The sequence below is a fragment of the Phycodurus eques genome, chromosome 21 (assembly GCF_024500275.1).
Source record: "Phycodurus eques isolate BA_2022a chromosome 21, UOR_Pequ_1.1, whole genome shotgun sequence".
Taxonomy (NCBI): domain Eukaryota; kingdom Metazoa; phylum Chordata; class Actinopteri; order Syngnathiformes; family Syngnathidae; genus Phycodurus; species Phycodurus eques.
In genome coordinates, this window is record NC_084545.1 from 1,906,647 (window position 1) to 2,195,004 (window position 288,358).

Genomic DNA, 288,358 nt, shown 5'->3' on the forward strand with positions numbered 1-288,358 from the left:
GTCCACCGTGCCGCCCATTGTGGTGCAATAAAATGATATATGTGATGTCTCAAAACATTGTCTCCGGATAAGTACACCCTGCAGTTTTTCCGTTATAGCGAGCTGGTAGGCGTGCAATGGTAAGTCGCTGACTGTAATTCGTTTGCTTTATTTGTATTTCTTTTTAGTTCAGCCGCATTACTCGATGTGTGGCTGAACTTTTGGCTGTAGCCTGTAGAGATGAAACAGTATGAAAATAATCTGTTCATCCTTATTATAGTGAGCAAAATGCTAACTCAGCGAGCTAGTCAGTTGAGTCGTAGATCGAGGATGTCGTAAACCCAAGATTGTATTTCTCTTGAACTTCACCTCATTGAAGGCTGAGAAGAAGTAAATAAAAAGATTGACAGAAACGTGATCAGTACGGTTCTGCTTTTAATTGAGAAAAGATCCAATCAAAGGTGGGATTGAAGTGGCTCGGGGTCAAAATTTGCATCCGTGGTCTGCGGGTGACAGAGAGTTGGTTTGTCAATAAAAGATGGCTGCTGACAGCTCACCAGAGATGTTTGAAGAACACCAGCCCTCGGGCGCTTCTTTTATTAACAGGTGGGCTCAGCGTACCTGCGCGGCGGCCATATTTAACGAGTCAATTATTCAAGACGCTTTGACATATCAAACGCTCTGGCGACATTTTGGATGTGAAGCCCGAGGTGTGGCGCTTCACTGAAGAGAATAAGAGGGCTAATTACCAATTGCAGGCGGTATGATTCTTTGTGTACCCTAATCTTAATGATTTATGCAAATAAAATAAAGTCAGAATTAATTTTAATGAGTGCATAACAAAAAAGGCCGGAGTTAATTAGCTAAATTTCCTCTCTTTTGAAAAAAGAAAAAGAAAACGGCAAGCACTGACCCCCCGTTGGATCTAAAACAAAGGCATAGTGGCATTGAAAAATTAATTATAAAACATTTATGTAACTGTACGAGTTTTCTGTGCGACCATGCGTCCCACGGGAAGAGGAGGAGGCAGATTGGAACGTGCAAATATCTACAGTACATTTGATGCTTCAAAGCCAAAGGAGGTGCTTGCTATTAATTCATTCTGCCTGCAGGGACTCCACAAAAGCATTTTATGTGCATATGCGTTTGGAAGCTGAAGCTGTGATAAAGATGGAAAAATGCAGATGGTGTTCAAAGCCGGATACACACACAGACACACACAGACACACACACACACACACACACACACACAGACAGCTAATCGGGCTGAATTTGAGTATTTTCCCCACCTTCCATCAAAGTCAGCAAAGGCCTGATTATCTGATGTCTGTAATGCGTGGTACACACATACCAATCAATTAGCAAATGTCCCCGGCGCGGGGTACAAGCATACCTATAATCGGGCGGAATTTTTCAGCAAAGGCCCGATTTTTGGATGTCTCGAAAGCAACGTACATGCAAACTGATAATTGCACTGATTTTGGGCCCGATTCACCTGTTCTGGTCAAAGTGAGCACTTTAATGAGGACAAGTGGTATGGAAAAGGAAAAGATGAATGTTACAAGTCGATGTGTGTGTTACCCCGCTTTCATGATTCCAAACACTTATTAAAAACATTTTTATTCCCTTTCTCCTTAATGGAAATAACGACGCAGCTACTCGCCATCAGGTGGACTCATTAAGTGCGATACATAATAACTGCTGCAAGGACACGGACGAGAGGAAGCCATTTAGAGCGCCATAAGAGTGTGATAGCAAAGGTCAGCCCGGTGTCATGTTGTTAATAGCCACAATTATCCATCATGGAGCAAATGAGCCATCATCATTTACCATGCGCTCTCAATCACGCAAATCACGGCTGATTGCCGTCAACCACCGCGAGACCTTTACGTCCGACGGCCCGCCCCTGCCTTACGCGCAGTTAAGCCCGCTCGACTTGTATCTGAACGTAATGTTGTCTAAAAATGTCTTGTTTTTCACCTCTAGCCATCCATCAACTCTCATTTAAAGGGTAGTGATACAGCTCTTAATGTTAGCCACGCGTAACTTGTTTTAGTGAACAGGCTAACACTGCTACTACTGTTAGCCAGCTCAGCTTTTGTTAACAATGTAGCTTCGTGGGTGGGTATGGTTATTGTGATCTGATTCTAAGTGATTACATACAAGGTTACTTTTTAGCTTTATTGCAAGTAGGGCTCATTTGAGCGAGCAAGCTAACAGTGCAGGTTTCTGTGTATTAGCTGAGTAGCTTTGTTAGCATGGCGATATTAGCCATCTCAGTCACATGGCGGGCTAAAATTTGAAACCCAGGAAACAAAACCACATTTTCTTACTTTTCCTTGGTAGGCTATGTCCCAATACTTGTGTCCATGCCTCAAGTTGGCCGTTTTTCTTTTGTTTTTTGTTTTTTTGCCTGGGTACAACTCATCTTTTTTTTTCTCCTTCCTGTTCAATGCTGCTTCCACGTCCCGGCTCCACATGCACTCATTTATTCAGCGCCGAACACATCTCCTGCAGCCTGAATCATTTGGAGCAATCTGCTGTGTGGTGGCCAGGTGGGACGTCATTTCCTCCTCATTACTCGCCGCAAGCATGTATTAAAAAAGCTCATCGACATTCGCCGCGCCCCACGAGCGCCATGTCAGGCTTTTTTGTCTCCCTCTCCACACAAAATCAACAAGAAGAACATGCCGCCGCATGTCTCCTCTCTGCACTGATTCTAAGAAATGGTCTCACTCGCTGCTTCCATCCGTCCTCGGCCGCCACGGGCTATATTGGTTTTGGAATATTTCAGCGGGAGGAATTGACATGTGATTGAGTTGTTTCCTTGTCTTTTCAATCTTCTTTGCAGCAGGACTCGTCGAGAGGCGCTTGTTGCCGAGGGATGAAGTGGTGTGAATGTTGGATGCACGTTTGAAAAGCACCGAAGCGCTGCGGCAGTGCAATTCAAATAAACCAAAGGGCAAAACTAAATGGTACCAAAACAACACCTCTCGTCTCGAAATGAATAAGACTGCAAGAAAATACAAAAAGCCCTTCTTGGATTGCTCCTTCTTAACTCTGCCAAGCACAAACCACAAAAGATCCAAAATGCATGTATAAATGTTTAGAAACACCTTCACAATCAATAGCATGTTTTAAGTTTTTCTACACTTTTGATTGGTAATACTCTGGATGTATGATGATATTGGTGTTGACAAAACAATCACTCTCAAAGCAACAATCTTTCTCAAAGCTACATGTTGCATAACACTCGAGATTGTGTCATCAAAACGATCAATCACTCTCAAAGCTACGTGTTGCACAACAATCATTCTCAAAACTCTGTGTGGCATACCACACACTTGTCATTAAAAAAAAAAAACTTCCCAAATCTACGTATGGCATAATACACATCACATGCTTCTGTTGCCAAAACAATCACACCCAAGGCTACATGAGGCATAACAATCACAGGCTTTTGTTGTCACAAACGCACACTGATCTTGTCAAAATAATCACTCTCAAAGCTACTTTTGACGCAACGATCACATGCCTATGTTATAAGAAATACCTTAAGAAAATACATTTGACAATCTGTCTCAAAGCTATTTGTGCCATAACAAACACAGGCTTGTGTTGTTGAATCAATCATGTTGTCAAAACAATCACTGTCAAAGCTAGGTGTGCCAAATAATCACTCGCTACTGTCATCAATACAATCAATCTGAAAGCTGCATGTGGCATTAACAAGTGCACACTGGTTCAATCCAAACATCCATCCATCCATTTTCTGAGCCGCTTCTCCTCACTAGGGTCGCGGGCGTGCTGGAGCCTATCCCAGCTGTCATCGGGCAGGAGGCGGGGTACACCCTGAACTGGTTGCCAGCCAATCGCAGGGCACCTAGAAACAAACCACCATTCGCACTCACAGTCATGCCTACGGGCAATTGAGAGTCTCCAATCCAAACAATCACTCTTAAATCAATGTGTGTCATAATAATCACAATCTCATGTCATCAAAACAATCACTCTAAAAGTTGCAGCATTACTTTCAGAACAACTACTTCCAAATCATACGCTCATGTCATCATATCATGCAAAGATACATGTGCCAATCACGTGCTTGAGGCTAGACGAGACAGTTGCCCTTTTCCCAGCAGTGTTGTGTTGTTTCAGAAACATTTTTAAGTCTGTAACCATGGCGGACCAGACCGATGAAGACACCACTCCTCAATTAGGAACTGGTCCTGCTTTTTGTCCTCACTCTGTCACGGCTGATGGAAAGTTCTGGCCCAATTGTGGAGCCAGGCGGGTCTGGGGGGGGTGAGGAGGAAAGTGCGGCCTCGGGCAGAAGCAGCTGTGCGTTGGGCTGTTCAGGGAATATGTCCCCCTCCCTCCGGGACACCCACAGCTCCCTGGTCAGTTTCACTCTCTGACCCACATGGACAGCAGAAATCTGCTGCACACTATTTAGAGATTTATAGTCACCAAAACACAGCCAACACAATGCACACTTCATTTTTGTGTGAAATGTCTGCCTGTACTTGAGGATTGATGATCTAGTGCAGTTTTTCCTAACCTTTGAAAAAGTATAATGCCGTCTCAGTTCACTGACAAGTTTACCTTCTAAGTGTGATTGAAATCTTTCTGTTGTATGCATGGCAACAGGTGGCAACCCTGACTCTTTCTGCCTTCTAGTGGAAGCACATTTAACTCATTGAATGCCAGCCGTTCTCAAAACAGTTCTCCATTTTGCCAGCCACACTGAGTCATTAGATGTGTGGGTAAATTGAGACAAAATCATCGTTTCAAAATGTATATATATACATGTATGTATATATATACTTTTGCAACTCTTTGTTTGGAAGCGTGCACTGAGATTTTTCTGATGTCAAATATGTGCCCTGGCTCAATAAAGGTTGGGAAACACTGGGCTGGTGCTTTATGTGCAGCAGACTGACAATTAATATTTGTTGCTCTCCAGCATGACTGGGGGATGATATGTATTGGAGGATCGATGCTTGTTTACCGCAGTATTGTTCCAATTTCCTTCAGAGTCACGGAGGCACTCAGCCGGACGCAGACGTGCATTCTGCGTGTCGTGTTGTCCTCACTTTTTTTTTTTTTTTTTTTTTTTTTGTTTTGGGTTTTTTTTTACAGAAAAACATCTTGGTGCCAGCACACAGTGGCGCTTGTAATGTTGCCACTCCGATGTATGGCACGTTCAATCGATTCCTGCTAATTGTTGTCGTCGTCGTCGCAAAGTTTGGATCTTTGGCTGCGAGTGGAGGCTAACATCTTAGGAGGAGTAAAAGGGGTCCACTATGGGTGGGCTTGTTTTTTTAGGGCTTGGTCCATCCGTCTCGCTGTCCCACGCTGGTAAACACGATACCAGACATGGCCTGCAGGCGATTCCTTCTGATTAGCTTTGCTCGCATTCAGATTATCATTTTTGTTACTTCTCCAACTTAGTAGTCGTCACAATTTAATTAAATTGAATCTGGAATGGCGGCACGGTGGCCGACTGGTTAGAGCGTCAGCCTCACAGTTCTGAGGACCCGGGTTCAATCCCCGGCCCCGCCTATGTGGAGTTTGCATGCTCTCCCCGTGCCTGCGTGGGTTTTCTCCGGGCACTCAGGTTCCTCCCACATCCCAAAAGCATGCTATGTTAATTGAGGACTCTAAATTGTCCATAGGTGTGAATGTGGGTGCGAATGGTTGTTTGTTTGTATGTGCCCTGCGATTGGCTGGCAACCAGTTCAGGGTGTACCCCGCCTCCTGCCCGTTGATAGCCGGGATAGGCTCCAGCAAGCCCGCGACCCTAGTGAGGAGAAGCGGCTCAGAAAATGGATGGATGGATGGATGAATCTGGAATTTGTATTAGTAAATCTGGCGTGTGGTTGTGTGCAGGATGTTGGGGTGGTGGTTATTATCTCTGCCTGACAGTTTTGAGGTTCTGGGTTTGAATCTCTGCTCTGGCCCTCCTGTGCTACGTGTGGCATAGCAATCTCAAACTTGCGTCGTCAAAACAGTCTCTAAAAGCTACATGTGGCATCACAATCACACAGTCGTTTTGTACCAAAACAGTCACTCTCCATCTTGGTAGTCAAAGTTCGAGGACGGCACTTGTTGAGTACATAACCTAAAATAATCATTGAATTTAATATCAAATATTTACTGTGTGTATGTGCATGTGTGGACTAGTGGTTAGTACATCTGCCTCACAGTTTCTAAAGTTCTGGTTCCCTTTCATCCTCCATGTGTGACATATTAAGCTTACGTGAGTTATACCAAAGCTTCGTGTGGCCTACCAATCACAGGCTTGTGTTCTCCAAACGATCGCTGTCAAAGCAATGTGTGGCATAACAATCACGACCGTGTCTTCGAAAACACTCACTCTCCAAGTAACGCAGACACTCGTCATCAAAACAATCAATCCCTAACCTACCTGCGATGAGGATTTTGAGCTTTACTGCTTTTTTAAGCGCATTGCTATCACTCTGAATTCAGTTGTTGTATATCCCGGACGTGGTGACAAAACATGGGCCGATGAAGACAGCGATTCCAGTGCTTTAATAACGTTTCTGCTGATTTTCCACCATGGAAGCAATTAAAGGTCAGGCGTCACGCTCTCCGTGATGCCGCGCGCTTGAAAAGGGCAAACGTTAACCAGTGCAGCACGGCGTGATGGCGCCTCTCGACACAACACCGTCCATTATTTGAACGCTCCCACGTGGACCATTTATGACCAACACCCAGTTGGGTGTCGACAACATTTAGGTCCTGGCTCCACTTTGTTTACGCAGTCAACACTTGTAATTCACAAGGTTTAAGGGACCACGACCTGCCGCGAGTTGCAAAGATTTCTGAATTGTAGTGATATTTTTGAGAATTGCCTGTACTGTGGTACATTGACTTCCAGTATGAGTGCTCCTCAGACATGGCGGCACCTAACGCCACGACGTCCACCCTGGTTATCCGGAGATCAAGTCAAGATCGGGTAAAATACATAAAATATATTTATGTTCACGATAAAATAATAAGTCATTCTCATTGTTTACTGTTACTATTTGTGTTCAATGTAATTATAATTGCTCCATTACTCCATTTTTGTATAAAATAAAAAATAAATTGTTTATTATAAAAATAAAGTAATACTTCTATATCTTTATTATTTATGATTAATTTAATTATAATTAATCAGTCAATTACTTAATAAAATAGATGTAATAAATAGTAAGAAATGTCAAATTGTGTACATGTTAAAATAAATTCTCATTTTTAATTTTATGATTTCTAATTCATTTAATATAATGAATTAATCAGTGATTTATATAAACACGTTTTTAGAAACGCGTACGTGTTTTGCTTTCCGAGTTGTGTCTTGGTCCTTAAACCCCACGAATGGCAAGGGTTGACTCTATACACAAAGCGTTTATGGAGCTGCGTGACAACATTTAGGACCCGTCTTATACTTTGTTCATATTTAAAACATGACGCTACACAAAAACGTACACGGACTATTTACCCCTCTAATATTTCTTTTCAGCATCATGATTTTTGCAATGGAAAAGCACAAGGGGGGCAACTTTCCTAGGGAGCCATCAATAATGCATCATCCTTCTGTAAAGCTGTGAGGAAATTCAGTGTACCTAGACCACTTTTGTTTTTTGACTGTTAAATATTTCAAATGCATAAGCTGGCATTGAGCGACGTATGATTGCTCTGAAGCACGTCACTGCCACAGTCTCACCTCGTCTGCTGCGGTAGCTGCCGACGCGTCAACACACACGACGGCGCGTCAGAGTACAGAATAAACACGGACGCTGACGTCAATCTTTATTTTTTATTTTTATGGATTTATTCTGGTCACCATCCTGCTTTGTCGTAAATATAAAAGATCATTAGCGTCCGTCGATGTTGCAGGGGAGAAGGCGGTAGTCTAATTAGCATTGCAAATTAGCATGGCAATAGATTACCAATAGCAATACTTCACACTGAAGAAGCCTATCCATTCCAGTTCCTAGTATTACTGAATGTGAATTCACTTTTAAATACACTTTTAACCTTTATTCTCTTTCCACCCATACCTACTGTAAGTCTATTGTTTTTGCATAAACATGGTGACAATGTATTTTCAAGGCTAGGTGATATGGTCTTAAAATAAAATTCATGACTCCCCCCCCCCCTCCTCACCCAAAAGACAAGATTTCTGATTTTAAATTGACAAGTCTTGTCGAGGGGTCAGAAAGGTCACTAAAAACTGCGACCAAATTTACCCAGTTGGCAACGCTGACTTTGCTTTTGTAAACCAGCTCCTCTCTGTTCACCGCCATGTTGTTAGTGTAAGCGGTGCACATCAGTGGGGACACGCTTCGACCTACAAAGCCACTGAGAAAAATCAATTGATAAAATAATAATCATCCTGACCAATACGTTCAAATGAATCTATAAAATCAATCACCCAACCCTACATACCGGGTACTCAACTGCATGCATCGATGGCGACTACGTCAGAATACTACATCAAAAAATCTGAGGTTGATATATCAAAAACTACAAAGAGGACGTTACCACTTAATAATAAAACCACACAGGTGGAAAAGATTGAGGTTAACGTCAAAGCGGTGGAATGACTCAGCAAACACCGTCTTGAGATTTTCAAACTCGTATCACGTGGAAATGGTTAAATGTGCTGACTTCAGTAGCTATCTATGGAAGCTATTAAAGCATAAAAGGTAGGTGACGAAATAATGATTCTTTCTTAACATGCTGTTTCTTTCTCAATGTGTGTAAAATACAAAAGTACATAAAGCACCTTTGGGAAAACAACGATGGCAGTCTAAGCGTCCTCCCGGGAACGTCGCTACTCAACGCTGACATCAACGATGATCACCTTGTTTACACTTCTGATAATATTTCTGCAGTCATCTCATCACTTGAGCTGAGTAGATCCTCGGATGCATTCAGCCTGCTGGCCTCCAGCTTCCCACCGACCGTACGCCGATGTTCATTTCAACTATAGAGTCGCAATTGACGGCATTAGAGCACTTATCTTACGGAGCGGCGTTAGGCTTTTTATGTTTAAGTCATAAGCAAGCACATTGGAAAATTTCCCATTTTCCAGGAACAAACCTTGATCAGTACCAGCGGATATCTGCCTCAACCTCTCAGGACTTGAGATATTGAAGTCGACATAGTCATTATCTTTTTTTCATTATGCAAGAGTTCTAAGATGTCTTGATAGGATTTTTGTTTTTGACAAAATACCTCAAAGATTTAGAATTATAGCACCTACCCATCCTATTGCATGTCTTCCTTGAAATTAGTCACTTTTGAGGACGCGGCCGACAAAAACAGCATGGATTGTATTTTTCCTCTTTGAATCAGCACTTCATTACCAAGCTGCCGAAATACACAACAAAATTCAAAGCAGATCTGCTTATCTTTTAATTTGTTGTCAGACAGTCTATAGTCCAACTGTGGCTTGAAAGTGTCCCCGAATCTCCACCCAGCCTAGCTGATTACGTCATGGGCAGAGAAAGCAGGTGTGAGGAAATTCAGAACGACCTGCTCACAGACACATTGTGGGAATTGGACAGAAACAAAAGATTTACTTGGTTGGATAGGCAGGCACTCAAGAGACCCAACTATGTGTAAATAAGCAATTAAAAATTCCACTTTGCATAATATGTCCCCTTTAATTTCGGTAATGGTTGGTTGTGTCTTTCGGGTGGATTTTATCAAAGGTCCCAGAGGCAAATCGGCAAGCTTTCAGGTCCAAAAGTCAAACACAGATCAGCGGCACATGGCGGTTTCCCGTGCGCGTCGCCGTGTACTTACAAGCTTCAAACGCCTTATTGGACCAGAGGGCCTCGGGCGGCGTGTGTAAGTGTGTGCGGTACCCACGTTAGCAGGAATATATATTGGGTTTTCTTCCCACCTTGGATGGGCCACATCTGCCGCCATAGCAACGCATCCCATCGCCTCCCGTGGGAGATTACGAGGCGAGAGCACTGTTTATCGAGTCAACTGATTTGCTAACAATCTGTTTTGAATATTTCACCTCAAAGAGACTCGCTTGAAAACAGCACTTTATAGTCAGCCCTGTTTCCATTAAGAGAGGGGAAAACAGGCCTGCCTCTCTAAATAAAGCTGCGTTATAATCGCCGTTCCATTTCATGTCACAATCAGACTATGGATCAGCCAACCTCGTGTTGACGGGTGATCGTAAGTATTGAAAATGTTTCACATTTACAATTGTCGGCACCGGTCTAATTTGGAGCAGTTTGAGCAGGAAAGAAATTACTCTTAACACATCCCACATTAGAGGATAATGACTCTGAACAATCATTAGAGTCATCCGATAACCAGGCTTTTGCTGACTTTGATCAGGAATGGAGGAATCGGGCTGACAATAGGCCCGGTTATTGGCTTAACTCACTTCGACCTTCAAGATGATACAAGGTAGGGTTTGTAGTTGCTGGTCAGTTGAGGTTGCAAGCATGCTCAGCAAAACCTGGAAAATTGGTTACCCTAAACAGAGAAGGGTAGAGCAAAGTACTGTACAGGGGGAATACAGAAGGTCCAACAGTTGGTTCGGACCAAGCAATTTGATTGGGCAAGAATCATTCCTTGAATGATGATGTACAGTACACCACCACTTGGACTTTCAACTATACATATCACGCCGCCTAACAGAACTGTTTCCGGAACGATTTGTGTTGGCTCGTGCCTATGTTGGATCAGAGTCTTGATGATATAAGGCAGTGTTCCCCAACCTTCTTTGCACCGCGGACCGCTTTAGAGTAAGCATTTTTCTCACGGACCGGCTGCGGTGTGCATATATACACACACACACACGCTTGCTTCGCTTCTGCTTCCTCCTTCGCCGTTCATGGCGCGTCCACTGTGGGCACGGTGGAGGAGTGGGAGTCGGAGTTGTTGTAGGCAGCCAGACCAGACTGCAGTTCCGTAGCTCCTCAATGAGAGTTGACTGAACTCCGTAAAAGTAGTTCTGCCTGTGTCGAGCAGCAACCTACAGGTGTACCTGTATCAGAGCGGACTTGGTGCATGAGAGTTAACTGTTGCGATAAACCCGTATTTTAAGTAGGACTCCTGATATAGTGTTGTTCCGTTGGTCCTGAAGATCCAGTCAATTTTCAAAATAAAACACATTGATATGCAAATTGCCATACAACAGAAATGATATAAATTAGTCACTCTTTCTCTGCGGCCCTGTAACAAATGCTCCACGGTCCGGTACCGGTCCACGGACCGGTGGTTGGGGACCACTGATATAAAGCACAACATCGCTCCCTCTCGTGAGATATTGCCTAACTGAAAGATCTTGGTTTATAAAACTACAAGTGCTCCATGAATTTTCAAACACCTTAGCGTAACTGGTATTAGCTTGTCTCAAAGTGCAAGATTGTTCAAGTGGAAGGTTTGGACCCAACCACCCTTGTAGTTAATCCAAAGCTTCTGGAATTCAACTCCTTTGAAAATGAGATGCTCGCTTGAAAAGATGACTTTATAGCCATAAAGGGGGGCAGGCTTGCCTCTTTTAATAAAGCTGAATTTTCATCAGTAGAACTCTGCTCCACAACTGGCAAGTGCCATCTTTTTCCTGCACGTGCAAATAGACAAAGCTCAGGTGGAAATTCTGCACTTTTCCCACTGAATCAGCCTCATTGTTGTTTATTATTTCCATTGACAATCTCACATTAATGAGGAGCAAATGCGAGCTGTCAGCTGCCGTCTGCTGGCTTTGTGTGCCTGCTGCGGCGTGTTGACAGCGCTTGCGTTCCCCGTCGCGCGTCACTCTAGTCACGCGGTGTCCTTCTCGCAGGTTTTTGTTCTGCTGTCACGACGCGCCTTCTCTCCGCCGCCGCCACCGCGTCCTTCGATTTCACTGTCCTCTGTGTTATGAAAAAGAGTCAGAGAAGAACTCTTGATTTGTAAACTGTTGCTTCTGCAAACTGCTCCTTTATGTGACACCGTTTTTCATCTGAAAAGTTGCATTAGAACATGTTTGGTGTCTTGAACGTGCAGAAATGTCGGGCACAGGAAAACGAGAGATACAACTTCTCCCACAGTCTTCAGTAGTTTGGTTTGTTTCTGTCAATCGTTGGTGAGGGTAGCAGAATATCTGATCCATACACTTTTTAGAACCCACAGTTCCGTTTTTAAGCACAGAAACAAATGGTCGCAGGATTGTTATGCCTCTTACAACCCCAATTCCAATGATGTTGGAAGGTAGTGTTAAACATAAATAAAAACAGAATACAATGATTTGCAAATCATATTCAACCTATATTTAATTGAATACACTACAAAGACAAGATATTTAATGTTCAGACTGATAAACGATTGTTTTTAGAAAATAATCATTAACTTACAATTTTCTGGCTGCAACACGTTCCAAAATAGCTGGGACAGGTGGCAAAAAAGACTGAGAAAGTTGAGGAATGCTCATCCAACACCTGTTTGCAACATCCCACAGGTGAACAAGCTAATTGGGAACAGGTGGGTGCCATGATTGGGTAGAAAAGGAGCTTCACTGAATTGCTCAGTCATCACAAGCAAAGATGGGGCGAGGTTCACCTCTTTGTGAACAAGTACGTGAGAAAATAGTCCAGCAGTTTAATGACAATGTTCCTCAACGTACAATTGCAAGGAATTTAGGGATTACATCATCTACAGTCCATAATATCATCAAAAGGTTCAGAGAATCTGGAGAAATCACTGCATGTAAGGCTGAAAACCAAAATTAAATGCCCATGACCTTCGATCCCTCAGACGGCACTGCATCAAAAACCGACATCAATGTGTAAAGGATATCACCACGTGGGCTCAGGAACACTTCAGAAAACCAATGTGAGTAAATACAGTTCGGCGCTACATCCGTAAGTGGAACTTGAAACTCTACTATGCAAAGCAAAAGCCATTTATCAACAACACCCGGAAACGCCGCCGGCTTAGTTCATCTAAGATGGACTGATACAAAGTGGAAAATTGTTCTGCGGTCCGACGAGTCCACATTTCAAATGGTGGATGTCGTTTCCTCCTGGCCAAAGAGGAAAAGAATCATCCGGACTGTTATGGAGGCAAAGTTCAAAAGCCAGCATCTGTGATGGTATGGGGTTGTGTTAGTGCCAATGGCATGGGTAACTTACACCTCTGTGAAGGCACCATTAATGCTGAAAGGTACATACAGGTTTTGGAGAAACATATGCTGCCATCCAAGCAACGTCTTTTTCATGGACACCCCTGCTTATTTCAGCAAGACAATGCCAAACCACATTCTGCACGTGTTACAACAGCGTGGCTTTGTAGTAAAAGAGTGCGGGTACTGGACTGGCCTGCCTGCAGTCCAGACCTGTCTCCCATTGTGCGGCACATTATGAAGCGTAAAATACGACAACGGAGACCCCGGACTGTTGAACAACTGAAGCTGTACATCAAGCAAGAATGGGAAAGAATTCCACCTACAAAGGATCAACAATTGGTGAACATGATTTGCAAATCATTGTATTCTGTTTTTATTTATGTTTAAAGCAACTTCCCAACTTCATTGGAATTGGGGTTGTAGGTTTTGTCAGTTCTCCTTAACAACTACAAACGAAAAAATTATCACCTGCAAAGTTGGCAAATTACTTTAATGGCTTGGAGGTTGATGGACTTTTTTTTTTTTTTTTTTTTTGCATTGCAGCATAGCTTGGTGTATTTTGTCTTGTCAATTATGAATTGCACTAGAATATCCGATCCAAACACTTTTGGGGTCTTCAGGCACAGAAACAAATTGTCGGGGAGGATCGTCAAGCCGCTTTTGTCTTGAGATGCTTTTCAGTTCTCATAAACAACAACTGAAAAGAAGACGAGTGCACCTGGAAAGTTGGTACGACTTAAACGACTTGCAGTTTAACAGACAAAGCATAGTTTGCTTTAATTCCATCGTCAAACCTTGTGAAAGGTAGCAAAATGTTAGATCCATACACCTTTCGGAAACCTGCCATTGGGGTCTTAAGGCACAGAAGCAAATGGTCGTATTGTTAAGCTGCCTGATCAAAAGATGCTTTTCAGTTCTTGGAAACCCCAACAAAAAACAAGACCAGTGAAGCTGCAAAGTTGGCACATGACTTGAATGACTTGGAGGTTCATAGACAAACCCTTTTCAAGGTATAGTTTGGTTTCTTTCCCTTGTTAATCAATGTGAAGGGTACCAGAATCTCCAATCCATATTTTTGGGGGGAGGGGAACTACCTTTAAGGTCTATAAACATAGAAAGAAATTGTCGGATTGTTAAGCCACTTTTGTCTTTGGATGTGGGTAAACAACAACTACAAATAAGGCTGCATTGGGGGCGGTGGGACATGACCTCTTGGAGGATCATAGAATTTTCTTTTTTAGCAGTGTAGTTTCATGTCTTTACTGTAAACATTGAGAAGTGTACCAGAATACCAGATCCACACTAAAACCTTTTGGAAAACTTTTGTTGTGTTACCAACCTAAAGCGCGGACTTAGACACAGGGCAGTCCAGACATTTTCCTCAACTTGTGTTTTATAACGCGTTTTTTGTGTTTTCACTTTGCCTGGCATTGGCGGGGTTTCAGCATCAGCACCCAGCCAATAACAACAATCGCCAGCTAACAGGGTCCAAGGGTAGCGAGAATTGCGCTTGTACCTTTAATTCTTCAGTGATGGCACCATTGTGACAGCACAATGGCCCGACAAATCGCAGCGTCTCATCGTCAACAAACAAGCCTTGACCCGCACTCTCCTGACTTGAATGCGGGGCCTGAAAAGAAAATGGAGAAAAATAAAGAGCGCTTTTTGTGTTCTCAGTGCTTAATGTGTGTGTGGTGGGCGGAGGGAGGGGGGGGGAGGGGGCAAGTAAGGAAGCAGATAGCCAACAGCCCAACTTTGATTTTGCAGCCTGAAGAGAGTCCTCCTGGGTCTTGTGGAAAAGTGAGAGAAAGGCAGGCAGTGCAGAAATCGTCGCATGTGGCAAATCAGATGTGTTGGTGGGTGACGAGCGGGGAATCAAAGTATTTTATCAAAAAAAGAGTAGTACATATTTTGTCGTGGTGCATTTGGTGCCGGGGCCTTCAGTGGGGACTTCATTTACCTCTGAATACCAAAACTATCACGCCGCTATTATAGAAACGCTCAATACTCCAGAAAAATGCAGTGTAACAGCACACAACCGTGGCATGTATTATCTGAAGCAGTTCACAATCAATATTAATCTAATAAAATGACAAAAGCATGAAAATGATTGAACAAAATGCGTCATACTCACCAGAATTGATCATTATAAAATATGTGTGCAGATCTTGATCGTTTTGCTCTGCCCAACCAATCAGAGGACGGAAAAATGCTGATGTTAGTGAGGGCCAGCTAGCAGACCCTCCGAGATGTATTTGAAATCTGATTGCTTAACGAAACTGTTATTATAGTTTAAATTACATGAGCCAGCACTACAAATTCTGAAGGCCCTGGGCAGATTTTGATTGACATGGCAACACATACAGGCTGAAATCCGATTGGACTAAAAATCTAACATCCACATACATGTGCTGGAAGCAGTGCGGCAGAGAGACAATTTCTATGAGATGAAGAAAATAGACAGTTATGATTAAATTCATACAATTTAATGGAACAAATATGGAAATGTAGGTTGTAAATGAAGGTAGGCGCTTCTGATAGTGTTCAGGCCAGCAGCCTTGCTGGCCCTGACCTTTGACAACTGTAGCATATTTTTACATTATAATTCATGTCTATGCACTGCTGATGTGCCATATTTAATATCTAGACACAAACGCGGAAGGCATTGTAAAAGGAGTCTGCATGGTGGCTTCATCCCTTTCACTCCGCTTGGCGTCGACACACACACACACACACACACACACACGTGATCAGCGCACATGACAGTGGCACAAAACAAACACAAAGAAGCGCAAGAGGCAGCAGCACAGCGCTAATCCCCCGAGGAAGCCTCTAAAAGGCTTCCTTAAACCTCATTCGTGGCTCGCACAGACTTTCCAGGTCAACTCTGTTTATGGTGGCGCTCAAAAGCTTCACGCCCGCCACCTTTCCACTCCGCTACTTCCTATTTCCTCACGCGGCCTTTCCGCCGACCGCTCGTGCCCTCTCGTATTTTGTCTCTCCGCGCCAGAGAAAATGCAGGCGTCCACGCGTGAAAAAAGCAAAGGCCACACTAACGCTGACCATTCCGGGATGAAAGTAGTCGCACACCAACAAGAAATAGAAGAAGTCGAAAGGGAAGTAAGATTTTTGGAGGTTTTCTGTTCTTCTTGAGTTGGAAGCATAGAAAAAAGGGACAGTTAAGGATATTAATACGTCATTCAACAGTTGTGTCCAAATACTTTTGTCTGTGTGGAGTCAACAAAATCCAGCAATTTCAAGCATATAACAAAAATGTTGTCTACAACATTGAGGCCAAGAAAATAACTAAGTGATTAAAAGCGTGAATATCTGACATCGTGTTGTCATTGTGTTCAGCAAAGACACGCGCAGTCATTTAAGGGGAAAAATGTGTACTGGTGAAAACTAGCAAATGTAAAAACATCTTGGTCATAATAAGCTTCTGCAATGTTAGAAGGTGAAATTGTATAACATTGGATAGGTATTTTATTCATACCGGTGGAAATTCCAGATTTACAAGTCAGGTACAATATTCATAAACGGGTCAAATATCAATATTATAGCTCTCGGGTATTAGGTAAGTCAAGGCAGTTTTGATCTTTTAAAATGATATTCATTACAGTTTTGTTATTTTCCATGTTCTGACATCACTGTGCATCAGAACAACTGACAGAAATATGCCATTACGGATTTACTATGTGAGTCCGCTTAAATATGATGAAACGTTCAATGTACAACAATGAATGACTTGGGGTGAAAAGTGGAGCAACAATTGGGGTTGTAATTTTGATGTGTTTAAAAAAAAACAACTGAAGCGTCAATGTTTTCAATAACATTGTATTTGCTTCATGTGCAAGATGACTGGTTTTATCAAAAGTATTCCCTTCTTTAGTTACATATAGCACATATAGCAGCTACACTACCTGGGGGTGGGGGGGTGGGGGGGGATCCAAAACAATCCTTTTCAGCAAGTGTCGCTGCACGCAAACCTAATGAAGCGTGAAACATCGCGTCGAGTGTATTGATTTTTCAAAGCGATGGCGCTCGTGAGCACGCCGCAATGTTTTAGGAGACAGGGTTGCCGCTCTTAAGCCGCTGATATCGCGCAACAAAAAATAATTGTGACGAATTCACGCTCTTATTACCTCTTTCATCTCTGGCCTTCAGAGCTTTTATGACGCACCGTGGCCCCGGCGGACGCCATTTCATCATTTGAACAGCCCGAGGACACGGCGAAAGCAGGCACAAACAGATGTGTTCACATTTATCTGATGCGCACCATCTCGCCAAAACCAATTGAGTCTTGCGTTTGATTCAGAATCTGAATCTTTGAGCCTAACGAGTCACAATAAATGCCGGCGTGTAATACGTTGGCAGGCGTCGACTTATATTCCACTTGTGAGGCCATTGGCTGGTAGCCTCATTGCATGTGACGCAGTGTTCCATAACAGACCACAAATAAGGCAAATAAAAACATGTAACGTAAACAATAATTGTAACTGGAAATGGCCCAAAAAAAGAAAACGACACCTTTAAACCACATTTTTAAAAGCAGAATTTTGTTGGGATTCCAGTCAATGACACATTGTGTATTTCAAATAATACAGTAGCTTTGTCTTAGGAAAGTCCACCTACCTTAATGCTAACAAACAATGCAAAACACCATAGACGGGTTAACGGATGGACCACAAACGGTGGACCAAAACATGCAGACAGACAATATAGCAATGCACACAGGCATATTTTCTTTATCATCTGCAAAAAACGACTAATTATACTGCAGTTTACTGAGTTCAATTGTGATCATGTCCATGTATATCTGTATGGCTGCATTATACTGCCCCCTGGTGGCCAAGATGCACACACCTGAAGGAGCCGCACAATGACTTTTGACACTCAAACTGTAATAATTCTTTAAATTCTATTTCATTGTGTTTTTACTATATATCTCTATAGAGTACAATATTATGGTGTGCTATTTTCCTCATTAAAAAAAAACAACAGAAATGTGTGTTGTTTTTTGAGGGGGCGGCTGGAACGGATTAAAGCCATTGATTAAAACAATTATTTGGTTGCACAAGTGCGCACGCCCTCCTATAATTGGGGACGTGGCTGTGTTCAGAATGAACCACTCCCAGTTAAATTCATGTTAAATGGGAGTCAGCATTTAAAGTACCTCTCATTAACCCCAAATCAAGTTCAGATGTCCTAGTGGGCTTTTCCTGACATTTTTGTTGTCACATTTTACAACACAAGACCGAGAGAGAAAGAGACACTGGAGATGGCTACGGAAGATTTTATAGACATCAAATATGATGTAAATATGTAAATATTAGAGCTGTATAGAAGTAAATATGTTGTAAATATGGTACATAAGAAGTGTGTTGTGCATATGTCGTGTGTGCCAGGCAGTGTGAAAAGGATGACGGCAGCATGCAGATTTCCCTTCCAATCCCTTCTGTGTTTATACATGTGTGAGTGCACATGTGTGTGTGTGTGTGTGTGTGTGTGTGTCTGTGTGTGTGCGTGTGGGTGTGGGCGACAAAGAGCGAGTGCTTACGGGGAGAAGACTGCGAGGCGTTAGGGTATTAAATGTGAACGACAAGCATAAATAATTCCACTTGATGATCTCGACCGTCTTAACGCACGACAAGTTAACACAGCACTCGTGCAAACGGCAACTAAAGTCTGACTTCGTGTGGACCCCAGATGTGAAATATGATCATAAATTGGCATTATTGTCCTTGGAAAGACACAGAACAATTCAATAAGATGTAAATGAACACATTCGAGGTGTATGGCACATTACATTTGATGTAAATATGCTACATTTGGGGTGTATGGAACATTAACAATCTAAATATGGCATGCACATTAGTTAAGGTCCATTAGCGGTATATAGAACATAAATATGGTGGAAATATGGTACATTAGAGGTTATTAGAAATGAGATATAATGGAAATATGGTACATTAAGGGTATATACAACAGTCTGTATTTTTGTTTAGATTCGATTTAGTTTTGTTTCAAGTTTTGTCTTGTTTTCCCGAGTCCCGTGTTCATGGCTTGTCTTGCACGTTAGGTTTTCGTTTCCACCTGTTCTCGTGAGCCCCGTTCCTTGTGTCAACCAATCAGCTCCCTCCAGCCACTCGTGTCTTGTCCAGGTGTGCCTCGTTGTTAACTTGTATATAGTTCCCTGGTTTTCTTTCAGTCAGTGTCTGTTCAATGATGTCGTTGCTGTAATATTTTCTGGGTCTTTGTTAATTTAGTATTTAGATTTTTCCATGATCCTCGTTTGCATTTATTTTTTTGTAAATCAATACTTTTAGGAGACTCTTGCGTTCCCGCCTTTTCGCCTCGACACCATGAAAACCTGCAACTGTGACAGAAAACGTGGGACCCAAGAAAACAAGGCAAAACATACAACGAAGCTAAATGGAATCTAAACAAAAACACAGACGATAACAACATATATATAATGCAAATTATATGGTACATTAGAGGTGTATAGGCATTCAATACAATGTAGTGTAAATATGTAAATATGGTCTCAGCAAAGGTGTTGCAGTTATATTTTTGTTCAGTGTAGGATTTTAACGTGCTGCATTGAGCATATCTTCCATAAAAAAATTTTGGGAAAAAGATCCACCGCAACAGTGGTCCAGACTTGTTTGTTTCCCAAACGTTTGGTTCAGAATGTGTCAGTCAAAGGCAGAGATTGATGTTACCTTCGTGGCATCCATTTCGTTTGACTTTGTGAGTGTTCTCCTCGCAATTATTTGAAGAATGACGACCCACAAGAAAACAGAACAAAAAAGGGAAGAAGTGACGCTTTGAATGCATCGCAGCAGATGAAGAGGAAAGCGATCATTCAGTGAGTTCGGGACAGCCTCGGTCCGGATCAATCTAATTATCAGTGACAGCAAACGCCACACATCGCACACTTGCGTAGGTTTTTTGCGAAAATGAATAAATACATTTATTTTATGTTACAGCAGCAGCACGGGCTTCCAGATGACTCTTGACAGCAAAACATCCAAATAAAACATTTGCCAGGCTTAGAGGGGGAGCCGTCCACCTAAATTATTCACACAAGGACTTAGTGGAGAAATGAAAGCTTGTGTCTTGCGTCTAAGCCGCAGCAAAGCTTTTGGCTAATAGTGCGGCGCTGGAGACTTGCCTCTCACAAGACTCCATTCAACAAAGTTCCTGGCGTGTGAAATGGGCGGCTGACAGCCCCCTTTTTCAAACGTTATGGAGCTGCTTTAGCCCCCTAAACAGCCTCTCCATCTGAACTTGGCTTTGATTTTAATTGGGATGTTGGAGGGCCGCTAATCCAGCTGTCTCTCGCCACTTAGGCGAAGGCCGCTCACCGGGCGCCAGCGGTTATTCCCGCTCGGGAGATTGCGAATTCACATTTAGAGGTGGCAGAAGTACTCATACTGTACAGTGGTACCTTGACTAACTAGTTTAATTTGGTCCGTGACCAAGCTTGTATATCAAAATGAGTTTTTGGACATATGAGTCATTTCGCAGCCAATTGTTTTGGTCTTAAGCTGCGAACAAAGATTTGTTTTTGTTACAAGCGCTAAATGGTGGCAGCGAACTTCACAATAAGCAGCAGATTGGGCAGAGTGAACATTTCTTCAAATAAAAGAAAAACATAAAACAAAGAATTACGAAAACGTAACGTAAGTCAGATAGCTTGATGCTAACGTGTAATGCAGAACACAATGGACAGGCTAATGAAACTAGCATCAATATTGCACTAGTTATAACCTGACAAGCAACACATGTAGATAGATAATATAACAATACCCTCAAGTTTATATTCTTTGTCCTCTGCAAAAAAACGACTAACATTACTGCATTTTACTGAGTTTTCGTTGTGTATTTATTATATCTGGATTATACTTCCCCCTGTTGGCCAAGCAACGTACACCAGAAGGAGCGCAACATAAAATAAAGCATTTATTCCTTTCCACCACTGATGACTTTCGGGGTAAATGAGCGATCCACGGACGTCGTTTTGCTCGGCGATACTTGGGTTTAATTGGTTTCATAGTTGGGTTTTTATTTGTCCATCCTTGAAAGACTTAAGCGGGAAAGCGTCTCCATCCATCCATCCATCCATTTTCTAGCGCTTATCCGAGGTCGGGTCGCGGGGGCAGCAGCTTTAGCAGGGACGTCCAGACTTCCCTCTCCCCAGCCACTTCATCCAGGTCTTCCGGGGGGATCCCGAGGCGTTCCCAGGCCAGCTGAAAGATGTATTCTCTCCAGCGTGTCCTGGGTCGTCCCCGGGGTCTCCTCCCGGTGGAACCTGCCCGGAACACCTCACCGGGGAGGTGTCCGGGAGGCATCCGAATCAGATGCCCCAGCCACCTCATCTGGCTCCTCTCGATGTGGAGGAACAGCGGCTCTACTCTGAGATCCTCCCGGATGACAGAGCTTCTCACGCTATCTCTAAGGGAGAGCCCGGACACCCTGCGGAGGAAACTCATTTCGGCCGCTTGTATCCGGGATCTCGTTCTTTCGGTCACGAGCTGTGGGTGAGGGTAGGAACGTAGATCGACCGGTAAATCGAGAGCTTCGCCTTTCGTCTTAGCTCCTTCTTCACCACAACGGACCGCGGAAAGCGTCTGTCTGGGCCCAAATAAAGCTCCCAAAATGCGTTTGTCCCCTCATTCAAGTTCTTCTACAGTCACTTTTCTTCTCAATTAGCATTTTCCAGTTGAGCTACAACACAAAGGTGTAGAAAGTTTAAACGAGAAAACGTGTAAAGAAGCAACGTTTATGTAAAATTTAGCATTACAATCATTCATAAAGCAACAACAACAAAAGCAACAGGCCTATAGAAATTTTGCAACAAAGACAGACGCATAGCCACAGCTCAGGTTATCTGGGTAAGTTTTTAAATCTTTTTTTTCTTCCCTTTTTTAAATTAAATTGAATTTAACATTGCAAAAGCATAAAAGGCCCCCAAGAAAATAGCCAGTTTGTGTAATTGGAAAAAAAAAATCTATATAACATTTGTATGTGTCTGAAAGGTTGTGGAAGTGAACATTGATTTTAAGTCGAAGAATAATTTTTAATCAAACCTTCTTTGGAGGGGTTATTGCAGACGGAAAGTAAATCAGTATATAAAAGGACAGTAGGAAGAGCTGAATACTATTAAGCACACCCTATAATGCAAAAAGGGAGGTTTAGAATAATATCAAGTGCAGTATAGCAGCATATTGCTTGATTGATTATTTGATAGGGGACAGTGTATATATTAACGAACATCTCAAGAGTGACGGAAAAATGTAAACGCCCTGTATTAAAGGCAATCTTTATTGACAGAACAAATGTTGGCGGCCCATTGAAATGCATGACGGTAAAGACATAAACAGCTCGACAAAAAAATTCAAATTCAAAAATATTCATATGAGTACAATTGATTGATTGTCAAAAGAAGCTACAGCAGCATATAAAAGTGACAAATCGCGCAGTACAGCGAGATGAGCGTAGAGCAAAGACGTCCGAGGGTGCGAATTAGCTCGGCGAGCGCCTGACCTCTGCCCTCCCCTCGTCGCCGTCTCCTCGTCCACGAGGCTGACGGATGGCCGCCGCGACGGACGGCCAGACACATGCGTCAACCGCGGCGACCTCTGCCAGCGCGCTTGTCAAGCCGACAAAAAAAGGAAGAAGAAAAATACACGGCGGCACCGAAGCGACGTTACCTTTGACACTAAAGGATGTTTCTCCAGTCCCCCCGTGGGACGCCCAGATTCCTCACGTGACTAATTAGCGCCGGCCTCCCCGCGGGCCGCGGCTCTTCATTAGGCGACGAGAGCGCCGCATCCATCAGCGTTAAGAGCTGATGATGAATTCACCTTGTATTTTTAAGACGCCATCAGTCATCATCAGTCGCGGGAGGGAAAGAAAATCAAAGACCTGATAAAGCAGAAACATTTTTCATAACTGCCAACGTTTGTGTCCACATTGATATTTTCGTCTTATTGTACACACACAAATGTTGGTTTTGGGATTCAAATTAGGGTTTCAAATTAGAGTTTGAAGCCGAGGTTTTGGTTTCACATTTTGGTTTTGGGTCAATTTGGGGTTTGAAGTCATTATTAGGGGTTTAAACAAAAGTTAGGGTCGGAAACCGGGGTTCAGTTTTCAAACAAAGGTTGAAGATTTTAAATTAGGGTTCGAAGCTAAGGTTAGAATTTTCAAGTAAGGTTTCAAGGCAGGATTAGGGTTTTAAACAAGGGTAAGGGTTTCAAATTAGGCTTTGACGCCAAGGTTAGCATTTCAAACTTGGGTTTAGAGCTCATGTTAGAGCTTTAGAGCCTCATGTTAGTGTTTCAAAGCAGGATTAGGGTTTCAAATTCACGTTTTGAGCCTGGGTTAGAGTTTAAAATTCGGGATAGAAGCCAAGGTCGGGTTTTGAATTAAGGTTTCAAGCCGTTGTTAAATTTTCCAACCACAGAGTTTCAAATTGGAGTTTCAAGCATCGGTTAGGGTTTTAAATTTGTATTTCAAAGCAGGCTTTTGGTTTGAAATTGCCATTGTTAGGGTTTCAAACGAGGGTTAGGGTTTCGATTTCTGGTTTCAAGCCTGTGATGAGGCTTTAAATGAGGGTTTGACACTTATATTAGGAACACACCATTTTACACCATGAAAATAGTTCCTTGCTGTAGCGCGTATTGAATTCTTTTTTTTGATCGCGTTCATATCAAAGTCATTGAAGCATAATTTTGTTGAGTGTCGATGATGGTGATGAAATTGCTGTCCGGAGGTCGCGATCCAAATGCGGCTCGTGTGGCCTCGGAGGAGGTCGAACTTGTTTGTCGGGGCGGGAACCAGGAAATGTAGACGTCGTCAAGGCAAGAAGCGTTGAGCACAAGCGACAAGGCGGGAAGGCGCCGCCAGCCTGCCGTTCGTCCGTCGGTTCGCGTCGTTAGTTCCACGGGGAGCCTCCGCTTTGGTCACGCCATCGCTGCTTTTGATTGACAGTTGTCATGGTAGGGTTTAAAGGTAAGGGCAAGGTTTCAAATTAGGGGTTCAACATGGGTTCGGGTTTTCATAGCAGGGTTTCAAACTAAGGGTAGGGTTTTAAATTAGGATTTTCAAGGAGCGTCTCTTGCCGTGTCGCCATTCGGTTCGTGCATGCCGACATTCTCCCGGCGAGCCTCAAAGTCACCCGGGCGGGCACCGTAATCGCTCCGGAGATGATTCGGCACATTTTTTTTTTTTTTTTTTGCACTTGACTCCACTCCATTAAACGGCGCGTTGCCACAGCGGGCCTTCCAAAGCTGGACTGCAGCCAGGAGAACACGGCGCGCGCCGAGGACGCTCAAGGACTTTTGGCATCGGGGTTACGCTTTCAAATTAGGGTTCTAACGAGCATTAGGGTTGTAAAGCAAAGAATAAGGCTTTGAAGACTGGCTTGGATTTCAAAATGTATGTAAAATATACTAAAATAATATAAACTATTTGTGAAAAGATTTCATTTAGTAAATGTTTCCCATTATTTTATAATAATTGGTTCATTGATCAAATACCATTATGAAAATATTTTATCTTCACATATTTGTAGTGACCTCATTTGCAAATGGTAGTGTCCATCTGTCCATTTAAAAAAAATGAAGCTCAAAACTTTGTTCACCCGAGGGTCACACGTTGTGACAGTTATCCCCTTCCCACGTCACTCGAGCTCCCGTATTTGCTCGAAATGAATTCCCTCCCACACGCAAACACACAGACGCTGTCGTATTACTGTATTTATTGCGTTTGATTGCAAAATGATGTTTTTATGGCGACCGCTTATTTAGCAAATGCGGTTCCTTCCTTGCCTAGTCGCCTTCAAAGTCAAAACAGTTGAAGCGATGATTATCTGCGTTTCATTTTGTCCCTTGCCGAGTTTGATGATCTCCGACAAGAAGGGCAGCTGTGCGTAACATTAACACAATTTATTCTGTTTGTCAGGCTACTTGAGAAACAAAACCACTCCTGTGCTTTTTTTTTTTTTTCACTATTTGACGTGGGACTTAATTTTAAAATATGAAATCAATTGGGGGGGGGGGGGGGGGGGCCTCGTTACTACAAATAAGCTTTTTTTTTTTTTTTTCTCAATTCAAATACTGGTAACTGTTGTTAACGTCCTACTAAACTCTTGTCGGTATCAGTAGAACATTTTCAAACTTTGTCAAAACAAATCATTTACGCCACGGTTGTCAAACTCAAGGCCCGGGGGCCAGATCCGACCTGCCACATCATTTTATGTGGCCCGCAAAGCAAATCATGTGCATCAACTCCTGTGATTCTTGCTCGAATCTGTACCAAAATGTTAAATTGTCATGTGTAATAAATAATGTTAAAATATTGTAAGCATTTTTTGTTACCAATCCCCCTTTTTTTGGTTTTACAATAACTGAACAACCTAGTATCCTTGACCTCTGATTTCAGAATTGGTTATTCATCAATTTGTTGTGTATATGCAATAATATGAGGCGATTAATCATTTATATGGTTTCACAGTTGTAACGGCCCTCTGAGGGAAATCGTAACTACAACGTGGCCCAAAAATGAGTTTGACACCCCTGATTTACGCCATCTGTGGACTACGAATGCTAATGCTAAAAACATCCATCCATTATCTGAGCCGCTTATCCCCACAAGGGTCGCGGGAGCGCTGGAGCCTATCCCAGCTATAATCGGGCAGGAGGCGGGGTACACCCTGAACTAGTTGCCAGCCAATCGCAGGGCACATATAAACAAACAACCATTCGCACTCACATTCACACCTACGGGCAATTTAGAGACTTCAATTAACCTACCATGCATGTTTTTGGGATGTGGGAGGAAACCGGAGTGCCCGGAGAAAACCCACGCAGGCATCGGGAGAAAATGGAAACTCCACAAAGGTGGGGGATCGAACCCTGGTCCACAGAACTGTGAGGTAGACGCTCTAACCAGTCATTTACCGTGCCGCCATGCTAAAAACAACAGCTAGTAAACAAATACTTTGAAAGTGCTTCATAACATGCGTTTAGCTGGAAAGACGACAGGAAAATGCGAAATCCGCAAAACGTTTAACTCGTTACTGAGATACTTGAGTTAGTTGCTCATACTTGCCTGACACTGAAGTTATTTCTGGTTCTTACATCAACATTGTTTGTCGATAGTTTAGGCTTTGCGTGCTTTGCTGGTAAAGTGCTTCATCAACATTGCTTATGTTCCAAATTGGTTAGGTACTTCGGAATATTTGAAGTGGGATGACACCTGTGCTTTGCTCAATGAAAACATCACTGAAGGTGTTCCTGGAAGTGGAAAGATTGTAATTAGAAGCTTTGCAATCACAATCATGCAACTAAAACTAAGCTTATTTTTCAATAAAAATACAAATAACAGTTGGTGCTGTCCACTTAAGTAGTGTAGGAATTGGTTGTGCGCTTTCAAACTGTCGCCGACTGTCAAAACAAATGAAAAAGAAGAAGAAAAAGGCACATTCCTGCTGATTGTGCATTAGGAATGCTAATGCTAAAAACAACACAAAGAACAAAGCGACCTTCTTTATAACGCCTTTAGCCGAAAACAGCTTGGGAAATCCAGTCATAACTTTGCTTGAATTGTACAAGACTTTTTAGCGGTTCCTGAGACAATTTAGCCTTGCTCGTGCTAGCCTGATGCTAACGTTAGCTCTCTTGCCCATGCTCGCTGTGGTGTGTTTTGCATAAAGGCGATAGTGTAGTCCTTTCAAGTGCTTCACCGATGAGCAAAGTTTGCCAGATTGACTCGTCCCGGGCCTTGTTCCTCGACGTTTCCTCTGAGCTTGCCTTGAAGGAGGTAATTCACTGCTGAATGTATCCAAACATTTGCGCTGACTCAAAGATGAAATGCTGACGCTCAGAGGCGTATACTTTGGTGGTCTCTCTCGTCACGATGGCCCAAAGGCGTGAAGAAGCCCTCGGAGGAGACGCCCGGAGGCACCGAAAGGTTTTTTTATGCTCTACTCTTCCTGCGGAAAGAAACATTTCTAAGGCAGTGTGTCCCAACAAACGTGTGGGCAGCTTATTGAAAATCACTTGTGAAAATGTTTATCCATTTACTACAATTATTGTATGATCTATCTATGCCAGTGATGACCGGTGACAGGCAGAACAAAATAAATGTGCTTCCACTAGACGTTACAATTAACCTGTGTTCACATGCAGCACAATAATAGCTTTTAGCTAGCGTTTAGCTGAACAGGCCCAGAAATCAGTTTGGGGGAAAATGAAAATGAGATTATCATTATTTCAGGTTTTTTTGTGATTTTTATTTTATTTTTATTTTTTTGGGGTGGTGGCTGCTTCAACGTGCAATGGGGACATGATTTTGAGATTGCGATTGTCGTTTAGATTTCTTTGGGAATTGAAGGAACATTTCCATCGACACCGAGGTCTTCCGGAATGATTCTTATCATGAACGTCTTGAATAGTTTCATCTGCTTCAAGCTTATCCCTGATTCGTGCAAAGGGAAAAACAGCGTTGTAAGGAAATCCACACGGACAACATTTTTGCAAATCACATCACCCAAATGAAACGAATTACGTGTGACCTTGAAGACGTCTTTGTCCGATTCTCTCGGCTTTGCTGCGCGTCATCCATCACGTTCTCCTCTTCACCTTTTGTCTCCGAGGCAACATTCGCCACCTTTCTGCTTCCTCTACGCCGCCAAACTACCACCCCACGCCCCTCCTCGTGCGTTCGCCCCCTCTCTCGCTGACATTTGAGGCGAAAGTCGGCCACAGATGTGTTGGCGTGGACGCGGCTCGGAGCTGTCAGGGACGCTTCAAGGTCAAGAGTGCTTAGCTGGATATTGAAGAGACAGATGGGTGCAGGGAGCCAATAAGTCCGTCCCCACGGCCGGCTCGGCTGGCGGTGAGGAATACGGTGAACCCTCGCTTATTTGCGCTTCGACCATTCCTGAATTGCCGCAGTACCCGGAGGAGAAAACCAACGCAAACACGCAGACTGGTATGCTTGTTGTGTTTCAATGTGTGTTCAAGGTATGTGTGTATTCGTGTCGGCACTTATTGCAGATTTTGGCTGTATTTGCGTCTGGGCTTGGTCCATACGGCGACGCTTGACTGGACAAGAGATGACTTCTGTCACAGACAATTTCATGTCAGCGTGAGAGTAAGTTCACGCTTGTTTGTGCACGTGAGCGCCCCACGTTGGGGTACCGGGTACGCGGCGGGCGGGGCGGCGTCTGATGGCGGTCATCATGGCTCATTAAAGCGGCTGAGCGACGGCGTCGTGCGTGCGAGAAGAAAAAGAGAGTGAGTGATTGATACAGTGATGCAGTGTGCTCCCTCCACAGGCCCATTAGAGGTGATTTAGTGCCACTGTGGAGTGGGAAAAAAACAGACTCGCTGTTGTCTGAATGTCTGAAAGCAAACAGCATCAGAACGTCTCGCCACAGTCGGGCCTGATGGATTTTTTTTTTTTTTAGGATGGAGGGTGGAGATGATGATTGCGCAGGTGGCGTAATTGCCCGCGTAATCGCCGGTGGATGCGCCGCTGGGTTAATAGAGTTTATAGTCTGTTTGTTTTTCTGCTGTGGGTCATGATACATGCAAACATTTTCACTCCTCACTCATTAAATGCTTGACAATGTTTGCTCAGGGTGGCCCGGTGACCCCCAGCGCCTCACAGCTAAAGATTCTGGGTTTGAATCTCAGCTTGTTCTGCCTGTGCTTGTGTCGCTGTTCCGTTGCGACTTCGGCTTCCTCCCACATTCCAGAACATGCGTGTTAGCTTATGCTGCTGCAGCTCACTCGTAAACCTGACCAGGATAAGCGCTTGAAAGTGGATGACTCTTTAGTCGACGACCCCTCGAGTCAAAATCTTCATTCCTTTGAGTAAACGCAGGACTTTTTCTATTTCTCTAATGCAAGCATGAGTTATCTACCTAAAATGCAAAGATGCTGCTGCTTTTGGGTGATATTTCAGGATGAAGCTAAGGCTCTATAAACTTTACAGGTGACCTTCACTTAACTTTTGAATGCAGGCCCGACAGGCGGCACGGTGTCTGACTGGTTAGAGCGTCAGCCTCACAGTTCTGAGGACCCGGGTTCAATCCCCGGCCCCGCCTGTGTGGAGTTTGCATGTTCTCCCCGTGCCTGCGTGGGTTTTCTCCAGGCACTCCGGTTTCCTCCCACATCCCAAAAACATGCATGAATTGGAGACTCTAAATTACCCGACTTAATGACTGTGAGTGCGAATGGTTGTTTGTTCCTATGTGCCCTGCGATTGGCTGGCAACCAGTTCAGGGCGTACCCCGCCTCCTGCCCGATGACAGCTGGGATAGGCTCCAGCACGCCCGCGACCCGAGTGAGGAGAAGCGGCTCAGAAAATGGATGGATGGATGCACGCCCGACTGTTCAATGGTTCAGTACTTTTTGTTCAGATTCACCGGTAAGCTAAATTTGTCAAAACCCATTTAAAAACGCTACTAAATCCACAATTTAGCAGGGTTGCAAAAGGTGAACCGCGATTAGGCGAGGGAATCATTGTACAGGGTGTCCCGAAATTCAATATGTACTTCCTTTATTTCTTTTTCATTTCAAGCATCATTCAGACAGCATTTGACAGCTTAGGCTTTCCAGTTTTCCATTGCATAGTACAATTTATGCAATCTGTGGCATGTTTCTCGGAACAGGATCTGTTCTTGATCAACCATACAGTGGAAGGCCTGCTACGACTACCACCGAAAACTGTAAATCCCGAACCTTTAGAGCAGGCGTTCGCGCAAAGCCAGGGAAAGTCTAACTGCCGTGCAACACCGGAACGCAGCTTCCGACAAAAGCTCGATTCAATGGATGCTTCGGAGCGTGATGAGCTACACCTCAGGTTGTCCGAAGGCTTCGAGCAGAAGAAAACGATGTTCAACAAGACTTTCCCTGGCTTTGCACGCACGCAGTTCAGTGTTTTCATCAGTGGTGGTAGTAGCAGGCCTTCTGCTGCGTGGTTTGTAAAAACAAATGTTGGAGAAACTTGGCCATGGCCCACGAGCTTCTCAAACTGGCGCTGAACTGCAATCGAGGACAGAAAAACATCTCGCCGTGCAGTAATTTTGCAACGACGCGTCAATGTCAATCAGCAAGGAAAGGATGCATAAATCCAAACTCACAACACAGCTTTGCGAGTCAACACTAATTAGCTGCGGTACAACAAATACATCTCTCACCTTGATGAGGCTCCACCGCGTCAAAATGTCAAACATTGTGCGAGGATAATGAAGTCCTCTGTTAACTTTCACACATACAAAGACTCACCGGCAAGCGCAAACGTTTGCGTCCAGAGTCCACTGGGGGCGCCCTCGAGTCAAACGATGTTGTGGTCGAGAAGAAAAGAGCAGCCCAAAAAAGAGAGAGTTGACCCACTTCACCTCGTCGACGCCTTCAGCGCTGTCAGGAGGCGGAAGGAAATCGTGCTGGAACTTTCCGCAACTTTGAAGAAGACGACTCAACTTTCTTTTATGCTCTTGGAGGAGATAAATGAAACTAAACTTTTTCATTTCATCTCCACATCCTGCTCATCGTATATGGGCGTGTGGAAGTGCACTGACACACACCGACACGCACGCTCCTGCTTTGTTTCATTGGGGGTTTTATTGGCTTTGTACACTTAGAGCAATTTTCATTTGTCATTTAACATAACTCACATTTTAAGACAGCGTATGAAGGCCACACTGAAAAAAAAAAAAAAAAAAAAAGCAGTAATATTGAGATTAAAGTTGTAATTTTACAGGGGAAGTAAAAAGGATATCTAAGGAGCACTTTGGATTCAGAGCAACTATTCTTGTAAAATGACTTTATTCCAGGAAAAATAAGCCTTTTTTTCATCATAATATTGTATTAAAAAAATAAATAAATAGATAAGGCATGTTTTTCATAATGTTGACTTTTTTTTTTCTTGGAAAAAAAAATACTTCATTTTCGTAATAGCACAACTTTTTTATGAGTTCTCCTCATAAAATTACAATATTTTTCTTGGACCATAATATGTGTTCTTTGCAGTGTGGCACCAATCCTCTGTGGTACTCTTTAAATCAAATTGCTTTTAACTAGTTTTCTTGTCATGCAATTCATTCAGAAATGAGTCCAAATGTGGACAATGATGGTTTGCATTGTTTGCTGTGTACAAAAAAATGGAAAAATACTTTGAAATAGAGTTCAGATCTCAAAATATACTTTGACCAGCTACTGTCAATTTCATGTCAACTGCTCGTAAACAATGATGTAAATAAAGACAATGTGTTGGAATATATAATAATGCTCTTTTGTATTTAATGAACAAAATAAATAGAGTATTTCATGAAACATTAGTGGAATGTATTTAAATTTAAATATTTAATATGTATATAAAACAATTGTGATTTCAATGAAGGACAAATAGTTTGGAATGAACAAGTACAAAGTGCATTGTCCTTTGTGAAATAAATCCATGTGACTGGTGGTTTGTAACTCAATTTAGACTCCTTATGAGCAAGATTTGTCTGCTCAAGTCACTTTGAACAAAAAAATATATAAATATAAGTTAAATGTGTCTGCAGAATAAATGTTGTCTGTTTGATGCGCCGCGTCACATGTAAAGCAAGAACAAGAGCACTTGATGTGTGTTTTTGTGGACGAATGAGTCAAAATTTCATGAATTTTTTTATAAATGATCTCCTCCCAGGATGGGAATGATTCATTTAGTCGCTGTCCACATCTGTTTTTCTATCTTATCTTCAAATTGCTACTTTCGCTCATTGTGCCGTTTCCCGCGTAAGGAAAATTCCGCTCGGTAATGAGAACATCCACACGCGCTCCGCCTTGTAGACGCACATCAAAAGCTTTTTTGAAACACCCGATAAAAGATGTGGGAATGTGAAAAGAAAGAAAATAAAAAAGAACCTTTTTCCCCTCGTGAGCCACTGAGAGCCACCGTCCAAGAACGTTTTTTTTTTTGTTTTTTTTCCTGCATCAGGCTGACATCAAAAGACGTCAAAGGTGATACCATTAAAAACACAAAAATATAACTTTCACTTTTGCTGCAGCAATTTACACACGCATTCATTATTTTACTTTATCGCTTTTTGAAACAAACTCCCAGGTGTGTTCATAATAAATATTTCTGTGTCATGCTTTCGTTAAAATGCCCCAAGAATAAAGATTACAACAGACTTTGTATGACATTATTGAAGTGCCTGAAAACTTAGCATGTTTTTGGGGGGGGGGGGTGGTCCGGTTTCATGCAAATGGCGGCCGCTAACAAATGCTGAGTATGATTTTCGCTACCCTGACGAAAAGGGGCAAACGACCTCTTTTAGTGGGGGGGAAAAAAAGACACGAGAATAATTTTCACTGATGGAGGCAGCACTTCAAAACGAAGCCACCGAAATGCATTCGTTAATTAGCGTCCTGATGCATGAATGCTTCAGCCATCGATACATGCTGGCTATCATTTCAAATGTTTCTATCTGACATCCATCCTTTTAAACGTCTATAAAAGTTGGAAAGAGACATTTAAAAACAAAAACAAAACTGTGAGAGGTTTGTGTTGGATGTGATTTAAAAATCAGCAGGTAATAAAACCCAATCAACCTTGAAAGTTTAAAAGAAGATTGACACACTGCTAGCGACCTTGCATCACACTGCATTTGACTTTTAATCCCAACTACTTTGACAAAGTTATATAATTTGCCAGGAAAACATCCACTATTTTTAGGTGGTTATCATCCAGTTGCTAGTTATACGATGTGAACCCTTTGGAATGACATGGATTTCTACATAATTCGGTCATAAAATGATGATATCAGATCTTCATCTAAATGCCAACAATAGACAAAGAAAGTCTGCTTAAACAAACAAATATATTTTTTTATTGGACATACCATGTAAACAATCACTGTGCACAGTGTAAACAGCTAATGAATCAATGAATCAATCAACACAATTTGCTAACACACACATGTGTTAGCAAATTTGCACAAAAGATGTCTCGGAAGAACTCCAAATTGTTAACCAGGGTCACGGAAGTAACTCTAATAATCAAGCTATGGTTCGACAGGTTGGCCATAGATGGGGGAGTTGAGCCCTGCAGCAACTCTCCCCAGTGCCGGCCATCCTGTAAAGTTAACTGCAGGAGCGCAGTGCAGAAATCCAGGTCATCCCTAAGGGCTCACATACATTTTCCTGCAATTATGTAAAAATGGTTTTTTTCCTGAACTCATTGACATTTTCCACTGAATTTTTGTCTACTCGGTTGTAAGCACTCTATTCCGACGGCAATCGAGTGTATGAATTAGAGCAACAGGTTGAATGCGATGCTGGAGGATTGCTGACTCATGTGAAGAGCAGTCGAACAGACAAAAAGCAGCAAAGGCCTCAGGGGAAACTCGTCTCTGCTTTGAGTCATCAAGCATCTGAAAGGCGTCGAAAAAAAAGAGAATCGCGTATGCGTCGCGGCCGCCGGCCTATTGAACGCTAGCCAACGGCTGCATTTCATCCGACATCAATGCGGAGAGACGACATGAGAAGCGACAAATGATCAATGGTGACGGAAACAATCAAAGGCCGGTTGTCGTGGCGCCTCGGTGGGGCCGGCGTACCGCCCCGAGTCCCTCGATGTGGGACGTGTCCCGTCCTCCGGGCTGCTCTCGGGTGGACCCCTGGGCCTGATCCCGCCCCTCGATTGACCGGGTGGGGTCCTCAGCAATTACAGGACACTTCTGTCAGTCTTTGTGCATGTAAAACGCTATCAGTTCACTCGCATGTATCCGCAGGCACACACCCCTGGGATTCTTTCACTGGGTGTGGGGTCATGCACTTACTGTGACAAATAACTCATGAATATGCAAATCGCTTGCGTATCCCCTCACTTATACTCTCGTCCAGTAGACTTTTATAATTCACATAATTAATGCCACCACACTTCAGTTGTACAGCCGGGTTCGCGACCCTTGTCCTGTACGCTTCTTCTCCTGTCCTTGTCCTGTTCTATCTTGTCCTGTCCTTCCCTCACAGGGTGTAGCACTACAGACCCATGCAACACTCATATTTAACGTTTCATTGTTGTAGATCATGTAAAGATTTACTTCTCTCATCCTGTTTACAATTAGTTCTTTGTCTTTTGTCTTTGTTTCTCTCTCCCTTCTAGAAACTTTGTTCTGTTCGACTAATCAGGTCTGATTCTCGATAAACCTCAATTATAATACAAAGAAACCACAAGCTTAAAAACTCCACTGTGGCACAGTAAAACTGTTCCGGCATAAAAGGGATACAGATTTTTCATTCTGCTTGACCTAACAGCCGAATAGGACAAAAAAACAGAAATAAAAAATAATAAAAAGTGCTTAATCTGATGCAAATGAGACGAGATTGAATTTTTTTTTGGGGGGGGGGGGGGGGGCGGCGACGGAAGGCTAATCACGCGTTAGTTTTATTGCAAATGGAGGCCAAGTCAAGTTCTCAATCAATAAAGATCTCCCCCCCAGTAAGTGCTTGTCAAAACCGAGTTAAATGGGCCAGTAGAGGCCACACGTGTCGCAAACGTCACCATTCATACATTTTCAGTAGCGCTTGTCCTCCTGAAGGCCAGAGAAGTGGATTCCAGCCAATCACAGGGCACATTCGTGGTCACATTCTCGCCTATGAAAAATGTTGTCTTCATTGACGGACACGCTTTTGTTTTTGGAATGTGGGAGAAAAAAGACTCCAACCCAGAATCTCTCGTCTGTGAGGCAAATGTAATAACCACTAGGACCCCACCCACGTTGGTGTTCAGTCCATTACATTGAGATCAACTTTCCACTTCTACAACCCAAAGCGCGCACAAGACGGCAGCTTGTTTACAAGGTTTCCCCGTGTCAGACGTTTGTCATCTAGATTAGGTTTAGTTTCCTCTCTAAAGTCCAACATCAGTAACTTTTTGGGGTGATTCGTGTATACTGTATACCATCGTAAGATGTGTTACGTAGCCTCTAAAGAGATAGACAGCTGAAGGACGTATTTTGGGGGGCTTCAATCCACATAGTGGACGGAGTTTTATTGCGCTTTTATTGCACTTCAGTCAGCGGGAAGCACTTTAAATGCCACTTCAACTCTCCTGGCGAGTGCAGATTGTGACTTGTGACAATGAGCAGCGACCCTCCAGAGCGTTTTCACCCCCAAGACGACGGCAGCGGCTCATCAACACACAGAAGATCCAAGTACGCTTTCTCCCAGGAAATCCTTCCAGGTGAAATCCATTCAGGGATCGCCGTGAGTGGATCGGAGCTTTCTCTCGGAGGGATTATGCGGTCGGAGAAAAGTCGGGAGGGTTGTTGAATGTGGCAGCAGTGAGATGAGACCGAGGCTTGTTTGTAAAGTTACTGCCAACGACAAAAAACAAAAATGTCTGCTTTTTGTGTTCGAATATATGGCATGTTATTTTATATTTTTATTTTATTATCTTTTTATAGCTGGTTTAAAAAATGGTTTTCATTTATGTGAGTTTTATTGTACAGTGATTAGCAGTTAGAATGTTACTTAAATATTGCATACTATATTATATACACCTCACATTTAAAAAAGTATTTTATTATACATTTTTATGGGGCAACACTAAAGAAATGACACTTTGCTACAATATAAAATAGTCAGTGTCCAGCTGTCCGTGCTTCATTGCTTCCCACGCAGCCATTTTTGTCCAAACTGCTGGCAACAAAAGTGAGTACACCCCTACGTGAAACTGTCCAAAGTCCTTTCTCCAGTGTTGTGCAATGTAAAGATGTGAAGGGTGCACTCACTTTTGTCAGCTGCTGCACTATATGCTGTATATTGATGTTACTTCAATGTTGCCCGTGCCGTGAATAAAACGTTTTCTGATGGCGACAGTTGGAGCTGTTCGAGTGTTGAGGACAGATGATATTTCCCCCACCTCGCCCAAACCAAACACAAGTGATCCAGTGAAATCCGATGAGGGCCCAACTGTAGAATAAAGTTGCCCCCCCCCCTCCCCGCATCCGTCCCCCTCTCTGTTACGAGAGGCCGTCGGGCCGTCACCAGATGGTGACATTCACGAGCCTGAAGGTTGGCCCCGAGTCGGACGAGCACCTGTCAACAGGCGGAAAACGGCCCTCAGGAACTTTCATTAACCTGCGCTGCCACACACGCACATAAACCATCAGCATTGAGTGACAGCGCGTGCGTGCGTGCGCACGTGCGCATGCGTGCGCAGCCTCTTGTAAACATTTCATCACGGCGGACCTTTGCCCATCTCGCCATCTGGAGCGTGTCACCTCCATAACCGCGATTAATTATTTTTCTCCTCCTCCTCCAGGATGTTGTTTATTTCAACACTTTTTCAGTGGTTAGCACGTCCGCCTCGCAGCTGTGAGGTTCTGGGTTCAAACGTCTTTGGCGGCCTTGGACTTTGTGTGTTTGTTTTTTACGAGCACTCCTTCCGAGTACTCCGAGTACTCCTGTCACATTCTCCAAAAATTAATGAACCTAACATGCATGTTTTGGGCATAAATCAAAAGTGTAGTCAATGTGGTAGCATTTATTTATTTATTTTAATGAGTTGATTCCAAAGTAAAACTAAATAGAATTACATTGGATAAAGTTAAAGTTAAAAAAAAAAAAAAAAAAGTCATATCATCATTGTGTTCCAGTTTAAAAGCTAGTGTTTAACATTCCAAAGCTAAAACTGTTTAACAAGGTTTGATTTTTGATTTTTTTTAAAGCACGGTAGCTTGTGAGTGTGAGAGACTGCAGAAGATGATTTCTTAAGCAGCGCAAGAGAAAGATGAATCTTCTTATCATCATGTGAGTCGTTATAGGAAGAAGATCGTTTCTGCTAAATAATGATGCAACTTCTCATTAGAATTACACGCGGGCTCTCCATTTAATGACTTGCCGTCTCGGGAATAATCATTTCCGAACTTCTTCAAATAAGTACTCGGCACTTGTGGGCTACGGTACTTCAACAGTCGCGACTCACTTTTGAGTGCTTTGGGAAGGTCTTTTGTTTTTTAATGAAACTAAGCCATTATTATAAGATATTATTTATTTGGAAATACAGGGTACTTGTTTTGAGAAAATACGGACAACCCTGTAAGTCTACTTTATTTACAAGTACTGTTAACATAAAAACATGTAATTGTTTTAAGGGGGGCATCAACATGACTAAAAAAAACAATTTTTGCAAGCATTCTAATGGAATTTTCTGTATTTTAGGGTTGCCCGCTCCCAAATCTCACTCAGTAGCTACCTCTGGACATTTTTACAGTAGGGGTTTTACTGATCGACGTTTTTCATGAAAGAAAAAGTCTCAAGAACACATGCCCGAAATTGAACAGCAAGTCGGACATTTTGCGAAAATTAGCAAGCTCCCTCTCGTGGTACATGAAGAATTACTGAATTTAAAGTTCAAACTGTGCATTGTATTTAAGTATAATTTCATTGAACGTATTTACAATACATTTGAATTGAATCAAGTGGTTCTCTTAAAATATGTTCCCAAATATGTTAAGTACAGTGTTAATTTTCAAAATGTCCTTAATGTTTCAGTGGCTTACAATAATATTAAATATACTTTTTTAGGAGTAAAGCCACCTTGTTTTTGACGAACTCTTAGGCCAACTATATTTTAATATTGTTCATTGTGTGGTTTTTTTTTTTTTTTTTCATTTTCCTTAGGTTGTGGATGGTGTAAAAAAGTCGAACAGTTTAGAACAGTTTTACGAACAATATTCAGAACATTTGAAACAACTGACACCAGCACATACAAAAATGGAAATAAAAAACCAAAAAAGACAGCAGTATGACGCAAGCCTTGCGCGGCTGACGCCCGCACATGCCGGAATTTCACACCTCAGAGCCCGTCGAGGACCGGCGTGCCATTCATGTTTCAGAAGAGGAAGGCGTACGGTGTCCATCCGGAGAGGAACTTGCCTTCAAACGCGACCCGAGCCAGACGTGCGCTGGCGCACCGATGAGGCGGCCGTTCACATGCTCACACTAGTTTACAAGAAACACACACAAACACAAGAGCACACACATACGTGGGAAAACACTCAAACACGCACAAACATGCACACGAAAGGACACGCACAAACATACCACAATAGAAACACATACACGTGAACACACGCACACACGGATACACTGAAGTATTCAAGGGATTGAATTGTCATCCCAACACACATTTACACATAGAGAAAGAAAACATACACCGCACAAGGACAGACATGAACACGCACCCTGAGGAAAAGACAAGCCAGCCAAACACTGCGGACGAGGCCCAAAACCCAAGCGAGCCAGCGGGGTCCACCGTAATCTAGCAGCCTTAGTCACAAATTCGTGCGTGTGCACACAAACTGGTGACCTGACAAGTGCTACAAGGTCTAACAGAAAACAAGAAGCACTTTTCTATTCGTGCTAATGCTAATGCAAAGCTTTCATCCGTTGTTTAGAAGCCTGTGAAATGCAAAACTCAACAGTGGAATGGAAATGCATCTTTTATCACGTTTTTATATATAACGTAATATATAAAACTTGTTGTCCTTTCCCTGCTGTACCGTTGGTGCCACCGTTTCTGCGGGGGCACCAGTGAGCCACATGTAAGGGAGGAAGGCATCCTTTGTCACGGACTTCCTGCTCAGCCTCCACAGCCAAAACAAAATAATGAGTCTGAAAACAAAGCTTCCATCTTTGCGGAGACAAGTTTTATTTTTAAGTCTGACGTCCGAGCGGGCGTCAAGGGTGACACGCGCCGCTCCTCCGCGCACGTCTTTGCTCAGCCGTTCTGCTGGGGGTCCACGTGAGGTCAGCGACAACGAGGACGCGGAGGCGGAGATGAAAATTACAACGCCGGCCGGACTGTCAGGTTTTCACTCTGCCTGCCTCTCTGCCTGCCACCGCTTCCAATTAAGGAGGAGAAACAACACACAACAAAGGCGGTGCGGAAAAAATAGAAACGCGAGCAGGCGAGATGAACTCACTCGGCGAATGGAACGCTGATTACGCGATTCGGACTCAAGTATTGACAAGCAGATCCTGATCAATAAAGGAATCACTGAGAAATGCAAAATCTTCCATCCATTCTAATGTTATGAGCTCAAAAAAATTGAGATTTTCTTTTTAAAATCAAAAGTGATCTTTTTTGGTCAGAATTTTTATCAAAGTTTTATTTTTTAAGAAAATTAAAAAACAAAAAAAATAATTTCAGACATTTTCACATCGAATTTAAAGAAATTAAAGACGTTGAAATTATTCAATGTGACCTTAGGGTAATTTTGTACTTTGAACTTTCTAATTATGCCCTTTCTCCACCCATTAAATATGAAATAATGTTGAATGAATCTTTCGAGGACAAAGTCCAGTTGTTTTGAGGGAAGAATCTCTAATATCAGGAATCAAGTTGTATTTCCCTTTTTCTATGCGGTGGCCTTAAAGCTACTTGGTATGTGTGCCCTTAAGGAATATAATAATAATAGAAAATATATACTAATACAGTTATATATATTGTTTTTTAGAAAAAGTCATATTTAAAAAATATATATACTACAAGGACAGTTTTTTTCATTGTAGCTTTAAAGTCGTAATCCATCCATCCATCCCTTTTCTGTACCGCTTAACATCACTCGGTTCGCGGGCGTGCTGGAGCCTATCCCAGCGATCTTCGGGCGGTAGGCGGGGTATACCCTCAACTTTTTTTTTTTCTTCAAAGGAAGAATGGTAATAGATTTTTTTTTCTGGAATACAGTTGGTTGTTTTGTTTTGTTGTTGTTTATTTAGGGAAAAAGCTCATTGTGACCCCAAAGGCACTTCATGATTCTGCCCTCTAAAAAAAAAAAAAAAAAAAAAAAATCAGCCTTTTTTTTCTCCAAGTATTAGTTGTAGTTTCTTTTCAAAGTGCCCCAAACTCTCTTTGCTACTTACACAAAGTGAACGTCAGACAACTTCCTCCATTGTGCTGATTCAGGATCCCCCCGCAATCCCCCCTTCGCAAGCCTACAGAGCGGCCATCATTTATCTGGTCAGGGAATAACAAAATGTTTTATGCATTGGTCCGCGACAGGCAACATTATTTTCGCTGTATTTCTGGCTGATAAACAATCCATTAGCCAGATAAGGCGGCCGCATATAAATATGTCTGCGTGCAGTTTATTCTTTCGCTACTTTAAACCGGCGAGCTATTTATTGCTTCAGCGTAAAAAAAAAAAAAAAAAAAAAAAAAAAAACAATGGCGGCAGAAAATAATTGCCTGCATTATCATCAGTGGCGGCGGTTGAGAAAAAAAGAAAGACAGAAAAGGAGCCCAGCTTGTTTTCACGTCATTGTGATCTTGATGGAGGGAAAGCGATCGTAAGAGGAGCGATAGTGCTTATCACAGGCAGCAGGCCAAGAGATTCATGTTCCGCTATATGGTGGGGGGGCATCCTTCCCACAAAGAGGGTGGTCTCTGATGCTCGCCCGCTTTGCACCTCGCCACATAATAGAATCAACGGCATCTATCTTTGGGCGGGGGAAAAAAATGAGATTGTGCAAAGTGTAATCCGAAGCGCGGGGGATGCTTTCAGTGTAATCAATCTGCAAAAAGGCTTTTAATGGAATCAATGCAAGCCAAAGGGGATTGATTTCCACACTTGGGTGGGTGGGGGGGCGGGCTGCCATTTTTAGACGTCAAACGTCTCCGTGCCGCCAAGTAGGTTAATTGTGTATCGAGCAACGCCGCCCGTTTTATTTCTGTGGTCGCAGCCAAGCACATTTAAACGCTTGAATTTTTAAAACATTGACTTCTGCTTTCCGGGTGTTTAAAAGAAACACGGCGCAAGTGTCACCAACACGTCACGTTTGTTCTTCGAATTGTGGGATTGAGCTAAAAAAGCAAGCAATAGCATCAATAAAGCATTATTTTCGTAAGTACTGTATATAAAAACATTAATTCACAGATATAAATGGCATTTACATCTTTGCTATTACAACATGTTTTGGCCGAACGTCTACTATGTTGGTTACATTGCTGTCAAATGACCAGTCTGAACCAGATCGGGATCAAACCGTATCCGTCTAGATTCAAAATTTCTTTTTTTTTTTCTTTTTTTGCAACAGCTGACAATCTTGTCTGATTGGATTTGTTTTAAGGAAAATAGTTGCAATATTATGGGATTAATTAGATTTTTTTTCAAGGAAGAAAATGTGGGATAAAAAATATCAGATTTTTATAGTATCAATATTGGAATATTGTAATTTTACAGGATTCTTTTTCTAGATTAAAAATATTAGATTAGATTCTAGATTAAAAATTTAAAAAAAACGTTTTTGGGGAGAGAATCTTTATTATTTTTTTCGAGAAATAAAATGTCAGATTTTTACCAGGATAAAGTTGGATTATTAAGAGGAAAAAAAAGTCATATACTTACAAGAATGAAGTAATATTCCTAACTATTACATTTTTGCAGGGTCTGGGGGGTTAAAACACAATAGAGGAGTTCAACGTTGTATTTTAATTCCAAGGAAAATTGTCATATTACAAGAATACAAAGAAGAAGACTGAAGAATTACAAGGAAATTGGAGTTTTGGGAGGAAAAAGCTCACTTTCAAGGAAAAAAAAAGTAAGTAGCCTGAGGGGAAAAAAATGAATTCTATGAGAAATTAAATTTGAATAGAATTGTCTTATTCCTGGAACAAAAGTTTAGTTTGTGGAGAGAAAAAAAATACAACGAGAGTAGACTTGTCATTTTAGAGTGTGCCCCACGCGGTGGGCGTTTGTGGCACGTGGTGATGGTGTCGAGGGCGAGAGGTTTCTGAGGCAGGTGGGTCGTGCTGCTGTACATCTGCCGGCGGTCACATCCAATAGATGATGAAACGCATCGGCGGCATATTGGCATGTCACGCTGCGTCATGGGAGCGGGGGGGCGGACACCCGCCACTGCGGTCACGTTTGTTCTCGTTCCTCAAAACACAAAAGGACCATTCAAGACTAACGCTGCAGGGCTGCTTTTGTTTTTGTTGGTTGATTTTCTCACCTGGCGGCACGGTTAGACCAACAACTGGTTAGAGCGTCTGCCTCACAGTTCTGAGGGCCGGGGTTCAAATCCCGGCCCCACCTGTGTGGAGTTTCCATTTTCTCCCGATGCCTGCGTGGGTTTTCTCCCGGCACTCCGGTTTCCTCCCACATCCCAAAAACATGCATGGTAGGCTGATTGACAACTCTAAATTGCCCGTAGGTGTGAATGTGAGGGCGAATGGTTGTTTGCTTGTATGTGCCCTGCGATTGGCTGGCAACCAGTTCAGGGTGTACCCCCTAGACTGCACTGGAATGCTCTGTTCCCAACTGTTCTAAGATGGTTTAAACCCTGTGAGACTTTTCTAGACTGTTATACACTGCTCTGGACCATCATACACTGTTACTGAACCGTTCTCGATGTTGTAAAATGTTCCAAAAAATGTTTTTAGGATTGTTATAAACTGTTCTAGACTATTCAAGACTGTCCTTTCAGACTGTTCTAGATCAGTGGTTATCAACCATTTTACACCACGTATCACCGAAAAAATGCATAGTTCATGAAGCACGGTCTGAACATTAACACTGTGCCTAAATGTAGGATAATAAATTAAAAAATGAAAAAAGGGGCAGACTGGCAGCAAGTCTCGAGGAAAGTAAACAGTCAAGAGCCATGTCAATAAAATAGTGTTTAGAGGTAATACCCTAGTAACACCAGTACTAAAGCCGCGTTGACACCAGCTCAGCGTGAAAGGAGTATTAGTGATGTGATAGATTCTGTTTGGTCACACACTTTGACTATTTACACTGCTGACTCGTGCAAATGTCAGTTGAAGGCTCCATATTTGTATTTCTTCGTCTTCCTCTCCTAGCAGAATGTTCTTGTATTTTTACATTTGCTTTTTCTTGGAAATTCTTCCATCCATTCAAGCTACTAAAAGCTTCACTTAAGTGAAAGAATGGCTAAATATAGCAAACGCTCATGAATGCTGCAAAAGCAACGAAAAGGGCGCCGATGTTTCTGAGTCACTGGGTGACTCGCTAACAATTCTCTTTCCTCAATCTCTTCTGCACTGGGAAAAAAAGGTACTAAAGCAATATTTTAGTTTGATGATTTAGTTCAAACGTTTACTTTGTTTCATCAAAAGTCATACTTTTTAGTCAAAAATTGACATTGACTTCAAGAAAAGACTGAAGACCATAGACTATTTTGACTGTTGTTTCTTGCATTCCTTATATTTCTCTTCTAATTTCTTTCCAACACAGGATAATCATCTATACAGACAAGTCTTTTCTGACTGAGCAGATCACAACACATTCGTCAAATCCACGAACACAAGCCATTCTAATAGCCAAAAACGTTCCATGCTTGATTTGAGGATTTTGATGCTAACGTCATTGTGCACCGCGATGAGAGGTGCTAGTGTTGTTGTAGCATATTATCATATGCGCGGACATGCTTAGATCCAGCCACCATGTGGTCTCCTTCTGGCCTGGGGGAGGGACAGCAGCTTGTGGCGGAGGAGACTTTATCTAATCAATACTTTGCAATCTGCCGTCATCTGCCTCATATTGATACAGCGCACAGACACTTCGCCTGCAAGTCGATTAAAGCGCTACATCTGGGCATATACTGTGTGAATTATGCCAATTTCAAGAATAATTCTGATCCAATAGGGATGTCAGGTTTAGTTGCACGTCACAATCGTATCAGAGCTCTTAATTGGCCCAAAGCTAAGGAGTACAGTAGTACCTTGAATTACTTTTGCCCCAACTTGATTACAAAAGTACTGTACATGTGTCTGTTGTGTTTTATGCTTCAAATTTTCAGTTTTTTGTGCAGTTTTCTTTTTTTTCTGACCATACGTCCTAAGAAAGTGAGTCCTGAGAAAAAGTGGATCTCCATTGAATCAAGTTTTCCTGGGTCACATGTTCATGCCTTTTCTGCTCGTTTGGTTTTCAACTGCACCTGTTCTCTGTCAGCCCTCTACCTCGTGACAACCAATCAGCTCCCTCCAGCCACTCGTGTCTTGTCCAGGTGTGCCTCGTTGTCTCGTCAATTAGTTTGTATTTAGTTCCCTGAGTTTGTTGAATCAGTGTTGGCTCGTTGTTTCTGCACGTCACGTTTCTAGTTTCGTCATGTTTCCAGTTTCGTCATGTTTCCTGGTGTTTCTTTGAATTTGGATTTTTTTGGGGGGGAGTTGGCTAATTTAGTTATTTCAAATTTTTTTTATAAAGAAGGAGAAAACTGAATTCTAAAGCACTCTCTATCCCCACTGACTCCTCCATTTTGTTGTTTGATTGGTGACCTCTCAGCAGACGCTGCCCAAGGGGTCCACCGTCACCTTTAGGGGTTCCGTTGACCCGGACCGCCCCGTCACCCCTCCCGTCATCGTACATCCGTGCCAACGGGGTGTGTGGCTGACAGGGGTCGGCCATTTGCAGATCCCATTGCCGATTGGTCCCTTTCAGACCCCGTCAGGCAGACAGGATGTTTGCTGGCATGTCATTTCACGCTTCCTGTGCGAACGGTGCTCAGTTTGTACCGTACTGACCCGTGACATTCTGCATATGGTACCCCAGGCGTCATTCGTCACTTTTTGACAAGCGCCGCTGTTTTGCTCATGCAAATTTGGCTCCGTGTGCCCTTTTTGTTTCCGATTTCCACATCCTGAGGATTTGGGTTACGCAGAGGACGAGGGCGGCGGCGGGCGGCAACGGTGCGCCCGGCGACGCCAAGCGAAAGTGGAGGATAGAAGCCGCCCCGCTGGAGGCACGCCGCGGGCTACGTCTGACATCCCTCTCTCTGACGGACTGATGAGATTACCCTGACATTTCTTTTTCTTTCTAACTTAAATTGCATTACCAGCTGGATCTTATGTTAGGCAGATCTCCGCATTATTCTCCGGGGATTTAAGTTCCATTTTGATCGCCGCTTCATTCTCTCCTCACACTGCCAGGGATGAGATCGTCTTTGCATGTATTATCCGTATCAAGTCTCCATATAGTCCCTCGCGGTCAGTGATGGCGTCACCGCTTTGGGTCCCTCCCCACCCCCCGGTCCACTGGCGCAGGTCAGCGGCAGACCTTTGATTAGTCAACTATCCTTGCACGGCTGAGTGTTAACACAACGAACTAACCAAGCAGCGCCGCCTGAGGGTCGCTGATAATTAAAGATAAGCAATGTGAAAAGCAAATCCAAACATAGACCGTGAACCGTACAGATTGGGGTCAGGAGAGCATGTTTTTAATGCCACTCATTTGCATTCACCCTTTGCAGTTTCACCTTGACATTTAAGGTTAACCAGCAAATTAGGAGGCAGGATGAGTGTGTGTGCGTACATCGGGGTGTTTGTGTTCTCGCACATGGTGGTGGCGCATAGCGGAATGGTTTCGACTGGTCTGAATGTCAGGGACTCCACTGCAACAACACACTGCCCGGTGCTTGTCCTGTCTTACCATCCTGTCTCATTTGTTCTTCATTTTATTCCTTCCTCACTGGGTACCCCAGTCCACATAAGACAACGTTTATGTGACATTACTCTTGTTTTGTTTTTCGCTGATGTTTTTAGTTCTGTTCCCTCTCAAACGTCAATCTCTTCAGCCACATTTCCAATAAATAGCTATCACAATACAGAAAATGTCCGGAATAGCAAAAAACTGATAATAATTGACTCGCCTCCTGGAAATGTTCATTAGTGCCTGTATTAGTAATTAATGCCAACACACTTTATGGACCCTGTAGCAAAACCTGAATATGCGGGGGATGACTGTATCTCAAACTCGCTTGTTGGACAGCAAAACTGTTTTGGCGTAAAAAGGCATACAGCTAATATATCCATCCATCATATTGCATGACCAAGCAGCTAAACAGGACTGCTTTAAAAAGATTATTATAAAACATAAAAGTCCCGGGTGATAATTCACCTCTCCCAGGGCTTCATTTCCTCCCAAGCAGGAAATGACACTTGAGGAGCTTTTAGAAAAAAATGATGAGGACACGCCGAGAGATGAAGGCAGTAAATCAGTTTGGTAGCTGACGGGGGCGACGTCTTCAGACATGCAAGTGACATCAGTCAGCGGAAAGTGCGCCCGGCCGCTCGGAGACGCCGTCCAACTCTGCTAAATGACATTAAATGATACATTTTACGTGTGCGTGTGTGTTGCCTGCCGTCGTGCTGGCTATGCAAAGCAGAGGCGGGCAGCAGGTAGCGCATGCACACTGTGAATTATTTGGGCTAAGCGGCTCAGGGACGTCGGCGGTGACCTTGGATCCGCCGGCGGATAAAGATCTTCTCCATATTCATCCCCATCCGGACACCATGACTTAGCAATCATTAAAACGCTTATAGATATCCTGGGTCGCCACCGTTTATCACACATGCGCTTACATATTAGCTCAATTGTTAGCCGTTTTCATGCCTCCCATAGCAACAAGGAAAAAGCCAAGTACATCCAAAACACAAGCAAAGACTTCACATGCAAAACCTTTTGTGTGCGTAGTGGGTATGCTTGCTATTGCCATCCACCGGGGTTCGGCTCTAAGCCCTGACACGAAAAGCGGGAAAAAGAGTCATTGATTCCTTCCTGAAAATGTTCATAATCATCTATATTAATAGCTTAAACCCGAAATGTACCCCATACTATGATCCCAAAACACTTCACATAAAATACATACATACAAGGCCTTCTAAGTAACCTCTATCGGTGTATCGCGTTCATCTCCTCTTCTTGTTCATATATTTCCAGATTTCTTTTGTTCAAACAAATAATGTGTTCCGGTTAAGAGGAACTCTTTTACCCTCCTGAAAGTTTTGGCTGTCAGGCCAGCTGTCACTGCTTCCTGGTGTAACGTGTCTAAAGACAGCTGATTGTGTTTGGAAACTTCAAAATAAAGTTCCCTGACCCGATCGAGTCCACTCTCCACCCACCCGCCGCCGTTGAAGAACCCATATGTGAGCCAGGGACACCAGGAAGCAGTGACAGCTGTGACGAAAGCTGCAGTGACAGCCCAAAGTTTCAGCAAGGTAAGAGACTGAGTCTCAACTGAAGAAAATATGCGTCTGAACAAAAGAAATCTAGAAACCCATCCATCCATCCATTTTCTGAGCTGCTTCTCCTCAGTAGGGTCGCAGGCGTGCTGGAGCCTATCCCAGCTGTCATCGGGCAGGAGGCGGGGTACACCCTGTAATGGTTGCCAGCCAATCACAGGGCACATACAAACCAACAACCATTCGCACTCACATTCACACCTACGGGCAATTTAGAGTCTCCAATGAATGCATGTTTTTGGGATGTGGGAGGAAACCGGAGTGCCCGGAGAAAACCCACACAGGCACGGGGAGAACATGCAAACTCCACACAGGCGGGACTGGGGATTGAACCCGGGTCCTCAGAACTGTGAGGCTGACGCTCTAACCAGTCGGCCACCATGCCGCCAATCTAGAGACCATGCCTTTTTTATTTCAAAGGATGAATACCTTATCTGATCACATGTAGCAGCATGTTTCAGGAGATTTCCATGACAGTGTGCACGATGAAGGCTACCCTAAGTTTCCTCTGTAGTAACATGTGTGCCTCAGGGGTCAGTCCTAGGGCCACCTGATTCACTCTTTATATGAGTAATTTAGTATTTTTTATTACTATTTTAGATACAAACTGGGGTCATATAGTGTCTATGTATATAACAAAAAAGCACAGTTAATCACCAGCTCATGCAGATGACACTGCAATGTGTTCTTCAATTTTCATCTTGGCAAATTTGAGTCCAATGGCGTTTTCATGACTTTCCATCTGGAATTAGAATTGTTCTCTTCACAGATGGTTGTGACATGTATTAAAGCTCCCCATGACACACCAATGATTTGTTCTCCAAGCCTACAGACATTTGAAGGACCCCATAACCCTTTGAATCAGCTCAACCACCTCGAGTCTCCAGTTTCCGTCACAAGAGCAGATTGAGGGTAAAGAGCCTTGGGGGGCGGTGGCAGCTCGTAATGGACTGAAGTCTGTTGCCGCATTGTTGCGGCATGCGTGGGAGTCACGTGGGAGGAGTGGAGATGGAGTCAGGACACCATTCCTTCCTGACATGTCGGGCCCACGGGCCACCGCCCCCCAATCTCGCCGGCTGCGTTTGATGTCCAAATGGAGCTCTGTTTCATGCGCGTCCCATCTGCACTCCTCACGCTGCCACAAACGCTTACACAATGAGTCTCATGTTGGACTTTGGATCCAAACATGTCGTCCACGATGGAAGTCACCGCTGAAATGTTTCCTTCAAAAACAGTTGATAATATTTTCTCCGCCGAGTGAACAAATCAGGCTATAACAACTTCTTTCAAATTATTTAATTGCGTGTGAAACATCTTTGGGGGGGGGGGAAACAAAGCACCTTTTGTTGATTAGAGTTTGATACGCATTTGACACAGTATATTAACACTGGATTTACACTGCAAGTGTTCTGTTCTGAATTAGTTCCTACTATGTCCTTTTTCACATCTAATTTCATGTTTTTTCCAAGGAACACATATGTTTACATTGAGGGAAAATATGAAACAGCCTGCTTGGCAGAAGCACTAATTGAACATTAATAAATCAGACACATTGGCAGATATCCGATAAGTATCCAATTTTTATCTACATTTGGAAGAGGGCTGATTCCAGTCTGATAATATTCGATTCCATGCATTTTTGTTTTTTTTATTCTGTATACTCTGACATGCCCCATTTCCAAATTGTACCAATTGAGAGCAAAAATAATCACAATTGTGTCACTTGAACCATGCAGTGTATATACATTATAAATTACCAGTCGTGAGCCGTGTTAACCCTGCTGACTTTATGCATTAGGTCATGGATCTCGCATCACTGTGGCTAACATTAGCCTTTAATCCAACAAATCGTCCACTTTGCTTAACTGTGGTACGCAACGCAATTGATTGTGTTTGACAACTGAATGTTGTTGTTGGGTTACCCAGTTCACTAGCTGAAGGGTGGAGCGAGATACAGTGCAATGTGTAAAGCGAATGGTCACTTCCACAATGTGAGGTCAACAGACAGATGTTCTCCACTGTGCGACCTTCCTCTTTGTTGAATTCTTTGGAAAACTACACCTTGTTGCCATGCTTTGATGTCACGCTAATTGTGCTACACACACACACATTCACGACGCATCATGAATTCTCCTTAAGATGAACTGGATTGGACTGGTTGGCATAGGAGCAGTGAGTAGATGTAACGATGGAGGATGGTGACTGTCGATGACCAGATTGGCTCCTATCACACTTTCACCTTCCAGGGTGTGAAGATACCAGGAGGTGTGCAGCAGGTCTGGGAGCGGGTGAGAAAGCAGAAACCGAAGAATCCTCCCACTGTTGAGCTCGGGCATCGTGACCTGACGTCGACCCCCAACTTCATTTCTCGATTGCCTCAGCGTGAACTGGCTTCCTTTTCACAGCTTTGTTGATTCTGGTCGGATCACATTCTAAGCCACTTTTACCGTGACTCTTATCACAAACTGAAGCCAAAGAGTCACAAATTTAGACAACAGGTTCTTCTACATACATTATTAATCTATCAATGTTCATGCATCATATGAGCACAAGTAATACTCAATCTGCAATAGCAAATGCCCACAGGTTGCCTCAGTCAATGCCAGCTGTTGTGTTCAAGTTCTCTTTGTGTCTGATTTAATAAAGGTTTGCTGACTTGGAGCCAGCCACAAGAAGGAGTCAAGTCATATCTTGTAAAACAAAACTCCTTTCAACTGTGCATTTTCTTGCGTCTGGATCATTCCAACGTACAATCAAAACAGTTAATCAAATCTCATTGCCACACTTCGTCCACACGCAAGGACAAAAACTAAAATTCATCGCAATTTAGCATTGTCCATCTGTCTAGAATACAGTAGTGTTGCTCCAGTTTGGTAGTAATTGGACAAAATCTAGGATATGTCCATCTTTGAAGAAACCCTGGAAATGGCCAAAATTACCCTAAAATGGACTCTTCAAAATGTTTAAGGACTGCTTTTTGAAACTTTTGAATTGGTGGTACTGGAGGACAGAAAGACCCATGATGCTTTGTGACATTTGTAATCACCTTGAACATTTTTATTTTACATTTTTTTCTCACAGCAACGTTGTCTACTTGTGTAAAAAGCATGTGTGAGCTTGTTAGTGGACAGCACCATTTTCTTTTTCCCAACACACGGAGAGGCCAAATCGGTCGCCATGACAGCCAATCAATGCTTCGGTTTCCATTTGGCGGAACAAGTGTGGAAATCAGATGTGTTTGTCTGCTTGTATACAGCTAATCATAAAAAAACAAACAAAACAAAAAAAGCAATCATGAAATGAAAATGTCGGTTTAATGTCATTATTACCCCCAGGAACCACGGGCCTACTTTTCCACCCTTTTGCCAAGGCAGGTAAGAGATGAAACAAAATAACTTAGACAAGTCAGATTATTGCACTACTTTCATCTCCAAAACTCAATTTCTTCACATAATGTTTTTTATTTTAACACTTTCATTTTCTCTCCTTACTTTCTTGGTTCCTTCTGTCCACCTCGCAGCTAAATTGGCCGGAGCCCGTGCGGACGCAGTACTGTACCTCTCGCTATGTTTTTCTAATGAGCCTTTTTCACAGCAGTCAATACGACTTGTGAAACATTAACCTAGCAATTATATTTCAATCCATTTTGGTAATGATCTGGACATGTGAGTCAATATGGTGCCACTGGAAGGTTCCAACCCCCAGATTCATAACGGCACCTCCCGTCTGTTCTCCATGCACCAGGGAATAATCTGCTAACTAACGGCCAGATGGACAAATGAACCCAAAACTGGAGGAATTGTTATCATGTTTAGTTCATAGTAAAGCAGGGATAGCAGGAAAGACATTGTACTGTAATTAGAAATGATTAATAGTGTATTCAGTGTTTTAAACTAAGGTTTGGGTTTTAAATTAGGGTTTAAAGACAGGGTTAGAGTTTCAAATTTAGTTTTCAAGACAAGGTTGGGGTTTCAAGCCAGGGTTTAGGTATCAAATTAGGGTTAAAGCGAGGGTTATGGTTTGAACTAGGGTCTAGGGTTTTAAACCAGAGTTAGCGTTTGAAATTAAGGTTTCAAGACAGGGTTGGACCTTTAGACTAGGTCTAGGGTATCAGATTAGGGTTAAAAACCAAGGTTAGGATTTCCAATGGTTTCAAGCCATGGTTTGGGTTTCAAACCTTGGTTCAGGTCTCTAGTTAGGCTTTCGAGAGTCAGGGTTTCAATTCAAGTTTTCAATCAGGGTAAGGGTTTGAAGTTAGCTCAGCTCAGGTTGGTGTTCTAAACAAGGGCTGAAGTTTCAAATGAGGGTTTTATGTTTGGGTAGTTTCAAAAAAGGGTTCCGGTTTCAAATTAGGATTTTAAATTGGGTTTTCATTTGGGCTATTAAGACAGGGTGTCAAGACAGAGTTAGGGTTTCAAACTCAGGTTAATGTTTCACGCTATGGTTTGGGTTTCAAATTAGGGTCTCAACCCAGAGTTCGTGTTTTGACTCATGGGGAGATGCTGAAGGTCAACGTGGCGCGTGTCTCGTCCCACTTCCTGGTAATTGCGAGCGCGTCTCGGCGGGGCGTCCTCAGCTCAGAGGCGGCGCCCAACATGCTCGTTAGTTACACGCCTCTTCCCCGCAATTACCTGCCGCACGCTCAAGGTCGCATCAATTTCATCCTCAGACCTGCTGCCTCATCCTAAGCCCCCCTAAACACACACACACACACACACACACACACACAGCCTTAAAAGCATAGCGAAAGCCCCAAATGGCAATTATATCACGCAATCATTGTCCTCACACTGTCAGCATGCGGCTTGTTTTCTGGCCGCTCGTGATTGGTTGCTTTGTGTCACGCATGTTGACTCCCTGGAAGCGATGCTGCTGCTGTCCCCCCTCAGGGTGACTTTTTAAGACATTGGCCAAGTCACGTTCAAAATCATGTCTGGCCCCTTCCCCGCGCTGGGGTTTTAAAGTAAAGACCTTTGAGCCAGGGTTGGGGTTTCAAATTAGGGTTTGAAGCACTCGTTAGGGTTTTAAATGAGGGTTTTAAACCAGTGTTACGCTTCCAAGTTGGAGTTTCAAGCAAGGATAAATGTTTCAAGTCTTCAAGCTGGGTTCAAAGGCTCCGTTAGGATTTAAAATTTGGGTTTCAAGCTCGGGTTTCAGCTTGAGATTTCAAACCAGGGTTTTAAAAAAGGGTTAGAGTTTCAAAATATAGTTTCAAGGCAGAGTTCAGGTGTTAAGGTTGGGTTTCAAGCCAGGTTTCGGGGTTGAAACCATGTTTGGGTTTCAAGTTGTTGTAGGGTTTTAAATCAGGGTTTCAAGCCTAGGCAAGGGTAAGGGTTTGAAATTAGGGTTTTAAGCCTGGGCTAGGGTTTCAAATTAGGGTATCAAGCCAGGGTGAGGGTTTCAAACTAGACTTTTAAAGTAGGGTTTCAAATTAGGGTATGAAGCCCGTGCGTTTGTCTGGTGAGTGTTGCCAGGTTTGCGCTGGGCTCGAGTGCTCACTTTAAAAGCTGAGCACTGCTCCAATCAAGGCGCCGCGCTGCACAACATCTGTTTGGACATTTTCGTCCATTTGCCGCCACCGCGTAGCTTGGCAAGCTGCCGACGGCACCACCTGTTTACCACACAGCTAACTCATAAACACGCGCAGTCCCAGTTTGGGAGCGCAGTGGGAAAACGCATCCGAGCTGCGCTAAGTGGCCGAGATGAGTTTGCGAGTGAGTCGTCAAGCGCTCGTCAGAGGACGTTCTGATGACACGGCGCGATTGTGGCGCTGATTAGCAAGGGCGCTGCAGAATAGGGGTCGGGGGGAGTGGTGGGGGAGGGGGGCTCATTGTGTGATTGAGCGGCGGTGTGGTGTGTCAGGACTATCGGGCTGAGCCATCGGGAACACGTGTTGATTGAGACTTATCCCCGCGGTGATGAAGTCGTCACAACGGACAGCGTCAGGTCTGAGTGGTTAGCATCCGATGCTAACCACAAGCTGATGTTTAAATTAGGGTTTCAAGACAAGGTTTGCGTTTCAAGGTAGGTTTTCCGGTCGAGGTTAGGGTTGAAACTAATTGGGGTTGAAAACCAGGGTTAAGCTTCTTAGCCAGCACTAGGGTTTCAAATTAGGGTTTCAAGCCAGGTTAAGGATTTCAAGCAAAATGTATTTTTTGTTTTTTTTAAGAGTTTCAAACCAGGACTAGCAATTAAAACTAGGTTTTCAAGCCAGGTTTAGGGTTTCAAAATACGATTTTAAGATAGGTGTTAGGGTTTAGGACAGTGATTTGGGTTTGAAATTGAGCTTCCCAACCTGGGCAAAAGCTGACTATCCCTTTTTTTGTGAGTAATGTAGAAGGCATGAGATGCACCCAGCGAGCGTGAGTGTTTATCATCAGATGCTAACCGCCCACCCCATCCCCCAGGGGGCGCGAGCGATCTCGTCCCGGGACTGGCAGCTACTTGGCCTAATGCGTCTCAAAGCTGTCCTTGAGTGCATCCAGCAGCCGCCGTCTCACCGCGACGTGATTAATTGCCGGTCAGTTCGGAGAGGGAGAAAAAAGGTTGTGGACGCCCTCCCCGGGGAGCAAACAAAGCCGCTTAACTATTTAGTGCCTGCAGGTAGCACTCCATCCACACACCTGACGCCAGGAAGTGTCTGGCAACACGCTCGTAGGGACGAGAAGACGAGCGACAGGCGACCTCCTCCTGTTACGCCTTGAAAAAAAAAAACGTGTGGGTATTAAGTGATGTAAACTCGTGCTGAGGCCACGCTATTTACAAATGTCAGTCCTCCAGTTTCACTGAATCTAAAGTATGTAAATTGGTTTTACTGCATAGAATGGCTGTAATGCATGTCATACATGCATAAAATGTATGTGACATATTTTTACTGTATGTAACGTGTTTTGTATGAAATTTGTAATCTGAACTTTTTACTGCATATCATCTACAGCATGTCGTAGCGTTTTAGTGTACGTATAATGTATTATGCAGTTTTAATGTATGCAGTGTAGTTTTATTGGATGTAATTTGTGTAATGCCGTTTAACCATGAGAATGGTATGTAATGGAGTTTTACTGGATGTAATATGTGTTCATTTAACTGTTATTTATCCAAGTAAGGCAACTGCGAAAAGATTCTCATTTGCAATGCCGACCTGGCTAACAATTGAATGTACTGTATGTATCGTAATTGTAATGTTTGTATTTGTTTTACTGTATTCAATGTATGTTATATAGTTTACCTGTCTGTTTTTACTCTATGTAATGTATGTAAGTCTTACCGCATTGGTGCAAGGAGACAAACGTACAAAAACTAAAGTTCCTCAGGGAGTCGGAAGTAGATAAGACACAACCAATCAGAAATAATTGCTTGTCTTCTGTGAAAGTCAGTAGTGGAGTTGCGTCATTATCAGCTCGTGGCTGAAGCTCCCGTCCAAAGCGACCCTGGATTTCCCCTCCGAGGCTCCTGCGAGACGTGAATGTGCAGAAAAGCTCGAGTGTGTCCTGATTCCCAGCCAATCTCTGCGAGGCAAGTCCGCGAGTGAGACCGCAGACGGACTTCTGTCGGCGCCGATAAGGGGGTCAGCGCGGCCCGGGCCGACACGCGGCGAGACGGGCCAACTCCTGGCTGCCCGCAACCTCCTCCGCTCTAACGCCTGCACCTGAGCTGACCCACATTGGCCCACGTCTCCAATTGTCCCTGAAGGAGTCGGCGGCAGATGGCCGTCATACTCCACAGCCTGCAGATAACGGCCATTCATCAAAGCATTAGAGCGGTGCCACAGAGGAAGGACCGTGGACATGCATCACGCTCTCCTCCAAAATGTAGCCCGTAAATAATTCAGCCTCCTTTACGGCCCCAGGCCCGTCGAGCTGGACGCCGTATTTTCATAAATAAGATTCTTTATGGCTACCGAGCGATGTCAGAGCGCATTCCCCCCGCCCACTGGCTCGCTTTGCTGCCCGGTAGTTTGCTTGACCTTTTTTCATCTGCCACTAAAGAAGAAGAAGCCTGATGTGTTCAAGAGCCACAACTCAACACGTGGAACTGATTTACAGGACTTTCCAGTCTTTTAAACTTAACTCTTGGATAAAACACAAGCTGGCTTTTTGAAATAACTCCTGATCCGGATCCTACAAAAATCCCAAATCCCCAAATTCAGCAACTCGCTGAAGATACTAGCATGGAAAAGTAATCTTCAGTATCAGATGATGTAATTGATGACATCACTGATGAAGTTGCTGATGACATCATGTATGAAAACATTGTAATCATTCATGAAGTCATGATGGAGTCATTGATGACATCAGTGAAGAATCAAGCATCACTGGTTAAGTTATTGATGATTACACTCCTGAAATTGTTGGTTATCGATTTCGTCACTGACTCATCATTTAAGGCACTGGTGAAGTCACTGATGATATCTTTCGACTTCCTGGTAACAAGAGCGTTCGGGGAAGCTTTTGACCTGGGTAGTTTTTGGTGGAAAAGCAGGGATGTATTTCAAAATACCATAGTCAATTGGAAAGTTCCTGGAAAAGTTTCTGCAGTGGAAATGGAGCGACTGATGAAGTCTTTGTACATTCCAGTCAAAGTCCACGTTAGTCCAAGTGCTTCCAGTCCATCAAAGGTTGTTTGACGCATTGATGACTTCAGGAGCTTGATTAGCACATCGCAAGGTCTCCCTGCCCACCATTACGGTTGATTATAATTTCCAGCACATTGTGTGTCACCGTCGAGCCGCCGCAAGACGTTTAATTTGGGCTAATCAACACGCGCCGTGATTAGCTCAGAACCCCAACGATTGGAGGGCGATTTGCGGCCGCCTGATTGGCTATTTGTCATGTGCCGTTGCTTAAGACGGGCGGCATTAGCCGTGTGGGTCAGCAACAGGAGTCAGCCTGTCATTGACCACATGTCAACATATTTCTTAATTAGCTTCACTGCTAAAGTCATTACGTAGATGACTAAAGGCCTTGCTATCACCGCATGAACAACTGCACTCCACAATCGTCAGCCTTGTAATAATAGTAAGAGCACAACTCTCTTCACTGTCCTCTATATTATACAGTCTATCTGTACTTTTGTATTCATGTCAGCCTTCTTCACATAACTTCCAGTGTATATTCTTCTATTCAAGTTGGAATTGTCATAAAAACGGCACACAAAGCCAAAGAAAAAGCAAAAGACAGGTGCATTCTCAGAAGTATGAACTCTGCACAACTTTCCCGGATACTTGTCTTTCCTGTTCTCTTTCTGCAAATTCCTTCTTTATACGCCGCAAAAGCAAACAATACTGCAAGTGATTCTTACAGCGAGCTGTTAGCAATTAGCATGCAGTGAAATAGAGACTGAACCAAAAAGATCCTAGATCGCTCTGAGAGAATTCTTTCATTTATTTGTTTATCTCAAGGTCTTCTTCATTGTGACGCAGGTTTTGTACTCCGACGGCAAACTAATTGAAATGGAACACTTCCATTTCGTACGGTTTCATTTGCTTGTGACGGAGACATTGATGGATGCGTGTGTGTGTGTGTTACAGTGTGCGTGTCTTAGTGTATATGACGAGATGAAGGCTCCCATGATGGCCCGCCGTAATTGCATCGGCAAAAACGAAGCACATTAGCAGGCCTCCTCATCTTTGTGGCATATTTTATTTCCTCTTGCTGCTCCTCACCCCTTGATGGAATTATTAGCCAATTTGTCCCGAGACGCAGGAAGCCATCATGACGGCAGTCCACCCCAGAGGGAAGATGGCCCCCCGCGATACCGATCCAGAGATCCTCGGAGGGCAAACAGTCAGATTGGAGGATTTAGAGCCGCACTTTCCTCGGATGGCGCGGCATCCGTCATCTTATTTGGCGGAGCAGCTGCGACTTATTACCAAGCCCTCAGCTTTGTGATTACCCTTACAGTTATCATAAACATTTCACATGGCAGCTGTTGTTTCCGTACTCTCGCTGACGAAAAAGGATGCAGATTGTCAGGATTTTCTCTTACTGAACATCCCCCCTCCATCCAGTCTCCCATATGGATCCAGCCTGGCTTATGGCCCATCTCCTCCGATTGGCTAATGAGCCATTCGGCGCAGTTGGGAAAATATCCATCTTAGTTAGCGGTGGCGCGAAGAAGTTTGAGGGATCGGGAGTGTGAAATCGATACGGCTATCAGGGAATGCTGACATGATGTATGTTCACTCCACCAGAGCGGCCTTGGAGGGATGGATATCGGCTACTTAAATGAAAATCATCAGGAAAAAAAGGAAAACTTGAGTTCTACTTGTCGTTTTTTACAACCTAAACACTGAGTAAGATGTAGTGTTGTGGAAGCCTTAAAGTCGGCGGTTTAAACGCTTGTTTTTGTTGACTCGGCAGGAAGGGTCTTTGGGTCAGGAGCTTTTAAACTTTGTGGAGTTTAGGCTCCAGGTGTCCCCAGAGTGGGTTCAGGATTAAAAAAAAAAACACACACACATATAGTACGTTAGCTTCGCTGAAGCTGAGGAATCATTGTGGGGTTTACGTTCAAGACTCACAAAAGATAAGTGGAAATCGGAGCTATGGAGAGACCATATAAACAAGACACCTTAAACACGTTTCAACTTATTAAAACAAACTTCAACTTAGAAACTCAACTTTTTAAGCATTCCATAGCGCCTGTTCTCAATTTCTCCCTGTCAAGAAATGGGAGACTGATCGTATAACATCACGTTGAGGAAACGAAAAGATAACAGTTCTCCAAATAAGAGACAAAGTGTGCTGTTTGTAGCTCTCAATGGAAGTTTATTGGAAAACTGACACATAAAACAGAGAATTAAACATATTTCAACACCAAAACAGACAAACAAACCATATCATTTCATCCAACTAAAGTCGGCTAGCTTAATGCTAACATACCAAAACACCAAAATGTTTAACCAAATCATTAACGCCGCTCCATGAGCTTGATGCTAAAATAGATTGTGAAACACCATAGATAGGCTAACAGAAATTAGCATCGACATTACGGTAATTATAAACCTTCAAATAACGACTACTTTACACACACCGAGCAGCAACACATACAAACTGATCATACAACAATACAGGAATATATTCGCTGTGCTCTGTGGGAACGAAGACTACGTCTACCTTTTCTTCTTTCTCTTAATTAGGCTGCATCTCTCTCAGTAGACCTCAGTGCCGCCCGGCGTGTTGTGGCACAATGCGGTACTACATTGAAGGTGCACAACTCTTTAATGTGCCTTATACAATAAAAAAATAAAATAGAATTTTGCGCTATACCAGTGTCCTTAAGTCTGGGCCTCAACATGGCATCCTCCCGGGCGTGATCGGATAAAGGCCTCCGTCCGTCCCGCGCTGCCTTCGTACAACGTGTCAGAGTGGTAATCCCCGACGAGCGCGTTGGAATTATACCTGCAATTACAGCGCTCATCTGAAAGCTCCTGCTCGGTGGCAAGTTGGCATCGTCATTCTTTTCCAATCCAGGATTTAGCGACGCGGCGGGAGCGGCGGCATTGTCTGAGCATGCATGGCTAAGTGAAGAAATAGATTTTGTTAATGAAAAAAACCACAACAGATGGCGGCGGTAAACCCGATCCCCACAGAGTTCCAACGTTTCCTGTGGAACGCCGGCACGGATTAAGGTCATTTTTGCCTGCTTTTTCCATTTCTAAATTCATGCTCTGAGGCAGGGAAAGTGGCAAGTTGCCCACACAACTCTCAGGGAAATCCAAATGTCATTGAGCACATATTGAAAATGTACAAATATTAGAGCACAAAAAGCAAGGCATGGTTGAAAAAAAAAAAAAAAAAGCCTACAAAATAGGCTGAGGCGACCTGAGGTGCGTGATTGTTTTTTGCAGTGAAAAACAAGAATGTGCCATTCACTGCTCCGCTTATGACTCAAGCGGCGTCTCTTTACGAGCGCAAAAAAGATTTTGTGGGAGTTGAATACGTCTTTTTCTTTTTTTCCCTCGCGGTGTCCTTGCACAGCCGGCAGACTTGCACCAATGTCGTTTGAATGTCAGCGCTTGAATGGAGCAATTTTGCACAAGACAATGGCCAATTTTCAGTCGACAAATTACATTCCATTTTTCTCCCACTGCTAAGTGAATTGAAAGTTCTCCTTCGTGCACGTCTGCCGCCTGCAGCCACAGTCGTTTAGGGGAAAAAAACATGTATATGTGCTTTTTTTTTTCTTCTTCTGCAGCAAAATGTCATGTTTGTGTTGACCAAGCTGCCACGTGTTGGGGTGGCAGCGCAAACATGAATTACGATCACGATTGCAGACATCACACCTCACGCCAACAACAAACAAACAAACAAACGTCCTCACTGTCTGCATGTTTGAAAGTGTTGCTGAAACAATCATTAGCTGTGTATTTATTCATACTTTATCGTATTAGTCTGCATTACTTGGACTCCAGTTAATGAAATACATACTTTGTTCAACTTTCCCGGTTCTTGTTGTAGCTGTTCTTGGTGCTGTTGGTGTTGTTGTTATATTTGCTGCTGTTGCTATGATTGTTGTGGGTGTCGGTGCAGTTGTTGATGTTGCTTTTGTTATTATTGTTTTTGGTGGTAGTGTTGCTGTTTTTGGCATTGGAGTTGCTGTGTTTGGTGTTCCGGATGTTGTTGGGGGTGGTGGTGTGGGTGTTTGTCGTTGTTGTGGGAGTGTTGCTGTTATTGGTGTTGGCGTTGGGAGTGGTGGTGTACATGGTGGCGGTAACGGGTTTTTGTTGATGTCGGCTGTTGTGAACCTAATGAAGTAGAAAGGGAAGAGCAATGATGATAATGAACTGAATGTATATGTTGACTCCATATAATCGGAGACCACAACAATAATAATAATGTATTGTAATATAATGGCATTGATATCATCGCAAAGCCCGCATATGAATTTGTTGATATTCTGAGCTGCAGAATGGCAAAGGATCAACGTGGCGATGACGGCTTAGCGCCATTAGCACAATAAGAACAACAAGAATTATCGGCGCGACCCTCGAGTGGCGTGACAGATGTCACTCATGTGTTTGCCAGATTTGTCCTCAACATAAACACCACGCGCCGCTTGGGAAACAACACTTTTCTCGTAATCCCGCCGTGATGGGAGAAAGTTAGCAAACGGGGGATGAGGAGAGGGGGATTATTAGGTGGGTTGTTTGTTTATCATCTTACAAAAAGGATTTAACCCCTTGCCGTCTGGACTTTAACCTTCAGCATCTTTCATCTCCTCCAGCTTTGACTTCACCGTCATCATCGTCATCAGCAACAGCCGCATCAGTATCATCATCATAATCGTCATCACAGCACAGCCATACTTTCAAGTACTTGCGGTCCACACAAATCAGGGTCAAGGGTTTAAAGTAAGGTTTCAAACTAGGGTTAGGGTTTCAAACATGGTATGTGGTTTCAAGGGGAATCGAGTTTCAAGCAAAGGTTACGATTTCAATGTGGGTTTCAAATTAGGGGGTCAAGGTAGGCTTCCAAATTGGGTTTTCAAGACAGGGTTAGAGTTTTAAGTTAGGGTTTGCAGGTACGACCTCTCCACATGACATCAAAATTGGGTTACAAGTCAGTTATGGTGTCAAAATAGGGTTTTGAATCAAAATTTCAAGACAGGGTTAGGGTTTCTAAGGTTTCAAGCCCGGGTTAAGATTTGAAGTTGGAGTTTGGGTTTCAAGCCAGGGTTAGGGTTTTAAAGTAAGGTTTTAAACCTCGGCTTGGGTTTTAAATTACAGTTCCTAGCCTGGATTAGAAGGTCAAAGAAAGCCTTTAAACCAGGGTTGAGGGGCCTGGCCGGGGGCGCTAATTGGACGATGCTTTGCTCATGCAAAACAACTGTGTTAATAGAATAAATGCTACGCTAACGGCAAGGATGCCTTCCCAGTGGAGTTGAGAAGCGAGGGACCTCATCCCGAGCGTCAAAGTAGAACAACGGGCAGCAGGTGAACAAATCTAAGAGCGTCATATTTTTAGAAGCCATCAACCTGCACATTAAATATAGCTCAGCGAAATAGGCCTCACTCAATGTTTCTCTCCACTCTCGTCGGAGGACGTACCAGGCTTGTCACGCCGCCTCATCCTGATTGATAGACGCGGCCCCGTCTGTCTGCCGGCTAGATTACCTCGATAGAACCTCCACTTGACGTACATCTGGCGCCCTGCGAGCCGCTTCCGTGTAGCCGCCACGACTGTATTGCAAATTTTTAAGCGATTGTGTGCTATGTTTGTCTGTGTTGCAGCAGAAGGTTTAGAATTACTATAACATTAATGCTAATTTAGCATTCATGTTACACCGTTTTAGCGTTAGCCTGTGTATGGTGTTTCACATTATATATTAGCATGAAGCTAGCCCACATTTTGGTGTTTAAATACACAATAATGTATCATCTTTGGTCGTATGCTTTATGTGTTGCTGCTTTAAATATGCTGTAGCAGTTGTTTGAAGATTTTGTTATTACCTCAATGCAAATTTCCCTTAGCCCATCTATGGCATTTTGCATTATATGTTAGGGACAGTCGTTATTATATGGTTTTGTTGAACATTTTGGTGTTTGAATATATAATTTAGGAATTTTCTTTTGTTTTATGTGTCAGTTGCACAGTTATCTTCAAGGGTGAGACCCTCTTTCACGCTTTCCCGTTGAAACACATACTTGACAAATATAGTCATCGGTGACAAACGCTTGGATTCCAGGTGACTAATATAAATGTCTACAGCAGTGTAAGTTTTAATAAAGTCATTTCATTCTTGATAGACTTGAAATTCTTTCAGCATTTCAATTATTAATTTTGGTGGATTTTCTTTTCTGGAAAATTAGATTTGTTCTTTCAGTTCCTTTCGAAACACATAATCAACTACAGTGAGGGCTATTAATTCCAAGCCTTCTTTTCCCATCATTGAGCCAAACCAGTTTTGTTTCTCAAAGGCGCAAAAGTAGAAAAGGAGAAAGTCTGACGACGGCAAGAAGAACAAAGACAACCAGCGCACCAGCCCGCCCGCCTGCCGCTTTTCTCCCCAGGGTGTTCGTTAATCAGCCTTTTAGATCCGTCAGCCGGTGGGTGGGCCCATTACCCTTCAACGCCAGTGAGAGACTGCACCGCCGTCCATGTCGCTCTAACTAAGTAAGATGAGAGTTAATAAAGAAATTAAGACAATCAAGTGGGGGGAGGCGGGAGGCGAGAGGGTGGTGCCAGGAGCGAGCTGCTCATTACGACGAGGCGCCAGGAACCACGCCGGCACCCGGTGGAAAAACCGCAGCTCGCCACCGAGAAAGGCAAGAATTGCGGTCTGTGGAAACAAAGACACCGCGTGGATCCACCTGCAAAGTCGCGGGAGACCTGTAAGGTGAAACTCAGAATGAACGTGAATGAGACACGTTGGATTATTGTACGCCTCCAAGTTTGTAGGAACACTTTGGGGACATTCCTATTTTGTTCCGAGGTTTGGAAGATGATTGCGTGAGGCCCTGACTTGACCTCGAGCCCTCACTGATCACGCATTACATCGATGTTCTTTGACAAAATCAAATTCTCACAGACAAAGTCCAACATCTTCTACAAAATCTTCCCAGAAGACTCCCCATTTTCCTCCTCTACCTCACGTAGGTGTCCCAATACGTCACATTTACTTCACTTTTCACTTCCTTTTAGTGTCCTGATAAATTTCTTCAATCTCCATATTTCCCTTCCACTTTTTACCTCCTGTAGTTGTCCGATTACTTTTGTCCATACTCCACATTTAGGTGTGCAGATACTTTTGTCCAAAAAAGCACTTTTTCGTCCACGTCCTGTTGGTTTCTCAACGATTTTGTCCAAACTCCATAATTTCCGTTTTTCACTTCTTTTAGACGTCCCAATACTTTTGTGCAAATTGCGTATTTTCTTCACTTTATATCTCTTGTAGGTGTCCCAATACTATTGTCCATGTCGTGCATATTCTTTGAGACTTTGTTTGAATGTTATCATAGAAAACTAGTTTTGGTTCAAACAGTTGCCATAACGAAAATGTGATATACAATACGATCATACAATAAACAATCCAGACAAGATGTTAGCTCGCTGTAGTTATGTTAGCTCGCGAACAGAGATGAAGATCACGTTGGGCGTATTGGTGCTATGCTCCTGACTTAAACGAATGAACCGTTTGCAGGTTTGTAAATGAGCGTCACCAGCGAAACAAGCCATTACTTTAATTGACCTGCTCTTATGCCGTCAATAAATAAACAGCCAATTAGACTGTCGTTTGGACGCCATCTGCTCTTTGTGAAGCTAGCTCTGCGTGACCTTGACTTAATGAAGGTCACGGGAGTAATTGAGCCGGCTAGCGTCAAAGACAGACCACTTTGTTTCATGTGCAGTTTAAGCACAAATGCAAAGTCACGGGGAGGTGTTTCCTCTTATATTCCATGCCAGGTGCTAATACAGATATTTCCACGCATCAACTTTGTTTTCTGGCAAAGGAGACGTCCGCACGACGTGCTATAATCATGAGTGTGTGCTTTCAAGAGCAGATTGGCAGCAGTTAACGTAAAAAACGACATGCTTGAAAGACGAACGTCAGTCAACAGTCGCGACTGCTCAAGTCAATAACAAACAAACAAACAAACGCAGGAGCACGTTGGTAGAGGTCCAGACACAATAGTCCACCAGGTCAAGTAAAATTCCTTTAAAGTGGTTGACTTTCTAGACTCTCATGTTTTGAACTAGGTCACTGTCTTACTTTTAAACATTAACGTCCATCCACTAAACATGCAAAAACGTTTTGTTTTCCAGCTGAGAGCAGCAGCATTAGCGCTATCAATCCAAACATAATAAAAATGGATGTTAGCAGATGAATAAAATGGAAGTCGAACAAAATGGAAGAACAAACAGATGGCAGATGAATTAAGAAGCTGCCTCCCTACGTGAGCATTAGCATTCACGACTTCCATGTTGATATTTCCTGTTAAGAGAGAAACAAAATTGAAAAAAAAGAAAATCTCGCTCTTGTTTCAACACGCTTGTCTTGTAAGTGTTCACAAGCCACTCCGTGACTCTCTTAAATGAATTGATGCATTATTTCGACTGTGCGCACACACAAACAAATGCATAAAACCTCTCTCAGGCTGCACAAACGCCGCAGGAGGTCACACGTCCCAATAAATCCTGATTGGTTGCTCGCCTAATGGACGTAGACAACACCTTGCCAGGTAGAATCACGTGTCCCCCGAAGGAGAGGCGGCCCGGGGTGGGTCATATGTCCGCTCCTTTGACAAGAGCATTTGATCATACACGCACACACGTGCACACGGTGGCCGGAATAATGTGGAATTCTGATGTCAGGGGAACAGACAGCACATCATCCACCGCGCCGGTTCCTTCTCGTCAAAGACAGAAAATTATGCAAATGAAGGCGAGTGCAGGTGGACGTCTGTGTTACATGTCCAAACGCAATTCGTGTAAAGGTGAAGCTTTCAGCACCAAGTAGGTTGATAACCAACTGTGTGCAATTTCAAGTCGGAAGGACGATGACGGTCCTCGTTTAGAAGAAAAATGTAGGAATAAATTGAACCATTTATAATGTTGGAACACGTGGACCCAGTGCCACAAGAATAGGCAAATAAATATGATTTAAAATGTGGGGATAAAAGGTAACCACCACCACACAGCACGCCATGAACCTTGCTGATGCCCAGCACTGAAAACACATCAAAGCGACAGTTTTGACGTGTTTTCCAGCAATAAAATGACATATTTTTCTTTTTATAAATTTGGATTTTCTTGTTATTATTAATTATTTTTACAAGATCTGTTTCATATCAATTAAATCACATTCTGCTTTCACACAAAAGTCCTACTTAAACCTATCCACAGGCACTGTTAGTAATTTGGGACATGTTTGTATACTTGTATAATGAATTGAGTTCATCTGTACAGGCGACACGCGGTTAGCATTTCAGTCTCGCAGTTGCAGCGGGTGTAAAAACGCTACACGCTTGTTCAAATGGCAGGTTTTTGTGATATGAAAAAATAAAGACCAAGATAAAGCATTTCAAAACTTTTTTCGCCAACTTTTTATTCTTGTTTTCGAGAGGGGAAGTAAAAGTAAACAACCGAGATAGAGCGGTTGCACAAGTGCGAAGGCCCTCTAAAAGTGCAGATGTGTCTGTGTTCAGAATTAACCAATCACAATCAAATTCACGTTAAATTAGTCATCATCTAAGATGCCTCGGATGAACCTTGAATAAAGTTCCTGATGACAATATGTTTGTAGTGAAAAGTAAATGAACGAGTGTGCCCGAATGGTTGTTTGCATGGTCTTGGTTTATGCAAATAAGGCGCGATGTTGCGCAGTAGATCGTCGTACGTCGGTGGCTGCCGAAGTGTCGACTGCCGACGAGCGCCGCCCCGGAACGCGACCGCCACATCAGAGACGACGAGTAGGCCTTTTGATGATGAGCGCTCATGACAACTCCACGCCCCTTATTCTTAGAAGAGAGGGAGGGTTTATTGTTCAATAGCTCCATCAAACGTGGCCCTCATTAAGTAGAAGATTGTAGCAAAAATGAAGTGTTAGAAGCTGTATTAAACACGGAACCGTATTTGGTAGCAAGGTGGGTGGTAGTCAGAATGAGGTTGCAGGGAATGGTAACTATTTTTGTAAGGGCAATGGTGCCCCTCATTTAATAGAAAATTGTACCCAAAAAATAGAATTATAGCTTTATAACCATATTTAGTTGCAAGGTGTGTGCTAATGTGGACCCGCCCGAGTCAATATGTGACAGTAGGAAATTATGTTTTCATAAGGTCGATAGTGGACTGATACTAGCCGAAAATTGTATTGCTTTTATCATGATTTGTTTTTGTTGATTTAGTTTTGACTAGACTTAGTTAGTTACATGTTCTGTCAAGTTTCCCTGTGTCACATGTTCATGTACTGTCTGCCACCTGTTCTCGTCTGAAGTGATGAAGATTTTGTTACTTTGATTCTTGATTTTTCTGGGGGACTTTGTGAATGTAGTATTTAACATTTCCATGATCCTTGTTTGCCTTTTTTTGTTTTGGAAAATCAATACTTCTTTTGAGAATCCAGCATTCTCACTTTGCCTCCCTGTGCTGGGGTCCTCCATTTTTTTGCCATTTCCACAACAACCGTAACAGCATTATCCTGCATGGAACCATAGGTGCTAAGAACATGGGGGCTAACTTAAACCTTCACAAGTCATTATACAGCTATAGATTTTACCTTGTCAAAACGCAATGATTCAAAATAAACTATGTATTTAGCAATTATTTGTCTTCGCGCGACAGTTTGACATTATGATGTGTTCAAGTGTCTGGCCTTAGAGCAGCCTATTAAGTGTGTGTGTGTTTTGGGGAGGGGGGGGGGGGGTTGCTGGTGTTGGGGGTTTGGCGGAGGGCTTGCGGTGAGGCGTAGTGACAAGGTCAAAGTCATCTACATGTGTCAGGGAAGTGGGCCGTTTGGAGAAAGCCTCGGCCGGCGACCACAAAGGAAACAGAGCAGCGCATCAAACACACGGCTCTCGGCCCCAGGGGTGTCTCGGCTCGCCGCTCACCTTGGACGCCGCGTCAGTGTCAGCTGTCAGTGCCACGCCGAGCGCCCCTGATGCTAATGGGGCTTCGCCGCTAACCACCGCTCCTCCTTGCTATGAGGAGCTTTGAGCTTTTCCAAGGTTTATAAAAATCGTTGCATCAGAGACAAAAGCGGCATTTATCCGCCTTTAACTACTATCAATATCATGTTGTAACAAAATTGAGGATTGTGTCATCAGTGAGCCGTATGGATGGTTAGATATTGTGACAAGCCAAGTTGAATCCAGATCTGATCCAGGATACAGTAAGTATCAAATATCATCTTATTAGCTTGTCACTTTTTTTCCTTATGTCGGGATCTTTTGACATTTTTTTCCCCTCAGATAACGATGGTTAGAAATGTCTCAGCCTTTGGCGGAGGTCTTCACTCTACCGCTGGATTTATTTTTACAGCAACCATTGGAACAGATGGCCTAAACCGACAAAAAACCCAAACCGCATCCCTCAGGTTTTGGCTCACATTGGAGGAAGAGGTTGAACCGGCCCAACCTCATCGCACGGACTCTTTGGGTTGCATTTGAAAGCAATAGAAAATACCCTAAATGTCATGCCTTCACCCTGAAATTTGTTGGCACGAAGAAAAATATTTTTATTGGGATTTGTGTTCCACCACATTTGCACAGATTCCTTGAGAAACATCCACCTGTTGGTCTTTCATGGGTCATGGGGCTATGTCCAAACAGCATAAGAATCATTATATATACTAAACATGAGCAAAAGAAGTTCTGTAAAGGTTGCCTTAAATCTTCATTGATTGAGGAATAATCATATGTTTATTAATGTCAAACGGGCTATTAATATCTTTGGAAAAGATCTGTAGTTTGTAACTTGATATACTGTATACTATTATGAGGATATGCTCAGCTAGTTTCAAAATTAACCCGGAGCATATGATGTGTGCACGGAAAATTAACAGTTCCGTACGTACGGGTTAAGTCACTGCATAGACTTCAAAGTTAATCATTACTGACAACAACATTGCCTGAAGGGCAGAACCCCAGCTAAGTCAAATGTTTACGTCCAATCCCAGCGGAAAAGAATCTCCTCTAATGAATCAACAACCAATTACGTCCGCATACTCAGATTAAAACATCCTGACGATTTCTGCAGCCGGCGAGTCGACTTCCCGCTGCTCGCCATCACGAGGTGGAGAACATGGAGATAATTAGTTCGGGAGAAGAGCGAGCGTGACCTGCTCCGCGTCCTTCTCAGGGAACTCAAATCCAACCGGTGTTTAATCGCAGCAAGGCGTAGCCGCTTTGCATGATTAGACTGAAAATGTGCGGGATGAATAATGGCACTTTCTCGCACCTCACGCTTCCTTTTACTCGCTTTTTGTCCTGCCGATGCCTTCACAGCATCCCGCTCGTCAGCGAGAGGAAGTCACCTTGCTCTTACTTTACTGTGGGGATTCAACCCGAGGCAAATCTCCCACCCGCCACTTCAGCCTTTTCCACCAGGGTCGTGCAGGGAGCTGGTGGCGGGGGGCCTTGGAAAGGGGGTGAAATGGGGAGGGGGTATGTGAGGAGATCATGCAAAGAGGAGTTCTCAATCTCAGCAGACGGAGTGCTGAGACGGAGACTTTCAAAAGGGGTCAGGAGGTATCAGCCAGCTTATGCTTTGGATTGAATCATGGGGCGAACGAGGGGGGCTCGAGGAGGCCAAACTCATCGGAGCGCCAACACGGAGCCCACGTGTGTTTCCGTTAATAGACTCGGCACCTGGAGATAATATGAGAGGGAGTTGTAGGAGATCCGGCCACGGCCGATCCGGCGTTGAACTTAGGGCGAAGGACTCGGGATCGCCGCTGCTGTGTGGGGAATTGCCCGTCATTTATTCGTACAAGTTCACGGAAAAGGTCGGTCGTCGCCATTAGCAATTAGCATTTAGCGCAATTATCAATTAGCCCTGAGCCAGTCCAGACACCTCGCTCCGGCGGGAGGTGTCACATGTGATCAAAACGATGCCACAGATCCACACGTGCGGGGCAGGAAGCCTTCCCAAACAAACCCGACGTATTGCAGAACCCCCCTATTTGTCGAGATTGGCCATATTAATGTGGACTTCCTGTTTTCGCTGGAAAATGCTGCCAAGTGAGCCTGGCTGTCTTAGCAGGTACCATCTGGAACAAAGTGTTCCCTGTGGACTCCATAAAGACTGTGAAGATCTTTCTCGCTGTTTGTCTTCCAGTCCAGGATGTACTCTGCCTCTCGCCCGAAGTCAGCAGGGATTGGCTGAAGTTCATGTGCGACCCTGAGGAGAATAAGCGGTATAAAAAATGGATGCATTCAATACACGGCCCTCAAACCGTCGTCTTACAATCCGTGCCATCACTTGCGCAGGCATCAACTGCTCTCCCCTTGTGTGGCCGACTTATTCTGACGTGACCTTTTCACAGCGGGGGAACGTTAGCGCCCTAAAGAAAGTAACAAATGAACCGCCAGCGCTGGAATGCTTTTCAAAAGTAATAAAATGTGATTCCTGCTGGGCTCGTTCCTTTGCACAGTTGCATTATCTGAACAGGAGAAAGTTTGTCATTTTATGTCGTACAAAGTGACAACGCTTCCAGAAGGACAAGGGAACTTTTCAGACATTGTTCTTACAAGTATTGCTTCCCATGATCTGTCTGTCAGTCATTAAGTGCAGGGCACATAGAGGCTAACACATTCCTATCTATAGACAATTGAATATACAAACTGCACACTGGAAGGGCATTTGAACCCAGAATCTCTCAACTCTGAGAAAGACATACAAACCACTAATCCATTGTGCTGCCGTCCTTAAAAGAAACGCATCATTTATCAGCAGGTCAACCACAGATAACTTTCAAAGTGAAGACTTCTCACAAACAAATCTGAAGCTGTTCACACTTTGTGATGATGTCATCAATCCATACATATGCGGGGTGGGTGCCTCAATAACGATCTCGGTCCTCCTCCCGTCACACATGATAGCAGGAGATACGGCGCATTGGTATTTATAGTTGTGTTGCCAGAGCAGCCAGCCCGCAAAGACACGCGCTGATTATGTTACAGTGATAAAAATAATGCCAGCCATCCATCATGGGCCCGCAGGCGGCTTCGTCTTTATGGGCGAGCTGCTGTAAAGTAACCTGACACGACAGATGGATTTGTGATAGAAGCCACTGCAAAGCACTTTCACAATGAAACTTGGGCAGGGGACGGGACCAACACTTTGTCCTTCTACTACGGATCAATCCTGTCAACAAAATAATTCCAGTGACTTGTTATTTTTGTGGCCGAGCTATATAGATATCTTCAGCAAACAAAAATACCCATATTTTGTGCAACCGAGGTTACAGAGAATCGTACAAATGTTTTTCTCTTTGAAATGAGCCACAGTGCAGAGATAAAGGATAAAGAATGAAAATGTAGAAATCTAGTAATAAACACTGTTACACCATTTTTATGGACTTCCCGAAATGATCTTTAAACAGCTCTCAGTTTAGCATTGGCGGAACTGGTGTCAGGGGCTGTTTTTTTCCCCCCTGAAAATCAGCAAAATCATCAGATTTTGAAGCCATACTGTGTGCCCAATAGATGGCGTAGGCAAAAGAACTTGTACCATCACCCATCTGACTGGTATACCATCTTACGATTGGGTCTCATTTGGGCAAATTCCCAAGTAGATCGCCAATGTAGGGTATATAACAAAGTATTGAGATGAACTTTTGTTATTGACCAAATACTTATTTTCCACCATAATTTGCTAATAGATTCTTTAAAAATCTGACAATGTGATTTTCTGGATTCTGGAATGGCTGACTTCCTGTTAAATTTGGGGCATGAATTCTCGCTATAATAGCTTTCCATTGGATCTCGTGTCGACTGGTGTCACTGGTGTTGGTGTATATATGAAATATATACATATATATATATGTATTATATATTTTTTACCAGGATACACATGCTTGCCAATATTGGCAAGATCAAGGACCCTAAAAATGCAATTATTTTGTTTGAATAATCCAAGCAGACCTTTACATTCTCCTCACCAACTCAATTAGCATAGAGGATGTTGTCCATTACCGATAAAAATTCTCTTGTAATCTAATGCCTTTGCCATTCATTGTTTACCAACCTGCGTGCCGCAAGCGTCTCTCGAGAAGATGCGTATTGGTCGTTATTTTGAGGATGATTTATGAGAATTCCCTCAGTGTATTCTCACAATGGTCGCAACAACAATAATTAGATGTCCAGCGAGTGCCAGCTAACGCTGTGCGGAAAAAATAAATACATTTCCAGCAAAGCTCGCGCAAGTCCAAACATCCCATCGCTACCTGGCAGGTTAACGGAATGCTCTCCGGATAACAAGCTGCTTTTGTTTTTTTTTTGTTTTTTTTGGGGGGGGGGGGGGTGGCTGGGCTACAGCTTAACTGGCCAGCCAGAGTGAAAACACACAAGCGAGTGGAAGTATTTGCACAAATGAATAAACTCAGCAGCTCGGGAGGAATGTGAGTGATCTCTTGGATAAACTTCCACTTTCTTTTGAATAATTGATCAAAACAAGGAAGAAAGCACGACTGACTGTGTTTGTGATGGACTCCACCCTCGTTTGTGTTTGCACAGACAGGAAACACCTCGGCGTTCCCGTTTGGAAGCTTCCTGATCCTCAAATGTAAGATGAGAAGACTTGAAACTACAGGAGCGAATCCCAGAAGGCTCCGGAAGATTCCTCAGATGCACATGCTGCCAAGTGAAGGCAGATGTGAACCACAAGTGTGCTTTAACCCATCCATGGGTGTTGTGGAACTTTATAGAGTCGGTGGCTGCATGTGATCCCATAATAACTTGGTGGAGCAGCATGTGGCTCAGAGTCCAAGATTATTCTCGCATGCTCTGTTCCAAGTCACTAAAGAACTATTTGTGATCAATAATTGTAAACAAGTACACAATTTTATGTTTGTGGTGCTAAGTAACTGTAAATAGTTGTAAAAAAAAAAATATATATATATATGGTGTAACCCACCCACATCCCCGACACGTTTGCACACAGCTTGCGTCATCTCTTGTTGCAATGTTAGCCAGAGTGTAAACTGCATTATGCACAACTTTATATAGCCTCTCCTCTCCAGTGACTGTCGATGGTTGACTTTCCCAAAAAGGAATTAGGTAAGGCCATTGCGGGGTATTGCGATGGACGGATTCAAGTTCCCTCGCACAATGGCCAATGCAATGCCAACCTCTAGCGTTCCGCCCAGGCATCAAACTCATTTTAGAAGGTTGTTTCATTTGAAATTATTCCGATGAGGGAGGTTTGGTTTTTATTTCAGAAACATTTCTAAGCACGCCTTTGCATCGCCAAGTGTCAACTCCAGTGGAGGCGTAATTGACCACTGAGATTCCATGCAGCGTTTCCATCAAGTTTTTGTTCCCAGCGAAGATTGCGTGACTAGCTCTCAAATGCCACAACTTTTAGGAAAGGAGATGCTGCGAATCAGCAGAGTAAATCTGGTGCGGGAATGATTCTCCCTCAGCTCATCAGCGTCCAAGGCAAAGTCGAGGAAGTCACCGCCTGCGAACGCTTCCAGAACACATCTAATATCCTCGACATGTTTTGCCGTTCCGCAGAGCTAAGATTGAATTAGATAGCTGGACCGATGAGATGACCTGTCAGGTGTTTGGGGCAATCAGTGGACGTCATCCCCGCTAAGATAGAGGAATTCCACAACTTCCCACACCAGCACAAATCGTAGGAATTGTCTCATGGTTTCAGAGCACCGTTATACCTTACAGAATACCTTTATTTGTTGAGATTGCAGTTATTAAGTGTTCAATGTGCATCCCACAAAAACTGTGAAGATCTTTGGTAGTTCCACTCATGTTGATCCACAAAGATGGATCCGATGCTACGCTAGCTGAAGCCAAGAACTTCCGAGACAATGACAAACCATAGAAACTATTCACGAGAACTGTCACGTGTTCAGATGGTTGGAGAAGGAAGTCTTTACAAACTGAAGACGCTGTTCAAGAACCCCCTTATTTTTCAAGATCGGAGTTATCGATGCAGACTTCCCGTTCTCGTTGTAGATATCTTCACCACAAAATCTGTGAAGAGCTTCAGTATTCCATGTCATGTTGTTCCACAAAGTTTCAATGTACGTCAAGTCTTCGGAGTAATCAGGCGACATTACCCCAGCTATTTCACTGCACTAGCAGAATCCCAGAACACCCGACACAAGCACAAACCAAATTATTTCTGGAAATAACAGGAATTATTGGGAATTCTGAAAACATAAGCGGATGGTAACACCATCCGACCACAGAGGGTAAGTTTTATTCACTAGTAGTAGTGTCACTGTCATGGAAACTAGTGTCACTGTCATGGAAACTAGTGGCAATAAAATATAAATACTTTTTTTCAGTTTATGTTAAGAAGGGATTTATTGATGGAAACATTGGTAAATGGGCGTTCGCTTGTACAGCGCTTTTTCGACCTTCAAGGTACGTAAAGTGCTCCTTTGTCTCTCTCTCCTCTTAGTGATTTGATAAAGCTTCAGGAGCAACTGGGGGTTCAGTATCTTGCTCAAGGGCACCTTGACACCATCTGTGCTGAGGATAGAACGCGCAATGCTCGGGTTAGGAAATGACCACCTGAGCCGTGCTATCCAAACATTTGGAATTTCGTATACAGTTTTCCAAAACAAAAAGAAAATCCATTTAGCATGAAACATGAAGTCGACACTCTTGAGTTGCTTTTGTGGGCTACGAAATGATGATTTTCATCCATACAATGATGTGCCAGGCCGGAATTGGCCCCCTCGCCATGATTTTGACACGTGCGGTAGACTTTGTCTGAAGAATAATGCCGCATTGTATGTGCACAACAAAAGGAATACTTCTGAAGTTTCCTGCCGAGCAGCTGAGCTCTCCGAGCACACAGAAGACAATGCGATTCATGTTTAATTTCTCTTTTTTTTTTTGGTTTGGTTTTTATACTTTTGCACCTGACTCTCAAAGGCAGAGGCTTCAAGCAGCTGAAAGAAGAGGAGGAAGAGGAGGAGGAAGATTGCTGTTGTGGTCTGGTAACAGTGCCACCGTTGTTGTCGTTCCCGTGCCTTTTCCGGGGGTCGGAGGTTGCTTTTTTGTTCATTTGAAACAATCTGTACGCAATTATATCCGCCGTGAGACGGCAATTATCCCCAACGATATTTTTTGTCAGGCGCGTAACCGGCGTGCACATGGCCGCCTCGCTAGCGACGCCTCTCTGCGGTCCGCCGGGGCTGCGGGAGCGCTTTCATCAATCCCCAGCGTCGGAGGGTTAGGGTTACTTAACGACATCTGCAGCCCACCGCGAGAATTCCAAGGGGCGTCTGCTGCGGGGAGCGTTCGTCACTGAGGTTAGCCGCCGCGCTCGCTCTCGACTCTCGGGTTCAGTCGGCTGCATGAAAGTAGTAAATTACAGGTCCATATGTCAGGGAAAAAATACACCACCTTCCTTCCCTCTCTGGAGTTCTGGGGGTGTTGTCAATGGAGAGCTAATAGTGATGATGGTAATAATAATAATAAAGCACGGATTGGACTTGTGGGTTCCTCATATCCATCTATCTTCTGGTCACCAGCCAAGGCTTCCTAATGGGAAGAATACATAAAGTGAACAAGAACGTTTAGTGCGGTGGATATGTTCCAGATCCACTCACAAAGAGAACCCATATGAAATCATTGTTTTGTATACTTTTAGAATTGATACTTTTCTTTGTTTAATCAGGTGAAGATAACGTTTCTCGTTGGAAATGAGAATCCAGTTTCTCATTTAGAGTTCTGATCTGGAGGCAATTTAGAGTTCAATGTCTTACCCAAGGGCACTTTGACAGCGGACGGTGAGAGTCGGGATTCCGACCGTCTACCATCTGACTGAACTGAGCTTCTCCATGTTGCTGTTTTCGCTGGTTTCTTTCCGCCTTATAAAACCCTAAGATCTCCAACGGCTCACGATCTCAACCGCAATTGACATTACCTCTCGTGATGTCAATGTTTTCTTACATTGTGGCGTCATCCGCAGAGGTGGGAAAAGTAACGAGCCTTTTTCTGACAAAATAAGGAGTAGAAAGTACAGATTCTTCAAAATGTAGGAATTAAAAGTTAAAAGCTGTCAGAAAAGTACAGACGTCTAAAAAATGCTTTTTAAGTAGACTATTTGGAATTGGTAACTTGCCACCACTGGTCATTAGTGATCACGTTCATAAAAGTTTGAAGATCGACGCTCCTCCGTAATCTTCTCGTCAACAAACCTCTTATGTTCTCCACTCTTGAGAGCTCTTGCGGCGTTCGTCGTTAGCGTCCTCCAGCGACGTTTCGGCGTCAAGAAGGGCTGTCAGCCTCCTCATCCTCCTCTTTTTCATCGTCTTCTTCTTTCTCCTTTTGTCTCCATCACACTCGAGATGCTCGCTGTTCGAACTTCTGGATCACGACAAGCCTCCACTTTCTTTCCCGCCTGGAGAGAGGGTTCGTGAACTTTGTGATGTCACGCCGACGCCTAATAAGCTAATCATTGGCTGGTGCTGTTGTCACGGCGATCACAGAGGAAGACCGCGTTGTCTCGCTGTTTGACAGGCGGGCGCGCTGCCTCGGTACCTGCTCAAGTAGTCAAAAACGTCGTAAAATGGAGAATAGCTTTGCAAGCCGACGGTAATGCTATAAGATGGGTTTGAAGCGATATTCAAGTGTTCTGGGGTTTACAATTTTGCATCGTTTGTTCGCATTAAGCTAAATGAGCAAAGCTACTCCACGTAATAAATGCATGTTTTAAACAACATGTAATTCTCTTTGTTCTATATTTAGTTTGACAGTAAACTTCAAGTGGGAGTGCCATTAAACAGCTTCTTCTTTTTCTTTGTTTTAACAATTGTACACTTTCTGCAGAACTGCTGAAACATTTCACTGGGTTATACATAATAAAATGGTTAATAGGAAAGTAGTAATTTGTCTTTTCACGGATTGAACAGAAGCAAGTCACACCAGAAGAAAGTCACAGTGATGAAAAAAGAATAAAAGGCTGCCTTGAGTCAGTGTGAGGAAATAAAACAGCTTCATCGCACATACATCAATATTTTGTGTCACCGGCAGGAGAAAATAAATGAAAACAAAGCCACAGGGATGCAAAGTGAGATTTAAATGTTCTACTTAAGTGAATCACTGCAAATTTTCTTGTCACTTCTCGCTGTTAGCGTGTCGCCTCGTGTCCGCAATGTCCTGATGGAGCGCGCTGAGCGCGACGCCGGAATGACGGCCCGTGAGCGTGTCCTCATTCATTTCCAAGAGGACATTGTCAGAATGGAGGATCCATCCGATCCAGTCCAAATTGCCAATCTTATTTTCAATGCTGACGCAAGAAGCCTGTTGTCTTGACGTCTTAACATCCTCACGAATCTTTGTGCCATGTCAGAGCAAGAACCGTGTTGATTTTGAAGGGTACCCGCCCTGAAATTGTTTTCCTCTCCCAGTTACAATTGCTTTCATGCCTTTCCAAGAATTTCAGGAATTTATGTGGTAAATCAGAGCAAGAAACTCATTTCGTTGGATTTTTTATTTATTTATTTATTTTTAAACAAAAGCGGCTTTAGAAAGTCACCCCGATACTTTACAAGAACCTTGTTGGCTCTCTCTCTACCAGTCGCAATTGTTATCTTATCGTCACAGCATTTCAGCAATTTAGTTTAGTCTCAGCTCAAGAACCCTATTAATTAATTTTAATTTTATGTTTACATTTCATTTTTGAAGTCTTCTGCAAATCTTCAAAAGAATCCTGTTGGTTTTAAAGGGTACGCAACCCCAAAATGACTCTGGGACTTGACGTCAAGAGTAAACTCTCTACGTGCTTTCCGTTACCAGTCACAATTTTCAAACAATCTCCTTGACATCTAAAAGGATATTTGATGGAGGAAAGAGAAAGACTCCTATTGATTTTGAACAATATCAGATTCAGGTCACATTTATTTATTTATTTATTTTCTGCATTTCCAGCAAATCCTGTGGTCTTGTCTTTACTTTTAGTCCAAGGGGATTAGGATAAATGGGGACAAAGTTGTATGTTTTATGCATTTCCTGCAAATCAAACTTTGTGGCGTTTTCAACAACCCTGTTGATTTTGAACCAAGAGGCTTGATGTAGCTGGGTTGTCAAAGGTTGGTTTTAATTCCTTTTTAACTCGCACATTTTAGCCCATTTTCCTCACCTTTGACTGTAAATCAAGCCAGTTTGCGCAAATAGATCAAATAACATGACATTACATTGGGTAATGTGTTATTTTTAAATAAGTCAAAGACAATTGCAGCGTCTGTTTTGAAAGGCTGTGTTTATTAGACATAGGTGTTGGGAAAACGGCGCGCTATCGATTTAGTGTCTACAGATAGCAGAGGTTTGTCAGACTGAACCAGCCGATTGAACGTCAATTCCTTCTTTCGCGCCCCAACAGACGCGCTTTATTCTCTTACATTCGATGTGGACAAGCAGCCTTACTGGGAGGGGATTTTCTTCATGATGAGAGAGGTGAAAGCAGGTTGAGTGCGCTTAATGGACACACAAATGCACGCACACGCACACACACAGCACTTGCTAATGAAGCTCCTCATCCAAAAAAACATTCATTAACATTTTGGTTTCTTTGCTTTACTTCCACAGCAACTAGAAAAAATAAATAATAATAATCCCACGACGATGCAAAACATCCTGGTAGTTACACAACACACACACACACACACACACATACACACATACACACATACACACATACACAACAACGAGGCAACGTGTAATTTAGCAGCGAAGCATGCCACTGTTGATGATGTTTCCCATTAAGCAGCATCAGTTGCCATGCCGACCACAGCATTAATTAGGAAGCTAATACTGCGGAATTCTTGCTTTGCTCGTGCCGTCGTCACGAGGACGCTTTTTCTGCCACTTTTAACGATTTTCACAGGATGAACCTGAACATCAACAGTACAATTATGAGGCTGTTGACATTCATTCATCCATCCATTTTCCTTCCCGCCTATCCTCACAATGGTCGGGGGCTGCTGGACCCTATCCCAGCTATCTCCGGGCGAGAAGCGGGGTCGCCAGCCAATCGCAGGTCACATAGAAACAAACAGGCATGGGGAGAACATGCAAACTCCACACAAGCGGGGCCGGGGATTGAACCCCGGCCCTCAGAACTGTGAGGCAGATGTGTTAACCAGTCGTCCACCGTGCCGGTAGGCTGTTGACAATTATGTTTGAAAACAAACGGAGACACCAAAGCATGTTTTCTCACATGTAAAATTCACGTTTCTACCAAGCGGTCCAGTCAGTTAATATAAAGGTTAATAAGTAATTTTACATTTACATCATCAAAATGCCTGTATTGCATTTATTTAGTCATTCCCCCCCCCCAAAGAAAACTATTTAAAATCTATTTACTTTGATTAAAATATATTTTTTTTTTAGAATTGTTATGTAATTTTTATCCATTTATCTCAATTAATTGGTTAATATTCACTGTTAATAATGCAAGAAATATTAGCAAAATAAACAAATGTATACATTCAGATTATATATTTCTATAAGATTATTTTATATATATATATATATATATATATATATATATATATAATGATGAATTGTAAATAGTACAAAAAATACAAATAATACAATTAAAAATGAGAATTATTATTTTATAGTAAAAATGAGCTATTTTACATATTTTTTTTATATTATCTAAAATGACCTGGCCCGTATGTCTTTTTTCAAAATCACAATCAAGTTTGCCCGCCCCTGCTTTATACACTGGTCAATTAGTGTGCAGATCCATGCATGCGGCGCATGCAGCGGAGACACAGCCAAACGCAAATACCCTTTCCACCACGTCAACAACTTCACAGAGCCGCGTCACATCAGATCAGCGTTTCACACTGCGTAACCTGGCGGTGGCTTACTGTTTTTAATATTTACTCGGAACGTATCGGCAAAATACAGCCTTAAGTCAGAGTTTTGCTCACAAAACAAAACAAAAAATGGAGTCAGCCTTTGTAACTTGAAAAACTTGTAAGTTGGGGCACTCCTAAGTCGAGGTAGTACTGCATTACAAACCTTCTGAGTGCGACTCGGTGTTCCTCTCCAAGCATAATGAGCACAGCTAATGAGTGCGTAGCGGCGTGGCAGGCTCTTGCTAGGCGCTTCCTTTCCTTTCGGCGCGGCCGCTTCCCATCTTGTTCCGCGCCGTTCATGTAAATGTCAGCGGCGAAGGCGTGTCAGCGAGATAAAAGGCGCCGTCGCAGACGGAGCGTCGAGGCGCATTTAACCATGCGGGGGTGCGCGGCGAGGAGGGAGTGCCGAGCTATTGATGGATGCGGCGTGCCGGCTTCTCTCGCGTTGGATGGCGGTGCCCTTTTAAACCCCCTAGCTCCCGTTTATCTGCTCCCATTTGATGTTTACACATTATTTATGCTGATCTCTATAAGCCCTTTCAACTGGATAACTTTTGAAATGAAGTTCGATGCAATGAAAAGAGACTCCATCACGACGGCCGGTGACCCGCCGGAAAAGGACATGAAAACAACAATGGACTGGGAATAGAAGAAAATTATACGTGTGACCTATTGGTCGCATTTGAATAAGAGGCAGGACGAAGCATCATCAAAAAAAAGATCACTCAGTAGAGTGCAAACTTCCACCAAGGCCCAACAATTCAAACATCCGTCAAGATTTTTGGAGGGCTATGTTTAATATCCCCCTCTCTCTTTTTATTTTCATCCACGTCCCTTTTCACGCTCACGTTCCCGATTAGTGGGCCCACAATCCGGCGCTTCACGATGATAGATCGTGAACGCTCGGCCGCCACAAGCCGCGAGACGGCGTGATATCGCCGAGGACCAATCAGAGCAAAGCTGTTTGCCGTATTTAAATTAAGAATAGCAGCGATCCAATCGGAGCAAAGCTTATTTACGTAACAAACATTAATGAGAAGGGCGTAAAAGACCAACTAGAATAGCTTGAACACACTCAAATTAGTATGAGTGGGACAGTCCCATATTTCAGTGTTTTGATTCTTTAAGTTGTGACACAGTTTTTCCAGGTAGTTCCAAAGAATTTTATTTTGAATCAAGTTTTCAATTTACCACTTTATAAATTCTAATAATCTCTCTCCCTGACCCTGTCTAGTCAAGCCAGACCGCAGACTACGTTTAAATAGTACTACATAACAGACTGCATACACCTCACCACAGTAATTAGAGTTGCGTTTGGGATAATAGTAAAATACATTTCTTTGGGCAACACATACATTACATACTGTAAATTAATTAGCAGTCGGTTGTTCTCTGCCAATAATGAGAAGCCGGTCGAAGCAAAAATTGCCAGGGCCAAATTTTTTCCCCAGTCCAGCCCTGTCTGAGGCTAAACAATCTCCATCACCTGTGGACGCCTTCTGTTCTTCCCTCATTAGAAACGCTCGCTTCGCCGTGGCCAACTTTCAATACGTCTATTAGACTGGGAAGACATTTGCTGATATTCTATGGACCGAATACATTATGCTGACTTGTATTGTGGTCGGATTTTCCTCACGCCTTTATATGTTATGGTATTTGTTTGCTTTGATTGTTTTCGCTGTCTTTTATCAGCCGACGCCCGGTCCTGATCCATACGATACTAAACGAGCCCGCAAGGCATTGCGCTATTTACATGATAAGAGATTTAAAAAGACTTACCACTTACAGGATGTATGCATCACATCTGCTGCACAGTACAAAAGAGTTGCAACGTGGTACCAGTGCTACTTTCAACGACATGACTATGACTATTATTTACAGTTAAAATGCAAAAAGATAGCGTGTACCCACTTTTTATTCGCAGGTTAGTGTTTAAGAAGCCTAAAAAAAATGTATTGTAGTAATGTAGTGCTGGTGCCACTTTCAGTAGTAAGATGAGTTAGCTTGGTGGCTAAGTCCGTGGTTGACATAAACAGTTGAAATACAGAAAGTCATTCTTTTTTTTTTTTTTCATACTGACTGCTTAAATCATAATTTAGAGTTTAAAAGACCATACCGCTATTAAATTGCTGATGAGAACAAAACATCACGATGGTGCAGCTAGCTGAGTTAGCAAGCGACCTACTGTATGTGCATGATTGAGATGCAGTTAAATACAGAAAGTCATGATTAAAAAAAAGGTTTGCACTGAATATTGATATCATAATTTACAATTCAAAAGCCAAACATTGTACAGTACTAAGCGTCGGACTGCTGCCATTTTTAGTAGGTAGCTGAGGGAGCAAGTTAACATGGTTGACATAAACTTAAAGGCCAGAATTCAAAATGTTTTTCTATACTATTTAGGTTGTAATTTAGTGTTTTAAAAGCCTGACGTCTGTGCAAATACAGCTACGAAATTGTTGTGCAGTACAAAATTGTACACCAGTGCCACTTTTAGCTGCTAGTTCAGTTAGCCAGCTAGCTTGATCCATGGTATGTCGTGGTTGTGGAGTCCAAAAGACTTTTAGTACCGGTAGCTATCTAAATTGCAACTACAGTTGACAAACAGTAAAGAATATACCGTATATACACTGTATAATGCACATATCTGCACATAACAACTTTTAGCAGCTACCTGAAGGAGCTAGCTAGTTAAGGCCATCCAAAAATAAATAGGCCAACAGAAAGTCACAATTTTTCAATTTTCTTATATTATTCAAAGCTATTTATACTTTATAATTTAACGTGTAAACTAAAATAAAGTTGTAAAACTGCACTTCTAAAGTTGTTCGCTCCTGAAGAGTGATTAGCAATGTCAGCACTGTAGCATGTAGGGCTTCTAAAAAGTTAGCACAGTGGATTATTATTTTTTATATATATTAATGGAGCGGCACGGTGGACGACTGGTTAGCACATCTGCCTCACAGTTCTGAGGACCGGGGTTCAAATCCCATGTGTGGAGTTTGCGTGTTCCCTCCCGTGCCTGCGTGGGTTTTTCCGGACACTCCGGTTTCCTCCCACATCCCAAAATCATGCACGGTAGGTTGATCGAAGACTCTAAATTGCCCGTAGGCGTGAATGTGAGCGCAAATGGTTCTTTGTTCATACGTGCCCTGCGATTGGGTGGCGACCAGTTGAGGGTGTACCCCGCCTCCCGCCCAAAGGTAGCTGGGATAGGCTCCATCATGCCCGCGACCCGCGTGAGGAGAAGCGGTCCAGAAAATGGTTGCATGGCAAATCAACACTACCTCATTGTAGTGTCGTATCATACTTGTTGTTGTTGTGAGAACTGAGAGCAGAAATAACATGTTGTACTTTTATTTGGAGGTGTTCTTCACTGTCAGCTGCTCTTGAAGCTCTTTGCGATGTGTTACATGACAACTGTGCTAACTGTTTTATTGCTGCATAAATATTTCATAAGTCAGATAAATGTGCTTCAAAAAGAGCGTGTTTTTCCTCCTATGCAATAAATTCACTGACAAATTATGCACTAAACATCCTTATTTTTCTTTCAACCCAGCCTTCCTTTATTTGTTGGCTGTGGTTCACCACACATGCCTACATGTTAAGCAAATGTACATGTGTGTGTGTGTGTGTGTGTGTGCATGTGTGTGTGTGGGTGTGTGTGTGTGTGTGTGTGAACAGATGGCAGTAATTCTTTAACACTGATTTGTGAAACATCTGAATATATCAATGCGTGATGCATTTATCACCTGTGTGTGATAACATTAACAGTGTATATGTGCTATATAGTCATGTATGTATTTGACAGGATTTATTGACCGAGTTGCTTTGGGAACATTTTGCACAAGGAGCAAATGTTGCAGTGCCCCACTAGATCCATCAGGTGGCGCTATGGTGAGAAAGGCTGATACATTTTGAGAGTTAGAATTTATATCCAAGGTAACAGCCTGGCCTGGAGTTTGTTTAATTGGGCTTTTGGAATGTGAATGTGATTGTGCCACCTAAATTCTGCCTAGCAACAAGCAGCCACTAATGAGTGGCAACCGTTTAGTTGTTGATGGCATAAAATGTTTTATTGTTCCAGTTGTTGCATTATAAATCATGGCAACGATTTATTGTCTGCAGATTGCTGCTGGAAGAGAAAACAACAAAGCGCATCAGACGGTAGTAATGATTGTGCCACATCAATTCCGCCTAGCAACAAGTGAACGCAATCGAGTGACAGATATTTATTAATTTGTGTGGTTGTATTATGCACAATGTCAAGTATTTTTCATCTGTCGATTGTTGTTGTAATTTGGAAAACAAAAAAAAGTAGACTAATTCGGACCATGCTCATTATTTGGCCACATTAATTCTATGTAGAAACAAGTGACAACAAATGTGTATCAGCCATTCTGTTGATCGAGCAACATGTTTTTCATTCATGAAGTTGTATTATGAATTATGTCAACAAATGTTTGAAGGTTAAATTGTAGTTGTATTTAAAAAAAAAAAAAAAAGAAGAAGAAGAAGAAATATATGGACAGTTACTTTTACACTGCTGAAAATCTAATCTCTCTCAATGAGGGAGACTACAGCATTGTCATCTTCCAAGTATTTAATGCTTTGTGTCTGCTTCTTCTGTTTTGTTTTTTTTTGTGTAGAACTGCTTTTAGCGTGATATAACTTCCGAAGAGCACGGCTATATTTGACACAAAGGACCTGATTCAGCTCCATACTGCCTTAATGTGTGTGCGTATGTGTGCGCCTGTTTGGATGTTTTGCACTGATTACAAGTTCACGTCGACACTGGAAAGTCACCTCCGAGGCAAAAGATGAGACAAAGCTGCCAAGCAGACTGATACTGCTGAAACCACTCAGTGTGTGTGTGTCACATCTAATTGACATATTTAAACCGTGCGTGTCAGTGATTATAGGAGATTGGGACAAGCCCCCGGCATGCCCCTTGTGTGTTTTTTTGTTTTTACCATCCCCACGTTGACAGGGTTCCTTGCGGGACGGCCCTTTAATGGATCATCGCACTTAAAAGATGGCGGCGTCTGGTGCGAGCGTTCCTCGGGTCGGGCTGAAGTTAATTACCTGCGATTGAACAGTTACTTTCCGCCTCTCCGGGGATGCACACGGGAGAGAAAAAGCCACGCATATTCAGGTCAGTGCCGCAGGAAAACAAATAACTTGTTTGGACTTTTTCCTCATTTCAACTCTTGTATGTGTGTGTGTTTGATTCATGCATGTGGACAGAGGACATCCCGCTGTGGAGTCACTGGCAAGACACATTAACTTGCCCGTATGCGCATGCACATTGCTCACAAACGTGCGTCATATAAATAATTTTGTTTCAAACTCATTGGCAGGTTTCATTATTTTAAGGCCAGAGAAGTTCACTTTGAATCATGTTAGCCGCTACCTGACATAATTCAAGTGTAGCACACAACTTTTGCCTTTGTTAAATGTGTGAAGTGGAATTGTTTTGCTAGTTTTTGGCAGCCTACCATTGGGGGTGCCAAGTACAGTAGCAGCAGGGTATTGTTGTATGCTTTGTTTGTATGTGTTGCTGCTCTGTGTGTCTTTAAGTGGCAGTTTTTCGACAGTTTATACTTACTGTAACATCTGTGCTAATTTCCATGAGCCCGTGTATGGCGTTTTGCATTATGCGTTAGCATTTAAATAGCGGACTTTCCTTAGATGAAATTATGTGGTTTGGTAAACAATATATACACGATAAACGACAATGTTCAGAGGACGAGGGGATAGAAAACTGGGAATTCAATACAAACAGACTGACAAGACAACGAGCAACACCTGGAGAAGACTCAAGTGGTTGAAGAGAGCTGATTGGTTGAGACAAGGGGGCAGGGCTGACCAGAACAGGTCGAGACAAAGACATAACGAGCAGGCTGGAAATGAAATGATCTGGACCTTTTTTTATGTTAAAACAAAAGATAAACGAAACACAGATTGTGACATTTTAATTCCAGGAATTTTGCATACTTGGTATGTGTAGTTTCTGGAACAAAAAGATGTTCGAAGCACCCCAAAGGTTCCTGGTACTAGCAGAGACGTCTTTTTGACCACGGAACTAAATTTCAGCTGTGCCAACATGGTCGAAACACACAATGTTTTAGTCCTGGTAACTTTGGTTCCAGTCCGATGTGTCCACTATGGAAAGTACTAGCAGAGTCTTGTTTTTGTGTCTCAATACTCAAAAACCCCAGATACACACAACGGTCCTCTGAAAGTTTTTGGGTTCCGGGGGTGAAGTTCCTGCTGTCGAAATGCGCCATTAGTTTGACCTCCATCTCATTTTCATACCCTGTCAACATTATGATTTATTTTGTCTCCATTTGAGCTGAGGATCGCAGGCTGTCAAAAGAGCAAAACGGCCATCAAATGTAATCATTCTTTAAGTGAGCTGCATAAAAGCATAACTGAGTCAGCACAAGTTATGCGGTTGCCATGGAGACACGTTCACATCCTTTTCAGCGCGTGCGCTGTAAAGCATAAAGTCACACGTTGAGCAAACGAGGGCAAGCAGAAATAATGTTCAGTGCGTAAGCAGGGGGGGGGGGGGGGGTTAAAAAAAAAAAAAAGTAAAATAAAGACAGACGGAGAAATGGCCACGAGCCAGGGAGCATTTATGGGACTGGAGGGGTGACGAAGGGAGGGTGATGGGAGGATAAAACGGGGGGGTCGTTGATATTTATCCCCGAGCGTCCGGCATCCGAGTGTGCATCCGAGCTTGCCTTGCTGCGGTGTCACAGCGCTCCGTGGCTTTTAATAGGAACACGGCTTAAGAGGCCCTTACATCTCTCGTTTCACTTCGACTTGTCACTCACTAATCCCTCTGTGAAGTGTAATGCTGCCGGATTAGCACCGCAACCCCAGATTCTCAAATTATCATTAACATCCCCCCACCACCCAAAAAGAAAAAAAAAAACACTGTAGCTGCCGCTAATGGGAAGAGAATTATGCAAAACAGAGGGGGGAGGGAAATGACCAAGCTCCCCAATCCCCCCCAACCTCCCTGGCTGAATTCATCATGTCACTTTATTGAGTACAAATTGGAGCCGCGCGGATTAGCATGTTGCTAAATTGATGTCCAGCGGATGAGAACGAACATGCACATGCATGTACGACATCACAGAGGGATTTATTCACAGCACCCAGTCCGCCGTCCATCTGCACCGCTAATCCCAGCGCCGCCACAAACAACGGCGACGACCCCCATTTTCCGACCCCGAGCCAGGCGCCTCGCATTCACAATTAAAATCTTCGGGGTATCTGGAAACACGCTCCAACATCCATGGAGGGATCGCAAACTTGGAACTGCCCTAAGTAGGGATTTAAGACAGGGTTGGGATCTCAAATTTGGCTTCATAGACAGGGTTAGGGTTTCAAACGAGGGTTTAGTTTTCCAATTAGGGTTTCAAATTGGGTTTACGCGGTCAAATTTGCGTTACGAGCCTGGACCAGGGATTGAAATTAGTATTACGAGCCTGGGTTGAGGTTTTAGACTAAGGTTAGGGTTTAAAAAAGGTTTAGGGTTTTCAAGTTGGGATTTTGATCCTAAATTTGTTTCAAACCAGGGTTAGGGCTTTAAGAAAAACTCTGGTTTGCCGTTACAAATTAGGGAAGGTTAGGGATTCAAGCCTGGATTTGCGATTGAAATTAAGGGTTTCACATTCGGGTTAAGTTTTCACATTATTGTTTCAAATTAGGTTTCTAAATTAGCAAAGGTTAGGGTTTCAAATTGGGGTTTCAATCCATAGTTTGGGTTTCAAGCCAGGGTTAGCAACATGTAAAAATGGCTCATTTAGTGAAGTCACATTGAGGGAGAAGTTTTCTGAGAGTAAATGTAGCATTAAAGACTTTCTTTTTTAATGAGCTCTCATTAGGTGCGTGATGAATGTGACTCACTTTATGACGCGCTTAATTGGAAGACTTAGAGGCGCATGGGGAAACAATCAATAGGATTTACTTCCAGACAGGGCCATCGATGCGCCCACAGGAAAGCCAACACGGATCAACGCAAACATCCCCAAAATTAAAAAAAAATAATAAAAAGTTTAAAAGCTGCGTCATCTCCTCCATGTTTCTCGTGTCGTTCACCAAAGCGACGGCGCTTGAATGGCCGCTGTGTTTTCCCGCCTCAACAGCTGATGATCACAAGTATCCCTTCCAGGTTTGACCTCGATACGCAGAAAATGAAGCAAGCGACCCAAAAAAAAAAACCTTTGTCCTCCGCACGCCTCCCGGGTGGGGGAATATCACGAGATAATCGGACAAAGAGGGGAATGATATTTTCCTACGAGCTGCGTGATGATGAATGGAGGAGATAAAAGCCAGCAGAGCCAAAGCCAGTTAGCCAGTTTTTCTTCTTTCTCTCTTGGGGGGGCTCGCATTAGGAATGCTACATTTGACCTTGACATCATGTCTGGAGATGTGGAAGAATGCTTTTGTGCCGTCTAAGTGAGAAGCCAGTCGACAGGTCCGGTCTTCCCAAATAGAAAGTGGCGCCTCGAGATACAAGCTGTCCATAATTTTTTTTTTTTACTTTGACTTGCGAGCGCTGCATGGTGGCAGTGAACACAACTCAGCACTTTGGCAAATAGTGAACAATTTATGAAATAAAATAAGCTTCAAGATCTTTATTTCCACTCCCTGTTGAAGTTTACTGTTCACATAAAAAGTGCATTGCACCTTGTGGATTTAAAACCACCATATAGCTGAGGATTTCAGTCCACTAGCTTAATGCTAACGCTAAATAGCATCTATGTTGCAGTGCTGCAACCCTTTAAGCAAAATATTTAACACAAACAGTCCAGCAACGCATGTAGACAGACAATACAACAGTACTCACAGACCTATATTCTTTTTCCTCTGCACCGCACTGGTGAGACGAGCATAACTGCGAGGGCTCAATGAATAGTATATCCAGCTGTCTGTCTTATACTGCCCCCAGGTGGCCAAGAAGGGCACACCAGAAAGAGCAGCACAATGGCCAGTCAACTGATGCAGTGTGACAAAAACCGTTTAATTCCATTGAATTATGTTTTCATGAAGTTCAATATTATGGAGTGCTATTTCATAGTAGGGATGGTGTTCATGGGCGAGATAGAAACAGTCCCGAGAACTGTCTGTGTCCACCACATTTACACAGGTTCCCGCACAAACATGGCCTCTTAGGTAAAATAGGACATTTCCTTCTTTATTAGTGAATGTTTTCATCCAAAAGCAAGTGTTGTAAAACATAAAATACACTTTTTTCTTTTCTATAAACAATTAATTAAGGATTGATCATCCATTTATTGATGTCAGACAGGATATTGATACATTTGAATCGATATGTAGGTCATAATTTGATATAGGCAATCATTAGGAGGATATTCTTCACACAGAACATACTATACAGTATGTCCATGGAAAATGACCAGTATGTAAGGGACACAGCATTCTGAACAAGTTCCTTATGGTTAGTTATGGATAAAGCCTTGGCAGTGGTCCACATGCGCTTGTTTGTCAGGTTGACGTTTGTACGCCGTCCCCAGGGGACCACACGGAACACGGGGGGAGACCGCTGAGCACCGGAGACGAGCACTTCCTGTTGAGACGAACGCGACGACGCGGTGACCCTCCGTTGGCAGAAAGAATTTCCAAAAAAAAAAAGAAAAGAAAAGAATGTAAGAGTGTACATTTTGAAGGCATCATAAATCACGCCGCTCGTGGCAGGCGGCCCAATTGTGCTGCGAGGGCACGCCGAGGCCGCCATCATCCAAACCTCCTCCTTTGTGTCCCCAGGCTGCATCTGAGGGAAGAAGTGGAACGGCGAAAAAAGGTAACTTTCCCCCCCAAATTCCCAAACCGGATTCTATGGAGTCTATTTGGGACAACGTGGCCTGGGAGGAGCGTCTCGCCGACGTGTGTGCTTCTTAATCCTTCTTAATGGGACTGGAGAGTGTGGAAGCTCAACACGAGTTTTGAAAAGGCAATTTCTCACCAGGAAAAGTGTTGGTTTTGGCCCATTTCACTGGTAAAATGTGGGTATTGAACCATTTCAATGGGAAAACTGGATGTTGAAACATTTCACTGGAAAATTGTGGGTGTTGAGCCATTTCAGCTGTTCGGGTGTTGAACCCTTTCACTTGAAAAAGTGTGGGTATTGAATTATTTCACTGGGGAAAATGTGGGTTTTGATGCTTGCAACAGTTAAAGTGGGTGTTGAAGCGTTTGACGGGAACCTTTTCATCAGAAAATTGAGTGTTGAACCTGTTTAATGGGAAAAGTGTGGGTGTTGAACTATTAATGGGAAAAGTGGGTCTTAAGTCATTTCACCGGGACATTTGTTAGTGTTGAACTATTTCACCAGGAAAAGTGAGGGTATTCAACCAACCAATCAACTACCCAGGTAATGGGTGGGTGTTGAACCATTTCACTGAGACAACGTTTAGCGTTGAACACCTTTTACTAGAAAAAGTGTGGGTGTGAACCCTGATGTGCTTTTGCTTTTTTAAATTGTATTTAATGTATTTATTTATTTTCCACACTTGAATTACAATTAAATTAAACATGTTGAAAATTAGAATTAAAAGGCTGGCCATATTAAAAAAAAAAAAAATCTAAATTTAAAATAAATTGTAGAAAATTTGGATTCCAATTTTTTACTGACCTTTAATTCCTTCATGCCTTCATTGTGTCTGTAAGTTTTTGGTTTAAAAAAAAAAAAAAAAAAAAAGTTTTTGATTAACTATTTTACTGCAACCCTGGTGAGAGTAAGGTTATTTTTTGTTCTTTTTAAAAAGAAAACGGGTTTCAAAGAAATTGAATTTTCATTGGCCTATGATTTTTTTTTTAAATTTATTTATTTATTTATTTATTTTTATGTTTAAACGTATTCTGGGTCACATTGACCCATGTGCGCTGTCGCTAAGAAACAAGAACAATGGGAATGTTAAAACATGGCCTATGCAGTTACTAAAGGATGAAGGATGGTGACAGTTTGACTGTAGAAAAGATTGTTTTTGTTTACATTATTTCATATGGGAAAATTTGACTGTGTTCAAGCTTGTGGGTTTGTGTTTATTCATTTATTTATTTATTATAGTGTTTATTCATTTTATTTATTTATTGTGCCTATATGGATCCCTCTAACTAAGTAATCGGCCTTGAAAGGAAGTCCTGGCGTTCACATCCACGACAGCGAGTCAAGGACTCTCTCCGGAATGTTCCGCTTTGAAGTAACCACACGGCGTCGTGCAGCTGTCATTTGTTCTGCTGTCAAGGTTGCCGCTTTGACTCGCATCTGGGGCTGATCCCCTGATGGAGGCCCACGCCAAGCACAGCGCCCCCACTTGGCTCGGCCAATGTTTGACGTTGTCGGAGGTTAAGCGGTCGCTTGGAGAGCTTCCCGGGATTGAAGTCGGCGGACAACAGCGGTCGTCGGGACACCAGCGACACCATAGACATCACTTCCCAGGACACCTGCTCACACGTCACAAATTCCAATCCAGATCTGATCCAAGGTTTGGTTGAGGTTGGTTGAGGTTTACAATGGAAGATCCCATTTAGGATGAGGGGAGTTATCCCAGGTGATCTCGAATGAGAGTCTGAATTCGTTAGCGTTCAGACGCTGGGTGTTGAACCTTTACACTTTCAAACTTTGATCTACAGTAGATTCAATTCAGTTTCATCCAAATAGTGCCAATGTATCAAAAACCTCAAACATGTTCACTTCCACGCTCCTCACACTTCAAATGAAACCAACTGAACTTCCAACCCAGATATGATACAGATTTGAACAGTTGGGTTTACAATGGGAAATCGCATTTATTACGAAGATAGTTGTGTTTGCTGATCTTGATGAGAGTCTGGATTCTTTTTGTCATCAGGTTCAGGACCACACTTCTCATACTTCAAAGCAAACCAACTAAACTCCTGATCCAGATTGAATTTTTGTCGCAGTTTACCATGGGAAATTCCATTTAGGATGATAGATGATCTTAAACCAAAGTCTGGATTCTTTCTGTCATCCAGACAATGTGTCAAGACAAATTCAACAGAAAACAAATTGAGCACCCAATCCAGATCAGATCCAAATTGCACATTTGGCAATATCAAATCAATACAAGATGTTTAAATATGCATAAACACGTCATCGAATAAGATTATCTGTTGTATTTGTTTATTTTGTTTCTTTGTTTATTTAATGGCGTCACGGTGGACGACTGGTTAGAGCATCTGCCTCAAAGTTCTGAGGTCCAGGGTTCAATCCCCGACCCCGCCTGTGTGGAGTTTGCATGTTCTCCCCGTGTCTGCGTGGGTTTTCTCCGGGCACTCCAGTTTCCTCCCACATCCCAAAAACATGCATGCTAGGTTAATTGACAACTCTAAATTGCCCGTAGGTGTGAATGTGAGTGCAAATGGATGTCTGTTTGTTTGTTTGTTTGTTTGTTTGTGCCCTGCGATTGGCTGGAAACCAGTTCAGGGTGTATCCCGCCTCCTGCCCGATGATAGCTGGGATGGGCTCCCGCGACCCTAGTGAGGAGAAGCGGCTCAGAAAATGGATGGATGGATGTTTATTTAATTGTTATTTCCAGATATTTGTGATGAGCTACATGCTAGTTATTTGTGTGATTGTTGAAACCTTGGCAGACGTCCACCACATGGAACTTTGCAGGTAAACTTCCTGATTTGGGGGGAAATGATCTTCACTATCTGTGTGGTAAATGAAGTCTGTTGTTTTTGCAGAGCACATCTCTAAATCTCGACTTCATTACGCCACGCATTACACAACTTAATGACTTTGCTTTCTTGTGATAATAGCATGACTTATCTTGTCATCGGGAATAACGCTTTCCAAAAGAATCACACCTTCAACGCCACACCGACTGATCCCCAGTGCAGATAGCGACGCTTCCCATCAGATTATAATTACACTTTATAATTTAATTAAAAATAAAATCATGGGGCTTGTTTTCATCGTATTCGCTTAATGAAGAGTAAGATTAACGCACTTGTCTTGTGCTCATTTGATTCCGATGTTCTTTTTGGAGCGTAGGACTGGAGGGCGAAGCGTACCAAGCGTTGTGCAATAAAAGCGGGAAAAGAGTGGTTGTTGAACCATTTCACTCGGAAAATTGTGTGGGTGTTGAACCCTTTTACAAGAAAATGTGTGGGTTTTTAACCCCGTCACAGAAAAAGATGGGTGTTGAAACATCCACATGCCCCTTCTATGGTTAGCACGATTTTTGTTTCACTTTTTCGTTGTCAAATATTGAAGCTCCATGTTTGCTTAGCAACAGAATTGTGTCACACACAACAATAAAAGTTGAGGCTGTACTTGTCCATTGTTGAAAAACAAATGTAAAACATCTCAATAGTCCATGACCTCATTTCCATCACAACTTGTTCAGCTCATGAACATTTTATTTGTAGTCTGCTAAGAGAGCGCTTAAGAGTTCATTACATGTATATGTCCGCGCAAACACACACACATGCAGAAGAGATTAGAGGGCAGTAATCTGGTGGAGGCAGTGTGCACTGGATGAAGCAGTGATGAGCTGCATTAGTTTGATTACTCTCTAACCCAGCAGTTTACATGTTGGGCCTCTAATCTGATTTTTGGCCGGCACACTCCCGCCTCCTCACCGTCCTCACCCCGTCATCCGCCTCCCAACATGAAAGCAGCACAGCTGTAAACATCAATAAAGATGCAAACAAAGTCACCGAACCAACAAACACTAGAAAACATGAGCATAGTGGCGAAATTGGTCAAACCAAATGAGTCGGAGTACAGAGCCCTGAGGAACACCTCCCATACAAAATCCACCCAATTGTTGAATACACATTTTCAGTGATAACACAGTGAAGCACTTTAATCAGATAAATGTAATCACACTGCAGGAATTTTTGTACATTTCTGTCAATTATTGTTGTTGTTATTCCGTGCTTTTGATGTATATACTTTGTAGTCTTTACAAATTAATCAACTGCCTACTATTTAGCAGGACTTTTTCATACTTCAAATGCCGATTCTTTGTGGTAACTAAATTTAAAAAATGAGTACTTTTATTGTAATCTGCCCCAAATTACTGTCGTTGTTTCCCTGGGGTGTGGTTAGAATGTTGTGGAAGTCAGTTTTGTGTAATCTTGTCAACAAACAAGCAAACATCATGAAAATATAACAGTGACAATGCAAAATAACATGCATTGCATTGCCCAATGAAAAACAAGAAGAATTACTTTTTTGTTTGTCAGATTTACAAAAAGTTACAAAAGTCTGACAAATTGTGAAAAATGTGTCTTCTGTGTGAATAATTTTTGCCCCCTTACCATTTAAAATAAAACATCTTCCACAGAATAACTGCAATAACTCATAATTCAGAACCATAGTCATATATACATTTCCTCATGCCAATGTATTTTTCTTATTCGGACGTTGGACATTTCAGACTTCCCAGTTGTGAGCATTGTAGCAAATGTTGTAATGATTTGAATATACATTGTCATTAGACGTGTACAAGGCAACAAAATGCAGGTTGCATTTAACCAGAAGTGCAAAAGCAGTAATTAGGTACTGTATATACAGCATGGCATATAGTTTTCGTATATCTGAGACTATGGTCCTCAGTCGGAAAAGGGGGTCGTGCCCTGCCCCAAGTGGAGGAGTTCAAGTATCTTGGGGTCTTGTTCACAAGTGAGGGAAGAATGGAACGGGAGATCGACAGGCGGATCGGCGCAGCGTCTGCAGTGATGCGGACTTTGTATCGATCCGTTGTGATAAAGAAGGAGCTAAGCCGAAAGGCGAAGCTCTCGATTTACCGGTCGATCTACGTTCCTACCCTCACCTATGGTCACGAGCTGTGGGTCGTGACCGAAAGAACGAGATCAACAACAAGCGGCCGAAATGAGTTACCTCCGCAGGGTGTCCGGGCTCTCCCTTAGAGATAGGGTGAGAAGCTCGGTCATCCGGGAGGATCTCAGAGTAGAGCCGCTGCTCCTTCATATCGAGAGGAGCCAGATGAGGTGGCTGGGCATCTGATTCGGCTGCCTCCCGGACGCCTCCCCGGTGAGGTGTTCCGGGCAGGTTCCACCGGGAGGAGACCCCGGGGACGACCCAGGACACGCCGGAGAGACTACGTCCTTCGGCTGGCCTGGGAACGCCTCGGGATCCCCCCGGAAGAGCTGGATTGAAGTGGCTGGGGAGAGGGAAGTCTGGGCGTCCCTGCTAGAGCTACTGCCCCCGCGACCCGACCTCGGATAAGTGGTAGAAAATGGATGGATGGATGGATGGATGGATGGGTATAGTTTTTGTCAAATTCAGTGTCTCGTTCTACAGGTATGACTCACTGGGGGGGAAAGAACAAAAAAACAAAAAAAATCATTAGATCATGTACATCGGTTGCACATAAAATGTGGTCAACTGTAATTTTCCCCTCTTCTTGAAAATATTAGAATAACATACGTCAATATACCACCTTTTATTCATGTACAGCCGACGTGCATGCTAAAATGAAATACTTTTGCGAATGTAGATATGTGTAATATACAATAGCATGATTTGTGATACAGCACGATAACCATACTGTATGTTCAGTGTAGTATGCAATGTTTTAATAAGTCCCAAATGTTTAGAATGTGAATGAAAGTAATTCTAGAGTAAGAGCGACTACTGAAATGTAGCAAGTGTCTTGTTGTTATAACAAAGGTATGAAATGGAACCGGTGTTAAAGTTGAACGCCGTTATTTTTCTCTCCCCCTCCACCTCCCTCCCTCCCTCCCTCCATCCCTCTCGCCCCCTCTGCTGCCGGGGACTCGACAGCCAATGGGCGGCTGGCGTCCCCTCAGCCTCCGTGTCATCCACCCAGCGAGGACGCAGTTGCTGCGGACGCGCGGCCGACGCAGGCTGCTCTCAATCGGATACTCTTCCTCCGTCTCCCAGCCTCCATCCGCTCCTCCGCGGGGACGAAGCCGCTCCGTCGTCGGCCGGGTGAGAGTTTCTTGTTTGGGCTTTGTTTGTGCGCTCGCCTCGGCGTGATTATTATGGGCTGCCGGGGTCTCATCAGCGGGCTAGCGGAACAACACAGACCTCTTTTATGTTTGCATATTCACGAGCAACTTGGAGCGATTTTCCAGTTGATTTGAAACTTTCACTTTTTTTTCTTCCCAAATGAAATTCCGAGTAGCAGCAGTGGGTATCCGTCCTCGGTGCCCTTTTTATCGGTGAAAAACTTGGTTATCGTTCACCCCGGTCGCTTCCAGTCTCACTCCCGGGCCTCCTCCAGCGAGGCTCGGCTGCGTGCAGGTGCGACGCTCCGGTGCAGGTGGAGGCTGGTGTGGAGCTGCTGGGGCCTTTTTTTTGTTTGTTTGTTTCTTTGTTTGCTGGCGTCCAGCTCGGACATGGGAATAATACTTTTATAAACGAATGAAATGTACACTTAAGCTCTGAAAAGTGATGGTTGGTGTTTAGATTTGTATGCATTTTAAAATAAATTGGCTTAAAGTTAAAGCAGTGGAGGTTGTAGGAGTCCAGTGTTGCTCTGAAGGCTTGTCCTCCATGCTTCATGCAGTTCCAGGCTGGGCTGTTAAAATGCATTTTAGGATCAATTTGAGTTTGGGATGCTAGTCCAGCACACACACGCACTAATGAGAACTGGACCAGGCAGGACACATGCTGGACTATCCTCAGCTCCTCCTTCTGGTGTGAACAAGTTCCCTGTTGTGGAGCTGGCGATGGCGAGCAGCCCGGTGAGAGGAAACGAGCGTCAGCGGGGGAAGGCTCGCAGTGCAGGTTCCGCCGGTTTGATGCCTGCACATGAAAGCGGGCACAGTGGAATCGGAGGCTGATCAAAGACGAGCGGAGAACACGGCAGATGCTGAATATTTGAAGGGGCTGCAAATAGCACAGGCTCATATGGGCACGTTGGGTCCACAGTGTGTGTGTGTGTGTGTGTGTGTGTGTGTGAGCGAGAAGAAGTGATGTGACAAGCAGGGACTGGAAAACAAAGCGCCATCGGGGCCATTTGCATCCTTCGGAGCAGAGTTCAGATTCTAAAAGACACTCACTCACTTTTCATCTTTCTCATCTCACCGACTCAGCAGATTCCGTTTCAAAAGAAAACGTCTCCATCTGCCGCCCCCCCACCCCCCCCCCCCAACCCTCGTGACGCCACCAGTCGGTGGCGCAGGGCTGACCGCTGACCCCGACTTGATGATGTTACGTGCGCTTCAGATGGGCCGCGTCGTTCGTGAGGACGGGATTGGTTGTTTCCGCCGCGCCGCCGTTCAGTGGCCGGCATCTGCAGCCGATAACGTGAACAATCCCGGCGGCAGCCGCCGCCCGTCGCCGTGCCCCGTGGGAGCGGCCTCCACCCGCCCCCATGTTTTCTGGAACGAGCTCCCGGAGGCTCTAATGGACGTACGCTGGCGACATTTGCAGACGAAAAGAGCCCCTCAGGCAGCGAGCTTGTTTGTCTGTTTGTTGGACTGCTTGGGTCACAGTCGAAAGTAGAACAAGAAAATTCCAGTCCGTTACTACTATTAGCTTAGCAAACGGCGCCCTCAATTTGATGGGCACAAGATACTTAAGTGGTGTGGCCTTGGGTTAGACACATTTAGCGAGATGCACTTGTTTTTTTGGGGATCCTTAAAGATTGACCGTAATTTGACAAATGGTCAATGTGTTTTGATTTGCGCTAAGCTCAAAAAGGGTCAAAGTTAAGAAATGCAGTCATCTTTATCGACCAATGTTGCTTTGGAAACATTTCGTTCCAAGAGTCACTTTAGGCTTGTGTGAGAAATTTCAAGCTAGCTTGATGTATGGGCTGCCGGAATTAAGAAAAATGTAAGCAAAAAAAAAAAACGACAACAACAAATGAAAAAAACAGTGCCATCATGTGACAGTTGTGTCTGAGAAAAATAGCAGTGCTGACACGTCTTCGGGATAGCACACTTGACACATTAAGGATGCTCGTTTTGGCCATTCCGGTGTTTTTACATGCGGTGGTTCCTGAGGAGTCGTGTCGGGAAAAGATTTCGCAAGTACAAGATGAAACGTGTTCCCGATGTGTAAGACGTGTCAAGCTGGCTTGATTTATAGGGTATCAAAATAGCATTAGCATGTGATGGATTGCTGAGGAAAATAGTAGCAGAACCCAGCATGTGATGTGTGAACGATTCTATGCTAGCCTGACTTATGAGGTGTCAATTGTGTAACTTTGGAGCTAATAAACAAGAACAATCACAACATGACTGATTGCTGAGACAATCGTAACACATCTGAGCTGGGCTTGTCTAAGAAATGTCAAGCTAGCCTGACTTATGAAGTGTCAGTTGTGCAACTTGGAGCTAAAAAAAAAACCAAAAAACTAAATCAGCACTACCATGTGACAGATTGCTGGAAAAAAAAAAAAAGAAAGTTGCACATCTAAGTTGGACGTGTTCAAAATTTCAAGCTCCCTTGTCTTGTGTGGTGTCAAAATGTTGTAACTTTGGAAAACAGTTAGTGTGTGACAGTTCGCTGAGAAAAGCAATCGCGCACCCGAGATGTTTGGCAAAGAATGCATTCAATTGTTAAGGAGGAGTAGTGTGGAGAGAAAAATATATTTTTTTTCAAACCGGCTTGTCTTGTTGGGTTTCAAAACTGCGTAACTTAGCAGCTGAAAAACGGTGCCATCACGCGACGGGTCGTTCGCAATAGCACACCTAATAGCACCGATGTACGTTTTGCGCTTCTATCCAAATTTTCAGGATGATTTTTTCAAGCTCAGTTGACTTGTATGGCATCAAAATTGTGTCATTTAAAAAAAAAATAAACCACAACAGCAGCACCATGTGACACTTGGCTAAAATCGTCTTCTTGTCTTTCGACACTTGCACACTTGTGTCTTTGTGCGGTTGCCATCTTTGTTTGCTCTTGACTGGTCATCATGTGACCACAAGAACGTTTCTTCGCAGGCACGACTTGGCGGCCACGCCTCGCAAGCCACAAAAACTCTCCCACCGCCTGGCCCCCCGCCCGGTTGTTACCGCCCCCTTCTGTGCACAAAATCTCGGTTGGAAGACGTCTGTTTCCCATTAGGCCCGCCATCGGCCCGCTGTGAAGGTCGGTCCGACTCGGATGACTTTGCGTTTGCCGCGTGAACGGCGAGGGCGGACTTCTCCGCAGGTTTCCACCGAGGGGATTTTGAGGCTGGATGGCGGCCAGGACGGCGGCTCAGCGCCGAGGCCGCCTAAATCCCAACGACCCCTCCTCCTCCTCTTCCTCCCCCCTAAAAAAAAAAAAAAAAGCCTCATTTGTCTCCCCATGTGGCAAAAAGATAAACATGCATGGATCCCACCATTCACACCTCGCTAAACAATGCCTCATTAGCTCTCCTGCTTTGTGCACCACTTATGCTCAAGTCCTAAATCTATTTCCAAAGCGGCTGGATGGAGATTGTGTGTGCGTGTTGGTGTGTACTCAGTGCTGGGTCAAGCTCGCAGGATACAGCAGACGTCCTGCATTGAAACTTTAAGAGGTCCACTTGAGCAAAATGTCTTCATGTCGACATCTGGAACATAATTCAATGAGCGAAGATAATGTACTCTACGGATAATGTACTCAACTCACTGTACTATTACCCTGATTTTGATTTATTGTTGATTTCTATTCGAATCATTCTTGAATGTAAGTAAGAAAATAGTGAAAGTTATCGTAGTGGTGAAAATAAAGTGCCTTTGAGCAGGGTGTCCTAAAGTGGTAATTTAATGAGACCAGTCATATTGCTTTAGATAAAAAGTTGTAATCTCACAAGAAAGAAATCACATTTATTTATTTATTTCATCCATCCATCCATTTTCTGAGCCGCTTCTCCTCACTAGGGTCGCGGGCGTGCCGGAGCCTATCCCAGCTGTCATCGGGCAGGAGGCGGGGTTCGCCCTGAACCGGTCGCCAGCCAATCGCAGGGCACATACAAACAAACAACCATTCGCACTCACAGTCACGCCTACGGACAATTTAGAGTTGTCAATGAACCTACCACACATGTTTTTGGGATGTGGGAGGAAACCGGAGTGCCCGGAGAAAACCCACGCAGGCACGGGGAGGACATGCAAACTCCACACAGGCTGGGGATTGAACCCTGGTCCTCAGAACTGTGCCGCATTTTTCAATTAAGAATTCTAAAATCTATTTTTTAAATTAAAAAAAGTAATATCCTTACAAGAATGAAATTGTAATTTGTCAAGAATAAAGTAGATTTTTTAAGAGCTTACTTTTTATGAGATAAAAATCATATTTTTTTAGACATTAAAAATGTATTTTGTAAGAATAAGGTAATAATCTTAAGAGTGATGTTTTTAAAAATTGATAAAAAGTCAAATGAAGTTGTTTTAAACCGTAATTTTACGAAGTCGTATTTTTTGGGGGACCAAGGTCATTATTTTTCAAGATAAATTGTAATCAGCGATGATTAAAAGGCTTATTTTATTGAGATGAAGTCATATTTTTTCCAAGATAAAAAAAAATCTTGTTTTTAGAATGACCATAAGCTTAAGAGAGTGAGGTTAAAGTATCTTTTTAGATAAAAAGTCAAATAAAGTTGTATTTTTATGAGGCAAAAAGTCATAATCTTCCGCTAAATGTATTTTACGAAGTAGTATTTATTTTATCTCCATATGGTTGTATTTTTCTTTTTTTAGATAAATAGTAATCTAATGAGAATAGCCATTTTTTAAAAGATGGTATTGAATTTCTTTTACATCCAAAAAACTTTTTTTTTTTTTTATTGTGTCGTAAATCATATTTTATATATATATGTTTTTATTTCAAGATCAACTCAATTGACTTGAGTTGTTGTAGCCCAGGTTGAGTAAGACAAGCACAAATGTGTAAAAGGTTGCGCTGGTTAAAGGACAAACATTTGTCAAAAGAGTAACAATGGGTCCAGGTCTGGCCCTAGCGCCGTCTGTTGAGGGCCCCCAATGTACTGTGGAAGAAGTGAAGATGAGAAAAAAAAGTCCATCTTTACACAGTCAGCTGGCGCATGAGGATGAAATCACTTTGGATTTGTTCTTTTGGGCGGGAGGCGGGAAAGTGCTGCCAATGTTGAAGAAGCGTCTGCCAATATAGTCGCCCCAGCCCCCCCCCCCTCCCCCCTTACCCCAAACCCCCAACACGCACACGCACACACACACACATTGGATAAGCGCCACAGCGTTTCTAATTATGAGTGTCCCAACTTCCACACTGACTGTCGGCCATGCTGTTTGTCCTCTCAGGTGCAGAGGGGCGAGGGCGTCAATAAACGCATCAGGGCAGACTTACCATTGAGCAAACACAGGCAGAAATTTCCAGTGGTCCCCAGACGTCTCATAAAAACTGATGGATAAAGTTTTCTTCAATTTGAAACAATTCTTGTTTTAGTCTTACCTCGTTCACTGCCACTGACGTATATATTCGTCAAATATATTTCTCTACAAGTAGGTGTGGCAGAGGACCTCGCCCAGCTAGTGTGTGAAATTCAGGTTTGTGAGCCACTGTAATGATGAACAGATCCCTGTAGATGGCAGAGTTGCATCAGTTTGGATTTGAGATCAGCACCGCTTTTTAGTTCAAGATTAAGCGGTGAATCACGGCTTGCCACGTCGATTATGAGGGAGAGAAATGCCAACACGTCGGAAGTCGGACAAATTTACTCACCCCACGCTCGAACAGACTAGACTATCAACAGAGTATGTGTCATGTTAGTTAGCGAGTGTTAGAAAGTGCGAGTTGTGTAATTGTGAGAAAATGACACAGTTCATGGAGTGAATGGCGAAGGTTATGTAAAAGAAGCCACTGACTTTCAACTCCTGCCATGCGCTGAGTCAGCGTCACTTAGTTGTGTATCTGTAAATAGATGATTATTTGGCCATCAAACGCCCTTTTTCAGTCTTATTTTTGCAACAATAAAGTAAAAAAAGATATGTCTTGGGGAAAAGAAGTAAAAGTCATTTTTTTGGGTGGATAATGTAGTAATCTTAGAGGAAGAAAGTTGATCTTGTTTAGCTGAAAAGTTTTTTAAAACATTTCAAGAAAGAAAGTCATGATCTTAAATTAATAAATAAATCAATTAATAAATGAATAAATTCAAGATCTAACAAAAATAAAGTCATATTTTTCAAGAATCAAGTTGTAATCTTAGAAGAATAAAGTATTGTTGTTTTTTGAGACAAAAACTTTTTTTTTTTTTTTTTTTTTTTTTTTTTTTAAGGATTTGGAATTTATTTGGAATTACTTTTTTGAGGGCAAATAAAAGTCTTCCAAAGATACGGGAATGATTCTTTCCCAACGATCAGGAGAGTCTCTTCTCTTCCCGCAGAGGATGCCGAGCCATCAGTCTTTCTTCCGTTAGAGGTGAAATCGATTTTTTGACCCGGCAACGGCTTTTGGATTGGATTTAGAATGAAATCCCTCCATCCAATGTGTGTGTGTGTGTGTGTGTGTGTGTGTGTGTGTGTGGCTACGGGGAGGGTGGACGGTAATAATCTAGTAGTAGGAATCATGGATCCAGATCACTATCAAAATCTAATCACGTCTCGCATGGCTGCGGGCGCGTCTGCATGCGGCCGCTTCCTGTTAAGCGGTAGAGGTGACGACGGCACGCGCGCAAATCAACTCAAGCTAAATGACTTTCGCAAACTGTTCCAATTTGGGAAAGTCATTTAGCTTGAGTTAAACAGTTTGCTTCCGTAAAGTAGCATTAACGCCACGAATATAGAGCAGCTTTTTTTTTTTTTTTTTTTTTTTTTCTTACCCTTGAAAATGATTATTTAAAAAAAAAAAAAAAAAAAAACATCTATATGGGCATTTGTAATATGAGCAACCTAGTTAGTGTTCCAAAAGAGTCAAGCAAGGGTTAAGGTTTTAAAGAAGGATTTGGGTTTTGAATTTCAAGCCACAGGGTTTGGGTTTCAAATGAGAGCTGGGGTTTCAAATAAGATTTTTAGGACAGGGTTTTTGGTTTCAAATTAGGATTTTAAAACAGGAGACAACTTTCAAACAAAGGTTAAGGTTTCAAGTGAGGATTATGGTTTCAAACGAAGGGGTTCGGGTTTCATGGCTGGTTGAGGGTTTCAAATTAGAGCTCCAATTTAGGGTTTCAAGCCAGGATTAGCGTTTCCAATCATGTTTTTGAGCCTGGGTTAAGGAAACAAGTGGGCAGTGGCGGGGCAGTAGGGTTTCAAATTTGGTTTTTAAGCACGGTTTGTGTTTAAAATTAGGGGTTCCAAGTCGGGATCCAAATTACGGTTTCAAGACAGCAAAAGTGTCCCAAACAAGGCTTAGGGTTTCAAATTAGGGTTTTGAGCCAGGGTTAGGGTTTCACAGTAGGGCTCGAGCCAGGATTTTGGAAGTTGGGGTTTTTAATGATGGTTTCAAATCCACATTTCAAGCCAGAGTTATCATTAAAAAAAAAAAAAAAGTTATTTGTGCACTTGTACTTGCAGTGTAAATCCATCCTTGAACTCTCTTCTTCCCTGTTGTCCTTGCAGAGAGTTGGTGTGACCGTGTTCAGATCATGTCCACAGAACACCCCGCAACCCGCCCCTCCCCTTCTACCGTGTTGCTGTCGTTGCAAAGCCCCCGGGCTTAAGCAGGCCTGCAGCGAGCGGACCATGGGGGGGGGGGCTCTAACGGCCGTTTGGGGCCCGACCGCTTACCTTGACAGCCGCTTAATAAGCGCGCGGCGGACGGGAGGGCACGGAGGTTTTGGTTCGGAGGTGGTACCAAGGGGGGGGGGGGGGGTAATATTGACTGAGGGATGACAGCGGGCTAATAGGGCATCAGAGAGTCCACTATGAGCACAGCTGCACTGCAGAGCGGAGCAAGAGTCAGGTGACCAGGGGAAGAAGTCATTCGAACCGCACTACTGGAACACATGCAAATGAAAAAAAATGTTTATCCAATGTAATATGCAGTAAACACCCCTCAACATTGCCTCGCGAAAGAAGCTGAGGGTAAAGGTGACGGACTGGCCGAGCATGTCTCCAGACCTAAACCCGATTGAGCATCCGTTGGGCATCCTCAAACGGGTGGTGGAGGAGCACCAAATATTGAGGCCACGCAAAATTTGGGGCGCAATTTGGACATTTTGACTTTGGGGTGTACTCACTTTTGTTGCCAGCGATTTACATTCATGGATGTGTGTTGAGTCCTTTTGAGGGAGTACTTTTATACAGAAAAAGCAAAATCGTACAAGCTGTACACCGACTACTTTACACTGGAGCAAAGTGTCATTTTTTCAGCGTTGTCTAATGAATGGATAGAATAGAATATTTACAAAAATGGGAGGGGTGTATCACTTTTGTGAGGTGCTGTATATGTAGATATTCCAAGAATGCGCTTAACAAATACAGTGGACTCCCGTTATTCGCAGGGGAGTCGAACCGAGTCAGACCACCAATAGTGAAAATCTGGCAATAATTAGTGCTCATTATAATTGCTATGAAATTATTTTTTGTTTTGTTTTGGGTATTTTCAAATAAACTGTGTATTGGAAAAAATACTGCGAATAAGCAAGGCAGTCCCCGTAAAATCTGTTCCATCTGGTTGGTTAGTGGGCTGGATGAATAGTTTGAACCATAAATGGAAAAACACCAAACTGTGATCCCTTTCAAATGCACTAGACAAGTGTAAGAAAAATAAAGCCCCCCGTTCCCCCCCCCAAAAAAAAATAAAAAATAAATATATATATATATATATATATATATATCGGCGTAACGGCAGTCTAATGATGAAAACAAAATGCGTACTTTCAAACTTCTTCGAAAACTTTTAATTTCTAACGGCTACCATCCCGTTTCTGAAGCAACCCCTTTAGGCAGCAAACTGCTCGGGCAAAAAAATGACCTCGTTGCTGCCCGCTAGAGAAACGCATTCATCCATCCGTCCATCTTCGATACTGCGAATTTCACATGGTGGACAACAACCTGATGAATAATCAATAATCGATTCGTCAGGTCTGCTTCATCTTGTGAGACGCCACATGCCTAGATTGCGTGTGTGTGTGTGTAAAAGCAATCTTGTGATGAAAACTCAACATTTACCTGAAAATGCTCCCCGAATTTGGCTTAGCTCTTGTCAAACATCACATTTCTGCAGCTGCCCATTGAGGCTGCAGACTAATCGGGTTGATTTCAATTCCACATGACGGAAAAAAATTCTTAAAAGTTGATGAATCAACAATCGATTAGTCATGCCTGCCTGGTGCCGAGCAGTCACGATGCTTCGTGTGCGCTCGGCTGAAGGTCGTCTACTGAGCTGCCACTTAGTTTGTGTGCGATTTGCTTGTGCTCTCCAGCAGCCTTCAGGACGAATGATGGGCGTTATTGCAGATGACAGCAACACTGCGGCTCTTAAAAATAAAGCAGAAAGTCTCTTTCCTGCTTGGCTTCAGGATTGCGGTTGGGCGGGGGGATGTTGGGAGACGGGGGGGCGGAGGATTGGCTGTCTTGGTGCGCACACTTCTTCCCTGCGGGCCTGTCACCCCTCCTCCTGTGGATAATGGTCTCCTGTCTATTTCGTGAATGATATCTGGATTCCATTGTGTGCACAGAAAGCCTTTGTGACTTTCTTCTTATCATTTTTTTTTTTTTTTGTAAATGAACAGGCGGCACATCAGCAAAGCTCCTATTTTTCTTCCATTCCCCCACCCGAGTTAAAAAAAAAAAAAAAAAAAAAAAAAAAAAAAAATGGCGTCATTTTGGGCTCCCTCGCCGCCATTACGACGCTTCACTGACAAGCCGGGAAATAAAATGGAAGGCGCTCCAAACAAACTACCTGTCGAACGGGAGCGTGGCGGGGTGTGCTCACAGGACACAATGCACACATCGCCGCTAATAATAGCAAGCTACTGTGCAACCCCGAGACCGGCGGGGGCGGCAAAAGCCGTCCGCTTGGAGGAAAGGTCATCTTCGGAGGCGCCGAGACGCATTGCTTTGACGACAATACGTGACAAATGGATGTTTGGGGTCTCGCGGGCCTCCAATTACGCTTTGAAAGCACAGTTGCGGGCGCGAAGAATGGGGCAGGTCCTTCCAGCGGATGCTCGCGGTGTAACGAAGCCCCACTCGACAACTGGGAGCTCCAGAGGTGTTCAACCTGTTTGCTTGCTTACCCTTCCCACTGGATTGCTCTGGAAGTGTGAAACGTTACTACTCGATTTTGGGAAGAACGAGTGGTAACCCAGCCAAGTAGCGAGCTTCCAGTTTTGGGACGAAACAAGTGGGGCGCTTGGATGGCGGTGTGGGGCAGCGACTGGACCACAGATCAGAGCGATTGGATGGAAACCCAGGGGAGGACGTTCTCAGCAGCCAGTTCGGTAGACGCCACCGATCCTCCGCGCTGGCTCGTTCAAGAAGTGTGAAAGAACTCACAGCGAGTGTTGACGCACCGTGACAAGCTTCCAGCTTGATGGAGAAACGCGGGCAGGGGGCGAGACGGTGAGCAGTACGGTGGTTGAATGACCAAAAATTAGAGCGTGTCTGTCAGACTGAAAACCAGAGGAAAACTGGACCGATAACACCGTGAAAGATGAGCAAAGTTCCATTCCCTACAATGGACGCCTTCCCACTGACTTGCTGTGGAAGCGTGAAACCTTCCTGCTTGTTTTTTGTGAAGGACTCACAGAGAGTGAAACAAGGGCAGGGCTCGGAGAGTGTGTTCGGGGCTCTGAGGCAGCACTATGGCGTTGGATGGTGATGTGGGGCGGCGATTAGATCACGGATCAGAGTTTGGGGAATTACAACCAGAGACTCGACCGATGATGCCGTTAAGGTCCGGGGAGGCTTTCGCATCTTAAAGGCGCCGCTCGGTACAGTGGACAACTCGACTGACGATGCCAGGGAGGCCCGGGAAGTGGGGCAGGTCCTGCCAGCGGAGCCTCGCGGTGCAACAAAGCCCCCTCGGGTTTCAGGAGCTCCGAGCTAGTTTGATCTCATGAAAGCAAACTCGGGTTCTTGTTTGCCAGAGGACAATCCCACTGTGTGCTCGGGCAATGCCGCCGCCGGACTTTCTTTGAAATGGAAAAATTGCATTAAACATTCCATTTGTATTCATTATAATTATAATCTCATTTGCATCACCGCTCCGAGGGGCACAGACATATAGAAATAAGACGCCTCATTGAGAGGGTGGGCCCGTTGCTGCGATAAGTCAACACGTCTGCCATATTGGATGTGGCAGATCTGCACAGTAAATGTACTAAACGACACAAAGTTGATGTCCTCTCATCCGTTCATTTATGTGGGAAATGCATGGAAAAATATTCGTTACTTTTAATCTGACAATTGTAAATGTTTTCTTCCTTTTGTGTTTTGGATATAGGCTACCCTGCCGTTGAAAAGTTCGGGGTCACTTAGAAATATCCTTATTTTTTAAAAAATAATTTAAATGAATATAATATTAAATTATCGAGAAATAGAGTCTAGACATAGTATCGGAAATAATACCAACAACTGTCAGAGGAGTTTCGGGCAAATTAGTAGTTAAATTGGCGAGACTTCTTTGGAGGCGGGTTTCGCAATGGCAATTCATAGTATTACGCGCCTACTGAATGAACTTCATGGTATCAGTCACAAAGTCAGCAATTCTGTTTGCCAAATGATGTCATAATGGGCAAATACAATCAAAAGTCATCATTCAGTCCAGTCCTGATCTGGCTCGAACTGTAAAACGCTTGATTCGTCTCCGAGCCGCAAATGAATGAGGCATCTTGGCCAATCACTCCACTTCGACACATGTAATCGACATACGATTTGGCGTACAAGCCAGTGTCTAAATATGCTGTACCCGTGCGCCTAGCTGCAACGTTAGAGGCAGCCACGATGTCGCTCCATGACACGTGGCGTCCGGACGGAGACTTTGCTCACTCTAATGCTAATTTGATTTAGCAGAGCTTTAATTCAATCCGGCGGCCTGGGAGCCTCTAAGTGGCTTTTAAGAGAGTCTGAGGGGGCTGGAGGGCCTTGATGGGGGAGCGAGTGGGGATTAGGTGACACCAGGGGTCAAAGGGGAGGCTAACGGCGGCAGGTGGTGCTTGACAAACAAATGTGGCGGCGGTAACGATGCAAACGTCAACTGGCGCACAGCAGAGATTCCCCCAATTAATTTGTTTGCCCCGCAAAATTAAAAGGGTTAATGTGTTATTTTCTTCATAGAATGAAACTTTTACATCAATAAACAAACTGTAACATCCGTATGGTTCAGCGACTGCCAATTGGGCTGTCTTCTGATACAACGTAGTAGCCCGTAGAGTGGATGCCATCCGGCAGGGTCCGACCAGTTTATCCCGGGGACAGCAGTTGTGTGGTTGGATGATGGTGTTAGACCACAGATCAAAGTGAATCTGTCAGACTGAAAACCAAAAGAAGACTCTACAGATGATCAAGGCCCCAGAAGGAGGTTTTTGTTTTGAAGGAACCAGCTCGGACATCGGACGCCACCGAGAAGGGCGCAACCCTTTTACGCTGCCCACTGTCTCACTCTGACAGTGTGAAACCTCCCTTCTTGTTTTTGGGAAGAACTCCCAGTGAGTGTTAATGTCAAGTGACGGCCACCGTATCGGAGTCAACAAACTCGCGTGTTGCTGTTTACTTCTTCCTCCCCACCAACCGTGCTGCCTCAAGAAGCTTGAGGGGGATTGTGTGTGTCTAGATGAGAAGAATGGGGGACGGGAGGGGCGGCGGACGGCAAGCACGCTGCTGCTTTTATTTACGGAAGCACGAGGAGGACAAGCGACTCAATTTATCCGGCGAGCTTGCCCGAGAAGAATTGTCGGAGGAGCGAGGAACCTCGTAAAAATCAGCGGATGGGCCGAGGCGTGTAGTTGAGCGTGAGGCCGGCGGTGTAAACGGGGCGTCAGGTGCACGGGGCGCGCTGGTGGTTTTGACCGTCTGACGAAAGCGGCATTGACAGAAAAGCTGACAGATGCTTCGCCAGCTTCCATTAGCCTCCTGCTCCTTCTTCTGTAGGTCCACTTTGTGTTGCATTTGGGGTGTGCATGTTTGTGTTTGTGTGGGTGGCTGAATGTGCGTCTTCTGTAATGTGGCACCTTTTTTAGCTGTGATGAAGTTGGAAACCAATCGGAAGCCAACAGCACTCCTCCGTAGGGAGCCACGAACACCACGAAAACAAAGCACATTTTGTAGGAAAGCTGGATCAGACATTGAAAAAGCCCCTCTTTTCCCACTACCATGACCGTCTACCAATGCAGAAGTCTTTTGGACATCAGTTCGGAAATTTGCAAAATCTAATAATGATCCAATCGTCTTCGAGTTCCTGGTTTTACTTTGATTGTTTTCTTCTAAATCTCGGTTTCACACTTTGAGGGAGTCTGTAGGGAGGGTAAACGGGTCGGGCCCTGCTACGTCTGGTTTTTAATCTGAGACGCTCGGTCCGATTTGTTCCCTGCTGCTTCCGACACGACCTTTCAACCTGCCAACAGCCAACGAACGCCCAACCAAACTGCAAGCCCAACCTCCCGCTCCCTACCCTTGTTCTACCGAAAACTGGAAGCTTGGCACTCGACAACAATGGTCGTTTTGAGTTCGGTGACAAAACACAAGTGAGGTTTCAAACTACTTGAGTGAGATATTGGGGCAAAAAATGGATTGGGTGCAACTGGGTGGCATTCAGAGTACGGGTGGGCGCCTTTTAGCCAGAAACGTCTTCCCGGGCATTGGTGGCATTTTTGGCGGTCTTCTTCTTCTTTTTAATCTGACATTCTTCCTCATCCAACCCCATCCGACCATCCGACTGCCGTCCCGCAACTGCAGCCCCTCTCTCCACCCCCCTGCCCTTGTTTCCCATTAAAAGGGGAAACTTGGCACTCGTCATTAACAGCGGTTGTTGAGTTTTCTCACTGCCAGTGTGAGTCAACGGGTACGGCCTGTCTTAGTGGCGTCGCAGTACGGGTGGGTGCCTTTTAAAATGGGAACAGCTTCCTGGGTGGGCGGGTTTTCCCCATGTTTTTATTCTGACAGACAGCTGCCCCACATCGCCATCCAACCACAACACCACCCCTCCACCCCCTTGTGCTTGTTTCTTCTTGGCTATTGGTAAACAGTGTTCGCAATCATCCAGCCAAGTCTTTTATTTGGGGTCTTATTTGATAGCCAGTGGGCTGGGGGGGGGGGGGGCACATCCTAATGAAAGAGGACGAAATAAGAGTGATTGATTGGCGTCTGGGCGAAGGAGAGGCGAGTCGGGCCTCTTCATAAGTGCACCTTTGTTTTCTTTTTTTCACATGGAGGTTCCCAACAAAAAGCCCCGTCTTGTTTTCCCCTCAATGCTAGCTTTGGGAATGCAGATGCAAATGTTCCGCATGGAAGCGTCGCAAAGAGGAAGCGGGATCGCAGCGCGGCCGAACGACCTTTTCCCCCCCCACACCCCCACCCCCTCCCCTCCGTCATCAGTATTCCGAAAGGGGAGCGGTCATCAAATCACGAGCGCTGCAATGCTTTTAAATGTCTGGCTGGGAATCATGTTTAAAATGTCCATTCCTCGCTGCAAATCGATTGCACGGATCCCCGCCCCCCCCCCCCCCCCAGCCCCCACGCTCTGCAATAAAACTGGTCACCTTTGCTGTAAAGAAGGCGAGCGTAAGTCTTTTACCGGCGCAAGAGGAAGCAAAAGAAACACACGCTGACCTCAAACGTGACCAAGTGACGGCCGAGAGCAGTAAAATTCCAATATATCATTTTTCCAGTTGCTGAGCAAGATTAGCCGCTCAAAGTGATCCGGTGACATTGGCCGGCGAGGGGGACGCATTAATGCACTATTGATTGTTTATCTCGAATAACAGCATGCGGAGGAAGCCGGGCGGGGGCTGGGCGGGGCACGCGGGCGGTAGGGTTCGCGATAGATAATTCCGTCTTTTGACTGCCGATTGTCAATCGGGGCCAAAAGGAACGCGAGCTATCTCGCAACATTCCAGGTGTGAAATGGGAAATAGAAACCGGGCCGCAATGTGGCCGCGACGCGATAAGGACAAATAATTCAATCTCTCATCCGGCCCGGAAGCTAACTTCCTCGGGAGCTCGCCGGTATGGTCGCTTACAGTCGCCCTCGACTTTCATCCGGCTTGCGCTGGCTCGTTACTGGAGGTGTACGACAGACCTTGGTTTTAAGTTCCCGCTGGGTACTGGAAAGGAACAAAACACAAAATGGGTGAAGGATGTAGACAAGTGCAACAGTAGCAGTAACAAAGAGGCATTTGTTATTTTCTTGGTTCCGTCACATTTCACTTGACATTTTAGGGCAAATTCCGACCCCGTTTGACCACCAAAGCGTTTGCGTTCCAACCGTCCACATTGTGCTTGTCACATTCTAAATGCCCAGATCGCTATATGCCCCCCGTATGGTCACTTCCAGGTTCCCTGAACTCTCCCCTGGCAGAAGTGAACCGTGCGCCTCAGCGCAGCTCGGGAATCAAACGCTAATGCGGATCAATCGGGCTTCTTTGTTCATTAGTGGTCCGCTCCCATGGGGATCAGCGATGTGGCGATAAAAGCAAAACAGCCCATCACAGGCCTCATTTGGCCGAGCGGGCGGCGCTCCAGGGGGGTGGGGAGGGGGCAACTCGCCGAGGTAAATAAAGGTGAGTCACCGCCAAGGTCAAAAGGCATCGCAGCTGAGGAAGCACAAATAAAAATACAAAAAATACAATGTGATGCCGCACAAGGTTTCATCCAAACCCGCTGACGCCGTTTGTGCTACCTTGAGTACATTTTCAAGTGGATCACATGATTTATACAAGCCAATCAGCAAGAACAACAAATAATAAGAAAAGACCTTGTAAACCATACCACGGTGTTCCCCCGCTATATCGTGCGTCACCAATTGCGGATTCGGCACATTGCAGCTTTTTTTCCCCATATTCATTCGCGCATAATTCGCCATATCGCGTGATTTATTAAAAAAAAAAAAAAAAAAAATCACTAAAATACATTACAAGGTATAAAATGTACATAGTGTAGAGTACTAATGTGCAAAACTCTAGGTTTAAGAGTTTAAAAGGTGTTTGAGAGTATAGATGAATCGAATATGGATGGCTGGGTGAATATGTAAATATTTGAAAGAAGTTCCCTGCAAAGAATCCATTCTAAAAAGCAAAAAGCGTGTTTATGCGTGGCGCACGTGCGTCGCGTGGCGGCTGGTGACAAACGACTTCCCAAACACCTGCTTGCCTCGGTGCCTGCGCGCAGTTTGGGACAAATTTGCTCCAATTTAAGAGGCGTAAAAAGGCGGCACGGGAGGTCGTTAATAACGCAAAAAACGGGCGCCGCCGACTGTCAGCGTATTGTTTTATGGCGGCGGCATAAAGGTCGTTACTCTCTGTCGAGGGGGAAACTATTTTCCGCGCCCGCTCGTTTTATCGCGGCTTTGTTTTAGCGCCACGTATTATTTAGCGTTGTGTGACAATGGTGTTGTCTTGCCATTGACCCTCTGCCACACTTAGCGCTCCCATGAATACGCAAGCCCCCCCCCCCCCCCCCCCCCCCCCCCCCGTTCGCTCCCTCTGCCTTCCCTTCCCTCTGGTAACCGTAGCGACCGACGTGGGAACAGAAGTCCACTTTGTGTGGGGTCAAAGACCCCCCCAAGCCCCCGAGACGTCCGCTTCCTCCCGAGTGCAGCGTGATGTCATATGTATCGTCGCAGATTGCAAAAAAATCGTCCGAAAGAGTCCTGAAGACTCCCAGCCGTTGACTTTTAAAGCTTGAAGTGTTTTTTCGTCGCGCCCATCAAGGCTGGCGGACGGATGACCGCAAAGGCCACAGCGGGCAAGCAGGAAGCCAGTAGAACACCCCCTCCCCTTTTTTTCTAACAACCCCGCCACCCTTCGTGTGGGAGCTGGCGGCGAACTCCAGAAAATAAAGCCCCCCCAAACACGCCTTTGATCTAAACAGACGGCCTCTATTCATTCTTAAAAGAATTTCAACATAATAAACAGTACATAAAGGAAGTCGGCTTCTGATTGGCTCAAATTACCCCAAGAACTGCAAAATGTGTTTTCTTTCATGTAGGGTAGTTGTAGTCTATCCCAGTGGGCGAGAGAAGTGGGGTACACACCCAGCGGTCAGTACAACTATATTGAAGTGAAGGGAAGAGTTTCATATAGTCAGGCCATAGCCATTTCTAATAGAGAAAAAGCGCTTTGCCACCATCTTGTGGCATCTATACGTAATTACAAATCGTTCACTCAAGACTTTTTACCGGAATAGTGGGGCAACATCGAATTTATGTCTTTTAAAACCATGTTGTTGTGCTGACATACATGATTTGGGGAAATGCACTTCTTGAAACAATCTGTGTGCATGCGGGACATATCGGTGGAAATTGGAAGAAAAGGAAGCGGCAACCGATCTCGCATTGAGTCCAGACACAAAATGAAGGGCGACCGGGGCAGCACTCTGCGGCTTCCAAAGTGGGCCACTCCATCGCGTCGGACTGACGGATGCGAGCGGGGAAAGGGAAGTAGGGGAAATTGGGGGCTCTCGTGGACTTGGCCCAGATTGTGTGATTTATTCCACTTATTTGCTATGCGGCGGCGAGAAGGAGAGCGAGCGGAGTGAGGAGAGCGGCTCGGCGGCGGCGAACTCGTTTACCCGCTCGGCTGGCACGCGCCTGCGTGATCAGCTGGTGACTTAGACCAACGCAATATACATCAAGCGAATATTATCGTGGGTAAGTTTTAAGAAATAATAATTAAAAGGTTAAAAAAAAAAAAAGGCCAGTCTAGGTTTGATCGGTTTTTACATGTAAAAAAAGTAAAATACTACTACTACTAATAATAATTAAAGCTGCCAAAAAGGTGTTTTAGTCATTAGAAATGAGGCAACTTCTCCTAAAAGTGATTATTTTGCACCTTTTATTGATTGTACGTGTCCTTGTATGAGCCGTCTTCAATTTTGTCGACTTTTTTGTTCATTTGTGCTTCTTTTTGGACCCCGATTTGTGCTGTTGGACTTTTATGCTTCATATCATAAAGAGGGGGATATAAAGTGGGCATCGATGAGCCTTTATTCCTCCTCCTTTCCTTAATGAGGAGTTTTCTACGTCACATAAAACCCGAATGGTTGGCGTTGGTGTTTTGGAGACCAAGCGTCAGCGAGTCTAGACGGTGGTCCCGTCGATCAATATGTATCGATGAGGTTCATAGGGCGTTCTTATCGTTTGCATAAGAGGAGGAGCTCGGATGAGTCTTGTTGTGATAAATGAGGAGTTTGATATTCGAAGCGACATTAACAAAAATGTGGAACAACCCTCTTTGCAGCATGTCCCCAGAACTATTTCCCCCCCAATCCATCAATTTGGATGGAAATGTGAAAATGACTACAGTATAAGAATATCCGTATCATAATTCTCTATATGAAATACAGATCTTTTCCAAATGTGTTGACATTTGGAAATCGATGATTCATCCCTCAAACGTGTTTCAGACAAAACTTTGCAGGTACTCGTTTTTTTTTTTTTTTTGCCGGTGCAGGTGTCGCGCCTTTGTCAAGGCACCCTTTGACCTCTGAACTACCTGTTCCTTATGTGTGATCATTCTCAAGCTGTTTTCCCCCCTTTTTCGAGATACCCCAGTTCTCTGGACTGTTTCAAGTTCCCTTTCCTGAACGTTGTTACACCGCGCCATTAAAAAAAAAAAAAAAAAAAAACTACATTTACGGCATGTTACAGTTTCACAGATTCAAGATTTAACACACTGGTAAATCTCAAATCCGTTTTAGTCGACACGACTCAAATGTGGCCGTGCCTTTATAGGACCTGTACAAAAGAATTCAATTTTTCAATATTTTCATTTCTGTGCATTTTGGGTCATCAAATTTCAGGGCACATGAATGACATTGAAGGAACTACTGTTGCTGTCAAAACAGGTTGAATTTGACCCGGATTATATGTAAATGTTCCCTGCAGCTTGTAGCGTCGCCGAGTTTGTCTGTGGCATCAGCGCCGCCTTACCTTCCCTCGTGCCCGGCCCGCGCCCACCGCCCCCATCCAGCTCGCTCGCCTACCTGGCTGACATTCTCCTCCCTCACTTTTAATTGCACCCCCGAGGCTGCGGCGAGGTTGCCTCGGCTCGCCGGGCGCCATAGGGTGCTTCGGCGTGTCGCTCACGTCGCTCGTTAGAGAAGAAATACAAATTCAGACGAAGGCCGGCGTGCGGGAGGGGGCGGGGGCGCTCTCCGGTGTAAAATGCCACCCGCCTCGTCTGCGCGCATGTGAAAACCCATTAACGGCGCACGTCCAGGCCGTATTGATGAAGGCGTTTGTCTCCACGGTGGCTGCGACAGCATTCGATAAAACCAATAGCTACCTTTAATGGCTAATTGTTACGATTGTAAAAATGTTCCGTCGGGCGCCGTGGCGAACGTCCAATCATCGGGGTGCACGCTGGGAAAATTGGCAGCAGACACATTAATCTTGCTTACTAGCTAGCTCGAGCGCTCAGGTCTTATTGCTCGGCCGGCTGCGACACGCACTTTAAAGCAATTTGCTATTTTCATTTTCATTTTTTGTTTTTTTATGCAATTACACGGCACATACGAAGCCACCATGAGACAAAAAGGCCGCCAGTGTTTCTGCGAGGGGCGAGAAAATCAAAGGGCGCCCAGTGTAAACAGCGGCTCTTAACTGAGAGGATATGATTACGGTGTCATGTTCTATTACACACCTTTATTATGACGCCCCCGCGCTCCTCCAGGAAGCCGACACGGCAACTCAAGACCTGCGACGCCTTTCCAAAATAAGCGACGGACGACAGAGGAAGACGCTGACGCTCACTTTTGCTTTTCCAGAAGGCCGTAAACCACTTTCAAATTGACTATAATAATAATCACTATTCATTTCAAGGCCTCTTTATGATCCGGCTGGGACTCTTTCTTCTTCTTCTTAATGCTATTAAGTGGAGATAAAAGCCAAAGAGGGGGAAGTGGTGCGTTGAAAAGAACGGCACATTTACACAGCTTTTATGCACGCAACACATTCTCTGCTTTTAGCGAGCGCATTTTTGCATCCGCAACACTTCCGCCGTCCTCGGTTGTCATGGCGACACCGTCTGGATCGATCGCCGACACGATCGGACCTGCTCACGGACCGACGGCCACGCGTTCAAACATAGAACGAGACTGACTCAAAAGTGCTTCCAAGCACTTTGGGAAATTCCAACGCAACCGAGGACAAATATGTAAATATAAAAAAAGTCCACTCGGAAGACTTTCATATGCTCGTCCCAATAATGTTGTCCAAATTCCAAATTTTCTTGACTGTTCAAGCCCTGTAGCAGTCTGAATACTTTTGTCCATCTCCCCAGTTTTCCCTTCCTGTGGCTGTCCCAATTCTTTTGGCCACTTCCACATTTCTCCCACTTCCTACGGTACGTGTCCCACTACTTTTATCCACATTTGAGCTTTTCTTTCTTCACTTCATGTACTTTTGGTGTCCCAATACTTTTGTCCAAATGTCACATATTTGTCACTTTTCACTTTCTGCAGGTGTCCCAATATTTCCGTCCAAACTCCTCCTTTTCTTTTGCCATTTGCCCGCTGAAAGTGAAGTTTTTTTTTTTGTCCAGCAGGGTCCAGTTCCCCCCCCCCCCCCTCCCCCCTCCCCACACACACACACACTTTTCACTTCCTGCACGCGTCCCCATACTTTGGTCCAAACTACAAATTTCCATCACTTTTTGATGCCTTCAAGTGTCCCAATACTTTTGTCCATTTTCTCTCTCTAGTGTTGTGTAAGGTTATTGGTTATTGACGAGAATGCTTCATTTCAAGCTTTGTGTATAAATGCGTTCGTCGTAGCGTAAAAAGTGTGCAGTGCGACGTTCCGAGCGGAATGTCCCTTCCTTCCAGTCTGCCTCCATCTTCCTTTCTTCACCCTCGCCCAGGACAAATGTAGCGCGGCAGGCATTTTGTCGTCGCCACCGGGCGACACGCGGCTCCGTAGCATTCCTAACCGGCTGTGACATTTTTATGTATTTATTTATTTTTATTTGACATGGCAAAAAAAAAAAAAAAAAAAAAAAGCTTGAGCCGACTTCTTCCCGGTCGCGGCGCCTCGTCAGGAGAATTACGGGGGCGGGGCGCGGCGCAATATGGCTTCCGGGCTTTGACAAATGCGGTCAAGGGGCGAGCGTTCCTCGGGGACCCGGCGGCGCTGGCGCTCCATACAGTGCAGGCATTAGCTTTTCCGCAGTGACATTATGGAGAAATCCACGGGAAAGGCCGACGCGTCACTGCTGGGCGACGGCGAGCAGAAAGCTTCGTGAGCCGCCCCCGGGGACGCTGCTGGTATTTTCGAGCGAGCCGAGGCCTACAGCTAATCAATAGCGACCCGTCCCACGTGCCCCGAGCAGACGTCAATAAAGTCGCTTCATAGAGTCCAGCGTGCGGGAGCGCGGCTCAGAAACCGCGCCGTCATTTAGTGGATTTGGATAGCGAGCAGACCCGGGGAGGACTCGCTTTAATTGCTTTTACTGCGTTCCTGTAGACGCTTAAGCCCACAAGCCACAATTTACCTTCCTGTAAGCGTCCCAGTACTTTTGCACACATCGGCCCACATTTTCCTCCAGTTTCATGTCGGCGTCCCAATACTTTTGCCCAAAGCTCTCATTTCCTTCTGTTTTCAATGTTTTGCTTTTTGTCCACTTGGGTGTCAGCCGCAGCCACCTCTTCCCGGGTCGAATTTGAATCCCAGGAGCCGCAACAGCTGCGAATGCGGCAATATCCGAGTTCTGCCCGCACGGCCCGTGCCGGTACCCGGCTCCACTGTGCCTCAGATGTTTCCATTTGCTGGGAAGGCAAGTGTGAAGGTTTATACCCGCCCGAGTCCCATTTGTTGTGTTTTAACTCCCACGAGTGGTGGCTTTGATCCAAGAAACACTTTCTGTCCACTTTTTGCTTTCTGTAGGTGACCCGATACGTTTGTCCAAAATGCACATTTTCTTCACTTTTGGATTGTTGTTGGTGTCCCATTGCGCTGTCGATTCAGTCGATTCATAAAAGTCGAGCGTGCGGGAGTGCGGGAGGGAGACCGCTCGGCCATTTGGTGAAGTTGGATAGCGAGCGGAGCCAGAACGGCGGTCAGAGGTTTAATAATCCAACGTCTCACTTTCACCTTCCTCCATCAGCACCTCCTCTCCCGACCCGAGCTCCTCTTCTTCCGGTTTTGTTTTGGATTTTTTTCTCTATTCCCGCAGTGGCTGCTGATCCCGGCAGAGGACACATGCAAAGTGAGTGGCTTTCAGAGCCAAGCAGAGCCGTCATGCATATCAGCTTTGGCCTGTGCAAGCAAAGCAGGCGGCTGGGGGGGGTTAGAAAAAGGAGGGGGAGGACATGCTATAAAGTGCAACGCAGGGAGGGGGGAAAAAAAAGAGGCTTCAATTTGCCTCATAAGGGGAAATGAGGGCACGGTGGCCTGGTGGAGACAGTAATGGATGGCCCCGCGTCCCCGCGTCCCCGCCGGACTGCTGACGCTGCTCTGACAGGACGTCCCCTGCACGCCACCCCCGAGAATTCATCCGCCGTCAAAAACTTCCTTCCGCGGACAAACGATTAGAAGGACCTGAGCTGCCAGCGTCAAGACAATTCCAAGCCTTTCTGCGTTTCTCGCTACGGATTGAGTCTCTAAAGGTCCAAAAAGGATGCCAACCGAAATTAAGATTTATTAATTTTTAAGAATTCCACTCATTGTCCAATAACTTGGCTGTTAGCCTCAAGAGGCCTGGAAATTTACCCTGAACAGGACTTTACCGTGATTTAATTCAGTGTCTATTCCAGACTTCACGCAAAATCAACGTCCTGCCGTCATTGTGCGGGGATCGAAGTCTTTCAGCTATTTCATCTTCCTTGACTTCTTCTGTGAATGAGCTGGCATCATCACGAGAACGTTTGGCCTTCGGAGATTGACCTGTTTTTTTTTTCACCTCTGGTGTCCTGTTTGTTTTGAAGCCACAGATTTCCACCGCGACGTACTTCTGGGTCGCCCGGGCTCCGATATCACCTCCAGTAAACAAAAACCCTAGAAGAGAACGTCATTTGACCGAGGCAGAGCGAATGAGAAAACGGTGAATGGCTTGAACACTGCGAGCCGTTGTGTTTTACTGAATTACTCAAAGGTAACCCAACCAAAACATTTTATTGATACCTGGAAAAAAATGCCTTCCACTAACCCACTGATAAGAAGTTTTGTTCCCTTTAGAGGTAAACACTGCAATCTTATTTGCAACATCCACTTGCTTTATCGTCCTCACCCACGTGATTCCTTTCGAAATTTTTTTTATTTTTTTTTTAAGGAAATCGGGGAAAAAAAAACCTAAACCTTTTGGGACATATTTTGCGGTGCAAGCTGAAACCCAACCAATTTTTGTCATGGTCATCGGTGCTCGCTCACTTTCTGCCACCTGAAAGTGCCCCGGTGCCTCTGGTTTATTTTGAAAAGGTGTATTTGATTTCTTTCAACTCCACTTCCTCATTTCCCAGCATGCACCGCATCCGCCGCCGCTGATAACCCTCCTTCCAAACTGGTAATGAGAAATGAACACCGAGGAACAAATGGCCGATAGATACATGGCCGCCGCCTTTCTTTTCCTCACATCCTGCACCGCTTCCTTTGGTCTTCAGAAGCCGCCGCCCACGTGGGCCGTCCTCGTGCGCGTTTAGCGAACAGTCGTTCACTGTAAGGCGCTATCTTCAGGTAATGAAGTGAGCTTGACATTGCCGTGGTCACAGGATAACAACGTGAGATGCTTTCAGCAGATATTGACGACCCCCATCCGCCCCCCCCGTCCCCTGTAAGGCGCCCACCACTCCATAATGTGATGATTCTCAGACTCAATGCAGATAAAGTGCAGTCGCGTAGGTGTACCACCATGTGTAGCTTTTTCTAATCTCATGTTATCACCAGAGGCCTGTCGATCAAGCCGCGGACACATGAATGCACAATGACTCCCACAGGAAGCGTCCATCAAAGCCCCTTTCACACAGAGTTCCCCCATCCACAAGTTTAAAAAGCTTCTTTCATGCAGAGTTCCCATAAAATGTTCGCTTCTGCATCCATTTTGACTTTGTTCACACAGTTTCCACAAAAACTGGCACATCAAAGCCGAACTTCTCTCATTTTTCCGCAAATGTTTTTCAGATCCCAGCAAAGCGGTACATTGGCGAATTTGTGTACGCTTTCACACGGCTGACATGCATGAACATTTGTGACAGCATGACAGTTGACGTTCAACACAACAGAACGAGTCAGGTGTTTTATTTTTTTTTGGGGGGGGGAGAATGCGAGGCAAAATTTTAGTCACGTGCGAGCTTCAGATACGCTGCCACTGAAGTCCCGTTAGCATGAAGTTGAGGCATATGATTTGCTTTCGCGGGCCACATGAAATGATGCGGCGGGCTGGCCAATATTCGGTATTTTGACGCATATCGGCATCAGCCGATAAGAGATCAATTCAAAACTGGGTAAATTGCAGGGAACTATTTATTGATTTGTTTATTTGGTTGGCTGTTTATCTATTTATTCATTTCAGTTTTCATTGAACTTATAAAACATACTGCTGAGCCTGGGAGCTCCCTGCACTATTGACTAAGATTTAAATAAATAAATAAATACAAATCCGAAAACCTATTTGATAAGCATAAGCTTAAAGGCATTTAAACAAAGCGTTGGGAGTTTGTATTCAAAATTTGGATGCCAATATTTTTCCTTTTACAGCAAATGAATTGGCACCAAATATCGGTTGACTTCGAACAATCGGTATCAGCCATGAATCAAATGTATCCGTCTATCTCTATTGTTTGTATTTTACAGTACAGTGCTGTTTTACTGATGCGGATTCTGTTTTCCTGATGTCCAGGTGCGTGTGTGGGGTCACTTCCTGCTTCAAATCCAGAATGACGACTGAGACGTCACTCTGACCCCAAGACCGCCGGAGACAAAGCGCCGAGGGAGGGAGGAGGGGGGGGCTGAAGACCGAAGGCCCCGGTCGCCATGGAAACGCTGCGCGTGTTGATGGCGCTGTGGGCCGCCGCCCACCTGGGCGCGGCGCCGGCGACGGGGCTGAAGCCGCCGCGAAGGACGACGCCGGGACACAAGGCGTCCGCGGGTCTGACGGGACAGGACGCCAACGGGGTGGCGCTCAGGCGCTCCAAGCGAGGGTGGATGTGGAACCAGTTCTTCCTGCTGGAGGAGTACACCGGCACCGACATGCAGTACGTCGGGAAGGTAACGCGCTTACGTTTCAAAATGACGCCCACGACTGTTTACATCCAATTGTGCCTTTATGAGCCACCTCGCTAAAAATTGCCTGGCTCCGCCCTTGCTTGGAACTAAAACACTTCCCAATTGCAATGAAGGTTAATGCCAAGAATCACTTCCTGCCTCCCCCAAATGAACAACGACAAAAATAATGGAATGTAAAGGATTAATCACGCGTTCACTGTGATCGTGTGGCTCCTTCTGGTGTGCTCGCCTTGGCCACCGGGGGGCAGTAACTAGGGTGTACCCCCTCTCGCCCAGAGTCCGCTGGAATTGGCTCCAGCGCGCCCGCGTCCCGGAAAATGGATGGGCACAACTGATGCTAGTTTCGGCGACGGTGTTTTGCATTATGTCTTAGCTAGCGAGTGGACTTTCCTAGGGCAAAGCTATGCAAGCGAGTTGTCAACGTGTATAACTCTCTCTGTGTTATGTTTCGTTTACAGTCAACTTCAACCGGGAGTGGCAATAAACAGCTTGAAGCCCCTTGCGAGCATGTTAAAGAGTACGATGTGAGCGCGTTAGTACCAATGTAAAACATGGTTGTGTCAAGCGGCTAAGACGGTATGAAAAGCACAAATTGTCGGCGTTGTCGTCGTCGGGGGGTCGGGGGGTCGGCGCGTCACACGAGAAGCGTCTCCCGCTCCGTGTCGCGTTGACGCCGCGGTGGCGAGCGGCAAGGTCAGTCCGACGGAATAAAAAGGCTTTTGTGCGAGCCTCTGAATGGACTACTTAGCATTCTGCCGGCGCAGGATAGACTCAGGATAGACTCCTTCCAGTAAATGAGATCGGGCGACGGACGTCCTCCCCGAGGCGGCGAGCGAGCGAGCGAGAGTTGACTTTGAGCGGGCCTCTAAAAGGATTACATCGCCGCCAACACAACAAGTCCAAAAGAACATCAAGGAAACAAAGCGCAGCTCAAAAGCGGCTCATCGCTCACCACACGTCCTCTTTTGGCACGCTAATAGCAAAAGACGAATGGATTATGAGGCGCATGATGCATGTCAAAAACTTTTGTTTTTCTCCCCACAAAAATGTCCATCTAATTTGAGCCGGCGAAAATAAGCCATTTTTGTTCTCAGAAAACAGAGCATTTTCCAAAATAAACTCATTTAAAAATACACTTTTATTTCAAAAATAGTCATTGAAAAATAACCAATTTTGTTGACGTTTTCTTTTAAAATTAAGGAATCCTGGTGTTCCTGAAAAGATACAAAAATATCCATGAAAATATGAAAAAAGCACAGATTTCTTTTAAAGTCGAAAAAAAGCTTTTTCCTTGGAAATTACTTTTTCCAAAGTTGCATTCATGAAAGAATATGGTCAATATTTCTAAGTTAAAAACTTAACTTTTTGTAAGAAAAAAAAAAAAAAAAAAAAAAGTTTTTCCTTGAAAAAGAATTTATTTTCCCGCTGAATCGCTTTTGAAATTTTTTTTTGTAAAAGTAAATATTTTTCTTGAAATGTATTTTAAAAATGATCATTAAAAGTACTTAAAAATATGTATTTTAAATTTATCATTAAAAGTCCTTAAAAATACCTGAAAAGGATTTTTGTTATTAGAAAAAAAACATTACTTTTCCTACAAAAATTACTTTCTTTCTTTTAAAAAATGCAAAGTTTCTCTCATGGAAGAATATGATCTCTGCTGTTGAAAAAAAAATGTCTACCTTTTGTCAAACAAAGCAAAATTTTGCTTTGAAAAAAAATCAGAATTTTAAACTGAATTACATTTTTAAAGAAACGTTATAAAACTGAAGGCTCCAGCACGCCCGCGACCCTTGTGAGGATAAGCGGTTTGGAAAATGGATGGATGGATGTTATAAAACTGAATATTTGTCTCAATTTCTTTTGTTTTTACTCTCAAAATAAGACTTTTTGCTTGTTCTTGAAGAATTCCTTTTTTTTGCCAACAAAAAAACAAATGTTTTTTTTTCTTTCTTTTTCTGTCCTAAAACAAATTCCTTAAAAACTGGAGCTTTCTTTTCTGGCAGGCGCTTTATTGCGTGGATCTGAATGGACTTTGCTACTTTGCATTCCGTCAGCACTTCCCCTCAGGATAGACTCCTTCCAGCAAATGAGATCGGGCAACGTATGTCCTCCCCGAGGCGGCGGCGAGCGAGCGAGCGAGCGTTGACTTTGAGGGGGCCTCTAAAAGGATTACATCGCCGCCGACACAACAAGTCCAAAACATCAAGGAAACAAAGCGCGGCTCAAAAGCGACACTTCGCACACCTTTTAGCTTGCTAATAGCCAAAGACAGAGAACAGATTATACATGTACGTAGAAGCTATTGCTATCGAGCATCAAATGATTACCCAGGCAGAATTTTTTTCCCAAAATGTTTTTTAAAAATCCTTGATAAAATAAAAAGAATTATTCTCCTCAAAAAATCGGACCTTTTCCGAAATAAATTGATAACAAACATTTGTACTAAAAAAATATTAGCTTTTTCTTTTCAGTTATTATTTTGTAATATTTTTTGCTAAAGAAAAAAAAAAAAAAAAAAAAAAAAGGGACTTGAAAAGAACTAATTGTACTTTTTTTTTCCGGTTTTGTAAAAAGGTTTTTCAAATTTTTTTTTTCTCCTAAAAAAAATTACTTTTATTTCCACCCAAAAATAAATGTTTGCTCAATTTGGGTGGATAAAGTATACATTTTTTTACATTTTTCTATGGTGTTGTCTTAAAAAAAAAACTATTTTAAAAACAACGGCGCTGACAATTTTTTATTTATTTTTCTAAAAAAAAAGCAAGATTTTATTTTAGTGAAATGAAAAATTTGGAGGATCAAAACAAACAATTTCCTTGAAAAGGAATAGTATCCCTATTCCTTATTTTCCGGAGCCCAAGAGTTACATCCTCACTTGTTCTCAAAGTTACAAGTCTTTTATTGTTCTTAACTCGAGCTCCACTTGGTCAAAAGCCAAAGATGAGTAGATTATGAGGGCTTGATCGCCACCATGAAAGCTCGCGTCAAACTCTCGGCACTCACGGTTCCCTCCGCGCCGCCTCCGCGAGCGCTGCTGCAGCTGGCGGCGTTTATCCCCCCCCCCGCCAGGATTGAGGCGCGTCCGCGCTATCTGCCTGCAATTACACTTGGTTAATTGTTAGATAAAAAACAATTGAATTAGAGCCCAAAGGGGGGCAACGCCATTGCAATTAAAAACATGGTGCTAAAATTGCACATGCATTCCGTCTCCACTTGTTCTCTCTTCATGTCGACAATGAAACCTTAAGACTCATTTGGAACCAGGCCATCTTTGTGACTTTCTTTTCGAACAAAAACAACAAAAACCTCTGGAATATGTTTTTTTTTTTTTTTTTCCCCCTTGAAAAAATGCATTTGTCCATTTTCTATACCGCTTCTACGTGGGGAGCTGGGCTCAATCCCGGCTGACGTCGGAAGAAAGGCAAATTGCAACCTAAATTTGTCGCCAGTCGCTCATTGGGCACATGTTGAGGCAGAAGACTATTCGCACCGTCACTGAGTGGGAAAGGAACCCATGCGAGTCAGGCAGGCCCGTGTATGACAGCGCCACTGGTGACTGAAAAAACAATGTTAAAAAAATAGATGTGCAACCTTTTAAAATAGCCAAATATAAATGATTATTAAATCATTAGCAACACAAAATAATTAGCAAAAACACACACAATTTTTTTTTTTTTTTAAATTAAAAAAATGCGTATTTTACATTTTTTAAATGGAGGAAAACAAATATGGAAAAGAATATTTACTAAAACCTAGGCCATTTACCATGAGATTTTTTTTGTTGCTCGAAAATAAAATTATCAAAAAATATGTATAACCATGTCTTAAGAAATTGTTAAAAAATAAGGTATATTTTCTTAAGAGAAACACAAACAATTAAAATAAAAAACAACTTTTACCTTGTGAGCCAAAGTGATGCAAAGTGGAGCAACCTGAGTCAGAATTAAGAGCCGAGTCGAGCCCGGCAGCCTCATGTTTTGGCGGTCTGTCGGATTTGTGTGTGTGTGGGCATTGTGGGCATTGTGGGTGTGGGGTCCGCTAATCTTTCCACGTCAGCCAATGGCGTTCTGTGTTCCCGCAGCCTCTCATTAGCAGGCGAGCGCACGCGGGCCTCGCGGGGCCTCGCTCTCCTGTCACCGGGGGGAGACGATGTTTGTTTATTTCATTATGGGCCGCTCCACCAAAGGGCAAGCGCACACACGCGCGCACACACGCACACACACACACAGACACGCTTAATGGCCTGTGGTGGAGTGCCAGTGTGCCAGTGTTTGTGCTGCACTATCATATCTCATCAAGTATTTACAGCCCCTGATAGGCCCCCACTGCTCGCGGGCCTACTGGGCAAACTTTGCCATGTTGCTTGCATGTGTGTGTTGGCTGATGCTGGTGGTGGCGGGAGAGGGGGAGAGGGGTGGGGGGCGTCAAGGTTGCCAACTCATTTCCAAGGGATGCTGCGAGCTGGCGGATCTAAAAATTGCTCAATAATGTTGCAATTGCGTGATAATGACGTTGCGTAATTATGTCGAACAGCGGGTCTCGACTTATTTCTAATAAGTGTATTACTGTAATATTAGCCACAGTTTGAATAGTAACACTACGCTTAAATATAGGGGCAAAAATCTGCACGTGACTAATTGAAGCCACTGTAACATTATGCACAGATTGAACATTTCATTGAGTGATTCTTTCACGTACCACTAGAGGGAGCCCGTGTACCACACTGAAAATTACTGCCGTAGAACAGCATTGCGTAGATTATAGAGTGGCATTTTTCCAATTGTCCAGCCATAATCAGCAAAAAACAAACAAAAAATGTTTCATTTCGATTAGTTTACTGTCACATTTGTATTTGTAAGTACAATAGAAACAAAAATACATTTTAGGTTTGTTTTGTTCGTATGTATCTTATATATGCAGAGACTGCCTCAAAATGATCAGTTTGTCTGAATTTGCTATTCATAGGAACATGTTTGAGTAAAATAAACATTATTTTAATTACATTTATGAATTACAATTATTTAGAGTGTCGCCCCCAAAATAGAAACACAAATATCGTCATTTAGAGCATTTCTTTCCAGAATACTTAAAAATTAGTCAAAATACCAAAAAAGGTCCAGCATTATTTTGATTTGTTTTCTATTTTCCCCAGAGCTGTAGATATCATTAGCCTGTTAGCATGGTAGCCTGTCATATTTGAACGTTTTTACAAAATGATTTTGTTTAGCAAGCAATTTGATGTTTTCTGTTGATTTGGTAACAGTAAGATAAATATGACTTTACATTCCATTTGATGATGTTTTATATTTTTTTGTTATATTTTACAACAAATTGCTATTTTTCTTTATTAAAACCATGTTAACACAAACGTAGTGTTTCAATTAATTTCATGGTGGGGGTGGGGGGCGAGCTTGATCACGGAACGAGTCGAGCTACCACTGCAGCTAAATTTGTCGCTGGGTGCGATTTTGCGGGGGTATTCCGGAAAAGTCGCTACATCGAGCAACAAAAGTTCCAAGTTGCCATCCGCGGTTGGGTGGGCTGAAAGCGGATGAGCACGGGCGCAATCAGCTTGCGAGTGCCGCATGACTCAGCGGCTGTAGCGAAGACGTCCATGTCTTGTGACGGCCCAAAGCGAGCGTGCGTGTGCGTGCGTGCGTGCGTGCGTGTGTGTGTGTGTGTGTGTGTGTGTGTGTGTGTGTGTGTGTGTGTGTGAGTAGTGGAGTGGCGGAGTACCAGCTGCTCGTCTTGGCACGGAACAAACAATATGGTGCAGGCCCCACTCGACTCTACCTGCTCCATGGCAACCCCCCGCAGCACATCGACATCATCTTTCTCATCAGCATAGATGGATGGATGGATGGATGGATAGAGAGATAGTATATATACGCTATAAGATGCATAACATTGGAATAATTTAGTTGTTATATAAATGGATAGTGAATGGTTTAAAACATCATCGTCATCATCATGTGTGCGAGGAGGGCAGGGGTGGGTGAGTCAACGGGGACGCGGGGCGGGCGCTCACTTTTAATAACGCTCATGTGCTTTGCGGCGCATCACCCCCGCGATCCGATGTGATATTAATATCAGAAAGAACATAATGACATCGTCTTTTTTTCCCCCCCATGATCTTTGACCTTGCGCGATCAAACTGCACATTAGCAGAAGCTGGCGATTCCGGCGCCTCGGGAAATTAGGCTTCCAATTTTTGGAATTCTTGGTTTCAACCGAGATTAACTCAGTGACAAATGTTTAGAATATACTTTTGTTCCACAAAAAAATATTGCCGTTACGTGAAAGCTCAATTCAGTGAGCATCAAACGATTACCTCGACAAGCTTTTGCTTGAAAATGTTTTTCGGGGGAGAGATTTTTTATTTTTTATTTCCCCTTAATTTATTATTATTATTTTTTTTAATCAAGCCTATTAAGAAAATACATTTTATTTTAACCAAATATATATTACTTTCTTTTTCTTAAAAAAACTGTTTCCGAAAACAAATACACTTTCTTCTTGACAAAAAAATACTTTTTGGTGTGAAAAATATGAATTTTTGCAACAAACCAAAAAAAGCATTCTTACAAAAAACTATACTTTCCCCCACAGACAAAGAAATATGTCATTATTTTTATTTATTTTGAATAAAATTTCCGCCCAAAATTAAGAATTTTAAAAATACGTTTTCTTTTTTTGTTTTCCGATAAACAAATATACAATATTACTTTTTGTACACCCCATAGTTCTACAGAAATAAAACTTTTATCAAAAACACACTATTTATTTATTGATTTATTTATTTTATTATCAAAAGTCATTTTTTTCTCCTGAACAAACATTTGTGGTGGTGATCAATTACACTCGAGTCTTTCGTTGTTTTTAGGTTTATAAATCAACAGTGGGCAGCACGGTGTTTGAGTGGGTAGCACATCGGTCTCACCGTTCTGAGGTCAAGGGTTCGAATCCGGGTCTTGCTGCGTGCAGTTTGCGTGTTCTCGTTGTGCTTATGTGGCTTTCCTTAGGGTGCTCTGGCTTCTTCCTGCATTCCGAAAACATTGGCATTAGCTTCTTACAAGACTCAAATTATTCCTTTCATTGACATCATTCCCTATGGTTCAAATTGCTTCAAAATGGCGCAAAGAGCTTCTGGTTAAAGCTCTTAGTTTCATGGTAAAAAAATCTGTACACAATCAAACCTTCATCACATTTCTTCCTCCAGTCAATCCAACATCCCCAACAAATACTTTGCTTATCTTCTCGTTTCCCCACACAGAACAATGAAGCAAGCAAGCGAGCGAGCGAGCGGATGTACACTTTAGCAGCAAAACAAAAAGAAGGAGATTGCACCTTTAAGTGCGCGCTGTTCACTTCACACATCAACACACATTGCTCGCTCGCGAGGCGACCATCTGGACACTCCGATGCAGCCGAGCACTTCTCCACGGGCCAGGACACAAGGCCCGCCAGGCTAACTGGCTAATTGCCCCGAGCGCCACCCACCCCCACCCCCCACCCACCCCCCGCGCCGACACCCTCCCACCCCCTTTCCGATGCCATCGTCCCGGCCGGGCACGGCTCCATCGATCGGCCGCTAACGGTTGGCGCGCTCGGGGGTCGCTTCGTTTCCCAAACCAAGATGGCCGCCGGCTACGTCGGGCCGCGCAGATGTAAGATGGCCGGCGCTTCAGCGAACAGAACGCTGAAACGCGAGGCCACGTTTTCACAATGCACCTCAAGTGCTTACGCCTTTTCTGTTCAAACGGAAAAACTAAAGTCCCATGTGATCGGAAAGATTCTGTTGATCCAATCGATTTGAGGTCTAACATTTTCTAAGGATCAATAAATTATCAATGTGCTTGCCCCAAATTTTCGTTCACAAGATTGACTTTGTGCTTGAAAAATATTTTCTCTCATCAGAAAATGTTTTTTTTGTACTTTTCTTTTTTTGCCCCCAAAATTTTCTTTCTCCAAAATATAAAAATGTAATTCATTTGAGAAATCCAACTAATTTTTTCTTTAAAAAGAACTTTTTTTGCGATGCAAATATGACTTTTTCTCCAAAATGCAGAAAAACTCTCAAAAAAAAGTTTTGGGATATTTTTCCTAAAAACAATTTCATCTATCAATAGGACTGTGAAATGATCTGTTTTTTCTCTCTCTTTATATATTTATTGCTTGACTGTATTTTTAAAAACCTTGAAAAATACATATTTTCAAAAAAAAATCATATTTTTTTTCTCTTCTCAAAAACAAACAAAAAAAATAACTGTTTGTGGAAAAATACAGCTTTTGCTGAAAATATTTTTTTCCCCACTTCTGAATTGTTTTGTCATGAAACGTATGACATTTCTGCACACGAGTGGAATAACTTTGACTAGTAGACCAAATACATACTACTAGTGATGCGAAACTGTGCACTAGTTGACAACAGCGTTCTACTATTGATATCATAAAATTCTACTTGTTAACGTCCTGCACTTCACTAGTCGTACTAGTAGCACGCAGATGTCAACTTGTGCTCAGTTTTGCCTGACTAGTATCATGTCATCAGGCGGTTACGTAACGCCTCTCCAGCTGTGACACTTTTATAAAAAAAAAAAAAAAAAAAAAAAAAAAAAATTTTTATTTCTGGTAGAAACGGATTGGCGGGAAGCAAGCCGTGGATTATGGCGGCCTCGCGAACGACCTTGTGATTTCCGGGACGTTTCTTTTGTCGGGCGTCGAGGGGCTCGAACTTTGGTTAAGGTTTCAAAGCAGGGTTTTAAGGCAGGGTGAGTGTTTGAAATGACGGTTTTCAGAAGGAGTGACAGCGCTGTCGTCTTCCCCTCAGCTCCACTCGGACTCGGACCGCGAGGACGGCAGCGTGCTCTACGTGCTGACGGGCGAGGGCGCGGGCACGCTGTTCAAGATTGACGAGAAGTCGGGCGACATCCACGCCACCAAGCGCCTGGACCGCGAGGAGAAGGCGTACTACATGCTGCACGCCAAGGCCGTCAACCGCTTCACCAACGAGGCCCTGGAGGGCGAGTCCGACTTCATCATCAAGATCCACGACATCAACGACAACGAGCCGCGCTTCACCAAAGACCCGTACGTCGCCAGGGTGCCCGAAATGGCCGACATCGGTAAGGAAATGATCCACTTTGTCTTCAGCGCTTCATATAGTTCACTAAAAAGTCTTCGACAAATCCCTACATCGTAATTCCGTGTACAAGGTAAGAGGATGGATGATAGCGGTTAGCCTCGTTGCTAACAACAATGGTCTTCATGCTAACCTAATGAACAACTAGCATGCCAGTCACTTGTCCTGGTTTTAGATAAAGGGATGGAAATTAATTGAAAAAATAATCTACAGATTCATCGATTATTTTAAAAATCGTTTGTCGCAGCCCTAGTGAAGCTAGTGAAGTCAATGATTCACTAGCTGGTTGTTAGCTTAGCATGAGGATCATTGTTGTTAGCAAAGAGGCTAACAGCTATCGTCCATCTTGTTTCCGCACATGCAAGTCACTGTGTGCTAGCTCATCGTTAGCATAGCGTGAGGATTATATTTGGTAGTGATGAGGCTAACTGCTATCGTCCCGACCATTTACTCATGCGAAAGTCATTGACACGCTGGCTGGCGTTAGCTTAGCATGAGGCTCAAGCAACGAGGCTAACTGCTATCGTCCGTCTTGTTTACTCACACGCGAGTCGTTGATGTGCAAGCTGGTTGTTTGCGACAAGGCTAACTGCACTGCATCTTTATGAACAACAACAACGTGAATATTATTCATCAATAACTTAGCAATAAGATCATTAAAACCAAACCAAAATTATCATTCTCAGCAGATTTTCAACTTCTGTGTTGGGGAGTACTAATTTGATGAAGTAATCAGTTAATTTATTTATTGTGAATAATACAAGAAAAACATATGTAAAATATTTTAAAGATAAACAATTTAACATGTAAATTTAATATTGCATTTATTAAATCATTGGTGAATGTATTTACCATACATAATCAAATCGATAGTCGAATGAACCATTTTACATATAAATTTAACATGTATTGATTTATTTTTTCAATAATTGGTGAATTTATTTATTTTAAATTAAACAAGAACAAATATTGATGAAATAAACAATTTATGTATTTGATAAAGACTTTTACATATACATTTGGTTATTTACTCAATTAAACAACGGGTGCTTTAATTATAATTATAAATATGAATAATTAACTAAAACATGAAAATGAATTACTATTTTATGATTAAAATCTTTTTTTTCCACACCTTTTACTTTTTACACACTCACTGGACACGTCATTAGGTACACATGAGTGCGAAAAAATGAAAGATGCAAGATGAAAGTGCTGACTTTTCCTTGACACGCTCTCATATTAGAGTACTTCATAAAGCAAAGTCAATTAAAAGGTGTTGCTCACTGGTTTCTGTGGCAACAAGCCAAGGTGTGATGTCACCACAACACTGAAATTAGCACGTGTCGTATTAGCATAATAGCATCTCGCCTGATGGATGCGCTTGCAGCCTCAACAAATGAGCATTGTTCTATTTTTGCACTTCTCACCCATTAAATGTTTCCCCTCAATTAATTTGTCGGCGCGCATAATGAGTCAACACGCCGGTGCTAGCACTTAGCTAACTGCACTTGCTAGCTGGTCCTTCCGTGGGAACTTACCCCACTTAATAACACCAATGTCACGTCGCAATGATACAAACTATCAATAATTTCAAAAACGCAGTATAACAGTTCGCACCAGTGCCATGTACATCATCTGGAGTACTTCACAATCAATATTTATCTACAAAACGTGACCAAAAAAAAACAAATATCAATATAAAATACATCATACTCACCAGAGAAGTTGTTTATTAAATGTATTAACGTGTGCAGATCGCTACAAAACTGAGTAAGGCTTTCAAAGTAGGGTTTCAAACGGGGTTAGGATTTCAAAGTCTGGTTAGGCTTTCAAAGTAGGGTTTCAAAAATGGTTAGGGTTTCAAATTAGGGTAGCAAAACAGGGTTAGAGTTTCAAAACAGGATTAGGAATTGTGAAACCGTAAAAGTTTTGGAAGTTCTATCGGCCAGCACATGTGATTGCGAAGACCCAGTGCAGACTAGATTGACATAGCAACACATGTAGGCTACAATCTAATTGGACAAAAAAAATATATAGCATGCACATAAGCATACCGGAGGCAAGCTAAGAGCAACGCTACCAAATGAAGAAAATCGACTGTCGGCATTGCACGAAAACAATTTCATGGACGAGCTTGTTCTGCCGAGCAAAATGGACGACAGCCGCTGAAGTCTCCTTTGCTCCGCCCCCGCAGGCACGCCCGTCATCCAGGTGACGGCCCTGGATGCCGACGACTCCACCTACGGGAACAGCGCCAAGGTGGTCTACAGCATCCTGGAGGGGCAGCCCTACTTCTCCATCGACCCCGAAACTGGTCCGTGTCTTCGCATTTGTCTCCGTTTGTGCAGCCCAGTGGAAAAAGATTCACTTTGATTGCACATGACATTTTTATAAACCAAACACCAAACAATCATACAAAATACCACAATTATTATTTTAAGTTGTTGTTGTTTTTTTAATTCTGCATAAATAAGAAACATGAACATATCTGAATGAAAATGGATTATACTCAATCATAACTATTGATATAATTTATTAAAATAACAAAAGTTTTCATTTCATTATGGATTATTTAGGACTATTGTTCTTTATCATCCTTTTTCTTTGAAATATTTTTAACATATATAAATTTAAATTCACTTTTTTTATTATTATTTACTCTATTATGGTTATTATCCCCGAGCAATTCTGCGTATTTGTCAGAGAGAGATTAAAACAATTGCAAGATAATGGATGCTAGTAAATCACAAATATTGATAGAATTATTGAAAAGTACAGTAAATGCTTTCATTTAAATTATGATTGTTGTTATTTATCATCCATTTTTTTTAAAGAAATGTGTATCTCTTTTTTTTACATTGTTACAGACTTTTGTTTTTCTTCATGTACTATAACTATAAAATAATCATATAATAAATAAATACATACATTTTCTGAATATAATTTAGATTTTTGTCACCCTCAAGGGAATTGCAGTTTCACTGTGCTGTTTTCTTTTCTAATACTACCGCTAATAATAATAATAATATAATAATAATAATAATAATAATGAAGAAATAAGTAAGCGGTGGGGCTCAAAAGTAGGTAGCATGTTTCTTTAAGGAGAGCCAAAATGGCGGCCCGCGGGTGGGCGAGGAGGTCATGTTGGGGATTTGGAGCAGACGCACAAGAGTGAAATGAGCGAGGCTAAAACATCGCAGCTTGCTACTTTTAATCATTAATGTGCGCTCTGGATCCCACCCATCCTGATGTTCAAACAAAAGGACTTTACAAAATGTAAAAAAAAAAAAAAAAAAAAATCCATTTGCAGATTAGCGTGTGGATTAGCGTTAATATGTTTGAGGCCACATGTGACGCGTAAACTGACATGAGCCACACACACACGGCTGCACATCGCATGTTACCGCCATAATTACTTCATATTACCGCTGTTTGGCAACAAATGTTACTTCACTCCTGGACGCTCACAAAGTTTTGATATTCTTGATGATGTTATTTTTATATTTTCAATTATGTTACATTTAGTTTATTAATCCATTTAATGATTAGTTTTGAGTTTATTTGTTTTATTTTAGTCAAATATTGTTCGGGCGGAACTGTGAATGACTGGTTAGCACATCTGCCTCACAGTTGTGAGGACCGGGGTTCAAATCCCGGCGTCGCCTGTGTGGCGTTTGCATGTTCTCCCCGTGCCTGCGTGGGTTTTCTCCGGGCATTCCGGTTTCCTCCCACATCCTCAAAAAAATGCGTGCTAGGTCAATTGAATACTGTACAGAACAAAATAAACTAAAATACTCAGTTCCATTTTCAAAGTGTAGCAGCATTTGCGTCAATGCGCGTGTAAATAAAAGTGGCGGTTACACTGAGCAGCGAGCCGGCATTGATTATATTTGTTTGCGATATCGGTGAGTGCGGTATCGGATCATTTTTATGCGTACCGATTCTGATATCGGTGAATCCCAAATTATTAGCTTTTTATACAAGTATATATATAAAAAAATATATATAATAATAATCAATTAAAATCGGGAAAAAAAGTTTAGATTTTACAAAATCAAAGTAAAAGACTTTTTCTTTTGACAGGTTAATAAAATATCGTCCGCACACTCTTTAATTCTTCGTTTAACACATGCAGGTCACATTTGCTGAACTCTACGCTACTTTTTTTTTGGACAATTAAAAAAGTAATTAACGATCAGAAATCCTAATTTGTGAAAACGAGCCTCATAACGAGGCGCATCGATCACTCGCAGACGACCGCTGAATTAAAGGAGCACCGAGAAGCGCTCGCTTGGCGGTAATGGCGGCGGCGTCTCGGCGACTTCATTACGTGGCGCATAAATCTCCTCGCTGAAACGTCGTTAATTCCGGGCGACTATTTTGAGGTGCGCGCTGGGATGTTTGATGCGCCGGGAAGGAAGTTCATTATCTTTACGATGACGCGTTATGAGGCCGCCGTCAGTTGCACTGCAGGGGACGACGCGGCCAACAATTCACTATGACCGGAATTTATATTCTGTTTATTATTGTTATTATTATCAGGGCTGGGAGATAACGCCTTGAAGTAAAATATTGCACAAGAATCTTATTTCTCATTTTAATCGATTTGTTCCCCTTCACTTGTAGAAAAAGTTATGCTTTTTGTTTTTTCTCCCTTTCTAACTTTGAAACAGGACCCCCCCCCCTACCCCACACACACACACAGTATTAACTTGCAACAACTTCCACAGATTTAATAAAATAATTTCTTTAGATAATGTAAAATCTGCGAGTAATTGATGCCTAACCAGAAAGGTTTCTAATTGCCTATAAATGCCACAAAATGGCAGCAAACCTTTTTATTCTGTTTGATGACGCTATGGCCTGATTAATGAAGTGCCTTCCTTGAGTTTAACATAGTTCCTTGGCACTAAGATGGAACCAGCTGGCAGCAAAGTATTTTTTTTTATATTAGACATGGCTTTGGCATGAGCACAAAGCAGTGAATAGGTTTTACAGCGAACAGAGGTTCCCCCAAAAAGTTTGCGACTATGCAGGAGTTCACCAAACACGGAAAGCAAGCATCAAATGAATCATTCTTTTCCCCAGAAAATGTTGTTTTTTTTTAAATCTGAAAATCAGACCTCTTAATTTTTTATAAATATATTTGTTCATTTTTTTTTTGCTTGAAAAATACATTTTACCCCTGAAAAATAATGATTTATTTCTAAAAATACTTTATTTCCTTTGGAAAATACATTTTTTATTCCCAGAAAATAATACTTCATTTTTTTTCAAAAAAATACAAAAAAACATTTAAATAATATGATTTTTTTTGTTTGTTTGATTTTTGTCCTAAAAAAACAATAGTACTTGTGTGTCTACCATGCAATAATTGTTGATGAAAATGACTTGAGAGACAAAACAGGACTTTCAAATCGACACACATCTCCTCATGCTGGGTCAAAAAAAATGCATTCATTCAGTTTAGTTTTTTTTTGTGTGTTTAGGCTTGATCAAGACGGCGCTGCCGGGAATGGACCGGGAGGTCAAGGAGAAGTACCAAGTGGTGATCCAGGCTAAAGACATGGCCGGACAGATGGGGGGCCTCTCGGGGACCACCACGGTCAGCATCACCCTCGCCGACGTCAACGACAATCCGCCGCGCTTCACTAAGAGTGAGTCGGAATAAGATGTAAAAATACACGATTCGCATATTGTATCATATAATATAGTAATGTTAATGTTGTGCATTAGCGACAATTCCTGTATTTTTATGTATAACGTGAATCTATTCACATATTAAAACTGACCAAAGGGACTTTGGAATGTTCCACCGGGCCGACTGTCAGGAAGTGATAGCATTGTTGTGTGCTAATTGAACACCGGTTTGACGTGTGTGGGGCGGGGGCGCAGGGGGGCCGGGGCGTCACGCGGCCGTCGTCTAAAGCCTGTCAGCTGTGTTTTATTCTCGCGCCGCCGCCGTTTGTTTAAAAAAAAAAAAAAAAAGTGTTTTTTTTGTTTTGTTTGTTTGTTTGTTTTTCTTCAGCCCTGTACGAGTTCAAAGTGCCCGAGACCACCGCGCTGGGCTCGGTGGTGGGCGTGATCCGCGCCATGGACAACGACATCGGCGAGAGCGCCGAGATGGACTACAGGATCATCGGGAGCGACGGGCCCGGGATGTTCGACATCGCCACCAACCGCAGCACGCAGGAGGGCGTGGTCGTGCTCAGGAAGGTGAGCGACGATCGGTTGGTGGGTGGGTGATGATGCGGGCGGGTGTGGTTGGGACTAAATGTCACATCCCTTCACTGGACTTACAGTGAACCTTCAGTATTTGCGGGGGTTAGGGACCGAGCCCTGAGAGAAATCTGATAATTCTGTGAGTAATTGATGCCCCACCCCCCAAAAAAAATATTGTAATTGCCTATACAGTCAACCCCCACATTTATTATTATCGTGTGTAAATGCCAAAAGGTGAGTTTCATGATGATAATATTGATGAGCCTCATGTGAAGGTGATTTGTTTGTGTTGAGTTTGCAGTTTTGTGGGGTTTTTTTTTTTTTTTTGGTGGGGGGCAAAAGAAAATGCTATTTTAACTCCTGAATAGTCGTTTATGTGACATGGCTTCATGATTGCGTACATTCTAGATGCATGGTGTTGGATGCACTTCGTTTGAAGTGCTTTGCTGCCATGTTGTGGCATCCATATGCAATTTGAAATTCCTTTTCGAGAGGACATCAATCATTCGTCCCGTATAACATTTTAGCACTGTGAAAGTCAGGCTTTTTTTAATAAAGACGGAAATTTCGATTTTTTTCTTAATCAGTGAAAAAATAATTGACAGATTAATCGATTACTAAAATAATGGTTGAGTTGCAGTTTTAATAAAAACTGAAAAATCATCATGGGATGTTTTGTGTAGAATGTTAGGTTAAAAAATCATTTAAAATCATTTTGTAATAAGGCTGCAGTCGACAAAGTGAAGCACTGTGAATACTTTCCAGATGCGTCCTCATTTAAACGTCATTTCCGTATCGGTGCCTTGAACACGTTACGAGTCAGGAATGAGCCACGAAAAAGCCAAACTTTTGACTTTTTCCCAGTGTGGAAGACATTTGTGTTTGGCATCATCTTATCTTCAACATGCTGCTCACTGCTTTGGTTTGTGCGTCAGCCAATCACATTCGCGCATCCCCCGACAAGCACAAAAATGGACGTACTGTAAGAGCGCCGTGCTGTAATTGCCCTCTGTTGCCATGGCGGCACTGCGGCCAGAGTGTGTGCGTGTGCGTCCCTAAATCTCAACCCGCTAATTAAGCGAGCTCGTCGAGTGGCAATAAGTCCCATCTGGGCCTCGAAAGCTGCCAAATAAAGGCACTGTGTGGTTACCTCCACCACGGAGCTTGTGTTGACATCTGCTTGTCAGATGGTTTTTGCAACAAAAAATAAATAAATAAAAGAGGGTATGAGGTCACGCTGTTAGAGGCTCAACTAAGGTGGGCAAAGTATGAATCCGGCCCACCCAGCATTTAAGTTATCAAGTGTCCTGTAATATTTGTTGCATTTATTTCAATTTTTTTGGGGGGGGTAGCCCCAAATTAGTTAATTACAATGTGCTTCCTCGTTTTTTTTAATTTTTTTTATTGGAGAAATGATTTTTTTAAAATTATAACACAATAAAAGAAAATCAAAACAATTATATTAGAATACAACCTAAAATGAGTATGAATTTTATTATTAAAAGAAAGGATTTTATTTATTGCTTTCATTTAGGCATTTTATCCCCCCCCCCCCCCCCCCCCCCCCCAAAATATTTATTTTGGTCCAGAAAATGGATGGATGGATTTTATTTGGTCGTGTACTCATTTATTTCATTAAATAATTTGCTGACTGATTGATTGTAAATACAATGAAAGATATTACAACACAAAAACTATTTTACACATACATTTGAAATAACTAAAATAATTCAAAAATGAGACAGAATTGTTTAATTATAAAAATAAATATTTTAAATACACATTTTAACAATAGAAAATACTAGTCAAATTAAAAAGTGCGTCGTATAATTTAAAAAATATATATTTTATAATTTTGTAATTGGTTAATTATAATTAAATGAATTATAAATAAAAACAAAAATATATATTATTCATTAGAATAAGCAACTTATATTATTTAACATATAACACAACATATTTTACGTAAGCCTTTTTTACCTCATCTACAAATAATGTAGCCCATGCGTTTATTTAAAAAAAACAAAAAAACAAATGTTCCCCTTGAGCACAAAGCTAAATGCTGCAAATCAAATGAACAACAAAGGTCCAAAACGGCAACATTAGCATCCAGGCCGCTAATGGCCCATAAACGATGACATGTAGCAGGGATCAGGCGTGTTCTGCAGCTAATGTGCCTCTTTGAAGGCAGGTCAAGCAGCCAACAAGTCAAGTGTGGCATTTAATTAAACGTCGCCGAGCAAACCGCAAACAGAATTTTGATGGCTTCCTCTCCAGGAGTTCAGAAAGCAGATTTGATCTTCCCGCAACAATTACAAGCAACACCTAAGTGACTATTCCTAACTTTCTGTTTTTTTCCCCGCTTCCTTTTCCAGCCGCTGGACTTCGAGCGCAAACGTCAATTCAGCCTCCGCGTTCAGGTGGAGAACGTCCACGTCAACCCTCGCTTCTTCTCCATGGGGCCCTTCAGGGACGAGGCGTCCATCAAGGTCACGGTGGAGGACGTGGACGAGCCGCCCGTGTTCGAGCGCGCCAGCTACGTCATGGAGGTGCGGGAGGACGCCGCCCCTAACGCCGTCATCGGATCCGTCAGCGCCACCGACCCGGACGTCAAGCGCAGCCCTGTCAGGTGCTAACTCCGACTGAACGTCATCTCGTCAACGACAAATTGTATTGTCACGACAAAGCGTGACAAAGTGTTTGAAAAACAAAGCTGCAGGCTACCAAGTGAAACATTTCTCATCTATCACATCCACAAATTTGGTCTTTTCCAAATGGAGTTTGGAGCGGAGCGGAGTCTTTATGCACATTTGCCATGCATCGTCCCCCCACGGCGTTCATTCGGCTTAAGTTAAGGCCTTTTTGTTGGCAGTGTCGATGATTTATTTGCATTATGGAACAAACTATATGGACAAGTACAAATATTCCCATTGATAGACTTCCCAGACCTTCTCAGAAGCGCGGACGCTATTCCAGATGCGACGGGACGCAACTTCTCCTAGGTGTCCCTGTGGTGGAGTGCAAGCTCACGTTTCATCTTCCAAACTGAAAAAAAAAGACATTATTCATTTAGTAGCCACCATTTCTGTAAATCTACTCTCAACGCTACCCCCCGCGATTACATGACAGCACTGCAATATTTGCTTTGTGTCCGTCAAATGACAGGAGAGACGCAAAACGAACGCAGGATGGTTCTGTGAGTGTTCGTGTGCATAATTTAATTTATTGTAATTACGATCCCTCAAGGGGGAATTCAGTCGAATAATAATTCAATAACAATTCAGTGAACCACAGGTAAGAGCATCAATGAGTCATTAAAAAAAAAAGAAAAGTATCCCCAAATAAAGAGGCTTCGGAAGGACAAGGCTTACTTGTAGTTCACTGACTTTTTCAGGAAATAGTGGAGGGGGTGCGGGGGGGAGGGGGTACTCGGCGGTCTTCACCTCGGCTTTTTCCCTTTTATGATGCACCGAGGGAGTTGGCTCTCAAGGTTGAAGTTCTCGCACTTTATTGCAGGTGTCAAATATGATATGATTCTCTTTTATCGGCCATCATCAGCAGGCTAGCTGGCCCGTGGCATTTGGAGGAGGAGGAACGGGGGCGGAGGGGGAGGGGCAGCTGAGAGGGGAGGGACGGGGGGGCCGCCAGGCACGAGGGTGCCAACGAGACCTCATCTCAATTACGAAGATGACGAGCGGCGTCTCCGCTTTGTCAATATCGAATATTTTAGGGGTTCTCTCTCTTTTTCATCACTTAAAAACCGAAAACGAATCTTCCGATCTCGAATGTGACTAAATGTTTAATATTATGGCGTCGATGGTTGGACGGATGGATGATAGGTGGAACAATGTGTAGGTGGGGTTGACCGATAACCGATAGATTAGTCGCTCGTCGGAATGGTAGTTGGCTCGATGTAAACAGCAGACTGATGCACATTTGGATGGAAAACACTGACTTTAACATTGAAGGCGCAACGTTCCTACTGAAATGACATTTTTTTCTCCATTTATCACGACCAGAATGACAAACAACTTGAGACTTTTCAGTTTTCCAAACGGAGTCTGACGCAGAGCTGCTTCTTCCAGCCTCCGACACAAGCTTTCGGCTTAATGGACGAGTGGAAGCGGTTATCGACGCAAAGGGGGCTGTAGGCGTCAACTATTAAAATGTTAACAGACTAGTTTAACTTTTATAAAGAGCGACAACGCGGATGGTGACGCTGGAGTCTGACTTTGCCAGTCAGGCGTGATGTGGTTGAAAGTGTTGTGCAAATTTGGAGGCATATTTTCCCTCAAATTAAAACAATAGAAATAAGTGGACTGCATAACCTGTTAGTGTGTGTGTGTGTGTGTGCGCGCGGTACTTAAAGCGTCCTGTTTTGAATTTGCAAGCATCTAAAAGTGGCAGCGAAGTGTTGAGGAAGTCTTTGGCGAAGCTGCACTTGGACTTGCAAAAAAGCAATTTGCGCCGCGCTCGACAAACATGGCCTCTCCTTTCTGCGACGACTCCGTGCAGACGTCTCTCGTTGTATTTTCCTCTCTTGCCGCTTTTGGTGAATCGGTGGCGAGAGAAACGGCGAGGTCTCGTGAATCCCTTTTAAACGGGCCATGGAAGAGAGTGACTCTTTAATGGCTTGGCTACAAATCGTAAGGTGGGCACGGTCGTGGTAAGTGGTTATCACGTTCGCTTCACAGTTCTGAGGTTCACGGTTCGAGTCTCTGCTCCGCCGAGTTGGGAAAACTTCGCTTTCTCCCAAATTCCCTTCCTTGTTGCCTTGCCTACGCTTACTTTTAAAACGCACTTCCTCAATCGGTACAGGTACTCGATCGACCGGCACACCGACATGGACCGTGTGTTCGACGTGCACGCCAACAACGGCTCCGTGTTCCTCTTGCGGGAGCTGGACCGCGAGGAGAACGCCTGGCACAACATCTCCGTCGTCGCCTTCGAGTTCAGTGAGTCAACCACCACGTTCAATAGTTCCCAAAAAAAATACTCCGTTGGTGATACCTTGACTTGCAACCGCCACAGCGTACACATTTCTCGAGGCGAGAGCAGTAGACAGACAGTCTAGACACAATATTAGGCACACCCGATGATTTTGGTGCTGAGGAACTATGCTGAAGTGAGTTGAGGGGCTTCATTTTGACCAAAGTTAGCGCTTTGCCGCCATCTTGTGGCATCTATAGGCAGTTATACAGTTACTTTGGGATTCCCGCTATTGGCGACAGGGCTCAACCTCCGCGGAAAGCACTTCACTGTATAAGGTTGATTTTGTTCAAGTATTATCGTGAACTGTAATGACAACAGGACACACAGCTGTTGTCGCCGTAGAAACGTCCTCCAAACGACTACTACTGCTTTTGTGTGCGCGCGCTGCGCCTTTCCCAGACAACCTGCGCCAGATGAGCCGCGTGTCCGTCTACATCCGAGTGCTGGACGTCAACGACAACGCGCCGGCCTTCGCCACCAACTACGAGACATTTGTGTGCGAGAACGCCAAAGCTAATCAGGTGAGTACGCAGCCTTTGGCGTCGTCGCAGGTTACACCAAGACTTCCTCTGTACTTTGTAGCTTGCTGAATGTTTGGAGTCGTTACATTTGAAATCATAGTAAGACATGATAGTGTGATGACGGCATGACGTCATAGGAGGATATCGTAGCGTGGAAGCTGGCACGCAAACATAGCCTGGCATCATAGGTAAAAGATAGCATGACACTGCTGCCCCTGTGGTTTTATTTCAATGTTGGAAATCTTTGGGATGAGGCCGATTCGATCCATATCTAGATCCAAAATTCAATTCAACATCGATACCTTTAAAGGCGGAACGCTTTTATACGATTTAGTTCCGTTTAGGAGCTATGCAAGTCGATACAATGTGGAAACAATGCAATAGTTAACATTTGTTGATGTAGACGTAAATCATACATAGCCCAGTTCTGTAAATTCTACAGAGTCGTATTTCTCACCTTTATGAATGGCTATCTGGTCATATCAGTTAATTGCGCCAACCCTAGTTTTTACCTTTGTTCTTACCCGTTCTTAACCTGGGCCTTACTTCTTTTTGTATCCTTCCTAACCAGGGGACTTACCAGTAGTCTTGTGTTCTTTGTGGTTCCAGAGGATCCAGACAGTGAGCGCCACAGACCCAGACGAGCCGGTCGGAGGACATCGTTTCTTCTTCAGTCTGGCCCAGGAGGCTGCCGGCAAAGCAAACTTTTCTGTTCGCGACAATAAAGGTAGTCCGCCATCCATCTTCTCTTCCGTTTCCGGAACCTTTCTAGTCATAACGGTCTTGACCCGGGATGGTTTTAGACAACACGGCCTGGATCCTGACGCGCAGGAACAGCTACAGCAGCCTACTGAAGAGCATCTACCACGTGCCGGTGGTCATCTCGGACAACGGGACCCCTGTGCAAAGCAGCACCAACACACTGACGGTGCGCGTGTGCACGTGCGACCGTGAAGGCAATATGAAGCTGTGCAACGCCGAGGCGCTCACGGCCAGGGCGGGACTCAGTACCGGGGCGCTGGTGGCCATCTTGCTTTGCGTCATAATCCTGCTCAGTGAGTACACACAAGACTCGTTTCACCGCTTCAAAAAACGACCGTTACGTGAAAAAATACATCTTTTGACAAAATACACATTTTATTCTAGATAACCTAATTCCGATTATTAGTATTATTTCATATATATATATATATATATATATAGAATATGTGTAGAATAAATATTTTTCAGTCCGGCCCTAATACACCTTTGTACAACAGAATCTCGTGCCCTCAAATGTTTGTCATCCAAAATGTATTCGCTAAGAAAGTTCTTAAGTAATAATTGTATAATTGCGGATGGATTTAACGTCAGCTAGAAATGACCGAAGAGTAGAAATAAAATACTAAAATTAAAATTACTGCATACTGCATGTCCAGTATGCTCTTCTAGTGTGCGAACAGGATTTAAGAGCAGAAGCTTGGAAGAACAAGTTTAAAAAAAAAAACAACAAATATTGATATTGTGTGCAGTAGCCGTAGCGAACAAAGAGGTTCCTTGTTTGAGTCGTAGTCCTCAGACGAATGCTTTGTTCGATTGTGATGTTAAGCAGCAGCAGCAGCAGCCTGAGAAATCCATAATGTATCCTTGCGCTCACCAGCTTTACAAAGTCCCAAAACATCAGTGAGCGCTCGCTCCATCGCCACATCAACAAACGCCCGTCGGGACTCGAAACGCTCTGAGTTTGCTGTGTTGTGCCCGCAGTGATCGTGGTTCTGTTCGCCGCCTTGAGGAGGCAGCGTAAGAAGGAGCCTCTGATCATCTCCAAGGAGGACGTGCGAGACAACGTGGTCAGCTACAACGACGAGGGCGGCGGCGAGGAGGACACGCAGGCCTTCGACATCGGCACGCTGCGCAACCCCGAGGCCATCGAGGACGGCAAACAGCGGCGGGACATCGTGCCCGAGGCCTACTACCCGCCCGCCCGCCGGCCCGCGCTCTCCTCGACGCGGGACAACAACGGGGACGTGCGGGACTTCATCAACCAGAAGATCCAGGACAACGACAGCAACCCGACGGCGCCGCCTTACGACTCACTGGCCACCTACGCCTACGAGGGCAGCGGCTCGGTGGCCGAGTCGCTCAGCTCGCTGGAGTCGGCCACCACGGAGGGCGAGCAGGACTACGACTACCTGAGCGAGTGGGGCCCGCGCTTTAAGAAACTGGCTGACATGTACGGAGCCGACGACAGCGACCGCGATTCCTAACGATGTCTCGCCCCGATCGGGCCCGCCGGACCAAAGGCGGCGGGAGGACAAACGGACGAAGAAACCTCATGAGCAGGCGTAAGCGGCCTCGTGTGTCCCGTCAAGTGTTAGGGCAGGGGTGTCCATTTTTTTAAATGGCATATACTACAAATAACGGTCCAGGTGGCCAGCAATGCTTTTTCAAAACAAAACAACAAAAAAAGAATGATAAGAAATATTTTTTTTTTGACAGAGCAGCCGTCTCCAAACTACGCGGCCCGTGGCAAATACTACAGAAACCTTTTTAACGTGGCCCGCAACAATATCGAACTCATTCCCTGCCGGCCGTTTTCCAAACGTTCCCCATATTGACAGCAGTTTTGACTGGTCCCCAAAAGATGAGACCAACAGAACATTGTATTCTGCGATAATATAAGCGCCATAAAGAGCAGACTCGCTTCTCCCACCAGGAAAAAAAATAAGTTTCTCTCTCTTTAGTATTCTGCAGTAGAACGTGGGTTGGAATCCAACACCCACTCCTGACGACTACGACGTATGTCCCACAAATTGGTTTCATAGGGAGATTGCCTAGACATGCGAAAACGGAAAGAAATTATTGACAACTAAAATAGAACATTTCCCCTCATAAAACCCCGGTAAATGAAGCTAATTCAAGAGCGGTGAACGGATCAAATTAATGTGTCAATGAAGATTTTCAGTTTGCTACTGATTGCTCTTGCTTTGTTTCAGAATGTGATCTGGTTGCTGCTCAGTGCAGGGGCACAAAAAATGGCCTTATCATGTTCAACAGACACAGGAGTTTTTCCAAAAATAACAACAACACACATAAAGACGATATAATTGATGGATGGAAATGGTTTTACATGTTTAACATATTAATGTTGAAGAATGTCAAAGTGGCCCTGGCATCCTTCCATTATTTCTGTATGTGGGCCAGGGATGTAAACTTTTGGACCCCCCTGTCTTAGGGTATCGGGTGCAGGCCCCGCCCACGTATAGCTACCGATGTTTTTCTTCCGCCGCTGCCCGCGATGGACACTGAGCAGCGGTGTATTTGTCAGTGTTTCCGCGACAAACTCCTGCTGCATCTATTGTGATATTCTGCTTGTGTACGTTAGTTACATGATACAATACACTGTACAGCCACCTCCAACTTCTTCATCTCACAGCGCCCGCTAGCCTTTAGGGGCGGTACCGTCGTCGTCATGCCGAAAGGCGCTGGGAGTTCTGGTCCACTTTGTCACATCTAGCGGGCGACTGAACCCAGCTAATGTTTTCTCCTCGATGTCAATGTCATCAAATGTGAAGAACAAGCTGGCGTCTTCGGTAACGCGAGCGGGAAAATTCACTTTTGTTGCATCTGTGTTGAATGAACGTAACTGGGCTCTTCTAGCTCGTTGAAGATGTTTCACCTGTAATCCAAAAGGCACAAACTAGGAGACACACCCACTTGAGACAAATAGGAGGACACCACACCTCAAATTACTGAAGAAGCCTTTTGGATTAAGGTGGAATGTCTTCAACAAGCAAGAAGATTCCATCTGCCTTGACTCAACTTTTCACGGATTACCGTGACCTGGATGATTTAGAATCTACAGTCATGTTGCTTCTGTGGATTTCATCGGATCTGTCCTGAAGACCGTCCAGATCGTTCACCGACGACGACGCAGCTCGTAGATGATTTTGGTATAGTGTCGTAAAACGGACCACCAGACCGACACGATGGAACGGATCGCTCATCCTGGAACGCGCCAACGCGGCGGTTCGTCTCTCGTGACGACGTCCTGACTGCAGCTCTCCGTTTTCCACAACAGCGCTCGTCAACCAGGCTTTTAGCCTTTGTCAACATCTAACAACGAGCTGAAAGTGCATCCTCGGCTCTACAGCTGCAAGTTAAAAAAAACAACAACAAAAATGACGGCCTTAAGGAGATGTTCTGGTCCAACAAAATGACAGAAAAACTAAACCGAGAAGAAGTGACGCATCTCTCACACGGCGTTTTTAACGTGGAGTCTTCAGCAAGTGGTCATTTTGGTTTTCTTAGGTCTTCTCCCCCCCCCCCCCCGACGCAAATGTGGTGGTGGCGCCATCCAGTAGACGTGTGCTTGTCGATGTGTAGACGCCGTTGGGCCGTTGGTGACAAACGTGGTGGAGTCTCTGTGAGCGTAGAAAAAGTGTCGCCGTAGCCTGGCGGGCCCGCGTCCATCAATTCTGCTTTGTACAACGTGAGATTTTGTACTGGATATTTATATGACACGATTAAATATCTTGAAAAGCTGCTTCCTCTGATTCATGAGCACTTGCGTCCAAGCACTCGGGATGAATAAAATGTGAAATAATACAGGTAAAAATCCACGATCGAGACCACATACTTCAAATACATTTCACTTTATTAAAACACAAACTTACTAAAAACACACCTTTTTTTATACTCTTCAAACAACTGCTACTTTATATCGCGACGATTTACTGTAAAGAGTGCCTTTCAAGGGACACAAAGGACACTTAACAACAACACACAAAAGTCATTCAAATTTGAAGTATGTTTGGAGCGCCACGTGAACAGAGTCGTAGCTAGCGTTGCCCACGGGCTGATTGTCAGCCGGCTTGATGGCAACCAGCTGCGTGGCGAAAGATTCCAAGAGAAGTCCGGCAGGCAGCTGAGGCTCCGCCAAAGAAAGCAGGGTGGTAAACGTCTTAAGGTGATGCGGAGAAAGGTTCGGATCGATCGCCATCGGCAGCTGCTTAGTTGCTAACGGCTAGCTGCTCAACATAAGACCTTTTTCCTTTCTGCTGTTACATTTCGTTAGTTTTCCTCCCTTTACCTGCTTCCTTTCTTCCAGTTCATTTCCTCCTCCTTCCTTCTCTTCTGTTCCTTTTTTCCCTTGTATTTTCATTCTTTCCTTCCATCCTCCATTACTAAAGTTTTTTTGAACGATAAATGTATTTTTAAAAAAATTATTTATGCATCACTGAGTAAAAAAACAAAAAAGGGCGAATAGGAAAGTAGTAGTAGGTATTTTTTATGGATCTGTAAGCCTCTTGGCAGGGGAAATTAGTTCATCTCTAATTCAGATCATCTTGACAGCCAATCGGATTTGGGAAGGGCAAAGTGAACAAAAAAAGAAAAACAATCTAATTTGGATTATTGGAGGGATGAGTGGCAGATGTAAGACAGATGGCGACGGCGTATTAAACACTTGGGCAGCGGCCAACTTTAATTATTGACTTGACTTGCAGACAACTTAATTCTAATTTTGTTTATTTACTTTCACTTTCAATCTTTAAAAAAAAAGTCTTTGTTTTTACGGGGTCTCATTAAAAAAAATAGATGATTAAAGGCTTAAAAATGATGATGTTTCTTCTTTTGTGTGAGTTCCCCCCCACCCCCACCCCCACCCCAGTTTCCGACTCCACGTTGAACACAACTTTACCAGTGCGACTTCCACCCGCGTCCCGAACCGAGGAGAGTCTCCAGCGACGCCGGCCCCCTCACTTCCTGCCGTCGTTGGGCTCGTCGCCGTCCTTCTCCTGGCGCTCCCGCTCGCGTCTCATCTCCTTCAGCTCTTGCCGGTACTTGCGCTCGATGAAGCGCTTCTGATGGGCCATCTGCGGGAAGTTATCTGCGGCGGGAGCGAACAGAGATGAGGGTGACCGAGAGGAACGTGGGCAAGAAGAAGAAAAATAATTAAAGATAAAAAAACAGCGACGGCAAGTGGCTGTTTAGCGGCACTCTCACTTCGGTCCAGTGAGCGAAAAGATTGGAGGCGGTGCCGCCGCGCTGCTCTTTGGTTATTAATGACGACGTGAAATTAGACAAGCTTGTTTTGTGTCGGCCATAATTAATTAACAAGGGAAGACTGCTTCCTTAGATGTGTGATGTCATCATACCTGTGGCAGGCGGTGCATTTGCTACCTGAGCTTTCAGTTCCCATGAGATTACATCATAGTATATGGTGAATAAAAGTTTCGAAACAGGCTAAAAACAGGTGCAGTGATCATGTACAGTTTTCTTTACCGATGAATTCATAGTTAAAAGTTAATAAAACTGCTGCAACGCAGGGTGCGGGTGGTGGTATGCATGGTGAACAGAGAGTGAAGATAGGGTGAGGTCTCGCCAATGAGTGTTTCATACATACATTTTGTTTTGTTTCATACACAACTGTTTTTAAAATGAGTCTTTTTTTTTCCCACAGCAGTCAATGTGTCTTGTGACTTAACGAAAAGGACACAGCAGGGGGGCACAAATGAATCGAAAACTCATGTTCACAAAACGTCGTAGAGGAACGGCATTTGAAGGAACAACCAATTTCATTTCAAACCATGCTGGTGATGATCTGAATCGAGGTGTGTTAGTTTTATTTTCTGTCATGATGCGAATCACTCTGGTACCACTGGATCCATCAAACTCTCACAATCATATTGGTACTGTATCTCCTGTTTCCTCATCCCAAATACAAAGCTATGCCATTGCAACAATGAAAAATCTACTGAGGGCCCAAGAACTTTGGACAGTACTGCATAACCACATAAAAAGCAAAAGAAAACCAGACATAAAAAGCAAAAGAAAGGGATTTGGGACGAGCAACCAGTCCAAAGACTCGGGGCTCACCTGCTTGTCCATCAGGACAAGCGCTATAGGAAATGGCTGAATGGGATATTTTGGGCAGCCGTTTGCTTCGGAACAGTTTGTGCAAGGTCACACTCGAACTGAATTGACCCAATTTTCTGTAAAAACCGAGTGGTGGATTCATAAATGTGTTCTTGTGAGTGCTACAGTTGAAAAGGAGGTAAACTCCACTGAGCTTGGGGGTTCTTTCTTTGGCTGACAGACAAGAAATCAAGTGGAAACCAAAGCTGAAAAGATGCTCGCGACTTTCTAATTTGCACTCTGACCCGCAGACACTCCACGCTTAACGAAACACTTGTTGCTTTTCATTCTGCTCACCGACGAGTCACTCGTATCAACACCTCTCAACGAGGACCGTCTGGTTTGACAAAACCTCAACACGCTGCAGATAACGGCGGTGACAATATGCAAATGAGCACTTGTTGCCTCGGCGATGTCTTGAGCGGGCACTTACATTATTTAAAACGTGTCGCCAGAGAACACACAGGCGGACATGTTGCCCAATCTCAGCTGTCTGTCACTCTGAGGGGAGGACGCGCCTCCTCTGCATGCCGAGTGACTTCACGCAGCACCTGGCAACGCCACGTCCAGCCCAGAGAACATCTCTGGCCTACAGAATCCAAAATACCGAGGTACTACGAGGTGGTATTGCGCGTAAAAGTGGAAAAAGTTGTTCCAATTAAGTCCCGCCGGGAAAACACGGCCGCGGTCCCATTCCACTCTCGAAAGGCCCTTTCACACTGCCCTTCCGCCATTTGGCAAAATGGTAACGCTGACATTTATTCGGCTGGGCCTTTCATACACTTTGTTGTTGTGGCTTCGCACACTCAACAATTTGATGAGTGATGACGTCAGTGTCTGCTTCTGGGACAGAGATAATTGCTTTTCACAAAGCCATTGAGTCTTGGGCCTGGTACACACACAAGGATTTTGGAAATCTCTATATAGTTTTTATTTATTTGTTTTTAAAGATCTGTAGACAGAAATGTTGCGTGAAATCAAACGTTATCTCACAAAAACAAAGAAACAGCAACAACCGGGAAACTAAAGACGCAACATGGAAGAGGACATAAGAGAGGAGGGAATTATTATGGGCTTGGAACTACATTTTAGGGGAAAATCTTCAACTAAAAAAAAGAGAAAAGCGCGAGGGAGGGAGGAAAATCCTGGAGACAGCGTGAAAGTGGAAATTATAGTCTCCTGAGTGAGCTACAGGGGAGTTCTCAAATGAATCTAACGGCTGGTGTTATTATCCGAGTAAGTTTGTATTTCGAGTTGGGGATGTTTGTTTTGATTTATGCCCGCTTCTTGTTCCTCAGTCAGGTCGCTTCTCGATGAGCTTTATTCCATTTCACCTCACAATTGACGGAATTATGACTCGGGAGTCGTCGGTTTTCTCCCCACACGCAAAGATTTTGGGTATTAAATGTTGAAGATAATATTTAAGATCGTTTCGGATCCTATTATCGGGAGAGATCGCCATTAACACACCTCAGTGTCTAATTTTATAGGATAAAACATAATAAAACATGAACTAATCTGGCGTCCGTCATCCTCTGCGTGTGGAGCAGGCCTTAGGTTTTAAAACTTCACACTCTGGCTGCGGTTTCCTGCTATTCCTGAACACGCAGGCTTTGCACATACGACAGCGAGCCTGGAAAAAGCAGCGTTTAATTATTCTGTCGCCCAAGTTGTACACTTGCAAACCGGTTTGCAACGGTCTCGACCGACGACGTTTTGTGATTTGGATGCGACCCCGATCGAGAACATGCAAATGCCACACGGAGAAGCCGGAACTGAGATTGTAAGCCTCTAAACGTCTGAGCTGTGAGGCAGACATGCTAACCGCTATTCAACCGTGCTGCACGTGATCTAATTCCTGACAGAAAATCGTTTCCTTGCGTTCCGTCTGCACACGCCACATCATGAAACCAGTCAATTGAAAAGTGTGTGGGCAAGAAACAGGTCTTAGTCCCACAGTGCGTGCCCAGCTTTAGACAAGACGAGCTCGGTCTTTCACCACTATCACGGCAGTCAACACGGCAAACGCGCGCCAAACGGCAATGAAGGGATTTCCTTCCGCGGCAAAGGGCAAACAAAGAGAGATCCTTCACGCTCCGCTTTGCCTGCGTTACATCAGACACTTTTATCTGGAGATTAAGAGCTTTACAGGGAACGTAGCTGCCTTCAGGCTAAAATTGAGACGCCGCCCCTTTTTCAACCGTCATCGCATTGTCGGAAAAAGAGAGGGCGAGCCGGGAATGAGCTGCTTAAGCGTCTCGTTTTTGGTTTTTTTCTTCCGTGGTCTTAGCCCGAAGAGCGCGCGCGAAGCACGCAGCCCGAGGGACGCCGACGTCATCCACCTCTGCCAGAATCCCTCGCCTACCTCGCCACTCTTCACCTATTTCTACGCTCTTTGCCTACCTCACCACTCTGGCTACCTTGCGCTTCTTCGCCTACCCGGCCTCGCCGCTACCTTTCCACTTTTCGACCACCTCGCAGCTCTTTCCCTACCTCACCGCTCTTCGCCCACCTCGCTGCCTTTCGCCTCCATTTGTTTGCACTCATGTTGCTGTCGGTCTGTGGCCTGGTTAACATTTAATTCTGCCCTGACGCGTGCAGGCAGCAGACGTCAAAACGCGGCCCGTCAAAGTGCGAGATGCGGTTCGGCGGCGCCACCCGTGGACCGGCTGAACTTACGCACACGCCCCCACACATAGCAGAAAGGGAGAGAAAGGCCTGTTTAATGAGCCCGCAGCTGTCGGACCCAGCGTGGCCTCGTCTTCATCCTCGCCTTTTTCGGCCGACATGGCGGCAGTCACATACGCTGTCAGTCGGCAGAAAAGTTGAGGCTTAAATAAAACATGGAAATGAATCCTGACACACCGGGCGCAGCAGCCGAGAGCGGGAATGGTTGGGTCGATCCGGCCCGTACGACGAGGTGCATGTCGCGTACGAGAGGAGCCAGGCTAAAGCAGACGATCGATGACAGCAGAACTCGTGTCCTTGATTAGAAACGCTGTGCTGACAAATGACGCCGAGGCCTCACACACATCGGGGGCTCGAGAGGACTTGCTGAGTCAGGATGGGAATATCACTGTCGCGCGCGCACAAACAAACCCACACAGGCGGCGAGGATACGAGGAAGTCAAACAGGCACTCAAGAAGTCGACACAGTCGATAAAACAAACCCCCCTAGCGCTGTAAATAAATGTAATACTGCCGTCGGTGCATGTGGGCGAATATTATGTAAATTTTTGGGCTAATATGGGCTCTATTATTCCAGCATTATAAGTGAAGTACTCACTCGCCGTGTTAATAATTCTAAAATATCAATCGTACGTGCGTGTGCTTCCATCAGGTAGCACGCTCCGTTAGCAACAGGAATGGAGTCCACAATCGAAAAGATGCTTTTAAAGACCCGTATTCTAGCTTTGTGATTTGTCGCCAATCAGAAGAGAGAAAAACCAAGGCACTTTTGCACCCAAATTCAAGTTTTCACATGGATGCCAATCAAGGGAGTAAAAGTAACTGCAATACATCTCCACGTAGATAGGTGGCGGTAGATGGTCCATGACAATGCTCCTTGTTCTTTCAAAGTTTCTTTAAGTTCTTAGTTCTGTGGTCAAATGAATGTGGTAAAGTTCCTCCGTCTTTGGTAAACACTGCACTCAGTGATAAAGTTTCTAGGTCTGTGGCAATGTTCCTAGTTCTTGAAAAAGTTTCTACTTCTTTGGTAAAGTGTCTAACTATGCAGTAAAGTTTCTCGTTCCGAGTTCTGTGGTAAAGGAACTAGTTTTTTGATAAGGTTTCTAAAACTGTGGTAAAGCTGCTAGTCTTTTCATAAAGTTCCTAGTTCTGTGCTGAATGTCCTCGTTCTGTGGTAGGGTTCTGAATATGGTGAAGTTCCTAGTTAAATGCTAAAGTTCCTAGTTGTTTTTTTAAATTTCTTAGTACTGGAGTAAAGTTGCTTTGGTCGTACATTCTGACACCTCCATTTCTACTTGCGCCTCATGTTGAAAATGATCTTCTAGCCCAATTTCTTGTCTTTAATAAAAACAAAATGCACGAGATCTGGTTGCACATTTCAAACAACAAGACAAAAAGATGGCAAAACGCTGCGTGTGGATGAAAAACACCTATACTTATTGTATTTCCTAAGAGGCAAATGTGGAGTATTGGAACTACTTGGCTGTGCAGCGAAGGACACGCTTTTCTTCTCTTCAAGTAGACTTTGATGACAAGATAAAACAACGAGCGAGCAGAAGAAGAGACGCTGTGAAGAGGACCAAAAGAAGAGTTCTGAGCCCCGAGGAGTTCCTTCAAACGCGAACATACAAACGGCACGCGGCCTCCGACATCAGCACCAACACAAGCGCCGCCCCCACCGACTTGAAGAACGTCGGCGTGCTCCACGAGGCTCGGTGGCGACGCTGTGTGACCAACCGGCACCAAACCTGACTGGTGCCTGAGCATCAGCGCTCCCAAAACGAAGACCAACGGTGTGGGGCTGTGTGTGCGCGATAGAGTGCGTGTGTGTTTCCAAACAACTCACATTTGTCAAGTGCGTCCATGGCAGCTCCCATTTCCGCCTGCTGGATGCTACGTGAGAGAGAGACAGGAGGAGAGGTCGGTAAGGTCTCCTGGCGTATTTTCCCCCTCGAAGGGATTTCTTCCTCTTTGTTTGGAACAACGGCAGGTAGCGGCACCGGCGCCACGACGGGGCTTACGCCCGCGTTTGCCGCTCGCTCGCCACGCGCACATTTTGCCGCGCGCAGCCTTAAGCGCGTTGATGCACAAACAGCCGCAAACGCCGGAGACCAACTCATCTGCCGATTAGCTCGCTTTGCGGATTTTCTTATCACTCTTTGATACATTCAAGGTGGATTTAGCTGCCATCGTGGCTTGAAACCCCAATTTGAAACCACAACCTTTGTTTGAAACCCTAAACCTAGCTCATAATCCTAATTTGAAAAGTCAACACTTGTTTGAATCCTTAACCCTGGATCGAAACCCTATTTTAAAACCATAACCGCTGGTTAGAAACCCCTACAAAACAGATTTTAAACCCTAATTTGAAACCGAAACCCTTGTTTGAAATCCTAATCCTGTTTTAAAACCCTTTTAAAAACCTTAAAAATAGCTCAAAACCCTAATTTGAAAAATAATAATGTTTTTTTCTCCTAACCCTGTCTCGTAACCCTAATTTGAAACCCTACCCCACACTTGAAACCTAAACACTGTTTAGAAAAGGTAAACCTGGCTGAAAACTGTAATTAGAGAAAACAGTCCTTGTTTGAAACCCAAACCTGTCTGGAAACCCTTAATTTGGAACCCGAACCCATGCTTGAAGCCACAATTTTTAAACTATAACCCTTGTTGTAAACCCGAGCTTTGTCTTGAAACCTTAATTTGAAAGCCAAAACCAGGCTTGAAAGTATAATGTGAAACTCTAACCCAGGCTCAATCCAAACTCTTTCTTGAAACCCTAATTTGGAAAGCCTAACCATATCTTGAAACCCAAATTCTTTCTTGAAAGTCGGAATTTGAAACCCTAACTTGAAAGCCTGACCCTGGCTACTTTCGCTTGACCAATGACAGGCGCTAGCATTTCAAAGCGCTATAATCCAGACTTGAAACCCTAATATGAAACCATTGTTTGAAACCCTAATGTCCCGCGGGGTGGTGAGCGAGTGCTCCCGCCTGAAGGGAAGAAGCAAAAAGACTCGCCGCCTGCTCTCGCCATCTGCCCGACGCTCCCGCTTCTCCATAACACAATTTACGTCAAATCAATAATGGATCGATTCATTTTCATTGCGCATAATGTGTCTCCCGATAGAACTGGCCCGACAAGAGCTTAATTGCTGTAATAAACGCCGTCGATGAAGCGCCGCCGTTACTCTGCGGCCCATTAGCAACAAGACGGCCCTTCCTCGGCTCGCCCCGGAGGTGGGGGAGAGTCAGTCACATATGTGCGAGTCTCAAGTCTTAACCTCTGACCTTTAAGCAAGTTCCGAGGTGCAGTGTAGAGAGAGGAGGGAAAGGGGGGGGGGGGGAAAAAAAATAAAAATAAAAATAAAAAAAATCAAGCAAGTCAAGTGGAGTCCCACAGTTGGATCAAGTAATTACTTGGGTTAAAGTGGTTCTAAACCCTTTTGTCTTTTTTTTTTTTTTTTTTTGTGCAACAACACTTATGTGCCAGCTCAAACATGATATTCAGATATTGCGATCGTGGAATAAGAATAAAAAATGAATAAGTCGTCAACGTATGGTGCAAAACCATCATCAGCTGCAGGCCGAAAGTGACGTCGCAATTACTTTAGCGTGTTTGCATTGCTTACAACACATTCGATCGCGTAAGCCTGCTTGTTAAAGTATTCGTGGAGAGTGCAACGGTGCCAGGCTGTCAGCGTGAACGCTAAAGTGTGCAGATTCCTTTTGGCATATTCGGCTGCCTTTTAAAAAGGAGGCCGTCGGCTGTCGCGAGCCTGCTAGCAGTTAGCTGCTAGCCACAAGTCGCTAACGCCGGCGACAGGAGCCGCATTTTATGAGATATGAACATTTAACATACAACTGAAAGTTTTGACATCTTGGGTTAGTTCCCCTTTATGAAAGTCATACAACATATATATGGTTCCAAACCCAGGCTATGCATTGTTTATGTTTCAAGCAAGGGGTTATGGTTTCAAATTTTGGGTTCTGATCCAGGGTTAGGGTTTCAAATGAGGGCTCTGGTCTCAAATTAGGGTTTCAAGACAGGATTATGGTTTCAAATCAGGCTTTTGAGACAGAGTTTGGGTTTTATTCAAGGGTTGGGCTTTTAAACAATGGTCAGGGTATCAAAATAGGGTTAGGGTATTACACCTATCGTCAAACTGGGGCAAATAAGGTTTCAAGCCAGGGTTATGGTTTGAAATCAGGCTTTTGAGGCAGTGTTAGGGTTTTAAATTAAGGTTTCAAATTAGGGTTGGGGTTTCAAACTATGGTTAGAGGTTCAAATTAAAGTTTCAAGCCAGGGTTTGGCTTTCAAGATGAAAATTCTAATTAGGGTATTAAGTAGGGGTTTCAAGGCTGGATTAGGGTTTCCAGTTAGGGTTAATGTTTCAAGGTAGGGTGTCAAATGAGGGTTTCAAGCCTGGGTAAGGCTAAGCTATCAAGCCAAGGTTAGGTTTTGAAGTTTTAAAACTGGCTCCTCGAGTCAGTGACGGCGGTCCAGTCAGCTGATTGGGGTCCCTCCGGTTCAGCGCCGCCCCCCCGAGGTGTGGCCCCTCGCTCACCTCGGGCCTTTGCCGCAGCCGATGCGCTCGCCCTTGAAGTAGACGGCGACGGTGTAAGTGCGCGCGTGCGACGGCCCCACCGTCTGCAGCGTCCTGAAAACCACAAAGACAAAACACACAGTGAGAGGGAGGAGGGCTGCCACGTAATGAGCCCCAAGCTCAGGGGACACAAAAGACTAAAAGGACGCTGGGGAACAAAAACACTTTTCAAGAGGAACACATTTACTGTAATTCATCACAAGGGGACAGGAGTGCTCTTCATTTATTTGGAGCAGACGCCACCTCAAAGCCCTCAAACCGCAACCCTCGTTTGAAACCCAACCCTGACTTGAAACCCGACTTTAGGACTCTCACATAAGTTTCAAACACTAACCCCGTTTTTTTTTTTAATCCTAACCCCAGCTCCAAACCCTACTTTGATACCCTAACCCTGGCTCGAAACCTTAATTTCCAAATCCTAATTTGAAAGCCTACTTTTGAACCCTAACCCTTACTTGAGATCCCCCCCCTTCCCCAGCAGAGTAAATCATGTTTGCCAGTTGCCATGGCAACAAATACAATTGAATTCTCTCCATCCCAATTCAATATCAAGTACGGCGCTACCTTCTGATAAAAGCTGCAGGCAGCCCAAATAAAAACATTTGAAGGACTGCAAGGGTAAACAAAGAAAAGGAAGAGAGGATGATGATGTTCCTCGCTTAAAAAGAAGAAAAAAAGACAAGCTGTCACTCGCACTTCTTCTGCAGGGACCGATGCGTGAACAAAACTCGGGCGCTGTTTGAAATGTTAACATTAGCATAAACACGCGCCGCGCGCCCCTCTGAATTATTCACGCGCAGTTGACTTATTTGAGGAGAGCGTGGGATCCATTTTGAATGCAACGTGGTCACTTCTGACACCTCGTCAATAATTCACCTCCCGTTCGGGCGCGCCGCAAACGAGACGCTCAGAGGAAGACGGCGGCGACGCGGCGCTCGCTGTTGTCGCGCCAGCAGACGGGAAGGACGTTGCGAAAATAGGCGATGACTTCAGTCCTCCAAAAGAAGCTGGTTTGAAACCTAACGTTTGTTTAGAACCATAATCGTGGCTCGAAACCATACGTTGAGACCATGACGCTAGTTTGAAACTCGATCTTGAAACTTAAACCCTCAACAAGCTCGAAACCCTAATTTGAAACACTAACCTAGGATCGTAACCCTAACTTTCAATCCTAACCCAGGATTTAAACCCAAATTTGAAACACTAACCCGATATTAGAACCGTAATTTTCCAACCCTAACCCTTGTTTGAAATCATCAACCTTGGCTTGAAATCCAACTTTAAGGCCCTAACCCTTATTTGCAACCCAAGCCCATAGAACCTTAAAACTGGCTTGAAACTCTAATTTGAAACCATAACCTTTGATTGAAACCCTACTTTGAAACTGCAACCCTAACCCTGACTTGAAACCCTCATTTTGAACAGTAACCCTTGTTTTAAACCCTACTGTGAGACGCTAATCCTAATTTGAAACCCCAACCGTGGTTTTAACTCTGGTTAAAACTCCAAACCATGATTTGAAACCCTAACCCCGCCGGAGGCTCGTGATCCTCGTCGCTGATTAATCACACTGACAGAGTGAACCGTGTTTTTGTCAGTCGCCATGGCAACAAATGGGACCTCATGGCAGCGCTCGGAAAGCGTGGGTTTTGTCAAACGACGCTTTCTCCTTGACCTTTGTGTCGTCAAAGAGCGAGGAGGCCCCCCCCCCCACACACACGAGGGCATTTATTCATCGCAACAACGGGGAACTTTATACGGCCATTCACCACGATGGGGTCCTGTAAACCTTCATCTTTGTACCCGTCTGCCTGCAACCATAAGCGAGAAAGACGAGGAAGGATGTGAGCAATTCCACTGTGATAAGTTTGCCTTTCTATTCATCTGCATGGCTGTAATGCAATGTAAAGTAATGCACCATAAAAAAGGAAATGGACGGCTCCTTTAATCTATTGAACATGTCGTGTGTGCTTTACATGTTGAGGTGCGACCTGATGTTAAAGGTCAAAGGCCGTCTTACTTGTAGAGCGGAATGTCGGGCTCCTTGCCCTCCGTCCTCAGCGTCAGGCAGCACTGCTGCAGCTGAGACTTGGGGTCGTTCCAGTCCTGGTTGAGAATAAACTCCTGCAACACACACGCACGAGGCCAAAAGGGGGACGCGTCATCACAGCAGCCCCCTTTTACAGACGGGGAAAATAACAAACTCTCCGCTTTGCACTGGCTTTTATTTCATTTCTGTCCCCGTTAACCTCCCCCCACTCCCAAGCTCCTCCGCCGCTGCCATCCTTGCACTCTCCATCTGGTCTTGGTTGCGCGGACAAATCACAGGCTACTTAAGACAAAAGCCAATCCGCGTCCAGAAATACGAAGCGGCCGGGAGTCTCCCAGGTGTGCCGCCCTGATACATTTCCCTTATCCAGGGGGGACTTTTAAAAGCTCTTCCATTAACAGCGAAGCAGCCCTGTCATAAAAAGGCAGACTTTGAATCCAGAACTGTCTGCTCCTATTAATTTTCAACAAAGAGTGCTTCTGCTGCCTTTTTCTCTCGGTTTATTGCTCCCAACCTCTCAGACTGCCGCATTGCACTTTGTTTCCCTTTTTCTCCTTCCCACTTCCTCATGTGCTCGACTGCAGCCTATAGAAGAGAAATGTGGCCTTTTTGTGAGCACAGTGGAGGACGTTCACTCTCTCTTCACGCATAATCACAGAGTGCAGGGAAAAAGAAGAAGTCATTATAAGGGAGGGCCCTTCATTGCTTCTCTGTTTCCACCCAAATTGGATGAAACGCGAGGCCACGTGCCGGCCGCTCCACAACTTTTTCTCTTGGAAGTGGAAATGAGGCGACCGCGGCGCAGAGCCGGGCTCCTTCTGAGTCGGGGATTCTCCCCAGAGAGGATCACCGAGACGGCAATTAGGCCGGCACATCAGACCGCGGCGGAGGCTTCAGAGGGGAGGCCGTCGCCGATCTATCTAGCTTTGTCCCGGAGTCGCGCACAAGGCGTCGCGCAGCTGCCTTTGCGGCTTGCCAACGCCGAGGCCATTAGCCCACGTTTACGCTCCTCGAGCCCAAATGAAGAATGGTTTTGGCCGTTCATTTACACGACAAAGGTGCTTTGAAATCGTTATTACTGTTTGCAGTTAAACGCTGAAAACACTCACTGTAGGCTATTACTTTAAAAGCAAAACAACAACAGAGACCGCAGGGCTGATGTTGATGATGATTATTTGTACATTTACTACATGAGATTTATATGGCCGTAAAATAAAAATTTTACAAAAATCAAATTTTCCATCCTGCATTTCTCTGCCCGTGATCCTTCAAGCTGAACTTGCGTTCATACTGCCGTTGCGGCTTAACGTATTCAGATAATTAGCTACATGGCGATATCAGCAATCAGCGAGCGTGATTCCGTTCAACACAAAGGGTGTCTGGGCGTTAAAATTCATACTCTGCTTGCGGAGCCTTACGAACAGGCAGCCAGAGGTGGCTGCCTGTTCCGACACCATCGCGATCCCCATTGAGGATGACTAAAATAGCGATCTCACCGCCGCACGAAGCCGTTGCGTCAATGCTCGCGCCATTAGGCTAGCGCCATTAGCCCCCCTGCGTTTCCCCAATTGGTATCTCTCAGCGGCTCATTGATCAGGCGCTGGCGGTGAAAGGCTATCAATAGGCGCTCACCTTCAGTCGGGGGAAAAAGCAGACGTTCATGAAGGTGTGCACGAATTCCAGGTCCTTATCAATGTAGAGTGCCGCGATGAAAGCTGCAAGATAAAAAAAAATGTCTCAGAGGGATCGAGCTCTACTGCGAATAATGAAAAACTGAGTAATTGATGCCCCCCCCCCCCCCAACTTTTTTAAAACAATGGTCTATTTTAATAGTTTCAATTGTAAATACACGGGTTCACCGTATTTTAATTTACTATTTTAGAATAATATGATTTAAGAGGAAGAAAATGTTTCACAACAATCAGACACATCTTAATACCTCACAAAAAAAATGTAAGCTGCAGTATGCACATAAATGAAAATGATCAGAATAGTACCACCCTGCTGATTAGCATACCTCCAAACACATCAAATCAATGGATCATGTTGAACTCGTTTGCTCAGCACTTTGCTGCCAGTTTAATGCGCACAGAGAAGTCAAAAGTGAAAAAGAGATATAAGATATAAGGTCAGTCTAAGTGCGCGGCCTATTTGAAATGGAAGCTGCATCAGGCCATTAGCCGCTCCAGAGAGGAATGATGGGTAATATTTGAGGCGGGGCCACCGTAGCCGCGGGGCGCAGCCGCTCATATGCGGAAAAGAGGCGCGCTCCTTTTTCCGAGTTGACCCTCGCCTCCTTCCCGCGCTGCCAATTACGACGGCGGCCCGACGGCGCGATCTGAAAGGCAAACGATAGGAGGTGTTTTGTTTTTTTATCTTTTCCTGCATCACTGATGGCTACCTTCTCTCTCGCTGCACCCGCCGAGAGATTGATTCTCTGCACACTGCAGCACTTGATGATGACCACTCCTTTGAGCTCTCCACTCCACTACCTAGTCTAAAAAACATATGTATATATACACACCCTAGATATTTACCAAGGTTGGGAATCACAGAGTTACCATATGACTGTGATATTTTTCCCAATGGTATCCATAGTACAACGATATTGTCAGATAATCAATATACTACATAAAAAAAATAGATACAAAAGAATGAATATATATATAATAGTGGTGGGAATCAGATATATATATTCTGAGATATTAGGGCTAGGAATTGCAGAATAACTCAAAATAGAATACAGTTGCAAAATCTTTAGAATGATACCAATAACAGCAGTATAAAGAGACAAGTGTGCGATAATCGATAATAGTGGAAGAAAACCACTTATGATGCATCACAATATATATTAGGGGCGGGAAACGCAGTGTAACCCGCGACACAACATCACGATATTTTCCCAACAATACCGCCCACGGCAGTATCACGAGACAAGCGATTGTGTGATAATTAATCAATGTACTGAAGAAAGCCACATGACTATACTGAAGGGGGATGGGAATCGGAGTAAGTCGCAATCTACAAACACAACATTTTCCGCAGATATCGACAGCAGCACGTTACAGCAATAATACATAAATTGGAAGAAGTATACATGCAATACAGCACGATATATTCTCGTGGTGGAAATCCCAGAGTAACTTGCAATATGACATTTTTGCGGTATTTCCCCATGATATCGATAGTACCACATTACGGCTGGTTTTCTTCAATTAATTGGAAGGAAAACAGGTACAATACAAAACAATATCTACAGTATGTCCGTACCTCAGAAAGAGACAATTGAGGTAATTGATGACAAAATTGCAAATTAAAATAAATTTACCATAGAAATACAAGAGTTGATTTGTTGTTGATTTTGAAGTGTTTTATAAAACAAAACAAATAATGCAGTGAAAATATTGATATTTAACAATGTGTTGATATTGGTAGCGAGCAGTAATAATAATATCTTAGATTTATGTAGTGCCTTTCAAGAAACCCAAAAACGCTTAAGTACAGGGATGACAGGTATGATGAAATGTTCGAAAGTGTTAAGACAGGGAATTAAAAAAAAAAATTAAATCAGCAAATTAACACAATAAAGAAAGTATTTTTAGACAGCATATTGTGATTTCTCTTCACATTTGTTGTTTATGACTGTGTTGGATATTAAATGCCTGTGTCCCCTCCTCCTCTTGTAACAGTAAAAGTAACACAACGCTCTATTAAAAGAAACTAATGACAGTGTTTACATGATGTAAGTCCCACACGCGAGATGCGAGCAGTGAAAATGAAGATTTAACGACACTTCTTGTCAACAGCCTAAATTGGGCACTTCTTTGACCGTGAATCACTCGCCGCGCCTTGATGATTGTGCCAGCCAAATCATTTTGAGTCACACTTGAGGAACGGGGGATTGGAAAAGAAAATACTGAGCAATAATAAGGTATTGAATACAGACGCGTGAAAGCCTTCTAGACATGGAGAAAAGTTGTGCGGCCCGGAAACTTCGCTTTTTTTTTTTACGGCTTCCAAACGTGTCGAGCTGTGCTTATTCGAACGGACGGCGTCTGTTCACACACAATCAATATTGGGCGACCGTCATCAATGAGACGGAAGTGACAGAAGATGGTGACACCTTCAGGGACGTATTGCAACAGCGGGCTGCTATCAACTAACAACTAAACAAGCTTGTCGTCCTTCAGCTGCAGCGCTTGCAGTCGTCTATTCCGAGTGTATTGCCTTTTGAGCTTTGATCTTCAGGGTAACCACGGGGGCTTTTCAGATTGCTATTGGTATCTGGCAGCATTACAAGTGCTCGGCATACTGTATGTACTACATGCTTTTGAGAGGGTTGAAGTTTTTTTAGTTTGTCCCAGTGGTGTTTCTGTACGACTCCTGCGGTAGACCGGTAAGAGGCGCTGCTCAAGTTGCCAAAAGTTAATAAATATAGTAATCGGTTAAAAAAAGAAAAGGAAAAAAAAAAAAAAGGCAATAAAACACTCGACACTCGACAGCAGGGGCGGAAAAATTCTGGACTTATTTGTAAACTACTGAGGCTCACATCAGCGGCTGCGAGGAGCTTGGCTTACCCTGGCTGCACTCCACGCCTTTAGGGCTGATGCACGATGTTCTCTCTCGTTTGCTTTGATTATGTAAAACAGCTAATTGTGTTTGTGTTTGTACGTACACTCCAGCAAGTCGGCCAGGGTCTTGGTCCGTAGCGCCACGGGCCGTTTGGTTTTGTCGTTGGTGATGGCGAACTCCTGCATGCCCAACTCCTCCGCCACTTTGGCCTGCGTGCGGTTGTTGACCAGCGAGCTGCGCAGAAGCTACGACAAAACACAAACACACACACGGCGTCAGCTTTAACTAGTGCCACATTTAGTTGACTGCTGAATTAAATACAGCGGTACCTTGACTCACAAGTGCCCCAACCTTCAGTTTTTTTGCAATTACGAGCGGTCGCTTGGTCGAATTTTCGATTTTGCGTTGCGAGCCAAAATTTGACTCATTCGGGCAGCAAAACACACAAAGACAAGAAAACACTCGCAGCTGACTTTGTGACTGTAGCTCTGGATGTCACTCACTATGCCACGCCCCTGTTAAATGATAACTATGAATATACTACTACTCTGTGTTGAGTGAGTCAAGGTACCACCGCACAGTGAACCCCACCTATTCGTGGTTCTTGTGAAGTTTCTGTAATGCCCTAAGATGTCACAAGAGGGCTCCAAATCCCTAGCTAAATGGGAAAGTAGTAATTGGCATCAAGGAAGTATGATGAAGATTGAGTTTGTATGTCAGTTAGGAGCTAAGTTTAGCTTGGGTTGTTTGTGGAGGTTAAGGAGAGTCTTCACCACGTACATTTTGTTTGCTCTGCTGAGTAGCTATTAAAAGGGGCATTTTTTTTCAAACGCAAATCTGTAAACCATTTATTTTTAACGCTAATTTGTGGTGTAATACATTTTAGCTTTACTACTCACATCAACTCCATATTAATATCTATATATCCATGTACAGTGTGGCAATTACATCTTCATATTTAAAGTATCTATTATTCATGTATATTTGTCAGACACCGCTGCTGCTCCTTCTGCTCATGCTCATGCTCATTCCCTGATGATGTAAGTATGAAAATAGTTATCTTGGCCTCTTTGATATTTTCAATCTTCAATCTGTCCACTTTGCTGTGGTGTAAAATGTCAAGGCAATTACAACAAATCGACTCGAATTCTAGCAAACATTGTGCAGGCGTGGGGCATGGGCCAAGGAAAGATTAAATTCAGGATTTTATTTACTTGGAATGACATTAAGAGACTGCTGAAAAAGCCACCTTTTACCTTAATTTTTTTCAGTGAATAATGCATGAATTTTATACACTGGTGGCACGTATCTTTGTAGGTTCTGATCCTTATTCTGATTGCTGGGCTTTAGTGGAGGTCTGTACTCCACTGAAAAACAGTCTAGATTATATAACCTAGTATAAATTATATAAATCCGGGATAAATAGCTGGTGTAAATCCTGGTTTTGTGTAGTTATTAATTTGGTTTAATGGTCGCACATTGGAGGTGGGTCGCCTCCTTTAGTACATTTCATTTTTTATACAGTGAATCCATAAAATACTCACAGTGCTTCAATTTTTCAACATAACAAAATGTGGAAAAGTGAAGCGCAGTGAATAATTTCCAGTTTTTTGTTGCATTCTACCGAGCAGAAATAATGTCACAAATCCAACACCGTTGCAGTGCTTTATTGCTGCTTTCATTTTTTAATGCGCGTCTTTGCCCATTTGGCCTGAATTCTGAATGATTTTCAGCCAACCTGGCCCACAAAAAGAAGACTGCAGTGTAACCGCGCGTCAGGTTTTGGAACCAACAAGGTTCTGAAATGGAAAACGCGCACACCGGAGCAGCCGAATAATGTTCCACGTGAAATAATTCATCGCAGACAGAAACGGTAATTCCCCAGAAAATGTTTCGTGGAGATTGCGCGTCGTTCTGGTAAATATTGCATGCTTGACTCGCGGCAGAGCGGACGGCGTTGTGTTCCGCCGGCTGAGGCACAACATCCACGTCCCCAAAAGGAAAAAACACAAACATGTTAAATATAGCTGCAAGATGCATACACAGAGGGAGGGTGGAGCGAGATAGCAGGGGAGCAAACAGAATGGAAGATGATGTGAAGCTCCCTTGCTCTGTCTCTCACACACACACACACTAGTTGAATAGGCACTTTTATTGAAATCCATTTCAGATGTAGCTTATCTCGACTGGGGTGACTTGGCCGCGGCTATCGATCCTCTTAACGCAGCCTTTCAACGCGGCTGACGTCACGCCTTTTTCCATCTTTCAACGGCGGCTCTTGTTCGCCGCTTTCAGCCCACATCAAACGCCGCAGCCTGCAGCTGATAGTCGGCGTCGTTGTCGTGCGAGCGAAAAGAGAAACGCTGATGCTTGCCAGAAAAAGGAGAAGAGGGGAAAAATAGAGCGGGAGTTGTGGCGTAAAAATGGCCTCGCGCGCCTTTCAAAAGGTGCGATCGCTCGCTTTTGTGCCACGCAACGCCGAGGCGGCTCGCTTTAGCTCCGAGACACTTGACAGCCTCGGCGGCAAAAACTGCCAACAAAGAAGCGCGACTGCAAACCTTGGAACACTTCTGTCCCACGACAACTGATGAGGCGCTGTACACTAAACACTGCGTACCGGAGAGAAAGAATACTTACCTGACTGACACTTTTGGACAGAAAAGAATGACGTACAGAAGTGAGGAAATACATCAAGAAACGTTGCGATAAAAGCGTTGATGTAAAAATGTGTTGTTTTCGTGTGTGTGACAACGGTGTCAAAAGAGCGCAGGTGACATATGATTTAAAGCTAAACAGCGGCCCCTCCCCATTGTCTGACGGAAAGTTCAGTGTATCAGTCATTCTCCAAAGAAGGAAGTGCCCGACGGTTGCTAAGACATTTGTCACACGTGGAGTCCGAATGTCTTCACGCGTGGAACTACATGAGGTGTGCGTTTAATACTGCCAGGATGTGATGTCATCACATACGGCGTCAACAGAAGGTGGACAATCGATCATTGAAAAGCCATTGCGTACGCTGGCAACAGTTGCCACGTGGAGCTTACAAAAGCAGACAACTTAGCTAATTTTGTGACCCTTCTAGGAACTATCCCCCCCCACCCAAAACAAAGCAGCTAGCAAATATAATTGCCGCTAAGAAACAGACATGAACGAAATCATTTCCACATTGTTTTGTTTGTTTTATGATAAGAAAGAAGCCGGTGGAAGCCAATAACCGAGTCAATGGCGGTTAACATTACCAAACACGTGGTGCCCATTTATATGTTGCAAAAGCAGTCATTGATCCATGTTGGAAGCATTTGGCCCGATGTATGTGCTTCCAAGCCGCAAATATTTTGCTGAGGGCGCCTAGCCTAGGGACCGTATTTACCTCAAGTATTTCCAAGAAAAAAACATTACAGTGGAACTTGGATTTTGGTGATTAATCAGAGTAATCTTCATCTGACGAAAACTCAATTTGATGAAAACTGAAGCAATTTTTCCCATTGGAAATAATGTAGATCTAATCTTTTCCAGACATCCATAAATATTAACAAAAATACATTTTAGACAATAACTACAGTGTAACATTCAGGAAACAATGTGAAATAAATATAAACAACTAATGAAATGGATAAATGAACATTAAACATCGCTTTTACCTGTATTGAAGACTTGGTGTTTGAAAGACAGCGAAGAAGAGAGAAGTTGTTGTTTGGTAGGGGAATCTGCCATTTATTAATTTGATGGTATGTTTTTTTTTTTGTCTTGGAACTTCATTTGGCCCCACTGTGGGTGATTGAACATTCGCAATGGATACATTTTTGAAATGCTTCCGTGCAGGGTGACGCTCAGTGTCACTCACTCAATAGAGTTGCGCATGGGATGCTTTCTGTGGGGCTAAATTCCAGAAAATGAAGGTCTAGTCATGGGGGCAGGCGGGTGAGTTTTAGTACGGGCTAGCAACATTTTTGGACTGTAAGTGTGCTTATGTCACATCACTTGGTATGAGTGCCGTGAAAAATCCCCCCACGCCAAAAAAAATCAAAAATAAAAAACATCCTGATTTCCATCAAAATTTCCAATGTCAAGTGTACAACACTCAAAAAGGTCACAACAGGTGGCATTCTCTTACCGTTAAATGCCCCTCGTGGTGGTCGGGGAAGTGGATGAAGAGATACTCTGTGGCCACCAGCTGCATGATGGAATCCCCCAGGAACTCCATCCTCTGGTTATGGCCCCTGGAACAAGAGGAGGGGGGGAAACAGGCATTTAATATCCACCACTGTCATAAACAACAAATGTGAATAACAGGGTGGTCTTGTGGGGAACTGTGAAAACTCTGAGGCTTCTTGTGGGGGGAAGAAAGAAAAAAAAAAAAATACTTCTTCTGACTTTGGATTCAAGTCCACAGTAATGAGTTGATTACAGAAAGTCCATGAAAGGAGCAGCCCAGACAGAAGAACATTCTGCTTTTTAACAATTCCAGAAAAGAACAGGTTTGGCAGCGAGCTTGACAAGCAGGCAGGGTGGAAGTGGACCCCTACTGCTGCTACTGCACTGACCAGCCATTAAACACAACGATCAGCATTGCAGATGTAAGCTAGCTTGCGGACGGGCAGCACAGCAGCCGTTCATCCGCCCATGTGAGCAGCTGGCGGGGAAGAAAGGCGAGGATGAGAGAGCAGGATGCAGAGGAGGCTGACATCAGAGAGAAACGTGTCAGAGCTTTCTTGCACCTCCGCCTTTTATCAGCTGTCCAAATGTGAGCCAGTACAATGATTCCCAACCACTCTGCCGACAGAGATCATGAGTTGTGCCGCGGGGAGTGATCCAATTTCACTTAATTGGTCTGAAAATTATTCCTTCACTGCAAAAAATTAAATAAAAATGTATCTAATGTTTATCTATCTATGCCAGTGACGTATAGTGCCATACGGGACAATTAAATGTTCTTGTTATTCATAAGATCATTATTCACCTATTGACAGATGTTTATTTTTGTGACCTAAAACGGCGTCGGTCTGACACGTTTTAGTTTTGACGTGCTACAGTTAAATCATCATCAAAGCAGTCGGGCTCTGTTTTTGTGACCTTTCTCCAAAGATCTAAGACGCCACAAGCTGGGCAGCAAAGCCCTAGCTAATAGGAAAGTAGTAAGTGATGTCGAGGAAGTGCCTGTATGTTGAAGTGATGCACATAGCTGCTGTTTTTGTACTCAGGCCAAAGGAATAAAAGTATTGCTATGGCACCATCTTGTGCCAAGGAACTAGGTTGAAGTGAGTTGATGAGCTTCATCTATGCAAAAGTAGTGCTTTGCCGTCATCTTGTGGCACCTTAGTGCCAAAGAATCACGTTAAAGTTGACAAAATGTATTTCATTTGGACAAAAGTAGTGTTTTTACGGGGGGGGGGGGGGCATCAATTATTCACACTTTTTCGCTATTTGGGGGGTTTATTATATGTACTTTTTGTAACATGGTGAGATTTTCCCAATGTAAAATATGTACCTGGGCTGAGTAAACGTTGGGAAACACTAAACTTAATAGACCGGCGAGGGACAGCCACTAGACGTGTACCCGTGTCAATCATATTTAAATGATGCCCGCCACTTAATTGAGGTTCCATTTGGAATTCATTCAATCCCGCTGGAAATGAGTTTTTCTGTTTACCTCAGAAAGGACAGTGTGGTACCCACTGCCCTTTCGTTCTGCATTTATATGAATAATTGCACCAAATCATTTTTTACCATTGAATCTGACAACAAATACTTACGCTCCCATTTACTTGCCACATCTTTAATTAAGTCTGATAAAGTCCATTATTATCATTATTATTATTATTATTTTTAAACACTGTTGACAGACATTTCCTGAGGGCCACATCATTTTTTAATTAAAAACAGCTCAAAATGATTTATTTCGTATCATAGCAAAGTCTCTGGTGAGTAACGTCAAGCACTTGGGCAACGTCTCAGAGAGGTCTCTAATTATTTTTGATTAAATTCAACATATTTGCTTTACATTTACTGTCGTTCAGTGACATTTCTTATTCAAGGTGCCAAATCACACACACACACACAAATGCAGCGCTCATCGTCGTAAGCTCGAAGGTTTTGCTTATGCTTTGTTTTATCCACTCTACCACTGTCATAAGCCACCCGAGATGATTCTAATTTCCATTCACGTCATTATGGAGGATCGGATAACTATTTTCTGTCCACTAATCTGACCAGGAGGTGCCAAACAAGATAAAATGTAGATTTGGAATTTTGGTATCCTTTATAAATTGTCTGTATGGCATCAAACTGCACTGCTGAATGTCAAAAGGGAGAAGTAAAATTGGATATTTGGACATGGAATAGGAATCATGAAGCAAATTTAAGACCTCTCAATGTCTAAATTTGACTACCAGGAATAGGCGATATAGACTATCACAATATTTCAATATTTAAGGACATTTGTCATTATTTTGATATCATTTTACTATAGTATTTCCCTAACTAAAGGATTACGAAGTTTTATAAAAGACTGTTCTTGTTCTACCCACCTCTACAACAGAATATTTGTTGCTGGTTCTGCTCTTTTTGGTCGCCATGTTGTTAAAATGCTAAATAATGATTGCTTGTTTTGACAAATAAGTGATACAAAAATGTATTTTCAGGTAAATACAGATGTACATACATCAAATGTATGAAATTTTCAATGGGCCACATTTTAATTTGAAAATGGACACACGGGCCAGGTCATTTGGAGATAAGGTGGGGGGGAAGACCATTTTAGTAGTAGAATAATCAAAAATATATATTTATAATTGCATTATTCAAAACTACTGTAAGTAAAACTAATCAACCAATTCTTTAATGAGAAAAATAAAAATATTTCATGTAGAATATAAAATTGTTAATTTGAATAATAACCAATTATTTAAGTTAAATGAATAAAAAAAATAAATGTACAAGGGCCAAATAAGATTTTAAAATGCTGAGATGGGCCATGTCATTAGTAGATGAGGTATTTTGTTAAATAAAATAATATATTTTCATTTTAACTTTATCATTTATTTAATTGCAATAAATGAAATGTTACATTGTTTAGTTTAGTACTATTTTCCTTACAATTAATAAATACAAATAAAGTCTATCTGAGGGGGGAAGGGCTAAATTCTAATAATAAATTACGGTAATGTAAATGCTCCTTCGGCCAGATTAAATAATGGCCGTACTGTAGAGGACGGACCTTTGTCATCTCATTGTAAAATGGTTCGAGTAGATTGTAGGAAGGAGCGGTGGTTTTCTCGAAGCAGCAGCACATTTCCTGGGCAACAAGGAGAAGAGGAGGAGGCGATGGAAGCGAGGGAAAAGGGAGGTCAGAGAGGAAAGGCTTTGCTGTGTGAACACTCGTCCTTTATTCGCTGGCACAATGCGGCAGCGAGCTGGAGGGGAGAGACGGGAGGAAAGTTCCGCTTTGATGTGAAACACCTTCATCAGCTCGGGTGAAGAGAAAAAGAAAAAGGAGAGGAGGAGGAGGAAGCGGAGGAGGAGGCAGGCCGCTCGCTGCAATCTTCCTACATTTTTGGAAGCCGACTGCGGATGACAGAGCCCGACTGCTTTGATGATGATTAACTGTAGCACGTCAAAAGTAAAACGTGTCAGACCGACGCCAAGACCCAACAGTCTTAAACATGCACGTTTCGACCTGAAGAACCATGACAAGCTGGGTGAGGCGCTTCCACCCCAGTCCTGGAGGTGGCAGTAATGCACATTACACAGTGGGTGCCATTGCAAAGTGCCACACAGAGCTACTTGTTTTGGAGGGTCACTGGGCCACTTGGTTCTGATGCGAGCAGAAATCAATTCCCTCGAGCTGCACCTTCATCTGGATCTGCACCAAAATGGAAAAGATTATTCTTTGATTCCTACAATGCAAACAAATGAACGAATGAACAAACTAACTAACACAATAGCTAACTTTCAAACACACGAACGGAGAAATTAGCTAATTGACAAACGAACACAAGAACGAAAAACTAACCAAACAAACTAACAAGCCAACAAAGAGCAAACTAAAAAAAACAACGAACAAACGAACATAAAAACTTAAAAGTAACTAACCAACATTAATAACAACCAAACTAACAAATTAACGAAAGAATGAACTAACTAATGAAAGAATGCACACACGCACGAACCAACCAACAAACACACTAACTAACAAAGAACAAATTAGAACAAACTAACGAGCAAGCAAAAACACTAAATATTTCTGTTTATGATGTTCTCGTATGATCATCGTGGGGAACAAGGCAGATTTTGGCCGAGTTGGTGAAATCGTTGCAGGACCGGCAAGCCAGGGGAAGGGACCGCCTCTCAATGGGGTCACCGCCCAAACTTCCCGTTTTTTTAGGTCAGTTTGTCCTCTGAGCCAGGTGAGGGGTTCGGAGGTCAGCCGGCGTCCTGTCTCCTTCATCTGCTGCCTACCTGATTGTCTGACCTCTCTCTGTCTGATCTCACCTTCTACTACTTCTTCATCATCATGTTCCCCTTCACCTTCACTGCGGCTTGACCCACTTTAAGGTGACCTTTGCTCTTTTGGGAGGTTTGCTGCCGTCAGGAAAGTTTCCTCTATTTAGGTCAACCTATCTTGGCTCAATGAAGAGCTAATGAAAATACAGAAAGACAAAATACAAAACGGCAGGGAAATCAGATTTTTGTGAAGGAAAATCTGAGTTTCTATTTTGAGACCATATCGTCCAGCCAAATAAACAACTAATGAACACAAATTAGTACTGTACCTAGGAAATACTATGTTCTTTTTGGAGGTAAATCCTTGATGGCGTGCCGAGGTGTGGTGAAAGTAGTGTCAGGGTAGCAAAGTAAAGAAAAGCAAGCAATTACATTGTAGCGTGGCCGCCTGCCAATAAGACTTCAGGTGTGTTGCTAACGCTAATTTGCTGTAGCTGTCAAAGTCGCGACTGCGCGTCGAGTTAAGCATCCGTTGCAACACAAACAAGCGTGAACGGTCTCATTATCGTTTTCCAACACAGAAAACAATCCATTCATAGTAACAAGCAGCCACACAATGACGCTTGTTGCGTGAGGGGGGGGGATTGCTGAAATCAGCGTAGCCTCACTGAGAAACCTTAATTAACAGTGAATAATCACAGATGTAACCGTTGCCAAACACAATGTAGACGTGTACTTTGGCTAATGTTTACTGCATTAAAAACAAAGTGAAGATCCTTTCACCGAGGAAATTACGACAATGTGAGATAAATGTGTCAAATGAGATTCTGTGGCAGTGGTAAATGGACAACACAGAGAATGAAAAGCACATTTCCCATGGTACAGTGCGGGGGTCGAGTACCTCTCTTTCAAAAGGAGGTTAAAAAAATATTTCTGTCCACATTCTCTCAAAACACTTTTGCCCAATCAGAAAGGTGAAAAACATCAGCTGACGTATTCTGATGCCTCCAATACTATGTGGACAGTACTATATGTTTCAAGTCATTTCTCCATGTACATATTCTTTAAAACTGTATGCGGAAAAACATGCTCTCGAAAATATGCACGTTCCAGTGGACATGATTTTGACGTGCAGTTGAGCAAGATGCCGGCTAATTTGCACCCGCTTTGTGAATGATTGCTTTCACTTACAGCGTGAGGTGGTTGAAGCCCACCGTCCTCAGCGTGAAGGCTCGGGCCAGCAGGCGCACGTGAGTGAACAACACGCCGATGGAGTCCTCGAAACTGGTCAGCTTCTGCAGGACGGGTGAGGTCTCGATCAGCTGCCGATCCGTCTGAGGCTCCTGGACCTGGTCGAGAGGTTTCCACAAACAATATACACTAAGTCTCATAGAAATGCGGTAAATTGATTATGTGTACTGACAATCAAGTCAAGCTGGTAATAGACACAGGTTAACCAGTTGGCATTTTTTAAAATCATTTAAACAGGCCCTCCCACCCCCAAAACAATTTTGATATCCTTAGGAAAGGGTTTGTCGTGACTTGCACTAATTAAGAGAGAGTAAAAAACAAATACAAACCAACAACGCCAGAAGCAGTGGAAATACTGGAGGACATAAAAATGTGAGCATTGAAAGCCCGCCCATCAAGGGAGGGCTATGAGATGATTCTGATAACATTCCAGTTCCATCCATACACCCTAACACAAATCATTTACAAAAGGGGGGCCTTCAACACGACAGCAACTCTGGCTCAAAGAGGACGCCCATCAAAACTATCACCCAGAAGCACCAGAAAAAGAATAAAGTCGGATACGGCCGAGTCCCACATCACCTTGAGAGAGTTGTACACTTCTTTGGCAGCATGTGGGACAAATGAATAGCCATCATATTGATGGGAGGGCCTCTGCTCGAAAATATTAACAAATCTGCACATTTCAACTTTGCCAGATAATACTCAGACAAGCCGAGGCCTTTTGGAAGTCCATTCTCCGGATGGACGAGTCCAAAATAGAATTATTTGGTCACAATTGAAACCACCAGGTTTTGGACAAAAGCCAACACGGTGAAGAAATGAACCTTCTCACAACGGTGAAGAACAGTGGTGGAAATCTGAAGGTCTGGGGCTGCTTACTGCTTCTGAACCATGCCAACATAAGCAGCCATGGATTATCAGGAATATCAACAAAGTCTTGACAAGAATCTCCTGCCATTAGTCAGGGAACGGAAGCTGGGCTGAAAATGGCTAAAGCAACAAATAATGACCCAAAGCTATCCAGCAAAACTGCAAAGGAATGGCTTCAGAGAAAGTCATACTTTAGATTGGCACATCCAGACCTTTATTCTATTGAAATGTTGTGGCGAGACCTCAAGACGTTGGTACAAGCAAGGAGGAGCGGGCAAAAATCCCCATTAGCAAATGGTTTGCGATTGGTTAGTGATTACAAAAGATGTTTTGGTCAGCCGGGGGAGGGATGAGAGAACAATGGGCACAACAACAGCCATGTCAATAACAGTAATACTCCCATGGTGACAGAAATGATGACAATACTTGTAATCAGACTTATCCTTTCCATCAAATCACGCGTCCTGTTAACACTTTTTTTTTTTTTAACTCAATTCTTTTCCAACAGGGCCAAAAGGTCTCAAATGGACTAGATTTGTGTCTAGTCACAAGCAGCGAGGCCACTAGGAGACTCCCTCCAAGTGCACGCACACACACAGCAAAAAAAGCATCTTCCTCTGTACAGTAATCCCCTCTGCGAGTGTCCTTAAATCAAACATGTGCCGCTTAGAGTGTGTTTTTCCCTCTGCCTCAAAACAAACTCAAAAGATCGGCGGCAGATGGAAGCTGGTACTCATTAAGTGCGAAGTCAAACAGTTCCCTTTTTCCTCTCGCCGGAGCGAGTGACTCAAAACACTCCATTAATATTGGCGTTGCCTCAGTTACACTTAAGCAATGAGATCAGAGCCTTGATACGGCTTTAAAAGACGGGTCTGTTGGCTCCTGAACATTCTTCTTTAACGTCGGCCCGAGGGCCCACTGAGTCCGGCGAAGGCAAATAAAGCAAGCTGCGCCGTCTCGGTGCGGCACGAGCGCTCGCGTCTGTGCTCATTAGAAAAAGAAGTCGTATGCTAAGAAAATATGTATATGCATGTTTGTTTAATCAAGATCCTGTCCTTATGAGCGCATTAATTAGGCTACGAGAGACCTCTAATTGGTCTCAGCATGCTACAAATGCGCGCTTGACCGAGACATCCTTTTGCGAGGAAATAAGGCACATTCCGGTGACCTTGTTGGCTTGCTTCATTGGCCGTTAGCTGTACAGTTGCACGGCAATCAACAAGAAAGCGTGGACCAGTGCCTTCCCAGTCCTCGGGCTTTGTCTTTGTGTTTTCAGGTGGAAAATGCAACGAAACGACTCCGCGCCTCCTTCACCATGAGAGCGAGCGTGTATTTTTAAACGGCATATTTTTAATTGGAACGCTGCCGGTAATGATGTCATGACTCCATCTTCCAACATGTCAGAAGAAACATTTCATTCCTGCCACTTTTTCCACCCGCCGTTAATTAACGGAAGGCGTTTAAATGTCATGCATCACAACTGACGACATCTGAAGGGTTGAGCACCCGTGGGCGCGAGCTATCCTTCGGGGTAATGGTCAGCGACGAGGCTTCAAACAGGGTGGGAGGGGTAGGGATGAGGGGGGCGAACAGCAGTTATGAAAAAATAAAAAAGACACTTTTGAAAAGGCTTCAAAGCCTTACTTTAAGCTCAGCCCACAGTCCAACAAGTCCAACGCACATCTGTGTAGGCTAAAGCAAAGATGATGTTTTGAAAAAAGGATGTAATAAGTTGATCAGTAGTGAAGAGGTACCGTTTTTGGCCCATGTTGAGTCGCAGGTGGCCAAAATGTCTTCTTGATTTGTTTTTACACTCTGAAACAGTTCCACCTACAGGACTTAAGAGGAAAATGAAACAGTTCACAGTTTCGTAACTAACCCTGAATCTGAGACAAAATGTCATTAGAAATTGAAGAAAGCGGGACCATTTTTGGCCCAGGCTGAGGTCTGGATTATTGTTACAAACACACAACATGTCATTGCAGGAAGCTGATTCCGTCTTTGTAATAGCATTAAATCTTTTAAAGGAAAAAAAGTTCTATTTTTGGCCCACAGTTCAGTCCAGTGATTGACAGTGACTGAGACAAAATGTCATAACGACTTGATCAAAACTGAGGAAAGAGGTAACATATTTGGAAAATGTTGAGATCTGGTGTACTGTTACAAACACAAACGCAGGACTAAAGTGGAAAACGAAACCGTAAACTGGGTCATTTGACAGTGAATCTGAGACAAAATATCTTGATCGAAATGATAGATGGCGATACCATTTTAGGCCCATGTTCACGGTCCAAAACGTTCAACACTGCGCCTGTGCCGGACGAAAGCGAAGGAGACGTTTTGAAAGCAAAGGAGACGTTTTGAAAGCCGCCGCAGGTAAGCGGCACAACGGTTAATTATCCCGGATAGCTGCAGGTGATGATGCGAACGAACACGGCGTGTTCCGCCGCGCTTGCGAGGGCACGCCGCTAGGCTAGCCTCATGAATGCGTGTACACCATTGACGGGCGCTGGCATAATTAAACACGCTGCGGTGAGCTGCCATGGCTGTGCACTCAAAACTCATTAAGGCAAGGCCTCGCTCACCTCTCGCTTTATTCTTGATGGCAGGCGTAGGAGGGTGACTCCTGCTTCGTGCACCTGTGACACGTTCAACACCAAGTACTGAGAGGCCTTCAATTATTCAATAAATCATCAATTTGTGCAACAACAAGACAAGCCTGCTAACCTGCTAAATGTGATCTAAGGGAACAAAATGTAACAGGATTTTAAAAGAAGTGCAACACACTACAAGCTGATCTGATGAGAGTCTGAAAATCAAGCAAAATGAAACAGTCTATATTTGTTGTGTATATACACAGGTAAAAATATATACAGTGGAACCCCGATATAACTGATATCGGATAAAATGGACCGTCAGGACTGAACAATCCGTCCCAAAATTTTCCATTTGTAGCTTAAACTGCCGTTGACAAAGTCTGTTAGTTCCAGAATTGCCAATTCGCTGTTGTTTACTGGCGCAGTGGCGCAATGCGGCCAGAGAATGGGAATGACGTATTTCCGGGTCGCCCATATTAGTCCGTTCTATCGAGGTTCCACTTTGTGTCTGTGTCGCATATATTTACACCTACTTGCAGTAGCATTCTGTTTACTACATAGATCAGTTAGTTGTAAATGGCTGTCATTGTGCAAATCTGGATCAAAAAACAACTTATCCTGCGTCAACATTTACATTAAATTTGAGGCTATTTTTCTAAACGTTTATCATTTTCTATGGCGCAAATGATTATTTGTCAAAGCAAATGTAAATGGCAAGGTCCTTGGAAGAATAGCTAACTATTAAAAAAACCAAATGTGGATATATTGAAAACCAATCGCAGGGTAACTCATGATATGCAGATGGAAAATTAATCCAAGATGATGAGCCTGTATGCACCCCTAATAGAAACTGAAGCCAAGTAAACAAATCCATGCCAGTAAAACAGAACCTCCTTAGTAAAGGTACAGAAGGAATGCTGGTCTTCCTGATTGTAAGGTCACCAGAGTATCAAGCTACCAAAGGCTTGCTTTATCAGGCGTTACACAGATGGCAGAGGACCGACCACCCAGAGGAAACCTGCGCCTTGCACTCACGATGCGGTAAAGAGGTTTGCGCTCGGAGGCTCGAAACGCCCGCCGAGGTTCTGGTCACACCACAGGGCGGTGATGGGCTGACCCCGGAGCTCCACCCTGACCACAGAACCCGCACCTCAGCAGAAACACGCGGGACAGAATGGCTCCGACAAAAATAAGTGCCGTGTTTGGGGATGAAAACTGTTATTTTGGGCCAAACATGGATATGCAAAAACGTACGCGTGGAGCCCATACGCGGTGAGATGAAGGGGAGAACACGCTGCATAAAGACGAGCCTCGGCAGAGATACAAAGAATCACTCGCTCCTCACGAGCACATCAGAGAGCAGGAAGCCCGACAGTCCCTGTGGGGTCTGTGTGATCCAGGACTGTAATCCTGTTACCGCATCTTTGATCTGCTCTCCCCAAACCTAATTTCAAAACAAACAGCATTGACGTCTACAGTGTTTCTGGGCAGATGATGCAAAGGCGAGGATGGATGGGATTGATGACATTGGTGAAAACAGGAGAGAGGACAAGATGTCAGCTGGGTTCGGGCAGAACCTCAGAACCAGTTTTCGAACCAATTTTAGGATGTAGATTTGAGGAAAGAAAGTAAATCATACGCCGACCAACCTGCAGAGGGTGTGGAGGGTAGTGGAGCCAAACTTCCTGCAGGTCCTGCAAAGAAAATAAGTCGTCATCAGCTGGATAAAAGGAGGGTCACAAGTGTTAATACATCAAATGATATAAAGGTGGAGAGTCAGTCAGAAGCTTCCATGGTTAAAGAACTCAGGATTCAACCAATAAATAATCACAAGTAAGGTTCCGTGCATGCTTTGTTATTTTCCTTTCAAGGACAGAACTTCTTTCATACCTTACGCTACGGAAAGCATTAATTCCATTTATCTGTCCATTTCCTATAGCATTTGTAATCATTAGGGTCACCGGGTGAGCTGGAGCCTATTCCAGCTGACTTTGGGCAAAAGGGTGTGGGTACACCCTGGAATGGTCACCAGCCGATCATAGGACACATACACTGTGCTTGTCTGACCGTGGTTTGCTAGGGTCCCAAAGTCTTTGCAACCTTTTCCAGATTGATAGATATCAAGCCCTTTCTTTCTGTATTCTAGAATTTCTTTGAATTGTGGTGTTGTGCTTTCCTTTTTGAGATCTTGTAGCCTACTTCACTCTGTTTGGCAGGTACTATTGAAAGGATTTCTTGATTCAATAGTCATTCACAAGTCTGGCGGTAATCAGGCATGTCTGGGGCCAGTGCAATGGAATTGAAAACTGTGGTTAATTACAGTTAATTAGTGATATAACAAGTGGAAATGATAATTGTTTTTTCACATAGGGCCAGAGTATTGAGTTTTATTCCCTCTTAATAAAGTGATCAATTAGAAACTTCATTTGCATTTACTTGGGTTGTCTTTGTGAGACATTAAAATCGGCTCGATGATCCAAAACATTTAAGTGTGATAAATGTGCAAAACAATCAGTAAAAAAAGGGAATGTCTGTGTGTTCTGAAGGTTCAAAGTGTATCAAAACCGGTGAGGTGAGCATCAATGTTGGGAACATCCTGGATTCCCGAGAGGCGCTCATTGGTGCCATCATCCACGGCAATGGTTGTGCGGGTATCACTGAAGGTGAAATGACAACAAAGCATTCAGCGTCTCATTTTCAAACCCGGTTGGGGGGGGGGGGACTGACAATTGGAGCGAGCGAGATGGGAGAGCCGAGGATGTTTTCAGCGGGAAGTTGAGGAGTACCAGCAGGTTGTGGCTTTGAGGTGCACCGGAGACACGTACTGACAATGCTGACCTCCGTTTGACTTTGGCGCAAGGGAACATGTAGGCCATCAAAACGGTTCCTCAAGCCTGCACGGAGGAGGTGAGGTTCCAACAGTGGCGAGGGGAGGAGAAGCTAGGTGGGGAGGGGTGTTCGCCGGTTGTTGCCAAGGACAACGCCAGTCAAAGACAGGATGTAGGCATACACGGGAGGAACTCAGAAGGTGAGATGCAGCTTTCAAATGTTGCTGGTCAGATTGGGGTAAGGAAGAATCAGACATCTCCTCACTTCTGGCCTTCAGGAGCCGGTGAAATATGAATGAAAATTGTTAACATGGGTAAATGCTTTCAGTAGATAAAAAGCTGAAGTCATGCTGCCGTGATCATTGTAGCATACAAAAGCAATGTAATAGGCACACGTAATCCACCCACAAACACTCCCTGGCCACATTGCAAAAACTCAAGGCTAAACAAGATGATTATATCTCAAATCAAGGCAAAAAATGCTTGTGCTTGTTTTTTTTCTTAACAGGCAGCTTTTGAGTAAGTCACTTGCTTTAAGCATTTTGCCCCTGAAAAGCTTAATAAGGTATTAACATTCAGATTTAAGAACTAGATTTAGAATGAGTTAGTTAGATTTGGCAAAAAATAAAAAATACCACAATTTAATAAATGTAGTATAAATGCGTGGCATGGTGAGCAACTGGTTAGAGCATCTGCCTCACAATTCTAAGGACCGGGGTTCAATCCCCGGCCCCGCCTGTGTGGAGTTTGCATGTTCTCCCCGTGCCTGTGTGGGTTTTCTCCGGGCACTCCGGTTTCCTCCCCCATCCCAAAAACATGCATTAATTGGAGACTCTAAATTGCCGGTAGGTGTGACTGTGAGTGCGAATGGTTGTTTGTTTGTATGTGCCCTGCTGGCAAACGGTTCAGGGTGTACCCCGCCTCCTGCCCGATGATAGCTGGGATAGGCTCCAGCACGCCCGCGACCCTAGTGAGGAGAAGCGGCTCAGAAAATGGATGGATGGATAGTATAAATGCACTAGTTTTAAGACCAGTGTTTTCTTAAGGCTAGCTATGGTTTCCGTTTTGAGAAATCTTGCCAAGTCACAAGCTCCCGTTCTATTGGCAAATAATTTTGCTTAAATTAATATAATATTCTTTCATGTTTTTAAGCCCAGTTTTTGCAGTGCAGTGAGCTCTGCTGCCATCTCATACATTAGTTATTAGACATTAGTCCAATAGGCGCCTGTTTGTAAACATTGTAAAAATGTGTCCGTCAATAATTTGTTCCATAATAGTCTGACTTATTTTTAGTTTTAACCTGTGTTGTTTTAAAGCACAGGTGTCAAACTGGGGGCCCGGGGACCAGATTCGGCCCACCACATCATTTTAGGTAGGCCGCGAAAGCAAATAAAAATTGCTCATTGTGTTCGGTGTAACACCAGTGAGATATTTGCAAGCATTTTTTGTTACCAATCCCCTTTTGAAAAGAAATGTAATAGTTGAAATACATGTTTTATATGCTTCTGATTTCAAAACTGGTTTTTCATCAATGTGTTCTGTATACTGTATGTAATTACAGTATATGAGGTAATCTTTCATTTATATGGTTTGTGTTGGAAAAATTTATGTCAGAAAAAGATTTGTCAAAACAGGGTTCACAGTCGTAGCGGCCCTTCGAGGGAAGTCATAACTACGATATGACCCATGACAAAAGTGAGTTTGACACCCCTGTATTAAAGTGTGTATAATCTCTTTTTTATGTATATGTGAGCTATTGAAAGTACGACAAAATGTTCCCACAGGAATAAAGTATATTTTCTTATACTGTGTCTATTTAGCTATTGCAAAATAATTACAATATCAGAAATAGTTCTCAGTATGCTGCACAATACCCAACATAGTATATAATGAATACCATAATTAAATAGCATCTTTCTAAAAAGCGCAATGCCATTATGTTGTATTTTACTCTGTTGTAATGTGAGTCAATAGCCTTAGCATTAGCACTTAGCAACAAGAGCTGGGAATGTGATTGCGTAGGTGTGCCTAATGAAGTGGTAGCGCGGACCCCAACAACTAATGTTTCAATTACAGCCGTTCGCTAAGACGAGGCAGACAATGACTAAGCCGGCATGGAATGGGGATTTAAGAATAACATGTTTTCTTTTCTTTTTTTCCCTTCCCCGAGACTGCTGTAATTACCGGGTGCGCAAATGATCTGCAGCCGCCAGACGCACTACAGAGAAATGGGAGAAACAAGTATGTGTGTGTGTGTTTGTTTGAACAGCATTTTTAATGGCAGCTGGAATTACGCGTGAAACGAAGCTACCTGTACGGACTCCATGTCGAGATGGGCTTCAATCAAAGGAGGCTTTAATCAGCGCCGCTCAAACCCACCGAGGAATCCAGCCGGCACGCAAGGATGCCAAGCAGAGCGTGAACAGGCAACGCTGGACTTTCTCCACACGCTCTCGCGGGACCGAGGGCCATCCATGATGGGGACATAATGGTGCTCCTCTCTGATAAGGTCCGATGCTCGCTGACAAATTGGTCTCCAGCCGTACGCTGCCAATCAATCCATCAAATGTAGTCGTGCAGCAGAGCGATCGATTAGAGATAGCCCGGCTGATCGATAAGCACATAAAAGCCACCCTCGGGTCCCAAACCGAGTCTGTTGTCAGTGAATGAAAACTCATTTCGGAGCGTGTCGCCGTGTGGGCGGCAAACGGGAATGGAATCGGGACAATGGTGCGCTAATGCGTTCGCGGGGAACATGCCAACTCCACACAGGAAGGGCAGAGCCCAAATTCCTACCCCAACCACATTTATTTCTACCAGGTGGTTGTCCAAGATGGCTTTAAAAGTGATATTGGTGCAGCAGGGAAGATATCTAAAGGGCATTGCCAGGAAGCGTCATTTAAGACCATCAGAGTTGTCAAAGAAAACTTTCCGTGTACGTGTGCGAGTGTGTGTGAGAGCGAGAGAGAGAGAGACAGAGTGCGAGAGAGAGTTAATGAAAGTATGAAGATTGGCCAATGGGCACAAAGTGAATTCATCAGGATGATTGCTCCTCCACAGAGGGAATTCCCTGAGGACCGCACGGTGGCATTAACATCTCCTCTGCAATATTAATGCAGAGTCCAGGTTGGACTGCAGCGACAGAGAACACCCCCGCCCTCCGTGCCAGGCTGTCATTCTCCCCAGTGAGGCTTTAATAACCTCCACTGCGCCGTCATTAGCCAATTAGCATCTTGCCTTTCCGCCGAGTAGAGCTAAATTCGCTCCCGGTTTGTTTGGAAACAAAAGGTGATGCGATGCTGAAAGAACAACAATAACTGATGCGCTCATTAATGCCAGCTGGGGCAATAGGGGTTCTCAAACTGGGGTTGCCGTGACCCCCGAGGTCTGCGTAGTCATTTTTTTAATGAATGCAGCCCCGTTGCGAGTGTAAAACAGTGCATGTCAGCTGGCTAGCTAGATGGATATACATTGAATTTAATTCAATGGAATTTGGTGACGTTACTTTCTATTAAACAGGTCATAAATATTCAGGTTGAAATATATATTTTTTTAATTCCCATGTTTAAAAAAATATATATATTTTTAATTCCCATGTTTAATTGGTGTTAGAATTATGAGGGCATTGTTTGATAAATGTCTCAACTCAACTAAGTTGAGAACCCTTAAATTAGGGAAATGAAGAAAGGGAGTGAAAGGGTAAAAAAAAGGGTTAACTTGAGGGCTCTAAATCACACGTGCGCTTTTCAACTTTTTGTTTAGACGCGTCATGAGAGGAGCAGTGCTAAACATCTGCGAGGGTAACCATATCACCGAGTGTTAATAAGTGGAAGGGAAGAGATGGGAGACAGCATGCAGCATCCTGTTGTTGTTGCACGAATAATAAAGAGAAGAATGCTATGAGGAGGGGCATCCATGTGTGAATCAGTGTTGTTCGAGACAAACAAGGAGGGTATGGGACCAGTCAGCCAGGTGTGAACGGACCCCCTTACTGACAAATAGAAGACATTTTAGCCTTTAATGGGGAGATGTACATGCTCCTTCTTCTCTATTGCATCTCATTAGTTTGGTAATGAAGCCCGCTCGGATGCAGAGCACAGGAATGGATCTGCATTTCCTTAACAGAGCAGACCACCCACCCCCCTGCCCCCCAAACCCACCACGCCGCCTATACCACCCGGCCGCCTTGCCTGTCTGCTCGCCGCGTCCATCTGTCTCCTCCTCGCAGCTTTGTGCAGCAGGGCGGCCATCAGGAGGATTCAGCGTGGGGGGGTTACAAGTCAAGCTATTTCAATCCACAAGCAGCGCGGACGCAAACTTTCAGTTGTTCAACTTTCGTGCAACTTTTGTGTTGTCTTTCAGTGGACGTGAAAGGCTGGATTTACATTGTTGCTGTAGTATAGATTTATTAGTGGGTTTTTTTATTATTTGTGTTGTTTTGGCAGGTATCCAATACATATCCAATTTTTATCAGGCCTGATTTTGATCCGAGGGTAATCAAATTGCAAGCGTTCCACAAGCCAAAGGAAGACAAATTTGATGAAGAAAGCAGGTGCATGTCAACAAGGAGTCAATCGCATTAATTTCAATTTCCCCTTTGCTCTACATGTCAATATATTCGATATGCCCCTTTCACAATGCCTGCATTTCTATGGGAAAAGTCGCAAAAATGTGGAATGGGTGGCGAAGGAAAAGGGGACAGTCAACCAGGCAAATGTTTTGCCTTTGGAAGTAGTATCAAAGCCGTAACTTGTGTATTTTATGAGTCATATCAGATACTTGCGCGGTGTCACTGTGTGACAGACAGAACCAGACGATTACAGCAATAAATTTTGCTGGGTTCTGTGAAAAAGGTATAAGCAAATGAATGCTGGCCCTGATGCACCAATTTTGCATGATCTCTATGTGAAAGAGTATATTATTAGTGACTTATACTTTATACAGTAACACGACACAGTGAGCGTATAACATTCATTGTTTTTGAGCAATGACCAACAGTATAAATCTGCAATAAAAAAATACATTTGGAATCCCGCCTGGTACCCTTTCAAATACCCACATTTTGGTTTAAAAATCATTGTCCTCTGTAAAGTAGGTCAAACAAATTTTTCCCAGTCTGATGAAACTACTTTAAATACATATTTTCCGTAAATCCCAGGCTAATCCCCGTCACATTAAACATGCTCATATTTAAAAGGGATTACCTTTGTCGAGGAGTCAAGGAAAGCCGAACAATTAAAGCTTAAATGAGCACAGATTGAATACGTCCTCACTGAAGATGAGTATCGGCAAGCTTATCAAGTTCAAACATTTTTACGTTTAAAATTTAATGAGCACGGATGAAAAACCAGAACCAGAAGAAAATAATGAAGACAGGGAGTTGAATTGGTAAATTGAAACATTTCAGTTGAATTAAGAAGATCACTTTTAATCCTTGGAGCGATCACTAGCTGCTCTTACTTTTGGGAGAAGTGATCCATAATTCATGATAATTTTCCCCTGTAGTTTTGTGCTGCGAGATGTTCAAATATTTAGTCCTCAAACTTTTTTGATGTGCTCCGTCAAAGATCTTCTTAGGTCTGGATCAAAAGACTCCGCTGGACCGCGTCGTGTCTTGTGTGTGTGTGTGTGTGTGTGTGTGTGCGTGCGTGTGCGTGTGTGTGTGTGTGTGTGTGCGTGTGCGTGTGTGCGCGCGCATGCGTGTGAGACCTGCTGTAAGTCTTTTAATTGACTCGTAACGTTCATGGACAAGATAAATGCAAATACAAAAGAAATCATCAATTATTCATGGCTGCCGATCACACACACACGCACACGCATACACACACACTTGAATGACAGCAGGTGTCTTGCTGCACGCTGCCAGACTGCAATGTTTCTCCTGCACTTCATCTATATTTCACTTTTGACTACTTCTTCTTTCTATCTTGATGTTTTTAGTTTGCCAAACAAGCCGAAGGAAGTGTGGCTAAATAAATAAAGATATTTGCTTATGAGAGAATATGACATTTCATTTGACTTCAGCAGACACGGTAGCGATGAGCAGGTTAAGCATTACCATGATTATGTGCATAATAAATCGGCAACGAGCAGTCACGACATTCTAATGGCAGGCACAATCTAATGAGATCCAATACTGTGAAGGTTAGTAGAATTTTGATTCAGACCATCAGGGAAGTATTAATTTAATAACTATTATTAAGACCAGAACAGGCAAGGTGAGGTTAAGACCCTCTTGAAATTGCCTCATTTCTTTATCTTAGGACAATTAAATTGCCATTTGAGGGTATTTTGCAACAAATTTTGCAGGCAGAATTTATTTATTTATTTATTTTTATTTTTAATTCACCCCCCCCCCCCATAGCCAGTTTTCCTTAGCAACAATACATTTAGTAGGCATGTCTATCTCAGGTAGACAACAACAACAACAACAAAAAAGTCTCAAAAATTCTTACTTACTCAAATGTACCTAAGCTATTTTCACTCGTTATTGTCTAAAAACATCCAGACTTTCAATCTTGAGGTGACAAAACGATGCACGGCTTTTGCAGAGTAAGGGACGAGTCGGTGTTTTACAACACTTCTCAGACTGTTAAAGCGTTCAAGAGAATGAATAGATTTCTTCTCAAGCTATGTTCACAACTTTGAATTGGTTAATAATGCATAAAAATAACAGGCGGCGTGGGGACAGGCGAATAGTATCAATTTGGGGAAAAATATGAAATTGGCCAAATTTGGACATAGAAGGATTCCACCTGACAGCGACATTATGCTACACCTTCCAAGTTGCAAAAAATGGAGCTTTCACCACAGCGTTTTGTCGGAGCAAGGCAGCAAATTTTGACGCCGCCGCCATAAATCAAGAATCTCTAATAGCTCAACTCAACATCGTCTTGTGTCCTGATGAACGGTCCGCCCTGAAAAGATTCATTGGTATAAATGAATAAATGCCACAACTCGCTCATGACTTTCCTTCAGACTTTTTATTCTGTCCAGTGAACCTCCCAACCTTTGTGGCGGTGGGAGGTCCCGTTTGCACGGCATCATAGTGACAGCTGTGTCTAATATTTTGGTTACCTTATTTGGCAAAAACGAGAGCATCGCTGACTGTCTCAATCCAAAGTGAGCACCGTTATCTTTCTAAAGGCAAAACTTTGGATTAGATCTCGTTAGGTTCCAGGCTTTAGATGTTGTGGCTGTGTCTGTGCATATTACAATGCATTATAGACAAGTGTATTGAAAGCCACTAAAAAAGCAAGTAAATTAAATCTCCATCTCAAAGTGCTAAATATTACAGATGTTTTTTTTTCCCCCCTCATTTTTTTTTTTTTTTTTTTTTTATCCAAGAGCATCAGGAGTTGAATCACGTTGGTTGAAAATAAATATGCAAATGTGAGACATGTTTCATGTCTGGATGTATTGCTTAAAATAATAAGAGCAGACGTTCCGGCTGTGAAGCCGCGTTCTCAAATCATACCATGTGTCGACTTGTGGCCAACTTTCATCTCCCTGTGAAGTTTTACTCGCAAATAAAACTCCAATGTTTATGACGGTTCTTTGACCAAGACCAGAGGACATTCTTCACGCTTGATTAGGAGTGACTAAAAACAAACACGGCTGACAGGATGAATAGAAAAGCAGCGAGCTTGAGATGAGCGAGCGTCAAAAATTACCTGGCCGTTGAAGAGCAGACGTCCAAAGAGCTGCCGGGCCTCATCCAAGCCGCCCTCCAAATAAACGGCACCTGCGCCAGATGCCATTAAGACTTTATTAATGCCACAGGATCATAAATATACACACACAAACATTATTTTCAATGAACTGTGGGTATGTACGGGGAACTAGTGGTCAACAGGTCTGTCACACAGTTCTGAGGTTCCGGGCTCGAATCTCAGCACAGTTCCCATGTCCTCCTCCTTTTCCTCCCACATTTCAAAAGCAAGCATGCTTTTTTTAAAGGCTCTAAAATTGTCCACACGTATGAATGAGAGTGTGAACGCTGGTATAGACTCCAGCTCAGCCGTGACCCTAACGAGGACAAGCGCTTCTATAAAAAAGGATGGAGAAACTGCTTCATCAGAAGTAGGACTGTTTTTATTGTTTTCTATGTTTTGGGCGCAAAATGACCTCAGGGCTTTTTGTGAAGAGGAAGAAGGGATGTCACCACTATAAAAACACCACACCACAAAAGATGACTTGGACTTTTTCAACTAAGAAAGAAAAAACTCACAGCAAATACTTAAAACAAATAAAATAACGCACAGCTTTGTTTATCTGCGTTGGAAATAAAAGACATTTTTATGCAAACAGTGCACATCCAAGCATACACAAAAAAAGATGAGGAAGAGAAAATAAATTGGACAAAAGAACTGGTCCAGAATGTAGGAGCGCTGTTGGCAGGGTGAATATAACAAATGTGTCTTTCGCTTTTCTCTCTCTCTCTGTGGGAATGATTTGCAGCATCTGGCTCCCCCCACCCCACCACCTTACCAGCAAGTCAGCTCTCCTCCGCATCTTTTGTTCTTTTACTCAACTCGCTGCAACTATCAGAGTGCCTTTAAGCGGCGCGCAACTTGCAACCATCACACTTAGGGCGGCTCATTCAATTTGGAAAGTAATAACCACCTGGCAAATTGGGTATACAATCATGCAGCCCTTTTTATTACGTGCATAAATGAGGCGCGGGAAATGGGCGCGCGCGAGTGGAAAGGCGCGAGCGGCTTTCATGGAAGACATCAAAAACATATGAGGGATTCATCATCTGGGAAGGAAAAGTGCTTTCAGATGGCAAACAGGCCATTTGCACTGCCACACAGCAAAAGCACATAAAGAAATACAAACAAATGACAAACACACAATGACAAACAGTAACACGCACACACACACAAACACACAAGCTGGTGTGTCCTTCACCACCAAACTGCTAGTGTGGAACAAATGTTGTTTAAATGTGATTAAGTCTACTGACGACTCACTTCCACTCGGTGAGAAGCAACCTCCAACTAACGAGTACACGAGGAGTCAGCTAAGAGCTAAAAGCATGACTTTGGAAGCAAAACGACTCATTCAACAACACATGTAGTCTAAATATTCTTAAGAACACGTCAGACCCAACACAGATATTTTTGAAAACATAATTGTCATGTGGCCTTAGGTTTGAAGTCTCTATATTGGAAAATTGTGCAAAGACTGAGGTTGATTTCGACATCTCGAAAGTCACTGTGGACTAGATGCAGGGAGCTTACACAAACATCCATTTTCTATCGTGCTTGTCCTCATTAGGGTTGCAGGAGTTGGACTTGCAAGCTAAGTTTGGGCGAGAGGCAGAGTAAACCATTCTATGGTCACCAGTCAATCGCAGGGTGGTAAACAATCGAAATGAGATCCTAGCCAATCTTAACTCCACATAAAGTCTAAATAGTCTTAAGAAATGTCAACACCGGCAGGGATATTTTTGAAAACTTTCCGTTTTAGGTCACCCTATTGGAAAATTCCAGCCAGTGTTTAAGGAACTTTAAGGACCAGCTTTTTGTGAAAAGAAACAGGTCAGACAACAGTGACTTTGATGCTAATGTGTGTTGCTTTTGTGACAACTCAAACTATAAAGCAACCAAAACAATACTGAGACCTTGCTTTTGATGGCAAAATAATCATTTACAGATAAACAACTAAAACACCTGAGCGCACCACATAGGTCAAGTGCAGCTTTTTTAATGCTTCATTTCACTATCCACTAACTACCGTGACACACACACACACAGTTTACACTATTCATATACAAGCTTGGTTGGAGTACGAGGTGCCTCAATTTGTACAATTATCAAGTGTTGGCATTTCTCTCCATCGTAACTGACACGACAGGCCAAATTTTGCCCCCAATCTTCACATTCTACGCCAACGTGCTGGACTCATGCAATTTCAAAAACAAGCTGGGCGAGGAGGCCCTCTTCCACGCCTACCAGTTTAAAAACATACTTGACGAAAATATATGTAGTAAGTAAACCGTTAGATTCCAGTTGGCATATATAAACGTCTACAGCAGTGAATGAGTTAAATGAAATTGTTATTTTGGAACTGGAACAGATTCATTATGTTTCTATTTATTGTTATGTTATAATGTGAAGATATTATTTAATTCAAAAGTTCCAGGGTATAACTCAGCTCTGCTGTATTGTGCCTCTTCTTCAGATTTTGCATAAAACGGCCTTACAGTAAAGGTGTTCTGTCGTCACCTGTTGACTTGAAAGCCTACATTCCCCAGCCCCGTCCCCACATTTTTCTAACTCCATTAAATGTGGGCTCATGTGTCTGGAGAAGAAAAGTCTTTTTAAAAATACTCGTGCGGCACGTGTGGCCTCAATGTAAACGCTGCATGAAAAGCAGCTCACTGTTTAAGTCCTTTCAGATGTGTAAGTCAAGTGTAAATTTGGCTGGGGAGGGCATGAGGGCCGACCACATGGAGCTCTCTGAGGCTCTTCCCGGGATGCTCTCCGCTAAGTATCGGCACCGGGGATTTGTGGTTGCTGCAGAGTTTGAGATGCTGCTACGTGACAGATGTTGCCTCTGGAGACCAGCTGTGAGACCGCATTTCAATGGCTTTTAACTACCATTTGTGTATGTGTGCGCGCGTGTTGGGGGGCTGAGTCGATGAGGGTGTGTCCGGGAGGCAGTTAACTTCATTATTTGATGACACGGCGCATTTGGAAAACACCCAAACGGATGCGTCAAAGTCATTGAAAAACTTTTTTGCCTCTGATTAGATTTTCAAAAGTTCTCCCATGAAGCAGTAGAATGTGTGTGTGTGTGTGTTGGGGGGTGGGGGGCTGGGGTAAAGCAGGGAGAAATCAGCAGAGCCCCCGGGGGTTTTGAAAAGGTATTAAAAATCTCAAAGTAACACCTTTGGTGTCAATCAAAGGGCCTTTGGATGAAGAAAGCAAGATATGCAGTTAATTCATGCTGGAGCTGCCCTGACAAGGAGGCTGTCAGTGGAAGAAAAAAAAATAAATAAAAATAAAAAATAAAATAAAATAAAACGTGTGCCCCAAAGCCATCCAATAAATTGCACAACTTGGTGCAATCATTAAACAGAGACATGTGAGCGCGCTCCTGTCCGGCCCGACAGCCTGCCGAGCTGCGGCTGACAGCCTCCGCACGCAGCCGCAAAGAGGCCCTAGCAATTAAGACGCCGGCATCCCTTTGCTGCAGCAGCAGCATGACCGCGCCAAACCGCCGCACGCCTTCCGCAGCTGGACCGAGTTACGGCCGCAGGACATCCCCTGTCATCAGTCCATTATGGAAATATGTGATGGATTCAGGGATCCCTTTAACCATATGTGGACACAAAAAGTGTTAGGATATGTGGCCGTGATACTGACAGCAAGTCAAAAGCTAGAGTTTATACTTTTCTGGCTTGGGAGTGTCTGCGGGACTGGTTGCCCACTTGAGAATTGGCTCATGCCACTCACCATCCAACCATGTCTTTATGGAGCTTGCTTTGAGGACTGGAGAGAGAAAAGTCTTCCTGACCCATAAAGTTGGAATCATACAAATGACCAGAAATGTTTGAAAGACCCTATAATGTAAATTCAGAGATTTGAGCACCTTCATTTGCATTAGCGGTCACCCCGCCCAATTGTGATGTGCAGTTACCGAGTTAGGCAGCCATTGGTACACACCAAAAATCGAAAATATATCTTCTCTACGGAGAGTCTGCTGGCGTGGCCACTTTAGAGTGCCTCGATGTCAGCCGTGATGGCGCACACATCACGGATATGAGACGGAAGAGCAAAGGAGGGGGCGGGGGGCAAAAAAAAAAAGGTCCAATGCAACAGCCAGCGTGTGGACTGGGGGTTCGGGCTGGCATGGCTGCTTTAGAGCGCCTCGTTGTCACAGTATGGAAAAGCCCCACGTTGATCCGTTGGGATATCTTCCAACCACAGGACGCTTAAATCAGCTATATTTTCACAGTTAAAATATGTAGTTATGTGGAGGCATAAGAAAGATTATGGACGACGCAGCATCCATTTTTCCAGGTTGTAGAATTGGTGTCAGCGCATTCAGAGGACACGCTCCTAGCAACTGAGAACAGAGAGAATGGTTTGATTCCTCACCCTTTCAAAGCCTGTGTCAAATCTAGAAGACATTTATTTTCACTTAAGATCATAATGTATATTGTAGCTCTCTCTTCACTTTGGCTTGGTCTCACAGCTACTTGGCGTTTCCCATAATACATTCACAAGGTCTTTGATCTTTGTGACCGTTGAAGCATTAAACACAGGTTGAACTGAACTTCATTCTTTCAGGTGCCCTGGTACGACAGACCTAAGATGGTTAGATTTGGATTTAAAGTCCATAAAGTGCGACTCAGAGCCAAAAAGAGGAGCATCGAGCAAGTGAATGGGCACTATGGATGTTTGATAGAGGTCAGTGAGACCACATTGTAGTGTTTTTTTTTGTGCGCACACAAGGCCTGCCTCTAATGAACGTCCGCATCTGTCAGAACCCTCGTTCAGCCGTGCTGGCCCGACTGCGCTGTGTTTGGTACCAGAATTCCAATGTCTGAGAGCCTTCCGTGACCACAAAAAAGTGCGAGTCAGGGGCGTACGAAACACCAGCGGCTGACAGTCACATTAATAACCCAGAATGAATTATTCAAAAACGCTCAGACTCTAATCCATCAAATAATATATTAAGCTCCCTCTCAGCTCAATGGGGGCTGAAGCAGCAGACGGACGCGGAAAACAACACATTAAAGAAACTTTCGGAGAGAGCAGCGACAAAAGGAGCGAGCGCCGTTGCAACATTAAACAGCTTACTTTTCAAAAAGTCAGAAACAAGCTCCGCCCACCCCACCCACCAAAAAAAATAAAAAAAGAGCCACAGCGACAATTGCCGCAATTAACAAAAGAAACGGCACTCGCTCAGCGAACACACCGGATGCATTGTGCACGAATCTGATATTCAGGGAGCGGGAGATAATCCTCTCTCTCCGTTCTTTTAATAGGAAGAGCTTAGAGAGAGCCCTCACAAAAGGTTCACCATCTGTATCCCCCATGGCTGCCGGCAGCATATAATCCACAGATCAACTGTACAAGGAAATTAGGGCCATAAAAACAGAGAGAGGGCCTCTTTTCTTCGTCTTCTGCTGCTACCGCCGCTTTCTCTCAATTCCTTTCACTCGGAAGGAAGCCACGGCAGGCTTATCAGAGCGGAGGACCTGACAGGCAAACGGGAGGCCAACGGATTCTATGAAGATGGCGAGTGTTTTTTCTGCAGACGAAAGTGGTAAAGTGGGCACCGAAGAACAGGAGGTGCGCAGGCCAAAAGAGCCCAAATGAGAATGGCCCACTCTGGCAGAAGTTAATGGCAGAGGATCAGAAAAGCAAGATTTCCATTCAACACTTGGAATTATTCAGGGTTGCAGGGCAACCATTTGCATTGCAGATGCCTTTGCTTTCCATTCCTCCGCTGCCTCACCGCCTTTCTCTTCACCAGAGAATTGCCCTGCCGCCGGCTCGGGAGATAGACACATCCTCCGCTGTGCCCATGCAAAGCAGCAGATTATCTGCCACTTGCAACACAGCGCAGGTTCAGCGGTCACCGCGGCAGAGAAACAAATAAAACAAAGGTCAAAAAACATGCACGCTAAGCCGTTAGCGCGCGCCGCCGGGACGCTCATAACATTATGAGTGCGTCATATTCCAGTAATGGCTTTCAAAGGAAGCGGAGAGGAAAGTGCGAGGCGCATTTCTAATTCTGCACGTATGTGTCCAGCAGTCAAGGCGGGCTTGATAAATGAATTGAGCAATTAGGAATTGCTTTGATGGTGTATATTTTAATTAATATTGGCCCTGACCAGACTGTTGATGTCACTACCTGGCAACAGCCTCGATGACCTGCAGAATAAATCAAAAGGGGAAGAACAAAACCAGAAGACCGTGAGCGTGGTCAACTGAAACGGAAGCAGCACAATTCATTCAGGCCCAACAGGTGCGCTGCCTCGACGGGCGAATGTTTTCAACTGAAACAAGAAATGTCTTGTAAATTAAAAGAGGACAAGCATTCCACTGAGGCATAACAGGTGTGCTGCCTCGACAGGCTGCAGAAGAAATCAAAGCAGGAAGACGAAAACAAGAACAGAATGAATGCCTTCAACCGGAACAATAATAGTAGGTTGTAAAAAAGCAGATGAAGCAGAATTAATTCAGGCTTAACAGATTCCGCCGCCTTGACGGGCTGCAGAATGAGGGGAAAAAAATGACGAGTGATTTTTTTTTTTTTTTTCCCAAACTGAAAGAAATTAAATAGGTGTACAGTGAATAATGTGAGGTTACCCAGACATCGTCTCAGTCCTGTAGAGCGCAATGATGCAGATGCACAGCACGCTTTGTTTGATACAATAGCAGTGCTATTTTTCTTTATTCAAACCAAAATGGGGGTTGTGGTGGTGGTTTTGGGAGGGCTGGATGGGATTAATGGCATTTAAAATTCATTTCAGTGGGGAAAATAGATGTGATAAACTAGTAAATAGAGTTACCAGCTTGGTCACAGAACAAATTAAACTGGTGAAGGTACCACAGTACTGTGAAAAATCCTTTTTTTCTTCTTCTTCGATCGTCAATCAAGGTCAGAAGTTTTTTTGGAAAGAATCATTTAGACTTGAAGCGAATACCACGTCTGCTGATGCACTTCCTTCTGCTATTAAAAACAAATTCTATCTCGGAAAGTAAATAATACAGCATGCTTATCTTGCACAGAGAGAGTTGTCTGCTTGCTGAGACTTGGGCAAAGTGTTATTTATTTGTTATTTTGGGGGGGGTGGGGGGGTGGGCCAACAGTGACAGCATGACTCATCGCGCTTGTGGCATGTCTCCCAGCTAATAACAGCCAAAGCCGAGATGAGAGCGTCGGAAAAGATGTGCGCCGAGCGAGAGCACAAAAGACACGCGGAGCAAGTGGAAGACGGCTCGCTAACAAGGTCTTGAAGCTGGCGTTTGAGCGCCAAAACTGAAATGAAGATGACAAAAAGTCCCAGGGAGAGAAAAGAGGCAACATGAGACGAGAACGTGACGCCCTCAAAGGCGCGTCACTTTCCTCACGTCTGCCGTTTCTTTAGTGCGTCTCTGACAGCACTTTTCCTCTTCTTCAGAACAGTGTGTTTATTCATCACTTTTATTAAGTTGAAATTGGAGATGGGGGGGGAGGAAGCAGTTGGAGGGGATGAAAGCAAGGAGGCTTCCAGCGTGGCGTTCTCGCTCGGATGTGCGCCGCAATGAGCCCGTCGCCGCCGACAGCCACAGGACAGAATAGATTACCACTTTGTCTCCGCCGATAATGAACCCGTGACAAGTGCGGGGGCCCCGGGGCCGACAGGGGGGGCCACGGTGCCACTCAGCACTTTCCGCCCCGCCGCTTGACTCGGGGAGGAGGAGCTCTTGAAAGCCGACGCGCTCGCAATCAGGATGGAGATAAGATAAGAAAATGCTGCAGACGCTGCAGCTCTCCAGGACCCCGGCTTAGCTCAGCGGGACCGCCGCTCATGTGTGTATTTGTGTGTGTGTGTGTGTGTGTGTGTGTGTGTCGACAAAGAGAAAGGTCAATCGGGGGGTTGCCCGCCCGGCCGGAGGTGAAACCATCTCCCGGGGTCAGTAAAGGTCTGTATTGCGTGTTGGATCTAACGCCTCGGCGGGGACTTACACTCAGATAAAGATCTTAATAGCTTAAAGGAAGTAAGGTTTTAAGGGAAGAGAATGGAAAAAAGATCCGACACAAAGACAACAAGAAGATCTGACTCAGATAGAAGAAGCATCTCAACATGTTAACTCAGATTGAAATTGCTGGCCAAAGCAATCCGGATCAAACTGAGTGCATATTCCTACCATGCTAGTTCAATTTAAAAGTTTAATTAAATCAATTTACTCGTATATTAATCCATTTTCACCATTGAAATGATTTGAAATGCCATTTATCCATTCCAGACTGCCACCATTTTGCTGTAATGTGTCTTTAGTAAAGACAAATAGCACTATCCATCCATCCATCTGAGCCGCTTCTCCTCACTAGGGTCGCGGGCGTGCTGGAGCCTATCCCAGCTATTATCGGGCAGGAGGCGGGGTACACCCTGAACTGGTTGCCAGCCAATCGCAGGGCACATACAAACAAACAACCATTCGTACTCACAGTCACATCTACAGGCAATTTAGAGTCTCCAATTAATGCATGTTTTTGGGATGTGGGAGGAAACCGGAGTGCCCGGAGAAAACCCACGCAGGCACGGGGAGAACATGCAAACTCCACACAGGCGGGGCCGGGGATTGAACCCCAGTCCTCAGAACTGTGAGGCTGACGCTCTCACCAGTCGGCCACCGTGCCGCCCAAATAGCACTATTTTATCTCAAAACATAATAGCACACATAAGGTGTAATTACTGGACATATTGTAGTATTCGCATGGCCTAGTGAGTGACGTCAGGAGCCGGAGTCACCCGGTTGGCGGGTTAGACTTCGCGTGAGCATCTGGGTGTGAGTTGTGGCCTACAGCAGCTCCTTACGAGTGTTTTCATTTTGTATTTGCGAGTTTGACTATTTGCTCCGTTCAATAAACAACTAAAAGTGCATCGGCGACTCTGGTTCTCTTTGCCTACATGCAAGGAGGCCGTTACAGTACCTTAATTGCTCCATTATTTTCCACTTCGCGTAAGCGGCGGAGTGCCTGCAACTCACTTAAAACTAAAATTTTGGCTTGCAACACAAAACAAAACAAAAAATCAATTATGTTATGGCCCGTAGCTCGAAAAACTCATTAAGTACGCCAGCAATTGTGTTATTTGGCCAATATTTGGAGGTGTGGTTTATTTATTCATGACTCATTAGGAATGCTCATTGAAGTGTAAGTTTAGCTGTTAAAACAGGAGATACGGTATGTGGGCTACGATTGCTGTCACAACTGCCATTTACAATTGCAGTTTTTTTTACCCCTTATAAATATAGGTTTCTAATGTTACACCATCAGTGTGCGAATTCTGACCAAAATCTAACAGGAGCAAGCATGGAAGAACTGAGAAGAACTTGATAGACCAGAAAGAAACTCCTTGTCGGCGGTAGCGGTTCTCACCAATGAGGGCCTCAAAGCAGTTGGCCATGGCATGCCGCAGGTCCGACTCCCGGCACAGGTCCGGCCCGTGAGCGTAGAGCATGAAGCGATCCAACTCCAGTTTCTGGAAAAGAACATTGGTATCAAAGAGGACATTTTCTGGAATCTTCTTATCGCCGTGACTCAAACTGGGGTTGCCGCCTTGAGCAGGGCCTCATGTGAGAAACTGGACTCAATTGTGTTCCATAAGAATTAAATGTAAAGTGATCGTTTTATCGCGGGGGTCAGGTTCCGGACCAGCCCACGAAGTAGAATGACATATTTCTTGGGCTATGTATTTTTTTCCCTGCAATGTGTTTTAAAGACTTTTCTTTATTATGATTATTTTACAGTTTTAATGTCTTAGGCTAGGAAGCATTTCTTTTACGACAAAGAAAAATTACAGCGGAAACTCAAAATCCTGCGGTACTGCGAATTATGCGTGATATGAATACTACTTGCTACTTGTGTAGATATAGTGGTATCATGACTTACGAGTTTTTCTAGTTACGAGCCGCCATCGATTGATTATTATTATTTTTTTTGCTTTCTGTTGAAAACCAAAATTTGAGTTAGGGGCAACCTGAGCTATGCTGTCGCTTGAGTCAAGTAAAAAAGAAATTGATCGATTATGGTACTGTCATGCCTTCATTGAATTGGACAAACCGTCAAACACACAAATACAAAATGAGAACACTCGCAGGGAGCGACTCCGACTCCTGACCTCAACCACTATGCCACGCCCCTTAAAGGCACACATTCAACACACCAATTCTGTATTTAAACATGTAACATAAAAATGTGGTGTTTTATTAAGGACAATTCAATTCATTTCAGTGGAGAGAACTGATAAAGTGCTTGGTCACATAAATTAATGTAATTTTACAGACTTGCAAACTGCAACTCGACTTCCTCTAAAGTGCATCCAAAGTCCAAGTTGCCTCGCAGCAAACGTGCAAACAAACAGCCAGGGTGCCACTTCATTACGGCTGAAAACCGTTGGGGGTATGCCACCCCCTGCGACTCAAACCCCAAAGGTTCCAACTCCGAGGGAGCATTCCCTACTTTTAAGTCCTCCATGCGGCAGATTGTGAAGTTTTATATATATAGATTTTTATTTTTTTTAAGATAATTGCGAGAGTTCTCGAGCCGACGGTTAAACAACTTTGCAACGGCGAGGTGCTGGATCGCGCTCAAGTCAGCGCGAGCGGCAAATTGAAACAAGGCCGACGGTTACGCGGCGCTAATGCCGATTGGAGCGGCTACATCTTTGTATTCAACGGGGAGCGACACGAAAGATGCAAGTTTTTAATTGCTTTCTCGCACCGTTGCTGTAGTGTACTTTGGCAGGCGAGCCACTCAACGAGGCTTCGCCAGGGAGAGGAGGGAAAGGGATGAGGGATCGCGGGGGTTTGAAGCCTGCAGTGTTTCCGGAAGACCTACAGGGGCCCGCTGGGATCCCCGGTCTCTTCCTCCAAAACAACGACCTTTTAACTTCAATTACAAACCTGTAAGGGAAAAATAAAGAAGAAAAAAAAAAAGAAAAAAAAGAAAGGGGGGGGAATGGGGGGCGTGCAGCTTGACAGAATTCCAAGTCTCCCCTGTGCCCCCTTAGAGAGAAGCTGACTCTCAAACAATCGGCTGTCTGTTGGCGGACCTTTCCACCGGGTTGTTATGAGGAGGGGGGGGCTCACCTTAGCGAGCATGGCCAGGTGTTGATTCTGCACGATGGCTGTTCTGTAGGTGGCCAGGCCTCCTTCCTCCAAAGTGGGGAAAAGGTAGTATAAGTGGACACTGTGGAAACAAACAGACACATTACAGGGTTAAGTTCTTTGGTTGGCAACACGGCAGCTCAAGTGCTTTTGCACGTCTGCTTCACAGTTCTCGGGGTTCGAATCCCGGCTCTGGCCAGCCTGCGTGAACATCGATACCCGCCCAAGCCCGTTTTGGATGCCCAGCTCCGGGTGGAGGCCCGGGGCTGCGACCCCCTTTGCACGCCACTGTGCAGGTGTGCATGTGCATGCGAATGCTTGCCCTGCAAATGGCTGACAAGCAGTCCAAAGTGTACACCTTTGCCCGAAAAGTGAGCTGGGATAGGCTCCAGCTCACCCACAACGCTAGTGAGGATGGGCGAAAAGGGATGGATAGACTGTCTATTGTCATTTCAAGGCGGACCGGTGAGTTATTCTCCCTCATGATTCATTCATTGAACTCTGAGATTATCCGGCAAGGCGTTTGTTTCCAGGCTCGAGTGGGTTGGAGCCCACCAGCGGACGGATCAGCGGTTCCACAGCTGGCTTCCGAGGCGAGCCGCTTCCATTTTCATTACCAGCCAGCGTTGGCCCAACCTGCAGCGTGTCATTTGATTTCTTCCGAATCACGAGCCACCGTTTAATTCCGCCATTTGTAATCAACGCCGGGACGGGAACGCAGGTGGCGTTCTCTTGCCCAAATTCGTACTGGAATGTTGGCGGGGAAACAAAGTGCTTGAAATGAATAAATACATTTAGCTCCATGGAAAAAAAATGGAAACTTTACTCTAGATCAGGGGTGAGCAAAGTACAGTAAAATACAGCCTGCTCCATTCCTTAAACTCAACATTTATGCTATCAAGGGTCCTGTATTAGTTGTTGCATGAATTCAACCGTCTGCAAGTTCTGCACAAGGAGGTACCTTATAGGAGCTTTGGACAAAATGAATTTGTCGATTAATGAACCTTGGGCTGCGATTGGCTGGCAATCAGTCCAGGGTGTACCCCGCCTCCTGCCCGAAGATAGCTGGGATAGGCTCCAGCACGCCCGCGACCCTAGTGAGGAGAAGCGGCTCAGAAAATTGATGGATGGATGAATCGAGGGTTCCAGAGGTTAGTTGCAACTTAAATTGTTCATCGAAAGACTAACTGGATAATGGAAGGCTTATGAATTTGTGGGAAACCTTTGGTGCAGTTCCTCTTCTGTCCAAAAAGGCATGCTTGGATGACTTTTTTTTTTGTTTTGTTTTGCAGAGCAACACCTTTGAGAAGAGCTAAAACAAGAGAATTTCCCAAATGAGAGAAAAATGCAGCGAAGGAACAGGCAAAACGCGCAGGCTGCGAAAACATGAATCGGCTCCAAGAGCTTTAGAGGAACTCGTCCAAGCTTGTGACTGAACTTTACTTGGTAGTTCCTCTGAAATATTTACTCACAAATATTGCGGGAGGAATTATTTATTTTACATCATCTGCTTTTAAAACGTCCTCCAGACTCCTCTACCACCAGAGCCAGCGCCACACGGGCTGGCCCTGCTATGCTGCTTCCATGTGCAGAAAATTCTGCTGGCTGGAAAGGCAGCACACTGTGTGTGTGCGTGTGTGTGTGTGTGTGTGTGTGTGTGGTGGATGCAGAGGGCAGATGAAGGGGGGGGGGGAGCAGGCATTTGGTCGGATCTGCTGTAGCCATTTAACTGGACAAGAGGCTGATAAATAATTCAGAGAGCCCGAACGCGGGCTGAGCATGTCTCATCCGACACTAACAATCCGAGACGTGGGCAGAGGATGGCAAGACGGGAAGTGCTGGGTGATTCTTTGTTGTCTCACAAATCGAGAGGCTGTGAACCAATGAGACATGCTTCATTTTTTTCCCATTTGCACTTAAGCCATCATAGGAAGGGGGGACACTGAAGGTTTCTTGTGTGTGTGTTTTGTCCGGTGACTTCCTCCCACATTCCAAATAAAAACGTGCACAACAGGTTAATTGGAGAGACTAAATTGTCCATAGGTGTGAGTGTGATTCTTTTTTTGTCTCTATGTTCCCTGCCATTGGCTGGCGATCGGTCCAGGGTGAACTCACCCTAAGTGTGCACTTCTGGTTAGACGCAATCTGTCACAGCAATAAAGTTGAATCCCATCTAATATATTGTAATCTAAAGAGCACATCACATTTTGGGATCCATTTTTAATGTCTTCCAATGTATGCAGAAATCGATAATCCCAAATGATTTGTATGCTTTTTCTAGCAAGTGCAAATCAGTTCGTTTTGCCACAAAAGCCATCATCAAAGCTATCATTTCCTTGTGGTCAAATTCTGCGTGAGAAGGAGTCACAGAGACAGAGGGTGGGTCCAGTCGTAGGCGGTGTACTCTATTAATAATAACTATGTATAATGAGCCCCAGGCTAGGCTAAGTGGCGGGCAGCAGTGACCAACTGCGCGCACCCCGCAGTCAATAGCATGCTGAGCATTGCGGACAGCTAATTGAGAGTTGTCATGACAGCTCTCAGGCCGGCAAAAAAAAAAAAAAAAAGGTTGGCGGGTGGTGGGGGGGGAGGTAAGAATTATATCCACGCTTTCAATTACCAGGAAATCACTGTCTCCCGCACGTCGACAGCGCAGAAGACTTGTGACAGACACCCAAAGACGGAGACGATGAGAGGAAAGAGGGAGTGAAATGGTTGGAGGTGGTGAGGGGAGAAAGCATGACAGCATTGCAGTCGACTTCAATTAGCAGTTGCGTCTATCAGGCGTGGCGGGAGAACCTTCTTCTCACCTGGTGAGAAACTCCACGACAGCGTCGCCCAGGAACTCCAACCGCTCGTTGTGATTGATCCTGAGGACGGGGGGAAAAGAGAGAACAACATGAAACACGCCAGAGAACAAATGCGCACTCATCCAGAATAGCACTGCGTGGGTGCTGAACGATAATGGCGAGATTCCTCCCTGATATCTTAGCTTAGCAACTAGTGGAAGACTGCATCTATGAGGAACAGCACACAGGAAATGGTCTAGATTTTTATTATCTTTTTCTGCTGTTAATACAATTAGAAAAGGCCTGAAATAAAGACAAATAAGATTCAGATTTTAACCGTGTTTAAGCGAAAGTTGTATTCTGTTTACCGCTCATTCCCTGTAAATGGGAGTGACGAGCATTACAAACTGTAAGACAATGGAGAGGAAGAAAACATGACCACTGGCTTCCAAAATGTTACAACGGCTGGATCCGCACCAGGATTTCATGATTTTAATCGTCCCAAAAAAGTGAAAATAATAATCCTGAAAGACGTCTTTTTTATATCTTGTCACAAAGTTTTATGTAAATGGTTAAAGTCGTTTTTAAGTAATCTTGCATAAAAACAGAGATGAAAGTATAATCTCCTTGGTGGAGGTAATCCCGAGCAGGCATTCATCTCATTTCATTTGGTCCGAGATCTCCCGTCCTTCCACGGTTGCAAGTTAATTTTCTTGTCAGCGGGCCTGCCAGGAATCTTAATCGCAAGGATCGTACTTTTGATTGCTCCCGCGGTTAGCGATAGCATGAACACGCATTTGTGTGTCCACAGGCGGCCTACCTGGAGGGGGACGGGTCATCCTGGCCCAGACGGGACATGATGTTAATCAAAGTGTTGATTCCTGAAAGGGAAACGCGGCAGGGTGGCCAGGTCAATGGGTGAAGTGAAAAAAAGAAGACGGGGAGGAGGAGGAAAACACCACACAGCTACTCACCTTTCTTTCTCATGTACATGTGGTGAACCTTCCTGTCGCCGTATTTGGGCTGACGGATGCCGCAGTTGGACAATGAGTTGCGGGCGTGGTCGGGGTTCATCCCGAAGTTGAGATGGTGACTGGGATGTGTCATGGCCAGCTGGGGAAGAGGAAGAGGAGTTAGATTTGTAACCATTTCCACTGAGTCCATTGTACATTTAAGAAGATCCGTGGAGTCTTGTACTTCAATCGACTTCTTGATTAATGTCGAACCGTTAAGATTTGGTTCCATTTAGGTTTGTCCAAAGAAAAGGGGCAGTGAAATGTGAAATGTGAAATACTTGGTACAATGGAAACTGGCAGTTTCTGGAATGTGCCGATGCGGCTGCACCCGGTGGCATTTCTTTTGAGGGCGGCGATGCGCTCTCAAAAGAAAACAAAAATGCTACGTCACCTTCCGTGGAAGGAAAGAGATGAGGAGGTGTCATAAAATAGGTACAGTACAACTAAACTGCTTGGAGGAATCCAGGCTGTATTTTTGTCCTATATTTTTAGGCAGTGTGTGACTGTGTTGATGGCAAAAGAATGAGTTTCAAGCACACGAGCTTTAAAAAAAATAAAAATAAATAAATAAACATTTCATGATCAAACCTTGCGTTTCCTGGCTTTCTATGGCAAACTGCACCATAAATTACACCCACTGATTCAAAACAGTTCAGTTCACAACAATTCAAAGACAGGCAAGTCCAATCATGAGAAAAATCCTGAGGATGTGATCAAAAGGTGACTTTGTAAAGGGGGATGTAGTCTGTAGGTTGAGCACTGTATGCAGTTACTCTTTAAATCCGCCTGCTGCTGACATAACTCAATTCGTTTATTATCCAACAACAACAACAACAAAACCCTTGAGAGTGTCCTTGGCCTGATCGAGTACAAGATTTGCCTGACGAATACCTGACTGGCTCAATTATCTTCCATCCATCCATAAAACCATCTTATATACCGCTTGTCCTCATTCACGGTCACGGGTGAGCTGAAGCCTATCCCAGCGAGACCAGCCAATCGCAGGGCACATACAGACAAAAACAAAACAAAAAAGAACATTCACGCTGTCATTCATATCTACCCAGAACATCTCCACCCTGAGACAGATGTGCGCACCACTAGTCACCTCTTTACCAAGTCAGGAAACCAAAGAGAAAGTTGTCGTCAAAAGGAGCAGAAAAGAAAAAGCATCGCTATTCGACATTCAGCAGTGCCTGGAAAAAGCCAGATAAAGAAATAAAAAAAAAAAAAGATGCGACAACCATATATCAATCTTACATTAGCCAAATCTCACTCTCAAAAAATAAAAACCCACACAGCTGCTCTCCTCTGTCGGCTTGTCTCCTTTCAGAAAACTTCAAATCAATTTCAAGCTCCAATGAGATATATATGTAAAACCTTAACGCCAGTGCTTCAATATTTAGCACTGCAAAAGAGGCCTTCTGCTTTCAAGCTGTGAACACACACGACAAATTCTACAGCCATTGTACTTTTTGTCTTCTCTTTTCTGTGCGAGACGAGCAGCTTTGTTTGGCGCCTCAGCTTCATATTGACAGTTGGATAAAAAGAAAAGAAAACAGCAACAGTTGCTGCACCCTCCCACCCCACCATTCTTTTCTTTCCAAGTTGAAGTCTACCCCATCCTCCCTCCCTGCCAAGCCATGTCACAGCTTCACAGAAAGTAAACACATCAGTCATAGTGCAAACACTGCGGCTTGTTTGCACTTAAGGACATCATCCTGAAGCAGCGTTGTCCTTTCGAGACCACCGACACTCGCTCCACTCAACTTAACCACGGAGCAAAGCGTCCCACTCGCTGGCCGGGCTGACGTCCTCACTGCCTGTGAGTGAATAAATATCGGGGCGGACGGAGAGCGATGGATGGAGTTGACGGTGCAGGAGCACTTGAAGATCAATCTGCTAGGCAATGCCACTCATCCCGCAATCCGGCATCGTTTTAGTTATCTTAGTGCACTGTTTCCCAATCTATACTTTTATATCAGAAAACTCTCATGGCACACGACCGAACAAAAAATGTCACAAGAAATCCACTTAAATTATGATAAGATTGTATCAATGCACTTACAGATTTATTTAAGTGTGAAATCCGGGTCTGATTAGTTGACCACAAAGCTGATGTACTCACAAGAATTAAAGACACACACATTTTCACTTAATTGGCCTGAAAATCATTATCAAAGCGTTTGTGCAGCATGATGAATTCATTGCAGTATAATACAGCCATGCAGACAAACAAAGAAGCGTTTCAAAGCTACTGTGAACGACTCCGTAAGCCGCAGTAACAGTTGTTCTTTGCAAAGGATAAAGAATAATTGCCAGTGAGTATTGTTTTATTGTCTGTCTACACGTGTTGCTGCACAGTTTGTGTTCACTGCTTAATTCCTCAACTGGGAGTGGCAAAAGGTAGCTTGAAGTCTCTTTTGGGGAAATTGTCATCATTTCCTTGTGGTCGAATCTTGAAAAACGCATACTTCAAGGTACCACTGTATGGTGTTTTTTTGCTATTGTACTAGAGACACCAACTATCAGCGACAAATACCTTTTGTGTTTTTAACATCATGGGCGAATGACGCTGATTACATTTATATTTATATTACCACCAAAACATTACATTGACTACATGACTAGTCTAATTACGTGAGATTTCAAATTTTTAAATAACACAACCACTCATTAATATGAATGACGAGTATTTTACTGTACTGCCTGACTACTCACATTACTTTAAAATGAGATAGCCACGAGAACATTGCATGTGAAGTACACATTAAGCAATAACAATTTGACATGCCTATGAATTAGTTACTCCTTCAATGCTGCAAACCATTTGCGTGACCGCGCGGCGGTTGCGACGCCATCGCCATGGTGACCACATGTTGTCCAGACTTGGTAAAGAGGCAGCGTCAAACACCATTTATCATTTAGATAGACAGGGAAAAGACCGCAATGTGGTAAAATGCAATGCGGGCCACGCAAGAGGCCTGCCGGAATGTCGTGGTGAGCGAGAGAGCGAGCGTGGCCATGAATAAGACGACAAATAAAATAGTGATGCACGCACAGCCGCATGCGTCGGGGCGGGGGGCGTGTGACTACAGAACCGGGCTGGGGGAGTTGTACACTTGAATTATTGAGATGTTCTCTGATGCCTCTCGTAGTGCCAGCGTGGGTCCAAAGTGAGGCGTAGGGCGTAGGGCGTGGGGCGGGGGCTGAATCAACAGGGGGTGGGCAGGATTAAGGACGGTCTTGATGGATGCGGTCGCATGCGCCGGCCATCAACACAACCGCCCTCCCCCGCTTCGCTGACTTTTTACATGTTAAATGTTTAACGGGGAGGCCACAAATGGGGCACATTTGGAGGGAAGCTGCGCTGAGGCTACATCGGCTCTCTTCAGCGACTTTGACTCGAGTCAGAACAAGTATCGTAACAGAAAGAAACTGCTTTTAAGTAGAGGATAAAGATTAGGCTTGTTACGTCAATTATGAGGGAGAGGAATTTGAACAAGTTTAGGCGCCTCGCATTCGAACAGAGTACGTATAGGCTATTTATGGCATAAATAGAGTATGTGTCGCAGTAGTTAGTAGAGTATGGGTGTCGCAATCGTGACAAAGGATGACCGAGTTCATGGAGTGAATGCCATGTAAAAAAAATGTCACAGACTTTCAACGCGGGACACGAGTCAGCGTCGCAAGCGACGTGTTTCTTAGTTGTATACCTGTGAATAAATTATTTTGCCATCAAAAACGCTTTCTTGTTGTTTCATAGTTTGAGGTGTCACAAAAGCAACAAATATTAGCGTCAAAGTCACTGTTCTGCTTGACATGTTTTTCACAAAAAGCTCGTTTTCTCTGCTTGTTGGTGAGGAACAGGTTATTTTGGTAAAAACAAACTATGGTCTACTAGCAAAGAATGGAAAAAGGTAGAAACAAGCATTTTCTGGTGTAAGAAGAGAGTCTTATCTTTTTTTTGCTAGATTTGGTGCTTATATTGTCTAAGAACACAATATTCTATCTATGCATCCTGAAAATTCAGTCAAAATGCTCTAAAACGGCTGGCGGTGAAAGCGTAGCATCCATTTTCTTCAGTGGAGTAAATATTCCCAGAAATATAAAGTACAGTCCAAAAAAAAATGACAATTCTGCTTTAAGTATAGTAACTAAGCATGTGTACTCCGTTACATCGCCTTGAATAGTGAAAAGTAATTGACTCTCCACCTAAAATGTTTATAATTGCCTATGAATAGTGTAAGGCAAAAAAGAAAAACATGGTGTCACAGGCTTTTGCACATATTGAACATTTAAGAAGATTGGCTAAACCTATATCTGTCTGAACATGTTCTGTGAATATGTAGTAATAAATCATCAACATGAAGCATATTAATTATTTGTGCAAATCCTCTCAAAACACTCAAACTTTGCTCAAGCAAGCTCCTCTATCAGTCTGATAATTATTTGAATGACCCACATTAACCAAACGTACCACTGTGCATGTGTTAAAATCAAACATTCATTAATAATTCAACAATCGAGCTGGATCATTTCTATAAAACACGGGACCAGAACAAGTTGCTGTGCACTCCACTACTACGCTGTTGTTGGTTATGAGGAGACCAGTAGAATTCTACAAAAAAAAAAAAAAAAAAAAAAAAAAAAAAAAAAAAAACATCAGATCAATGCATGGCACCATGTGAGATCCATCAAGGCCAGTCAGGTGAAAGGCACGAGTGATGTCCAAGTGGTTTGGTTTGGTTCACCCCGCATTCTAAAGCAGATTAAATGCGCACAAACCTTGAAGAAAAACGAGTTTATGAAGCAATAAAACGTCTTCGAGCGCCATGTGCTGGTGGTCCTACACACGACACAAATAGCCAGTGGTGCGATGCTATGACTCAATTTTGCCTTTGTTCTTCTCTCTTTTTTTTTTTTTTTAAAAAACAGATTTTTACAAACACAATTTCAGTGAAACATCAAAGGTCCACCGAGATCTGTTCTGGGATATTGGTCAGCCAATTAGAAATTATGAGAAATAAATGAAATTCAATTAATCTGTTGCAGGCTCCACACATTAACCTTTAACTATACAAGCACTGTGTTAAATATTTTTGTGAGCTACGAATTATATGACTTCAGAAGCATATATTCTCCCATAATCTTGGTTAAAGTACGATTTGTATGACTTTAGGGGCACAATCTTGCGTAATCGTGGTCAAACTACGATTTGTAAGGTTATAGACATTTAATTTCTCATAATTCAGGTCGAAATACAATTTTCTTATGAATTTCAATGCACATTTTGCCCCTCATGACTTGGGTTGAACTTCACTTTGTATGATATCAGGAGCACATTTCTCCATTACGTCAGCTGAACTATGAATTGTACAACTTTAAGGTGATGTCAGGCTCCAAATGAATGCTTGTCAGCCAGCGGCGAGCCTCGTAGCTGGCCAGTGTTTCCTTTTTTGCCGCTCATTATGACAGCTCGTCATGGCACGCTTGACAAATCGCCGATCAATGTGTGTAAATTCCCGCATGCGAAGGCACCGGACGTACTCTGGCTTCTCACACAAACACACAAAGACAGGTGTGAGTTTCAACATCAAAACTGCACAGCGCGGCACTCCCTGATGACTCGCTGATGGCACTTCCTCAGTCTTGCTGGGGGGGTGCACACCTCCAGGCCTTAACAGGGCAGAGCTGGCAGTCAGCAGGACTGTACTGTCACCGCAAGTCACAGCGGACCCAGCAAAGATGTGACTCGACGCCGGCTACCTTAAGTGACTCCCGTGCCGCTCTTTCCGCCTGAACTGTCGCGGCAGAGGCGGCGCGGGCCCAAATAATGAGGAGCCGGCTGCCTCCTCGGACGTGCGCACGCAAGCCCAGATCTCACCGCAGGCAGGCGGGCAGGCAGCCTCAAACTCGCGCACGGGCTTTGTCTTGTTGGAGTTATTAACTATGCCAGCCTTTAAATAATACAACGGTGCCACTGTGGTGTCGTATCACTCTGTCACTTTGGCTGCCCAACTTCATCTAAAGTCCTATACGGGCAGACGCATACAGATTCTGTGCATGCAGCGACTCGATGACTGGATCAACGAGAAGATGGGTTTAAAAGTATTTTTATTTGAACCCCACAGTTAAATTGAATTTGGATTGAATCTTAAATTTTGGCCAACAGTGCAAGCAGTAATGACTTGGAGTCGCAAGTTCGAGAGCCAGTGTAAATCAAACGCGTGCGGGTGATAATAGAAAGGTTTCGACATGGACGAAAAAGAGGTACCCTTTAGCAACATAATTCAGGACTGCGAGATATGGCCATAAAATAAAAAGTGACTTTTTTTTTTTCTTCACAAAAATCATATTTGCGATTTCAATTGCTTTTTGCCTTCTTCGCTTATGGACAAAGCAAACGACACTGACATTATACAACAGTTTATCGGAATTACATTTGACTTTTCCCACCCCAAAACTAATAATATTAACTGAATGATTCCTACACCTTGTTGTTGCTTTTGACAACTAACGCCAGCCGCGCAACGCGGCCGAACGCTACTAGACCATCGTGAAAAATTAAAGTGATCGAACACCACGCATTTACCGACACTATGCAACGGAAAAACTGAAAATCGGGTTTTGAGGCTTCGCATACATTACACTGTACAGTATTTTTTTTTTTATTGACCGACTAAAACATGGCGCAATTGTCAAGGAGAAAATGGATTGCCATAGAGAGAGGAAAGGAGCGTCAATAAAAAGAGAGTGAGAATATTTGTACTTTTGTAGTTGTATCCAATTAGTTGCCGAAAACCACAAACTTCGTAACAGTCTGGTTGGGCCGCGTCGCTCTGTGTGCGGTGGTCCTGGATTCGACAACTCCGTGAGCTTGTGCAACATCTCAATTGACGCTTATCAGTCCAGATGTAGTCGACAAGCCTTAGCTTGTGAAGAGAGCGGCGTGCGCCTTACCTGCAAGAGGCAGCGCTCCTTGAAGACGTAGCCAATCAGCTTGTCCAGGTGCATGAGGCACTGGTGGTAGCGGATGTGATGGGTGAGGACGGGCAGCATCATGGCGTGCTGTGGGAGCACAAAGAGAATTCTCAAGGAGGCGGCACAGGAGGGGGGAACCTGAGTGGGGATCGTGTCCGATATGAAAGAGGAGTGACGGGAGCATGTTGGAGGGGAATGTGTGATGAAGAGATTGTCAGAAGCAAAGGCTGAGAGCTGATAGCAACAAAAATCAATCAGACAGTCATTATTTATTAAGTGGAGCTAGGCAACACATAGATGAAATAATCACAAGCCCGATGGCGGCAGCGTGGGAGGGAATGACGGACAGGAGGGAAAATTCACTTTGGGGCAGGGCGGTGGAATCGAACCCCATTTCGCAGTGTTGACACACTTACCTTTCACACAAACACTGACAGCCCTCTGCAGAAAAGACAGTGAGAATCGCGGCGGCGGGGGAAGCAGCCGGTGGCTGGCCAAGAGGCTCCGTCATTAGCGGCGGTTCACGGCGAGTCGGCCGCGAGACACAAGATGGCAAAGGCGGTTTTCAGAACATTAACCCCGAGCCCACACGTGAGCGAGGAGCCGAGGGGCCGTGTTTTAATTAGCGCTACGGGGCAACGCGACACCGGTGGCACCAAGAGGTGTTGACAAGGAAACCCGGGGGCCGTCACGGGCTGGCCGCACGGGTAACACACTTCTCTGACATCGTTAAAGAGCCAATTAACAAAGCCGCGATGGGCTGTCGAACTTGTCTGATGGCCGACTAACTGCAACGGCTTGTTGCACCGTGTCTGTGTAGATAGTCAGTCATCCAAGTCATGGTAATTTGCAAAGTTGAATGGAGGCAACTGGACGCTTCGCCCTTAATCCAAAAGGCTTCTTCACTTCTGAATTGTAAGTGTGATGCCCTCCAACAGACCTTTTCACCCTGACATCACGTACCTCCGGCGGCAACGGCACCACGAGTGAACAAAACCTTCCGTCATTTGACCAACCGTCTTCTTCACCGCTGTAGTTAAACGTGTGATGTGTCAGTCGAAAAGAAGTTACACGAGGTAAATTGCTTCGACAAGAGATGGAACGCCGGCTGTCATTTATCTGTAAGTTGATTCAAAAATAAGACATGATGGAACTTCACAAATAGTTTAGATGACCATTGAGGGACTGGCTAATGAATTAATTATCGCTGCAGACGTGGTGAAATGAATAGCGCGCTGTAGAGCTGAATTACTCAAAGGCAACCCAACCAAACCATCTTAGTCACAAACCCGCAGGAGGTTTGTGACTAGTAGGTCCATTTAGACGTGCTTACAACACCACCACGCATTCTCACGATATATGGAATAATTTCGATTTTTTTGAAGAAAACAAATAATCGTCATTATTATATAATAATAATCACTACCCCCAGAGCTCAGAATTTGGTGGTCACAATTGATGATAGTGGTAAGAATTTGTGGTGGGTGTGTCCCCTCGGTGTGGTCACATGAGGGCTGTTGTTGTTCTTGGTTTGCTGATGTATGACAATTTTTTATTTGTAATTATTTTTGCACTACCACAGGTTGTTCACCCGTCTGGTGGCAAGACGGCTCGTTAGTGGCCACTTTTCGCGTGGAACGAGACTCTCTTTGGGAAAGACGTCAGATGTCGTGACTCTTTCCAGTTTGACATAGATGGCTTCTTTCACTTCCAATCGCAACGCTGCCACAACGGTTTCCCGCAACGTTGGTTTCTCCCATTTACGGAGCCAACACGTTGCTGTTTTTTTTTTTAATCCTCTGTACAAAGTCACACATATACAAAGTGCCGCAGGATGAAGGCAGGCAGATGGCCACCCTTGAAGTGTTGCATTGATTTTTGTTATTCAAAAACTTTAAAGACATACAATATCTGATTAAGTACTCTCAATGGGCACTTCATTATGTACACCTGAACAATCAAATGGAATCAAATGTGTCATGTGACAAAGATAAAAAAAAAAAACTGTCAAGAGGCGGGATTTCTTTTATTATTCATATTCTATTTTTTGACAGCATTTACATCCAGATTACTTCATTTTCATTTTCCTTTTTTCGTGTGTCTAACAAGCACCTCTAATGCAACACATTTAGTTCATATTTGTCTATGCTTTGGCTGTAGTTGAGATTTGCATGTATACATCAGCAGATCGGTGTATTCGGATGCCACCGAGCTGGTATTCGGGGGAATAACCCATCTGTGTATTTACACAGCAGTCACATTGGCAGATATCTGATACGTCCATTAGATTTATATGCATATCTGGTATGCTCATGACTCATACTCAAATCGTGCCACTTGAGCAAAAAATCTCATTGTCACTTACAGCACATGCAGTGTAAATCCAGACAGAAGAATACAGTTATGGTTTTATTTGACGCCCACATATAGCTCAAAAAAAGATTTCTCTGCAAGAGACATGTTTTGTTGCTCTAAAACGCGGATACGTGGACGCTTGTGAGTCAAGGGTTGAATAAGTACCCACAATTCTTTGCGTCTTTTTCAGCAAACTAAACAAGCTTCCTTTCCTTCACATTTCAGTGGGTGCAAGATAGCCTTGGCATGCGCGCCATGAAGGACGCAGCAGGCGGAGAACAACAGCAGTGAATCACGGTGAATATTCCCCATCTCTGCCTCTAACATGAAGGCCAGTCCTTGGAAGCACCTTTCAAGTGAAACAACCTTGGTGGTGTCGAGCGATGTCAATCACAGGCGGGCCCATTTTACTCTGAATTGCTTTTTTTTTTTTTTTTTTAATAAAAGGAAAAAAGTTTGGGCTCGAGATCTGCCGCTATCTCTCGGCAGTGCGACGCGCGGTGCAGAGTGTAGCGCCTGAAATTATTCATGAACCAATTAGTCGCAGCAGTCCAGCTTGAAGCAAATATAATTGGGTGGCAATTATGGATTGGATCCTCTTTGCTAGACCTTGCTGCAAGAGAGGTCTGGCTTATGAGACTAGAACCTTTCTGTCATGCCTCTCCAAACGTGAGCAGCGGCTGTAGGCGATGCATGCGCTCTCGCAAAAGACCGCATGCCAGCCGGCTGCCAATTATTTCATTACAGTTGACGGGCAGAACAATCGGGGCACAAAAGCAACGAGGGAACGAATCGTCAAAAATAAAAGCAGACGACTCCGTGGCATTTCACATGCAAATTCCTGTGTCGTTTTGAGCACCGCAGACCGGTTTCGGGTCTTAGAGACGGCTATACGTAATCAATTTCTGACCATTATGAATTGTGTGTGATATATGATCAAACTAACACCGAGCGCAGTTGTGTCGTGTTCTCTCAATTGAGGCACAATGAAGCCAGAAGAGGGTTCCATACATTTCAGGTTGCTGCCTAAAGAGGCTGCGATACCAAGTAAACGAGACCATTTTGAACAAAAGAATAACAAAGTGTCACGACTAGAGGAACAGCAGTCCCTCCCCTCTGCAAACAGCGGTGGTTCAGTCTACTGTAATTTGTTGAGTTTTCTGTATTTATTTTCTGCTATCGAATACAAAATTGTGAAAAAACAGTTTCTTCCATTTCCAAATTGCTAGTTAGGTCAAGGGAATAGTTCAGGACCGGTGATTAAGTGTCTGCCTTGAAGCCATCATACAGAGATGAGAGGCAATGTGAATGCGGCATGGACTTAAGTGGTCTGGCCAAACGGAGTCAAGTTGTGTATGAGCAAAGTGTCGATGCGCGAGGCATGGCCGGGCCTTAATGAAGGGGCAAGCTTGCACAGGCTCAGCGGGGAGCCCGCGTCGGCCACGCGCATATTGAGTGGGGGCATGACGCAACACGTGGCAACATCACAAGCGTTTCCGATGTGGCTGAGCGGTGAACCCCAGCCCACCCGCCCGTGTCATCTTGTCTCACTGCCACTAAGTCTTGCATAATTTCAAGCAAGCGACAACCGACATGAGCAGTGAGACTAGTGAGATCATATACTGCTTTTTTGCAATAATACATTGTTATTTAGATATCTTTACATGAGCGTTTTATGTTTGTACTTGTTAGGGTAGACATTTATGCAATTGGCAGACACACACACACACCCTATTTGTGTAAATGCGAGCTGCTTGCATGTGTCCGTGTTACCTGACAGACGTCGGAGCGGATGCCGGTCTTCCAGAATCCCTGGCTGCTGAGCTCCACTGTCACCTCCCGGCGCATGGTGTTCTTCTGGCGGATCTTCTGAAGAGCTTCCTGCCAAACAAGCAGCCGGTCAATTATTGATCAATGGCAGCAAAGCCGGCGGGGACAGCACCCATCCTCAGAACACAGACACACAAACAACCCCCCCCCCCCCCTATTCCCATGCGGCCTCACCCTTTTTCATTCCCGCTGTGCTAACAGATGTCACGTGCGAGACACGTGACACATGCAGCGGGGAACAGTGATGGCATTCCCGCTTGTGATTCCAGCTAATTGAGGCCTGGCCATTGGTCAGCTTGGTCTGTCACAGGCTTCACATTGAGGCGACCACCACCCCCCCACCCGCACGAGCGAGAGCAAAGGCCGCTGCTCCGATTAGGAGAGGGGTGTCAATCTTGTTTCCATCAGGGGCCACATCGTAGTTGTTATAACTGTGAAACCACATCAATTTAAAAATCACTCGTAACGGTAGGCCAAAAATCACGGTCAGCTGTTTACATTTGTTTTAAGTTCACAATTCAGTTCTCATTAGGTACAGTAAGTGGAAGTGCACCAAGAAACTGCCTATGGTTTGTGTATACTGGAACCGATTTAATGACACTTAAATATAAAACATCAGTCCATCCATTCTCTGTACCGCTTATCCATGTTAGGGTCACAGGTGAGTTTTTTTTTTTTGTTTGTTTCTTTTCAACATATGGCTTGCCATGATTTCAGATAGCCTGAAACTCAAGACACTTGACATGTAGGAATACTTATAATTCCTCCTTCATATTGCATAATTTCCCCTCTATTTGATAATCAGCATGTTTTATGAAGAATGACTAGTTTTGAAAAGTCAAGAAAAAATGTTGAGACGTTTTCATAAAATGACGTCAACCAATGGTTGCTGTCGTAGTATGTTAAACACTCACTGAATTAAATGTTCAAACTCTCCATAATGTTACAATGGCATTAATTTTATTTTATTTTTTTAATCCAGTACAGTACATTTGTTCAGTACAGTTTAGTTATATTTAACTTTTTTACTGTACAGTTTTTATTGTCCTATATTTCAGAACAGTGTTACTGTTCAAACTGTGCATAGTGTTCCAGTGGCAAACAATGATAGCAAATATACTTTTTAGAAATAAAACCACCTAATTTTTTATACTTAGGCATAATAGTGCCCTGTATTTTAATGTTGGTCATTATGGTGGTACTTGGTGTAAAAAGTTCGAGAACTACTGGCGTAGGCGGTCGGATTCCCACCTGGGTATTAGGACCTCTGTGCCAGCCCATGGGAAAATACACAAGTCATTATAGACGTATCGCATGTCAGCATATGTGTTTGCGTTACATACAGCCGAGACGCAATCAACTCCCGGTGAGCCGCCTCAAATGGAATGCCAAGAATTCTTGCCTCGCAAAGGAAATAAGAACAACAAAGGCATGAATAAATAATGCCAACCGACTTTGAACTCTGCATCAAAGTGAACACGCTCGCCCACTCCACGAGCACGCGCGCTCACACGCGCGATGTACACTCAGTGCACAGCTGCAAATGACATGGAAATGTTTGTGCTGCATGGTCAGGGGGAAGGTCATAGGCACTCATTTATTATTATAAGGCTGCAAGAGAAAGCAGTCATGCAGCTGATTTTTTAAATACACCTACGACATTTTTTTTAAGGCAAAATGTATTACTGTCGATGCCAAATTCTATTCTCATCTACATATCAAGTGACACAAATTCCCTACGACTGTGTTTATAGTCACAGAACACATGAAACAACACACAGCGCACTTTAAAAAAATAAAAAATAAAAACTGGAAAAAATAAGCTGCGAGAGATGCCTCACGACTGCATTGACAGTGCTCACTGCGGTCATGATACTTATTCAAATAAGCATTGAGAGACAATTAGCAGAAGATAAAAATGCCCACTTCCTGTTCACAAGGCTGCAAGACACTTTTTGTGACTCCACTAATCGCACGCATTTGTAATTTGTTGAATACTAAACACAATGAAGTCAGACACTGTGCGTTTTCTGACATTACGTTTATGAATAATAAAGATAGTCATCAATTGATTTGGATGGAGAGTACTATAAGCTACACTGCCACTCAGTTTATATTGCCAAATGACATAAGTATGGCATGTAAAATAGGTAGTTGTCTAGGTATGCAAGGAATTCTGGGCAAAAAAAAAAATGTAATAAAAAAACATGAACACAAATAAGCACGACTCAAACACAAAGACAAAACGGCCAATATTTCCTGACTGCAGCTCTGCGGCTATTGGAACACTTATAGAATGAACAGATCGTGAATAAAGCTGCTTTCGAACTTATGCTGCTAGTGAAAGATTTCATTCTAACTGAAGCGGGTAATGGTCACTCCAGTCCTGAAGATGGCTGTAATGTGCATTACAAATTGATCACAAATGGCCAAACAAAAGCAGGGGAAGAACGGATGAACATCATCTCTTGGGAAGTTTGGAGAATGCGTCACCGAAGGTTAATGGGTTCTTCCCAAAACTGTATGGAAATCTGTGAGCTACTTCTTGCGTAACATGCTGACGTATATCCACACACAATACATATCGTACATAGAAACACACTGGACAGAAAATAGCCTCCTTGGGGGAGGTAATGAGTCCTGACAGAGCAGGCGAAGACACAGCACTCTCCCTAGCAGCGCATGTGTATTTGTGCGCGTGCATGTGTGTAATTGCTGCGGTTTGACAGCAGGACATTCAGGCCCCTGTTGGCCAGAAAGCTACCTGGGAAAGCAACTAATTGAGCCCAACTTCTCGGTCCTTATTTGTTGTGAGTGTGTCAAGCAGGATGTGAATGCGCCGCAGAGGTGTAACAACGAGTCTCCGAGGGTTTAAGGAGGAGGAGGGAGGTAACAGGGCGGAGATGAAGTCCGTGCATATCACTTGCGCCGAACAAAGCGCCGCTCTGACCTTCGCACTTGTTGAGGCCGCGGCTCAAAACGCAACTCAAAAGGACGAGCCGCCACGAAGCACTTAGCGGAGCCGCACGCGCTGAATGAGAATGAAGAAGAAAAGAAAAAAAAGAGCAGCAACAATTAATTGAAAAGAGACGAGAGATATTTACGAGATGCGCTTGAGTGCACCAGGCTCGTCACATGTAAATGAGAGTGGAAATGAGCCAGTGTCATTTAGAAATGTCTACAAAGAGCAAACTACTTTATTTGTTCCTTCGTCAAAACCAGCACTGGTGTTACTTATGATGTTAACATTGCATGCTAAACACATTTGACAAGATTACCCTTAAAAATAAATGGATTAGAGAATTTTTTTTTTGGGGGGGGGGGGGGGCGTAAGTACATGGAGCAAAGACTCTCCGTAAATTCCACTAACAACCCAGGTTAAACTTGGCTGACATACAAAACAGTCTAGATGGATCACTTCAACAATAGGCCTATAATTACTTTCCTTTTAAGCCATGGAAATGGCACCATCTTGTTAAGTTTGTGAATAGCAAACCACAAATTGGTGGGGGCTCACTATAATATTTTGGATTTTCCTTCAACATTCTTTATAGTGTCACACAGAGTCTCGGTGTGCGTCATCATGTTTATGCAGAATAATCACCACATTCAGTTTATAATACCATATTGTATAGTACATAAATTAGGTACATAGGTAGGTAGGTAGATATTTTATTGATGCCAAATGGTATTGTATCATAATTAACAAAAGCAGGCGACACACTAAAAGTCTTCTCCATCTGTTGTCATTGTGCATTACTGCCACCTACAGGACCGGAGAGGATTATTATACTCATCCACTGGCCAGAAACGCACTCCGTTTCTCCCAGAACCTTTTTGGTATTCGCAGGAGTCTACGGTTAATACTCTTGTGGAGGTCTTCATTCATGTGGATTGGATTTCTAATTGTTACCTAATCAGTCATGAATATTTTATCCTCTGCGTTGTTTCAAAATACATTGTCACTCTTTACCTGGTCCATCAAAAATGCCTGTGCGTGAGCGTGTGTGTGTGTGTGTGGGGGGGTAGGAATCAAACCAAATTTCATAGTGATCTGATTATTGTAATTTAACATTTTAACAGGATTTTCCATGTATTTCCATTATAGCCATAGAAAGGATTTTCATCCATTTAACAAGTTCAGACATTTCTTTCTCCCTCTGTCACATCTCATCAGAGTAGATTGTCTTGTTATGGTTGCGTAGGATCTTATTACATTTTTTGTTGAGTGCAGTCTTGATGTAAATGTTAACTCTTGAGATGCTTAAGGAAATTCTACACAACCAACATTGCATGCTTTTTGGTGTGAACTCACCTCCCTCTGCGTCAGCTTCTGCTTATCAAGTTGCTTAACCTTGGGGCTGTTGGCCAGCAGGTGGCGCAGTTTCACGTAGCTCTTCCACAGCTTTTGGTATCTGGCAAAGAGGAAAGAGGGGGGGTTAAAAGGATTCCAACTCTCCAACAACACATCAATATTTCATCTGCTGCCTGCCTGATATTCAACTTAATTGGAGAGTAGCCTGCAGACATGGCACCATTAGCTGCTTTTGTTTCAGGGCGGCAAACGTCCGAGGTTCGTGTGTCTGCTGCTCGAACTCCGAGCAGAGTTCACCTGCCTTGGACTTTTTCCTGCACCTCACTTTCATTTTCCATTGTCTTTGCTCTCATTTGCATGTGAAAAGAGGGCCGGGTGTTATCGGCAAGGTGACATGTCGCCACCGTGGAGGCCCTCCCCCGAAAGCTCCTGCCCCCACATTTTCAATCAGGCCTTCTGATTGATGCACTGAGTGTGACCGTTCTGCTCCCATTCAGCAGACTTTCTCCTCATTTAGCCAGAATTATTCAATTATGATTGGTGGGGTTGGCGAGTTAAGGTGGTGCGGCTTGGCCGATCGGACAGAGTGAAAGGGCGAGAGACGAACGCAGAGATATATAGCGAGTGAGTGAGAGAGGAGGGGATGGGGCTGCTGCAGAATAGAAGAATTATACAGCTTTAATACCGGGGACTTCATTAGAGACCGAGGCGAGGGAATGAGACGGCTTTACGGTGGCGATTATCGGCTCGCCGCCTCCGCACGGAAGCATCCTGAGCGAAAAAGGAGACGTAGAGGGGAAGAATATCCAGCCTGCGAGGCCCACACGTCCCCAGTCTTCGCCTGTGACCTTTTCCGCAGAGCCGACGTGAGCGCTCTGCGACGTGCTCGCCTCTCCCGGCTTTCATTAGCATATGCTAACTCTTCCGCTGCACGCCTCCAACGTTATTATTCTGAGGGGTTATTTGTTATCAGGTGCTTTCCTAATGAAGTTGTTTGTGTTTAGTGACAAACAGAGGTCAAAATATCAGCGATCAGAAGAGGGTACTGGAACATTTTGAGTATGAATGCTTGTTTGTCTATATCTGGCCTGCCATTGGCTGGCAACCAGTCCATGGTGTACCGGCTTCTCTTGCCCAAAGTCAACTGGCATGGCACTCGAGCTCACCTGCTCACCTTTGAGGACAAGCACCATCGAAGGTGGATGGATAGAATTCAACTGTTTTGGACTATTGTTAATCACAATAAGATATCCCCCAATCCCCTGTATGATCAGTAGGGACGGTCTTGTCTTCAATCCACACCAACACACCGATGCCGCCATCGCAATTCTAAGCGTCGTTACGTCAAAGCCGGAAATGTTCACGTTAAATGTTAATGCTCCTACGACGCCGCCTCCTCCTTCACATTATCCCCTGGCCTTTGACATGTGGCTTCAGCAAAGGCCACACAGGAGCTTGAGGGTCCAGCGAGGGTGAGAACACAGCAGGGCGTCTTCAGTATAGGAACACGCTGCGTCCGTGGCCACGCCGCCACCTCGATCGACAGCGACGCGCTCCCCGGCGACACAGATCATTAGCGGTGGCGGGTAAAGCCTATGCGACGACGCCACTAATGACGTCCTAGCCTGTCCAGAAATTTGTTGCCGTGTGCCGCTTGAAGCCGTTTGACATGGCGGCGGGGCCTGTGAGGGATGAAAGCGCTCAGTGGGCAGGCGGCGAGTGGTGAGAACACTGGGTGAGTCGGGCAGAGGGAGCGCACATTAGTCCTGACTAATAGACCTCCTGTCCGGTCAATGCGGAGGAGATATTGTGATCGTTAGTGGTTAGCATGTCTGCCTCACAGTTCTGAGGTTTGGGATTTGAATTTTGGCTCCAACCTTCCTGTGTGAAGTTTGCATGTTTGCGTGGGTTTTTCCTCCCAGATTCTAAGACCATACTAATTAGCATCATTAACATTCAAGACTACCAGTCCATAGTTTGTCTATAAGTGCCCTGACATTGACTGGCAACCAATCTATTATTTTTCCATATGTGCCCCAGCATTAACTTGCGATCAGTCTATTGTTTATCAATATGAACCCTGACATTGGCTGGCAACCAATCCATTGTTTGTCGACATGCGCCCTGAAATTTGACCTTCACAAGCAATAATGTAATTGAATCTCAATAGGCGCTCGCTTTAAGTGAGCTAAGAGCGTTAGATTCTTATGAACGACACTTACATGATTACTCCGGGAAGTTGTTTGCAGGGTGAAGGAGGTTGGGCATTTGTGTTTGGCGATGTGTCCATCATTGCGCCACAAAATGTTGTGCGTTGACCAACGCGGGTTCTGTTTCCGCTAGCAGAAGCAAGCAGGAAAAGGAGACCGCCAAATACAGCGATGGAGCCCACTGCTTGTCATTCCAACAAAAGCTGGACTCGCCATTGGCCAAGCAGTATGTGGGGCGGCATTAGAGCTGGTGCGCTGCATGAGAAAGCTCCGCCCCTAAAACAAGCCAATTTTTGCCATTGCAAGAAATATTCTCTCATTATAGGTCTATAATTCTTGATTCTTTGGGGTATTTTGACAAAAGGATAAGGATGGTTGGGCGAACTCCCATGCACCCTCGAGGAAAAGGGTGAGAAGCTCGGCCATCCAGGAGGATCTCAGAGTAGAGCCGCTGCTCCTCCGCATTGAGAGGAGCCAGATGAGGTGGCTGGGGCATCTGATTCGGATGCCTCCCGGACGCCTCCCTGGTGAAGTGTTCCGGGCTCGTCCCACCGGGAAGAGACCCCGGGGACGACCCAGGACACGCTGGAGAGACTACGTCCTTCGGCTGGCCTGGGAACGCCTTGGGATCCCTCCGGAAGAGCTGGATGAAGTGGCTGGGGAGAGGGAAGTCTGGGCGTCCCTGCTAAAGCTACTGCCCCCGCGACCCGACCCGGATAAGCGGTAGAAAATGGATGGATGGATGGATAAGGAAAACTGGGAACAGTTTTAAAGTGTGAAAAATAAATGTCTCCTTTAAAAGCCAAGACATCGACTCTCGCACACCTTTTTTGCATCAGAAGTCCTCAGGGACAGCAGCTCTGATGATCTTCAACATCGCTTTTGTTAATTATGCAGCAGCACAGTACACTATTCCCACCTGCGAGCCCTGCGTCGCGTGCACGGCATCACTACGTGCGGGAAATACACCGCGCAAGCTCCTGTGGCGGATCCACCAGATGGAGGAGCCCGGCACCCGTGACGACGCATGTGAAAATGTCACACCGCTCGTCCTTGCCGCCATCTATTCCCTTTTCTAATCTATCAGTCTGCCCGCGCTTTGCCTTCCGCAAACTCTACACCTCCTGGTGGCGGCGTGCCGCGCAGAGGGGGCCCGCGCTCAGCGTCCAGGGAGACCGCCGGTGAATATGGAGGAGCGAGAACAAGGCAGAAAAAAGCTAAAACGAGCTGGATGACATTTATGTTGGGTCCGCCCAAATTGTTTCTCAGATTCCATTAAATAATGATCCTGAATTACTTCAAGAATTACCTTGAGACCCGTTTACATAAAGCAGTAGAGGTGGGTTCAATTTGGTAAACAATTTGTAAATTTAATTTTAAACTCCTCTCCCAACATTACCCGAAATTGATTTTTTTTTTTTTTTTTTTTTTTTTTTTTTTTTTAAATGCACTAGAAGTGTGAGGTTGTTTCAAATTGTCTGTCTCCTCTTTAGCAGGTAAAATACATGCTTTGCTGGGTTTAAGTCTGGAGGAGGAACATTTCACACCACAGCCTTTTTGTGGTATTTTTTTTGTTTTGTTTTTTTGGGAGGGGATTACACCCATTAGTCTCTTCTTTATCAAGGTGTCGTAGGTTTATGATGGAGTTCCCTTCCTACATCGGTGACATAACCCAAACTTGGATGCAAGTCGGAACGTCTGTCAATAACTACAACTAGCGCAGTAGTGAAATCGTAATTACAGAAAAATTGTGTATGAAAAACACTTCTAGGTCATAAATACAAAATAATTAAATGACAAAGTCGTCAATACCCGAGGCTGCCTTATTATGCCGCGTGACCAGATATGCCTGCTAGCTAGTATACAGTATTACGCATCATTTTATGGAAATGCCATTAAAAAAAAAGTATCTGTATGAGAAAGCCTTCGAGGCCACAAATACAAAACTTTGATGGAAAAACAGTAATAAGTACGGGCACAACCATTACACGCCATTTGTAACTTTAAAACATTGAACGTCAGACCTGTCATAAACCGAGGACCGCTTTGTACTGAACACCATAAACAAGCAAAACAAAGGAGGCAAATTTGTGATATTCACATCTGCATTCATCAGTCAAGTTAAATGGCCACTTGGCATGTACAAAGCAAAAACAGATCTTACTGTGGGTCTCCGGCATAGCTGAGCTGGGCGGGCCGTATCCCGAAATGAACGATGATGGGGAAGGTGATGACGTCTAGGTTGAACTGCTCCCGGTCCAGCTGGTCGATCCGCACCGAGCTCGGTTTCTGGGGAGCGTTAACACGAAAGAGGGCGTTAGGGGAGCGTGTTAGGAGTGTAAGTAAGCTCGGCGACCGAGAGCCGTCGTTCAATCCTCCGCCGCACGGGACGGCAGCGGCGTGCGGACCCGCAGACGCTCGTGAGTGGGAGCAACTGGCGTCCTCGGGTAGCCTGTCACACCTTTGACGAACGAGATCAGGCGAGGGGGCCACAACGCACGGTGTGATGAGCTCGCCAGCAGATGGCCCGAGGCCTGTCGCTCACCTTAACATTGGCCGCCTTCACACCACACAAAAACAAGAATTGTGAATGTGTTACTACAGCTACCTAAGTACAGGTACTGAGTGCAAAGTTGTTAAGTCAGTCGCTGCCATGGACAACTGGAGTCCAAAAATGCCAGTCAAAATATTCTAAAACGGCTGGTAATACGGGGAACTCTACTATTAAAACAGTTGGCAGTGATTGAGTTGATATGCAAATGTATGTTGTCATTCAGCAAAATTGTATGACTTAACTTTTGCCCTGCTTAACCGACTCGACTTGTTTGAAATTTCGCTGGAACTCGACTTGACTTGCGCGATTTTTGCCTCAGTAACTTGGGACTTTCTTGAAACTCGAGGGTTAAGACTTGAGACTTATTTACTGTATGACTTGCATGTTGCTGACTTACAGACTACACGCGCTAAAGGTGAGCAGCGGTCTTTGGTTTAGCCTGCTGTACAGCTGCTGTTAGGGATAATTCGTCGAACGCGGTGCCCTTACACGTCCACGCTGCTAATGCTGCTAATAATTACTAGCCTTTGATTGACAGCCAATGCAGTCATTAGCTGCCCCCCATCCCCCTGTGAGACCTTGAGCAAACACAGCAGAGGACATGTCTAATGAGTGTGCACTAATATTGAGGAAGCAAATATGCTGATCTATACTCGCAGTAAGCTCATGATTGCAACAGTGTCCGAAGAATTTTGTGATTATTTCATTAATTAACATCTTTTGTATCAATGTTGTGAATGAAATCATTTATCGAACAACAATGACAAATGAGTAATATTGAGAACTGAAGAGAAAATACAACAGCTGGACAAAAAGTATTGGATTTGTGTGTGGACTTAATAATCAGGATGTGAGGTGTGGCCCTGTTAAATATTTCGTCGTCCTATCGATAATTAGTTCAATAGCTGCCTGTTTTTACGCATAAATTACTTTCATTAAACCAACATTTTTTCATTAGGTGTTGAATAAAAAAACCTTTCAGGATGGGAAAAAAACAACAGAAATGGTGACGTCATCCAGTCCAATATGAGTTAAACATGAAAAGAAAAAAAAAAATTCCAAGACACGCGCCAAAGCAAATCTCTTCTGGCAAATGACACATTTCCTTCACTTTATGCACGTGGGATGTGTCCCAATACTTCTGCTTGGACATAAATATAGCAACAGTGGATAATTTATGATCTAATGGCTTGCCGCTCTGATGGAATTTTCTGGGTCAGTGGCAGGTCACACTCCAAAAATTGGACACTGGAAGCTCCGGTGAACAGCAGAAACGTTTCTGTGGTGTCAAGACCAAACTGTCATGACGAAAAAAAATATAAATAAATTCTGAACCCGAAGAAGCTTGGCCGTTCGATGTGAAGCGGTTGTTTCGCCTCTCTGGGTCCAGAATCAGCGGTTCATTTGCATCTCAAGAGGAACGGACATTCCTTCAAAGACGACAAGGGCCAAATTCTGGATATGGAAGACCGCTGGTTTTAAAGAAGTGTCAGAGAAGCCATATATGTCAAATTAGAAAAGCCATCTCTTAACAGAGGAGATAGTTGGAGACATCACCTATCGTCTGTCCTGACCACTCTTCCTCCAAAGGTCGCCTCATTCAACGGGAAGAGTGGCCCTAACGAACAAGACGTGAATGACAGATTAGTAATGCAGGATGGCCATTTCACCAACCAAACCGGGCAACAAAAACATCCTATTGTTGACCACTACCAAGGAAAACACCCACCGAAGCATAAATAAGGAGACTCCACAGCTAAAATTTTAGAACCTTTAGAGCCTTTTGGACTAAAGGTGAAATGTCTTCAACAAGAACAATCCAGTTGCCTAATCCTTGCGGATTACTGTGACCTGGATGACTGGCAATCTAAACAGACATGATTTGAGATACGGATGCTTGAAGTTACGAGTGTGGACTTGGGACGAATTACACTTGTATCTGACGACACCGTTGCATTAATAAAAATCATCATGCTTTGCTCAGCCCTGGTCCTAAATTGTCCCTCGGTGTGAATGCTTGTTTCTTAATACTGTATGGGCCCTACCACTGACTGGTGATCAGTTCAGGATTGTATCCCACTTCTCTCACCACAAGTCAACTGGGATAGCACTCGAGGTCCCTCGTACCCCTGACGAGAAACTAGATGGACATTACCCTGGGAACTGTGATAAATAGAAGAATGATGCAGTAGAAGTGACGTCTTCTTTTAATCGACTGCGATGGGGAGTGTTCCGGGCCGATTTGATGTTGAACCCCTCCCTTCCCACCGACGACCCTGACAGCGACGATTCAGAGCCGCCTCGGGGAGGAGCAGACTCAATAAGTCACGCTCGACAAAGGTCGTTGGTATGCAGCACTTTAGCCGGCCATGACAGCGCATCACCTTCACCTGGACGCAATTACTGTACGGCCCCTCAAAGGCTGCTCCGACACAGAGGTGAGCTAGCGTCACGGTGACATTAACGTGGGGGCGAGGTGGGGGCGCCGGGCGCTGCACGAGGATAGTGACGACCAACGCCCTTGGGATATTAGGTGAGCGTGCCGGGACAAACGGCACACCGGGTTGCGGACGCCCTTGGACGGCCGTCCTATGGAGAGGAAAGGAGAGGGGGGGGGGGGAAGAGAAAAAAAAAAAAGCCCTCGCTCACCGAGCCTGGGTTGGTGACGATCATGCCCTTGCACTCTTCCGCATACTTCTGCCACTCCAGCTCCTCCCACTGCAGCATGTCGGCGATCTCCTCCTCGGGGACCAGTGGCTTGCTGCTGCGCAGGAGGTAGAGCAGCACCTGGTGCATGGACAGCACCTCCTTGCCACCATCTGCAGAAACAACTATTAGCTCAAATCGAAACACCTCGCAAGCAATTTGGAGGTACAAGCGGAAAAGACGCAAAGCTTTTTTTATCTTCACACAAAAAGGTGCCACAAAATACGAGAGGATCAATGGAGAGTGGTTATAAAAAGTCTACGCACCCTGGCAGATTTTTGTGATATAAAATGAGACCATGATAAATCATTACAAAACTTTTTCACCATTAATGAGACCGATTTTTGGCGATAATATGGCTGGACAAGTGTGCACACCCACTTGACAAGTTCCAAAGAATCGTCAGTGTTGGCACAAAACCTTCAGTTTTCCACTAGAAACAAAGTCAGGAAAAGTCTACTAGAACAGCTGACCTTGATTCCGCGTCATACCTAGCCACTTTAAACGGTGCCAGGTGTGTGCTGACCTCAATTCAACATGACTTTTAATGTGATTGGGTAATTCTGAACACAGCAACATCCCTAATTATAAGGCGGATCCGCTGTTCTTGTAGGCTTTTTCTGACATTTTTGGGGGTTGTGTAGGCTTTTTATCTCCACTGTGTGTGTGTTTGTGTGTGCGTGTCAACATACAGCGGAACCTCTCGTCTTCAACACAATCCCATCCCAACCTCCGCCTGAGTCGCATTTCAAAACAACAGCTCTCATAGGAAATTATGGAAATAATTAGTCACAGGTTTAACTATACAACAGGGCTAACAATACAGTCAACGCCGTATTGTAACGTATTCTGTATACCAGCGTTTTAAGTAACATTTCAAACTGTCAGGTAAGTGAAAACAAATAGGCTGTCTGATAAACTACGTCACGATATAAAAACAACATGTTCCATTTGTCACCATAGGGTCACCATTGCATTCTGCGGTGACGTCACACACACAAAAAAAAGTTAAGGTTCGCCAACTCATACATGTTTTTTGTGTGGCCGTTTTGAAATTGTACCACCTCTGTGTACAAATTTCACGGTTTAGTTCCACAAGAGGGAAGTTATCATGTTAGCACAATAATCCAGAATAAATAGCACCAAAAAAAAAAAATCTTTAATGGTTAACATTGAACAAAATGTTTAAAAACAATTCAAAACCATAAATGTGAGCCGAATTGAAAGCAAGTATTGATGTATTTGAAAGAAAAGAAAAAGAGTCCCACCTCCACACACAAGCACAATAAGATCAATCAAACTGCAAGGGAATGGTTCAATGAAAAGCGTTGAGGTCATGGGTCAAGTACAGTGGGCTTAATAGACACTCGTGCAACAATGATTGACCTCCATGTAACTGTGTTTGCACGTGGACACGCACACTGGGCACTGGCGACTGGAAATGCATTAGGACACCAATATAAATTCATGTCCACCCACTCTCACTGGAAACGCACACAGACAAACACTGCATTGGAGCAGTTGTGTGCTCTTTGTAAGAGGAGGCATATACGTGTGAGAGGCCAGCTAAATGGGGGGAGGCAGGGAAAGAGAAATTGTTTATTGATGGAAGGCAGGTAGGTGGTTCTGCTACCATAACAACCGGCCAGTGGGGAGAAGTATGTGCGGCAGTGCAGCTGCGCCATCTAGCGGGAAAAAAGAGGTACTACGCTCTTTCCAGGAATGGAGCCAGTTTTGCTTAAAAATCAACTGGGCTGCTGGGCAGCATGGTGACCTGGTGGTAAGCACATGGATGGATGGGAAAAAACAACTGCGCTTCCCTCTCCTTTAGAAAAGTGGACAACAAGACCCTGCTGACCACCAGAGTAAGACGAAGAGGTGATATTCACGACTCACCGGGTAGGAACCGAACAAAACGAGGCATAAAGTGGAAGCGCTGGGATCCGACGGCATTATTCTCCCAATCTGGTCCTGGAATGGCATTGCAAAAAAAAATGCTTGATTACAAATCAGCCATTTAACAAGCTTCATAAAGAAGGAATTTAAGTTTTGATGGTCAGTCGGTGGACCTTTTACACATTTTACGGTCAGTCGGTGGACTTTTTACACATTTTACACAATCTGATGTGGTTTTAGGGCTGGACGATTAATTGATTATATCGATTAATTAGAATTTGGATGATTTGTTTTTTGAATAGCTTTTTGGGGGCAGTTTACAAAAGCACTTGCCAACTTATTCGGTCACTATATATTTTGCAACTTTTCTGACGCCCACCCCCCCAAGGAACGACTTTTCAATGACAAACGACGAACATTTCCCGCTAAGAAACAGACATCATCAGCAGAATCATGTTCACATTATTTTGTGTTTGCCAAGAAAGATGACCGATGGAAGACATCAGAGTCAATTGCACTGAAAATTGCCAAAGAAGTGTTTTATTCTCATGTTAAAGTAGAAAGTTTAGGCCAAGGTATGTGCTTCCAAAACAAACATTTTGCAACAGATTTGACTTAAACGTCAACAGATTTGACTTTAAGGCGATATCGTCCAGCCCGAGGTGGCTGCTGAACATAAGTCCGAGCCGCAACGGGAAAGTGCGGAGCAACATTATGTTCTTCAGCCTCGAATGCGAGCTACCTGCGAGGTTCCAGTCGTACAGCTCCAGAATGTCCTGGAAGAGGTAGGAGGCGAACAGCTCCAGGCCTCGGACGCAGTAGTTCTGCAGAAGAGAGACGAGCGTGAGCGCTCGGCGGAGGCGGTGGCACACAATGAAGACCGCCATTATGCAAGCGAATCCGACTTTCCGACTTTATCGCGTAAGCCACCTTATCGACGCCATCGTCCCCCTCGCCTCTTCTAAAAGGATTAGCACCTCGGCTCAGGAGGCACTGAGGTGTGAGGGAGAGACGCGTGGCTCAGCGGCTCAGGCGCTCCAGATAAAAACAAAAAAAAAAAAAAAAAAAAAAAGGGGTGAGAAAGGAGCGGTGAGATAAAAAGAGCTTGCACTGACCTCGGGCGCCATCTCTTCTATGAAGTGGATGGTGTAATCTATGTTGAAGCGGATCACACGGCACAATGGAATCTGGGATGATGAAAGGAGGAGAGGAGGCCGTGAAGAAAGGACGCGCCGACTCATTAGCGCCGCGCTAGGCCGAGGTGACGGCTTTGCGAGGGAACTCGTTAAAAGCCCGACTTTGGCAAAGCGGCGTGCGCGACCGCGGGGCAACAACGTGTACGTCTACGCTCGCGCTAGACATTTAAACAACTCAAATAACGCTAAACAGATAAGCCTGCCCCCCCCCGTTACACCTTCTTTGTTGTCCGAGCGGGGGCACTTTGTGAGATTAACCTGCGAGACACATCCACAGCGCTAACTCGCAGCGGGGTGAATATCGCGGCGCTGCGAGCCTTTTAATCCCCGCGACGCCACGAAGCGTTTACCCCCGGCTTTTAAAAGGCGGAAGGCTTTAAATGATCCAGTTCAAATCGCGGCTAATGCTCGGGACGCTCCTCGTGCGAGGAATATTGACCCAGAGGTTTCATATGCAAATTAGCAGTAAAACATGCCAGGTTGTAAACTTTGCCGACAACTAGTTCCACTAGATGACCTCATTGGTGTTCAACAGAGCTTTTAAAAGTGCAAAAAGACATACTGACCAAAAGGTTTGTTATTATAACACACAAGTTTGTAAATGTTTCCATGAAAATGATTGTACAGCAGGGGTGTGCAAACTTTTGGGCTCAAGGGCAAGATTCGGGTTTTAAAACAGGACACATGGGCCAGGTCGTTCGGTATGTAAAATGGTTTATACAATACCCATTCATTCAGATGTTTAATTGTATTATTTAATCATTCATTTATGCGGAATAACTAAATTGTTTGACATTTGTTATATATGTAAAAATACTTATTTTACTTACTTTTATTTGCAACAACATTATTAAATGTGATTAAAAAAATAAATGCAAAAATGTTTGCTGCTTAGTTTATTTTCATGATAACATGATTCACTCATTTTTTATTTAGAATAAATGTAATTACACCTTTTAACAATAAATTAATTAACCAGTGAACTCATGAGAAATGAAATAATAAAACAAATTTGAATTAACATTTTAACAGATTCTATTCACGAATTCATATATTCAGTCCGTTATGTACTGAAAAACTGTTTTTTTTTTTTTTTTTTTTTTTTTCGCTGTTTTTGTGCGCTTTCCAAAGTTGCAAGATAAAACGCTCTCTAATACAAAAGCAAAAGTACTGTTCCTTCGTTATTTTCTGGGTATAAACACCGAGCCCTGCCACGAATAGCAAAAATCCGTGATTAATAGACAACAACCCCACTCCACCCTCCAAAAAAAAAAAAAAAAAAAAAGGTTTAAACAAGATGGCGATAAAGCACTAACTACTTTGTCTACTGTCTCCCAGGAGTATGGCCTGACTAAATGAAGCTCCTCCCCTCACTTGGTACGCAAAACAAGATGTCACAAGATGGCGCCAAAGCAATATTTGTATATTTGGCGTGGCTTTTTCGGCAAATAAAGAGGATAATCTGTGAGTAGCTACATTTCACGAATAGTGAACCTGCATGGGAACATTGTATTTAACAGGACTTCGGCGCCATCTTGCGTCATCTCGGGGCCAAGGAACTATGTTGAAGTGAAGTGTCGACTGAAGATTACAAAAGGGTTGATTTTTTCCGTAATCAAATAGCATGCAAGACATTTATTTTTGAAAGGTAATGTTGGAAGATAAGTTTGAAATCATCATTAAGTGTTTTGGGATGATAATTTGTAATACATTTACAGTTAGCACTATTAATATAGGCAATTATAAACCTTTTTAGGCAGCTGTAAAATACTTGCAGGAGGGCTGGGTCCCTCGCGTGCAGTCAACGGATCATTTAAACGTCCAAAATAAAAACTTGGCTGGCGTTAGCGTTGAGAGGAGCTGCCTGAACGGGAAACTTTGCTGCTCTTTTACATGACAAATGTATTGAGTGCTCATTTTGACTGACAGCTAATTAACTTTACCACAGACTGAACAAACTCAGTCACAGTGCGGGACTTTAAGGAGGACACGTCGATAGATTAAAGTGCCAATAAATAGTGAAGGCTCCCTCTAAATTCACTCCACACAGCGATAGGACAACCTAATTCCCATCATTGAAATATAAAAACAACTTAACGCTTGTTCAGGGCATTACAGCTGTAGAATATCACTCATTTAAATGAATAAAACACTCTCAATGATTAGTTTGCTTCACAAGCGATGAAACCTTGCAGCGTCAACCAACTAAATTATGTTCTGGAAAAGCAAAGGGGCTTTTATTACACAATTATTTCCCATCCAAAATAATCTGTCAGAAAGCGTTAGGAATGAAATCACTTCGTGCAAAATGTAAGCAGTTTAAAATTCAAGCATTTCCACAACATTGACGCACATGTAGGAAGTTTAACATGAAAGTCTACGTTGCGATGGGGACGGGTGCGCTTACACTGGTGAGAGGAGTGTGGGAGAAGACGGAGAAGCCCTCGAAAAGATACTCGTGGTCGTCGTACTCGATCACTGTGGGACGGTCTGTCTGGGACACAAGCACGGGACAAGGACACCAAAACAAGTAATGCAACAAATATGGCACAACTCTTAATGTTTAAATACAAATGGCAAAAGTCTTGACGTTTAAGATGAAGTTCATACCAAGAAGTTGGTAGGAGGAGACACAGTTATCCGATAGTGGAACAACTTCCCGGCGTTGTTGTTCATCCCGCGACACGATTTGACAGACTGGAAAACACAAAATACAAAAGGTTAGAGTCGACCGAAGATGGAAGGCAGGAAATCAACACAAGACTGTCCTGAGAGCTGCATAACTCCACTTAAAAACAATAAATAAGAGGGAGGCCAGAATAGGAGTTGTGTGCTCCAGCTGAGGAAAATGTGCAATGAATTCATCCTGCACAACTCTTACAGCTCAAAATGTACGCATTTTGAAACTATGTTGCACCTCTATTCATTTATTTCTTCTTTTTTTTTTTTTTTTGTAATGCACACTTCTAACTCTAGTGATTTAATTAAAATGACAATTCTACCTAAATAAAAGTCTGATAAACGGTTCTAAAAGATGAAATGTAAATGTAACTCAACTGTTGAAGCCACTGTAACATAATGCACAGTTTGAACATTTAATTCAGAGAGTCTTTGTGTACCACGAGAGGAAGCCCCGCACACCACACGACCACAAGAAAGAAAGATGGCGGGATGAGGGGAAAAAAATGCTCGTCGCACCTCCTCCCCTGGGTAGATGCTGTGGCGGATGCCGGTGCGTCGGGCCTTGGCGCTGCACTTGCACAGAGGACCGTCGTTCATCTGGAAGCGAAGAAAGCGTTAATGCAGATCAGACACAGCGATGCATCACTTCAACACCATTATCGTCACAACAAGGTTATAGAATCGAGGGGAAGCGGACCTGTCCCGGGTCGTTGTACCACAGCTCCTCGTGAAGTCGATCCGGGTGCGCTTTCTTCCTCTTGATCTCGGCAATGACGTCAAACAACTCCGAGTCCGAGCTGCTGGAGCAAGAGCTTCCCTCCCCGTCCGACTCGCACTCCGACTCGCTGCTGCTGTTGCCTAAAAGCACGCAAGTTCATCTTCAGATTTTGTCAAGAAAACAAACAACATTTGAAACATGAAAGCGTTCCGCATCTATTTCGGTGGTTCTCCACCTTTATCGAGCCAAGGCACATACTTTGGAGAATGTAAAGAAATAAACTGGCTTTATGAAGTGTCATTAAGCCAAAAGTCAATCAACAGCTGAAAGTGCATCAGCGACTTTTTTTTTTTTTTTGGAAAGTCATTGTCTTCAGAAATAATGATGATCTCACCTCAATTTACTCACGAATTACACAGATTAAATATGGCTTCCGCCATTTAGTTGAACAGCGATTAATTGTACTGCCTGTCACTATACATCACTGGCATAGATAGATGAACAGGTGGCTTAATTGTAGTAAATGTATAATATTTTTTTTCAGACAAATTTAGTGAAATTACATCATTTCCGGCAGCACGTTTGTGGCTGGGGAAATCACGGTTCTATTCTATATCCGCACCGGGATCCTCGTCCAGTTTGGTCTTCGGCGGTTCCCACTTGGGTCGAGACTCCTTGGCTCTCGTCTGCCTCTTTCCCAGCTCCTCCTCGAAGCGCTCGTAGAGGGCTCGCAGTTTACTCGTGCCGACGACGGTTGAATCTCCCTGCAGGGGGGGGGGGGAAATAAAAAAATAAAAAGTGTATACCTTGAAACCCATAGGGACAGACACTTGCTGCGAATACCTAATAAGGAGAGTATTTAACGCTAGGCCGAAATAAATTGCTTATATTAATAGTTTACACCGTAAATATACCACAAACTATGATCCCAAAACACTCGAATATGACTCCAAACTCATTTTACAGCATTACCCTTCAAATAAATGGCTTATGGATTTCGTTTTGAAATGTATTGTAGAATCGGCACAGCAAAAACACACATCCAACAAAGACTGTGCAACTCTGTAACTTTTACGAACAACTTTTAGCTCCTCCCCGAGATACAAACATCTTTGAACAATCGCAATGTTATCACTTCAACATACTTTCTTGACACCAATTACAGCTTCAACGGCCAGGGGTTCACTGTAACTACAACGAGAATTTTCTCAGACGCTAAAAGAAACGTCGAAATGACGACTGAATGGAATAGCGTGAATACCACTTGATCCATGGGGTCGTTGGAGTAGAAGTTCTCAGCGTGGGTGCAGCGGATCCAGGCGGGCTTCAGCAGGTCAGCGTCGTCTTTCTCGTCCTCGCCCCGCTCGGCTTCTCCTCGCTCTCGCTCGGCGCCGCTGACGCAATCCTCGGAATCTCTGCTCCGGCCGGAGGAGTAGCCGCGGTCTCGGCTCGGAGCCGACGAGCACTCGGACTGGCGGTCCCGCTCCTCCTCCCAGCGACTGCGCTTCCTGTCTCTGCTGCTCGAGCGACTTCGGATGGAGGGGGTGGGAGGACAATAACAAAAACGTGAGGGCAGATACGTCAAATGTGAAGACGGAGATGCTAAATGTGACGATGGACATCAAATGCAACAGAGACAGAAAAATGTGATGGAGAGGTCTAACGTGACGACAGAGATGTTGAAAGTGACAACAGGTCTAATATGAGAAATTAAATGCCCCAAACATCACATTTTACATAGATTTTAAATGTGACAACAGAGACGTAAAGAAGTAGTAGTATGTTTTGTTTCGATAAAAACAAAAAGGTAATTTGCTTAACAACAGCACCAAAAATTTGAAAATACATCTTTAAGCAAAATGTGTCATTACGTATATATTCGCGGTCTGTGATTAATCAAATTGATCAACTGACAGCCCTAACAAAACAAAAATTAGACAAGCCCAGCAGGTCATACCTGCGAGGCCTCTTTCGGTGTCGGTCAGGTGACGGGGACCTTCGACTCTCTCGGTGTCGATAGCGCTCCCTATATGCACAAAAACAACACACAATTTAGAAACTGATGAACTTTAAGCGAGGGTTATTAGCGCTGAGGGTTTGTCTTTCATACACCAACGTGGATTTTCTTATGTATACTTCCAAGGTTGTTCCAATTAATGCGAGCAAGAACCCTCAATGATGTCATACATTTTTTTTTTTAAATATATATTTTATGGTTAATCATGGGCGAAACTTTTTAAAAACAAATCCTGCTCAAACCCATTTTTTCTCCAACGGGATGCTTGCCGAATGTTTCAGCCTTTCGTGAAGTTTACCTGCTGCGATCGCGGCTTCGACGTGCGCTGCCTGGTGAGCGTCCTCTGTCATACTCGGACCTGTACCTCGCGCCCTCGCTCCTGCCGTGCCTGTCCGGGCTCCTGCCGCGGTCCTTGCGCCCTCCGGGAACGTCCACGCGGCGCCTGTCCACGTGGCCGGCGTAGCCCCTCTTCCGGTGGTCATCATGGCGATATCCTCGCTCGGGGGAGCGCCGGCTGCCGTCGCCGGGTTTCTCGTGCTCGTACTGCCCCCTGTGGTGGAAACTCTGCTCAGGTTTGAACGAGCCGGGGTTTTGGGCGTATCCCGGGCTGAAGACAGGGGGAGGGAAGGGCGGATGCGGAGGATGGGGGTAGCCCATGTGGTACGGAGGAGGGTAAGGCACGGACTGGGTGGGCACGGGGGGAGGCACGGGCGGGTGCGGCAAGGGCGGCGGGGGCACGGGCGGCATCATGTACGGGTGGTAGGCGTTTTGCGGCATCTGTGAGCCGGTCACGGGAGTCCCTGGCAAGGGGGGAGGCGGAAAGCTAGGCGGCGGGTCAGGGAAGCCCTGCACAGGCGGCTTGGCGAAGGGCGGACGCACGGGGCACGGGTGAAGAGAGCCCGGCGTCGGGGGAGGCGGTAGTGGGTACGACATGAAGTCGGGGTGCGGGGGCATGTAGCCGCTGCTGTTCCCGTGGTAACCAGGCACGGCGGGAGCTTGAGGGTCGTAGTGGTACGAGGGTACCGCGGGCTGAGGTGGCGGGGGCCTCAGGTTGGCGGCTCTGTAGTTTTGGCCGGGGGGCATTCCTCGCCTGGGACCCCCGCGGTCTTGATGGAAAGACATGACTATTGGATGAGGGGAAGGGGGGGGAAAAAGGGGGTGGGGGGGAAATTGGTGAAATATGCCCTTAACAACAACACGCATCACAGCAATAGACCTTTTCATCATGTTTGTAAAGGTTATTGCAAGCCCAACTAGCTCGAACAACATTTATGAAAGGAATGGAACAAACAATTCTTGAATACACGCTCATCAAGATAAGAGCCCAAAAAAATGAATGTATCGACAATCAAAGTATTCAGAAATCAAAGTAAAAAGCGAAATGTTTGCATATTGTTAAAACACAAGAAATCGCACAGAACATCGGTGAATTGGCGAGCCAACTTGCTAGCGACCTACCGGCTTCGCCAAGCAAGACTACGTGAAATATTTCACCTTATCGTTGAACAACCACGATGAAGGCTCGGATATGCACCTCACCTCACCGAAGCCTTCTCGTAAAGCGCTCGAATCCAAATGACGGGTGAAATCGAGCAGGTTATGACGACGTTTGCTAGAATGAAGACGACTGCAGTGTTTCCAGCGTCCGAACAGTCCGTGTTTCCAGCCAGAATGCTTACGAAGAGACTCTCAAAAGGGCCAATCAGAGACCTGCATTTTAGTGACTGGCCAATGATAACGCATCGTGATGTTTCACTTCTGGTGTTCACCAATTATCTGCTCAACCGTGTTTCAAGTCGGAAGGGTTACATGAAGACGCACGCATGGACCAATCACAGGCCTCTCTTTCGATAACTGACCAATGGCAGGAGGCTGTGCGGTTTACTTTGGGTATGCATTTACACGTGCGTCTATACAGCCTAAAAAATAAATTGATTTACTTACTGCAGGAATATAAATTAAATAAGGTTTTTATGGAGCTTAAATTTAACGGTTTGCATTAATAGCACTGATCTCCACTTTTAGAGCAACGGAAAAAATATTGAGTACACCTGCACATCTTGAGGAGGTGCGTAAAAAATTACACTGATTTGACGATAACAATTATTTTTTTTTCGATGTAGCTAACAAGGATTGAATACTTTAACAATTGAGTGCAGTTTGCAATGATGTGTGACCACACAATTCCGTGCAGTAACCAGAACATCATGTGGCTATGGTGCCAGTCTCGGCGGCCTCTAGAGGGCAGCAGAGGAATATTATGAAGCTGCATCGTTGAAGCTGCGTTACCATGGCAACTTCCATGCTTTGCACAATGGAGTATCCGGGGAGGACGGAGTTCATTGACTTTTTCAGGCCAAACTTCATCCATCCATCCATTTTCTGAGCCGCTTCTCCTCACTAGGGTCGCGGGCGTGCTGGGGTCTATCCCAGCTGTCGTCGGGCAGGAAGCAGGGTACACCCTGAACTGGTTGCCAGCCAACCGCAGGGCACATAGAAACAAACGACCATTCGCACTCACAGTCATGCCTACGGGCAATTTAGAGTCTCCAATTAATGCATGTTTTTGGGATGTGGGAGGAAACCGGAGTGCCCAGAGAAAACCCATGCAGGCACGGGGAGAACATGCAAACTCCACACAGGCGGGGCCGGGGATTGAACCCGGGTCATCAGAACTGTGAGGCTGACGCGCTAACCAGTCAGCCACCATGCCGCCGCTGGCCAAACTCGTTCTGTGCATTCTTAAAGAACGGTAAGGGGTTCTACGCGCTCCCGCATCACTCTGAGCGGAAAGCCATGAGACACGCCGCGCTTTATTTTTTGATCCATCCCATCAGGTGACGCTGCGAATTCCTGCCTCACAGCATTAACTCGAATGGCACACACGCATGTACCAGCCCAGGCTGCACTTGTTTGTTTAAAAAGAAAGGGATGTATGAATAATGTGGATGTATTCACACCGTTTTTTCATACTGTTTTGTGCTTATTAATGGCATTGTATAAATAATAAGCCCCGTGTGTAATAATATTGAAACAATAACAATAATTAAACAAGAAACAACCACATACTAAGTTAACGTAGTAGGAATAAGGATTGTATTGTTTATGTATTTGTGTATTAATCCTACCCTCTGTTTCCATTGGTTGGTTGGAATTGAAACGTTTGAAGTTTTGAATCCAAGTGTTTCTGTGTGACCGTTATTGTCACGAGTCTTCCTGTCTCCAGCATCTTGCAGCCTGACTTATCTCGTCGTTGAAACAGACATGAAAAGAAAGAAATTTCATTTTGCAGCTGCAGTTTTGAGCGTACAAATAATTTCACCTTAACCAGAGCGGCAGTCCACATTCTAGGGAGCCTCCAACTGTTTTCATTGGCGTCCAATTGTTGTACCATAATGTTTTCTGTCCTTGTGCAGAATGATTGCCTCCATCCCACAACATGTATGACAAATAAAAAGTTTTGCCTCAAGAAACTTCTTGAGCAGAAATAAGCAAACATTGGTGCTCAAAGGCCGCTTTTTATTTTTAAAACGGACAGATGGGCCAGGTCATTTGTTCGATGAGGTAAAAAAACAACAACAAAAGAAGATAAGATTATTCTCCTGTTCAGGGTCATAGGGAGCTGTATCCGAGCAGACTTTGACAAAATGCGTACTGGACTGGGCTGGTTACGTCAGTCAGTCACCGGGCTCATATAGAGACAAACAACCATTCACACTGCCACAAAAAGTCAAATGTGTTTGTAATATACGGTATGTAAAATTGTTTTTAATAATAAAATATATTTTTGAAATGTTTAGTTATTTAATTACCATTAATTAACCAATGATTTTATCAAATCAACACATACTAAACGTGCAGTAGATGTAAGACTGTTTATTTGATAAATGTTTTTTTTTATTATTATTATTTACAATAAGTAACCAACAAATGATCGTCCTCGTGCGGTAAGACGTCATGAATGAGCTTGCGTGCAGAGATGGGAAAATGTTTCTCATACAGTCACAGATGATGCTGAGGAAAGGAAATACATTTTACCAAAAGGAAAAAAAAAAAAGAAAAAAAACAAGGGTCAGGGCGTTTTCCTCAGTGGACTCTTTAGATTACTCAGACACTATGAAATGATGGGGAAGGCCGAATCGATATCATCCAGCCGGGAGTCACAGAGCTGAATACAATGCCAACTAACTCAGCAGCTCAAAGATATTCCCTCAAAGAAAAAATGATACAGAGATACAGCTTGGAAAGAAAGAAGAATGCACACTAAATGAGGAGCAGCAACACCTAAAAGCTTGGACTCAGAAAAAGTGCAGAAAAATTCACGGCACAATATCAGGTGGAGGCAAAACCTGTGACGTGTCAATAAACACGAAAGAGCTCTTTTTAACATCACAAGGAAACTGTCGGAGACAAATGAACAAACCATAAAACCGATGGCAGACAAGGATGCGCCCGGTGATCGCTCTCATTCAGGCTTGTTGAACAATTCCATGTTTCCTACTTTTTGGTATATAGTTTTTGATATATTGTGTGTCCAGGAGACCAAGTGGAAAGGCAGTAAGGCTAGAAGTTTAGGGGCAGGGGTTTAAATTATTTGACCACGGTGTAGATGGGAAGAGAAATGGAGTCGGGGTTATTTTAAAAGAAGAGGTGGCTAAGAATGTTTTGGAGGTGAAAAGAGTATCAGATCGAGCGATGAGGCTGAAACTTGAAATTGAAGGTGTTATGTATAATGTGATTAGTGGCTATGCCCCACAGGTAGGATGCGACCTAGAGGTGAAAGAGAAATTCTGGAAGGAGCTAGACGGAGTAGTTCTGAGGATCCCAGACAAAGAGAGAGTCGTGATTGGTGCAGATTGTAATGGACATGTTGGTGAAGGTAATAGGGTTGATGAAGAAGTGATGGGCAAGTACGGCATCCAGGAAAGGAACTTGGAGGGACAGATGGTGGTAGACTTTGCAAAAAGGTTGCAAGTGGCATAGTGAACACTTTTTACAGAAGAGGCAGGAACATAGGGTGACCTAAAAGAGCAGAGGAAGAAGCACGCAGGTGGATTACATCTTGTGCAGACGATGTAATCTGAAGGAGGTTACCGACTGTAAGGTAGTGGTAGGGGAGAGTGTGGCTAGACAGCATAGGATGGTGGTATGTAAGATGACTCTGGTGGTGGGGAGGAAGATTAGGAAGACAAAGGCAGAGCAGAGAACCATGTGGTGGAAGCTGAGACAGGACGAGTGTTGTGCAGCTTTTCGGGAAGAGGTGAGACAGGCTCTCGGTGGACAGGAGGAGCTTCCAGAAGACTGGACCATAGCAGCCAAGGTGATCAGAGAGGCAGGCAGGAGAGTACTTGGTGTATCTTCTGGCAGGAAAGGAGAGAAGGAGACTTGGTGGTGGAACCTCACAGTACAGGAAATAATACAAGGAAAAAGGTTAGCTCAGAAGAAGTGGGACACTGAGAGGACCGAGGAGAGGCGAAAGGAATACATTGAGATGTGACACAGGGCAAAGGTACAGGTGGCAAAGGCCAAACAAGAGGCATATGATGACATGTATGCCAGGTTTGACACGAAAGAAGGAGAAAAGGATTGACACAGGTTGGCCAGACAGAGGGATAGAGATGGGAAGGATGTGCAGCAGGTTAGGGTGATTAAGGATAGAGATGGAAATATGTTGACTGGTGCCAGTAGTGTGCTAGATAGATGGAAAGAATACTTCGAGGAGTTGATGAATGAGGAAAATGAGAGAGAAGGGAGAGTAGAAGAGGCAAGTGTGGTGGACCAGGAAGTGGCAATGATTAGTAAGGGGGAGGTTAGAAAGGCATTAAAGAGGATGAAAAATGGAAAGGCAGTTGGTCCTGATGACATTCCTGTGGAGGTATGGAAGCATCTAGGAGAGGTCTCTGTGGAGTTTTTGACCAGCTTGTTCGATAGAATTCTAGCACGTGAGAAGATGCCTGAGGAATGGAGGAAAAGTGTACTGGTGCCCATTTGTAAGAACGAAGGTGATGTGCAGAGCTGTGGGAACTCTAGAGGAATAAAGTTGATGAACCACACAATGAAGTTATGGGAAAGAGTCGTGGAGGCTAGACTCAGGACAGAAGTGAGTATTTGCGAGCAACAGTATGCTTTCATGCCTATGCTGAAAGGATTGTCGGTACCCCCCTACCCACCATTGAGGACTTGCACGCTGCCAGAACTAAGACAAGGGCGTGCAAAATCCTCTCGAACCGTCTGCACCCCGGTCACCGGCTCTTCCAGCTCCTTCCCTCAGGTCGGCGCTACCGATCAACGCAAACTAGAACTAGTAGACATTCCAACAGCTTCTTCCCTCTTGCGATCAACTTCTTAAACACCTAACCTATCATTCCATTACAACAAGCTGGAATTTGTTTGACTTGAGTTCGTTGCCACATTTCTGTGGGGCCAATTATGTATTACTCGTGCACTCACTGTAGTTGTCTCGCCATGCTGCACTATTTGCATATACTGGCCACTCATGCCAGAGTAGCATCTGCTCCATTTGCACACTGATTGAGGAGTATCTGTAACATTTGCACAACCACCATTGTCCCAGATGATCGCACTACTCGTCACTTTAAACCGCATACACTCCTTGAAGTCTCGGCGCCCTTTGCACAATGGTCATTGCGCCGGACTATTGCAATATTAGTCATTCGAACTGCTCGAAGTGCTAGAGGACTCTGCATCTTTTTGCACAATTGTTTTTGCCAATGTCTTTATGTCTCCAACGTGTTCTGTAAATTGACTGTCTGTTGTACTAGAGCGGCTCCAACTACCGGAGACAAATTCCTTGTGTGTTTTGGACATACATGGCAAATAAAGATGATTCTGATTCTGAGACAGAGTACCACAGATGCATTATTTGCCTTGAGGATGTTGATGGAAAAGTACAGCGAAGGTCAGAAGGAGCTACATTGTGTCTTTGTAAATCTAGAGAAAGCCTATGACCCAGAGAGGAACGGTGGTACTGCATGCGGAAGTCTGGAGTGGCAGAGAAGTATGTTAGAATAATACAGGACATGTACGAGGGCAGCAGAACAGCGGTGACGTGTGCTGTAGGTGTGACAGACGAATTTAAGGTGGAGGTGGGACTGCATCAGGGATCAGCCCTGAGCCCCTTCCTGTTTCCAGTGGGGGTGGATAGGCTGACAGATGAGGTTAGACTGGAATCCCCGTGGAATCATGACGCTGGCAGATGACGTGATCTGCAGTGAAAGCAGGGAGCAGCTGGAGGAACAGTTAGAAAGATGGAGGCATGCACTGGAAAGCAGAGGAATGAAGATTAGCCAAAGTAAAACAATATAGGTGCATGAATGAGAGGGGTGGTGGGGCGAAGAGTAAGGCTATAGGGAGAAGAGGTAGCAAGGGTAACTTGGGGTCAACCGTCCAGAGCAATGGGGAGTGTGGTCAGGAAGTGGAGAAATGGGTCCGAGCAGGTTGGAACGGGTGGAGGGAGGTGTCAGGTGTGTTATGTGACAGAAGAGTCTCTGCTAGGATGAAGGGCAAAGTTTATAAAACAGTGGTGAGGCCAGCCATGATGTACGGATTAGAGACAGTGGCACTGAAGAGACACCAGGAAGCAGAGTTGGAGGTGGCGGAAATGAAGATGTTGAGGTTTGCTCTCGGAGTGACCAGGTTGGATCAAATTAGAAATGAGCTCATCATCAGAGGGACAGCCGAGGTTCGATGTTTTGGAGAGAAAGTTAGAGGGAGCAGACTTCGATGGTTTGGACACGTCCAGAGGAGAAATAGTGAGTATATTGGTAGAAGGATGATGAGGATGGAGCTGCCAGGGAAGAGAGCGAGAGGAAGACCAAAGAGAAGGTTGATGGATGTCGTGAGGGAAGACATGAGGGCAGTTGGTTTTCGAGAGGAAGGATGCAGGAGATAGCCTCACATGGAAAAGGATGACGCGCTGTGGCGACCCCTAAAGGGACAAGCCCAAAGGAAAAGAAGAAGGACACGAGCACGCTTGTGGAGGGTTTGTTTGCTTTGTTAGCTGGGTGAGGCAATCCTAATAAGACTTTAATTACTTATTCACAACCTGTTGACTCGACAGGCGAATATTCCTCTCATCATCTTGGGAGAAAAAAAAAAACTTTCATATTCCAACACAAAGGCCAGAGAAATAATGAATTTGCCCCCCTCCTCCAAACGCACACCAATGATTCAATGCAGTGTTGTTTGTACTGCGCAAAATGAACACGAGGCCAGAAAAGCTCCCCGCTGACAGGAAGAAATCTTGAATAGAGTCGGTCTCAGTGTGGGGGCAACGTCTTGGTGAAGCAGCACGTGGCTCATTTTCCAGGGTTATTTTCGTAACTTGGCGGCATGGTGGAGGACTGGTTAGAGTGTCTGCCTCACAGTTCTGAGGACCGGGGTTCAATCCCCAGCCCCGCCTGTGTGGAGTTTGCCTGTTCTCCCCATGCCTTGCGTGGGTTTTCTCCGGGCACTCCGGTTTCCTCCCACATCCCAAAAACATGCATGGTAGGTTAATTGACAACTCTAAATTGCCCGTAGGTGTGACTGTGAATGGTTGTTTGTTTGTATGTGCCCTGCGATTGGCTGGCAACCAGTTCAGGGTGTACCCCGCCTCCTGGCCGATGATAGCTGGGGTAGGTTCCAGCACGCCCGCGACCCTAGTGAGGAGAAGCGGCTCAGAAAAATGGATGGATGGCTTTTCGTAACCTGTTCCGAGTCAACAAACGTATGCCGCTGGTCGGGAGGCGGCTCAATGGAAGTTGGACAACAGCTGCCGTGTTAGTCACAAGACCTTGTATAGTCCATTCTTTGTCTGCTCTGTACAATTTCTCCTCTTTTTAATTTTGACACCAAAATGTTGTATATCTGCTGACCTTAGTTTTGCCCATCTGCCTAGGATACCAATTGTTGCTCATTCAGGCAAATTCCCTAGTAGAGGTTTATCAAAGTGCAAAGCCTAGAATTCGCCCATAACGGCCAACTCAAACCAAATTGCCCAACCTCCTGTTCAATTTTGATCATTGGCCCTTGAGTATTTTTGGCTTGTCCTGTTATGGTAGATGGATGATATGTCCTCCCAATTTTGTGAAACTGGTAACGGGGGCAATTTTTTTTCCACTTTTATAGGGGACGCTCCAAAGTGAGTTGATGTTGTCACGTTGGGCATTTTCACCACGATGCACATGCTGGCAACAATCGGGCATGTTGAGGCTCCCAAAGAGGCGAAACAGTCCTTGAAAGAATACTTATAAAAATGGATTCCAAGCAAGAAAGACAACTCTTTGTGTTTTCCAGTGTTTATTACAGTAATTTAGAAAATATAGATTTTTTTTTTTTTTTATGGGTCACAATGCGATCTGGAACACGCTGTGCTGTATGTTGTGTTATCAGGGATGAGGAGGGAAGTATTTATGGGAACTGAACCTCTCAGATGGAGGACAGGAAACAATCATAAGAAGACTCTTCAGTCTGAAAGCTATCAACGGAACAGAGGCTTGAAATTGATGCGCGTTATGTCCAAAACTGGCTGTGAAGCTGAACAAGCCGAACTGCATTCATACTTTCCTTTTCAATGGCGCTCGCCCTCAGGGATCGAGGCAGAGCAGGGGTCCTTGGTGCTTGACGTTTGGTGAAAGAAGTATCTCATTTTCTGATGGCGGTAAGCCGCGTCGACAATATCCTGTGAAAAAGCGTACATCCGATGACCAATGACAAGATCCGGTTGAAAACTTCAACGGACTGTCCAAGGGGAAGTAGAAGTATCAGATTGAATGACTAAAGGTAATACAGAGATTTGCTTCTCAATACATTATACATGTTTGAAAATAATTGCTGAAAACACGCAAAGACTGAGAACTACGTCGTTCTCAATTGTGGAGTCAGAGTTAAAAAAAATTGTCACCATTTCAGTTTTCCAGATTTTTTGGGGGGCGGGGTTAAGGTTAGGGATAATTATTATTATTATTAGTTATTTGGAGATCTGGCATGAGTCACCCTATAACATCAGCGTTTATACAGCGCCAATGCGACGTGCAGTTAGGCTACACCTCCGATATACATCTTCCCTTCTGATCCAGTCTGATGGCATGGCTGCTTTAGAGCGCCTCATTGTCGGCCATGAGTGTGCGCAGGTCACGCAGAGGAGAAAAACGGAAGAGGGAGGAGGGGGGAAATCTTTTTCTAAAAAAGTCTGACTTGACAGCCAGCATGCGGACCGGGGGCTTCGGGCTCGCGTGGCCATTTTGGAGCGCCTCGTTGTCACGGCCTTGAAAGCCCCGTGACGACCTAGTGGAATATATTCCAGCCACCGCGGAAGCCTGAAGTCTTTTCAGGGCCTAAATGTGCACTGTACTTATGTGTAGGCATAAGAAAGATGCTATCTGAAGTAGCATCCCTTTTTCCAGGTTGTGTTTTTTACAACTGAAGCTTCATTTTTTTTTTTTTTTTTTTTTTTTTTTAATAGGCTACTTGTCAATTTTTTCAACAATTCAAATTTGGCAGGGTTCTTTACAACACTCTCCTCTGGAATGTCAAATTTAAAAGACATTTATTTGAACTTTGCACAGACTTTAAAAGTACAATAAAAGGAACTTTTTGTGTCTCACGACTGGTTAAATTCTATAACTGTTGTAGCTCGCTGTTAATGCCGTTTCCCGTCTTATTTTTTGAGTCACTCAGCGGCGGCCGCCACCGCGCGGAGCGAAGAAGGTTAATAAAGCCGCTCGTCGCATGCACAATAAGTCATTTTCAGCACTTAGCACTTATTTGTTGAATGATTTCGGGAGTTTGCGGCGCTTTATTTCCTGCAAGATCTCATGAGATTCGCCGGCATGAACGGCCACTTAAAGCTGCGCCACGCTCGTTAGCGGGCAAGTCAGATGTCACCAAGTCCAGCGCGATCACTGTGAGGGAGAACAACATCGCCTTCAACAATATCTTTCAAACAAATAACACTTTGTACTAACTTGAGTGACGCTCATTGAAACGTTGGATCCGGAGGAACATCAGAATCTGTAATCAAAAATTGTATTTTACCTTTTAACCGTGACGGGTTTCAAGTGGCGATAGCGCGAAGTAAACCGGCAAACAAACCCGTCTACGTCATTTGACCTTGCGGTGAATTGCACGAAAAGGAGAAGAAACACCAGCCGTTCTTCACATTTCAACAGGTAAGTTGACTCCAAACTAGAAGCGGTGAAACGACATCGCTAACATGACGCTGCTTCATGAATGGACGTTTCTGTTACCAGATTAATAGCACAGGTGCGAAATGGGGCTAACCATTTTGTTGGGCTAAATTACTGAAAGACAACCCAACCAAACGTTGCGTAGATCCAGCCGTTCCAAATGTCTTCCGCAAACCTGATGATGGAGGTTTGGTTCCCAGTCTGTGCCTTTAGAAGTGGCTACTACACCACTGGCTGTCTTGCGATTTTTACTTTTTACAAACATTCTGAAAAGATCGATTGACAAACAAGCCTTCACACACAAATTCACACCAATTGATCATTTAGAGTCGTCCGTGAAGCTAGCGTGCATTATTTGGGAATGTGCGAAAAGCCAGCATGCGGACCGTGCTGATGTTTTTCCTGCTCTGTTTTTTCGGGGGGGTTTTGAATGCAGCAATTGACTACATGATTTTGATTAAGGCCACCGGAGCAGCAATTTCTTCAATGCATTTTTTTGGACGGCGTTGTGTTTTTGCCTGCAGTTTGTCCTTTTCACCCACACGTAATTCGAACGTCAGCGTGAGGTCTGGAGGTCTTGGCTTCGATGCCGTCGTGCCGTTTTCTCCGACAAGAGGGAATAACGTGACTAAAGAAATAATTCTGTGAGCATTCTGAATGAGGCCGGCATCCTCATGGTGTTTCATTGCTTCGGGGGGGGTTTGGGCATCAAAACCACAAGAATTACAAAACAAACCGACTTGAAAAGCATTTTTTTTTTTTTTTTTTTTTTTTTCCAAAACCGTGCATTGCTTCGGGAACACGAGTCATTGTCTCTTGTAAACATCATGTGACCTCCACCAGAGCATTAAAAACAGTTGACCACCTGTGGCGCGGTAGCACTCGAGAAGGACATGTACATGAAGCAAATACACTATGCGACATTATGGATTTTCCTTAACAGGCTTAAGAGAGCTCATATGAAAGTTCAGTGTTTTTTTTTTTTTTTTGTTCTCTGTTGTAAGAGGACGTAGTGTATGTACTCACAGGTGCACACTGACGTCTGCATCTATTTTATGTATGCATCTATTTGCACGCTCCGGCCATATCGAAGGCATAAATCATTCTTGCATAACTCCTGCTGCGTAAGCTCCCTCGGCATGAATATGAATGCGGTCATTGTCGAACGCTGCGCACGCAAGCCGTGGCGATTATTTTCATGTGACAGCCTTGACCAACCACCTTGATTGAGAGATGTTTTTATTTGTTGCTGTCGTCCACTTTGAGAGTTTCTATTTGTGTTGCTACTTTATGGTGTATTACTAAATCAATTCTGTTCATTTCAGAGCAAAAGCTAGTTTCACATAACAACATGAAATCTGGTACCATGTCTATCATGCTAAATGTAAATCCATTTTTTTTTTTTTTTTTAAAAAGTCTCAGGAACCCATGCTTCAAAAGACACAAGAAGCCAGCCACTGGGTCCTTTTAATCGTCACGGTTACGCTAAATTGTGAAAATTTGCGAGTGTCCGTTCACCGCTGCTCACAGCTTTCGTTTTATTAGCTCAATATTGGCCCGGTTTATTCTAATCTCAAAATGCGATTACAGTATTGCTCACGTACGAGGCACAATCAAAGAAGCATCGTCATATATTATACATCGTGTCACGTGCGCTCTTCTGGCCGATGACGGCAATTCGAGCTGAGAGAGGAGTGAGTCAGCCCTTTCAGTTTCAGCTGGAGAACGTCACGGTCATTTCTTTCATATCCACATTCACAGTGTTCCGTCGTTTGACATTTCTGTCAGACGGCTGGGCCCCACTGCAATGCACACAAAAAATAATAATAACAATAATAATGAAATGGGAATTGTAATACTTAATTTATGACTAAGAAGATGTGCTAAGAGAGCAGGAAAATTTTACTCGGCAAGATTTCTTTTTGTATCTCCAAGGGCTCCATTATTGGTAAAAGGGATATTTTCCAGTGGGAGTGAAGGTCATTCAAAAAGCAGGCTGGGCAATTTGTTATGTTTTTTTGGGGTTTTTTTTTTTTAAGCTAACCTTCTCATAGCTAGCTTCGCAACCCTAACAAATTAGGTTTTTTTTGTCATTGTTTTCAGCTTAAGTTAACAGTGATCAGTCACGTTTCTGTTTGCCTGTTCTTTACAAACAAAATGAAATGGTCTATAGAATTATGGTTGTTCTAAACTTAAACTTAAGTTACTTTATAAGCCACTGAAAACATACACAACACTCCCAAATTCCAAACACAAATATTGTCAAAAATGGTCAAAATACCAAAAAGTCCAGTGTTTTTTGTGTGTATGTGTGTGGTTTTTTTTTGCGGGGGGTCTATTATTTTCTTCCTGAGCTGTATTTGACTTAAAAACAGCCTCAACATGATTCTCGCCAATTCTTGTGTGTTCGGGGGCCGCTGGTTGTCACGGTTACAGTGCTAGCACTTGCTCGCGGTGACGCGCGCTTCCGTTCCCGATACGATCGATAAAGCTCACCGTGTGCTCTGTGGATACGGCGTCACCTCAGGATGACTGAAAACAATGTGGCATTTTCCACACATTTGGGGCAGTGCCAAAAAAGCTTAGAGTTCATGTTTAGTTTTTTTACACTATACTACGATATTAAACGCCAACTATAGTGGTTCATTCTATTAATGTCTCCAAAGTAATTGTCTTTGCCATGATTGTACATTGGATAGATTTGTTCACAATGGGGGGGGGGAATGAATTTACATACGGTATCTTTAAATGCACATTTTTGTCATTTTTTTGACTGTTTTGTTTTTTTGATATCATGTGAGTGACACCAATTACCTTAATTGTTTAATGTTGTTAAATAGATATTCAGTGCCTCAAGCCAACACCTGACCAGAAAGATAGATCGAAGGTCTGCTGCTTCTAAAAGGAAAATAATGTTTCATTTCTTTCCATTCATACAAATGTATATGCATCTATAATATTTGAAGTATTTAGCTGAGGGCCAGCATTATGCATTTCGAGCCATTTAGGCTCGATCATGTCGCCCACTTCAATGTGACATTTTGGCTAGAATGCAGCGCTAGAAATCGCGCGGCGATGTTCATCAGCGCCTAATGACGCCCTCGCCGATCGTCTGGCGTCCTTCACGCGCATTATCCCGCCACTGCACGGCCATTATGCTAACGTAACCCCTGACTCGGGACTCCATTTTTACCGCGACCGCCGGCTTGTCATGTTGGCGATGGCGCTCGCTGCTGTCAAGTGCTGCTTGATCTTTTGGCGGAGATAATCATCACGCCTCGCAGCGCGCCGACTCGGAGCAGCAAAAGCTCTCACCGTAAAAGCTCGCGTACGTCTCAGCCGGTGACGGTTACGGCTCGTAAACAGTACGTTTTACACAACTTGCCGTTCTCTAAAAAGGTGCTGAACCGCAAAATTCTTAAAGGTTTGGCCAATACAGTTCCTGGTTCGATTCAAATTGGTATGCTGTTCGCATTTTGACATCATGATACCGAGACGACACCTAAAAATTGAGGCTTGAAACCCATTGCGAATGTTGCCGTTCAAGCTCCTTGTTGTGCAAAAAGCAGTGAAACACTGAACAGTTGCACGTGCATTCAAACGTTTACAGAAGCTCAATTTAGGGTCACCCGTAAAGGTCACCGTGCATTTTGGTGTTTGCAATGCCTTTCTGCACCTCGCTTTGATAGAAAACAAACTTTGCCCCAAAGTAATCTCATCAAGTTGGGTTTGTACAAATGCCCAACATGTCTTCGAACAGAAGAAACATTTATATTCAGGGACAACCAACCGTTAACGAACCTCTGAAACATTAGTTGACTGATTAAGAGATGTGCCCCGATAGCGTATGGCGTTCATGGCGTCTGTGCGGAAGAAGTCAAGATGCTACTTCCCATTTTGTGCTTGATTCGAAGAGCAAACAGGCCTCAATGAAGACACGTCTGTGCGTGCGTGCGTGCGTGCGTGCGTGCGTGCGTGCGTGGGCGCGCGTGTGCCTGAATTGTTTGAGAAAGTCAGGAGGCGTCACTCAAGGTTTCCTTTCAACGTTAGTGGCATGCTAAACAACTGTGTGTTGTCATGGCGACTGCAGCACCCTCAATGCACACGCACACACTAAGCACATTATATATTTATTTTTACTTCCCCTCTGGATTTTTTGTTTCAATTGAATTGTACAGGTTTTATGTCACATAAGGGTGAAAAAGGTTTGAAATAATTTATGTTGGTTTCATTTTTCATGTCACCAAAACCCAGCGTTGGAACAGGGGTGTGTAGAATTTTTATATCCACAGTAATTTTGTATAAGTGCAAAAAAATAATAATTCAGTCCAAAAAAAAATAATTCATTTTGGCCGCTTGTATCCGGTACCTGCACGGGGCCCGGCCGGGCACAGGCCAAAAGGGTAGCGTGGGCCCCCCTTCCCATGGGCTCACCACCTGTGGGAGGGGTCATAGGGGTCCGGTGGCCGAAGGCGTGGACCTTGGCGATCTGATCCCAGGCTACGCTTCGTGGCCACTCCATTTAGCAAAGCAAAGCAAATTTATTTAAATAGCGCATTTCATACACAAGGTAACTCAATCTGCTTTACATGATTAAAAGCATTTCAAAACAAAGGGAAAACAATTGCTTATAAACATTTAAAACAAAGAGAGAGAAAAAACATTTGATAAATTAAAAATACAATTAAAACAGCATACAGTGCAAGAAACATCATGTAAAAGTTTAAATACTCTAAAAGCATTGGGGGGGGAGAAGAGTTTTAAACCTGGACTTAAAAAAATGCATACTTGGGCTGACGTCACCGCCATATGCTGGTCCCCCTTTTGTTTTGGACTCTACTGGGTTTATATCCCATTAGCATTTCATTCATGTATTCAGGACCTAACCCGTCTAGTAGCAGAACTTTAAAATCTATTCTAAAGCTGACTGGAAGCTAGTGTAAAGACTTTAGAATTGGAGTAATGTGCTCTGATCTCTTTGTTTTGGTCAGAACCCGAGCCGCAGCATTCTGAATGAGCTGCAGCTTATTTAATGTTCTTTTTAGGGAGTCCATTCAGAAGACCATGACAATGGTCAAGTCTACTTGAGATAAAAGCATGGATGAGCTTCTCCTGGTCTGCTTGGCACATGCAAGCCTTCACTCTGGATATGTTCTTCAGATGGTCGAAAGCAGTTTTAGTCATTGATTTGATATGACTGTTGAAAGTCAGGTCGGTCTATCAGTCTATCGGTCTATCAGAACACCAAGGTTTCGGACTTGGTCTTTGGTATTTAAAGAGAGTGACTCCAGGCATTTACTCAGAGCAATCCTCTTTTCTTTATTGCCAAAAACAATTATCTCAGTTTTGTTGTGGTTTAATGGAAGAAAACCTTGGCTCATCCAGATATTTATCTGTTTTAGACAGTGACACAACACCTCAATTGAACTTCGGTCATTTGGAGACACTGCTAGCTATAACCGTGTGTCATCTGCATAGCTATGATAGTCAAAATTAAAGTTCTGAAGAATTTGACCCAAGGGTAGCATATACAGGCTGAACAGGAGGGGTCCAAGAATTCACCCTTGAGGGACCCCATAGGTCATTGTCATTCGATGAGATTGAACACTTCCAATGGTTACAAAATAACTCCTTTCCACCAGGTAGGACCTGCACCATTTAAGGACCGTTTCATTTAGTCCTACCCACGTTTCCAACCTGTTCAGCTGTATATTATCATCTAGCGTATCAAATGCCACACTGAGGTCCAACAAGACCAGAATTGAAACCTTTCCTAAGTCAGTATTCAACCTTATACCATTTAGCACTTTGATAAGAGCAGATTCTGTACTGTGATGAGTTCGGAACCCTAATTGAAATTTGTCAAAAGGTCCATTTAAGTCCAAGAAATTGCGTGAGTTGGTTCAAAATAAGTTTCTCAACAATCTTGGTTATGAAAGGGAGATTTGAGATGGGTCGAGGCTTAATGGCAGCTACTTTAAGAGCTTTAGGAAACTCGCCTGACTGAAGTGAGCAATTGATTATTTGCGGCAAATCAGCTAGCACAGACTTCGCAATATCTTTGAAAAAGTCAGCATGTCAAAAAGACATTCTTTGAAAAATAAGATACTTTTTGTTCTTGAAAAAAATGGACTTTATTCCTGTCAGAAACTTTTGTTTAAAAAAAAGTACCTTGAAAAAAAAAAAAAAAAATACTCCTTATGTTCTTGAACAAACTAGGATTTTATTCCTACAATTTTTGTTTCAAGAAAAAAAACCTACCTTACTCATTCCAGAATGTCCGATTTAAGTGACGATACGTCACAATCAGCGCTTTTAATTGGCCCAAAGTTATGGTTGGGGGGAATAATTAGTTTAGTATATTTTGTTTTATTGTTATGTAGGTCCCCATATGTAGGTATGCACTTCTTTAAATGTTCACAAATAGTTTATTGCAAACTATTTTGCGGACTCCAAGCTATGGCTGACGGGATGTATTTTATTATATCATCATTGCAATAGCTGAAAAACAACCTGCCCGGCGCTAACACGTCTCCCGACGAGTCCAACCTCCAACCGGTTGACGTACGCACAATAAGAGGACTCAGTGATAACCTGACCTTAAGGACGACTCATGTGTTTGATTGCTCGTAGTGACCAACTTTGTTAGTCAGTTCTACATTTTCTGTAAGCAAAACTTGCTCGTATATACATTTTTGTTGTGTAACTCATCTTAACCGAACTGAATCTCTAGACCTCATTAAACCTCCTCGCAACTTTTGTTTGCATCCTCAAATGCTGCTTGACTTTCATGACGGCGAGAGTTTGGTGATACTGCACAAGGAAGACGCAGCGAACGTTTGACTAAGCACTCGTCTTTCAAGGCCCTTTTCTCAAGCCGTTGCGTGAGGAACGTTCTTCCCCCGCGCAGCCTTGAAGAATGCGGAGGTCTTTATTCGACGAGCCTCTGCCCTCGCCGACGACTTTGGCGCAGAGACTGCAGATTTTGTCAATGCTGTTCGGCGGCTTCTTCTTTTTCTTCATCGCGATTTTGAGTCTTCACGTGCTTAGCAACAATATTTGCATCTGCTTGTTTTTCCCCTCAATCTCTTCATTCATGAACATTCTCTCTATTGCCGGCCCACCTCACAGCTGCTCCACCAGCCAATGGGAAAGAAGAGCACTGAGAGCAGTGCATGTGTGTGTGTGTGTGTGTGTGTGTGTGTGTGTGTGTGTGTGGAAGGAAGAGGGGCATATAATAGCGGCGAGTAAACGAGAGGGTCGGCCCTCCCTGCACTTGCTCGCCAAGCTCACTCTGGTCGAGTGAGGAACAACCTCGGAGGAGATTGTTCGGCGAGGTTAGGGGGCAAACAGAAAGCGGCCCTCTTAAAAATGGGGTCTGCGGAGAGTTTTTAAGAAGAGGAAGGAATCATGAACGGCACGGGGCAGGAAGGTCTGATCCCGGGCTACCGCAACCGCAGCCAAACGTCGCTCCCCAAAGAGGACCCGCAGGTTCCCGAGCGGGATTCTTCGGCGGGATGTTATGACCAGCTGCTGATCTCCACTGAGGTCTTCCTGACTCTGGGCATCATCAGCTTGCTGGAGAACGTCCTGGTGGTTTTGGCCGTCGTCAAGAACAAGAACCTGCACTCGCCCATGTACTTCTTCATCTGCAGCCTGGCCGTGGCTGACATGCTGGTGAGTGCCTCCAACGCCTCGGAAACCATCGTCATCGCGCTCATCAAAGGCGGCACGCTGAACATCCCGGTGCAGCTCATCAAGTGCATGGACAACGTCTTCGACTCCATGATCTGCAGCTCGCTGCTGGCGTCCATCTGCAGCCTGCTGGCCATCGCCGTCGACCGTTACATCACCATCTTCTACGCGCTGCGCTACCACAACATCGTCACCCTGAGGAGAGCCACGCTGGTCATCGGCAGCATCTGGACCTGCTGCGTCGCGTCGGGCGTCCTCTTCATCATCTACTCGGAGAGCACCACCGTGCTGGTGTGCCTCATCGGCATGTTCTTCACCATGCTGGTGCTCATGGCCTCGCTGTACGTGCACATGTTCCTGCTGGCGCGGCTGCACATGAAGCGCATCGCCGGACTGCCGGGCCAGGCGCCGGTCCAACAACGCGCCAACATGAAGGGCGCCATCACGCTCACCATCCTGCTGGGCGTCTTCGTGGTGTGCTGGGCGCCCTTCTTCCTGCACCTCGTCCTCATGATCAGCTGCCCCCGCAACCCCTACTGCACCTGCTTCATGTCTCACTTCAACATGTACCTCATCCTCATCATGTGCAACTCCGTCATCGACCCCATCATCTACGCCTTCAGGAGCCAGGAGATGAGGAAGACCTTCAGGGAGATGATCTTCTGCTCCAACACCCTCGTGTGCATGTGAACGTTAAGCTTTTCGGCTTTGATCGGGTTGACCTGCGGTTGGTTTTACGAAGGGAGCCTTCCTTCGAAGTGCAAAGTTGAGGACAAATGTTGACTGAAACATCTTCAACCTCATGTTTTAAACGAAACAAAATGCATCATCGATCCCATCATCGTTGCCTCCAGGATCTCCTTCAGGAGAAGAGGAAGACCTTCAAGTCGATCTTCTGCTGCTCAAACACCCTTGCGTGCCCGTGAACTTCTTTCAACTTTTCGGCTTTGATCGGGTTCCCGGGGGGGGACTTGGTTTTACCAAGCGAGCCTTCCTTCAAAGTGCAAAGAACGTGGACTAAAAAAATCTTCATCCTCACATTTCAAATGAAGATCACATAGATGTGCGTGTGTATTTTGCCCAAGATGGTCTTGAATGTAATTAAACCACACCGATGAGACAAAGGTATTGGGACACCTACATGTATTCTTCTGGGGAAGACTTTATATATATGGTTCATCTCCAACGAGTGCTTGAGTCCCTGATTGATTTAGAGCCGTGTCCCAATAGTTTTGTCCACACAGCGCAGATGGAAAATTGACAATTTCAGCCTTATGCTAATTTCCCCATGCATGCCCCTGAGGGACCGTGTGGGACAAAACAGGAATTCTGCAAAGCGATGTCGGGTCATCTGATCAGAGAGGAATGAAAAAGGAAAAGCGGCGACTGCACCTGACCGACTGAGTCGGCGTAACAATTCAACAAACATACGCTCGCTACAAAGACTTTAAGTGTCTCTGCCGTTGCGGTGGGACTAGCGGTTCCTCCCCGCACCACTCCCCTTCACCCCTCCACCCAAAAAGCCGGGAACGTGGCCTCGGGCAATCATGAGCCGAGAGAGAGCACACAAACGATGGCTTGTTGCGCTCATACAGAGTTCTCGCCGAGCTCCGATGAAGTACAATCACCACTTGCGCAAAACAGCTGAATGAGCCTGACTTATCAATGTCTTGACATTCCACTTCATTTGTACTCAAAAAGTACTCTTCCGATAATGAATCGATAAAAAAAAAAAAAGTAGGACTTCTTAAAAAAATACGCTTTTTATTCTTAAAGAAATAGGATAACTAAAAATACGCCATTTGTTCTAAAGCATATAATGGGACTTTATTCCTGTAATTATACATCATTTATTTAAAAAAAAAAAAAAAAACTACATTTATGCAGGAATGTCAGACTTCTGTGATTATACATCATATATATATCGTTTTTATATTACGCATTATACATCGAGCTATGATAGAGAGAAGTCATTGGTTTGGTTGTACAGTTTGAGAACTTCTAGTCTAGATCGACTTTTTCACCCAAACTCGCTCACAAATGATCACGCTGAGCCGATGTGGAAGTGACCTGCGACTGGACCCTCCAGGTGAACACTCTTTAAATTGACGTCTAGGTGGTGGCTTTCATCGGTTCGTGCAAAGCTGTAATTGTGTCGATGCGCCGTTGCGCCGCGTCCTCGTGGTGTTTGCTCGGCGCGAGCCGTCCGTCGAGCTGAACGGCCGCATTGGTCACAGCCCGCCGCGCTTCGCCGGCTACGCGAGCGTCGATAACGATGGAGCGGCCGTCGTGTCACATCTCATTCGTAATTAAGACCACGCGTGGCTGCTGGGGCGATACGAGGAAAAGAGGTCTTGGGGGATTGCCATGTGGAAAAAAACTTTTTGGAAATTGTCAGAGATGAGACATAGGCCAGACTTTAGAATTGCTAGAATCTGAAATTAGCTCATTTCATGTATGTAAATATGATTTGATTTGGTGTTTGGTTCATGTTGATTAATGCAACATTTGTGAGACCCTGCTGAAAAAACAAAAAAAAGTTGAATAAAACATCACCTGTGTCTTGAAATATACTTTGAGTTGTCTTTATTTGCACAACATAAATCACTGATTATGAATTATTGAAAACTTGGGGAAGAAAAAGATTGCTAAGCCGTATGTATTGTGACAAATGGATGTTCATTCAGCTGCATTCAAGCTTCATAATTAATTCCCCCCCCCAAAAAAACAAGTGCAGGAGGAGCGTTTTCCATGTTTTTAACCATTACAAAAAGAAAACGTCATTGAATTAAGTCAAAGCAATGACGTCATTGAAGAACATCAATCATCAGCGAGTGCTTGAATCAATGCATGAAAAGAACATGTTTTTCATAAACATCTTCAGTGTCTTTGATTTAAACTACATTATAGGAACATTCAGAAGCTCATAAAATTTTCTGAAGAGATCTCTTTATGTGGAAAAAACATATACACCCAGATGCCCTCCCCCATGACAAACTCCTTTGAGTAAGCTACATAAACTGAGAATCCTTTTCAAGGCAAAAACGATAACAGTTATCATCTGCTTTAATTTCAAGTTGGCTTCAAGTCAGTTTTTTAATGGTGTTTTTTTTTTTTTTTTTTTTGGGAGGGCGAGGGTTTGGTTTCAGTTTGGTTTTCAATCAGTATTCAAATGTTTTTGTTTTCAGATGTCTTATTGTCACGGGAACAAATGGCCAAAGTTAACCGTTTAAAAAAAGAAGAAGAATAAACTCAAAAATCAGCAAATGTTTGTATTTTCAGACTCCAAACACCATATAAACAACTGGCCAAACATTTCCATTAGCAGCACAGAAAAGTGTGTGCGTTTGTTTCCTACTGTGGTAGATTACAATTTTTTTTTTGTATTTCTTCTTCTTCTTCTATCGCCATCTTTGGTGTCAAGCCGCCTTGCTCGCGTTGTGCCCTCCAGATAAAACCACTCAAACCCTCCCCAAATCACTTTGCTGCGACGGTCTCCCGCCAAACAACAACAGCCTCCACACTCATTTGCATAAAAGCAGCCTGACGGTGTCATGAAAATACTACTTCTGTCACAGGTAGAAAACATCAAGTATCTTGGAAAAGCAGACTGAGCATTTGGTACATTTGCCGTTTTGTGGGCACTTACCCAACTGTCACTATCACCTCGCATTGATAGAAACCACAAATACCATGTTTGTAAAAATGCAATATAACAACAGCACATAACAGTGCCACGTACATCAAACATTTGGAAAAAAAAAAATACATGACACTTACCAGACATGATGATTATTAAATGTGGAAAGAGCGCTACAGATGTGTTTTGCTAGTCCAACTTGGTTCACTCTGACCAACCAATCAGTGGACAGATGTTGATGCTGATGTCATCAAGGGCCAGCTGACAGGCATGAGGTGCCAATTTGAAAATCGAAATGGCTAAAGAATCAGTCCCATTACTAATATCGTTGAAGTTTCAATTCTGAAGTCTCCGGGCAGATTAGATTGACATGGCAACACATCGAGGCTTAAATCAGATTGGACAGAAAAATCGAACTTCTACATAAGTCCTGCAGCCAAGAGAAATGTGAAGAAATCAACACAAAGACGATCCATCCATCTGTTTTCTGAGCCGCTTCTCCTCACTGGGGTCGCGGGAGTGCTGGAGCCTATCCCAGCTAGCATCGGGCAGGAGGCGGGGTACGCCTTGAACTGGTTGCCAGCCAATCGCAGGGCACATACAAACAAACAAACAAACAAACAACCAACCAATCGGACTCACATTCACACCTACGGGCAATTTAGAGTCCCCAATTCATGCATGTTTTTGGGATGTGGGAGGAAACCGGAGTGCCCGGAGAAAACCCGCGCAGGCACGGGGAGAACATGCGAACTCCACACAGGCGGGGCCGGGGATTGAACCCGGGTCCTCAGAACTGTGAGGCTGACGCTCTAACCAGTCGCCCACCGTGCCGCCGATCCAACAAAGGAAAGAAACACATTTCTTTTGAAGCCGTACGGGCCAGCTCTCGAGAAGGAAGGAACAAAGTCAATAGGAAGAACAGTTTCAGTTTACCCGCAGCGCAAATGTGACTACATATTCAAACGGAATGGACGACTTGCTGTCAGGGTTAGGGTTATCTAATAATGAAATAATGTAATCATAAATAAAGTAAAACTCCCTGAATTCCAAACGTGATGACTCTTGCAGCCTCGCAATACTTTGGTTTCCACGGCGACGGAGCCGGGAGGAAAGCAGATGATCATTCAGGGCCGGAATACGCATTCAAAATATTGGTGCTGACAGATGGAGCATTTAATTAATGAGAGGAATTCATTAAAGTTTGTGCTGAGAACATCTGGACATTTTTTTTTTTTTACCTCGCTCTTTCTATTGTCTACTTGTGGCCCGAAGCTAAATTTGTTGAATAGACGTTTAATTAACATATTGATGAGTTTCCTTTTGTTTTTTGTCACTGGGAGGTTGAGGTCACGCAGTTGGAATCTGAAAACTTGGGCAAATAAAGTGTTCAAAAGCTATCAAAGTGTTTAAATACAATTATCCGGTGTAATTGGCTGATTTCATCGCATTGGTAGCAGTGACAATAGAGAGCTGCGGCATACATTTAACTCGAACCCTTTTTTTTTTTTTTAAAGCGACTTTTTATCGTGAATTAACTCTTTTTTAATTCTGCGGCAAAGAACTGCCACTAACTCGTTCCTTCCCTTGATATTAATTCATCTTAACTCCTTGTTAACTCAGTGTTAACTCAATGTTAATTGCATGCTTTCTCAATGTGAAATCAAATTGAATGTAACTAATTTACCTCAATATTTACGCTTTGTTAACTTCTTATGAACTCATTGGTAATTCTGTGAACTCATTGTTAACTCAATATTAACTACTTGTTAAAGCCTTGTAAACCCAATGTTAACTCAGTGTTAACACCTTGTTCATGTTAACCCATGGTCAATCTTATTGCCTTTTAAGACCTTTCCCCCCCAATGTTTACGCCTCGTTAAGACAATATTGAGTCTTTGATAACTCAGTGCTAACTCCTTGTTGTGTTAATTCATTGTTCGCTCAATGTTGATATAAGGTAAACCTTTGGTTAAGGCCTCGTTAACAAAGAGTAAATGGTTGTCCCCTTTTAACTCCACAAGTCATCCATCCATTTTATCGAAAAACTGAAATATCACACAGCCATAAGTATTCGGACCCTTTGCTGTGACACTCATATATTTCACTCGGGTGCTGTCCATTTCTTCTGATCATCCTGAAAATGGTTCTACAGGTTTATTGGAGTCGAGCTGTGTTTGATTATACCGATTGGACTTGATTGAGAAAGCCACACCCCTGTCTATATAAGACCTTACAGCTCAAGGTGCATGTCAGAGCAAATGAGAATCATGAGGTCAAAGGAACTGCCTGAAGAGCTCAGAGACAGAATTGTGGCAAGGCACAGATCTGGCCAAGGTTACAAAAACGATTCTGCTGCACTTAAGGTTCCTCAGCGCAAAGTGGCCTCCGTAATCCTGAAATGGAAGACGTTTGGGACGATCGGAACCCTTCCTAGGGATGGCCAAACTGAGCAATTGGGAGAGAAGAGCCTTGGTGAGAGAGGTAAAGAAGAACCCAAAGGTCACTGTGGCTGAGCTCCAGACATGCAGTCGGAAGATGGGAGAAATTTCGAGAAAGTCAACCACCACTGCAGCCCTCCAGCAGTCGGGGCTTTATGGCAGAGTGGCCAGACGGAAGGAAGCCTCTCCTCAGCATAAGACACATGAAATGGCTGCGATATAAAAAAAAAAAAAAAAAAAAAAAAGAGTGAAACATTAAGTGGGTCTGAATACTTTCCGTACCCGCTGTATGTGTGGACAAAGTAAGGAGTGGAAAGTACAGATATCTGTTTTCAATTGGAAGGAGGAAAGGTGAAAAAGTCGGTCGAAAAAAGAAATGCTCAAGTAATACGCAGATTCACGAAATGAAATGAAGCATTTGCTGTTTGTTCCTGCTCACCAGTGGTTAGCAGCGGATGTCAAGCTGAACACGCACACACACACACACACACACACTCAGCCCTCGCGGTTCGGCGAGCATGTTGTTTCCATGCACGTACGCTCGCCGCGCCAATCAAACGCTAATGCATGAGAGCGGCCCGTTTCATAAATGTGGTAAATGGCGGTGCGCGGCCGGTGCGGCCGTGATGGGCTAATTGGTGGCGATGGGCGCCAATTAGCCCACCGTGCTCCCTCGGATTAGGGGCCGGAACTGCCCGCTCGCCTGCTCGCTCGCTCGTATTGTGGGGGGGGGGCAGGGGGGGGACACACACACAAACTATCAAAATAATGCCCAAATCACGCACAACACGACTGGAGCGCGCACACACTGTACTTCTTGAACTGTTAAGTCACAGTGTGACGCCACAACAAATATGTGACGCTTAGCGACCCCTACTGGCAGTGGCGCCACTACTAACACATCCCAATTATAGAAATACTGCACAAAAATACAGGCAGCATCCTTCCACTTCCATGGCAATGGGACACCGGTTCAGCGTCACTGCATGGAACGCCGCATTGTCACTGGAACTGATGATTCCTTTTTTTTTTTTTTTGCTTCTTCTTCTTAAACCACAACAAAACTGAGATGATTGTTTTGGCCAATAAATAAAAGAGAATTGCTGTGAGTAAATACCTGGAGTCACTCTCTTTAAAAACCAATGACCAAGTCCGAAACCTTGGTGTTCTGATAGATTCCGAGCTGACTTTCAACAGTCATATCAAATAAATTACTAAAACTGCCTTTTACCATCTGAAGGACATATCCAGAGTGAAGGCTTGCATGTGCCAAGCAGACCAGGAGAAGCTCATCCATGCTTTTATCTCAAGTAGACTTGACTATTGTAACGTTCTTCTTAAACAGCTGCAGCTCATTCGGGTTCTGACCAGAAAAAAAGAGATCAGAGCATATTACTCCAATTTTAAAGTCTTTACACTGGCTTCCAGTCCGTTTTAGAATAGATTTTAAAGTTCTCCTACTGGTCTATAAATCACTAAACTGTTTAGGTCCTGAATACATGAATGAAATGCTAATGGAATATAAACCCAGTAGGAGCACAGAGCACAGAGTCCAAAGCAAACATGGTGAAGCAGTATGTGGCGGTTATGCTACACACAAATGGAATAAGTTGCCAACAGAAGTGACGTCAGCCCCAAGTGTGCGTGTTTTTAAGTTCAGGTTTAAAACTCTTCTTTTTTCCCATGCTATTTAGAGTATTTCCACTTTTAAATGATCTTTCTTGCACTGTATTCTGTTTTAATTGTATTTGTATTTAATTTAATTTATTTATTCTCTTTGTTTTAAATGTTTACAAGCTGTTTTTTCCCCTTTGTTTTTAAATGGTTTTAATCATGTAAAGCAGATTGTGTATGAAATGCGCTATATAAATACAGTTGCTTTACTTTTGTTTCTTTCTTTTTAAACTGCAAACTTTGAAAATGTGAAAGTGAAAGTGCAGGTTGACCATCAAGAAAGCCCAATTTGCATACTCAAACATCAAAAAAGAAATGATTGTTCGAAGTGAAGTTTCGTAATTGCGTGCCCTTCCTGAAGTCGCGTTCCAGGACGTTGATTGCTTAAAAGCCATTCTGTGTTCATTTTAAATGTCAGCTTTATGAAAGCGGCGCTTGTGCTTTCTTAATCTATCCATCCATTTTGTGTGGAGCCGAGCAAGACATCTGAATTGAAGAACAAAATCACGGAGTAACTCTTACAGTTTCAAAGAGTCCAAAGTCCAAAGTCTTTCTCCATGGTCAAGACTTCTTTCTTATTTACTTAAATATAAGATGAAATGAAATACATCTGAGATTAAACTCCATTGAAATTGAAAAGATTGAGGTCAAAGAAAAAGACTAAACAAAATAAAATATTAAAGACTCAAACGAAAAACTACATTTTATCAAATTAAATTATAACATGTAAATCTAAGTGTAAGATAAATGTCAAGTACAAATTATAACACTAAATATAACATAAAATCAATGTAAAATTAAAATAGAACAAAATGTACTCATTAAATACATTTAATAATTACAATAATTACTCTTATTGTTATAATAATACATATAAATTGTAAATTAAAAATAACAGTTAAAAAATCAAATAAATACAAATTAATTTATATATATATATATATTCATATAAATATAATCATAAAATAAAATACAAGCAAATTACAAATAAAAGTGAAATAAAATAAATAAATGAAAACAAATGTAATAATAATAAAACATATATAGAATTATAAAATTTTCATTATGAAATCAAATACATGTAAAATACAATGAGAAAATAAAGTAACCAAGCATGGTACATTCTACATGTAAGTCAGTTTATGGTGTTTTCTTCCTTGTGGTGTTGGTGTGTGCGGTCAGTGATGAGCTTTTATGTTCTCTATGTGGTGAGCTGCAGCTGCACACAAACACAAACACAAACATAGATAGTGGCTTGATGAACATTTAGCTGACTTGTTATCATCATCATCATCATCATCAGAATTCATCAGGATTTGATCGTTAAGCACATGTGTGCTCGGTCCGTGTATATATAATTGAATTTAGATTCAGTCCATCAGCGCTTGTGCTGTTTCTGCTTTGTTGGGTGCCCGACCTGCTGAGTTGCTATGGAAACATACAAGAGCTATGTGTGAAAAGACAAGGATTTCTCTCTGAAAAGAAGTGATGACTGCAATTTCTTCAAATGAATAATTAACGACATCAGAAAAGATACTGTATCATTGTTGAGTTGTCATAATACAAATTTGAAGCACGAGTACAACAATGCAATAATAGCATCTTGTTAAATGGCGATATGTGGCAAAACAGTCTTCGAAGTGTTGCAAGCTCTAGTGGTGATCAAGGACGTTCTGGTCGTTTAAAAAAAAACGTTCTAAGAGCTCATGATCTTGGAGTGGACTACCAGAACCGCCTGGCTGCACAACTGTGCACTTCCACAAATTGGTTGTCAAAAGACATAAACCTGTGTAGTGGCGACATCTGTTGTTCAAGGGTAGAACTGCGTCTTCCATCACGCTAGCGTGTGTGTGTGTGCGTGTGTGTAGTGTGTGTGTGTGTTTAAAGGGTTTGCGATGCGAGAGCAGATGTTTCCACGCTGATCGTCATGCTGTGATGCGCACGCGCGCGCCCTCTGTCAAACAAATGCAGGTGGAAAAAGTCAACAATTTTTTTTTTTTTTATCTCTCACCGCATAAAATCTGAAATGAAAACAGCTCTTGTTTTTTTCTCTCATAGATGAAAAAAGATGCATGTAAAACAACTAGCGAGTTTCATGCTGCTGACGCGGAACTGAAATGCTTTGGAATTAATGAAAGTGTTGAAATGAAACATTTCAGACTTGAAGTTGGAATGAAACGTGACGTTTGAGAAATGTGGCAGGAGGAGGTAAATATGAAAAAAATGCTGCTTAATTTCTGCTTAAGTTCAGCTTCAGCTGAAGACAAACACATTTAAGCAAACACATCGTCATCATGTTGCAAAAGTCCACGAGCACTAATGCTAGCGCTTAATGCCACAAAACACCATAGACGGGCTAAAGAATAGCATTGATGTCGCAGTATAATTAAATAACGGTGCAGAAATATATAGAGAAAGATGACACAAGAACAATCTCCCCTTTGGTTACTCCGTTGGTGTGGCCATTTTAGAGCGCCTTGTCGACCCTGAGTGTGCGCATGTCACGCAGAGAAGGACATAACAGCAGTGAGTCGGGATTTTCATTTTTTTTCCCGTCTCAGACACCAAGCGGGCAGGGGGTTTGGGTTTGGCGTGGCCGCTTTAGAGCGCCTCGTTGTCGGCCCTGAGTGCATGCACGTCACAGAGAGAACGCGGAGGAGTGAGATAATTATTATAATTTTTTTAAGTCTAATGTGGCACCCAGCGTGGCTGCTTTAGAGCGCCTCGTTGTCGCGGTGTGGCTTTAAGTGGATATAGCTCTACCATGCGTTGACAGAAGAAAGATGCTAAACAAAGTAGCGTCCGTTTTTTTTTTTAGCTTTTTTTTTTTTTTTTTACAGCAGTGGAGCAGGGCATGGTCTTCACGCAGAGAACAGCTTGCATCGTCATTAGTTTTTCTGCTTTTAGTGCCAGCAGGACCCCATCATCCAGCTTTCATGCTTCCACCTGCGCTCTCTCTCGCGCGTGCTGTTCCGCTAACGGCCGCGAGGGGGTAGGCGAGCACAAAGAAAGTCATCAGTGGAAAGTCATCAATAAAAGTGTCCAACAAGCGCATCACAGCAGATGACTCCCAACATAAAAGAATGAAACATCCATCTTTTTAAGTAGCTTTTCACGCACCTCGTGTGTTGACGAGGCGGGGGCGAAGCTCCGCAGGGTAATAAACTATTCATTACCCAGGATGCAACACTCCACGGACACTCAGTGTGTGCGTGTGTGTATAATCGAACAACGCTCACTTTGACTTAGCGAGTCAGCCGTGAAGGCACATGATGCGTTAGGACGGCTCCGACGAGGATGCGGATGCTGGCCGGTCGTCACGGCAACCGGGGGTGACGGTCAACAGTTTGAAGACACGACAAATTAATACGCATCATCCATTTCAGGGGGTCTCAAACAGGTGTCTGGGGACCGCCAGGGTTCCCTGAGCCGTAGTTTGGGGGTCCGTGAAAGTAAATATGTAAAATGTCTGCATGGAAAAAAAAAATGGGACTTGGCAAAAATGGTTCCCAAGATGTCAGAAATGCTGTGAATGTTCTGAGATTGGATTTATTTGAATGTGGTGGATGTGGAATTGGATGAGGGAATTGTTTTCATGAAAAACGTGGAATTATGGGAAAAAGTCCAAATTTGGGGAATGTGGGGAAATGGTTCCAAAGATGTCAGAAATTTCTGGAATATTTTCATTGTTTCATATTTTTACTGATGCGTACAGAACAAGGAAGGCACTTCCACAACTTTACATATTTTTATAAACAAAACATAAAACCAGATAAACAATACCATAAGTACTAAGTAGTAATCATTACATCGTCCGTAGAGAATAATTAGACTCAATTTCTGTGAAAATTTTAAAGTTGGACTGGTTTGAATCGGTTGAGAAATGTAGAAGAAGTAGCATGTTGAAAAATTGCTGGGAATAATAATAATAAATTGAAAGATATTTTAGCAGAATAACCAATTACTCATCTCTTCCTAAGAATAGTTTTTTGTTTTTTTAGATCAATAGGTGTATTACAGGAAAAAGAATCCTAAGGATTCCGAGAATAAAGTTGTCTTTTTGAAATTCACAAGTTAAAATAGGCCTTCCTCCACTTGTTAATCTTTGACTTTAATATCATAGCATTGTGACTTTACCTTGGAAAAATTCAACTTTATTATCGTAAGATTACAAATTTTCACCTTGACGAAATAGGTCTTAGTTCTTGTGACGAGTAGAAGAAAAAAAATCTTGAAAAATGACAACTTTGATCTCAAAATATTGCAAATTTATATATATATATATATATATATATATATATATTGTTATCCACAACTTTTTTTCTCTTTAAAATAGTCAACTTTTTAGTTCTTGTGGCATTTAAGGGGTACACATGGTAGTTTTATTGGCATGAGGTTTCTGAGGGGTACCTTGGACAAATGTCTTGTAAACCCCCAACGCTGGAGAGGCCCCGTTCTATTTTCCTGACTACGTTCCACGACGACATGGAACGTGTGAGTCCAAACAAGAGGGCAAACGTAAAGGAGCAGCCTGCGATTGGCTAGTGAGGATGAGACGGAGGGATGGTCGGGGCGAAGGAAGGTGTGTAATGGAGGGTGTCGCACGGATGGACGAGGGTGTTTGCTTCTGACGCATCGTCAAGGTGACTCGGGATTAGTCGGATTTACCATCTCGCAATCTCCTCCTGCTTGCTTGACTGCTGAATGCGTCTGTCTTCCTCCTCCTGTTCCTCGCTCAGCTCCCGGTGTGTCATGATTTCATGTTTTATATATATATATATATATATATATATATATATATAGTTGATAGTTGACCGATTTGATTCAGTTTGATTCAATGGGCTTGCACTTCGATTCGATACAGTTCGATTCAATGATATTTTTCATCTAAAATCCAAGTTGCTTCCACACTTTGGACTTGAACCTTGCCGGGGTGTTGTGAGTCATGTTATATATATATATATATATATATATATATATATATATATCAAATCAAATCGGTCAACTATCGATTTATATATAAAATAGATTGCATATTCTCTTTTTCTTGATGAGGTTGTCTTCTTTCTGCCTTCAACCAACTCGACAACTCGTCTTTGTACTTCCCTGACATTTCTTCTCCTTTTGCACTCTTCCCCACTTTTGTTATGCTTTCACTTGCTTTCCTTCAGCAAAGTTACCCGAAAGGAAAAGGCGTGAAATGTCGCGAGGTGAGAGGCTCGACCTTTCGACATTTGCGAGGGTAATCAATCAGCCCGACGGCCGCTCGGCCTTATGGGTACTCGCCGTGCATCCGCCGCGTTTTGACGACGAAAGCGGTTGCTCGGGCCCAAGTCGTTAATTTTCAATCATAGCGAAAAGAGCAATTAAGAAGAGAGCACGCACAACGAGGTCCACGCTTGGCCTCGCAGCTTCCGGGAAACAACAAGCGGCATAATAATGTCGTTCCATTAGCGCATTAGCATGGCGCTCGGCCAACAGCGCTCTCGGCCGCTCCGGGACGCTAACGAGCAGCTGTGTCCCAAGACACTCAAGGCGACAACTGCACGCTGAGAGATGACGTCACCGAAGAAAGAGTCTGTAAAGAAAGTGAGTGCGAATAGAACAGAACGTCGGCCATCAAACTGCCACATCTGGCCCGCCGCATCAATTTTTTGTGGCCAAGTAGAGCAAATAATCTTCTCCATGTTTCTTGTCAGTTAATGGTGTTTGTTGTAATTCTATGCTGAAAATAAGGACGTTTCCCATTGTAAGCCAGGTGCACATCATGGAGCAGAGTAGTTAAGCGCTTGTGATTCCCTTTGGTTCAAGCCTGGCTTGTCGTCTAAACGTGATGAATGTTTGCTGTGCGCCACACTCGTCCGCGTTCATCAATCAGGCGGCCGACCAAGCCGCCGAAAGCGAGCATCCCGCTCGAAAAAAGGTTCGAGGCCGACCCGAGCGAAAGATGTCTCCCCAAGACGGATGACGTCGGCGGCAGTTTTTTGGGGCGGGAAAGGCGACCCCTGCGGAAGGCCTGCTGGTGAAAGGCGCGTTTTGTTTTTGTTTTTTGTTCGCCGCCAGCATCCAGACGCTTCTTCTTGTGAGCGATTGAGTCGGGATGGATGAAAGAGGATGCGAAGGACATCCGTTCATGACCTCACACCCCTCGACAGCCGCCTCAGCCCCTGGCAACGCTCGGCTCGCCGCTTGAATGCCACGCGACGCACTTTAACCCGGAACAACTCGGACTCATCTCTCCTTGAAGGAAAATGATACGGCGTGGAACACAGACAGACGGAATTTTCGGATTTTTTGCATTTTTTTCTTCCTCACCTATTCATTTAGTTTCCCTCTCAGGATAAACAAAGTCTCCATCTATATGGACAGAATTATATTTGAGTGTCTTTGAGATAAGCGTGCCCAGAATTCCTTGCATAAGACCCGAGCTGCTTTTTTGTGTGTGTGTGGTACAAAGAACGACTTTTTTTTTTGTGTCATTTCATCATCAAAAAGTGTCCTCTCGCCTCATGTGAGGTCGTTTGCAGCCTCAAGTCAAAACTCACTTTTTTTTTTTTTTTTTTTTACTTTTGGCTCTTCTTTTCACTTCTTTGCGTCACATCAAATCAACACACGTCATTCGACACATTTATTGTCAAATTCAACCATTCATTTTCTGTGTTAACATGAGTACTTTGTTTGTCTCTTCCTAAAGACTCCAGCTCAACCGAGACCTTGATGAGTATAAAAGATTGATGGGTGAACTCTACATACACATTTGAAATATATTTTTTAACCTACCATGTTTTTTGTTTTTTTTTTAAACTTCAAACTCAAATATGGCCTCTTGAGCACAAAGGTTTGCCCACTCCTGTTTTAGGGCCTCGTTTTAAGATTATTTTCCGGTGTATTTTCCTCACGGGCTGCTTGTATGAAAAAAATAAAACATTTAAAAAAAAAAAAAAGATATTTTCAACATATTCTGAGGGCGCGAGCGCTAAGCGGCGAGCACCCAAAATAAACCGATTAATTTTACCTCCCGGGGGGGTGTGCGCTCTCTTCCAAGAAGTCTTTATTGTTATGATTATTATTATTACGACAGCATCCTCCTCCTCCTTTGCTGCTATGCGATGAAGAGCGTGTTGCCCCTCTTCCTTCCGGCGTGAAGACTAATAAAAGAAGTCGGTTGACACTTTTTTCCCAGGTGAAAACGGAAAGTGTCGGAACATGGGCGCGATTAATCAGCAGCCTTTGAATAGGCGTCGGGTTGTGACACGCGTGGTGGAGACTTTATGAAGACGCGCGGATAAACGTTCTCCAGAGTTCATTAACCTTGGGAAAGTCTCTCTGGCTGCAAAGTTTTATCACCGAGCGCTCAATGGGACGGAAAGCGCCTAAGCAGCCATTTTGTGGCCTGGCATCAGACGGGGAGGAAGAACGTTGTACAAAATGGCAGCTCCCGTACACATACGGTGATCATGATTTAAAATGAGTTTTTATCCTATACGGGCAAGTCCGAATTTAAAGTTGCGCATCGTCAGCGTAGTACCACATTGTGCCACAACATGCCGGGCAGCACTGAGCTCTGCTGGAAGAGATGCAGCGTAATTAAGAGCAAGAAGAGGCAGAGAAGATCCCCAATGAGTCTGCGGTAATAGTCGTTGTCCCCACAGAGCAGAGCGAATACACAATATGCCTGTTTGTATGCGTTGCGGCTCTTTTTCATCAATGCTAATTTCCGCGAGCTAGTCTATGGTATTAAACATTATTTATTAGGAGTAAGCTAGCAGACTTTTGTTAGACAAAATAATATGGTTTGCGTGAACACTTTGGTGTTTAAAACTGGATATAATGTTTCATAGTCTTTTGTTGTATGCTCTATTTGTATGTGTTGCTGCTCAGTGTGTTAAAGTAGCACTTGTTTAAAGCTTCATTACTGTAACATCCATGCTAATTTCCATTAACGCTGTCTAAGGCATTTCGTATTATATGTTAGCATTAGACTAGCTTGGACTGAATTTTATGCTTTGGTTGAACAGTATTTTGAACTGATTTTTATGAATCATTTCAATAATCAGTGCTCTATATGAATTTAGCTTCTAATGATGGCAATTACTTGAGAAAATGAAGTGAGTTATTAAATTCATCATATAGTGCCGGGGCTTCTAAAGTCATTCTTGTGGTGGCAAAAACACTTTATATTTTTTTTCTCTCGACTTGTGCAAGTAAACAGAAATGCCTCGCTAAACTCGCTACTTCCAACTCTTCCAGCAGCATGGACCTTTTCAGCAAGACGTCACAGGTTCGTCCGGGTGGCAATCACTCCGACGGCACCCAGAGGAAACAAGCCCTTCCACGTCTTTTGACCATGGAAAAGCGCTCGAGGAAACGGGAAATGGCTCGAATGAGGATTTTAGCCTTCTCCTCGATTGCTGTTGTTGAATAAGTGTCAGTTGAAAAGGTAAATTGCCTCCAGGGGAGACGGAACACCGGCTGAAATTTACATTTCAAAAGGGAAGTTGATTCCAAAATAGAAATTCCGACTTATTTAACATGCTCATTGAGGGACTGGCTAATTCATTCGATTTTTTTGTTGCTCGGATTAATGACACAGACGTACGCTTTCGACGATGTAATTGATAGCGAGCTGTAGCGCTGACGTTCGCTAGCAGGCTAGCCATTATGTTTTGTTAAATTACTCAAAGACACGCAAACAAATATCTTCTCAAACCTGACATTTGCTTCGGAAGTGGCTTCCTAAAGACCATCTACTCTGTACGACTATTTACGAAATTTGACACTCAATTTAGCAATCTCTCCCGCAGGTTTCATTGTGATTGTTTTTTGGGGTTTTTTTTCCCCCTTCGCAATTCTCCTGCAACACGTCCACTGTTTCTATGTATGATTCATGACATTGACTGCCAACCACTCCAGGATGGCACCCAACATCTCTCACCAAAAGTCACCTCGGACAGCACTCCAGCACACCCAAGACTCAATTGTCTCTAGTTTCTTAAGTTAGTCAGTATTTTCCCAGCTGGACTCCAGCTCATCAGCGACCGTGATGAGGGCAAGCGCTATAAAAACAGAATGTGCTTGAATGTATACATTCTGTTTTTACAAATGTATACTGGACATGCTCAACGTGCTTCTTTTACTCGATTCTAGCCGCCCACAGCCGTGTTAAAATATGCACGACACTGCTGTGCTTTTTCTTCATTTGAATGTGAGAAGAATATGTGCAGTGTATTTTTAATGTTTGCTTTTAGGAGTCGTCTGCACTCAAGCCTTCCTCTCAAAAATCTGCTGCAGGCACGCGAATTCCAAACGGGAACGAGAACAATTTGAGCAGACTTCTTTCTGCTTTTTTAATAGTGGTATTCATTCATTAAAATTATGACTTTGTTCTTGTGATACTATGTTTTGACATTTTTCTAAAAAAAAAAAACTAAATAAAAAAAAAAACAGACATTCATTTTACCATTATGTGTTTTGTTTCTCTACAACGACGGCGTTTGCAAAAAAAATTGAAAATAATTCGGTATTAAACCATTTAGAATACCATGGTGTTTTCTTTAAAAAAAAAAAAAAAAAAAAAGAATACTTAAAACATTAAAATTTTGTTCCTCTAAGAAATTATAACCTTATCCTCGTAAAAATTACCGGTACTTTTCATAACATTATGATTTTTTATTTTAACAAAGTAGGACTTTCGAGAAATAGTCAACATAATTCATTATTCAATAATTGATAAATGTATGACTTTTCTTGAAAAAAAAAAAAAACCCCAAATGAATTCTTACACGAGTATGATTTTTCCCTCAGAAGATTATGACTTTTTCACACAAAAATGACCTCCTTGACTATTGCTTGAAAAAAATGACTACACACTAAAAGTTTTGAAATGAGAGATCTTCTTACAGCATTTTTTTAACCAGAAGCCTTCCAAAATAACATTCCTTGTCTTCATACTTGATGAAGCAGCATGTAGCTCATTATCCGCAGTGTTGTTATACTGTATTCCGTGCAATTTCTCCTCTTCATCTTGATGTTTATGAGAGCACCATAGTAAATAATATGACCTCAACCTTTTTCAATTCTGTGTTTGATCATGCCGCTGTGTGTGTTTGTGTGTGCGCTGAGTAATAGGTGTGGCTTGTTTACAATAAACAATTTAGAGGGGATTTGCACGGCTGCATCAATGAAATATTGAAAACGGGACGAGGGCGAGATTATGCATGAAGGCGAGATTGCCTCCGCGATGGCTCGGATTGCTCGTGCGGTTTCTCCTTCCTCGAGCGCCGATAATGCCGGCAATAATTCATGGCGTAAACATTGGGCCCGACAGCCGTTTGTGAAGCGTTTCATCCTCGCTCATCCCGACGCGGAGGGGGCGGAATATGTTTGCGGCTTTTTTACTGGAGCGAGCGCCAAGGCTTCCATTATCGCCACTGAATGCACCGTCTACCCCTTGAGCTGATTTGGTGCCGCCCCTGTCAGAAAATGGCGGCGCCAACACAAAGGTTCTGAACCCGCCGCTTTGTGGCGCTGCTGCGAGTTTGATTTGCTTCGACGCGTTTGGAAGAAAGCGGAAGCATCTCTGGATGCTAGCCATGAAAAAGTGTAAGCTAAAGGCAACGGAGGAGGTTACGCTGACAATTTCAGCAGTAAACATTCAAACACAAGCAAACATAAACGTGCCTTTTTCCATTTGGCTTGTGAAAGTGTTGCGTTGGAGGCAGCTGCAAGCCTCAAAATTCCATCAAACTGCAATCTAACAGACGAAAACATTGAGTTGACTACACCATAAAGCTAAACTAGTATGTGGCCTTATCAAACTACAAGCTAACTAACACCACTCCTCATACTACTACAATAAAACTCACACTTCTGCCTTCTGCGGGTGACACCACTGTCATCGGCCTCATCAAGGACGGTGACGAGTCTGCATATCGACAGGAAGTCGAGCGGCTGGAGCAGAGGTGCGGCCGACACAACCTGGAGCTGAACACGCTCAAGACTGTAGACATGATCGTGGACTTCAGGAGGTATCCTTCGCCACAGCTGCCCCTCGCCGTTGTCCGGCTTCCTTGTGTCAACCGTCGAGACCTTCAAGTTCCTGGGAATTAGTCTCTCAGGACCTGAAGTGGGCGACCAACATCAACTCCGTCCTCAAAAAGGCCCAGCAGAGGATGTACTTCCTGCGGCTTCTGAGAACGCACGGCCTGCCACCGGAGCTGCTGAGGCAGTTCTACACAGCGGTCAATAATCAGTCCTGTGTTCTTCCATCAAAGTCTGTTTTGGTGCTGCTACAAAAAAGGTCAAACTCCGACTGCAACGGACAATCAAAACTGCTGAAAAGATTGTTGGTACCCCCCCTACCCACCTTTGAGGACTTGCACGCTGCCAGAACTAAGACAAGAGCGTGCAAAATCCTCTCGGACCCTCCGCATCCCGGTCACCGGCTCTTCCGGCTCCTTCCCTCAGGTAGGCCCTACCGATCAATGCAAACTAGAACTAGCAGACATTCCAACAGCTTCTTCCCTCTTGCAATCAACTTATTAAACAGCTAACCTACAATTCCATTACAACATGCTGGCAATTTCTTGACTTGAGTTCGTTGTCACATTTCTGTGGGGCCAATTACATATTACTCGTGCGCTCACTGCAGTAGTCTCGCCAAGCTGCACTATTTTCATATCTGTTGTTGACCAATACTGGCCACTCATGCCAGAGTAGCATCTGCCCCATTTGCACACTGATTGAGGAGTATCTGCAACATTTGCACAATCAACATTGTCCCAGATTATCGCACTACTCGTCACTCTAAACCGCATACAATCCTTGAAGTCTCGGCGCCCTTTGCACAATGGTCATTGCACCGGACTATTGCTATATTAGTCATTCAAACTGCCCTAACTACAAAGTGCTAGAGGACATCTTTTTGCACAATTGTCAAAAAAAAAAAAAATGTACCGGCATTACCAGATAACTAGCAACCCTTTACTGCTCAGTGACTGTTTTTTGTTTTTTTTGTCAATGTCTTTATGTCTCAAAAGTGTTCTCTTTCAATTGACTGCCTGTTGTCGTACTAGAGCGGCTCCAACTACCGGAGACAAATTCCTTGTGTGTTTTTCGGACATACTTGGGAAATAAAGATGATTCTGATTCTGATTCTGATTAGCTGCCTATCATACTAAAATCGGCCACACTTCTCATCATGTGTACAATCTGATGAGGAGTTTGGCATATTAATGAAAGCATTTAAATTCAATGATAGGCCACTCTCCTCATCAGGTGAAGAAACTAATGAGGCATTTCACTGAAAGCCTCCATCAAACTACAGTTGGTCACACTTCACATCACGTGTACAATCTGATGCGAAGCTTGGCCTATTAATGAAAACATCCATTAATTGCAGCCTGACCTGTTAATGAAAGCATTCAAATTCATTAATAGGCCACGTTCCTCATCAGCTGATAAGCAGCTTGGCCTATTAATGAAAACATAAATGAATTGGAGCGTGGCATATTAATGAAAGCATTTAAATCGTGCGATTGGTCACGCTCTTCATCGGCTGTACAATCCGATGAGGAGCGTGGCCTTTTAATGACATAATTTAAATTCATTAATAGGCCACGCTCCTCATCAAGTGTACAATCTGATGTACAATCAATCTGGCGGTGGCTGAAAGTCACGCAGGTGTAGCTGGGCTCTAATGAATTTCGAGTAAAAGTCCCGCGAGACGCCTCCATCTCCATCTCGGCGTTAGCAAACAATCAAGCGGTGGGTTTAAAAATAAAAGCCCTCCAGCTCTCCAGAGGCTGCTTGCTGCTCACTCTTCCTGCTCCTCTTCTTCCTCGGCTTTTTCACCTCAACAACGCCGTGACCTGTTTGCAGCGCAAACAAAAGACACAACGTCCTCATTAGCGTAGCATATGACCGCTACTGCGTTGCCATGACGGCCGTCAAACTACAGTCTGACTCGTTGCTTTATCAAACTACAATGGAAACGACTACAATATGCATTATATGACAATCTAGCAAAACACTAGGTACAACCAAACTGACGATCAAACAATAACTACACCGTCAAATCTAATCTGACCACACAGTGAGACTAAAATTTACTCGATTGAGGAACTACAATCTGACTACACTACCAAAGTACAATCTAAATAAATACACCATTAAACTGCAATCTAACTGACTATAGCCACCATCAAACTGCAAGTGTCTTTATAAAGCCACATCACCAACTAGTGGCTTGGCATGCACATGACAGCGTTTTCACACATTCACGTTTTTGTCAAAATGTCACTATTTCGGGTAGTTTGGAAGGGACTTTAAGAAGACTGGATCACATTCGGAAGTTCACTGGCCAAGTTTTAGTGAGTGAAACAACTTGTCCAAAAAAGCTCATCGTGTCACATAAGATTTTCAGAATCATCTTTATTTGCCAAGTATGTCAAACACACAAGGAATTTGTCTCCGGTATTTGGAGCCGCTCTAGTACAACAGACAGTCAATTTACAGAACACTTTGGAGACATAAAGACATTGACAAAAAACAATTGTGCAAAAAGATGCAGAGTCCTCGAGCACTTAGAGAAGTTCGAATGACTAATATTGCAATAGTCCGGCGCAATGACCATTGTGCAAAGGGCGCTGAGACTTCAAGAAGTGTATGCGGTTTAAAGTGACGAGTAGTGCGATCATCTGGGACAATGATTGTTGTGCAAATGTTACAGATACTCCTCAATCAGTGTGCAAATGGGGCAGATGCTACTCTGGCATGAGTGGCCAGTGTATGCAAATAGTGCAGCGTGGCGAGACAACTACAGTGAGTGCACGTGTAATACATAATTGGCCCCACAGAAATGTGACAACGAACTCAAGTCAAAAAATTGCCAGCTTGTTGTAATGGAATTATAGGTTAGGTGTTTAAGAAGTTGATCGCAAAAGGGAAGAAGCTGTTGGAAAGTCTACTAGTTCTAGTTTGCGTTGATCGGTAGCGCCTACCTGAGGGAAGGAGCTGGAAGAGCCGGTGACCGGGGTGCAGACGGTCCGAGAGGATTTTGGACGACCTTGTCTTAGTTCTGGCAGCGTGCAAGTCCTCAATGGTGGGTAGGGGGAAACCGACAATCCTTTCAGCAGTTTTGATTGTCCGTTGCAGTCGGAGTTTGTCCTTTTTTGTAGCAGCACCAAACCAGACTGTGATGGAAGAACACAGGACCGATTCGATGACCGCTGTGTAGAACTGTCTCAGCAGCTCCGGTGGCAGGCCGTGCTTTCTCAGAAGCCGCAGGAAGTACATCCTGCTGGGCCTTTTTGAGGACGGGGTTGATGTTGGTCGCCCACTTCAGGTCCTGAGAGATTGTAATTCTCAGGAACTTGAAGGTCTCGACGGTTGACACAAGGCAGCTGGACAACGTGAGGGGCAGCTGTGGCGAAGGATGCCTCCTGAAGTCCACGATCATCTCTACAGTCTTGAGCGTGTTCAGCTCCAGGTTGTGTCGGCCGCACCACAGCTCCAGCCGCTCCGCTTCCTGTCGATATGCAGACTCGTCACCGTCCTTGATGAGGCCGATGACAGTGGTGTCATCTGCAAACTTCAGGAGTTTGTCAGTCGGGTTCGCTGAGGTGCAGTCGTTCGTGTAGAGAGAGAAGAGCAGCGGAGAGAGGACACAACCTTGGGGCGCCCCGGTGCTGATACTGCGTGTGGATGAGGTGGCCTCCCCCAGCCTGACCTGCTGTTTCCTGCCCGTCAGAAAGGTGTAAATCCACTGGCAGATGGCAGGTAAAACGCTGAGCTGGAGAAGCTTGGATGAAAGGAGTTCAGGGATGATGGTGTTGAACGCTGAGCTGAAGTCCACGAACAGGATCCTCGCGTAGGTCCCTGCAGTGTCGAGGTGTTCGAGGATGAAGTGCAGTCCCACGTTGACTGCATCATCCGCAGACCTGTTCGCTTGGTAGGCAAACTGCAGGGGGTCCAGCAGGGGGCATTCAAAGGACTTCATGACCACAGATGTCAAAGCGACAGGCCTGTAGTCATTCAGACCCGAGATTGCAAGTTTCTTGGGGACTGGAATGATGGTGGAGCGTTTGAAACAGGATGGAACTTCGCACATTTCCAGAGATCTATTGAAGATCTGAGTGAAGACTGGAGCGAGCTGGTCCGCGCAGACTTTGAGTCAGGATGGGGACACATGGTCCGGTCCTGCCGCTTTGTTAATCTTTTGTTGTTTGAAGATGCGTCTCACATCCTGTTCATGGATGGTTAACGCAGAAGTCAGGTGTGTGATTGTGGTCAGTGGTGCGGCCGGATGGGTGTGTGGTGTGAAACTGTCCTTTTCAAATCTGCAGTAGAAGGTATTCAAGTCGTTGGCTAGTGTGCTATTGTTCTCAGCTTGGGGGGATCGTCGCTTGTAATTAGTCAGCGATTGGAATGCATGCCAGACTGATTTTGAGTCGTTTGCGCTAAACTGTTTTTCCAACTTTGCTGCATAGTTCCTCTTTGCAATGTTAATTTCTTTAGTCAGCTGGTTTCTAGCTGGATTATACAGGGCCCTGTCCCCGCTCTGATATGCGTCCTCCTTAGCTTGGCGAAGCTGGTTAAGTTTAGCAGTGAACCACGGCTTGTTGTTGTTGAATGGGCGAAATGATTTTGTTGGTACACAAACCTCTTCACAGAAACTGATATAGGATGTGACAGTGTCCGTATATTCATCCAGGCTGCCAGCTGAATTTTTCGAGTGAACTTTCCCAGCGGACACATTTTTGATTTCATCTTTCCACGTGAACGATTTAGTCAGCGGGAGGTCGTCTAAAGGAATCCGCTTAGCTCGAGTCTGACGGACTGGATGGAGCCCCGGTGCTAATCTTTTCCGCGTTCATTAACGCAAGGTACGAAATTAGCATTGGCGCTGGAATTACGTACGCGATGCCATCAAAGCGCGGCCGGCAACTTTGCGAGCTCTGTGGGTAACGCAGGTGGGAGCAATTAGGCTGGAATATGGAAAACATGTCAGAGGTGATGAAAGTCCTCTGGCTCAACGAGACCTTTGAGGTGGAGATGACGGTCAGTGGGGAGCCGGCCGAGCTAATGACATCTGACGGCATGGAGAAAAAAAAAAAAAAAAATCATATTACAGATGAATTTTGTCCTCAAATCTCATAAGTAAGAGATGATTGACAGCTGGCATAGGATGAAGAAAATAAGTGCTGATGATGAGACTAGTTGGTCATCTTGACTTTTGAATTTTTTTGCCTCAGACATCTTTTCCACATAGAAAGCATTCTTGTTTGATTTCTGACCGTTTGAAGTTGATTTGAGGATTTTGGCTGCTCGAGTCGTGACTGGAACTGTTTGTCAACTTCACTTTTGACCCCCCAAGAGCACTTCGACTTGAACGTTTTTTTTGTTTTGTATTTGTTTGGGCTTTTTACAAAAATGAGGAGAAGCGGCTCAGAAAATGGACGGATGGATGTATTAGAGTTCGATGATTATTTGAGGATTTGGCAGTTTGAGTGCGGATGAGAATAGTTTGTCAACTTTACATTTGACCCTAGAAAAGCAAACATTTTGCCTCACACATATTTTACATATAGATAGTATTCTTGCTTGATTTCTGATATTTTGAAGGTGATTTGAGGATTCTGGCTGCTCGAGTGCTGACAAGAAATCTCAACTTAACCTATGACCACAGAATTCACATCTGTTGTTTTTTTTTTTTTTTTTACATGTGTTATGGGAGAGTTTGATGTTTATTTGAGGATTTGGGTGCCCGAGTGCTGATTGAGAAAATGTTGTCAACTTTACATTTGACCCCAGAATTGCACATTTTTTTTTGCCTCAGACATCTTTTACAAAAAGATAGAATTCTTGCTTGCTCCCTGACAGTTTGATCTTTATTTGATTGTTTGGCTGCTCGAGTGCTGACGAGAACTGTTTGTCAACTTTACCTTTGACCCAAGCATTCAAAAGCATTTTGTTTCAGATACCTTTTACAAATAGACGGTATTCTTCCTTGATCCCTCACAGTTTGAAATCAATTCAAGAATTTGAAAGTGCTCAAGTGCTCTCTTTTACTTTTCACCCCAGCTTTCACAAACATCTTGAATCGGATATTCAATATATTATTCCTGCTTGATCCCTGAAAGGTGATAGTTCATTTGAGGATTTTGTCTGCTCGAGTACTGATGAGAACTCGTGCTGATATGGCGTGCACGCTGAGACGTCAATGACTTCACAGGATGGGCACGCGAGGTTAACGCGGGGGAGGTGTGGTCGTCCGTCACGTCGGCGGCCCGCAGCAAACGAGCGCCATCAGATACCCAACTGCCACAACCCGTAATTAGAGCCCTGATGAGTCGGACTAATGAGCCGATGAGTGATCCCGCTCATGCGTCCGTGTCACCGCGGCGCCGGATTGTCAGCGTGATGGCGGTCGCTCGCTCGTTAACCTAATTAAACAGCAGGTGAGCGGCCGTGATGGAGCGGGTCCGCCGTCGCAGTCCGTTCGGGAGATTCCGGGAGACAGCTGGCCAAGCTTCCATTTATGAATTCCAAGTCATCATTTCTGACCAGGGTGGCACTCGTGAAAACTGGAAAGTCTGAAATTTGGATAACTAAACTGTGGAATGCAATTTGATTGGAGGTTTGATTCGAGGATTTTGAGTGCTCGAGTGCCGGTGAGAACTCTTTGTGAACTTAACATTTGACCATAGCTTTCACAAGCATCTCGACTCGGACATCTTTTAAAAAATGGATACGGGCAGTATTCTTGCTTGATTCAGGACCGTTTCACCTTGAATATAGCTGTTCAAGTGCTGATGAGACCTGACATCTCACACTAGCTTTTGCAAACATTCTCGACTTAGATGTCTTTTACAAATGAGTAGTACCGTTGCTTGATCCCCGACAGTTTGACAGGCAGTAGATTTTGGCAGCTCGAGTGCTGACGAAATCTGCGTTGTTTGAACCCAGCTATCAAAAACATCTTGTAAAAAGATATCCAACATCTTTTGCAGATTGATCGTGCTCTCACTCGATCCCTGACAGGCTGAAGTTAATTTCAGGATTTTGGCTACCCGAGTGCCGGTGAGAAAATTCGATGAACTTTTGACTGCAATTTTCACAGACATCTTGAAAAAAAGATCTCCAACCTCTTTTGCCAAGATTATTCTTGCATCAATGACAGTTTGACATTGTGTTGAATAATTTAGCTGCTTAAGTGCCGACGAGAACCTATCTTGAATTTTTTGGGGGGTTCTTTGGTGGGTTTAGACAGCAAATATCTGTTGGTGTCTGGTGTTGTTCATGCAGGTTTGTAAGGCCTTGTATAGAGGGATATTTCTTTTCATTCACAGCTTTGCAGGATGCAGCTTTTGTTGTTGAAAAAGTCACCTCTTTCTTTCTTTCCTTGACTTTTTGTCATCGCGGAATCTTGGTCTTTGTCGCGGCGGCCTATAAAGACGAGCTGTCGGCGGCAGAGTGCTGCGGGTCGCAGCGCTAATGGAAGGCTCGGAGCACGTCAGATGGCCAATAAGAGCGCTCATTATCTTCTTTTCCGCCTTGAAGTAACACATGAAAGCGCCCGCGTCACGTAATGGCGTACTTACGCCTGTCGAGGCGGACGAATTTGCAGCTTTATTTGCCTCACTCGCCCATTTTGTACTTAAATATGCTTTTGTCTTATCGCCACGGGGCCTTTTTTTGCTTCCCCGCCACGGTGATAATGGCAAACACACGCGTGCACGCAGGCAGCGGCTTTTAGCTGCCTCCCGGCCAAATCCTGCAATCGAGAGTCATTTAAGATATGACACACGTGGCCGCTAAAGAGGCGCCTGGCCACACGAGGATAATTAGGCCGTCTCAAATCGCTAATGAGGTGAGGGAAGGATTACGAGCCGCCGCACAAAAGCCTTTGTTGTTCATCCTGATGATGAAAAAGATGGAGGTAGATATCGCCGCCATGAAAACGTGTTCAAAGCCACCTCAGACTTTGTTTTCCATCCACATGCTAACAGACGCATGCTAATCCTCAACATGTCGCTTCCTGACACTTGATGTTTATTTGAGGATTTGAAAACTGTGATTTTTGTTGTTGTTGTAAACCACTCTATCACAAAAATGTTTAATCGGACAATTAAGAGTTGGACAGTATTCTTGCTTCATCCCTGACAGTTTGATGTTGTTTTGAGAATTTTGCCGGCTCGAGTGCTGACTAGAACTGTGTGTCAACTTGACTTTTGACCCCAGAATTCACAAGCAACTCGACTCAAACCTTTTGTGATCACATTTTTTGGACACATAAAAGAAAAGAGAATTACACACTGAATATTTTAACACTAAAACATTCAGACCAACCATATAATCCCATCTAACGAAAGTCCACTAGCTTAATGCTAACATATAATGCGAACCACCATAAACTGGCTAACAGTATGTAAGCTTAGTGTCCAAAACCAAAAGGTCTGTTCCCTTTTTGAAAACTACATTCATGTGCTGTTATTATGTATCACTCTTCATTATGGGAGTGTATTATTTTAGCAGCAGGGGAGCATTACACGCTCTCATTTGCCTCCAAATCAACATGCAAGCACTCAGTCTTTCAATAAAACAAGACCAGAGTGAAAAAAAAAATGACTTATTTCTTGGATTCTGGAGTCAGAGGAAATTGCTCTCACTTAGACTTTGTCACCCAATTTCATCCCGCTGGAGCGGCACCATGGAACGGCGCAGACTTTGGAACGACTCCTTTTTTTAACTGCAGTTCCTTCTTCAGGACACAAATTGAGCCATCAATAAATGCATGTCAGCCTTTTCATCTGCACACAACAAGTTCATCACAAATGATGATGTCACTCATCGGGAGCCGGTGCACTTTTTTAGCTATTGTCACTGATCAACAGGCGCCGCTGATAAACCACACGCTAACGTAGCTTGCGTGGATGTGTGTGTGTGTGTGGGGGGGGGGTGTATTCATGTTTTCTGCGTGTGTCTTAGCATGACTTCTTTTAGCATAACATGCTGAGTCATGTGTGTACAGCTCCATCTGATTCCTAGTTCAAGCACTCAAACTCATTCTAATAGTTAAATAACAACAGGATGAATTATAGATTAAATGAGCAAAGAATTTTAACTAAAAAAGACTAAAAGACTGTTTTGTTTATTTGAATTATTTTGTTATAGTTATTTTTCAAATTGACATTGACATTTAATTTAATTTATTAGTTTTAAATTTGTAGACATTTAGAATAAACAACGACAGAAAATATTTCAAATTTACATTTAAAATTTAAATTGCAAAATTTTATTTATAGTCATATTGTTTCTAAATTTGATTACATTTCTTATAATAAATATGGCTTTCAATTTTTTTTTAAATTTGTGTTACTGTCATATTTATAAAATTAACTGAAAATATATTTAATTCCCTTCATTTTCCTTTTTGAATTGAAAATATTTTTCTTGCAGTTTTCAATTGTGATTATTTTGATTTAATTTCAATTAAATGACGTGTGCGCTTTTTTGTTAAATTTACTATTTTAACTAAATTATAGAATAATTATTTCATTAATCATTATTAAACTAGAGCTTTAAAATACAAAGTAACTCAATAAAATTTCTTAGTTTTCAATTTTTCTTATCGTTTCATTTTTAGTTTGAATTTTTGATTGTGCTTATTTTGTATTTAAATCAAATAATATAGATATTTATTGCTAAATCAATTACTACATATGAAGCAATTTCCTACCGTTTTAAATTCTTTTTTTTTTAATTAAATAAAATGTCTTACATTTAAATTCAATCAAGTAAAAAGGAATCGGGACACATTACCCCACCTCATAGAAGTTGAAGTCAGAAGTAAAGAACCAACAGCATTGGAGGGTCGTGATATACTACAAAGCTGGTAAAAAGCCGGCAAAGACGGCAAAGCGATACATTCTCTTGTCGCCTATAGACCGGAATGTAAAGTTAAATCTCCTTTTCCCATCTTTTCTCCTTTTCCATCTTGACAAACACTTTGTGGAGATGCCTAGCGACGCTCCCGACGCTAATGATTTCCTCTCCAGCGCGGCCGTGACCTCACCTCATTACGACTTCACCTCGTTAGCCGTCGCCCACCTTTCTTGAGGGCCTCCATCTTCTCAAGACCACGTGAAGAGAGCCACTTACCAGGTGGAATGAGGACTTTTGAGATGATTTTCAAACTTTTAGCGCACAGAAGGCGGGTGTGTCCGGGAAAACCTAAATAAAAAAAAAAAAATCATCATTTCACAACTAATTGACTTCGTAAGCTTGCAGAGGATAAAAAATATATGCCGGTATTATATACAGTATATGTATGTTTTTAGAACCTACTTTTATATTATTTTTTCTGAACAGTAACATATAATAAGCTTTGTTATATTGTCGGTTTATATGCCCCAATTGTGTTAATAGGTACGTTGCTCAAAATGTCAATGCTAATTCTGTTAGCCCATCAATGGCATTTTGCATTATGTGTTAGCATGAAGCTAGCAGACGTTTGTAAGTTATGTGGGTTTGGTTCAATGCACATTACGTTGGCCTCCTTTTTGAAGGATTTGTTCCCCATCTGCTGCTTGTTGTGAAGTACGCTGCCACCTTTCGGCGGTTGAGACTGACATTTTTGCTTGAAACTCAAGACAAATTAGAGCCAAAGGGGCGACGACGACACCTCAGCTTGAAATACTGTCATCGTCCCCGCCCCCGCCGCACCCTCGGGAGCCCGTTTTAGGTCCAGTAAAAAAGCCCCCAGTCCACCCTAAAAAAAGCTTCGGCCGCCGTGTGATGGAGAGCGGCGGCGAGTGCGTTTGCGAGGCTAATAAATTGTGGAGTGTGAGGCGACGGCTGGCTGTATTTACTCTGTGCTCCTCTTGACAGCAACGTGAATGTGCTCTTTTTCCTGCATGAGGACAATTACACTGCACTATTGATTTCCTCCTTTTGATCGCACGGAGAGTGGGGAGGGGGGGGGGGGCACTTTACACACAACAATTTTAAAAAAAGCAGTGTGATGTGGTGCAGGTGTGAAATATGAGTTTAGGAGATCTTTGTGCTTGAGTGTGCTGGTTGCAGTTGTGGGTAGTAACAGAGTCAAAATACTTTGTTATTGTACTTAAGTCTATTTTTAAGTTACAGTGGACCCGCGCTATTCGCAGGAGGATAGGAACCAGGCCAGACCGCGAATAGAATCTGCGGCCAATTGGCGCACATTATGATTGTATTGAAAAAAAAAAGGAACCACTAAGCATCCCCCCCCCCCCCCCCCACACACACACACACACACACACGCATACACAAAAGAATAAACTAAAAGAAAAAAGAAACAAATCATTTAAAAGATGGATAAAAAAATTGGAAAAAAAACCTTTGTATACAGCAATAACATAATTAATTGGAATGGTCAGACTAACGGTTTGCGTATGATGATTTCATGCATTCGTTGTGAGGCCCCTTCTGGTGTTTGCACCTTGGCCAACAGGGGGCGCAGTGTCCGTATTTCTACTTTAGTACAGCACTTGTGCCACCTCTGTTTGAGTTTTAAGAAGCGTATTGCATTGTTGCGACCCGAGGATTCTGCTCTCTTTCCCTCGATGAACACTGAGCTGATGACTCGCCACCTTAAAAGTCACTCGAGGACTGGTCGCCAAATAATTTATCCCGTGTTTTCAGCTCAAGAGGTCTCACACACACACACACACACACAAACACACACAAGTGACAACAACAAATGTTAGTTTGCAACCGGCATGAGATCGGTCCACACAGCTGAATGACAGAATCCACGATGAAGTTCTGGGGTACGGTGTATGTGAGCCAACACCACTTTGGATTCACATTTGATGGCGGGAAAGCCTTGGCGCGTTCATGCCACACATTTTGGGGCGGGACTAAAGCAACTCCTCGGGCTTTGGAGTGGGCGAGAGTGTAGAAGAAAACAAGGAGAAGGAGGAGGTGAGGATGCCAAGCAGAGCTTTCATGTCCTTGCAGTGGCAGGCCGGGCGAGGAAAGGCTTGAGCGGAAGAAATGTGCCGCCTGTGCTCCTTCTTCACTCCCTGCCGGGATTTTGTTTACACAAAAAGGGAGACATTTGGACCGGGATTATCTCGGGCGCAGACCTCCAAGCCTCAGCCGTGCCGCTGCGCCTGCCAAGCTCCGGAGACTCGGGGAGCAAGTCAGCAAAGTCCACTCTGACGCGCTCCCACTGCCAAAAACACGGCGCTCCGAGTGTAAGACCAGGATGAAACTGCACTGTCGACTCGAACGCAAAACACCGGTGCCTCTGAACAACATACAGTACATTCCGTGTACTCACAGGAGGAAAGGATACGCGGCAGGTTTGCCTCAGTGGGAGGCGAGCACCAGTCAGACATTAGAAAGTGGAGCAGGGGTTCTTCAACTTCTCGGGTCCGGTCATTTTTCAAAGGACTTCCTCATAATCCTAACGCCAATTAAACAGAACTACCATGTGCGTGGCAAATTGCCAGGAGTTATGCACTTTTTAAAAAATGATACCACATAATAATAGGTCGAACATATTTTCGCAGACCCTACGGCTGGTGGATGGCGACCCCTGCGGAAAATGTCAAACATACTGAATTATATTACATTACCAATGTAATGTGAATTGCTAAAATGAGTGCGATCGATGAAGATTTTACATGATCTCGCCCTGCATTGACCGTATGTAGAATTTCTTAAGATGCTTGCTCAGATGCTAACGGTTGATTTGCGAAATACAGCAAAATTGTGACCTGAGAATACAACAGAAGATGTCCTGAATAAGGTGAAGATTTTGAAGGTTGAATCGGTTGGAAAATGTGGAAGGAGGCGGTAAATATGTAAATATCTTCATTTACCCTGTGTGTTATTGTTGTTGTGGAAAATGTAGAACACTGAAAAAAAAAGTGAGACTTTTGGGAATTTGAAAAATAGCTCTGTAGATGTCTGGAATGTGCGGAACAGTTTGAAGTTGAAATGTGGAAGGATGAGGCGAACCTACAAAATGTCTCCACTGAACTTTGTCACGAAAAACGTGGGAATTTGGGGAAAGTGAAAAGTATTTTCCAATCTGTCATATGAATTGAACGTTTTTAAGTTCAAATGGTTTAGATAATAATTGAATAAGGAGAAATATGGAAGGATGACTCAAATATGGAAAATGTGTCCATTCATTTCAATGTTTTTTTTGTCGCTTTTTTGTGGGGGTGGAAAATGTGGATTGAGTGAAAGTGGGCATTTGGGGAATAATAATAATTAAAAAGTAATTTGATGCAGAATAACACGCGCTCTTCAGAATTCACACAATAATAAGACAGTGAACCGCCCCTGCAAGCATGCAAATGAGATCCACGCGCACATTTGAAGCGCATTGTTTCAAAACGCGCTGGCGAAATAGAAGCAGGCGGCGGGATGAAAGCGGAAAAGATGAAGCTCCGCTCGCACTGAAAGCCACTGGGACATTCGGAGCATTTGGGGACAAGCGACAAAGAGAGGGCGAGGGGAATCTACACTGTGGAATTGAAAAGGTGAATTCATGTGCTAATTAATCAGGCGTTTTTCCAGTCAATTACCGCAGACTGCCGCGGGATCAAAACGATACGAGCACAATCATTTCAGTCTCGCCACGTGCCTGCACGTTCAGCGACACCGCGCCGGACATTGTTGGAAGAACAAATGACATTTTATCATCTTTTATCAAATCAAATGAACAAAATCTGGTGTGTTTGATGCTAATGTAACAGCACAGCAATACAGCGCTATCTGCAGATATGAATAGGTAGATACGACACGCCCCTTTTGAGCTGCGTGCCTTCGGCGACGCTAAGCTAGGAGGATAAACATCGCCTAGCGCAAGACAAGCAGAAGACCAAGGATGCCGGCACATTGTGCTGCCTACGGTTGGGTACAACGGCGCACAATTACGACAAGGGAACTGGGAGTAAACTTTCACATGTAAAAATGTTTTTGGGGCCTTGTTTTCCCAAATGTTACGTGTTGAGAGCACACGCTTTGGCATTGATGGGAAAGTAAACGGGAAAATCGTTCAAGAACTGAGGCCATTACGACTTAATTTCAATGTTCTTGCATTGCGGTTGATGGGAACGTCGACCCCACCAACATGGCCGCCACGTAGGCACATCGGTTAGCAAGGCTGCTATAGCGTGCTGGTATATGTAGTCTTCATATTTTACCATTATTATGCTCTGCTATGTTATGTTATTATGCTCGGCTCTTATGTTATGTTATACTGTATGTTATGTAATATTAAACGTTGTTATGCTACGTTAGCCTATGTTACACTATGCTATGTTACACCAGACGACACCAACATCTAAAACGTTAGCGTTAATAACCATTATTAGTTCAAGTATTGCTAGTTCCCATACGTTTACGTTTTCGGCTAACACGTGTTTTAGTTCAGACTGCATCCAGCAAACTTCAACACAGCCCAAACTGACAGACAATAGCGATAGACTTGTTTAAAGAAAGCTTCCGAAAGCAATAGATGAAGATAGAAGTGTTTGAACAGAGCGTCTAAACACTGTTGTCTATTTCCTTGGCGGTTGTCTCCTGGATAAATAAAGGTTAAATAAATCAAATCAAAAGCCCATCAGATAAGCCTTTTCCTCCCAAATGCACTTTAGTTCGGCCATGCGGAGGAAACAGATGCGTGGCGTCACATCAAGGGCGACCGCTAACTGCCATTTAAGATGTTGTCACGTCGTAAATGGATTGAGTCGACGGTGTTGTGCTCGGCTGACGTTTGGCAGGCGGGACGCACTGACAAGCAGCAGCAGCAGGCCAAATATTGCTCCGTTGCTCTCAGATGACTTGCCCGTGCTCACTTTCCGCTCGTTCTCTGGTTCTTCCGAATCCGGCAACAGAAGTCACGTGGACAACAAGATCGGGAGTAACCTTCCGTGGCCTGATGAGACACGCTGTCGCCTTTAGATGCTAGGCTGTTCGAAAAAGGGGTACCGTAATTGGGGTCCACCATCTTCAACCTTGGAACATGCGTCGATGGATTTTGTTCCTTTTAGAAAGGTACTAGAATTTGTGCAGATTGAGGGTTGGATTGTATTACATTTTCAGGTTAATAGAACATTAGTAGATAAATTGCATGTATTGAAAACACAATAGACCTGCAGATGGATTTGAAAGGCACTAAAATACTAAACATTAAAACTAGAATATGGACTTTATTCCACTGTAAAGGCACTAGATACCATGATTCTCAAAATGTGTTACGTATACCAATAGAGGTATGCGGGCTCCCTCTAGTGGTCCATGAAAGAATCACTAAATTAAACTATGCATAATGTTACACTGTTTTAAACGGGGTTTTTTTAAATCCAGTAAAAGTACATTTGTTAAGCACGGTTCAGGTGTATTTAACTTTTAAATAGGTTTGCATTTAATTAAGAACTGTTTGTTTCCAAATTTTAACTTATGTCCCAATTTTATTTAACTTAAGTGCAATACATTTTAATTGAATCCTGATCATTATTATTTATTTATTTTGTTATATTTAAGCCCAGTGTTAACATGCAAATTCTGCATAATGTTACAGTGGCTTACAATGACATCAAATATACTTTTTAGGAATAAAACGTCTGCCTCGTTTTCATTAAAGACTCTACTACTACATACTACTACTTTGTATTTTGTATGTGAGCTATGATGGTGGTACGTAAAAAGTTTTGAGAACCACTGCACGAGTAGAACATGCGTGGATGGATTTGGAATCCATTTCAGATGAACCAGATGGAGTTGAATGCATTTTAAAGGCCCTAAAATATGTGCTGTTGATTTTTTCAATTCTAAAAATACAACAATGGATTTTGTTCTATTTAAAAGGTACTTGAAGCAGACTTTCCCTCTTTTTGCCCAATAAACAAGCTCCTGGCGCCACCTCACACATATTGTATTCTCAATGACCTTCAAAATCATTTTTTTTCCAGGAACCGGGCGGGCGGGCAATGAAGGCGGCCAAGTCGAGGTCAATCAGCGTTACTCACTGGGCTGCGTCGTGGGAAGCCGACAGACCCGATCAGCACTCAGAATGCCGACATTCCCTCCAGAAGCCTCTCCCTCACATCCTCGTCATCCCACATTAACTTCCTGGTGCAATTGCAGAACTCCGCAGACCTCCTGGGGTCACGAGGAGTCTGGTTTCATCAGAGGTCATCAGAGTTTTTCCCTCTGAGGAGCTCATCAGCGTGACAGGCGAGAGCTGGAAGTCTCCTCGTTAGGCGATTGATTTCATACCGCAAAACTTTAAAGGGGACACATTATGCCGTTTGTTCACAATTTAAAATAAGATTTTGAAAATAAATTGAATGAGTCACTTTTACATGATAGACTACTCACAAACAGTTTTGAGATATTCGGGTTTTGGGGGAAATTCTGGATGCAAATGGACCAAAGCACTTCCAAGGACATTATTTTTAATGCCTTTCTGTGACTCATCTAGTCTCTCTTTACTGTGTAGCATATATGAGGGTTAAATAAAAATGTAATTCATTTAGGAGAAAAAAAATAAGCCAGAAGCGACGCCTGCGTTACTTCCGCTTTAGCGTCATTTTAAGATTAATCGTTAAAATCAAACTAATATGTCTCGTGAAGGGGCACCACGTCACCTTTTATATGTATAACATTTAGTGACGGAAGTGACGAGAAACCTTTTTATCAGTCTCGTAATCTGAAGGTTGTTACACTTTATGAAATTCTGAGTTCTAGATGACAGAGGCTCACTCAAACTCAGAACACACACAAAATACAACCATAAACGGAATTTTATGTTATATTTAATGACATCTTCAAGGGATCTAGAGGGAAACACACAAAGGGGTCTAACTAAAGAAAGAAATTAACAATAATATTGGTAAAAAGAAGAAAAATAGGCGTAGGAAAAGGGAACTAGAACATCGTGTGTTGGACAAAAGTGGAAAACACGAGCGTTTAACGCGTTCGTTCCGGACGAGCGAGAGAGAGAGAGAGAGAGAGCGAGGACAAAGTTGAGTTTTTGTCTGAAGGTAGTAATTTCCCCGGAATTATTAGGCACTAATATTGTACAGTCTTGCAAAAGCTTGCCGTGTCTACTCACGAGCATAAGTTCAAGCTGGTGGGTGGTGGTCTCTCTCCGGGCACGTCTCAGGAAGCAAGGAGACGGATTTTGGTTGCAGAAGAAAAAGATGCACAAAAAATGAAACTAAACAAAAGAGGAGGAAGAAGAAAAATTGTTGTTCGCCTTCTTGGGAGAGTATGACCAACTCTCTTCCTGCCTGTTTTGTGGCTCGCTGGCAATTTCAGAGCGATCACGCTTGGCTGGAAGCGTACCTGGTACCTTAGTAGCAGGTGACCTGATCGCCTAGCGGTGGTCCAGGGATAGGCTGGGAAGCCGAGTCTGTTCTCATCCCGGCCTTCGCGGTTACTGAGCCGCGTGCTCGAACAAAGTAAGGGCAGAGGGGGAGGGGTGGCCGAAGCCAGCCCATGTCTGGCAGATACCAGGCAGACGAGACTTAAGAAGTCAGAGGAGAGAAAAACACACGAGAGAGCAAAAACACACAAGCGCCAGGGTTAAGTACCCCAGGGGCCTGTCAAAGAGGGACGGAGAAGACCACACCCATCAGCTTGAATCTTGTCTGCAAATTTGATAAAATGGGTTTAAAATCATATATTAATGTAAAATAACCTCAACTTGGTACTCTCTTTACTCAGAGGTCAAGCGTATCAGATTGACTCTTTATACTTTAGTTTTGGAAAATCAACTGCTTATGGTTCAAATCACATTTCTTGCTGCTGGGAGTCAAATCAAGACAAACAATTCTCAAAATCTCACGATTGCACTTGTAAAGTTGACACACTGACATAAAGGCATACATTTGGAAAATTTCTGCAGAGTTTGTGAAATATCAAAACAGACATTGATCCTTGGTTAAACGTCAAATGAGAGTCCCCCCGGTTCGACTTTGCAGTTCCTCTCGACGCCAGCGGGTGTCGCCTTGTCCCAGCAATTGTTCCTATTCACAGACAGGTGGTCCGGTGGAAACGTCTGGCTTTTGATGCTTGGGAGTTCAGACTTCGAGGGTAGATGTTAATTAGTTTAGGGTCCACGAGGAGTCTCCTTGGGTCAGTCTCACAGCAGGGCCGCTTGGAGGAATGCAGTTTATCAAGGTGTGTGTGTGGGGGGGCGCGGGGGTGTTTGTTCTGGCAACTGGGTCAGAGTCACTACAACTGTATTTCTGTTGCAATCGGGTGATGACACGGTGAGAACATCCTGGGATGCTGCGGTCCTGTTAAACAATTGTTCAGCGGAGTCTTGGTCTCATCCATCCATCCATTTTCTGAGCCGCTTCTCCTCACTAGGGTCGCGGGCGTGCTGGAGCCTATCCCAGCTGTCGTCGGGCAGGAGGCGGGGTACACCCTCAACTGGTTGCCAGCCAATCGCAGGGCATGTCTTGGTCTCATCTTGTGAATTTTGCTGTTCAGCAAGTTGTACAAAAAGTACTGAAACATTCAATAGTTGGACGTGTTCAAAAGTTGAGAGAAGGTCAAACAAAGTTCACCTGTAAAGGTTATTGCACATTTAAGGTTGATCTTGTAATTTCACCTGAAATCCAAATACCCCTAGGTTTTTTGTGAGGAGCGCATTTATTTTATGGCTATTTATGGTCACGTTTATAGGATAAAGGGGGCACATCCACAGAGGTCTCCGTGCTTCATATCTTGTCATTTGCATGTGAACAAGTGTCGTCGGGCTCATTATTGCACGTTTACCCACCGTCCCGCGTGCCCTGTTGGGATGTCAAATGCTAACCGGCTGATTGGATGAAATGTCAGCGCAAGAAAAGGATGTGATTATTCCCGCCCGGGAAAGGTCACCTGCAAATGGAAAACGGAACATCCACATAGAGAATAGAGACA

The 288,358-nt window shown here is 43.9% G+C and overlaps 3 protein-coding genes across 6 annotated transcripts; 2 read left to right on the forward strand and 1 right to left on the reverse strand.

Annotated features, from left to right (window-relative positions):
• The first annotated feature begins 94,618 nt into the window (after window positions 1-94,618).
• Window positions 94,619-145,388, forward strand: LOC133396717 (cadherin-6-like). Its single transcript, XM_061666841.1, has 12 exons — window positions 94,619-94,700; window positions 119,596-119,963; window positions 128,815-129,109; window positions 131,324-131,443; window positions 134,619-134,786; window positions 135,158-135,345; window positions 137,727-137,980; window positions 140,170-140,306; window positions 140,743-140,864; window positions 141,474-141,591; window positions 141,668-141,919; window positions 142,608-145,388. The coding sequence occupies exons 2-12, from the start codon at window positions 119,730-119,732 to the stop codon at window positions 143,108-143,110; spliced, it is 2,391 nt and encodes a 796-aa protein (XP_061522825.1). The 5' UTR covers window positions 94,619-94,700; window positions 119,596-119,729; the 3' UTR covers window positions 143,111-145,388.
• Window positions 145,389-145,482: 94 nt separating this feature from the next.
• drosha (drosha ribonuclease III) lies at window positions 145,483-233,437 on the reverse strand. Of its 4 annotated transcripts, none has more exons than XM_061666836.1 (32): window positions 233,319-233,437; window positions 232,078-232,903; window positions 231,720-231,788; window positions 231,024-231,291; window positions 230,385-230,526; window positions 229,742-229,902; window positions 229,561-229,641; window positions 228,973-229,059; window positions 228,770-228,856; window positions 226,282-226,353; window positions 225,909-225,990; window positions 225,167-225,241; window positions 223,214-223,383; window positions 220,175-220,299; window positions 215,801-215,900; window positions 211,429-211,536; window positions 207,280-207,387; window positions 200,275-200,413; window positions 200,121-200,181; window positions 199,322-199,381; window positions 196,494-196,593; window positions 194,782-194,884; window positions 185,343-185,413; window positions 176,491-176,535; window positions 171,312-171,469; window positions 165,793-165,898; window positions 161,782-161,923; window positions 158,739-158,821; window positions 157,077-157,180; window positions 155,018-155,110; window positions 152,296-152,342; window positions 145,483-146,733 (listed from the first exon to the last, which is right to left on the reverse strand). In XM_061666836.1, exons 2-32 carry the CDS (start codon window positions 232,899-232,901, stop codon window positions 146,603-146,605), a joined length of 4,002 nt encoding a protein of 1,333 aa, XP_061522820.1. In that variant the 5' UTR covers window positions 232,902-232,903; window positions 233,319-233,437; the 3' UTR covers window positions 145,483-146,602. The 4 variants fall into 4 exon arrangements, with proteins under 4 accessions (XP_061522820.1, XP_061522822.1, XP_061522823.1 ...); XM_061666838.1 differs by having other exon boundaries at window positions 233,274-233,437; XM_061666839.1 differs by lacking the exons at window positions 145,483-146,733; window positions 152,296-152,342 and having other exon boundaries at window positions 155,014-155,110.
• Window positions 233,438-250,227: 16,790 nt separating this feature from the next.
• On the forward strand, window positions 250,228-251,420 carry mc4r (melanocortin 4 receptor). Its single transcript, XM_061666109.1, has one exon. The coding sequence runs from the start codon at window positions 250,379-250,381 to the stop codon at window positions 251,351-251,353; it is 975 nt and encodes a 324-aa protein (XP_061522093.1). The 5' UTR covers window positions 250,228-250,378; the 3' UTR covers window positions 251,354-251,420.
• Window positions 251,421-288,358: the final 36,938 nt, after the last annotated feature.

What these genes read in the sequence shown, in the direction of transcription:
- mc4r (XM_061666109.1), top strand. Translation starts at nt 250,379, where the DNA reads ATGAACGGCACGGGGCAGGAAGGTCTGATCCCGGGCTACCGCAACCGC.
- drosha (XM_061666836.1), bottom strand. Translation starts at nt 232,901, where the DNA reads ATGTCTTTCCATCAAGACCGCGGGGGTCCCAGGCGAGGAATGCCCCCC. An exon ending in AGGAGCGCTGCCTCTTGCAG is followed by an intron (nt 200,414 to 207,279) that starts GTAAGGCGCACG and finishes CCTCTTCCCCAG; the next exon opens with CTGGCCATGACACATCCCAG. An exon ending in GGCTGCGGCAAAGGCCCGAG is followed by an intron (nt 152,343 to 155,017) that starts GTGAGCGAGGGG and finishes TCTCTCACGTAG; the next exon opens with CATCCAGCAGGCGGAAATGG.
- LOC133396717 (XM_061666841.1), top strand. Translation starts at nt 119,730, where the DNA reads ATGGAAACGCTGCGCGTGTTGATGGCGCTGTGGGCCGCCGCCCACCTG. An exon ending in ACATGCAGTACGTCGGGAAG is followed by an intron (nt 119,964 to 128,814) that starts GTAACGCGCTTA and finishes TCTTCCCCTCAG; the next exon opens with CTCCACTCGGACTCGGACCG. An exon ending in GTCAAGCGCAGCCCTGTCAG is followed by an intron (nt 137,981 to 140,169) that starts GTGCTAACTCCG and finishes CAATCGGTACAG; the next exon opens with GTACTCGATCGACCGGCACA.